This window comes from Rhinolophus sinicus, chromosome 9, assembly GCF_057876585.1.
Source record: "Rhinolophus sinicus isolate RSI-liver-muscle chromosome 9, RSI-T2T, whole genome shotgun sequence".
Taxonomy (NCBI): Eukaryota; Metazoa; Chordata; class Mammalia; order Chiroptera; family Rhinolophidae; genus Rhinolophus; species Rhinolophus sinicus.
Window position 1 is genome coordinate 2,135,613 of NC_142509.1, and position 271,362 is coordinate 2,406,974.

At 42.0% G+C, this 271,362-nt stretch overlaps 1 protein-coding gene and 1 pseudogene across 3 annotated transcripts; one reads left to right on the forward strand and one right to left on the reverse strand.

Annotated features, from left to right (window-relative positions):
- Positions 1 to 39,591: 39,591 nt before the first annotated feature.
- LOC109438143 (small ribosomal subunit protein eS1 pseudogene) lies at positions 39,592 to 40,292 on the reverse strand (annotated as a pseudogene).
- A 41,004-nt stretch (positions 40,293 to 81,296) lies between these two features.
- Positions 81,297 to 243,354, forward strand: SORL1 (sortilin related receptor 1). 3 transcript variants are annotated; one of them, XM_019717776.3, is made up of 48 exons: positions 81,297 to 81,775; positions 101,326 to 101,442; positions 108,048 to 108,173; positions 115,165 to 115,326; positions 117,050 to 117,117; positions 123,153 to 123,333; positions 134,183 to 134,284; positions 135,324 to 135,493; positions 145,967 to 146,159; positions 148,481 to 148,598; positions 148,811 to 148,884; positions 157,461 to 157,549; positions 163,500 to 163,678; positions 165,147 to 165,333; positions 169,110 to 169,238; positions 169,731 to 169,816; positions 174,702 to 174,874; positions 176,388 to 176,519; positions 178,535 to 178,626; positions 180,219 to 180,465; positions 181,146 to 181,284; positions 186,886 to 187,059; positions 188,645 to 188,758; positions 192,408 to 192,530; positions 193,902 to 194,021; positions 199,516 to 199,641; positions 202,946 to 203,053; positions 204,603 to 204,734; positions 205,667 to 205,798; positions 206,477 to 206,611; positions 207,372 to 207,527; positions 213,480 to 213,629; positions 217,142 to 217,273; positions 218,269 to 218,395; positions 218,552 to 218,721; positions 220,827 to 220,939; positions 221,172 to 221,276; positions 222,068 to 222,140; positions 224,948 to 225,030; positions 226,224 to 226,320; positions 228,263 to 228,447; positions 228,924 to 229,043; positions 229,918 to 230,082; positions 231,181 to 231,355; positions 232,327 to 232,433; positions 235,181 to 235,373; positions 237,641 to 237,853; positions 239,175 to 243,354. In XM_019717776.3, exons 1-48 carry the CDS (start codon positions 81,500 to 81,502, stop codon positions 239,240 to 239,242), a joined length of 6,636 nt encoding a protein of 2,211 aa, XP_019573335.3. In that variant the 5' UTR covers positions 81,297 to 81,499; the 3' UTR covers positions 239,243 to 243,354. The 3 variants fall into 3 exon arrangements, with proteins under 3 accessions (XP_019573335.3, XP_088656919.1, XP_074177623.2); XM_074321522.2 differs by lacking the exon at positions 81,297 to 81,775 and adding an exon at positions 82,050 to 82,230; XM_088800793.1 differs by lacking the exons at positions 134,183 to 134,284; positions 135,324 to 135,493 and having other exon boundaries at positions 81,486 to 81,775.
- The last annotated feature ends 28,008 nt before the right edge of the window (positions 243,355 to 271,362 follow it).

Consider the following 271,362-nt stretch of genomic DNA (forward strand, 5'->3'; position numbering starts at 1 on the left):
CACAGCTCCCATTCTCTTTAAGGAGACTTGAAGGCACCACCCGGAGAGTCAGTCACAGGTTCTGTCTTCCTGGGCTCTTGAAATAAGGCTGTTAAAGTGGCTCCCTTCAGGCTCCCAGCCTGGAGCAGGCTGCTTGTTCATAACATAATGCCTGGGGCTCTAATTCTCCACACAGCCATCAAATGGCAGTAAACTGCAATGATGCATGGAAGTAGACGATATGTACTCACCTCCTTTGGTCCAGCCAGTGTATGTTTGAACTACTAGAAAGACCTCAAAGAGGGTGCTGAGTACCAACTGTCCTTGCATGATGCTTCTCTACCTGGGATGCACTTTCCAATCACCTAGAAAACTGAAAAAACAAAATGCCAGTGCCCAGGCCCTACCACCCAATTTTCTGATTCAGTTAGACTGGATGGTGCCCAAAGTCCCCAGTGATTCTAATGGGCAACCAGGTTTGAGAACCCCAACTTTAGGACGCTGCTGCTGATTTGGTGCTAAGAATGTCTTTTAAACTTTGGGAGGTGGTTTTCTTTCCCTCTTGAAAAACTTAAGTAGCTTTTCCCCAATGAAGAGGAAGCAATTGCTCATTTTAAAGGAAGGTTGATTATCTTCTGCTTCCCCACATGAAACAGAGGATCCCTGTGGACTCGATCCCATGGCAGCAGAAACACTCTAACTGAGAACAAAAGATATCTGCCTTAGCAGTCATGGTGGAAATGCTTATATCGAGGGCCAGAATTGGAACCCTTTATTAGCCAGAAGAATAAGTATAAAAAAATGGTAGACTCTAAGTTCCAGTAATTGATCTCCTAGAAAGACTGTCTTTGCCCACCCCAGATAAAAAGCTCTCTAAAATCTTTAGAAAAAAGACTCTCCTCCTCTCCCCTGTAACTCATTCCTTTTTCTCACAATTCTTGGAGTCCAACAATTTTTTCTCACATCTAATCTAACTTCTTCCCTCTGCAATTAAACTACAGTTTTCTTGTTTGTTCTTGTCTAAAACAAAGGACAGCTATTCTCACTTGCACAAAGCTCTTGAGGACTGGTGCAGAGGCTGGTAGTAGAGGGTAAATACAGAATATGTGTGATCTTGGTTTTGCATAAACCCTCCGGTAAAATTCTTTTCTTCCAGTACCCTGATGACCTAAACAGAAGGGTAATTGTTGAGGGTCCTAGATTTACTCCTGGAATGAATAATGGTGACTTGGGGTTCTTGGTGATTGTTGTTGATCCTGTTTTTTCACTTCTAAAGCAGGAAAGGCCACCTTTAACCAACAAATCATTCTTATTTGCATTCATGTCCATTGCCCTTTCCTTTACTCCATTCCCACCACCAACAATAGCTTCACCTGAAGTTTGTGAAACAAAAGGAAGGAAAAATAAAGCCAAAATATGAACTGGCTTTTTTCTGTAATCTACAGAATCTAGGACAACAAGAATCCCACAAGGCTGTTGCATTTAATGTCTGTAGATTTGTTCCAAGAGACAAGTTTATAGGTTGATATACTAAACAGAGTCAGTCATTGGAGTATCTTAGGGGACTTATCTCAAGTGTCACATTCTTGTTTTTTTGTGGCTGTGTAGTCTGTGTTCACTGATTCATAGTTACTCCCAGCACTTGGAGCTAAAAAAAAAAAAAAAAAATCCTACCTGCTTGGTGACTAATTGGTTGAAAAGAAGTCTGCAATCTGTTGGGCAGAATGTCTCACTCCTCTTCCCGCCTGCCCTACTGCCATGCTGTTTAGTTATGAGTGTCTCTTTCCAGTTTTCCCCCACTGGGTAGCTATATTCTCAATGTTGTTTTTGGCAAATTACCGAAATAGAATTTATGATTCATTGACCCAAATTATGTTCCCACTGACAATATCTGCAGAAATTCTATTCAACAATGGTTTGAGTTCATAGAAAATATACATCACTCCCTGGAATTCACCTGCCCCAACAGGCCAATAGAAGAGCAAATTGCATTTTATCTTTTGGGAAGTCCTTGATAAAAAAAAACATTCTGGTCTTGGCAATTCATTGCATATTTTCAAAAGTTTTGAGAAAGCAAGATTGTTAGGGTTTTTCTTTGAATTGCAGTTAAATCCTGAGGCATATATGAAAGACCTTTCTGTATGAACAGAAACCTATTTTCCCAAACCAACTCTAAAATTAAAATCTCCTGTTTACTTTGTGTTCTAAGCACCTTAAGGCATCACAGACATTTTTCTCAAGGGGTATGAACAATGCATAGTAACAAAGCTCTATCTTTAATTTCTCTTGCCATTGATCTTAAAGAGAAGCAAAGTAATCTAAAAAGTTAAGAAATCAAACATATGTTACTCTCTTTGATAAACTTATCCCTTGGTGATTTTTGCTACTGTGCACTTGTCACAGAATGAAATAAAGTGAAAGTTAAAAACCTAGTTCATCAGTTTACAACCTGTTAAACAAAGCTAGATAGAAACATTGCAAAACAAAATAGAAGCATAAAAGATGTAATGAGCATACTCTACCCCATCTCTCCCACTGATTGCAGATATAAAAACTGGAAAGAATTATTGGAACAGCTATCTGAAGACTCTGGAAAATAAATGATAGCAGGTGGATTGGGGAAGAAGATTGGAATTTGAAGTACCACAGAACCAGCAATCAGTCCCCTACTCCCCACATTTTTCCCCTGGCCTCGACTCAAGGAAACCTGAAAACTGGAAGTGAGAACTAGACATGGATAGAGAATTCTAGGAGAAGCCATCTAATTCTGGCTCAACAAGCAGAAAGGAGATGCCTAATGCTTAAGGTGAGTGGAAAAAATGGTCTGTTTTTCTTTTTCTTTTTCTCTTCTCTGTTGTGCTCCAGTCCCTAGACAATTCTGAGGTGGTTGTCCTCAGGTTGCCACTCCTGAGGCATGGCAACAGCGGGACCCATGGGCACCTGAAACTCTGAGAAAAGGGAACCTCTCACTCTGATTGGAGTTGCTGTGGTCTCAAGTGTGTGGGTGCTCCCAGTTGCTTTTTTTAAAATCTCTCTGTCTTCCTGCCCCTTAGCCCTAGGCATCATGGAAGTACACAGCAGAGCAACAGGATTAAAGCCCCAGTTTTCTGATTTCAGGAATGAAAAGTGGAGCCCTAGAGAGCCAGAAAGTACTGGGGAGATTATGGCAAAGGAGGAACTGGGACATTGTTTACAAATTTCTGAGCTTACTCACAGGCTTCACATGCATGGATTTGACCCTAAACAATATATCATAGACTTTGAAAACTGAACTATGGGAAAGTCCACTGCCCCCAACCCAGACTGGCCACTGGGTCATGTACATGTGGGGGCAGATCTGAATAGCACTGCAAAGGCTTTGAAAACTAAACTGATATTGGGACCACACACATAGCAGTATAGTCAGAACATATATCCTGAGCCCAACTAGGCTGATTGCCTACTAAGACAGAAATATCAACACTCTCCATATACTTTAAGCAAGACCCAGAGTCTCATAGCATAATATTTAAAATGTCCAGAATATAATCTGAAATTACTTGGCATACAAGGAACCAGAAAAATTTCAACTTTCACAGGAAAAGATAATCAACAGATGCCAATGATAAGATGACAGAGATGTTGGAATTATCAATGACTTCTAAGCAGCTATTATAAAAATCCCCCAAGAAGTAAGTTTGAACATTCGTGAACCAAATAGAAAAACACAAAGTCTCAGTAAAAAAAATAGAAGATATAAAAAAAGAACCAAAGGGAAAGTACAGAATTAGATAATACAATAACTAAAATTTAAAAATGCACTGGATGGAGTCAATAACAGAATGGAGAGGTCAGAGAAAAGAATCAATAGACTTGAAAATAGGTCAATACAAGGTATTCAATCTGAACAACAGAAAAGAAAAAAAATTGAGCAAAGCCTCAGGGATGTATGAGATATTACAAAGGTTCTAATATTCATGTCATTGGCATCCTAGAAAAACAGGAAAAAAAAAATGAAGTACAGAAAAATTATTAAGGGAAGTAATGCTTGAAACTTCCCAAATTTGGTGGAAAGTATTAATGCATAGATAGATTCAAGCAGTCTGGCAAATCCCAAAATGATAAATCCAAAGAAATCCATACCAGACACATTGTAATCAAATTGTGAAAAACTGAAGAACAAATCCTGAGAGCAGCTAGAGAGAGATGGAGGAAACAATAGGAAATAATAAAGATAAGAGCAGAAATCACTTAAATAGAAAACAGAAAATCAATAGAGAAAACCAAAGTTGGTTCTTTGAAAAGATCAGTTAAATTGATATCTCTCTCCCCTTCTTTCTCACCCATCTCCTTCTATCTCTATCTCTATCATCTCTGTCTCTATATCTCTATTTCTATCATCTTTATCTCCTTCCCACCCACGTCCCCCAACCCTTCAAAGCTCCATTTCCTATAGCAGTTATTACATTTCTCTCACCTTTTCTCTTCCCTCGGGTTCCCTTTGTCTTTTCTCTCTTTTCCCCCTCTTTCATTTCAAAATCGCTTTCATACCCAACTCAGTAAGACAAAAAAACGTGTCTTTAGTCAAAATCTTTACCACCAGTATTACTACTCAGGCCTCTCTGCCTTACTTCATCTAGCCCTAAGTAGAAATTATGAGGAGCTGCAGAGTAAAGGTGCTTCCAGTTGCCTTGGGGTTAACCATGGATTGATACTTAGAGAAAGAGGATTTAAAATAGTGTTCTATTGTTCTCTCTGAAGTTCATATCTAAAATACATGAAGAGATTTGCATGTGAATCCTTTTTATCCATTTATTCCTTTACAGAAGTGGTATGCCTTCAAAGCACAAAGGATTATTACAAGTCATTGTGGGCAAATATGGTAATGTAGATCCAGGACATTGGAAAATATAGGAACAGTACCATGTCCTCATATCACATCTTTTAATGTCTAGATACCACTTTCTTTCAGGGTGATAGTGAATCTATTGTCATTAATTTTTGCCACACACTTATTGAAAACAAGCTATGTGCTAAGCACTATTAAGACTGAGAAACTGCTTTTGACTTCTTTTAAAAGAGGATTTATTTGCACAACTATATCTTGAAATAGCAAAGTGTGTTGCATGTTTTTTTAGCATCCTGGTTGGAACTTGGAAATTAAACCCTTAGTGCATTTACATAGAAGTAGGAAAATATGTCTCCCATACATAAAGAGACAAGTTCAGTCTAGGAGAGAGTGACCACCCTTGACAATTTACCCATAGAGTCAGCAGCTCCCTTTCTAGTCCCCATCTGAGTCCCCTAACATAGCCACATATATGGGTGAGGAGGCCTACTTTCCCCTAGGGAAAACAGAGCTCCTAAAATAAACTCTTGACTGTAAGACCTGAGTCTCCCTCTCTCCCCTTCCTGCGGCACCACCAAATGGCCTGATTCTATACATATTCATCAAGAAAGCAGCTGCTCTTCTGTGGGCAGGGCCACCTCATGACAGCAATCCCCACTTGCCTGGGTACTGTGGCCCAGCCTTATATCTAGTACCCCTCTTCAGACTAGTTTTCTTGCTAGCCTGACCAATCCCAGCACCTAATCAAACCTCCTGCTTCCCACCAAGGGAGTCATTGCTGATTCTGAAGGGCTCGTGACTATTAATACAAAACAGAAGGGGAAGAATTGCGCTGGTTCTCTGGTCAACATCAACCTACCACATACTTCTCTATAGATCACCATTTCAGAGCTCCATTCAGGGTTCCTGTCAGAAACCTGACCAGCAAGGAGCCAAGAGGGGACGGAGTTTCACGTTTGAACCCTTGGAAGTCAGAGTCTTTTCCAAGCCTGAGCATCAGGCTGGTATAGTGCAGAGTATTTAATGTGTCCCACACATTGAGTCTGTAAGGCCTGAGCTTCTTAACATGTTTCCCTGAAAATAAGATCGGGTCTTATATTAAATTTTGCTCCAAAAGATGCATTAGGGCTTATGTTCAGGGGATGACATCCTGAAAAATCATGCTAGGGCTTCTTTTCTGGTTAGGTCTTATTTTAGAGGAAACATGGTAGTTTCTACATGCAGCAATGTTTATCTGCATTGTTAGTGTTTATCTGCCTTGGTAGAGTTCCCTGTCCTGACAATGCTTCCAAGTTCCGTAGGGTGCTTGTTATACTAGATTCTAGAGGCTGGTTCTATGGGTCTGATGTGGTGAGGCCCAGGAAACTAATTTTTAACAACACACCTGGGGTGATGCTGAGGCAATAAGTGCATGAGATGCCGTATGGAAACAACTGTTGTACATCATAGTTCTGAATAAACTAAGAGACAAGCTGGTTGTCTTCCTTGTATCTTAAACAGTGATTTTGGCATTTAGAATATTCTGAGTTGTTCTGGGACCCCCTAAGAGTTCAGTTAGCATGGCCGTATCATAGTTTTTTCAGGACACCAGTTCTGCACACCTCCCATTCACCCTCCAGAACAGAAAGCACCAACAGGAGCAAAGTAGAGCTACCGTGTTTCCCCGAAAATAAGACCTAGCTGGACCATCAGCTCTAATGTGTCTTTTGGAACAAAAATTAATATAAGACTCAATCTTATTTTAATATAATATGAGATTGGGTCTTTTATAATGTAATGTAAGATCAGGTGTAATATAATATAATATAAATACTGGGTCTTACATTAATTTTGGCTCTAAAAGATGGATTAGAGCTGATGGCCCGGCTAGGTCTTATTTTTGGGGAAACACGTAGCAAATACGAAAAAGTTCTTAAGCATGAAGAAATGGTTGAACAAACTGGCATTTCCCCTTAACAGGTCTCATCAGCCCTTTAAAAATGCAACACAGCCGATTGTATTGGTAATCATATCATTCTGCTCACTCCCATCTTCCCACTATCCCATATGGCTTCCTCTAGAGGTCACTAAGAACGTAAAGTTCCAAAAATGCTGGGCACATGCCCAAACCAGCATCTTCATGGAATTCTCTGTTTGTTTTGAACATTGCAAGGTTATAAACTAAATCAAAGACTTCAATCAGAAGATAATAGGGCAGTCATTGTCATCAATCCATTCATAAGACGGGCCAGCCCAGTGGCTCAGGCGGTTGGAGCTCCGTCCTCCTAACACCAAAGGCTGCCAGTTCGATTCCTACATGGGCCAGTGGACTCTCAACCACAAGGTTGCTGGTTCGATTCCTCCACCCCCGCAAGGGATGGTGGGCTCTGCCCCCTGCAACTAACTACGGCAACTGGACCTGGAGCTGAGCTGCACCCTCCACAACTAAGATTGAAAGGACAACAAATTGACTTGGAAAAAATCCTGGAAGTACACACTGTTCCCCCAATAAAGTCCTGTTCCCCTTCCCCAATAAAATCTAAGAAAAAATCGTTACAAAAAGAAAAATCCATTCATAAGGCTAAATTTTAGAATTCATCACTGTGCTACCACAAGCCTATCAAGCTTTAATTATACAATAGCAAAAGAATGGAAACAAATTAAATGGCTATCAATGACAGACTGATTAAATGAGTTATGACATATCCACACAGTGGAAAATTATGCGGATGTAACAAAAAATAAAAAAGCTTTTATGCCCTGATTTGGAAAAATCTTTATAGATATAATGTTAATTGAAAAAATAAAAACAAAATGCAGAATCAAGGAGATGACATAGATATGTATTTATATCTGATTATATGTGCATTTCTGAAAGGATATATTTTTTAAAACAACATTGTCTGCCTTTGAGGAAAACTAAGTAATGGTGTGTATGTGCAGGGAAGGATGTGTGAAGGAGGAGTCTCATATACTTTTTTATACTTTAGTTAATGTATTACCTATTAATGTATTCAAAACTAACAGCTCTTAAGTATCTACATTGATTGTAGGAACACAGGTAATCTGAATGGAGATTAACGTAAAAGTATTTATATTTAGCTTTAGTTTTGTTTTATTTATTTATTTATTTATTTTTATTTTTCATTTTTGTAAGAGATTCGCCTCTACAATCATGGTTTGCTCACTCTAATTTTAGACCACGTTTGAATTATATGAACACACACCAGCTGGACAGTAGGAGGAGGCAGCTAAGAAGCAAGTCCAGGAAACAACATTCACCCTGGGTAACTGATGTGCAAGGGTTATGATTTGCAGCCCAGTTGTCTCCTGAAAGTGACAGCATTAAAGTCAAGACCCCCTACTCATCTGCCCTGGAACTTGTATACTCTTACTAATAGTCAAAGAGCCTGAGTCAGTCTAAAATTATGGCAGTTGATTGCAAAAATGGCTCCAATTATTCCCCTGTGCATAGCCATGCCTTTACTCTTTTGACTTTTCACTCTTCTTATCAAGTAGAGCTTATCTGTTTCCCTAGTTCTTGACTCTGGACTGATCTTTTGGCCTTTTTTGGCCAACAAAAATGAACCAAAAGTACTGGTGTGCTATATCCAAGCCTTGGTATTAAGAGGCCTTGCACATCTTACTCCCTCTTTTGGAACCCTGCCTTGAACATGAGCCCAAACCGGGACCAGTTTCTAAGAAGAGACCTGAGTTGAGGTCTCAGATATGTGAGACAGCCCAGCCAAGATCAGCAAAATCAATCTGCCAAGACACTTGAGAGAGTCTACCTAAGATCAGAATTGTTCAGCGGGCCCATACACTCCATGACTTAAATAAATGCTTATTGTTTAAGCCAGTGGGTTTGTGGTTGTTTCTTAGACAGCCTTATTGTGGTAACAGATGACTGGTACAGAACTCCTTTCCTGTCCTACCTTTGTTTACTTTCCGTCTCTAGTACTCTACTGTTGCCTTCTCACTACCCACTCCTCAGTCTCCACTGTAAACTCAGCGATTTAAGATCATTTGTCAGATCTTTGATGCACAGTCCCTGACCTCAAAGAATGGACATTTAAGTGGGAAGCAGATAGACAGCACTGAAGCGTTCACTGACCATCATGAATGTATGGAAGAGGAGCACTAGAGGTTCAGCAAAGTTTTCTGGCACTGACTTCTGAGCTGTCTTAAAGGATGAATAAAAATTTGTTGGTGAGAGAATGTGCAAGGGATTTCCAAGTCAAGGGTACAACATAGGAAAAGGTATGGGGCCTGTGAGATACTAGCAAACAATGAAATGCTTCCGTACTTTTCTTCTATTTAGAAATGTTTTCCTTCTGGCTTTTAATCTCCACAGCCTACCTGCTCCTCAACTCTTGCTTCTTTTCATTCCAGGTTCCCTGTACTATTATAGTTTATAGTACAGTCTCTTAGAGCCTTGCCTGTCAAAGTGTGGCCAGCAGACCAGCAGCTGTAATATCACCTGGGAGCTTGTTAAAAAATGTAGATACTTGAGTCCCACCCCAGACATGCATCAGAATTTTCATTTCAACAAGATCCCATTATGGTTTACATGCACGTTAAAGTTTGAGAAATGCTTCATTATATCACTAGCATTAGAGGGCTAACAACTTGCCCCATAAGTTAATCGCCATATGAACCTTGTCATAGTAAATTTTGCAGAATGTAAGTTCACCAGCAGCAGGTCTATTTCTTATACCAACTACACTTTTAGATTGCCTTCTATTATAGCTATTTTTATTGAAGGCATGTTATATCTCCCTAATTGGGTTGTAATTAAGGACTGTGTTTCCTTGAGAGCTTTAGGTGGAAAGGAAATGCTGAGATGACAGAGACAGAATCTTCTCTTTAGGAGTCTGCAATCTAACGAGAGGATCAAGTTCACTATGGACTGCGGTTTAGAGGCTCAAGCCTTGCTCTGCTCCTTGCCAAGGGATATCTGGGGCATGTTTCTCGACGTCACAAGTTTTTCTTACAAAGTGGGGATAACACCTAAGTTGCAAGCTCACTGTAAGGATGTATATAAAGTGCTTCGCATCGGACCTGGCACAGAGTTGGCATTCCACATATAGGTGGCATAAGAGAGAGATGAACAAATAAGCTGACATTGCAGAAAAGGGGAAGGTTACATTTATTTGAGGGACTCAGAACAGGTCTTGCAAAAGGACTAGTACTAGAAATGTCAGATAAGCATTAGATAGGCAGAACTAGTAGAGAGAGTTTCGTAGGTGAAAGAAATTAAATGCGTCAACATATTCTCAGAGAGGAGATTGCATAGGCCTAAGTGGGAGACCAAGTACTCATCTGATTTTCTTCTTCTGATTTGTGAATTTATTTATAGAAATAGTCTTTTAAAAGGTAAAACAAATAGATCACTTTTAAAAAAAATACGTATGCATTTAACAAGTTGCCATTACTGTAAAGATAAAAATAATGGGAAATAAATAAGATTTCCCAGAAAGTCTGGGTCATATGGTTACTTCACATTGTAGTTGTGCACGCAGATTCAGCCATTGTGTTGGATGCCTGCTGACCAGACATAGTGGGGTGAAGTCAGGAGAGAGCCCCTGCTTCAGCAGGAATGCCTCTGTCTTCTCGTGCTAACACATTCCCTCCATGGGTTAAGAATGCGAAGAGCATTTGCCAGGATTGGAAGGTCTGTCTATGACACCACCGTTTGCAAAGTAAAGAATCTATTTATAAAATTTATGGCAATACCCAGGCCAAGTCCACCATGGGAGACCCTTGGCTCCTAATTAGCAAGAGCGGTACATTTTAATGAGGACTGTTTTCTCCTGCCTTGACTGCCAATGAATCTGGGGCAGAGGGAGTGTTGGCAGAGAGAACACAGAGCAGGTGAGAAGGACAAAACAGACAAATGTGCTCATCTCTTGGAAATTTTAAGCCTTAGAGTTATTTGACCTCCCCATTATTTTGACTGTTATCCCGTAGGCTACTTCTCTAAGAGAAATGCCTCTTAGAAGAAATGACGGATCTTGGGTGAACTAAGGTAAGCAGATGCATCAGTTTTAGCCCCCCTAGAACTATTGTTGGTATACGGAGCAGAGGCCTACAGGGGGCATGGAGGCCCAGAAATGCAGGCATTTGATCTCTCTTGGAAGGTAATCAAGCAATTGCTTAAAGGCCTACAGAGAAATCTGAATCTTTACATTTTTCTGACTGAGCAAGAGCAGCAATGGCTTGGATCTCCATAAACCCAATGGAGATGACCTAATATCATCCAAGGTAATTAAGGCAGAACTTCAGAGTCTGTTACTGAATGCTGATGGCATGCCACTGATGGATGACATGAAAGCAAAATTCTTAGCATCCATGTTGTTTCTGAATTCTGACTCAGGGAGAATTATCTCCCTACTGAAAGTTAAATGATCATTCATAGGTGGAAATACATGCTCCAAGGTGTATGAAGGAATTGTGGAAACACCCTAATGCTTTAAACAATTTCAAATCTTGAGCCCCTGCTACTTTCACCAAGAGAGTGAGTAATTTAGATTGTTGAACTCCATTTGGTTATCTCTTATGCATCAGGGACAATAAGAGAAGGACTGGAAAACTGAATTATTTTCGGAAATAGAAAAGATTCCTAGAACTACAGGCCTGTGAGTTTCACAATGAGTCCAAGCAAGATAATCACAGGGCTGCATTTCATCTGGAGGTTCTCGGAGACAATCTGTTTCCAAGCCTTTTCTGGCTTCTAGAGGCTGCCTACAATTCTTTCCTTCATCTTCAAAGCCACCAACATGGTACTTTCAAATTTCTCTCTCTCTCCCTCTCTCAATGACCTGTGCTTCTATCCTCTGCTTTCTGACTTTCCTGCCTTACTCTTATAAGGACCCTTGTTATTACATTGGACTCACCTAGAGATTATCAAGGATAATCTCCTCATCTCAAGATTCTTAATCATTTCTGCAAGGTCCTTTCACTACATAAGGTAACACAGTCACAGGTTCCAGAGATTAGGACATGGTCATCCTGCTAGGGAAGGGGCATCATTCAGCCTATCTGACCACCGAAAATATAAACTAAATAACCCAGCCTAACTTGCAGCTAGGTTTAAGACACATGACCAAATTCTGACAATGAATATGAGCAAAAGTGAAGTATGCACTTTTTGAGTCATGCCCTTAAATGAAGATGTATGTTATTTGCTAAGATGTGAATGAATGAGTCCTTTTGGACTATGAAGGGTAATGTGTGGGTGTGGTTCAGCAACAAGAGCCTGTGTCCCTGATAATTTCTGGGAGCAAAGCCAGCATGCCAGCCTGGACTTTTTCATGAGAGAAAAAATAAACTTCTGGACTTCCAGAAAAACGGCAGCGTGAGGTGAGCCTCTGTAAAGCTCCCCTGGAATTTACAACGAATCGAACAACAAAAACTCCACAAAGGACGCCCTGCACAGCAGACAGGCAAGACGAAGAGGCCCACTACCAACTGAAATCACCTACAGGTAGGAGGTTCGCGCAAGTGGAGGGAGGAGGAAAGTGAGAAGTGCGCGGAGACGGAGCCGCGTGGGCGCAGGACGCAGACCTAGCTCAGTGCGCCGAGCTCGCTGCTTCCCGGAACTACCGCAGCTACGGGAGAGGGAAGAACTCGGACTGCTAGGGCTCCCCTTATGGCCCTTAGGGCTGAGGGGACAGCATATACCACGGCTGAACCCAACGCTCACGGCAGAGACCTCGGAGAAAAGACTGAGGGAAAAAGGCTGAAAACGGTGGTTTAAGCCCTCACTGCCGAGCAGAGAACGGAGCCTTAGGCACTGAGACTACCCGCCCCCTCCCTGCCCTCCCAGAGCTCGCCCCGCCCCCACCTGCCCAGTGCTAGAAGCAAAACAGCAGCAGTGTCGGATTAAAACAACAGAAAATTTGCTGTTTTGAGAACTGTGGGCCGCAGACACAAATTCACAGCCCAACTGGTTCCGGCAAAGGGGAGGGAGCCGTGGAAGCAGGACCGGCTGTGGTGGTGGTTGCCGCCATTGCTCTGGGCCACCTCTCACAACTTACCCCGCCCCTGACCCCACCTATCTGGGCGGATCCCTGCAGGAGTAAACAGAACTGCTGAAACATACGGGCTCTGAATCAGGAGCTGGAAGAGCTTTGGAACATCAAAAGCTCTCCGCATACCCACCGGGACACTGTGCCCTGTGACCTAGACGAACTATTAACAGAGGAGAAGCCCGTCTCCCAGGGAATCCCCCCAGTGTGTAAGAAGCAGGAATAGTGCAGAGAAAACAGCACTACTGTGTGGGAGAAGAAAAATAAATTGCAGTTGGAGACATAATAAGACAGTCTATCAACAAGTACTGGAAAACAAAAGAAAGACCTCTTCCTATCAACCTGTTGCAGAAGTCACTCCTGTAGATGTCTAGGAAGAGAAATAGTAAACCAGTAATCGCCATGAATAACCAAGGTAACAAGATAGCTCAGAAAGAAAGTGAAAAATCTCCAGAGAAGGCACTTAAAGATACAGAAATATGTGACTTAAGTGACAGAGAATTCAAGATTGCAGTTCTGAAAAAACTCAACGAGATGCAAGAAAACACAGATAGGCAGTTAAATGAACTCAGAAACTCAATCAAAGAAAAGCATGAGCATTTTACGAAAGAGATTGAAATTTTAAAAAAGAACCAAAGAGAATTTCTGGAGATTAAGAACTCAATAGAAGAAATTAAGAATGAAATAACCAGCTTAGGTAGTAGAGTTGACCAGATGGAGGAAAGAATCAATGACATCGAAGATAGAAACCTGGAAATGACACAGATAGAAGAAGAAAGAGACTTGAGACTTAAAAGAAATGAAAGAACTCTACAAGAACTTTCTGACTCCATCAGAAAGAGCAATATAAGAATAATGGGCATAACAGAAGGAGAAGAAAGAGAAAAGGGAACAGAGAATATATTCAAACAAATCGTCGATGAGAACTTCCAAATTTGTGGACAGAACTGGACCCTCGAATCCAAGAAGCAAATAGAACACCTAGTTACCTCAATCCCAACAGGCCTTCTCCAAGGCACATTGTATTGAAGCTGTCTAAAATCAACGACAAAGAAAGAATCCTCAAGGAAGCCAGGGAAAAGAAGATGGTAACATACAAAGGAAAGCCCATTAGATTATCATCAGATTTTTCAGCAGAAACTCTACAAGCCAGGAGGGAGTGGAACCAAATATTCAAACTATTGAAAGAGAGAAATCATGAGCCAAGAATAATATATCCAGCAAAGATATCCTTTAGATATGAAGGAGGAATAAAGACCTTTCCAGACATACAGAAGCTGAGGGAATTTTCTAATACACGACCTGCACTACAAGAAATACTAAAGGAGGCTATTCGACCACCATCAACAGGGACAATTTGTGGCAACCAAAACTCAAAAAGGGGGAGAGTAAAGGCCTGAACCGGAATATGGGAATGGAGAAAGTAAGCGTGCTGAAGAAAATGGAATACAATAAATATCAAACTTTCTCTTACATAAACTTAAGGGTAACCACTCAAAATAAATCCAGAATTGAAATATATACTGAAATAAAAGAAGAAACAGAGGGAAACATCATAGAATACCACCACACAGAAATAATAGACAACAACAAAAAGGCAAAGAAACAATGGAGACACAGCCTTACCAGAAAACTAAAGATAGAATGACAGGAAATCCTCACATATCAATAATCACCCTAAATGTAAATGGACTGAACTCACCAATAAAAAGGCACAGAGTAGCAGATTGGATCAAAAAACTAAACCCAACCATATGCTGTCTCCAAGAGACACATCTCAGCTACAAGGACAAGCATAGACTCAAAGTGAAAGGGTGGAAATTGACACTCCAAGCAAATGGAACCCAGAGAAAATCAGGTGTAGCCATAATGATATCAGATGAAACAGACTTCAAGGTGAAAAAGATAACAAGAGACAAAGATGGACATTTCATAATGGTAAAGGGGACTGTACAACAAGAAGACATAACAGTCATCAATATTTATGCCCCCAATCAGGGAGCACCGACATACACCAAGCAACTACTAACAGAACTAAAGGGAGAAATTGACCAAAACACAATTATACTAGGGGACTTAAATACATCATTGACAGCTATGGATAGATCATCCAAACAGAAAATAAGTAACGAAATAGTAGCCCTAAATGACACATTAGATGAAATGGACATAATTGACATTCATAGAGCACTTCGTCCTAAAACATCAGACTATACATTCTTTTCTAGTGTACACGGAACATTCTCAAGGATAGACCATATATTGGGACATAAAATCAGTCTCAACAAATTTAAGAAGATTGAAATCATACCATGCATATTCTCTGATCATAATGCTTTGAAATTGGATGTCAACTGTAAAAAGAAAGCGGGAAAAAACACAAATACATGGAGATTAAACAACATACTTTTAAAGAAGGACTGGGTCAAAGAAGAAATTAGAGGAGAGATCAAAAGATACATAGAAACAAATGACAAGGAAAATACATCCTACCAAAATTTTTGGGATGCTGCGAAAGCAGTTTTAAGAGGGAAATTTATCTCATTACAGGCCTACCTCAAGAAACAAGAAAACTCCCAAATAAATAACCTCATGTTACACCTTAAAGAACTAGAAAAAGAAGAACAAGTAAAACCCAAGGTCTGCAGAAGAAAGGAAATAATAAAAATTAGAGCAGAACTAAATGAAATAGAGAACAAAAAGACAATAGAAAAAATTAATGTGACAAAGAGCTGGTTCTTTGAAAAGATTAACAAAATTGACAAACCCTTGGCTAGACTTACTAAGATAAAAAGAGAGAAGACACTGATTAACAGAATCAGAAACGTAAAAGGGGAAGTTATCACGGACACCACAGAAATACAAAGGATCATCCAAGAATACTATGAAGGACTATATGCCACCAAATTCAACAACCTAGAAGAAATGGACAAGTTCTTAGAAACATATAGCCTTCCAAGGCTGAACCATGAAGAACTGGAAAATCTAAACAGACCCATCACCAGTAACGAAATTGAATCAGTCATCCAAAACCTTCCCAAAAGCAAAAGTCCGGGTCCAGATGGCTTCACTAGTGAATTCTACCAAACCTTCAAAGAGGATCTAATACCAATCCTGCACAAACTCTTCCAAAAAATTGAAGAAGAAACAGTACTCCCCAACTCATTTTATGAGGCCAACATTACCCTGATACCAAAACCTGGTAAGGACAGCACAAAAAAAGAAAACTACAGACCAATATCTCTAATGAATACCGATGCAAAAATCCTAAATAAAATTCTAGCAAATCGAATACAACAATGCATTAAAAAGATTATTCATCACGACCAAGTGGGGTTCATCCCCGGGGCAGAAGGATGGTTCAACATACGAAAATCCATCAATGTGATACATCACATAAACAAAATAAAGGACAAAAATCATATGATTATATCAATTGATGCAGAAAAAGCATTTGACAAGATACAACATCCATTTATGATTAAAACACTGAATAAAATGGGTATAGAAGGAAAATACCTTAAGATAATAAAGGCCATATATGACAAGCCCTCTGCTAATCTCATAATTAATGGAGAAAAACTGAAGCCCTTTGCTCTACGTTCAGGAACACGACAGGGATGTCCCCTATCACCTCTGCTTTTCAACATAGTGTTGGAAGTCCTTGCCAGAGCAATCAGGCAAGAGAAAGAAATAAAAGGCATCCAAATTGGGAATGAAGAAGTTAAATTATCACTCTTTGCAGATGACATGATGCTATATATAGAAAACCCTAAAGACTCCACCAAAAAGCTATTAGAAACAATCAACGAATACAGTAAAGTTGCCGGCTACAAAATCAACGCACAAAAGTCCATTGCCTTCCTATATACTAACAATGAAATCTCAGAAAAAGAAATACAAAAAACAATTCCTTTTGCAATTGCAGCAAAAAGAATAAAATACCTAGGAATAAACTTAACCAAGGATGTGAAAGACCTATATGCTGAAAACTATAAGACATTTTTGAAAGAAATTGAAGAAGACACAAAGAAATGGAAAGACATTCCGTGCTCATGGATTGGAAGAATCAACATAGTTAAAATGGCCATATTACCCAAAGCAATATACAGATTCAATGCAATCCCCATCAAAATCCCAATGGCATATTTTAAAGAAATAGAACAAAAAATCATCAGATTTGTTTGGAACCACAAAAGACCCCGAATAGCCAAAGCAATCCTAAGAAAAAAGAACAATAATGGAGGTATCACACTTCCTGACTTTGGCTTGTACTACAGGGCCACAATAATCAAAACAGCATGGTATTGGCAGAAAAACAGACACATAGACCAATGGAATAGAATTGAGAACCCAGAAATAAAACCACATAAATATGGACAGATAATTTTTGACAAAGAAGCTAAAAACATACAATGGAGCAAAGACAGCCTCTTCAATAAATGGTGCTGGCAGAATTGGATAGCCACATGCAAAAGAATGAAACTGGACTGCTATTTGTCACCATGTACCAAAGTTAATTCAAAATGGATCAAAGACTTAAGCATAAGACCTGACACAAGAAACTGCATAGAAGAAAACATAGGTACTAAACTTATGGACCTTTGGTTCAAAGAGCATTTTATGAACTTGACTCCAAAGGCAATGGAAGTAAAAGCTAAAATAAACGAATGGGACTATATGAAACTTAAAAGCTTCTGCACAGCAAAAGAAACCATTGACAAAATAAAGATGACACCAACTGAATGGGAGAAGATTTTTGCAAACAGTGCCTCCGATAAGGGGCTAGTATCCAGAATATACAAGGAACTCATGCAACTCAACAACAAAAAAACAAACAACCCAATTGAAAAATGGGCAGAGGACTTGAAGAGACATTTCTCCAAAGAGGACATACAAATGGCAAATAGACATATGAAAAAATGCTCAACATCACTAATCATCAGAGAAATGCAAATCAAAACCACAATGAGATATCACCTCACCCCAGTCAGAATGGCTATCATCAACAAGACAAATAATAACAAATGTTGGAGAGGCTGTGGAGAAAAAGGAACCCTCATACACTGTTGGTGGGAATGCAGACTGGTGCAGCCGTTATGGAAGGTGGTGTGGAGGTTCCTCAAAAAATTACGAATAGAATTGCCATATGACCCAGCAATCCCTCTTCTGGGTATCTACCCAAAAAATCTGAAAACATTTAGAGATAAAGACACGTGTGCTCCAATGTTCATTGCAGCTTTGTTTACGGTGGCCAAGACATGGAAACAACCAAAATGTCCTTCGATAGATGAATGGATAAAGAAGTTGTGGTATATATACACAATGGAATACTATTCGGCGGTAAGAAAAGATGATATAGGAACATTTGTGACAACATGGATGGATCTTGAGAGAGTAATCCTGAGCGAAATAAGTCAGACAGAAAAAGCAGAGAACCATGTGATTTCACTGATATGTGGTATATAAACCAAAAACAACAAAAGAACAAGACAAACAAATGAGAAACAGAAACTCATAGACACAGATAATAGTTTAGTGGTTGCCAGAGGGTAAGGGGGGTGGGGGGTGGGGGGTGGGAGATGAGGGTAAGGGAGATCGAATATATGGTGATGGAAGGAGAACTTACTCTGGGTGGTGAACATACAATGGGATTTATAGATGATGTAATACAGAATGGTACACCTGAAATCTACGTAATTTTACTAACAATTGTCACCCCAATAAATTTAATTAAAAAAAAATAAGAAAAATAAACTTCTGTCTTGTTTAAGCTAAGCAGACAGAACTATATCCTAGTAGACCAGGGAACTATGATTGATAGAGTGTTTTGAGACTTCAGCAGCATTTATCAAAGTCTCCTCTGATTTCCAGTTGTTCAAGATAGAGAAATATGGCTTAAAGCCAATAGTTTTGTAGGTTTATAACTGCTTGAGTGACCAATAAAGGTACAGATTAATGGGTTGGTATTAATCTCTACAGAGAAGTTTTAATGTTATGGCCTTGTTACTGTTCATGCTCTGGACAGGTCAGACCATAGCTAAAATGTTTAATTTTCTTCCAAGGGCCTCACTTGAAGAGACTGTAGATATAGGAGAATATGTCAGGGATGACAATGAAATGGCAAAGGGACTTGAAACCACATCATATGAGGAAGAGTGAAAGAGGCAGCAATAAAGACACGAGCGGGGCCTTCAGATATTTATTGAGTATTTATTAGGTATAAGTACAATGCTAAGTGATACAGGGTAGGAAAGCTGAGAAGGACACATTTCTTTGTCCTCTTCTAATAAGGGAGAGGAGGCATTTAGTAAATGTATACAAGGTTACCCACCAAAGACTTTGTTTGCAGGGTGACCCATTAAGAACCAATTTAAGGGGGTTCTTTTGTTTGTTTCTATTTTGTTGCTCTAGTAAAAAGTCCTTTTATCCATCCCTGGTAGATGATGACTCATTAGAAAGTGTTGGAAACATGTCTTACTCTGGTGGGAAATCAGCTTGTGTTTCTAGGAATCGGATTCTCCCCCGACCCCTACATGAGGGCAAACAAGTTTGAGCGTGTTGATAAGGGTTGTACAAACTTTCTAGTCTATTATCAGCCATCAAGCTCTTTAGAGGGAAGGACCATTAAGTCTTTTTATGGTTAAAAAGACTTATGGTTAAAAAAAAAGTGATGGGGCAGTCCCGGTGGCTCAGGTGGTTAGAGCTCCATGCTCCTAACTCCGAAGGCTGCTGGTTCAATTCCCACATGGGCCAGTGGGCTCTCAACCACAAGGTTGCTAGCTCAATTCCTCGAGTCCCACAAGGGATGTTGGGCAGCGCCCCCTGCAGCTAAGATTGAACGTGGCACCTTGAGCTGAGCTTCCGCTGAGCTCCTGGATAGCTCAGTTGGTTGGAGCGCACCACAAGGTTGCCGGTTTGATTCCTTGACCTTCCGCAAGGGATGGTGGGCTGTGCCCCCTGCAACTAGCAACGGCAACTGGACCTGAAGCTGAGTTGTGCCCTCCACAACTAAGACTGAAAGGACAACTTGACTTGGAAAAAAGGCCTGGAAGTACACACTGTTCCCCAATAAAGTCCTGTTCCCCTTCCCCAATAAAATCTTAAAAAATAAATAAATAAAATAAAATAAATAAATAAAAGAAGAGATGTGAAGTAGCAAAAAAAAAAAAAAAGTGAATGAGAAGAATAAGTTCTTTGAAGAGTGAGGCAAAAAAAAAAAGGAATAGGTAGGAAACTGAAGAGGAGATAGGAAAAAGGAGCCCCGAGTCTGGGATGTCTATCCTAGAGAGTCAGACCAGTGGGCCATGGCCCAAATTGTGCCAGGGGCAGTAGACTCCAAGAAGAAGCAAGGTGAAAAGTACTGCATGAGTGTCTTGTGTATGTCCAATAGCTATGAACTGTAGCACCTCAGCTCATAAGCCCTTCATCTGCCCTCAGTGGGATGCTGGCCCTGTCTGTACTTCAAATATTCCCCTCAAACCTTCTGTCTACAATTCCCCAGGCAACTAATGAATACTAGAGAGCCACCATAATTGTTCTAGGGTATGTTAGTGCGCTCTGAACTCGGGATGCAAGCAGCGAGGGTCCCTGTTGGACAAGTGATTATAGCATAGGAATAATATGGGTTCCCAGAAGCAGTGGCATTTGCACCAGCTTTGAAAGACAGTCACAACCTAAATAAGTTGAAAATGTCATTCAAGTTTCCCTTTATGGACAGGCTCTGAAGAAATGCATTGTTTCTTTCTCTTTCCATATCCAATTCTTAGGAAAGTTCAGAACACTGTCAGTTTTATAAACCAGCAACTTTCTTTGTCCTCTAGCCTTTTTGTACCCTTTCCTGCCCTTAGAACAAGTCCGCATTCCTCTCTCTGCCCATGAAGTCCTCAGCCTTCTTCCTGCTTCCTGGATTTCATCCTCCTGTGGTTGAATGCAGCCTATATGAAAGATGGGCACTAAACAATGCTGTACACCAATTTGGCTTAGGATAAAGACCAATTAGAGGCAATCAAAAAGTACTTCACATTCAGAAAGTATTGACCTCTCTTAGTCCCCAGCTCATGGGAGGTGTTCATTTGTTTAATTGATAGAACTCTGGGGATGGATTACAAAATGGGACATGATCTCTTATTGGCAATGACTACTCACAGGCTCCTGCCAGAAATCTGGAATGAATCTGCCTGTTGTCCAGGAGCTAGAGGTCACCAACAGAGTTAGAAAAAATATCATTGCTTCAGAAAAAAAATTTCAAGTGATCTTGATGACATTTTCCCAGCCTACAAGTTTTATATTGAATCCTGCTAGGTTCCACAAACATAACTTTAACAGCGCCCATTAATTGGATGCCTATTGTGGTTCAGGAGCTTTCCATAAAACATGTTAGGTGGATAGTATCTCTGTGTCACAGAAGGGGAAACTGCAGCTCAGAACCCTTAAGTAATCTGTGTGGTGTCATTGGGTTAAGGTGTGAAGTGGAATTTGAACCTAAGTCCTGGTTCCACAGCATATGTTCTTTCCATGATGTGTCCCTAGTAACACAGTAATAACAGCAAAGACAAAGAGATCTGAGCAAGAGTTACTTTAAATTTTCCGCATTATCCAATGTATTACTGTCCCTATAACCCCCCTCAGCCACTCCGTATTTTAATGACTGGGAGAGGTTTTACATAATGCAGTTGGCTCTGACCCATTTGTGTGCACACAAACAGAGCTACAAAAATCTGCAGGGCATACATTTACCTTTGTGTGACTGGAACTTGGTGCCAAGCCCACCCCTCACACACAACCTGCAGTAACCCTGCTTTGAACAAACAGTTCATCTAGGGAACAATTGTCCACTGTTCTTCTGAAGAATTGCTATCCTCCTCCCCAGGGGCTGGAGGGCAGGTATACATTGCTATGAACACCTCAATCTTTGCCTGGGCATATGAAGTATTTCTACACCTGCAAAGGGCAGCAAAGGAGTGAAGAATCCCAGGTCTTATATAAACCCTTATCTTCTCTTCTTCAAAAGGGAGAATCAGGCTCCCCACTCAATCCACTATCTTGTACACACTAGAAAAGCCACGTAAGAGACTATCAACGGGGATGACCCAAGGAGTGTGTTTCGGGACATCCTTCCTGGCCCCTCACTTTCTCTGTCTCACTATGTGCATGGCTACCAGGGTCTAAGAAGCCTCAAAGATTCCTGGAGAGAGTTGAAGAAGACAGTGCAGGACAGAGCAGAGACTTCTGGTCAAGATGGTGGAGTAGGCAAATGCTGTGATCACCTCCTCCCACCACGAAATCTGAATCAGCATTAATCTGGTGAACACTGCTCACCCTACCCTGGTGCTCCCTGAGACCCTGACACACCCTACTCACTCACCTCTGGAGCCTCTTTTAGCAGCTGGTCCTCAAAGGCAGCCAAACTTGGCCATTGCTAGACTTTCCTAAACACTCTCAAAGGTCTGCAAGCCTGAGGCAGACAGCAGCTGGCCTTGATGTGCCCTCTGCATCTTGTTGAATGGCCCCAGGCCCCAGGCCCGGCACTAGTGATAGCCAGCCTTGGTTCACAGTGCGGCCTCCCCTGCCCCACCACCCATGCATCTGGCCCCAGCACAGGAAGCTACCAATTGAGGATCGCTTTGGAGCTCCTACCAGGTGGGTCCTGGCAAGGCACAGGTAACGACTGACCTTGGCCTTCACCGGAGCCCCTCCCTACATGGTGGTCAGCTTCAGGCCACACCAGGACACCACACAATTAGCTCCACAAACAGCACACCCAAAGGGTGGTCTTAGCAGGTACTGGGACAAATCTGTTGTGGGCATGGCCAGTGCCCACAGCCAGTCAGCCTGAGGGTCAACCCCACCTACTGATGTGCCAACACCAATCAATGCCCAACTACAACATAAGGGTGCACACACACCCATCTAAGGAACACAGACACCTGGGACACCTGACTCTGGTGACCAGAGAGATTGCACCACTGGGTCTCAAAGGACATCCACTACATAAGGCCACCCTGCCAAGACTGACAGACATAGCAGGTCTACCTAATACATAGCAACAAACACAGGGAGCCAACCAAAGTGAGGAAACAAAGAAACATGCCTCAAATGAAGCAACAGGACAAAACTCCAGAAAAAGAACTAAACAAAATGGAGGCAAGCAATCTACTAGATACAGAGTTTAAAACACTAGTTATAAGAAAACTCAATGAAATTAGGGGAAGAGTAGATGAACTCAGTGAGAAGTTACACAAAGAGATAGTAAGTATATTTGCTTATTTCTCTTGTTCCATCTCTCACCGATTGCCTGCTTCCACACTCTGCTCCAGCCCAGTTCAATGATTTGCAACTCCAAGCAATCAGGGGACTTAGTTCACACTTTGCACCTATTTTAATTTGTCTCACCCCTTTGTCTCCTTTCCTTTGTCTTACTACTTTTTTTAAAAAAGATTTTTTAATTAAAATACAGCTAACAAACAATATTATATTAGTTTTGGTTGTACATCATAGTTATGTAACAGTACCCACCTAGCACTATAGAGTGTTATTACTACATTATTGATTTTATTCCTATGGTAAAGAAGTTATCATCATGATAAGTCCAGCAACCATCTGACTCTGTGCCACTCTGTCACAATATTATTGATCTTTTCTCTCCCTTTTTAAAATTTTCACTTAGAGTTGATATTCAATGTTGTTTTATATTAGTTTCAAGTGTATAGCATAGTGCTTAGACATTTATGTAATTTAGGAAGTGATCCCCCTACCTAGTACCACCTGGCACTACACATAGTTATTACCATATTATTGACTATCTTCCCTATGCTTTACATTCCCATGACGATTTTGTAACTACCAATTTGTACCTTTTAATACCTTCACATTTTTCACCCTGCCCCCAAACCCATTCCCATCTATGACCCTAATAGATCTAATACCTATCTGGCACCATACATAGTTATTATAATATTATTGACTATGTTACTTATGCTATACCCTATATTCCCATGACTACTTTGTAACAACCAATTTGTGCTCCTTTTTTTTTAATTAAAATTTATTGGGGTGACAATTGTTAGTAAAGTTACATAGATTTCAGATGTACAATTCTGTAATACATCATCTATATATCACATTGTGTTCACCACCCAGAGTCAGTTCTCTTTCCATCACCATACATTGGAACCCCTTTACCCTCATCTACCACCCATCTCCATCCTTACGTTTGGTAACCACTAAACTATTGTCTGTGTCTATGAGTTTTCATTTCTTCATTTGTTTATCTTGTTCTTTTGTTGGTTTCAGTTTTATATACCACATATCAGTGAAATGATACGGTTCTCTGCTTTTTCTGTCTGACATATTTCGCTCAGCAATATAACCTCAAGACCCATCCATGTTGTCACAAATGTTCCTATATCATCTTTTCTTACCGCCGAATAGTATTCCATTCTGTATATATACCACCACTGCTTTTTATCCATTCATCTATCAAAGGACACTTTGGTAGTTTCCATGTATTGGCCACTGCAATGAATATTAGAGCACATATATCTTTTCTTTTCTTTTTAAAAATACTTTCAGGTGTACAAAACAATGTAAGAGTTAGACATTTATTGTTTATATCCCTCGCACCCCCTTCCCCCATCAACTACCCCTCTAACATCACATACAGCCATTACATTCCCACTGCCTCTATTCCCAATGCTGTACTCCACTTCTTGTAACTACACACACACACACACACACACACACACACACACACGTATAAAATTGTAGTTGACATTCATTATTCTTCAGCTTTAGCTTCAGGGGTACAGTGCACTGATCAGGCATCTACATCATCCCTGAGGTGGTCTCCCTAATGGGACAAGTCTTTATAACATTATTGATTATATTCCCCAAATTGACTTTCGTATCCCCGTGGCAATTTTGTGGTTACTGATTGTGCTTTCTAATCCCCTCATCTCCTCCTTATCCCCACCAGCCCCAGCTAGCAACCCTCGGTTTTTCCTCTATGTCTCTGAGACTTTCTGATTAGTTTATTCATTTATTCCTTTCTTTAGATTCCACATATAAGAGAAATCATACGGTATTTGTCTTTCTTTGTCTGACTTATTTCACTTAACATAATGTTCTCTAAGTCCATCCATGTTGTTGCAAACGGTAAGATTTCTTTCTTCTTTATGGCTGCGTAATACTCCATTGTGTAAATGTACCACAGTTTCTTAATCCAGTCATCTACTGATGGGCATTTCGGTTGTTTCCATGTCTTGGCTATTGTGTATAGTGCTGCAATAAACATAGGAGTGCATAAATTTTTTCTAATTAGAGTTTTGGATTTCTCCAGATAGATACCTAAGAGTGGAATTCCTGGGTCATAAGGTAGTTCCGTTTTCAGTTTTTTGAGATACCTCCACACTGTTTTCCATAGTGGCTGCACCAATCTGCAATCCCACCAATAGTGCACAGGGGTTCCATTTTCTCCACATCCTCAACAGCACTTGTTTGTTGATTTACTGATAATAGCCATTTAGACTGGGGTGAGGTGCTATCTCATTGTGGTTTTTATTTGCATTTCTCTGATGGTTAGTGAGGTTGAGCATTTCTTCATATGTCTGTTTGCCATCTGCATGTCCTTTTTAGAAAAATGTCTCTTCATGTCCTTGGCCCATTTTTTTCATTGGGTTGTTTGTTTCTTTGGAGTTGAGTTGAGTGAGTGTTTTATAAATTTGGGATATTAACCCCTTATAAGATATATCATTGGCAAATATGTTCTCGCTTTCAGTAGGATCCATTTTTGTTTTATTGATGGTTTCCTTTGCTATGAAAAATCTTTTTAGTTTGATGTAATCCCATATGTTTATTTTTTCTCTTACTTCCCTTGTCCGAGAGAATATATCAGTAAAAATCTTACTCCGGGTAATGTCTGTAAAGTTTCTTCCTATATTTTCTTCTAGGAGTTTTATGGTTTCAGATCTTACATTTAAGTCTTTAATCCATTTTTAATTTATTCTTGTATATGGTGTGAGGAGGTGGTCCAACTTCATTTTTTTGTATGTGTCTCTCCAGGTTTCCCAGCACCATTCATTAAATAGACCGTTTTTACCTCACTGTAAATTCTTACTTCCATTGTCGTATATTAAATGACCATATAGGCATGGAATTATTTCTAGGCTCTCAATTCTGTTCCATTGATCTATGTGTCTGTTTTTATGCCAGTACCATCTGTTTTGATTACTGTAGCCTTGTAGTATAATTTGATGTGAGGCATCGTGGTACCTTCCACTTTGTTCATATTTCTCTAGATTGCTGAGTCTATCCGGGGTCTTTTATGGTTCCATATAAATTTTAGGATTCTTTGTGCTATTTCTGTGAAAATTGTCCTTCATAGTTTGATAAGAACTGCGTTGAATCTGTATATTGCCTTATGCAGAATGGACATTTTAATGATATTATTTCTTCCTATCCATGAGCATGGTATGTGTTTCCATCTATTTGTATCTTCTTTAATTTCTCTCTTCAGTGTCTTATAATTTTCTGAGTACAGATCTTTCACTTTTTCAGTTAAACTTATTCCCAGGTATTTTATAGTTTTTGAAGCAATTGTAAATGGGATTGTTTTCTTAATTTCTCCTTCTGGTATTTTATTATTGGTATATACAAATGCAACTGATTTCTGAATATTAATTATGTATCCTGCTACTTTACTAAGTTCATTTGTCAGCTCTAATAATTTTTTGGTGGAGTCTTCAGGGTTCACTAAATATAGTATCATGTCATCTGCATATAATGACAATTTTACTTCCTCCTTATCAATTTGGATGCCTTTTTTTTCTTTTTCTTGTCTGATTGCTGGGAGCACATATATCTTTATAGATAAAAGTTTTCAGATTTTTTGGGGGTATACAGCCAGGAGAGGGATTGTATGGTAATTCTATTCTTAATTTTTTTTTAGAAAACTTCACACTGCTTTCCATAGTGGCTGCACCAGTCTGCATTCCCACCAATAGTGCATGATGGTTCCTTTTTCTCCACAGCCTCTCCAACACTTGTTACTATTTGTCTTGTTGATGATAGCTATTCTGACTGGGGTGAGGTTATAGCTCATGATCATTTTTATTTGCATTTCTCTGATGATTAATGATGTTGAAGATTTTTTCATATATTGATTGGCCGTTTGAATGTCCTCTTTGGAGAAATGTCTCTTCAGGGCCACTGCCAAGCTTTTAATTGGATTGTTTTTGTTGTTGTTGAGTTGTATGAGTTCCTTATATATTTTGGATATTAGCTCCTTATTGGAGGCATTGTTGGCAAAAATCTTCTCTCATTTGATTGGTTGCCTCTTTATTTTGTCGATTTTTTTTTTTTTTTTTTTTGCTGTACAGATGCTCTTTAGTTTGATATAGTCCCATTCATTTATTTTAGGTTTTACTTCCCATGCCTTTGGAGTCAAATTCATAAAATGCTCCTTGAACCCATAAGTTTAGCACCTATTATTTTTCTAGGCACTTTATGTTTCAGGTCTTATGTTTAGATCTTTCATCCATTTTGGGTTAATTTTGGTACATGGTGACAGATAGCAGTCTCGTTTCATTCTTTTGCATGTGGCTTCCAATTCTGCCAGCACCATTTATTGACGAGGCTGTCTCTTCTCTATTGTATGTTTCTGGCTTCTTTGTCAAAAATTATCTGTCCGTATTCATGTGGGTTTATTACTGGGATCTCAATTCTATTCCATTGGGCTTTATGTGTTTTTCTGACAATACCACACTGTTTTCATTATTGTTGGCCTGTAGTACAAGCTGAATTCAGGCAGTGTGATACGTCAAGCATTGTTCTTTTTTCTTAGGATTCCTTTCGTTATTTGGGGTCTTTTGTGGTTCCATACAAATCTGATGGTTTTTTTGTTCTATTTGTTTAAAAATGCCTTTGGGATTTTAATGGGGATTGCATTCAATCTGTATATTGCTTTGGGTAATATGGCCATTTTAATTATGTTGATTATTCCAATCCATGAGCACGGAATGTCTTTCCATTTCTTTGTGTCTTCTTCAATTTCTTTTAAAAATGTCTTATAGTTTTTAGTATATAGGTCTTTCACATACTTGAGTAACTTTATTCCTAGGTATTTTATTCTTTCTTTTGCAATTGCAGATGGAATTTTTTTTAAATTTCATTTTCTCAGATTACATTTTTAGTATATAGGAATGCAATGGACTTTTGTACATTGATTTTGTAGCCGGCAACTTTACCATATTCATTTATTGTTTCTAATAGCTTTTTGGTGGAGTCTTTAGGGTTTTCTATATATACCATCATGTCATCTGCAAAGAATGACAATTTAACTTTTACATTCCCAATTTGGATGCCTTTTGTTTCTTTCTGTTGCCTGATTGCTAGGGCAAGGACTTCCAACACTATGTTGAAAAGCAGAGGTGATAGGGGACAGCCTTCTCATGCTCCTGAACGTAGAGCAAAGGGCTTCAGTTTTTCATCCTTAATTATATTATCTGAGGGTTTGTCACATATGGCCTTTATTACGTTAAGGTGTTTTCCTTCTAGACCTATTTTATTGAGTGTTTTAATCATAAATGGATGTTGTATCTTGTCAAATGCTTTTTCTGCATCAATTGCTATAATCATATGATTTTTGCCCTTTATTTTGTTTATGTGATGTATCACATTGATGGATTTGGTATGTTAAACCTTTCTTGTGCCCCTGGGATGAACCCCACTTGCTCGTGATACAATCTTTTTAATGCAATGTTGCATTTGATTTCCTAGCATTTTGTTTAGGATTTTTGCATCTGTATTCATCAGAGGTTTTGGTGTGTAATTTTCCTTTTTGTGTGTTATCCTTACCAGGTTTTGACATCAGGGTAATGTTGGCCTCATAAAACCAGTTAGGGAGTATTGTCTTTTCCTCAATTTTTTGAAAGAGTATGAGTAAGACAGGTATTAGATGCTCTTTGAATGTTATGTAGCATTCACTAGTGAAGCCATCTGGTCCCGGACTTTTGCTTTTGGGAAGGTTTCAGTTGACTAATTCAATATCCTTTCTGTTGATCGGTCTATTTACATTTTCCAATTCTTCATGATTCAGCCTAGGAATGCTATATGTTTCTAAGAACTTGTCCATTTCTTCTATGTTATTGAATTTGGTGGCATATAGTCTTTCATAGTATTCTTTGTATTTCTGTGGCATCAGTGATAACTTTCCCTTTTTCATTACTGATTTTGTTTATTAGTATCTTCTTTCTTTTTCTCTTAGTGAGCCAAGCCAAGGGTTTGTCAATTTTGTTAATCTTTTCAAAGAACCAGCTCTTTGTCACATTAATTTTTTCTGTTGTCCATCACTAATCATCAGAGAAATGCAAATAAAAATCACAATGAGATATCACCTCACCCCAGTTAGAACGGCTATCATCAACAAGACAAATAGTAACAAATGGAGAGGCTGTGGAGAAAAAGGAACCCTTATACACTGTTGGTGGGAATGCAGACTGGTACAGCCGTTATGGAAGGCGGTGTGGAGGTTCCTCAAAAAATTACGAATAGAATTGCCATATGACCCAGCAATCCCTCTCCTGGGTATCTACCCAAAAAATCTGAAAACATTTAGAGATAAAGACACGTGTGCTCCAATATTCATTGCAGCTTTGTTTACGGTGGCCAAGACATGGAAACAACCAAAATGTCCTTCGATAGATGAATGGATGAAGAAGTTGTGGTATATATACACAATGGAATACTATTCGGTGGTAAGAAAAGATGATATAGGAACATTTGTGACAACATGGATGGATCTTGAGAGTGTAATGCTGAGCGAAATCAGTCAGACAGAAAAAGCAGAGAACTATGTGATTTCACTGATATGTGGTATATAAACCAAAAGCAACAAAAGAACAAGACAAACAAATGAGAAACAGAAACTCATAGACACAGACAATGGTTTGGTGGTTGCCAGAGGGTAAGGGGGGTGGGGGGTGGGGGGTGGGAGATGAGGGTAAGGGGGTTCGAATATATGGTGATGGAAGGAGAACTGACTCTGGGTGATGAACACACAATGGGATTTATAGATGATGTAATACAGAATTGTACACCTGAAATCTATGTAATTTTACTAACAATTGTCACCTCAATAAATTTAATTTAAAAAAAAAAATTTTTTTTTTCTGTTGTCTTTTTGTTCTCTATTTCATTTAGTTCTGCTCTGATTTTTATTATTTCCTTTCTTTTGCTGACCTGGGTTCCATTTGTTATTCTTTTTTGAGTTCTTTAAGGTGTAACATGAGGTTATTTATTTGGGATTTTTCTTGTTTCTTGAGCTAGGCCTGTAATGATATAAATTTCCCTCTTAGCTGCTTTCGCTGCATCCCAAAAATTTTGGTAGGATGTATTTTCATTCTCATTTATTTCTGTGTATCTTTTGATCTCTCCTCTAATTTCTTCTTTGACCGGGTCATTCTTTCAAAGTATGTTGTTTAATCTCCATGTATTTGGAATTTTTCCTGCTTTCTTTTTGTAGTTGATATCCAATTTCAAAGCCTCCTGATCAGAGAATATGCTTGGTATGATTTCAATATTCTTAAATTTGCTGAGGTTAGTTTTATGTCCCAATATATGGTGTATCCTTGAGAATGCTCCATGTACACTAGAAAAAAAATGTATAGTCTGATGTTTAGAATGGAGTGCTCGATAAATGTCAATTATGTCCATTTCATCTAATGTGTCATTTAGGGCTGCTATTTCGTTATTTATTTTCTGTTTGGATGATTTATACATAGCTGTCAATGATGTATTTAATTCCCCTAGTATAAATGTGTTTTGGTGAATTTCTCCCTTTAGTTCTGTTAGTAGTTGCTTGGTATATTTCGGTGCTCCCTGATTGGGGGCATAAATATTGATGACTGTTATGTCTTCTTGTTGTATATTTCCCTTTAGCATTATAAAATGTCCATCTTTGTCTCTTGTTACCTTTTTCACCGTGAAGTCTATTTCATCCGATATCAGTATAGCCACACCTGATTTTCTCTGGATACCAGTTGCTTGGCGTGTCAATTTCCTCCCTTTCACTTTGAGTCTATGTTTGTCCTTGTAGCCAAGATGCATCTCTTGGAGACAGCATATGGTTGGGTTTAGTTTATTGATCCAATCTGCTACTCTGTCCCTTTTTATTGGTGAGTTCAGTCCATTTACATTTAAGGTGATTATCGATATGTGAGGATTTCCTATCATTCTATCTTTAGTTTTCTGGTAAGGCTCTGTTTCCATTGTTTCTTTGCCTTTTTTTGTTGTCTATTACTTCTGCGTGGTGGTATTCTATGATGTTTTCCTTTTTTTCTGCTTTTATTAGAATATATATTTCAGTTTTGAATTTTTTTGGGGAGTTGTTATCATTAAGTCTATGTAAAAGAAAGTTTGGTATTTAGAGTATTCCATTTTCTTCAGCATGCATACTTTCTCCATTCCCATATTCCAGTTCAGGCCTTCCCCCTTTTTGTGTTTTGAGTGCCACAAATTGTCCCTGTTGATGGTGATCGAAAAGCCTCCTTTAGTATTTCTTATAGTGCAGGTCGTGTATTAGAAAATTCCCTCAGCTTCTGTCTGTCTGGAAAGGTCTTTATTCCGCCTTCATATCTAAAGGATATCTTTGCTGGATATATTATTGTTGGCTCATAATTTCTCTTTCAATAGTTTGAATATTTGGTTCCACTCCCTCCTGGCTTGTAGAGTTTCTGCTGAAAAGTCTGATGATAATCTAATGGGCTTTCCTTTGTAGGTTACCATCTTCTTTCCCTGGCTGCCTTGAGGATTCTTTCTTTGTTGTTGATTTTTGACAGCTTCAATACAATGTGCCTTGGAGAAGGCCTGTTGGAGTTGAGGTAATTAGGTGTTCTATTTGCTTCTTGGATTCGAGGATCCAGTTCTTTCCACAAGTTTGGGAAGTACTCATCAACTATTTCTTTGAATACACTCTCTGTTCCCTTCTGTCTTTCTTCTCCTTCTGGTATGCCCATTATTCTTATATTACTCTTTCTGATAAGAGTCAGAAAGTTCTTGTAGACTTCTCTCATTTCTTTTAAGTCTCAAGTCTCTTTCTTCTTCCATCCATGTCATGTCCAGGTTTCTGTCTTCGATGTCACTGATTCTTTCCTCCAGCTGGTCAACTCTACTACCTAAGCTGGCTATTTCCTTCTTAATTTCTTCTATTGAGTTCTTAATCTCCAGAAATTCTATTTGGTTCTTTTTTAAAATTTCAAACTCTTTCGTAAAATGTTCATGTTGTTCTTTGATTGTGTTTCTGAGTTCATTAAACTCCCTTTATGTGTTTTCTTGCATCTCATTGAGTTTTTTCAGACCTGCAATCTTGAATTCTCTGTCATTTAAATCACATATTTCCATATCTTTAAGTGCCTTCTCTGGAGACTTTTCACTTTCTTTCTGAGCTGTCTTGTTGCCTTGGTTATTCATGGCAATACTGATTTATTATTTCTCTTCCTAGACATCTACAGGAGTGGCTTCTGCAACAGGTTGATAGGAAGAGGTCTTTCTTTTGTTTTCCAGTACTAGTTGGTAGAATGTTTTATTTTCTCCCCGACTGCAGCCTTTTTTTTCTCTCTCACACGGTAGTGCTATGTTTTCTCTGCACTATTACAGCTTCTCACACAATGGGGGGTTTCCCTGGAAGGCGGGCTTCTCCTCTGTTAACAGTTCACCTAGGGCATAGGGCACCACGTCCCTGTGGTGATGCAGAGAGCTTTTGAAGTTCCAAAGCTCTTCCTCTACCAGATTCAGAGCCCTTGTGTTTCAGCAGTTCTGTTTACTCCTGCAGGGATTCACCAGATAGGTGGGGACAGGGGTGAGGTGAGTTGTGAGAATTGGCCCAGAGCAATGGCGGTGACCACCACCACAGCCGGTCCTGCTTCCACAGCTCCCTCCCCTTTGCCAGAACTAGTTGGGCTGCAAATCTTTGCCTGCGGACCATAGGTCTTCGAACTGCAAATATTCTGTTCTTCTTATCTGACACTGCTACTGTTCCGCTTCTAGCACCGGGCAGGTGGGTGCGTGGCGAGCTCTGGGAGGGTAGTGAAGGGGCGGCCAGTCTCAGTCCTAAGGCTTCTGTTCTCTGCTCGGCAGTGAGGGCTTAAACCACTGTTTTCAGCCTTCTTCCCTCAGTCTTTGCTCTGAGGTTTCTGCCGTGAGCATTGGATTCAGTCGTGTTATGTGCTGCCCCCTCAGCCCTGTGGGCTATAAGTGGAGCCCTAGCAGTTTGAGTTCTTCCCTCTCCCACAGCTGCAGTAGTTCTGGGATGCAGCGAGCTCAGGGCACTGAGCTAGGTTTGCGTCCTGCGCCCCCGCAGCCCCGTCTCTGCACTTCTCCCTTCCCCCCTCCCCGGCTCGTGCTATTTGCCCACCTTTAGGTGAATTCAGCAGTGAGACTCTTCATCTTGCCTGTCTGCTGTTCAGGGAGTCCTTTATGGAGTTCTAGTTTTTCAATTTGTTGTAAATTCCAGGGGAAAGTTCCAGAGGCTCACTTGACGCTGCCATTTTGATCAAAAATGTTTTGTTTTTTTTTTAATTTGCTAATTCATTAAAATGCCAATCATAAAGTTATAGGACCAGAAAGACTTGTGGCCAAGATTATGGGATAAGAATAGGCAGGTAAGTCAAGGCTTTGGTTGCTAGGGAGAATACCCATCTTGGACTTGATTATGCAAACAGAGAATGTTTTGACCAGAGAACAAAGATCCCTTTTCCCCTTTAGTTCCAGTGGAAAAATTCCAGAAAAGGACTGTACTTGGTCATTGTCAATCCCTGCATCTGAGTGTCAGAGATGGGTGAGAAGAAGAAAGCTCTACTTGGATCATGTGGCTGGAGGGAAGCAGAGCATTACTAGGAAGGAGGTGAGCACTCCTCCCAGAAGAAAAGGGTGCTGGACAAACAAAAAGAAATGTGCCCTACAGTGAGTGAGCCGAAAGTAGAAACAAGTACAATAATATAAGAATAGAGTTGATAAAACAGCAGCAATGCTGAAAAAATTTTAATTGGCTATTGAACAATACATAATTTTCTTACTTTTTAAGGTGGATAAGCAAATAATGAGGAAACAATAAAATGTAGAGTGTATTGATTTTTAATTGATATCTACTAAAATGATACGTAAAATTTTGTAGTAAAAAAGAATAATTATATAAATACATTTTGTGTTAAATTCTAAAACCTATGCTTATGATATGAGTTAATAAATGCATGAAGATGCTTTGAAAATTAAAATAGAAACAACTTATGATCATATGAATGTAGAAAAGAGCTGACTGCTGGGGTAGTAGTAGAAACTGGCTAGAAGACCGTGTCATTCCCCTGTCCTTGGTAGTGTTCCTTGGGAAGAGGCACACAGGTCATGTGCTCTGGGTGGACACTCAGACTGCATTTATCATGCACTATTTTCTTGAGCACAGGGAAAACCCAGAGGAAGATACTTTGTTTGTCCAATTAAAGGTGGGTTTTTATTGCATGCCACCCCAGAGCCCACAGACCACAGGCATATATGCATTAGCTGCTGCCTAGAGCCAATAAGTTGGCTAAAATGTCAGCAAGCAGGACCACGAAGTAGTTTCAGTTTCTTTGTGGTTGGAGTCTGTTGAGTTAACATCTGAAATCTGACCACACATGCCTGGGAGCAAGTTGGCCAATGTTGGATCCAGGCCAGTCAACCTTCTAAGAAAATGTGCCAGCAAGGGGCAGGGGAGACTGCTGCCAAGAGAAAGCTTGCCTCCTGTGACTTTCTCATGGAGACATAATGCATTGGCTGACCAAATGCTCCCACTAGCCCAACATAAATCCTTCCTGCCTCTCCAATCCCACAGAGCAATTATTTTAACTGTGGACTCTTGAGGTGAAGGAAGATCAATATGGCTGCCCACGGTAGATAACTGTGACTTGGGGATCTTTGGATAGCTTGTTATATTTTCTCAGAGGGCTTTGGTTGTTTATACAAAAGAGAAAACACTGTTAAACATCGAAACTTTTGATATTTTACTATCCATGGGGAAACACTGTAGGCATTTCAAAATCAATCAGCAAGTACTTATCAAGCAGCTATTTATTATCTGCCAAGTACTTTGCTAAACTGTGATAGATTCACAGAAGTGGTATAAAATCAAGTGTACACCACATAAGTTTAACTATTTTATTATTAAAATACCTGAGTTTATATATCAAGTGAATATTGTCTTCTCTAGAACAATAATGCTCACTCCAATGGTGTCATCTGTACAGGAAGAATTTTCAAGAAATTCTTTTCTTTGGGCATCACCATCAGAGACTATGGTACATCCTTTTGAATATTCTCAATGCTGCAAAGCTATTGAGAGTAAAGGCAAGATATAATTGAGAAATAGATTTTCTGATAAAAAAAAAAGAAGTGAAGTCCAAAGACTTACATGTAGGGCTGGCCCAGTGGCTCAGGCGGTTGGAGCTCCATGTTCCTAACGCCAAAGGCTGCGGTTCGGTTCCCACATGGGCCAGTGGGCTCTCAACCACCAGGTTTGATTCTTCAACTCCTGGAAGGGATGGTGGGCTGCACCCCTTGCAACTAACAGTGGCGACTGGACCTGGAGCTGAGCCGTGCCCTCCACAACTAAGATTGAAAGGACAACAAATTGACTTGGAAAAAAATCCTGGAAGTACACACTAAAGTCCTTCCCCAATAAAATCTTAAAAAAAAAGAAAGAAAAAAAAAAGACTTATATGTGAATGTTCAAGGTAGCTTTAGTTACAACAGTCAAAAACTGGAAATAACCCAAATATCCATCAACTGATGAATGGGTAAACATATGTGGTATATCCATACAATAGAATATTATCCAGCCTAAAAAGGAACGAAGTACCATTGCATTTTATGACATAGATGAACTTTAAAAACATTATCCTAAAGGAAATAAGCCAAGCACAAAATATCATATACAGTATCATTCTATTTATATGAAATACCCAGAAAAGGCAAATCTAGAGAGACAAAAAGTAGTGGTTGCTGGGGCTAAGGGTGGGAACAGGTGATGGAGGTGTTCTAGAATTGGATTGTGGTGACTGTTGCACAACTCTGTAAATTTACCAGAAATCATTGAATTTTGTATTGAAATGGGTGAATTTTATTACATACAAATTATATGAATAATTCTTTTAAAAATTAGTAAATGAAGTATGATAATTACAAAATATCCAAACTGGTTTTTGTGTGACTTCGGAACTAATTCTAAAGCAAATGTATTAAATGGAGAAAGCTAGAAAATTTCCTCCTTCCTATATTCCAAAATTAGTTGAGCAATAGCAGTACCTTGAGTACACCTTCCAGGGTGACTGACAGCCAATTCTCATTTGCATACAGCCTGATGGGCAGTACTCTCATATTGCTGTAATGACAGAGCTACTGCCTTTCTTCAAGTTTACAATCCACCAGGAGATAAGATATATATAAAAGTACTATCAAGAATATTATGCTAAGTGAAGTAAATCATATGGTATTTAGACAAATACCATATGATCTCACTTATATGTGGAATCTAAAGAACAGAATAAACGAACAAACAAAACAGAAATAGACTCAGAGATATAGGGAAAAAAACTGATGGTTGCTAGATGGGAGGGGGGTGGGGATTGAGGGTAAAGGCATTAGAAAGTACAAATTAGTAGTCACAATATAGTCACAGGGATGTGAAATACAGTATGGGGAATATAATAAATAGTGTTGTAAAGATTATGTAGGATGTTAAATGGGCAGTGGAGTTATTAGGGAGACCACTTCATAGACTGTGTAGATGCCTGACCACTACTCTATACACCTGAACTGAAGTTGAATAATATTGAATGTCAAGTATAAACACACACACACACACACACACACACACACACACACACACAGAGTCATGGGATGTGGAGTACAGCATAGGGAATATAGTCAGCTACCATATTTCCCTGAAAATAAGATCTAACCAGAAAATAAGCCCTAGCATGATTTTTCAGGATGCTTGTAACATAAACCCTACCCCAAAAATAAACCCCAGTTAAGATCATCAGCCAGACGGATGCATTTAGTACATCCGTTGCAACACAAGACGGACGTATTGAATTATAAAATAATAATTTTAATATATAATTAAATGTAAATAAATAATATTATTGACATTAATACTTAAAATAAATGATAATATAAATGATAATTAAGTATTTGTAAATACCCAAGTGGACGGCTTTGGATGAGAGGTAAACGCCTATGTAAACAGATGAACTTGAGACTTATTGCTGAATGAGCAATCGGAGCACAGACACAAGGCACGAATAACATGTGCACTTGATAACGAACAGACATGGTTGTGTCTAATACGAATCTTCGTATTCAATATGTCATGTATTATAATGGATGTACTTAATGAACTCGTGTGAAATAAAGAAACTTTTTCTGAATTTTGGTACCTGTAATTTTTCATCACTTTTGTGTGGCCCATTATTCTTTTTTAAAAATTTATTGGGGTGACAATTGTCAGTAAAATTACATAGATTTCAGGTGTACAATTCTGTATTACATCATCTATAAATCCCATTGTATGTTCATCACCCAGAGTCAGTTCTCCTTCCATCACTATGTATTTGATCCCCCTCACCCTCATCTCCCACCCTCCACCCCCCTTACCCTCTGGTAACTACTAAACTATTGTCTGTGTCTATGAGTTTTTGTTTCTCATTTGTTTGTCTTATTCTTTTGTTGTTTTTGGTTTATATACCACATATCAGTGAAATCACATGGTTCTCTGCTTTTTCTGTCTGACATTTCGCTCAGCATTACATTCTCAAGATCCATCCATGTTGTCACAAATGTTCCTATATCATCTTTTCTTACCGCCGAATAGTATTCCATTGTGTATATATACCATAACTTCTTTATCCATTCATCTATCGAAGGACATTTTGGTTGTTTCCATGTCTTGGCCACCGTAAACAAAGCTGCAATGAACATTGGAGGACACGTGTCTTTATGTATAAATGTTTTCAGATTTTTTGGGTGGATACCCAGGAGAGGGATTGCTGGGTCATATGGCAATTCTATTCGTAATTCTTTGAGGAACCTCCACACTGCCTTCCATAACGGCTGCACCAGTCTGCATTCCCAACAACAGTGTATGAGGGTTCCTTTTTCCCCACAGCCTCTCCAACACTTGTTACTATTTGTCTTGTTGATGATAGCCATTCTGACTGGGGTGAGGTGATATCTCATTGTGGTTTTGATTTGCATTTCTCTGATGATTAGTGATGTTGAGCATTTTTTCATATGTCTATTTGCGTGGACCATTATTCTTAACTGTCATCATTTTTGTTGCTACTCCTGTCTTGTAAGTCTTCAATTGACACCTGATTTAATGGTAGATTTAAAGGGAGTAATATTTTGACCCCCAGACAAGATGAGTGCAAAAAGGAAGAGCTAGTCCATCGAGTACAAGAAAGGAATCCTGGAGGACTCCCAACAACAGGTGGACGAGGGAAATGCTAAGAAGCGCAAGTGTGGATCCGGTCAGCAACCATTATTTCCTGAGCTGGAAGACATCATCGGGGAATGGATTGCTGACAGGAAGCAAAGGCTTTGGTTGTGTGCAGGGCTGATATTCAAGCATTTGCCCTTGCAATGGCACCACAGTTAGAAATATCCCCAGAAGAATTCAAAGCCTCACAATACTGGCTGGATGGCTTCCTTCAGCGATATGAATTTTCTCTAAGATCGACAACATGGTTCAAGCTGGAAGATATTGAAGTTATTAAATGTGCACTTGCATTCAAGTCCTTTGTTGATGACATCGACTTTTCTAAATACCTACTCTCTAGCATGATTGCTATAGATGAAACTGCAGTGGTCACGGGCCAAGGATCTCAAATGACAATTGATCAGAGGGGTGCCTCATCAATCTACATCCCTTCCACTGGTTACATAGGTGCATGTGTTACCTGTATTTTGGCAATTCATCTGGATGGAAAGAAAGCCCCACTTCTAATCATCACTAAGTGCAAGAAAGATAAGGTTGAACGTGTTTCAGGCATTTATGTTCTTGAAACCGAAAAAACCTGGTGCACACAAGCAGTTAAGGGAAGTGGGTTGATTTAATGCTGCCACTTGTTTTGTAAGGTGGCCAAAGAGGTCTGCTAGTCTGGGATTCAGCCAGCACTCACCACGCTAAAGAGGTGAAGAACTTCTTTGCAGGGAGAAGAATAGATCAAATAATGATTCCCACAGGAATGACTGCCTATCTCCAGACTCTTGATGTTGCAATAAACAAGCCATTCAAGGACCATTTGTGCATGAAAATCAATGACTGCATTGAAAATAGAATGGAGAGAAATCAGTGTGGAAACTTTGTGAAACTTAGCCTGAATTCATGGGATAAACACTGACAGCTCTGTTGCCAATGCACTATGAGCAGGCTACATGGACAAGAAGTGCTCATTTAAGGAGAGCTCTATTGCTGGACATGAGAGATTGGGGCCAATGGTTCTACAGGAAATGGAGTCACAAGAAATTTAAGCTGGAATTTGGGGTTTGGAAAGTTATGTTGATGTTCCAGAAGAAGACATGACTGTATTTGAATAAATGTAGATTTTTGTACATGAATAAATGAATAAACGTAGATTGTTGTTTATGAGTAAATATAGATTGTTGTACATGAAAAAATAAGACATCCCCTGAAAATAAGCCCTAATGAGTCTTTTTTTTTTTTTTTTAGCAACGAGTTTTGTCACCATGAAAATTCTGATTTTTAAATAGATTCTTGGACTGGGGGCTCATATGCATCAGCTCGTTCAACTTCAGCACCTCTCTTGCCCCCAGTAGCTTTTCCAGAGCTGCTGCCTTCACCATGAAGCTCCATGAGTTTTCCCAATTCAAACTTGGGCTTCTTCAGCATTTTGACTTTTCTAACAAAGACATCATGGGGCAGATAAATAGATTGGCAAGCCTTTTGTATGTCTTTTCCAATGCTGTCAGGAATCAATTATTGACCACTTCTTTCAAGTCATTTGTCTGCACCTCTTGGGTCATGATTTCCATCATCTTCTTCCGGATTTGGCGGACCTATTGATGCTGAGTATAAGAAGTCTTCTGAATCTGATTGTTGCGTTTTTTAGTAAAATCAACACAGAACAGATGAAGCAAATAACCATCGGTAGTCTTGACATCAACATGAGCTTCAATCATGGTGGGCCATTTTTTGACTATGGAGCACATTTTGTCACAGGTAAGATCCAGGCCACGGAAATCAGTCAGGCAGTTTTGGCCCTGAACATCCTCAGTAATTAATGTGAATTTTCTAAATGCACCTTCATCATTCTGCAGATCAGCTGGGCTCACTTCAAACACACGCCCCTTGAGACCATCAGATGCAATTTTGGTTCCTTGAGTTCTGTGACTGGTGTTTTCTCAATATTTCTTATATTGAACATAGCTGGTGCTTTCACATCATACCAATCTTTCTTAGAAAATAGGTCAACCACTTTTTTCTTGACTCCTTTCTTGCCGCCTTTTGTAAGGTGCTTATTCTTGCCGACCACTGTGGTGCTGCTCAGAGAGCCAAAAGAAAAAAGAAAAGCCCCAGTGCATCTTTTGGAGCAAAAATTAATATAAGACACGGTCTTATTTTGGGGAAATATGGTATATACGATGTCAGAGGGGTAGTAGATTGGGGGAAATTATCACTTTGTGAGGGGTGTAAATGTCTAACTATTACATTGTTTTGTATACCTGTAACTAATTTTAAAAAGTGAAATAAGAAAGTACTATTAGATTAATGGATAAAGAAGTTGTGGTATATATATACAATGGAATACTATTTGGCGGTAAGAAAAGATGAAATAGGACCATTTGTGACAACATGGATGGATCTTGAGATTATAATGCTAAGCGAAATAAGTCAGACAGAAAAAGCAGAGAACCATATGATTTCACTGATATGTGGTATATGAACCAAAACAACAAAAGAACAAGACAAACAAATGAGAAACAAAAACTCACAGACACCAACAGTAGTTTAATGGTTACCAGAGGGTAAGGGGGGAGGAGGGTGGTAGATGAGGGTAAAGGGTATCAAATATATGGTGATGGAAGGAGAACTGACTCTGGATGGTGAACATACAATGGGATTTATAGATGATGTAATACAGAATTGTACACCTGAAATTTATGTAATTTTACTAACAATTGTCACCCCAATAAACTTTAATTAAAAAAAAGAAAGTACTATTGTTTATCAATAAATAAAGTAAAATTAGTTAATGTCAAATAATAAAGACATTTTTTCTCTTTTTAAAGTGTGAGTTAATGGCAAAGTAAGAAATACTGAGGCCTTTCTTTTTTTGTAGCTAATTTGCAAAATCCCTGCATACAGGAATAAGAAAGAGCAGTTATGAGAAAGAGAAAAATCTCTAAATGGGAGACTTACTGTCCTCCCTTCCAACCTCCCTCCCTCAAATGTTGCTATAGTAATAGGCAACCTTCCATTCAAGTCCTTTTGCCCCAAGTCCAAGAGAAATAACACCATGATTAATATTGTATTTCCCAAGTTACAGATACATAGAAATAACTCCAAGCTATAGTCTAAATGAATGACTGTATTTTAGATTTCAGCTGGCATAGGGTGAAATCCGTCTCTATTTGGCTTTAGTCCCCAATCCCTGCAGAGCTGAAGTTGGCAGCCTTAGGTTTTTCTTTAGTGGATGCACCAGTGACATTTCTCTACCCCTACTTCTGTCTCTTGTCTTAAATTTCTTCCCTGGAATCCAGAATGATGCTTCTATTGTGCTCTGAAGGATAAACCCGCGCAAAGTGACTGTGACATCAAGCCCCGTTGCAGAGCATAGAAGTGGGGTTAGGAATCTACAGGTCTAGTTTTGTATGATTTTAGCACAGCAGGGAACTGGGCTTGTTAATTACTCAGTTAAATGCTAGTTGACCTATAAAATGCAGGCGTAAGTTGCTGTTAAGATCAGCTTCAAATGGCATTATGGAAAGATGGGGGCACTCAGGCGGTGGCTACAGTTCTCCTGAGGGATGGAGAGATGCATGCAGATAGGTGCTGCAGATAGGCCTTTCCATGTCACTGAGGGGACTCTTAGGGGATATCTGAAGAATAAGAGGAAGCTCAATGAATGTACATTGTGGAGAATGAAGTTACTTAACACATTCTAGCCAGTTGAAAGATAATATTGAAACAAAACACCAAGATACCAGTCACTAAGAAGGGAAATGCAAAGCAGAAGCAGTGGAAGGCCACGCCTAAGACTTGGAAACTGTCACTGAATGCTCTTACCATTACTGGGATCAGTGTCTGAGTACTGGGTGATTCTAGTGTATTTCAGTAGGTCTGGTAGGAGGGGAGGCTCAGCACTTAGTTTCTAAAACTTTAACTAGGAAGCAATTGTGAATTACTCATAACAACACATGAATATATTCCATGGTATTGTGTCAAACTGTTTTATGTCTGTGTAAGCTTTGGAATATAAATATTCAGAGGACACCGAATGCTAGTGTTAGATTGTACAAAGATGCTTTAACAATATTATTGGATTTTGCTGACTTTATACAGGTCAGCAAGCTCAGTTGAAGAGTTAGAAAAATACAACCTCTCACTTCAATAACATAAATTATGCTAACCAAGAGTGCCTCCCAGAATTGTCATGTAAGTTAACAGTAATATATATATATATATATATATATATATATATATATATATATATATATATATATATATATATATCAGACAAACTAAGCCATCAAATCAAATCCCCATGTCACTCACGTCTTTTCTAATTATCACTAAAGTGTTACTTAGCTGGATGAACCATAGCTCAAGAGGGAACATTTAAGTGCAGACAATATCCATAATAACTTCTCAGAGGCATGAAACAGAGTGGAAATGTATCTCTAGACTCAGTGGTGGCCTGAAGATATTCTAGATTTTCATTGAGGACTATCAGGAGCAAGGAGAATTGAAGCAGTGCCCCAAGGCAAATAAGAGGGAGCCTGCAGTCTGCAAGGGATGGTGCCAAAGCACAGTGAACTCGAGAACAGCAAGTGGTTCTACCAACAATCAAACCAATATCCGTTTTCTAGGCCTCAGATGGCCGAAGGAGCACGGACCAGACTGCTTGAGCAAAAAAACCAAAAAAAACATATCTTAGGCATGGAGAAGGGAAAATTAAGTAAGGAACATAGGGAAAGAAGCGATTTTTGACTCAGAGAAAGAAGGAGAGGAAAAGGGACAAAAAGAAAAAAGGAAATTGTTGGGGGATGAATGATTTGTGCCTGGGTCTTAATTGATGAAGGTGACTGAGTTGTAACAAGGAGAGGTTAATGCCAGTGAAAGACGTTTTATTATTTACAGTTCCCAAGAGAAGGGGGCACTGTATACCATGTAAGGCCACATGGAGAATCACCAGGTTTGGTCAGGAGGCAGAAGTAGGAGCGACGGGAAAGCATAGGCCACGGCCTATAATGGGGTTTCTGCAGCAGAGAAAAGACAGGACAGGTAAACAGCTGTTAAGACTGGCTAGTTTGAATAGTTCTGGTGAGCTTTGCGGTACAGAAGCTGTTCTCGTCTACAGACGCATTCCCCTACCATCATTCTGCTCCAGCCACACAAGCCTCCTCGAAGCTCCTGGAACACAACAAACTGCGCCTTGGTACTTACTGTTCCTTTGCCTGGAATGCCCTCAGATATCCATGTAGATGATTTCTCACCTCCCTCAGCTTTCTAATCAAATGTCACCTTATCAGAGAGGCTTTGCTAACCATCATATCTAAAAGAGCAAACCATGCCTCTTTCACACACACACACACACACACACACACACACACACACACATTTTATTAATAACATATCGCTACTTGGTATATTATGTACTTATTTTTATGTACTCCCCAACCCCACCTAGTAGAATACAAATTTCATGAGAGCAAGATCTTTGACAATCTCAAAACCTACACAGAATAGGGCATGGCACATGATTGGTGCCCAATATATATCTGTTGAATGAATAAATAACCACAATGAGAACATATATTCCCTTTTATTCTCTTTCATCTTTTTTCCTGTTTCATGCCCAGAATTCCCAATTAATAAGAGAAAATGGCAACTGAAAGACACACAAACTTGTTCAGCAACAAAATCGCCCTTGCCCAATGTCTCTCCCTCCATTGGTCATTCTCTGGGTAAATGGCAGCCCCATTGGAAAACCCTCAGTTACCTATGATTCCCCTCTTCTCCTGTTGCCCCACTGTCAGGGCACAGCAAGCCCTATAATGTCAACCTCCAGAACACATATTGCTGTCCACTTCTCCAGACTAAACCACTACACTCTATCAATTACTCTCCTAACCTGTCCTTTTCTATTCTTGACCCATTTCCACTTCCTACCCAGTTTGCATAGAATAATCAGAGAAGGCTTTTATTTAGTTACCGTATTTTGCCGTGTATAATGCACTCCTGTGTATAATGCACACCCACGTTTTTGACCCAAACTTTAAGGGGACAAAATCTTTTATTTTTTTAATTCAAATTTTTGTTTACATTTAGGTACTTGTTTTTTGTATTATAAAGGAATTCTAGCATTTATTTTTAAATATATTATGGTACAAGAAATTTTATGTAACAAATAATTACAAAACACAAGAACAGATACAAGGTACAAGAAATTTTATGTACCTTTTAACAAATTTACAATATTTACACATCATAGGAGGCCAAGAACTCTTCATCATTGCAAGTTCGTTGTAAGTTCAACAAAACCAATTATTGTATTCAGGGTATTATTTTGCATATGGATATCATCATTGATTTCTAGAGTTACACTTTTAACTCATAAGCACAAATAAAAGAATTAAAAACATTTATATAGATATGGAATTAGTACTACCCATGTATAATGCACATCCTTATTTTTCCCTCACAAATTCGGGCAAAAAGGTGCTCATTATACATGGCAAAATATGTAGTTAGTTTTAATTTTTTAATTACCATTGACATTGAATATTATTTTACATTAATTTCAGGTGTACAGCATAGTGGTTAGACATTTGTGTTATTTAAAAAGTGATCCCCTGACTAGTCTACCCGAGTACCCACTTCACGCAATACATAGTTATTATCATAAAATTGACTGTATTCCCTGTGCTTTACTTTACATCCCCATGACTGTTCTGTAAGTACCAACTTGTACTTCTTAATCCCTTCACCTTTTTTGCCCTGCCCCCTGACACCCTTCCCACCTATCACCCTGATAAATCTAGTACCAATCTGACACCATATATAGTTATTACTATACTATTAACTATATTCCTTATGCTATACTGTTACATCCCCATGACCTTTTTGTAACAACCAGTGTGTATTTCTAAATCTCTTCCCCTTTTTCACCTGCCCCCACCCCTCCCATCTGTCAACCATCAAAATGTTCTTTGTAGCTATGAGTTTGTTTCTGCTGTTTGTTTGTTTTGTTCCTTATATTCCACAAATAACAGAAATCACATTGCATCTATCTTTCTCTGTCTGACATGCTCCACTCAGCACAATACTCTCTAGGTCCATCCATGCCGCTGCAGATGGCAAGAACCCATTTCCTTCAATGGCTGATCCGTATTCTATTGTATATATGTACCACCTCCTCTTTATCCACTCATCCATCATGGACATTCAGGCTGCCTCCACATCTTGGCCATTGTAAACAATGCTGCAATGGACATATAGAAGCACACGTCTGCTCGAAGTAGTGTGGGTTTCTTTGACCAAATATCCAGAAGGTGGATTACTGGGTCTTTCTTTGTCTCTTGTTGTAGCCTTTGTTTTAAAGCCTATTTTGTCTGGTATAAGTATTGCTACCCATCTTTTTGTTTGTTTCCATTTTCATAAAATATCTTTTTCAATCCCTTTGCTTTCAGTCTGTATCTCTTTTGATCTGAAGTGAGTCTCTTGTAGGTAGCATATGTAAGGGTTTTCTTTTCTTTAATTGAATGTATTGGGGTCACAATGGTTAGTAAAATTACATAGGTTTCACGTATACAATTCTATAATACATTATCTATACATCACATTGTGTGCTCACCACCCAAAGTCAGTTCTCCTTCCATTACCATATATTTGACCCCCTCTACCCTCTTCTACCATCCCCTCTTCCCCCTTACCCTCTGGTAAGTACTAAACTGTTGTTTGTGTCTATGAGATTTTGCTTCTTTATTTGTTTGTTTGGTTCCTTTGTTGCTTTTAGTTTTGTCTCCCACATATAAGTAAAGCCGTAAGGTTCTCGACTTTTTCTGACTTATTTCATTTAGTATAATAATATCAAGATCCATCCATGTTGTTGCAAATGGAAGTATTTCATCTTTTCTTATGGCAGAGTAGTATTCCGTTGTGTCAAAACCACATTGAGATATTTACCTCACCCTTGTTAGAATGGCTATCATCAACAATACAAATAATAACAAGTGTTGGAGAGGCTGTGGAGAAAAAGGAACCCTTATTACACTGTTGGTGGAAATGTAGATTGGTACAGCCACTATGGAAGGTAGGGTGGACGTTCCTCAAAAAATTAAGAATAGAATTACCATATGACCCAGCAATCCGTCTCCTGGCTATATACCCCTAAAAATCTGAAAACATTTATCCGTAAAGATATATGTGCTCCAACATTCATTGCAGCATTATTTACAGTGGCCAAGACATGGAAACAACCAAAATCTCCTTCAATAGATTATTGGATAAAGAAGATGTGGTATATATACACAAGGGTTTTATTTTTTTATCCATTCAGCCACCATCATAGATATGTAGTTATTGCCATTTTATTATTCATACTTTGGATTTTTTTTTTCTTAAAGAAGTCCCTCTAAGATTCCTTATAATACTGGTTTGGTGGTGATGAATTACTGGGTAGAGTAATCTTGGTTGTAAGTCTTTGTTTTTCATCACTTTGAATACTTCATGCAAATCCCTTTTGGCCTGCAAAGTTTCTGCTGAGAAATCAGCTGACAGTCTTATGGGAGCTCCCTTACAGGTAGCTAATTGCTTTTCTCTTGCTCCTGTTAGGATTCTTTCTTTGTCTTTAACCTTTGGCATTTTAATTATAATGTGCCTTGTGTGGGCCTCTTTGGGTTCATCTTGTTTGGGACTCTCTGTGCTTCCTGAGCTTGTATGTCTATTTTCTTTGCCAGATTAGGGAAGTTTTCCATTATTATTTCTTCAACTAGGTTCTCAATCCCTTACTCCCTCTCTTCTCATTCTGGTACTCCTATGATATGAATGTTGGTATGCTTGTTGTTGTCCCAGAGGTTTTTAAAACTATCCTCAGCTTTTTTATTTTTTAACTCTTTTTTCTTTTTGCTGTTCTGATTGGGTGTTTTCTGATGCCTTGTTGTCTAAATTGTTGATTTGATCCTCTGCTTTGTCTATGTTTCCTTTCTCTTTGTTGAAGTCCTCCCTGAGATCATTGAACATCCTTATAACCAGTGTTTCAAATTCTGTGTCTGGTAGATGGCTTGTCTCTATTTTGTCCAGTTCTTTTTCTGGAGATTTGTTCTCTTTTTTCATTTGGGACATGTTTCTTTATCTCCCCATATTGGCTGGCTCCCTGTGTTTGTTTCTATGTATTAGGTAGGGCTGCTACGTCTTCCTACCTTAGTGAAGTGGCCTTATGCAGTAGGTGTCCTGTGGGACTCAGTGTATCAGTCTCCCGGGGCACCTGAGCTGTGTACTCCAGTTGTGTCCCTTGTGTGGATTGTGTATGCCCTCCTATTATAGTTCTTGGTTGCTGTTTGCATGTCATTGGGAGAGATTGACCCTGAATTGATTAGGTGTGAGGACTGGCCATGACTACAGTGGAGGAGCTGTTGTGCATAGGGTCACCTATGAAGCAGGATTTACTTTACCAAGTTTCTAGTGCCTGCCCATTGCCCTGTGTATGTAATCCTTGGAGGTGACTGGGTGATGCTCTGTCATGGTCTGAAGCTGGCCACCGGGTATATCAGCCCTAGGGTCTTCTGGGACAGGCCCCACCACAGGTCAAGTTCAGCCACAGCCTGTGCCCTGCCTGGGGCCACCTGGCATGAATCAGAAAGCAATCTACAGATGGCCAACACCCACACTGGACTTAGAGTTGCCTCAAGAGGCCAAGCCAAAAACCAAAAAATAAGGCTGGCTACCACTAGTGCCAGTTTGGGGACTGCTCAGTAAGAGGTGTAGGAAATGCAGAAGCCAGATTCTGCTTGTTTGGGTTTTGTTAACCTTTGAGAGATTTTAGGAAAGTCTGAAGCATGAGCCAAGATAAGCCATCTTTATGGAAAAGCCACTGGAAGGGGCTTGGGTGGGCCTAAAAGTTGGGTGGGGCAGCATCTCAGGAAATTACCAGGGTGGGGCAGGGAAATGGTATTAGCCAGTTTTATGGAGACTCAGATATGACAGCTACCTGCGTATGCACTGGGAGTGGGGAGGACTCAACAAAGAAACAAATTCTGCCAATACTTCTTTCTGGGAGAAAGCTGCTGTTCCAGCCCTCACCTTGAAGACAGGTAATTCAGTTGTTCCCCATATTTCTCTGGCACCTTTCGAGCTTCTGTTCCAGTGCTGAAGCTCAGAGCAAGTGAGCCTGTCAGTGAGTAAGTGCAAGTGTGGGCCTTTTAAGAGAACACCTGGAACTGCAGCCACCCTCTGTCTCACTCAGCCACAATCTCTGCTGGTTTCCACAGCCAGAACTTATGGGGACTTCTCTTCCTGGCATTAGAGCTCTGGGCTGAGGAGCCTGGTGTGGGGCTGGGACCGCTTGCTCATCTGGGGCAGGGGGACCTCCATAGCTGAGATATTCCTTCCAATTTTTAAAGGTCTCACGCAGGTGTGGGATGAGCCTGATCCACCAGTCTTGAGGTGGTGTCTTCTGTATGTCCTTAGTTGTAGACTTCAGTTCAGCTGGACTTCAGGGGATTCTCAATGAGGTTGTTCTGTAGTCTAGTTATAATTTTGATGTGGTTATGAGAGATGGCAAGCACAGTGTTTACCTACTGTTTTATCTTGAGTGCAAATCCAATGAAGGCTTTTGAAACAATCTAAAACGGGGTGTCCAAACTGTGGCCCACAGGCCAACTGCAGCCCGCAATCCACTTTTAATTGGCCCACAGCAAATTCCAAAAATATATTTAGTTTACTTAAATAAACCAGGTGAGGCAATACGTACTTCACCTCGAGTGAGTGGTCCGGCTGTTTGTGTATTTTACCAAATATGGCCCTTGGTAAAAAACATTGAAAAAAGTTTGGAAACCCCTGATCTAAAATCACATAACTAAAAGTCCTTCAATTTCTATCCAAATTTCCTGTCATGAGCCCCAGAATTCTGTGTGATCCAGCCCTCCTCACCTTTTAAACTTAGTCTTTGTCACTCTAACTTTCTCTCTTTGCTCCAACCATACTAGCTCTTGTACAACTTTTTGAGGAACCCAAATTCATTCTGATCTGAAACTTTTCTACTTGTTTCTTCTTGCTCCTCTTTGTGTGGCTGGTTCCTAAAGACCATCTCAGTCCAAATGTCCCTTCTTAGAGATGTTTTCCACAGACCAGTTTGTCTACAGTAGCTCTCATATTGCCTACTCCCTCTACACTGTTTCTTCAAGTACTTCACAATTAGTAATTATTTTATTTAGTAGTCCATAGGGCAATTCTTTCAATTGCACCCTGAGGATACATCTCTGGGTACTGGTGACATCTTATGAAGTATATTAAGCCAGAGAACTTGCACACTTTTCTCTCCTAGAGCCTTTTCTCAGTGCTACATCATACCTGGCAAAGTGAAAGTATTCAATTTCATTGTTATTTGCCCCAATATTATTTACAATTTCAGTCTTATCTTTAGTTTGGCATAAAAGGTTTTGTCTTCTGGGAAAGAATTTCAAATGTCAACAACAAACGAGAAAGATATTTCATAGACTCAGTAGCTTCTACAATCATATCACTAAAAACACAAATACTTTTTACACAATCTGCGAGGATCCTTAAGTGGTTTTGAACATATATCTTACTTAATTTTTACACAACCCTCAAGAATTTATTATAAACTTTTTATGTAAGAAAATAAATCTTTCTGAAGTTGATCCTTTTCCCCACACTGTCAGTAAATAGTAGAGCTGGAATTTCACCTCAGCTCTTGCAATTTGCAGAGCTCAGAATCTTTCACTGCATCAGTAAATAAGTTGCTCTTCTGCTTAAAGCAGTCCTGAGGATGACAAGGGAGGGACTGGATGGCTAGACAGACACAAAAGAGAGGATTCCTGCCCAATTGTCACCTATTTGGGAAAGTAGGAGGTACACTTGCATTGCAAGACTCATGAAACTTTAAATCCACATATGAACAAAAGAAGGTGAGTCTAATTGGAGCTATAACCACAATTATTATTTATGTGATGAAAAATTTGTAATTAGATCTGGAAGTGATTACTCAAGAAAGACTTTCTGGAGCAAATAATTTCATATTAGGTTTTGAAAGTTTACTGATACAAGGAAGAGAGGGATTCTGAGAATAAGAAAATAAGAATTTCGTCTAGCTCGACTGTATATGCAAATGTATTTGAATGTGAGAAACTGTATAAAGAAATCACCATTTATTTCTTCAAAAATTCTATTATGTTCTGTTATGGCTGAAACTTCAGGGATCTTGCAAAAGTTATTTTTCAAAATTTATCATCAAATTGAAACTATCTAGTAGATGATTTATAAAAGGCAGCTTTCAGAAAATCCCTTCACTGAAAAATAAGGGGCACCATGGAGTTATCACAGGCAAATTATGAATAATACACTACTGGGCTCTTTTTAATTCTGTCGTTTTGGCTTTACCCTAATGGAAAGAAAAAGTAGATTGGGGAACTGAGAGTATGAAAGAATAAATGTGGCTGTTGTTCATGACCAATCTGTGCCAAGACACTTTCTTTTTCTGTCTCACAGGTGTGTCTCTAGTTACCACCTGGGACAGTAGCTGGGGAGGCGGTGCAGCAGTGTCACCTTCATTTTAAAATCTAGATTGTAATCACTAGGTCGATTATCATCATCAATCAATAGTCCACCATGAAGACAAAGAGTTCTGAGAGTGACTGGGCAGAGAAAATGATGTGGACCTGTCCTCAGTGCCATCAAACCCACAGTGCTTCTTTTCCCAAACTAAATACACACCGAACTCCATAGTTGTTAAACTAGGTTTTAATTGGAAACTTTTGAAAACTCTTCAAGCCAAATGGAGTTAGGGGCTACAATGGATAGCTGTTCTCCAAGTCTTTCTTCTGAGAAATGCCCTTTCCTCATACTATGTGATTATTGTGGGCACATGTGTCCAGCTAAACAATCAAAATATCCCGTCCTATTGGGTATAGAAAGATGGGCATATGATCTCACCAAGGTATTCTTCAGGAACTGATATAGACTGAATGATATGCTAAGATGAGGTCCTCTCTTTTCTCTTTACCTTTCAGGATGATATAAGCCAGAGACAACTGGTGATCATCTTCACTGTCACATGGAGAAAATCTGCCTGGAGCCAACACAACTAGCTGCCTGTAGAACTAAGAGGTGGTGAAAAACATAGCACTTATGTTGTAATTGGAACCCTTGGAACCAGCTGGGCCTGAAGTCAGGTCACCTCTTGGATTCTTGATTATAGAAATGTAGTATTGTGATTTATAATAAGACATACAGTCATGCATATATGACATTAAGTCAATGACAGACTGCACGTATGACAATGGTCCTGCAAGATTATAATGGAGCTGAAAATTTTCTATCAAGTAGTGATGTCATAGCCATGGTAAAATCCTAATGCAGGGGCAGACTGGTGGCTCAGTTGGTTAGAGCACGAACTCTGGGCAATGGGGCTGCCAGTTTCATTCCCACATGGGCCAGCAAGCTGCGCCCTCTGCAACTAGAATGAAGTCAATGAGCTGTCACTCAGCTCCCGGGTGGCCAGATGGCTCAACTGATTGTTGCGTGGGCTCTCAACCACAAGGTTGTGGGTTCGACTCCTTAACTCCCACAAGGGATGGCAGCTGCACTGCCTGCAACTAAGATTGAACACGGCACCTTGAGCTGAGCTGCCACTGAGCTCCCAGATGGCTCAGTTGGAGCACGGGCTCTCAACCACAAGGCTGCTGGTTCGACTCATCCCAGGGATGGTGGGCTGTGCCCCCTGCAACTAACAACGGCAAATGGACCTGGAACTGAGCTGTGCCCTCCACAACTAAGATTGAAAGGACAACAACTTGACTTGGAAAAGTCCAAGAAGTATACAGTTCCCCAATACAGTCCTGTTGCCCTTCCCCAATAAAATATTTTTTTAAAAAAATCCTAATGCAATGCATTACTCATGTGTGCATGGTGATACCGGTGTAAACAGCCCCACTACACTGCCAATTGCATAAAAGTACGGTACATGCAATTATGTACAGTATATACTACTTGATAATGACAATCAATGACTATGTTACTGATTTAGGTACTTACTGTACTATACTTTTTATCATTATTTTATAGTGTACTCTTTCTACTTATTAAAAAGTTTGCTGTAAAACAGTATGATGTGTTATGACAAAGCAGCCTCACACATCTCGTATTTACCACATCTCTTGATCGCATCATTTTCTCTTGTGCTTGATTTTATCTCGTGTTGTTTTGTACAGTAACATTCTGTATAGCCTTGTGGTCAAGGAGCAATAAGCTATTATACCATATAGCCTAGGTATATAGTAGGCTAGGTTTTTGTAAGTGCATTCTGATGTTTACATGACAAAGTCACGTAAAGATGCAGTCCTCAGGATATAGCCCCATCATTAGGTGGCATATGACTGTACTTGTTCTTCATTCCCATTTATGGCACAGCACTCCTAAAATTCTTGGAATGTCCTAAATAATAAGAGATAAAAGTATATTTTTAAATTGATAACAAGCTCCGTTCAACCATGACTAAGTTTATATTGAGGTGAGTTTTGAAAGCCCCTAACAATGGGGGTTGGTTACCAGGGGACCCAATCACATAATTAGATGGCTGGAACTTTTAGTCCCAACCCCCTCACTTCCAAGGAGGAGTTGGAGATTAAATTAATCACCAATAGCTAATGATTTAATCAATCATGCTTATGTAAAGAGGCCTCCTTAAAAAACAAAAAAAAAATGGGGTTTAGAGAATTTCTTCGCTGGGGAACAAGAATTCATCAATGTGCGAGGGGGTAGTGTGTTCTAAACATCGTGGGGACAGAAGCTCCTGGGCTCAGGACCCTTCCAAACCTCACCTGATGTATCTCTTCACCTGGCTCTTCATTTGTTTCTTTTAATGTCCTTTGTAATAAACTGGTAATCTAGCAAGTAAACTGTTTTTTCTGAGTTCTGAGAGGTGCTCTAACAAATTCAATGAACCCGAGGAGGTGGTCTGATTTACAGCCAGTTGGTCAGAAGCACAGGTAAACCACCTGAAGTTGTGATTAGCATCTGAAGGGATGGGGTGAGCAGTCCTGTGAGACTGAGCCTTTTACCTGTGGGGTCTGATGCTATCTCAGGTAGAGAGTTGAATTGAATTGTAGGACACTCAGCTAGTGTTGCAGAATTACTTGGTGTGGGAAAAGTGCTCTGCCCCCTACATTTGGTCACCAGAAATGTGGTAGGAGGAAATGTGGTGAGTAGAGGAGGAAAAGAGAAAGCTTTCCCTTTACAAGAAGCCAGTGAATTCCCTTTGACATGTAAGCGAGTTTCCTATCACAGAACACCAGAGAGTGGGTAGCTTATAAACAACACTCACTATTTCTCACACTTCTGGAGACTGGGAAGTCCAAGATCAAGGCACCTGCAGATTCAGTGTCTGGTGAGAGCCTGCTTGCTGGTTCCTAGATGGCCAGCTTTTTGCTGTGTGGCAAAAGGGGCAAGAGAGCTCTCTGGGACCTCTTTTATAAGGACACTAACCTCATCATGAGGGCTTCTCCCTCATGACATAATCATCTCCCAAAGGCCCCAACTCCAAATGCCGTCACAGTGGGGATTAGAGTTCAACATATAAATTGAAGGGAGGGGAGAGGAGAGGGACACACACATTCAGTCTGTAGCATCTACAAAGAGTTGGACATTATTTCTTAGGTTTTCAGAGGGTGTCCCTCATGGACATTCCCTTGATCTTGTTTCTCTCATCTCTCTCATTTTTATTAGCCTTATCTCTTTAACCCCTTTCTTCTGCTTCCCCATCCCATCCCGTTTTCTGTTGGAATCCACCACCTTCCCTAAAGAAGTAGTCAAATTTCAGCCCACCTAAGCGTTTTCCTTTATACAGTAAATTCCACATCCTCAGTCTTCACGGGCAATCAGTGGCTTTACTCCTACACTCAGCACTGCTGCTCTGCAACAAGGAGGGGAAGGTTCTGGAATTAGGGTTTGCTGGGTCCCCCAGGAAAGGAGGTACTTCAGCATCAGACCTGAGCATAAGTGGAGGGAGCAGAGGAGCAATATACCACGCTGAACTACAGGTGCCTTCCTTTGGGAGTATCTGTAACCAGGCACAGGTTGTGAATTTAAGAATTACTTCAGTATGAATACCATATCTGTTCTAAGTAAGACATTTATATTCCCCTGTTATCATAAATTTGGCACTTGGAGAGCAATAATCTTGGTCTCATTTTATTAAGAAAGCATTTATCCCTTTACTATACTGAATTATGACTCAATTTAATGGACAAAAATCCCAAAATAAACAGAGAATAAATAGCTCTGGGCCTAGACCACTTCTTCCTAACCACATATTCTGTTGCTGGGTAAAGGTGAGGGGCTAGGATGGGAAGAAAAGTTTCGTTTGCTCTACCACTGTGGTAAAAGATGTCTAAAATCTCATTCAGGAAGGTAAGGAATAAAATATTCGAGAAAACTTACTTAAAATTGCTTTTGACCCTAAGCTGACCCTATGCTTAAAAATCAACTTAAAACAACCACACATGTGCTCAGGAAGGTTTTTCACTGCAAGAAAAATTTCAGGATGAAATTAGAAGAATTTTTTCTATGTAAGCCTAGAGGGAAATCCAAAAGTAGTTTGAGATTGAGAATAAATAAAAGGCAGAGAGAAAGGAATCAAATTATATCTAGGTCTTTGGTCTTTGTCTCCATTTCTGGCACAGACTTCCTAACATCCTTGTCCCTTTCAGCCTAGAAAAGGTAAGACTATCATTATCATTACTAATGGTGAGAATAATAATAACTGTAGTCATGTTTTATGTACATTATCTCATTTAACCTTCATAACAACCATAAAAAGTTGGTACAATTATTACAACTATTTTAGGGATGAAGGAAACAAGACCTAGAGAGGTTAAGGAACTTTCCAAAGGCCACACAGCTGATAGATGGTAGATTTGAATCTCTAACTTAAAGCTTATGCTCTGAATTATTGTACTCTAAGCCTATTAATATTCAGTTGCTCTTAATATTTTACTGTTTTAATAAAGTTTTAGTTTTATATTATCACATAATTGAATCTAAAAAAAGCAAGCTAATACCAATACATATTTAACAAGATTATTACCCGGTACTACCATCCATCTGAAGGCGTCTTATTCAAATTGGAGGCATAGTATACAAGATAAAATCAAGAGCTTTTGAAAGTTCTCTTTGCAACAATCTAAACTAATAAAGTTAGAGGGTAAAATCATAGGCAGTATATAAACTTGCTGTCAGTTTGACAGATGTTAATTGAATATCAGCTTGATTAAAAATCAGAAGTGTTCTGAGGTGGCATATGCAATTGGATATTTTAAGGCGAGTTTAATAAAGCTACATTTACAAAATGTGAAAAATTTGCAAGAAATAGTGCAGTATTCCAGGCTAATTACAGGGGGAAATTCTTACCTCCCCCAGGCCTGAAGGGACAAGAAGAGGTTGCTGGAACCCAGGGAGGGGAGCTGTATGGAAGAGAGTGGGGCCTTTAGTACCAGGATATGGCTAATCCACAGCTACCTGGAAGGTAGAAAACTGGGGGAATAACTCCTGGACTTCCTTTGTTTGCCACACCATGATCTCCTGCCAGTGCCTTCAACTGGTCAAAGAAAACTAAAATCCAGAGGGTTGAGGATTCTGTCAATGTGGTCTATGCTGCCAGCCTCCGGGAGCAGAGAGCAAAATGAGAAGAGATGGCGACTGTCTTATAAGCAAATGGAAGATAGCCAGGAAATTGATAATGGCCCAAATCACTGCATGTGCTTTGACAAAACTGAATTTCTGGGCCTGCCAAATTAAGAACCAGCTCCTGGATTTGGGGAATCCCCGACTGTGGATCCCAGTAGCAGCCTAAGTAATTGGTTAGTCTCAGTACCGCAATCCTCTCAATCTCTTTCCTCACCATTTAAACTCAAAAAGGCCTCTGACCCAAATTGGACCAGCCCACAGCTTTGGTCACCGTCCATAACCAGCGGACACAATGAAGTATAGAGTGCTGAAAGTCCCTCTGAGCTCAAATGCCAGCACAGCAATCTCACCTTGATCCCACTTCTGGGGTGGCCCTGTTTGTTGTTATAGCCAAAAGCTTCCTCAGGAAATTTCACAACCCTGTCTGCTCAACTGATATCTGCCAAGAGGTTAGCTTGGAAAGCGTACAAACTTAAGCAACAGCCAGAAAACCTGGCTCCTGTTTCTGGACTTGTGCAAAGCATGTGGTTTTTGCATCGGCAATAAGATGAGATGCTGGAGCTGGTGTATTTATTCACGCTGACAGATGAAAGTGTCAACACGTTGGCCTAGTTAAGTTTCCTCTCTTTATTCTTCATTAGAGACCACTTGAGGCAGATATTGCACACAATTGGCTTGTCCTTCTTCCCTTTACTTGTATCTCATATTCCATGTTTGACCCTGACCAGGATGTCTCTCCATAAAGCTTTGCTCAGCTTGTCCTCCTGGATAATACTCTATGCATTGGTTCTTTCTCTCTGCTCTGGTGTCTATAAAACTGTAGTTGTCCTGTGTCTCATTTATCACACTGGTTGAAGAAAATGGGAACAGAGTAAAAGAAAAAACTGACCAACTGACTGTTGCTTATTTAGTGATGTAGTTCTCAAAGTGTGCTCTGTCCCTTACTAGCTTTTGGATCATTGCTTTAAAACTTCCCACCCACCAGTTCAATGGTCTGAGTCATCTTGGGTTACAACTCTTACAACTCTGAGGACTGAGGTCAGGCTTTTGAGCAAGGGGGACCCATATTCTCGGTTCTCACAGCACTGTTTCTGAAAGCAAGGATTTCCCCACAACAGTGTCACATGCATTAAAGAGAAGGAAGAGGAGAGGGTGGTGAAATGAGTTTCTAGTAGGTGCTGAATATACTTGACATGGTTTTAGTTTATTTAGACAAAGTAACCAAGGAGAGAAGACTGTGGCAAAACTTCAGCTTAAAACTGTTACGGTTTCCTGCTCCTAGTTCCTTTATCTACTAGATTAGTTCCTTGTGTTTTCCTTGGCTCGACCATAGCTTCATGTTATAACATACTCTATGATCTACTGTGCTTGCACCTTAGTGAGGATGAACCCATTTCCCACTCTCTTTAATGAACATTTGCTTCTTGACTCATCATGTCCCCTTATCAGTATCCCTTTATATGGCTCTAGAGTACACTGCTATAGCAAACTGAGAAAACCCAGACACATAGCGGATGCTCCAGTATATTTAAAAATTCTCATGCAGCAGTTTCTGCATCCTTCTGTTTCCACTGAAATTATTAGCATAAATGAGCCTCAAGCTCATCTATTAATGATATAACAAGAGCAGCGGGGGACTCAGATTAAATACAAAGAACAGCGTCATGGCTGGAAACATTAGAGAGTCTGGAACACGTTACTGAGGAAAGCTGTAGACTCCTCTTCCCAAATAACCTAAAATAAATGGAAAGAAGATGGTCACTTTGGACTGGTTGGGGTATCTGGACAGGGCAAAATGATTTGGGCGATTTCTTTACAGGACAGGGTAGAGCACAGTGATTTAGAGCACAGAGTTTGGAGTCAAGCAGACCTGGAAATGAGACCCAGTTCTATCACTTACTAGCTGTGAAATCTTGGACACACTATTTAACTTCTCTACACAGTTATAATGAAGATTAAACAAGATTAATGGATACAGTGTTTGCATAGAATCTGACACCAGAGAAAGTACTCTATAAATATCAGTTTCTGCATTTAGCCTTGAGTTTTATTCACCCTTTTCTATCAACCCACCCCCCACACACTCCTGTGCAGACCCATTCTCATGCAGCTGCTAAGCTAAATCCCTTCACAATGAGCCTCAAAGCTGTAAATCTCCAACTCCACACTAGTTTGACACTCTCAGCTGGCGGTTACTAGTCAGCTGATAGTGTAGTAATGTAGTTCCCACAGGAAAGTGTCGCCCAGGTCGTATTTTTTCGTTGAGTTCACCTCATGTAGAACCTGATAAAGATGCTACTGCTGACAGCTTGACTGTTTCTCTTCATTCTTCAAGTCTGGAATCATACGTTTAAAGAGCTAGAATCTTTGAAGTGGAGGGAACCTTGGCATCATTTAGCCCAGGGCATATACTATGCTACAAGTAAACCTGAGGTGGACATAGAACTCAAAAGTGGAAAGTAGTGTTTACAGGAAATTTTACTGGTGCTGAAAGTGTACTTCTGCATAGAATCTTCAAGGAGGGGCAGAAGTTCATGAGAAGTGTGAGGATGTTTCACAAAGGAAGTGTACAAACAACTCATGTTGTGAGATACAGGAACGTAAAATGGCTAAGGGTTTGGGTGTCAGAAGGGAAGTAGAGATAAGGTTAGACAGGGAAAGAATTTCAGAAAAGAAAAAGAAAGAACAACTTTTTAAATGCTTTCAAGTTTTTGGTATCATAAATTTCCTTATCTATTTCTACTTCTTATCTAATTTTCTTACCTATTACCTAACATAAATTTTCTTATCTATCTTCATTTTCTCAGATGAAGGCAGCTTATTGCCTTTTCTGAAATATATGGTTAGTTCAGTATCAGGTATATCAAGATCTTATAATCCAAGTTTTTGTTTTTTTTTTCAAGTGGCAATGTGTATCTTTATTTCAGAATAACCAATAGAATTTTTATCCAAAATTCTTATCAGCACTCCTCGTGTGTTACGACAGTCAAAGCAGCAATAAGTTTCATTACAAAAACTGAAGTCACCAGAAAATGGGGTACCAAATGGGTGAGGAAACCCTATTTAATCACTCCCTATTTGCAAGATAACTCCTTTTTAGTCCTAAAACTTCTACTTTGATTCCTAACACACCAATAAAAAACAAAAACAAAAATCATTCCTTTTAACACTATGTAAAAACCATACTTGAACTCAATTGATCCTTTTGTTGCAATTCGGTCCAGCAAAGCCTTACCACTTCAAGCAAACCTACTCTACTTATTTGTGCTCAAAAAGGAGTTTGGTTATTGAAGAAGTGCTGCTGGTCTCTTATCTTTCCTCAGGATCCACACATCAGACACTCATCTCTATTCTCCAAAGAGCACACCATGGCTGCTGTGTTCCTCTCCTTCTCTTCTTCCTCTTTTGATGCCTTTTCCTGATCTTTCAGCTTCTCTTTATTTAGAGTGAACTGGATTGGATTAGCCGCTGGTCCTGTCCTTAAGTAATACATACCAGTCTTTAAACCCTGCTTTCAGCCGTAGAAGTGCATACTAGTGAGTTTGCCATAGTTAGGCTCAGCAATGTGGATGTTCAGAGACTGGCTTTGATCAATGAAAGCACCTCTCTCAGCTGCCATCTTGAGAATGGTTTTCTGAGAGATTTCCCATACAGTCTTATAAAGTTGCTTCAAGTCATCAGGAATTTCTGATATGCTCTGGATAGAGCCATTGCATGCAATAATCTGATTTTTCATCTCTTCATTCCACAAGCCCTGCTCAGTCAGATCTTTCAGCAAGTGAGGATTTACAATCTGAAATTCTCCTGACAAGACTCTGCGAGTGTAGATGTTGCTGGTACATGGTTCAATGGACTCATTATTTCCCAGGATCTGAGCAGTTGAAGCAGTAGGCATCGGGGCAATAAGTAAACTATTTCTTATACCATACCACTGTATTCTCGCTGGCGGCTGGGTTGGAGACACAGGAAGCAGGAGCCACAGAATCCACAATCCACACTCCGCCACACTCCATCCAAGTTTTTTTTTTTTGTTGTTTTTGTTTTTTTTGTTTTTTGTTTTTTTTTAATGACCTAAACTGAACCCTCCACAATGTATCTGACAAGCATTTAGTCTAGCTTGAATATTTCCAATGCCAAGGAGCATAATATTGGGAGAGGCAACTCATTTCATCCTGTTATGTATTTAAATTCATTTTTCATTGAGGTATAATTGCATACAGTAAAATGCACAGCTCTTAAGTGGACAGTTTGATGAGTTTTGAAAAATATATCTGTGTATCCAATGGCTTAATCAAAATGTAGAAAATTGCCATCACACAGAAAATTTCCCCATGCTACTTTTCAATTAAATACCCTCTCTCCACCCTCCCACAGGCAACCACACTTCTGATTTCTATTCCCATGAATTAATTTTGCCTGTTCCTACACTTCACATAACTGGAGTCATTCAGTATGTGCACTTTTTCGGGTCTTGCTTTTTTCACATAACATAACATTTTTGAGATTAGTCTATGTTGCTGTATGTATTAATAGTTTGTTCCTTTTTAATATCCCATTCTATGAATATTCCTTAATTTTTGTATCCATTCTCCTTTTGATAAACATCTGCATTGTTTCCAAAGTCTGAATATTAGAAATAAAGTCACAATGAACATTTTTATACAACATTTTTGTAGGCATATGGTTTAATTTTTTTTTTAGAATTCTGGGATCACAAGATAGGTAAATATTTATAAGAAAATGATAGCTTTCCAAATTGATTATACCATTTTATACTTTCACTGGCAATATTTAGGAGATAGAGTTGCTCCACAGCCTTTCCAACATTGGACATTGTTGACATAAGATAACAAGGCCATGAAGTTAATCATAAAATTCATTTTGGCCTGACAAACAGCTGATCTGATAGATAAGAGTGTGTTACTTTGCTAATTCCTTTAGGATGGGCAAGCAGAACAAACCTGGTAGACGAATTTCATTAGAAGGCGCCAGTTCCCTTCTTCAAACAGCTCCCCTTCCCCAAACAGGCAAGGGAAGGTATAAAAGTAAGAGCTTTTGCCTCAGTCACGGGGCCACCCACATTCGGGACCCCCTCCATCTCGGGAGCTCTAACCTTTGCTTTCAATAAACTATCCTGTTTTTAAAACTCTTAGCCTCTCCTGGGTCCGTGTTTCCATTCTTCATTCTCAGGAGACACGATCCCAGCCCACACCCAGAAACTGCCGGCAGATCCAACATCATCTACATCATTTGGGGACTCACAAGAAAAAATATTCCTACATCATTTGGGGGCTCGTCCGGGATTGAAGGAGAGGTACATATTATCTGTGCTTTTCTACTTGCCCACCTTGTGGGCCTTCATAATTTTTGTCTCTTTGCCCTGTCACACAAATAGTGGGCCTCTGTCGGCCACTTAAATGTGAATAGCGCTGGCTGCCACTCTTAAGCCTCGGAGGTAAGGCTTTGTGCAAGGGCTGAGATCAATCCCCTCCAGCACTGAGCCGGGGGAATGTTGTCCCCAGTCTGACCCTCTTCTCTTGTGAGGAGGAGGCTCCCTCCTCCTCCCTATTACTTTCTCCTATTCCTCCTTTCCACGAGGAGACTGAATACCGGTGCGTGGCCAGGACTGTGGGCCTTTGCGGACAACTGAGGGAATTCTGGCCCTGGCCACTCAGCAGTGAATCACGAAAGGTCCCTTTGGTCCCTTCCCAGCCCGACTGCCCGTAAGGGTGCCAGCAAGATGACTCTCTTGTCTTTCCTGTTCTTTCATCCTGTCACTGTCTCTCCTGAACTTTTGAGACGCTGGTCTGAGGTCTCTTCCCTGTAAGACCTCCATAATACTCCCTGCAGACACCAAGACATCTTAAGGTAAGAAGATGAACCTCTGCCTCTATAGGACATCTCTTGTCACTTGGGATAAGATTTACTGACATTTAAAGTTCCCTCTCAAATCATCGCCTGTTCTTCCGTGATCTCACTGTACTCAGGGAACTGCAAGCAGCATCTCTGCTGCCTGGCTCTGTGCACCAGCTCAGCAGGGCTGCAGCAACAGCCCAGAGGGGGAAGGACTGCTAGAGAGCAGCTCCTCTGAAGCACCACCCACCAGGCCGCCTCAGCTACTGCCAGGCAAAGTTTTTAAGGAGGACCAACATATTCTGGATTCGCTTTTCCTTAAGGAAACAGCCTTCTCCGAAGACTTTTGGCACTTCAGATGTCTCTTTTTGTTCCCCCTCACATATTGGGCTTCAGGGCCTCCTTCCACTCCCTCTTGCCTAGGCCATATGCCTTCTCTACAAGCTTTAAGTATATACTCCCTTTTTAAACATCTTTATTTAGAAGGCACCATTATATTAGTCATACCATCAATTTTTGTGATGCCCAGAGTAGGGGTACACCCCTCTATCTTAAGGCACCTCATTGTCAGCCACAGCCTTTATCAGCCTGTGGGCCAGCACCAAACATGCAGGCAGGACAGGGTAGGTGCCCACCCGGAGGCACAGGCCGGGCTGCCCAGGTAAGCACGACTAATCCTGGCACGCAGTGTCTCCCCACCCGCCTCGGAACCGGTCGCGTGGTATCTGGCGCACGCGTCTGGGGGACGCCTCAGAGAAGATTGTGGGAGATGAGTTGCCAAGGGACGCCTTTCTCTTTTTCCTCCCTTTCAGATGGGCAATCAGCCCTCAGGCACCTACACCCCCCTGAACTGCATCTTGAAATATTGGGACAAATTTGGCCCTCAGACTTTAAAGAAGCGGCGCCTGGTTCTCTTTTGTTCAGAGATTTGGCCTAAATACTCATTGGAAGACGGGGAGACTTGGCCTTCTGAGGGAAGTATTAATTATAATACTATCATGCAACTAGACCCGTTTTACAGACAGGAGGGCAAATGGTCACAAGTTCCAATGTTCAGGCTTTTTTTGCCCTGAGGGACAACCCAGATCTCTGTAAGAAACGTAAAGTTGACCCGGCTCTTTTGGCTGTCATCTCTTGCCTCCCCCCAATGAGTCCCTTTTTAAGGGGACTCCTCCTACGGGGACTCCTTCTAGGGGGACTCCTTCTAAGGAGACTCTCCCTAGGGAGACCCCTCCTAAAGAGAGTCTTCCAAGAGAACTCCAGCAGAATCCTCCTCTCCTGAGGAGGCCCCTTCAACAAACACCCATCTCCTAATCCACCTATAAACAGGAATGTGTGAGGCTGAGGTCACTGAAGGAAAAAGTGGCACTTTAAAAAAACCAAGCAGCTAATTCTCAAGCCAGACCTGGCCCCCACCCCCCTTACTCTGCTGCTCTAAGTCCTACAGCGACCACCCACGGTGAGATTCATTATAAGGGAAATAGCTTTTAGATTGGAGTCCCACAATACTAAAGTCATGTTATCTCTGTTAAAGAATTTGTGGAGAAAATAGCTTAGATTAAATATCTAGGTATTTCAAAGTAACAAAATGCCCAGGTATTAATTATTAGGTACATTATAAGTTCATCTATTTCTAGCTTCTTGTCACAGGAATGTTAAGAGAGAAATTAAGATCTGTTAATAAATATATCTTATATTTCATTACAAAAGCCTATCCTTTTTTAAAAAAAATATTCCATACAAAGCCTTTTATTTTATTTTATTTTATTTTATTTTATTTTATTTTATTTTATTTTATTGGGGAAGGGGAACAGGGCTTTATTGGGGAACAGTGTGTACTTCCAGGCCTTTTTTCCAAGTCAAGTTGTTGTCCTTTCAATCTTAGTTGTGGAGGGTGCCGTTCAGCTTCAAGTTGTTGTTTCAGTCTTAGTTGTGGAGGGTGCAGCTCATCTCCAGGTCCAGTTGCCGTTGCTAGTTGCAGGGGGCACAGCCCACCATCCCTTGCGGGAGTCAAGGAATTGAACCGGCAATCTTGTGGTTGAGGAATTGAACCGGTAACCTTGTGGCAACCTTGTGGTTGAGAGGACACACTCCAACCAACTGAGCCATCCGGGAGCTCAGCGGCAGCTCAGCTCAAGGTGCCGTGTTCAATCTTAGTTGCAGGGGGCGGAGCCCACCACCATCCCTTGCGGGACTTGAGGAATTGAACTGGCAACCTTGTGGTTGAGAGCCCACTGTCCCATGTGGGAATCGAACCGGCAGCCTTCGGAGTTAAGAGCATGGAGCCCTAACGGCCTGAGCCACCGGGCCGGCCCGGCCCCCAAAAGCCTATGCTTTTAAAGGTTGCCAAATATATTCCTGGATTTGCCAGTGGAAGTGCTAATTGCTTGCTTTTGGTTGTCAGTATATATATGTCACCAGAATAATTTTTTATGTTTCATATTTTCTCAATCAGGTCCTTGGTTACTCAAAAATTAAATCCAAAAACTAAGTTTTCATAATAGTTAAGTAAACTTTTATGTTGTAAAACTGCTAAAGTTCATGTGCTTTCCTCGGTATCAGCTATAGGCCAACATAAGGAATCTTAGCCTAATATTTTCCCCTAACTGGCAGGGAATTCTAATGGTTCTGACCCACTGTTACATCCCTGATTAAGAGGCTCAGATCCCAGAAAAGACCGGGAATTTGTTTAAATATCTTTAACAACCAAGACAGAAAAACGAGGAATAAAGGAACAGTGAGACCAGAGCATAAGACCAGAGACAGGCCAGACTTTTGGCCACAGTTATAGACAACCCAGGGCTGAAGCCAGCTCAGGACACCCCAAATGCCCCAGAGAGAAAGCGCCAGATAAAAGAGCCCACTCTGGATATACAAGCCCAGGTCACTGGATTCCTAATCCTCCAAAACAGCTGTGCTCCCTGTACAGACTAAAGGACACTACAGGAGAGAGTACCCCTTATTCTGAAGGGAGCAAGGACCAGCTCCCTCCCCCCAAAATGGCTGTCATCACTGTTGGGCCTGAAGTTCCCAGTGGCTCCCAAGCTGTTCCCACCACAGGGGGTAAAACTGTGAGTGATCCTGATGTGGTAAGCCTATTAATTTCCTAATTGATATAGAAGCCATTTATTCTGTCTCAACTGCTCACTCTGGACCTTTTTCCTCTAAAAACTGCTTGGTTGTAAAGATAAAGACAGCCCCTAGATTTGGGCTCATTTTACTCAGCCTGTTTCTTATCATTGGTCTATACCTTAAAGAAAATATAAAATAAACAAATTAAACTTAAAAAAGGACTCTAGAACTATTTAAGTAAGGAACTAGACATTGTAGCATGTGGCTGTCCAGCTTGCTTCCAGGCCATAGCTACAGCTGCCATCCTAGTTCCCAAAGCCACCAAGCTCACAATGGGGCTAGACTTAACCATTTTCATTTTTGCCCCACACCACGTTCAAGGGTTTTTAAATGCTAATCAGAATCACAGGCTCACTGATAGCTGCCTCCTGTGGCATCAGGCCCTCTTGTTAAAAGGTCCTGTCATCCAAATATGGACCTGCTCCACCCTTAATCCTGCCACCTTCCTCCCAGAGACAGAGGAAGAATTAACTACCAATAAATGTTAATACAAACCTATGCTGCCAGAACATAGATACAAAAAACGCCCCTGGACAATCTGGATTGGATGCTCCTCACTGATGAGAGCTCTCTTATAGAACATAGCGTATGGAAGGCTGGACATACTGTACTTACTCTACAGAATATCTTAAAAAATACAAGCCTTCCCTCTGCAGACAGCACACAACTAGCTGAGCTAATAGTTCTCACCTAAATACTGAAAGGTTTCACTGGCTGCTCCAACCAGCACTTTAATCTACCTCACAGGCTATCCATGCCATGCGACAAGAGTTCAGACAGGTCAGAGAAACAGTTCTCAAACAGCTGCCATAGATTATCTACTTCTCAAACACAATCAAGGATGTAAAAAGTTTAAAGGATTATGCTGTTTCAGTGTCTCCGATAATTCGCAGTTAATTAAAGATTTCCATTATTAAACTAAAAACAAGATTCTTCAGCCTGGATTTTTCCTTCCTTACTTCCTAGCTTCCCAGTTTAACAGTACTTAAGGAAACTTTTCTCATTTCTCTTTTATTCATTGTTATAGATATTACCTCATGATGTTGCGTACAATGCATCTCAGCCTACAGATTATCCACTGGCCTACAAGACAACAACATCCTCACCTGGACTTGTTCATCTGCCAGGGACCCTTAGATAGACCTCTGGACAAGCCCTAGCTGCTGGTCTCTCTCTCTGCCCCTCCTCAGCCTGAAGTAGCCAGAGCGGTCGTCTCCCCTATCCCCTAACAGCAGTTCGGGTTTCGTCTTCCGAGGGGAGATTGAGACAGGTTAGTTAGCATTTCCTTAGGTAGACAGGGAGGTCCCTGGTGGAATAAACAAAGACAGCCATATCCTAAAACTCCAGGTTTTGAAATCACTCCTTTGCTCCAGGACAAAATGTAACAAGGTCTTGAGGTTAATCATAAAATTCCTTTTGGCCTGACAAATGGAGCAGATCTGATAGATAAGAGTGGGTTACTTTGCTAATTCCTTCAGGATGGGCAAGCAGCACAAACCTGGTAGGCGAATTTCATTAGAAGGCGCCAGTTCCCTTCTTCAAACAAGTTCCCTTCTTCAAACAGCTCCCCTTCCCCAAATAGGCAAGGGAAGGTATAAAAGTAAGAGCTTTTGCCTCAGTCACGGGGCACCCCCCTAATTTGGGACCCCCTTCATCTCAGGAGCTCTAACCCTTTGCTTTCAATAAACTATCCTGTTTTTAAAACTCTTAGCCTCTCCTGGGTCCGTGTTTCCATTCTTCGTTCTCACGAGACATGATCCCGACCTACATCCAGAAACTGCCGGCAGATCCAACATCATCTCCATCATTTGGGGACTCACAGGAAAAACATTCCTCCATCAAGTTGACTTCTGAGTGTCTAAATGCCTCTGGTCTCTCCACACTGTTCCCTGATGCAAGTTATTCCCATATAAACCTCTTGTTCTGTTTACGTGATTAAATGTTCCTGGCAAGATTAAATCAGAGGTGGAAGAGATGTGAAGAGTCAGATCTGACTTTAGTGGACAGGAAAAACAAGGACACGGTGGGTGCTCCCCTGCTGAGAGGTGAGTAAGGCAGATGGGGGAGCAGGAACCACACACCATGCTTGGCAGACTGTGCGGTATTCTATGGTATCATTATCACAGAATAGCAGCCCGTTAGAATTAAGAATAGCCTTGACGTGTACTTCTTTGGGTTTTTCATAATGTTATAATGCAAAGAAAATTCATACACAAAATCCACTGCCAATTTAGCATTGAAGTTTTTGTTTAAATAACTACTGAAAGGGCAAGGGTTTTTCTCTTAGCCCTTAGTTTAGGTGGTTGGACAGTTTTCTAACTCTGACACTGTGTCAAACCCCAAATGAGAATGTATTTGCCTCTGAGTAGATCTATTGATATGTTCCAAACCCTCAGTGCCATTAATTTATTTGGTGTGGAGGATTTAATACAATTTATTGAAGCTCCCTGAGAAAATTTAGTCCTTTATGCATGGCTTCATAAAAAGCACTTGCAGTTTTGAGTCTGGTGGGAATGATCATTTGAACAGGTGTTAATTCAGCTGATGACACCATGTAAAATTCAGAACGTGGTGGATTTAGAAATTGCACACAGTAACAGAGATGACCTGCAGTGCCCTGTGAGAGATACCATGCCTGATAAACAGGTGCCTCTGTGGTGATCCTGGGGAAAAGCCTGGTAGAAGAAGCACATTAAAGGCTGCCCTAGCTGGCCAGCATTTGCAAATCAGCCTGTAACGCAGTACTGACAGGAATTAGATGAGGCAGTCCATTCAGGGTTCTGCTCTTCCCAGACCATGCCTTTCGCCCTCCCATTTCTTGCACTGGGCACCACCCTACCTGTTTGCACTCACACTGTATCTTGTCCCCACCCTTCTACCTTGTAGCTCTTCCTCATTCTCCTCAGACACATAAAATAACTTCTTGTTCCTTCTGGACACAGCAATTTCAACTTTCTCCTTCATCCATGCCTCCCCCAACCCTGGCCACCCACACTTGAAACCACTGCTCAGAAGATCTTGTTCTGCACAAAGTTTTCCCCATTAACCTTCCCCAAATCCATCAATCATCTTAAAACATATATATATATATATATATATATATATATATATATATATATATATATATATATAGAGAGAGAGAGAGAGAGAGAGAGAGAGAGAGAGAGCCCTTTCTGTTAAAAGATAAACTGGGGCATACTATAAATTTTAAGAGTCTATTTGAGCAAAAATTGATTGATTTGGTCAGCACTAAACCGGAAATGGTAAGGAGTGCTCCCCAGACAGGAACCAGGGGAGAAGACTTCTATAGAGAACATGTGGAAGCAAAGAAAGAAAATTATTTGGTTGGCTATAACTTAAAGCCTGGTTGGCCATTTGTGATTGGTTTGGCCATTTGTGATTGGTTTCCATTTCTTAACCGTGGAGCATTTACAGGCTTAGGTTCTGATTTGTTTAGGTAGGACACCTTTGCACTAGAGCCACTTTAGTCTAATGATCTCCTTGTTTAATTAGCTTAACACTGTATTCACATATTCCTGCTATTTTTGTTTATTTGTCTTTGTTTCCTTCAAGTTCTTTGCAGGTAGTGGCTGGATCCTTTATAGACACTATTATCTCTATCACAGGGCAGTTGGTAATGAGATAATGACTAGGTCATATATAAAAGTATGTTGCAAGGGAAGGAGACTCACTTATTGGAGAGGCTGACCCACCTGGTGTGGACAGGACCCTCAGCTGTCTTTCTAGCATCCTTTGACATGGCCACTAGGATGGGAAATTTTCTCCCAGGAGCAGCAATTCAGAAGTGTTCCTCCTTACAGAATCAACTGCCACAGGTGTGAGTAGCGGTGGTGAGGGTAATTCCACCCACTCCCCCCAAGCTTTTTATTTCAATTCAATAGGCTATAATCTATTAATGGAAAGACAGGGAAATGGATCCAAAGACCTAATTATAATTTAGAAAAGGAGGCAGTTACCAAGATAGTTGATATAATGGAAGGCAGAACATGATCATCTCAAGAGAGACATAAATTTAGGTTGCAGGGCTTTGGGATGGTGTAAGGGAATCAGAGCAGAATCAAAAAGTGGTCTTTTGCACCAGGGACATATGGGGAGGAACTGAAATGTATGGCTTCAGAGCAAGAGCTGGAGAGGCAGCTTTCTCCCAGATAAAGTGCTAGCAAAAGTCATTGTTCTAGTGGATTTTCCATACAAGTGGCCTCTCTTGGTTCATGCTTTGGACTTTCCTAAAAATCTCTTAAATATTCACAAATCCCAAACAAGCCCTCAGTGTGCCCCATACCTCTTGCTAAGGAGCCCCACACATGGCACTAGTGGCAGCCAGCCTTGGTTCACAGCTTAGCCTCTTGCAGACACCTTCAAGCCCAGCATGAATGGCAGCCATGTGTGGATGGCTTGTGGCTCATTCCAGATGGCCCAAAGCATAGTACAGACTGCAGTTGAGCTTGACCTGTGCTGGAGCCCCTCCCAGGAGGTCCCACAGATAGCACACCTGGTGGACCACCTGGAGAAACACCCTGCTGTCTTCATGGGTGACACACCCAAAGGGCAGACTGGAGAGGCACCAAAGTCCTGCAAAAATGAATCCTGCTTTGTAGAGTCAGCCCCTGCACAACAACTCCTCCACTGCAGTCACAGGCCATCCTCATACCCAATAAGCCCATGGGTGCATCCCTCGCATTGATGTGCAACCAGCAACCAAGGCTCAGCTACAACAGGAGGGCACATACAACCCATACAAGGCACACAGCTGGAACACCCAGCTCAGGTGACCAGGGAGATTGAGCCACTGGACCACACAGGACACCTACTACTAAGTCCAGGAGACATAGCAGCCCTGCTTAATACATAAAAACAAACACAAGGAGGCAGCTAAAATGGGGAGACAAAAAAACATGTTGCAAAATAAAGAACAGAACAAAGCTCCAGATAAAGAACCAAACAAAATGGAGACAAGTAATCTACCAGATGTAGTGTTCAAAACACTGGTTATAAAGATGCTCAATGATCTCATGGAGAACTTCAACAAAAAGAAAGAAAACATAAAAAAAGAACCCGTGAGAAATGAAGACTACAGTAACTGAAATGAATAATGTGCTAGAATGAATCACCAGCAGACTAGATGAAGAAGAGGATCTAATCAGCAATTTAGAAGATAAGGTAGCAGGAAACACCCAATTGGAACAGCAAAGAGAAAAAAGAATAAAACAAAGTGAGGATAGTTTAAGAGACCTCAGAGACAACATCAAGTGTACCAACATTCACATCATAGAGGTACCAAAAGGAGGAGAGAGAGCAAGGAATTAAAAACCTATTTGAAGAAATAATGATGGAAAACTTCCCTAACCTGGTGAAGGAAATAGGCATACAAGCCCAGGAAACTCAGAGATTCCCAAACAAGGTGAACCCAAAGAAGCCCACACCAAGACACATCATAATTAAAATGTCAAAGGTTAAATACAAACAGAATCCTAAAGGCAGCAAGAGAAAAGCAGTGAGTTAATTACAAGGGTGCTCCCATAAGACTGTCAGCTGATTTCTTAACAGAAAGTTTTCAGGCCAGAAGGGATTGGTACGAAATATTCAACAGTGGAAAGCAAGGACTTACAACAAAGATTGCTCTACTTAGCAAAACTATCATTTAGAGTCAAAGGACAGAGAGAGAGCTTCCCAGAAAACAAAAACTTAAAGGAGTTCCTCACCATCAAACCAGTATTACAAGGGATATTAGAGGGACATTTTTAAGACAGAAGAAAAAAAGATCCAAAATATGAATAATAAAATGGCAATATCAACATCTATCAACAATTACTTTAAATGTAAGTGGATTAAATGCTCCAGTCAAAAGATAGGGTGGCTAAATGAATAAGAAAACAAGACCTTTCCATGTGCTGCCTACAAGAGACTCAGTTCAGATCAAAAGACGCACATACAGACTGAAAGAAAGGGGACAGAAAAAGATATTTCTTGAAAATGGAAACAAACAAAAAAGCTGAAGTAGCAATACTTATACCAGACAAAATAGACTTTAAAACAAAGGCTACAACAAGAAACAAAGAAGGACCCGTAACCCCACTTCAGGGTATTTATCTGAAGAAACCCAAAATGCTATTTCAAGGGGACGTGTGCATCCATATATCCATTACAGCATTGTTTACAATAGCCAAGATGTGGAGGCAGCCTGGGTGTCCGTTGATGAATAAAAGGATAAAGAAGAGGTAGTACATATATGCAATGGAATACTAGAGAGACACACACAAAAAATGAAATCTTGCCATCTGTAAACATCTGTAACAACATGCATGGACTTAGAGTATATTGTGCTGCATGGAGAAAATCAGAGAAAGGCAAATGCCATATGATTTCATTTGTACATGGAATCTAAAGAACAAAATAAAGGAACAACCAAAACAGAAACAAGCTCATAGATACAAAGAACATTTTGATGGTTGCCAGATAGGAGGGGGGGTGAGGGGTAGGTGAAAAAGGCAAAGGGATTAAGAAGTACAAATTGATAGTTACAAAACAGTCATGGGGATGTAAAGTATAGCACAAGGAATATAGACCACAATATTGTAATAACTATGTATGTATGGTGTCAGATGGGTACTAGATTTATTGGATGATCACTTTGTAAGTTATATAAATGTCTAATCACTATGTTGTACACCTGAAACTAATATAATATTGTATGTGAACTGTAAGTGAAAAGTAAAAAATAATTGGGGGGAAAAAAAAAGGAAGTGGCCTTTTAGTTGATCAGGTGAACAATGGCCAGAGCGGGGGAGCATTTTTATTTGTTTTTCCTGGTGCAGAAAAATGGAAGGAGAAAAAAAATCCCTGGGCCCTATTAGAATGTATCAGAGAGCGAAAGAGAAAGAGAGAGGGTGTCGTGCGGGGCGGCCTGCAGGGTCTCTGCTCCCGTTCCCCACATAAGAATGCAGGATGTGGTGAAGCCAAAAAGGAACACCCACGGAGCCATAGATAGGGGAGTCATACCACTATCGTCTCAATGGAGGCACTATAGTCTCATGGGAGGCTGGAGCCACACAATCTGCAACCTGCCGTCCGCTTCTCTGCCTGCCACCCAACCAACTCACTCGACTCTTGAGTCGACTCACCAAGTTACATCAGTGGCTAATTGGCTAACTGGTTACAGTTGATGGTCAATTAGCCACAGCTGACGGCCATCTACTACCCGAGCCGACACCTTTCCATGTGAGGCTGAGAGCCTGGAAACTGCTCTCTGGAACTCTGTCCCCACAGGGCCTGTCTGTCCCCACAGTGGCCTGTGGGGTCTCAGCTCCCGCTCCCCACATAAGAACGCAGGATATGGCTAGGCCAAAAAGGAACACCCACGGAACCATAGGTAGGGGAGTCATACCACTATGGTCTCACTCCAGGCTGGGTTCACATGACATGCGACCTGCTGTCCGCTTTGCTGCCAACTGACCGACTCTCCTCCACTCCCCTCAACTCACTCACTATCTGTAATCTGTGCTTGCTAGCTCAGCCACCATCTTCTTGCTAGTCCCCATTTTTCTGCTAGCATAGCCACAGCAGTTATATTAGTGGCCAATGGCTCACTAGCCATAGCTGATGGCCGGATGTTAAAGATTTTATTGGGGAAGGGGAACAGGACTTTATTGGGGAACAGTGTGTACTTCCAGGACTTTTTTCAAGTCAAGTTGTTGTCCCTTCAATCTTAGTTGTGGAGGGTGCCGTTCAGCTTCAAGTTGTTGTCCTTTCAGTCCTAGCCGCGGAGGGCGCAGCTCACCTCCAGGTCCAGTTGCCATCGCTAGTTGCAGGGGGCGCAGCCCACCATCCCTTGCGGGAGTCGAACTGGCAACCTTGTTCGACTGAGCCATCTGGGAGCTCAGCAGCAGCTCAGCTCAAGGTGCCGTGTTCAATCTTAGTTGCAGGAATCTTAGTGGCAGGGGGCGCTGCCAACCATCCCTTGCGGGACTCAAGGAGTTGAACCGGCAACCTTGTGGTTGAGAGCCCACTGGCCCAACCAGCAGCCTTCGGAGTTAGGAGCCTGGAGCTCCAACCGCCTGAGCCACCAGTGTGGCCCTACTTTCCCAGTCTTGATAGCCCCAAGAATACTTCGAGGCTTGTGTTGATCTATAAAGCATCACTTAAATTGCTTGTGACCAAATTGCTTGGGAATATCTCCAGGCACAATTGTGCCTAAAGCTGTGCTCACCCAGTTATTTTACTGCAAGGGCTCACAGGGAAGGATATATAAGCCTTTGATGTGTAAATATTCAGGAATTTTCAAAGAATCTCAGCTTTAGTTCCTCCCATTCACTCTGAACCCAGGAAGGAGAATCCTAGTTGTGGGGACAGAGCCCCAGAAAGTAGTTTACAGGCTCTTGGCCTCACGTGGAAAGGTGCTGGCTTGGGTAGTAGATGGCCATCAGCTGTGGCTGATTGGCCGTCAGCTGTAGCCAGTTAGCCAATTAGCCGCTAATATAACTGCTGCGGCTACAGATGAGAGCCTAGGAGAGTAGAGGAGCAGAGTCGAGGAGAGTGGAGAGTCATCGGTCAGTTGGTTGGCGGAAAAACAGACAGCAGGTCGCACGTCCGGTGAACCCAGCCTCCAGTGAGACCATAGTGGTATGACTCCCCTACCTATGGCTCCGTGGGTGTTCCTTTTTGGCCTCACCATGTCTTGCGTTCTTATGTGGGGAGCGGGACCAGAGAACCCGCAGGCCGCCCCGCACGACACTAGTCTATATTCATAGGGAAGGGGATAATTTCACAGTGACCCTCAGCAAACCATTGTCTTAACTTCAGGATGTTTTGTCCTTGTGTTTACATAACAATACGAAACTTGTCTAGATTTTTTGCTTCACACACAAATACTTTCTTGTTACACAAGTTCAAGAAGTGTGTCTGAGAAGTCAAAGCAAGATGTCCAGGGTAAGCAGTGGAACCAACCTATGCTCCTTCACAGATTTTGCACCAAAATCCCTCATTTGAAAATTTCAAATGAAATCCCTCATTCAATGTGTCTTCTAGAAAAGTATAGAAAACAGGGTTTGGCTCCTGAGCTTTGTAACATTACTCCTCACTTGAGCCTCCTCTGGGGAAGGACAGTGTTGGTTTAGGGAGGGTTAAAGCAGGACCAAGCTGTGAAGGAGGTGAGGACTTGAACAAATCAGTCTTTCAGCCCTTGTTTTCACTGTCCTACTGGACCAAGGACCTAAAACACCAGCTCCTCTCCTCTTTTTAAGGGAGGGATCAGAGGTGGTAGAAAAAGAGAATCTGAGTTTGACTCTAAATGTTACAAACTGTGTGATTTTGGGCAAGTCGTGTAATCTTCCTTTCTGAGCCTTAATTCTCAAAATCTGTAAAATAGAGGTGTCAATAATGCTTGCTTTGGCCCTGTGGGGACAAAGCCAGGAGTGCAGTTTCCAGGCTCTCGGCCTCACGTGGAAAGGTGCTGGCTCAGGTAGTAAATGGCCACCAACTGTGAATGGATGGCCATCAGCTGTGGCTAGTTGGCCATCAGCTGTAACCAGTGAGCCATTGGCCACTAATATAACTGCTGTGGCTATGCTAGCAGAAAAATGGGGGCTAGCAAGAAGATGGTGGCTGAGCGAGTAAGCAGCGGAGTCGGTTGGCAGGCAGAAAAGCGGACAGCAGGCAGAAAAGCGGATTCACACGTTGTGTGAATCCAGTCTCCAGTGAGACTATAGTGGTATGACTCCCCTACCTATGGTTCCGTGGGTGTTCCTTTTTGGCCTAGCCATATCCTGCGTTCTTATGTGGGGAGCGGGAGCTGAGACCCCACAGGCCACTGTGGGGACAGACAGGCCCTGTGGGGACAGAGTTCCAGAGAGCAGTTTCCAGGCTCTCAGCCTCACATGGAAAGGTGTCGGCTCGGGTAGTAGATGGCCATCAGCTGTGGCTAATTGACCATCAGCTGTAACCAGTTAGCCAATTAGCCACTGATGTAACTTGGTGAGTCGACTCAAGAGTCGAGTGAGTTGGTTGGGTGGCAGGCAGAGAAGCGGACGGCAGGTTGCAGATTGTGTGGCTCCAGCCTCCCATGAGACTATAGTGCCTCCATTGAGACGATAGTGGTATGACTCCCCTATCTATGGCTCCGTGGGTGTTCCTTTTTGGCTTCACCACATCCTGCATTCTTATGTGGGGAACGGGAGCAGAGACCCTGCAGGCCGCCCCGCACAACAAATGGTGCAGCGAGCAGGGTATGGTGCCAGCCAAAACCTACTGAAGCATGGTGGAGCAGTTTGTGCGAGAGAAAATGCAGCCTCGGGAAGCCCGTGAGGAGCGATGCCAGGAGTGAGAGGTGTGGACTGTCTGAGAGACTCGAGCCTCCAGCTGCACACCACCCTCTTGGCCATGGAAGGCGTTGTCTTCCTTTTGTTGATCTGCTTCTGCTGTAGGCTCCAAGGATTATGGACATTATACACCAAGGCCACCACCCACTCAGACACCTGGACACGGCGAGCAAGATTCCGACCAGGTAGGAATGGCCTCTGACTCTGGACAGGAGGACAGGTGGCCCCCACACAGTGTGTGGTGCCCGGTGGCCACTGTTCTCAGGAGTTGGACCCCCAAGGAAGGGTGGGAGGACATGGATGGCTCTCTGGCCAGCGTGAAGAGGGCCCTGCAGGTTTTAGATGAGCGGCTGCCAGAGGAGGCGAAGGCTACAGCTGGCCGCGTGGGCTGGATGTTCCTTACGGTCTTGAGTCTCAACATGGAAGAGGCACTTAAAGTGGCTCAGGTACCAGACCAAAGTGTCCCGGTTGGAGGCGCTGGAAGCTCAGGTCCGCCTGTTAGAAGAGGGGCCCCACAGTGGAGACTCTGAGACAGAGGTGAAGGAACCTAGTGGAGACAATGTAGCTCTCAACCCCCAAGCCTGGCCAATCTCGAAGCAAAGTGTAAAACGTGAGCAATCTTTGGGCCTCGGGGGCGTTGCTGCCGGCAACCCAGTTGTGACTGTGTTCACGACCTACACCCCTTACACTCCCACTGAGTTGCAGGAGCTGGGGAGGCGGTACAGACAGCGCCCTGGAGAGCCAGTCTCAGCTTGGCTATTACGTTTATGGGATGAGGGAGCAGACAACATTCTCTGCTCCCCAGGAGAGATAGAAAAGCTAGAGTTCGTGACAGTGCATCCGTCCCTGGGACAAAGGTTACAGAACTGCCATAGGTTGGCCCAAAACCAGGGCAACCACACTCTAATGGAGTGGCTCACTGCTGTGGTACGCACAGTATGGGGACAGACTGGCGAGCTGCCAGACACTGTGAGTCAATGGCAGTCATATATGGAACTTACTCAAATCATCCTTGAAATGGGTATGAGACATGCTATTTTCAACCTTAATATGCAGGAGCTGGATGACGAGCTTTTTACAGCCAGCATGAGAGATCTGGTTTTGGATACTGCACCTGCGAGTGCTTTTGGATCCTTGGTTACCATTCTTACGCCCTATGTGGGGCAACGGATCCGTGAAGTTACAACTGTCATGGCCACCCTAGGGGATGTTGAAACCGGAGGCGAAGGAAGTTAAGACAGGAGGTCCGCACAGTTGAGACCTGGAAGCCCAAATCAAAAGTAAAAGAGTGAGGTCGCAGGCCTCAGAGAGTAACACGTGCACAGATGTGGCGTGATCTAGTGGCAGCAGGGGTTGATCGGGAAAACATAGACTGACAACCCAATGCACTCTTGTTGGAACTTTGGAAACAGTTGCGTCCGGAACAGCAATTCCGGAGAAGCCTAAAGAAGAAGTCTGGGAAAGGGCGACCCGTGTCCCTCCAGGACTTCATGTGGCAGCTTGAGGCCGACTCCTTTCAGCTTGATTAGGGGTGGGGGCCAAGGTACCCGGTCAGAGGGGACAAGCAGAGACCGGAGGCCCCACGTGGAACTGTCCATACATTGGTCCCTTTCTAACGTGCAGAGGGTTTTGGCCCTAGTTGACACTGGCGCAGACTGCAGTCTTGTCTATGGGAACCCAGAACTGTTCCCTGGACCAGCAATGTGCATTGATGGCTACGGGGGAAAGACTATGACTGTAATAGCTGTTTCCTTACCACTGGGTATAGGAAGGCTCCCTCCTCGTACCTACAGGGTTTATGTCTACCCCGTTCTGGAGTATATTCTAGGGGTGGACGTGCTACATTACCTCAGCTTACAGATGTCGGTAGGAGAGTTCCGTCTCCGGATCTGGGTAGTGAAAGCGGTGACACGCGGGCATGCTCACCACCCTCCTCAAGTGTTGCCACAGCCCTGGCGCGTGGTTCTAGTGCGATAGTACCACCTGCCAGGAGGGCAGGAGGAGACTGGCGGTACCCTAAGAAGCCCAGGAAGTCTTTCTGTGCCAAGAAGTACTGGTGGTGCCCTGAGAAACCCTGGCTGTGTCCAGGATACTGCATTCATCTCCAGGCTTCTTGCACAGGGACCCTCACGGAAGACACTTGTCACGTAGATTGTGAGGCGAGACCCTGTAGGGGTGGAATGTGGGGATGGAATCCCAGAAAGCAGTTTCCAGGCTCTCGTCCTCACATGGAAAGGTGCTGTCTCAGGTAGTAGATGGCTGTCAGCTGTAGCCGGTTAACCGATTGGCCACTGATATAACTGTCGTGGCTGCACTGGTTGGTGAGTCGAGGGGAGTCGGTTGGTTGGCAGGCGGAGAAGTGGATGGCAGGTTGCAGATCGTGTGAATCCAGCCCCCAGTGAGACTATAGTGGTATGACTCCCCTACCTATGGCTCCGTGGGTGTTCCTTTTTGGCCTAGCCATATCCTGTGTTCTTATGTGGGGAGCGAGAGCTGAGACCCCGCAGGCCGCCCCGCACGACAAATGGCACAGCGAGCAGGGTCCCCCGCAGGACATTGCCTTAACTAAAGGAATTTTTTACAACAGCAGGAGAGTTATTATTTCTTTGGGCCAGGAGGGTGTTTCTCTCTTACCCTGGCTAGTGGGGAAAAAGGTCACTAGTTGACTAAAGTGATGTGGAAGAGGGGAAAGAGTTCACTATTCCAAGTGTTGGAAGGGATCTTTTCTGCTTCAGTGACTTAGAGATCTGGTTGTGAGTGAGTCCAACTTTGAAAGGATAGTGGTAAGAAAAGTTCTGAAATTCAACTACATTGGCCCCTTAACTATTCCTTAATCCTCACCACAGGCAAATTGGGTGTCACCCCTCCTCCATTAATATCCACTCATCCAAAGATATCACAGAGCACCTACCATATGCCAGGATTATGCTGGGCACTGGGAACATAGATGTGGGCAAGACAAACCTGTTGACCTCCTGCTGCTTGTAGTTTAAGAGGACGATGGGGTTAAATAGGTCATGTGACCAGAGACTATCAAAAACTGCAGGGGTCTTAGAGCCTTAAAGCCAGGGGATGTAAGCTGGGCTAGATGCAGAGGGAGGCCTCTTGGAATCTGAAGGATGAATAGAAGTTGTCAAGCCAGGGGCTGGGGGGAGGGTAAGTAGAATGATCCCAACATCTGGGAAGGCCGTGAAAGGAGAAAGAACAGAAAGAAATCCAGTCAGGCTTTTGGGATTTATTTCCCCTTTTCTTCACTGCTGGCCTTGTTGCTATTTTAAAAGTGACTCAATCTGGATGAAAATGTGGGATACTCTGAGCTCTGAGTGGTTTTCCCCTAGCCCCATCTCCAGTCCTAGCTCAGGATGGCCTAGGATGGGCAGGACAGAGGAAGGCAATTCGAAGTCTGACAATAGGCTCAAGACCTTTTTATACACAGCTGTGAGTCTAGTATTAAATTCCTGTGCATGTTAATTTTCCTATAAAGTTGGGCAGCATCAAGAGCAAGACCGCACAGGTTGGGGAAGAGGGGGATGGGGTACTGCCTTCTGTCTGTCTATATTCCCACGCCAACCTGATGTTACTTTTGGAGGAAGTGGTGGCTTGTTTACAATTTAGATCTGGTTTTGAAGCTAGGAGGAACACTTGGCTCAATTGCACAATTCAACTCCAACCGTTGTCCTGAGTGGCCTCTCCTGTGGCTGCTGCAATTTCATGCCCAGGTTGGGTGTCCTGAAGGGGGTGGGGAACAATCAGGGCTACAAGGTGTCTTTTCATTTCATATGTGAAGAAACCAATGCCAAGAGAGGCGAGATAACCAGGACGAAAATCACACAGTAACTTGGTTGCAAAGCCAGGACTAGAATCCATGTCTCCAATGCCATCTGCATACAATACTCCTATCTGGGGCCTTCACAATGATTTTACTTTATACACATTATCTCATCTGATACTCCCAGCAATCCTGTGTAATAGGTTTATTTTGCAGATAAAAAAAATGAAAACTTGGAGAGGTTATTTGGCTAAGTCTCCAAAGTTACAAAGTGGACCTTCTGACTCAAAATTCTGTGCTTTCCACCAGTCCATGTGCTTATAAGGCACACACAGCCTCAGGGTTTGCGGATTATCCACCTGAGAGTGGCTTGGAATGCAGATAATGAATACAGAGGAGGGCTTTCAAGGAGTCAATTAACCATGTTTGAGAATTCTTGCCAGTTCTCCAGCATCAAAGCTGCAAATCAAAATTAAAATCAGCAAGTAGCTGGCCCTGCCCTATTAATCCTTCCCTGCAAATTGCTACCGGACCCTAAAGCCAGCAGTTTGTGTGGGCAAAGCTTCCTTATCTTCAAATCCACACTTCAGGAACACGTGCCTCTGTTTTCCGTGGGGACTGACACTTGCTTTTGTAGAAAAGTTTCCTTTAAATATGTATTGAAAAAAAACAATAATTGAATCATCTACAGGGTGTTCTGATCCTAGCCTTGTTCCTCCCATTTTCCCTTGGGGGTTACATGGGGGTACAAGTGTCTTTGCTGCTGGTCTTGGGAGGCCACAGGGTGGTCCACTCCTGGTAAGGTGATACTTGACAAGATGGCGCTGGTTTAGATTGGAAGAAGGAGCTGGCAGTGGTTCAGTGACTTTCCCAGAGGATAAGCAATTTGCCTGGAGGGGAGAACTGGGTGGTTCTATGATTATGCTAAGATGTACAGAAAAACTGGGGGAGAAAAGGGAAGGTGGGAGGAAGTGGGGACTGCAGAACCCGAGGCCAGGTCCCCAGCAAGTCTGTCATGGAGTCGGGGAGAGTGATAGAATGCTGGATTTAAGGTGAGGAAAGGCTGTCCCTCCTTTGGCAGTTTATCACCAGTGGTACTAGGTAGGGGAAGGCAGCTCTGCTCAACTAACTGGAGCATACTAGTGAGAGAAGAGGTAGGAATCAACCTACAGTGGTTTATTGAGGACAAGGAGCATTTTGGGGGAACTGAACTGACCATCCCCTCCTCTATCTAAACCAAGGGCTTGTATTCAACTATGGAAGTAGTCTGTCCTTCAGACCTGCTTTTTAATCTTATAAAAAACCAGGAGTCCAGAGCACAGTGAAGCATAAAATGAGATAGAGAAGACCACAGTGGATATGCTTTGGCTGCTCCCACAAACCTGCAAAAAATATTTCCCTTGGTTGTGCCTCAGCATTTCCAACCGCAGACGTTTTCTCTGGTGGTTCAAGGGGTCTGGATCTTCAACTGAATTCAGGGTTAAAGTGTGTCTTCCCCACTCCTTGGGTGTCTGCCTTCAGTGGCAAGCTTTACATCCTTGGGTAGAGGACTCCAAGTGGTGGTGTTGGTTGCAGGCTGAAGGGACTGGCATATATGCCCATTTTGCGGCTGAGGTCGAATAGCTTCGCACTTGGTCACCCTGGAGGGGTCACGAACAAACCACTGGGCTGGGGCCGTGTGTGTGTGTGTGTGTGTGTGTGTGTGTGTGTGTGTGTGTGTGTGTGTGGCTGCGGCCACTTTAGGTACATTTTGGGGCCCCGAGTATTTGACACTCTTGAGTTTCACAATGGGGCAGGTTCATCTGGACTCTCAAGTGCCCTCTGTGTTCTCTGAGCTAATTTTGTTTGGCTCTTAGCTCTCAGTTGGAGGTGGGGATGCAGCAGGGGGCGGTGGCAGTGGTCGTGTGGCTAGGCCAGGGGCTGTGCAGTCAGAAAGGAGAGACAGATCACAGCTTTGGACGACCTCGACACGACCCGGCACAGGAGACAACGAACCCCGGAGGACACAAGGGTGCTCCACACAACTCTTGACTGCTGCAGGGTGGACGACTAGGTGTGCCCGCGGTGGGGAAGGGGACGCACCCTCGCGAGCGCTGGCTGCCTTCATTTCCCCATCCCCGGGCGGAGGAGGGGCCGGAGTCGCCGCTGAGGCCGTGGAGCGGAGAAAGTACGCGAAGGGGACGCGGCTGCGGGCCTCACACGTGACAGCGCTGCGCTGAGCGGAGCAGACCCAGCCCGGGGCGGCTGCTGCGACCGGCGCAGCGGGGCGGCGTGGAGCAGCGCGGGCGGCCTGGAAGCTCCGGGAGCGGCGTGCGCGGCCCCGGTCCCGCCGCTCTCTCGGTCTCGCGCTGCACATTCTCTCCTGGCGGCGGCGCCACCTGCAGTAGCGTTCGCCTGAACATGGCGACACGGAGCAGCAGGAGGGAGTCGCGACTCCCATTCCTATTCACCCTGGTCGCGCTGCTGCCGCCCGGGGCTCTCTGCGAGGTCTGGACGCAGACGCTGCACAGCAACCGCCCGCCTTTGCCCCAGGACCAGGGCTTCCTCGTGGTGCAGGGCGACCCGCGAGAGCTGCGGCTGTGGGCGCGCGGGGACACCCGGGGGGCGGACGAGAAACCGCTCCGGAGGAGACGGAGCGCTGCTCTGCAGCCGGAGCCCATCAAGGTGTATGGACAGGTGAGCAATTTGCAACCCGTCTTTCAATCCTTTGCTCTTTCTGCACTTCCTCACCCCAGGATCCATCATTAGCAGTCACCTCCCAGGTGCAAGCACCACTGGGGACTTCCCGGCTTGCATTTGCGGCTGCCCCCCCCCCCCCCCCCCCGCCCCAGTACAACCGTCAGCACTTGAATTGCATTGATTTTTTCTTCTTCCTGTCGATTTTAGCAAACGTATTCCAGGTAGCTGGCAGGGTGCAGTGTATATTTCCCCAGGGTGAGTGTTGACCCGTGTAGTTTAGGGTAGGCATAGGAGGGGGTGCAGCTTCATTTTACGTGTGGATTAAAAAAATGGGCTTTCTTTAGTGTATCGTCAGTTCGCAGTAGAGAGGAGCACCCCGCAGTTACAGCACATTGACACAGAACATTAAGAGGAAGGGGTTTCCACACTTACCGTTTTTAACTACGATTAAGGTGAGCGAACTGGAAAGCATGACTATCTTGATATAGTCAAGAGGGGTGTATATATGTGTGTGCCTAAGGGCTGAATTGTGTGTGTGTGTATGTGTGTGTGTTTGTGTGTGAGGGGGGGAGAGAGAGAGAGAGAGAGAGAGAGAGAGAGAGAGAGAGAGAGAGAGAGAGAGAGAGAGAGAGATTGATTCTATTCATTCCACCTCCTCTTCAAGATACTGACTTTATTTTGGACAGGAATATCTCTCGTGACACTTGGGGATTTGAAAGATGGCAAGAATTTAGTGGGCATTATTATTCTGTAAGTGATTTATTTCTATCCAGGCAATGGGTTTATTAGATTATAAGTATGAATTTCACTTTTATGGCGGAGCTTACTGCGTGGAATTGCACACCGAGTTTGTGGTTAGGATCAGCATTGGCAAAATTAATTTGTCAGTGTTAATTGCTTTATAAGATCCCCCAGCCCTGCTGTTAAGATTGACATCAGCAAAACTGGAAGGTCAGTGGGGGAGAAAAAGTGGGACCATTGAGGGTGGTAAATTGAATGATTTCTAGTCAAAATATTCCCTTTTAAAGTAGAAACTAAAAGATCAGTCTGAGTTTTGCCTCTCTTCACTGATTTTCCTTTAGCCATTTCTTCAGGATATCATATAGAGTTAAATGTTCCACCCTTGGAGCCAGGAAGAACCTTATAAACCATCTTACTCTATCGTGTCATTTTGGTGATGAAGAAACCAAGGCTGTGGAAGGTGAAGTGACTAACCCAAGGTCACATGGGACAGTTTTGACTGCTCTGTGGCTTTTGTCTGCAGTGTCTCAGTGACCTTTGGGTGATCAAATAGTTGCCGTCTTTATACAACGCTTCTTAAATACCTCCTTTTAACTCTTATAAGTATATATATATGGCTATAAAGGGGGAGGGATGGTGATGAGTGGGTGGGAGCTTTTGACTTCCATCCATCATCAACTCTTGGGCATGAGCTTGTGCCAGTGGGCATGGAACTGCTGGTGGGCATGGGCTGCCGGTGGGCATGGGCTGCCGGTGGGCATGGAACTGCCGGTGGGCATGGGCTGCCGGTGGGCATGGGCTGCCGGTGGGCATGGGCTGCTGGTGGGCATGGGCTGCTGGAGCCTTCCTTATCAGTTCCCTTCTGAGTTCAGATCCGTGTTCCCCTCGCTATCCCCATCTGAAACTTCTTTTTCATATTGTTGAAAAGAAGTCAGCAAGGTCCTGGCTCTCAACGGGGATGCCAGCATCCTGATGGAGAGGGAAGGAGAAAAAGAGGCTCCCTTGTCTATTGAGTCTTCCCAGGGAGGCCACTCTGCAGTGGGCTTGAATCAGCTCTCTGGGCGCTGAGAGTAGGAGACAGTCCCTTCCAGAGCTCAGCGCCCCTGCATCTATAGTTTTGGCTGAGGGAAGAGCTTTCTGGTCTCAAAAGTTAGCACACAGATGCCATTTCTGCCTTGAGTTTGGTTTCTGAAAGTTCCTGGGGATTTGGAACAAGTTAAAGATGACCTGTGTTCTCATTGAGAGTGACCCCAAAACCTTCAGCATTTATATTCCTGAACCAGCCAAATTGAGTTTGGTATCATTGAAAGATGGAGAACTAACATTCCAACAAATAACAAGGAATTTCTACCAAAAGTGAGGACACAGGGCAGTGTTTTTTGTTTTCTGAGGCTGCTTTCCTATGCCATTGTCCTCTGTTGCCCCGAGGTTAATAAAAGTGGGATTAATTTGAATCTTTAAGGATTTGTGTTAGATAGAAGGAAGAACTTCCTGCCACTGGGCTTCCTGCTACGAGCACCATCTGGTGCAGACCCTTCAGACTGCAAACAATAGGAATCAGTGACTGAAGGGGCTTAGCCTGCCCTGCCCCTCTTGGAGCTCTGGAGTAATTCACATCTATTTGGAATGACCTTTGCTAGAGCAAAGGTGACCATTTGCCTGTTTTCCCTGGGACAGACCTGGTTTATAAGTTGTCCCTGCTGGTTATGAAAGTGCTTCCTTCACTCTCAAACGTGTCAGATGTGGACTATAAATTATATGGCCATCCTACTTCTAGCGCTAAGCCAAGTTCCACTTTGTATTCCCTCCCTTTAATTTTAAACTTATGGAATTGTGATGCTTTTCAGTAGTATTGCTTGAATCGAGGGTGGTGTTATGTAGAGATGGGAGTGGGGAATATTTCATCCCTGCTTTCAGAAAGCTTACAATTTAAGGACTCCTTAAATTTGCAGATGCAAGTACAGGCATGTGAATGTACCAAATAGGAACAAGTAAACATGGATACAATAAACCAGTCACAACTCTACAGTGGGTGGGTGTTAGTGTGTTGTATGACATGGGAGGGCATTGGAGATGGAGTGATAAGGGTTCAGTGGGCTCCAGCACTCTGCAGCTTCTTGCCCTCTGACCTCTGAATGAGGTTAAGAGGATGCCTGGCAGTACAGATTAAGGCTGGAAGCAGAAGCTGTCTGAACGAAGAAGCCCTGCGGGTTCTGTTAAGGTCACCAGCTTCAGGGAGACGAGCAAGGAGGGCTTTTGCCTGGATATTCTGCATCTGAGAAAGAGCCTTGTGTTGTAGTCAGTCCTTTTTCTCCAGCTCCACTAACCGATGGACTAATGGTTATTTGACTATATTCTTCCTCATGTTTTGTAGTGTGGGAGAGTGGGTTCTGCCATGACTCCTTAGAGGCATGTTTGTGATAATGAAATACGGTAATAGTGGTGAGAGCTATCCGCTATCAGATATTAGGACTTTCCTTCCCAAGTTCAAAGTTTGGAAGTTGAGCCCCTTCTAAAAAAGGCCAAGTCCAAGAAGGGGGGAATTCCATAATTCTTGCCACACAAAATTTCTTTCTGATGATTTTGTCAGCTCCATGCCTCTGTGCCATCATACTTGTCTTTTCCTCTGCCTGAGGTGGTTTTCCCCACTCTTGTCTTTGCCTGGAAAACCCTTACACTCTTCAGCATCTAAGGAGTACCTCCTAATAGTAACCAGGCTTTAGTGGGAAGAGTTCTTTTGAGCTCAGATACAACCTTGTGTTATACTTGTTTAACTGTCGCATCTCCTTATTTGCTCCTTGAGAGCATGGATCATGTCTTTCTCTTCTCTGTGTCCCTGACACTTGGGAGACCCTTAAGGAATATTTGTGGACCTACTGCACACCTGGAAGAAGAGAGGCCTGGAGGATAGGTAGCACATCCAGAAAAGGCATTTATAGGGAGGCATGTGGTGAGCTCACAAATTGAGGGTGAAAAAGAGTTGGCTCCCTTGGTGGTGAGGATGGTCAATAGTGAAGCCCTGATTTTCCTGTGCTATCCTGGGGGTGATTTTGAACGATGAGCTGGGATTTTGTTGCATAGAATCCTCCCTTTTAGGGCTCTCATGGTATTTATTGCTAATCGTATTGTTTTGGGGAAAAATCCTTTGGAATGAGGCGCAAAGCCTAACAGGATTTACAGGTTTATTTTCCTTCCAATGAGCTGTCTCTTAGTAATTCCTTCTTTTTAGAGGCCAGGGAGTATTCAGTGTCCTGATTTGAGACTGAAAATAAAGTGTCTGTTACAGCACAAGGTCCCGGGACAAAGAGCCTCCTTTAGGGGGTGAAATACTGTTTAGCTCTAATTCTCTTTGGGGTAGATTCTTGCACGATACACTTGCTTGGGAAATAATTGGTTGGTTGACTCTGAAGTTAGGATGTTTGACCTGTATGCTTCCAAACGATGAGGAGGCAAAGCATTTGTTGTTTCAAGTTGGCTTCTAAGTAGGTGAAGAGTTGCATGGCATGTTGGGTTGGCTTGATAAGGGATGTGACCTTGAAAAACTTCCTGGTTATATTTGGCATCTCCTTATTGCATGCAGTTCTTTGCTCAGTCTCTGGCCACTGTTTAGTTGATTAATGGCTTGCTTGTCTTGGGGCATGGTGGGTGGAGGCTTTAAGAGGTGGAGAGAATGAGAAGAAAAGGGGACAGATGGGAGTGAGGAGATGGAGAATTAAATGGATGAAATGAAAAGCCTTCCAATTTGTTTCTTTAGCCTTCAGTAAGTAATATCCGTTTACAATACAAAATTTGTACAAAAGAGTATGTAGTGAGAAGTAAATTTCCTTCCCTCTCGTGTCCACCATTCACCCAGTGCTCTTTCCCAGTTGGCAACCACTGTCATCAGATTTTTGTATATCCTTACAGAAATATTCTATGCATATATAACATACGAGGTGTGATCAAAAAATACGGTGAATGTTTAAATTTAAAAAAAATTCCAGTAAAAGATGCATTGCCATTAATCCCCCTCAAAATACTTCCCCTCGCTTCGAACACACTTACCCCATCGTTCTTGCCACTTTCTGAAGCAGTTCTGGACGTCCTCCTTCGTGTTTTTAGTTGCACTGTCGTGGCTGCCTCCACGTCCTGAATCATTTTGATTTTGGGGAAGAACCAAAGGTCTCACAGTGGCAGATCTGGTGAATGAGTTGGATGAGGACACACTGTAATGTTTTTGTTTGACAGAAATTGCTGTACTAGAAGCGATGTGTGACATGGAGCGTTGTCATAATGGAGGATGATTTACAGCACGCTTTAAAACACACCTTGTCTCAACCGTAGCTCATACCCAGCTGACTGCATCGAACAAGTTGAAACTTGTCAAACACTGTTACTAAGGTGCCACGTGCTGCTTTCCCTATTGAAGATCCCTGCCTTTCCATTGGATGGCACTCGGCAGCAGCATTCACCATATTTCTTTTTTTTTTTTTTTTTTTAAGATTTTTTTTATTTATTGGGGAAGGGGAACAGGACTTTTATTGGGGAACAATGGTGAAATTGTTGTCCTTTCAATCTTAGTTGTGGGGGGTTCTGTTCAGCTTCAAGTTGTTGTTCTTTCAGTCTTAGTTGTGGAGGGCGCAGCTCAGCTCCAGGTCCAGTTGCCGTTGCTAGTTGCAGGGGGCACAGCCCACCATCCCTTGCGGGAGTCGAACCGGCAACCATGTGGTTGAGAGGACAGGCTCCAACCAACTGAGCCATCCGGGAGCTCAGCGGCAGCTCAGCTCAAGGTGCCGTGTTCAATTTTAGTTGCAGGGGGCGCTGCCCACCATCCCTTGCGGGAGTCGAGGAATTGAACTGGCAACCTTGTGGTTGAGAGCCCACTGGCCCATGTGGGAATCGAACCGGCAGCCTTCGGAGTTAGGAGCACGGAGCTCTAACCGCCTGAGCCACCGGGCCGGCCCTCACCATATTTCTTGATCACACCTCATATATGTACATAAAATTTGAAACATGAAATTTTGGTGGCTTTCTGTTATCCTTAGCCCCTGATATCATGAATAATGAGATTAACTCTAGCTCCAAAACATATTTATGACATTATGTCAGTAGGAAGGGAGTTACCTGAAGTGTCATAGCATAAAATACGTTGCCACATTTTCTCCGGGCCGGGTGAAAGAAAACTCATTCTCGTTCCACTTGGAGAGTTCCTGTTGGCTAGGAGAGCAGCACTATGTAGCTTTCTCATAACTTGGAAACACGCTGGAGAGCAGTTCCCTAGAGACTATAGAGCCCAGATTTGGAGAACACCGGAATATAGAGAGCATGGATCTTGGTTTTAATTTGTGTTCTTTTCAAGAATGTTTTTTCGTAGTCTGTAAAATGAAGTTAATGGTATGCTTAATAAATTGCCTTGATACCTGGGATCCAGGAGGCGGATCCTAATAGAGACTGACATCCTGAAGCAAAAAATGGATGTTGTAGGAACATTTCATTGCCATATTTTGGTCTGCTCCTCCTTAGAGATGACAGCCATCTTTCTGTTGTCATTGTTTAGTCCCAAGGGCAGAGATAGATGAAGCCATGCTTGCAAGTACTGTCCACACAGAAACATTTTAATAATCGGGGGAGCAGGTAATCCCAAAAATAACCTATTTGTCTTTGCTGTGTATTTATTTGTCTTTATTGTAAAACATCAGCTTACTTTTCTTAATAAGTTTTGCTCAGGCAAATATTAAAATGAGTTTGTATTTTTGAGTAAATGGCTGGCATAAATGTGCTCAGGGAAACTGAGTTTGGAGTTCAGAATTTTTGACAATAATTCAGATACAGATCATTGATAGTTGATGTATTAAAGCTGAGGTATTCCATTGGCCTGTTCTCCATTTTTTATTTTTATTTTTAGAGTTAGTTGTGGTGGAAACTAAAGGAGAACTCACTTCCTTTTGGTTTGAATATTCTGGGATTAGTATTTCTCCAAAAGTGGTCTGGCCTGCAGGGGTAAGGCATTCTTTTTGTTGGTGAGCTCAGAACTTTCCTAGGGATTCTCTAGTTATGACAGAATCCATTGGCACGTGGCATATTCAGTACAGCCACATAGATGCAAAAAATCAATGTCCCTTGTTTTAAAATGAACCACAGTTAATTTTGACCTAATTTATTGGTTTATCGACCTGGGAACCTTGGGCCTTCGAAGAAGTGGCATGGGCAGTCTCCTAGTGTTGAAGTGGCTGATGATGCTATAAATCAGAGAAGACAGGGTGGGCTGCTGATCAAGATCAAGATTGGGGTTTCACCATATTTATTATGAGACCCTAATTTTTTTTTTAAATTGTAAAATGAGGAATGCTTTGTGCATTTGGGGGTGGGTTCCATAAAAATAGGACTTCATAACAATCATGCCACGATAGTGAGTTAAAAATAATTACAAAATTCTGTTATCCATTGGGTAATTGTTAATAATGGTTAACAGCCATGATCATATCACTGCTACTTGCCAAGAGCTGGAAGAAAGATACTATCTTCCTGGTCTCATGACAGATCTAATATAATGAGATCTTTGAGAGATCTTTTTGCAGTGTTCGGAATATTTTGTGTCTGCGCTGTGCAATGTGTCCACTAGCATTATATGGCAGTTGAGCACTTGAAATGTGGCTGGTAGGACTGAAGAATTGAATTTATTTTATTTAATTTTAATCAGTTGAAATTTAATTTTAAATAGCCATACGTGGCCCTGGTCTACTGTATTAGACTGTGTAGCTTTCACAGGTTGTGGGAGGTCTCCTCTTCCCCATGGTAAGCAACCTCTACTTTATCCAGGAGAGAAGCTGTAGTTACAGCAGAGGCCTGCATTTGTTTTCACCACAAACAGGAGGGAAACCAAGAGTAAAGGGCTGTAGTCTAAGCCAAGCTGAGTGGCAGGAGACAGTGGCCTTTTTTCCCTAGGTAGGAATGCATCGGGGGGATGTAAATGGTGCAGTGGGTGCAGTGTTCCTCATGGTGGGCTCCTCTGCACAGTTGCCACCTTCCATCAGTGACGTGGGCAATGAAGGCTGACCTCTGTGCTTTCACTTCTGGTGTGGCCTTGCACAGACAGCCCCTTTGTACGGTCTTTGCTGAGGTGCTGTGCAGACCCTGCAGGTCTCTTTAGCAGTGAAAGATGTAAACAATGCTTTAACAGCAGGGTCATCTCCCCAGCCCTGCCCTGTGCTTCCTGTGCTCTTGTTGACGTGCCTCCATATAGCTGGGTCTGTCTTTTATCCCTGCAACCCTGCAGGCTGGCATGAAGACAAACAGCACTGGCGTGTGGTCTTCATCACTGCATGTAACCTCGCTTCCCGCAGGCCCTTTAACTTAGGATGGCATTGCTGTTGCTGCCGCTGCAGGCTCTTGGCTGCGAAAACTGGGACCCTTCACGATGATTTATCTCCAGTCCCCTGAATTAGATTAAAAACACAACTAGGAATTCTCAGAAAGGCAGACTGATGTGATTATGTCCCAAATCTGAGTGGCAGACAAGAGCAATAAAAAGATATGTGTGTATAGCAAATGCTTTTCATGCCATGTAGGGGCCAAAGTGCTGTTTACATCCCTCTCCATTTTTTTTTTTTTTTAAAAGATTTTTTTTGTTTTATTGGGGAAGGGGAACAGGACTTTATTGGGGAACAGTGTGCACTTCCAGGACTTTTTCCAAGTCATGTTGTTCTTTCAATCCCAGTTGTGGAGGGCACAGCTCAGCTCCAGGTCCAGTTGCCGTTGTTAGTTGCAGGGGGCGCATGCAGCCCACCGTCCCTTGCGCGAGTTGAGGAATCGAACCGGCAACCTTGTGGCTGAGAGCCTGTGCTCCAACCGACGGAGCCATCCGGGAGCTCAGTGGCAGCTCAGCTCAAGGTGCCTTGCAGGGGGCACAGCCCACCATCCCTGCGTGAGTCGAATCGAAACAATAACCTTGTGGTTGAGAGCCCACTGGCCCATGTGGGAATCGAACCAACAGCCTTTGGCATTAGGAGCACGGAACTCCAACTGCCTGAGCCACCAGGCAGCCCTCCATTGTTTTTTAAATGAAGAAAGTCACTAACATTGCTTCTCTTAATTTAGAAAAGAGACCAGCCTGTTGAGTAGAAACCCACTTCCCCCAAATAACTGTGGATCAGAATAACATAGGATGATTCTTTTTTCTGTTGTTAAAGTATTTTCTGTATTTTTAAAAAAATTTAATTGGGGAATATTGGGGAACAGTGTGTTTCTCCAGGGCCCATCAGGTCCAAGTCGTTGTCCTTCAGTCTAGTTGTGGAGGGCACAGCTCACTGGCCCATGTGGAAATCGAACCGGCAACCCTGTTGTTCAGAGCTTGCGCTCTAACCACCTGAGACATCCAGGCCACCCCTAGGATGATTCATATGTGAAATAACTGTGGGTTTGAACCAATGAGTGGGTCCTGCATTGGGACTTACATGTTAGTTGGTAGTGAGTGAGATCCATTCTGCCTTGCTTGGCTGGGGAGCTGAATAGTGTCATGAGGAAATTTTTAACTGTTAGGAAACCTCTGTGCCCAAAAGCATTTATAAAAAACCTGGGATGATCTGATTTAGCATGGAGGGCTGGGGTTAAAAGCAACTTTGGGAGAAAGTCTGATGTAGGGACTGTCACTGCGGAGACTCAGGTGGGTTCCTATGAGATAAGCCATGTATGGGGCAGGGGCCCGGATAGTTAAGGACCCTGTTTCTCTCTTAACCCAGGGGATACATGCTAGAAAGTTCCATGTGGGTCTGCCCTGGGGACCTGGGAAGAAAGACTGGTGCTGGCTGCCTGAGGAGCTCAGAAGAGGAACCTGCTGATTGCAGGGGGTGGGGCCGGAGGCCTGTGAAGCTGGCAGTGTTTGGAAGAGACTTGAAATGTTTTAAATCTGTGCTCAGTTAATTGAGTAACATGAAACTCTGTACCTATAACTTACCTCATCTGTATACATTTAGTTCCCTGAAGTTCTCTCACTGAATAGTTAAAAAAAAATCCTGCTGTTAAGTGGGCACGTGGTTTGCTGAATTTGGCAATGTGTGCTGCTGCTGATGGTGATGGAAGGGTTATTGCAGAAACAAGGCCTTGAATCTTTGGAGGAGAAAGATGAAGGGGTGGGTATGGAGAGTTGGATAGAGGTGAAAGGGTTATCCACTCAGGTTTGCCGGAGCCAAGCTAGGAGTTAAGCTAGCAGAGGGGTGCCTGCGGGGCTTCTGCAGGGTGCCTTGCCACCTCGGAGCTCAGGGGTAATCCAGTTTATTGAGAAACAGGCCATGCTATTGGGTTTGATGTACTTTCTCCTCTCCGTTATCTTCCCTCATGGTGTGGTAAAGAAGCCACTGGTAAGGTATGGCTTTGAGGTCTTCAGTTCTGCGTTGTAATATTTAAATACTTTCCCTTTGCGGGGGTGAGGAAAGTGCTAGAAATGAGTGCCACCATTGTGCTGGTGGCATTGGGAACTGCAGGTTGGGTTTCTTCTGGTTTCTGAGCTCGGCTGTGGAGTGAGAGGAAGGCCGCCTTGAGTGCCATGCTTGGCAGTGAGTTTTGAGCTTGACTCGTGTGCAGTGTTTCATCATTTCATGTATGTTATTGCTCTTAGTCCTCAGTGTTCTAACCCTGGTGCTGCTCATGTTCATTTTGCAAATGGAGCCATTTTGTGAAGAATGGCTTTTTTTTTTTTTAATTAAAGTTTATTGGGGGTGACAATTGTTAGTAAAGTTATGTAGATTTCAGGTGTACAATTCTGTATTACATCATCTATAAATCCCATTGTGTGTTCACCACCCAGAGTCAGTTCTCCTTCCATCACCATATATTTGATCCCCTTTACCCTCATCTCCCACACCCCACCCCCACCCCCTTACCCTCTGGTAACCACTAAACTATTGTCTGTGTCTGTGAGTTTTTATTTTTCATTTGTTTGTCTTGTTTTGTTGTTTTTGGTTTATATACCACATATCAGTGAAATCATATGGTTCTCTGCTTTTTCTATCTGATTTATTTCGCTTAGAATTATAATCTCAAGATCTATCCATGTTGTCATAAATGGTCCTATTTCATCTTTTCTTACCACCGAATAGTATTCCATTGTGTATATATACCACAGCTTCTTTATCCATTCATCTATCGAAGGACATTTTGGTTGTTTCCATGTCTTGGCCACCGTAAACAAAGCTGCAATGAACATTGGAGCACACGTGTCTTTATATATAAATGTTTTCAGATTTTTTGGGTAGATACCCAGAGAGGGATTGCTGGGTCATATGGTAATTCTATTCGTAATTTTTTGAGGAACCTCCACACTGCCTTCCATAACGGCTGCACCAGTCTGCATTCCCACCAACAGTGGATGAGGGTTCCTTTTTCTCCACAGCCTCTCCAACACTTGTTACTATTTGTCTTGTTGATGATAGCCATTCTGACTGGGGTGAGGTGATATCTCATTGTGGTTTTGATTTGCATTTCTCTGATGATTAGTGATGTTGAGCATTTTTTCATATGTCTATTTGCCATTTGTATGTCCTCTTTGGAGAAATGTCTCTTCAGGTCCTCTGTTCATTTTTCAATTGGGTTGTTTGTTTTTTTGTTGTTGAGTTGCAGGAGTTCCTTGTATATTCTGGATATTAGCCCCTTATCAGAGGCACTGTTTGCAAAAATCTTTTCCCATTTAGTTGGTGGCCTCTTTATTTTGCAGATGGTTTCTTTTGCTGTGCAGAAGCTTTTAAGTTTGATATAGTCAGAATGGCTTATTTTGGTAAAAAGAATATAATAGCAGAAGGAAATAATACCTTAGAATTTTGAAGTTTATGAAACCTATTTATGGATAACATGGCATTTGATTCTTATAATGGTCCTGTAAAAGTGGGAAGGTTAAGAATGATCATTACTCTCATTTCACAGATGAGTATCTTCTTCTTCTTCTTCTTCTTCTTCTTCTTCTTCTTCTTCTTCTTCTTCTTCTTCTTCTTCTTCTTTTTTTTTTAAAGATTTTATTGGGGAAGGGGAACAGGACTTTATTGGGGAACAGTGTGTACTTCCTGGTCTTTTTCCAGGTCAAGTTGTTGTCCTTTCAACCTTAGTTGTGGAGGGTGCAGCTCAGCTCCAGGTCCAGTTGCCTATGTTAGTTGCAGGGGGCACAGCCCACCATCCCTTGTGGGAGTGGAGGAGTTGAACCGGCAACCTTGTGGTTGAGACCCCACTGGCCCATGTGGGAATCGAATCGGCAGCCTTTGGCATTAGGAGCACGGAGCTCCAACTGCCTGAGCCACTGTGCAGGCCCCCACAGAAGAGTATCTTGAGGCTCAGAAAGATGAAGTGATGTAGCCAAATTTAGGCAGCTAGTAAATCTTAAAAGCTAAGCCTCTGATATACTGTGGCACATTTGCCTCTCGTAAATATTCCAGTGCAAGCTTTGCTTTCAGCCAGAGTTTCGCTGTGAACTCTCTTTTCTCCTTCAAAACTTAGAGATCTCATATAAACCTACCTCCTGGTTTAATGTGACTTGGCTCTCCTGGCTGCACTAGTTTTCTTTTAAGTTCTCAAATGTGACTTAACGAGTCCCTCCCTGTTCTTGGCTTTTACTCTGCTCTTGCTGCAGGTCTTGTTCTCATGGCAGCCACACTCTCTCCCCCACCCACCCCTGGAAGTCTGCTGTTTTCTGATACCTACTTGTAGTCTGGTATATAGTAAGTGCTCAATAAATATTTGCTGAATGAAGGAGCTGGGGGCTATTCATGGTGAAGTTGCAGAGCCAAAGAGGAGAGTCCAGGAAGGTGGATGTTCTGGAACCATCCTAAAGAGCTCATAGAAGTGGCTTCGGGTTCGTAGGCGAATGGTCACTAATGCGAGTCCTGGCTCAGGGTGCTTAGCAGCTAGTTAACCCTGGTGAAGGGTCTTGCTATTCTCTATCTGCCTGTGTGCCCTGCCTGGGCCCTGGGTTGTGAGGTGCTGTGGGTGACCAGCTGTAACTCTTCCTGTGGGCTTCACTTCATCTGCAAAATGTGGACGATGCTTTAGATGTTCCCTGACCTTCCTTCCAACCCTAATATTTTCTTATGTTTCTTATTTACCAACTGGAAAATTAAAGGGTGATTATTTTCATGATAGAGCTTTTTCACAGGTTCTTTTAAATAGGGATCCCTCCTGGAACAGTAAAATATGCTATTTGCTAAATGACAAAGTGGGGTTCAGCAGGAGGAAATGGCACATAGAAGTCAATGGTGAATAGATTATACCTGACAAAAATCAGTAAGAAAGATGTCTCCATGAACTGATATTGTAAGTCCAGGAAAGTCGGATGATCACACTTTTGGTAAAGAGAGAGGAAAAGGCAATCATGTTTGTGTATGTGTGGGTCTATATCTATCTATCTATCTATCTATCTATCTATCTATCTATCTATCTATCATCTATCTATCGCCTATGTATGTATGTATGTATGTATGTTCTATCTCTCGAGAGCTCTTGACTCCAGGTAAGGCGATTGTAATGAAATGCAAAGTTTTTTTAGCCTAAGGTCATTCTCCCTGATCTGTAAGATGGGCAGCCTGATTTTAACGGCGGAGTATTAGGTTGGTGCAAAAGTAATTGCGGTTTAAAAGGTTAAAAATAATAGTTCATGAGTTCTGTGGGTGAAGTGTCGAGCAAACACAAAAGTCAAATGAGTAAATGGAGATTCCATTGATGTGGGTGATGTTGGATCTGCCAGCAGTTTCTGGGTGTGGGCCAGGATCGTGTCTCGTGAAGCTGAAGAATGGAAACAGACCAGGGAGAGGCAACAAGTTTTAAAAAGAGGATCGTTTATTAGAGGCAGGAGAAGAGGTTGCATCTCCCGAGCGGGAGGGGGTCTCGAATGGGGGTGCCCTGTGACTGAGGCAAAAGCTTTTACTTTTATACCTTCCCTTGCCTGCTTGGGGAAGGGCAACTGTTTGAAGAAGGGAACTTGTTTGAAGAAGGGAACTGGCACCTTCTAATGAAATTCGCCTGCCAGGTTTGTTCTGCTTGTCAATCCTGAAGGAATTAGCAAAGTAACCTACTCTTATCTGTCAGATCTGCTCCATTTGTCAGGCCAAAATGAATTTTATGATTAACCTCAAGACCTTGTTACATTATGTCCTGGAGCGAAGGAGTGATTTCAAAACCTGGAGTTTTAGGATATGGTTGTCTTTGTTTATTCCACCAGGGACCTCCCTGTCTACCTAGGGACATGCTAGCTCTCCTGTATCACCATGAACAGGGGTTCTGTGCAGGGAGGGAGCTCTTAAACTAGATTTCAGCTCTCCTTCTGAGGTGGAGAGTCCAGGGAGGATAATGAAATTACTAAATATAGTGAGAACACAGTCTTGAAAGGGGACTCAGAGGGGTGATTTGCATACTTAGCATTTAGGTTGTGCAAACGAATGATTGGAGAAAACCTTGTTATTCTTGGACCTCAGGAGTCTGTCTTTGGTTTCCTCAGGCCTGTCTTGTAGTTCAGGGGATTTAGCAGCTGCCTCTTTCCTCACCTCACAGTTGAAGGACAGGATATTTGTTTTAGACTTCACTGTAGAATTTTAAAAATGCTTCTTTGTATTTCACTGCTAGTGAGGTAGAGAAATGAACCAGATTGCCTTATTTGTCCTCCTTGTGCTGTGTTCTGGAAAAAAGCTGTGTATAGGAGCGGTGAGGACTGTATGCTGTGGGTGTCGAAGACATCCCTGAACTTTGGGTTTGACAAATTTGAAAGAGGTAAAGGCAGAAGAAAGATTAGAGATGATATGTGACCCATTCCGTTAAGGGCCTCCATCATTCCTGAATGAGCCTCGATGACTGTACCACGGTTTTAGTGTAAATTTCTTACACCAGTCAGACTGGCAACACTGTTTTATTCTGAAGGGCTCTGTGCTGTGTACTCTTGACAGGTAAGAAATGATTAAATAGCCCCAGTGGGTGCCTGGCACGTAGTAGGCCTCAGTGCATACATAATCATAATTGGTAAGTGAATGCACCAGTAATCAGAACCTTCCTACAGCAAACATTTGTCCTCCCTTCTGGTTATAACAACCCAGAACTTGGGGCTGGGTGGCAGCAGGTTCTTCCCCTCACTCTGAATCATAAGGCAAGTCATTTAACCTCTTTGGAATGCCAGGGCACGTTGGGGGGCTGACAGACAATGAAGACCAAGGTGTGTCAGCCTGGGGGTGGTGATGACTGTTGTGAGCTGGAAGTGGACGCTGGAGCTATCTCCAAGCCTGAGGCCATTTCTCCAGCCAGGGACCAGGAATCAAGGGGCCTGTGGGGATTTTGTGGCTCTGTAGATGCTGCTGATTGCACTTTGAAGGATTGCTTTGCCCAGAGACCCACTCCTCAGTCTCCTCGATGACTCATTCTAGCTGCATATTTGGTTGCATGAAGGATCCAGAAGAGATGAAAGAAGCACTTTCTAAGAGTGGAAGGTCCTAGATATTGGATCAGCACTTGAGAAATATAATGTTCTTTACAGGTCTTAGATAGAGCCTTTTCACAAACAATTGAGATGAAATGCACATAACATAACCATTTTAAAGTGAACGATTCAGTAGCATTTAGCACATTCACAATGTTGTGCCTCCACCGCCCTCTGGCTAGTTCCAACCCATTTCATCTAAAATGAAACCTCTTTCCCATTGAAATTACTCCCCCTCCCCCCACCCCAGGCAAACACTGATCTGCTTTCTGTCTCTATGGATTTGCCTGTTCTGAACATTTCATAGAAATTGTATCATGTGATATGTGACCTTTTTGTGTCTGGCTTCTTTCAATAACAGTGTTTTTGAGGTTTGTCCACATTGTGGCATATATCAACAGATCTTAGAGTTTTAACAATTATCCAAAATACCCAAACATCCCTACCCCCCCCCAAAAAAAAAAAAAAAAGAAAGAAAGAAAGAATGAGTCTTCTAGCTACCATTATTTAAGTCCAAGGTCCTGCCAGGAGGAAGGGGAAGGACTAGATTCATTGCTCCCCAAATAAGCTGCGTTAGAGACATGTGGGACGTGTCTTAGAAATACTGATTCCTGGGCTCCAGTCAGAGGGATTCTGAATCAGTAGGTCTGGGGTGATTCTGTCAGCGGGGTTTGGGAACCCCCTGGGCCAGGTGACCTCTGAGGTGTGATCTTGACTGTTAACCACCAGCCTGTGAGCCTAGCTCACAGAGGCTGAAGCTCCCCCAGACGCTGGTGGTTGTTTATGATGCCATTTCTGTGTACAGAGATTTCTGTGGCATGTGATTTTTCTGTTTGTCTTCTGAGGGGAGGCATTGGGCCCCGTCCCTGCTGCTTTTACAGCTCCAATTAATTGTGTCTCATTTATCAAGCTCCAGCTATACCCTGTGAGCTAGAGATTGGAGAGGGAAAGTTGTTCTCACCCCCAGGGTTGTGGTTATAACTGATTGCACATCAAAGTTATGTTCCTGGAAAAGCCTCCTGCCTCCTCCCAGACGAGCATTTTCTGGGTGCCCTCCCCTGTTTTGGGGACCTGAGTGTGCAAGACTGATGAGAGTGATCTGGGAGCCTGCAGCTGCTCCAGAGGGCTGGTGATGGGGAAAGGCACAGTGGGAAAGGCTAAGGGGAAGTCCCTAGGGATGGACAAGGAATCAAACAAAGCAGAAACCATCCGTAAAATGCAGGGATCCAGCCAAGGTCTGCAGGTATTCTTGGTTGTTGGGGGCTGCCCTGGGTCTCTGTTTCCTGGTCACTTTCTGTGGAGAGCCAGCTTTCACTGTTTCCTCTTTCCTCTTGGGAGAGGGGTGAGAATGGACACAGAGGGGGGATGGAGAGGAGAAAGGTGAGGCTAAAGAGCAGAATGCATGCGTTTGCCTTTAATGAAGTTGTCGGCCTGCTGGCTCCACCATGCTCATTTTCCTGTGGGTGCATGGGTTCCTGTGACTGACTCTGGGCTTCGGCTCTGGGGGGATGGGCACCTGGGCTGCCTTGAGGATCAGCCATGACTCAGCCAGAGGTGGCGGCTCACCAGGGACTTACTCTCATGACCAGGATGTGCCCATCCTGACATCTTGCCAAGTGGAGGAGCTGAACTGTTTGTGTGAGTTGCCTGGTGGCTCCCAGACAATCCATTTCTTGGCAGGGATTTTTTTCTCCCCACTGGGCCACCCTTTTACAGTCTGTTAGGAATAAAAAGGACATTTTATTAATAAAATAAAAGAGTAATATTTTTAAAAGGTGTTCACCAAGCTTACTTTCTAGGCTTCCTTTATGAGAAAGTCCTTGGATGTTCTGCTGCTTGTCTTTTGTGCTGCTCCCACCCCTTCTTCTCTTTTAGGGTTGTTCGCAAGAGCCTTATAAATCTCATGTCCTCTGAGTAGAAAGACTTCATTCAGCAAGCTGTGTTGAGACCTCTTTCCCACTCTGATCACTGATGTCTTTGTTACCTGTTTCAGAGTGTTATTTGATTGTTATCTGACAGAGGGACTGTTTTGAGGTTGTCCAGGTTGAATATTGGTGGGCTTTTTCATCCCAGACCTTTGATGAGCTTGGGTGGTTGTTTTAGGTTTAAAATCCTTTATTGTATCGACATTCACATAAGTTCTCTGTTTATTCCCCTCTGGTGTTAAGGATGAACATGTTTTTGGAGGGGAGAAGACTTTCAGCTTGAATTCCTAGGGCACCTGTTCTAGTTCACTTCTGATCCACAGATGTTTCCAGATTTTTCCCAGAGGCCAGTGCTGGAAGGAGAGAAGGGGAAAGGTGAAAGCCATAGTAAGGTGTTAGTGGCTGGTGGAGGTTCCCTCGGCTGTTTTCTCCCTGTGGCATTCTGGGCTATATCATTCACTTATTTCTGTTTTTCACTTACACTTCTCTATTGATGCCTCGACTTATCTCTCTGGCAATGAGAGGGGACATTTTGGAATTGACATCGTTTCCTAAAAAAATATCAAGGGTCTTTTTCTTTAAATAGTTCTCGTTTCAGATATTTTCCAAAAGAGTTTGGATCCTGCATCCAGTTAGATGCAGGTGCTTGAGACCCAAAGCAGAGAAGTGAAGGATTAGCTCCTTTGTCATTCTGTCTGCCAAGTTTGCGGCACAGGTGTTTACCTTCCCCCTTGTGACATCTGAGAGCATCTGAAGAAGTGGGTGGGGAAAGGAAGAGGTGGAGGGGCATGAAGAGAAATGAAGGAGAAAGGCCCTGAGGGGAGGGGAAGGTTTTTTGCTGCAGAGCCTTGATAGGAAGGCAGCTCAGAGGGCAGATCAGCTAGGACTTATAGTTTGCATTAGATCAAGAGGGAGGGTCGATTGGTAGGTTGGTAGGTGGCGAAATGTGCAGGCTGGGCTGTGCAGAGGCTGCTTACGGTCCAGAAGCTTGATTTCCTTCTATGCATGCCCAAGACAGCAAGGTTGAAGAGGCCAGTAGAATAGACATCTCCCAGACATTGCTCAGCAGGAGGGAGAGCACATGCTTCTGGTTTTCAGGGCCTTTGTCCTGATTCCAAATGTTAACCCCGGCCCTGAGAATGTTTGTTAGTATGGTCCTTGGTTTGGTCTTACACAGAGGGGTGAAACGGATGGCTCAGGTATTCTGAAATGCCAGCCCTTGAACTGTCATCAGTGACCAGTGACATAGGAAAAACAAAAGTAAGGTAGTTTTCCATAAGGTAGAAACTAAAATAAATTTTTATTCTGAGATTGTATCTTTCTTCAGGTTTTGGTGTTAAAATGTCCTTTAGAAAATAATGATGATTGTAGCTGGTGGTCAGATTGCTTAGGAGGGTTAGGTACATAACAGATGAATCCCAGAAGCTCAATGATGTAAATACATCTCCCAATTATCAGAATTTCAAAAAGAGTGGTACTGATTAGCAGAGGGCACTCTCCTCAGGGATGTGGGCTCCTTCTGTCTTATGGTTCTGCTCTCTGGGACTCCAGGGTCTTGCATGCAGCCTGCAGATAGGAAAGAAAACAGAGGACTGTGGGGTTGCTGGGGCTGGCGGCACTGACCCCCTTCTCTCACATTCCACTGTCGGGGCTGAAACTCAGGCCCAGGGCCACACTCCCCCGCCCAGCAGCCTGGGCAGGAGTCTGCTGTGTTCTCAGGAAGCAGAGGAAACAGATTTAGAGAACAGAGGAATCAAGTTCTGACACAGTGGCTGTTTTTGTTAATGTCCTTACCTTGCAAAGTAGAAGTAGCCAACCAACCTTCTGTTGGCCTTCCTAATTTGTTTTCATTTTATTGGTTTATAAAATTCGAAAGCCTGGAAACCACTGCTAGCCATAATCCAAAGGTCATTTCTGTGGAGTCCTAGAAAATACTTCCTTACTTGGGACAACTCAAAACTAAATAAAAGTGCATCATGATGTTTTTCTCTTGTTCTTCCTTGTTATAAGCTAAGGACAAGCAATGTCACCTGGAGGCCAGAAAAAGCACTAGTTTGAACATAGGTTTGAAAGTGTGTGGTCTTTCTGGCTCATGCACTTTTTTGAATGAGGCAGATGTTTCAGTGTTTTGGTTTCAGACCTCAGGAGTGCATGTCCCTTTTACGGAATAAGGATGAGAGTAACCAGAGATTGATTTCACAAAGGACAAAAATAAGCATAGTAATCAGTTATGCCAATAAGAGCCTGAGAAGAAGATTGTTTTGCAATCCTGATATATTTCAAATAGCAGAGGACTAGTGTTTCTTCTTGGGGAAGTTGAGTCTGGTGGAATCTGTAAGGGCCCGGTGCTCCAGATCTAAGCATCTTAGTCTTTTCTGACTGTCAAAGGAGGAGTGAGAGGCTTGCTTTAGAATGTGTATGGCCATCATGTGTTCTAATTCCTGGGTTGGTTTTATCTCTTTCAGGTTAGTCTAAATGATTCACACAACCAGATGGTGGTGCACTGGGCCGGAGAGAAAAGCAATGTGATCGTGGCCTTAGCCCGAGACAGCCTGGCGTTGGCGAGGCCCAAGAGCAGTGATGTAAGTATTGGTGTTTCTCTGGGCACTCTTCTCTGCTGCCAGTATGCCCTTTGGTGATCTACCAGGGTTATCATTCCAGAAAAAACAGTGGGTAATTGGAAAAAGGATGGGATGAATTATATGACACAGAAAATGGTCTGTACAATAATATTAAGTTGGTGCAAAAGTAATTGCAGTGTTTGCAATTGTTTTTAACCTTTTAAACCGCAATTACTTTTGCACCAACCTAATAAATATCCCTTGTTTGCTGACCACAGGGTCGTGCAGTGACTTGCAAACAGACCCATATGATATGTGATTACTTTTGTGAAGTGATAGGGTATGATCCGGACCATTGTATCTGCTCAGCAAAATGCCAGAAGTACGTCCCTGGGCCAAGCTGCGTGTTGGTAGCAGAGCCCGTTGGGATCTCATTGGTCTTTCTGTGTGCTGGTTTCTTCTGACCCCTTACAGTGGGGTGAGTTGTTGAATCGGATTTGCTTATATTCTTTTTTAAAAATATTTTTTAACATTAGTTTCAGGTGTAGAAAACAGCGTTAACTGTTAGACATTTACACCCCTCACAAAGTGATAACCCCTGCCCCCCAATCTCGCTCATAGTCTTAATTTCTACAGTTGGCTTATACAATGTTTAATTGTTTAGGTGCTTTGCAGTCTTGAGACCAAGTGTCACAAATTCAAAAGCCTACAAGAGGCCAAGTGGTAATGGTCAGCAATGAAACTGTCTCCAAGTTTACAACATTCTTTACCTCCACAAAGAATAATAGTCTCTCCCATTTTTCTTAAAGTATATGGCCCTCTGGAACAATATATCGTTTTCCCACTTTTGATAGAGATACAGGTTCAAGAAACCTTCACCTGTATCTTAATTTGAACGTGCTGATTGAGATTTGGTCTCACTGTCTGAGAGACTCTCTGAAGTAGAAAGGACTTTGGTGAACTGAAGAATAAATACTTCTGAGGGGGGCCATTGTTATTGGGTCTCAGCTCTGGAAGCAATGCAGGATGCAGGGCCCAGTGTTGTCAGATTTTCTGATGTTTCAGAAGCTCAGAGATCTGGATTTTTATGTGAAAACTGCTGAGTCTTAGAAGTTGGAAGCTAATGTGCAGTTTTTACAAACAACATGTAAGCCAAGTAAAATATATATGAGGGAACCAGAACTGGCCCTTGTGTCCCAGGTCTTCGGCCTCTGCTCTTGACTTCCCCTTGTGAGGAAGAGGAACAACCACTGCCTTGAGTCAACTTCTGACATGGTGACAGGGTGAGGCTGTGGGCAGAAAAAGATGTGTGGACCTTTGGTGATCTTGCGCTCTGGCCAGAGGAAACCTCTGAATTTGCGAGTACTGTCACATCAGCCTAAGGACACAATTGTAATTCTTGAGTGTAGTTTGGTTTCTGTGAGGTCCCTCTCTGTATCCACTGTCTGAGTTGAATGTGCTCTGGGTTAGGTGACTAGAGGGAGCCCCTAGGCCTGTTTTCTAGTGGGTTGAATTAGGGAAGCCACAGATAGGATGGGCAGAAAAAGAGCTGGCTGTAATTATGCATCGCTTTGCCCAGGGTGGGTGCTGAGCAGTGGCAAGTGGGAAACCACCGTACCTGACAGCTAGTTTGGGTGTCGTGATCTGGAGCAGAGCTAGGCTTGTTTGAGGTGATGACTTTGGCCCATTTATAAATGTGATGAGGGTTTGCAAGCCCAGACGGCAGTGTGTGGATGCCTGTGTATATTCAGCACAGTCACTGCCCATCCCTTTTTGAGCACAGGGGATGGTCTGTGCCCTACGATGTTAAGAAAATCCTCCTTAGAGTTTTTATGCATTTTTAAAAATTAGTTCTCCATATAATATTTCTTTTGTGTGAGATTGATAAAGATATTAACCATTGTTTTATGGTTTGGCTGGACAAACAGGAGGCTAAAGATATTAAGTAACTTGCAGGAGGTCACTAAGCATGTCTGTGGGAGAGTTGGGGCCAATGAGAATTAAGATCCAATCACAGACCCAGCATGTGAGGATGTAGGGTTAATAGGGTGACTAACTCACCTGGGTTTCAGCACTGGTAGTCCCACATACTGGGACCACCCTCAGTTCTGGACGAACCAGGATGATTGGTCACCGCGGTATTGCCAGTCTACCCAGACTCAGTTCTCCCTCTGTCCAAATACTTGGGTGTATCTACTAAGAATCCATTGAACATTTGATGTGACACACTATTCTGGGATGAAGTATATGATAAGATTAAATGGAAACTTAATGCTTGGAGATAATAAGGTTGGCAGAGATTTCCCCCATGTATACAAACTACATTAAAGAATTAGCAGATGAAACTTAGATGTTCTGATGTGAAAAGTTAGTGCAAAAATAAATTATGACTCCGAGGCAGGAGTTGGTGGTGCCAGAGTAGTAACGATCCAATTTTTCTTTAAAGAAGACTGGATCGTACCTCCCCGTCAGCAGGCCAGAAGGGAAACAACCTATACAAATAAGGAGCTATGAGTGTTGGAAAATGGCCAAGTGATTGCATATTCAGTATCTGAAAAAGGGATGGACCTGGAAGCTTTAATAGTAACCTGGTTTGCTATTAAACCAGAAAAAAATGAATAGTGTCCTGATGAACTTGTAGCCAGTGTGATTCCATGAAGAACAGCTCCTGCTGTACCCCTTTTTCTGGTAGATGTAAGGAAACAATATTTATTTATCTTTACCTTTCCTGCCTCTTTGTTTCTGCCCTGTCCTATTTTGCCAAGTACTCAGGTGCAACATAATTGGCCGAAGAGCTCTCCAGAGACAGTGTTCACCCAGGATCAGAGTCAACAGGGGATGTATCTGGAATCGTAGGAATCACTACTCTTGTACCCAGAGTGGCGTGGCATTATGCTTGGTGCCCCTAGACTTGCCTGGGAAGCAGAGCCAGTACAGGAAGTCCTTACTTAACCTTGTGATAGGTTTTGTGACTTTCAGTGAAATGTGTAATGAAACCAATTTTAGAACAGGCTGATTGATATAAACAAGAGTTAAGTTCCCAGGGTATCTCATCAACATTATAATGAAACAGTGTTGAAGGAAATGACATTATCTGAAGACTTGCTCTACTTGCTAACACGGCAGAACTAGGTAGGTAGCTCCCGTGGGGACCTGGTGTCTAGCTGAGTCATGAAGGTTAATGATTCTGAAATCTGGAATGCCTGGGTTTGAGTCCTGGCTCTACCATTCATTAAGTTTGGCCTTGGGCCAAGTCATTAACCTCTTGGTTTTCTCATCTGTCAATGACACAGTACTTGTAAAAAACCTTGCTTCCTGAAGTATGGCCTGTGGGTGAGCAACTATGGGTATTTTCCGGGAGCTAGTCAGAAATGCTGAATCCTGGGTCTCACCCCAGACTTCCTGAATCAGAATCTGGTTTTGACCGGTGACCTGCTGGGTGATTTGTAGGCATTTTACAGTTCGAGAAGCCCTGGCGTAAAATACTTAGAGCAGTGCCAGATAGGGAATGTTTTTTGTACATTTTAACTCTCCTTCCCCCACCCCTTTCTCTTTTCCTCCCCTTCCTCCCCTCTTCTCCTCTGCGTCTTCCTCCCTCCTCATTATTATTATGTGAAGTACGGGGAGATAATTTAAAACCATTCACTCCAAAGGACTATCTTTATAGGAGAGACAGTGATCTAGCTAGCAACCTTGGGCAGTTTAGAAACTCTTCCCCCTTTTATTCGGTTCTTTCCTATCCTAGGGAGGGCACAGAGAACTAAAGAATGCAGAAGCCTGCGTCTGGATGAAAAACAAACTGGAAGCACAAGATAATAAAGTACATGGTGCCTGCCTAGACCCACCTGCAGATCCTGGTGGGCAGTGAGTGAGTGAGCAGCCCAGTGCTGCCACAAAGAAAGGACAGACAAGCCTGGACGTACCAGTGGGGGTGCAGTGTGGAGCCCATGAGGCCGTCAGCCCCCTTGGCGTTACCTGAACACTGGCAGAGACCTTTTCTGGGCTTTTCACTGTGGAGGAAAGTGGAGAGCTGCACGCAGCCCTCAGCTTGATCTTCACCCTTTGGAACTCAGGGTCTGTGTCAATCAAATACGTAGAAATAGAATTGAGGATAGGATAAAAATATCATGTTGGAATTGTTCAACCTGGAGAATGGAGGGAAGGTTAATGTGCAGTTGGAGAGCGCCTTTAGTATAGGATGGGCCCTTACATACTTACTGTTAATTTCTATTAGGCATAAGACCCAAAGAGATGGGTTTTGTTTACAGGTGAAAATTAAGGAAGAGCTTTTTGTAGTGAGGGTTGTTGGACCTCTAGTTGTGAAATGGCAGAGGAATGGTTGAGAATCTCGGACAGGCTCTCTGTACTTTGTTAAAGTCGGTCTTTTCTGCTTGCTGTCCTGCATTCCTTCCACTGCCTGGCCTGTAGGTTTGGTGTACGACTTTCCTCTGCAACAGAGAATCATAAGTATGTGGAAGAGGACGTTATTCTAGAGAGTTAACTTGAAAGAGTAGAAAGACAACTGGACTTGGAATTAGAGGAACCAGATCATAGTCTGGTCACTTACTAGCAGTATGACCTTGGGCTAGTCATTACCTTGTCTGAGTCTTAGTTTTGTTATCCTTTAAATTATTCACTCAGTCACTTACTGATTCATTCATTTTATTCTCTTTTATTCATTTATGAGACATTCACTTGCTCACTCTATGTTTTGTAATGATATTTATTGATTCCAGAAATTCTTACTGAGTACCTGCTGTGTTCCAGGTACACTGAAGGTAAATGGTGAGAATAGCTCATAAACTTCTTAAAGATGAAGAGAGGTAATGTATGTAAAACAGTATTGCATGCTGAAAAACATCGCCCTATGTGAACTTATGATCACATTTGTGCCTCTGAGGAGGTAACTCCTAATGGATTATCGATTTGTAGGGCGCTGGAGCTGGAGGGTCCTGAGTTCCTTTCTGGAGAAGCCATTTGTTTGCTGTATGAGGGGACCCCTAATGTCCATTCTGGGTCAGGAGAATGGAAGCGAGAAAGTGCCACTCTGTCTTTTTACCCACTCAGATTATCTGTGCACTCTCAGCCTGCTGAATTTCTGAAGCTGCTCTTGTGACAGCCCCTTACTGTGTGTTTGGGAGCTGGGAACACACGCTGTCTTTACGCCTGTTGTGTTTGTGATAGGGTTTCTTCCACTGTGACTTAGGTATTGGTGCTCTCTGTTCTCTTGTGACCTTGACATCTAATGAATATTAATGACCTATGTGTGCGCTCAGTTCCCTTGGTACATACCTTGTGCAGTTCATTGTTTACATGGGCATTATTTACAAACATTTATATGTTTCACTATGTCTAAAGGCCACATCGCATGTCTGGTGCCTGGCGCAGTACTTGGCTCAGGTAAAACCCTCAAAACATGTTTGCTGTTAAATCAGTGGGCAGTGGAGGCAATACACTTTCTGGAATTAGTCTGGTAGTTCCCATTCTTCTTGGAATCCATCTGTCATTTTTTCTTTAATACTTACCCCAATTCTGTTATTATTAATATTATATTCATCTATCAGACTTGTTCTTAACCCACTGATTATACTAATTATATTTCATGTCACACATGAAATAAACTCTAGGTACAAAATATCGGACAACTTCCATTCTGTCCATTACCTGAGGTGCAATAGCGTTTGGATTTTTGTCTTTGGAGGCAGGCAGCCTGGGTCGAAATCCCAGGCTGCCACTTACTTTCAGTGTTACTCTGTCAGGTAACTAATCTCATAAGCCCTGTTGTCATCTCTGAAAATGATTTTCGTAATTGCATTTGCCACGTAGGGCTTTGGTAAGAGCTACCTGAGTTCCTGTATTTGAAGCCATTGGTACAGTATCTGGCACCTGGTAAGCACTCAGTGAATGACAGTCCTTCTGAGGTTTTATTACTGTGGTTGCTGGACAGCTGGAAACCCAGAAGCAGGAAAGAGGTAAAGGACTGTTGGCACGTGCATGGGTCCCGCTGCCGTTCTGAATGCGTAGTCTCCCCAGGACAGAATCGGAACACAGGAGTGCTGGGGAAGAGGTTTTGGTGCTCATGTGTTTGACCTCAGTGCTTATGAACCTCTTAGCACCCGCCCCCCCGCCCCCCCCCCCCCCCCCCAATCTCTTGGGCTACTCTGTGGAGACTCATGAGGGTTTTCATTTTTATCTTCTGGAATGCTATGTGAATAGAACTTCCCAGCAGAGGAATGGGAAATTAGATTTACTTCTGAGGACATTTCAACAGATGGCAAAACAAATTCTCAGTCCCTTCCCCTCAGACATCACCATTCTCTCTGCCTCTGGATGTAATTTGTTAAACACTTCACTGAGCCATGGGGAGGAGGTTATCATTGTTTTCATCTGTGTGTCCCCCCTCCAGGGAGTTTTCTTGGCCTCAGGAAAGAGGCCATGTATAACAGGCAGCAGTGGCTTCAGAGCTCCCACATGCCTGGGGCCAGACACAGAGGGGCCCGGCTTCTCCTTGTGGGTTACCTTTTCATATCCAGGGACCTATTGGGAACCATGTTTGAAAGTGAGAGATCTTTCTGCCACATTTCTCACCGACTCTTTTCTTTTTTCCCCCCTCCTCCATATTCTAGGTGTACGTGTCTTACGACTATGGAAAATCATTCCAGAAGATTTCAGGAAAGTTAAACTTTGGTGTGGGAAATGACAGTGACGCTGTGATCGCCCAGTTCTACCACAGTCCTGCGGACAACAAGCGTGTAAGGAAGCAGCTGTCCCCTATTGTGACTTCATGGGGCTGTAATTTGGGAAGATGGTTGTGCTCAGGGGGGCTGGGAGATGGAGCTCTTGGTTATCTTTGCAGCATGATTGGCAGCCAGGGACTGTTTTTCTGCTATCCTGGGAGCTTGTGACAGAATACAGGGTGGAACCATACAGAATCAAGCAGGCTAGGTACTGTCCAGGCAGAATTTGTAGACAAACAATAGCAGGTATAAGCACAGAAAATCTGCCAACTAATAAATTGCTTGACTCATAGATGGCAAAAATGTCACCCCGTCCCCTGGGACTTACCTTACTGTTCAATCTAGGTCTTCCAGAGCGGCCGCTGAACTCTTGGTTTCACTGGCATCACCGGTGCTTGTGCGTGTGTGCACATGTGTGTGCGTGCGTGTGTATTTGTGCACCACCCTCCCTCCTACCTATACAGTAAAGAAAAGGAAACCAAGGCAGCAGATCCTGCTGTGCCTCCTGATTTGTTTTCCCAAGTGCTGGCCTGAGGCTTATTTCTGCAGGAGAACCCCACAGGAGGAAGCATTGATTTGAGGTTGCCCTGGGCTGAAAGGGAGGCAGGGTTAGATGGGGGGGGGGGGGCAATGCAATCAGCCCCCTGCAAGGCTTTCCTGCCTGTGAGAGAGCTCTAGCTCTAGTGGGAGAGTTGTATTTGATCGCTTTCTTCCCCACTCTCCTGATCCCTAACTCATTTCCAGGGTGGAATGGCTGCTTCTAAGGATGCTGGAAACTCCTTAGTAGCAAAAACTTTCTGCAGTAAGGGTAGCTGCTGCCTCCTGCTCATCCAGAAAGGGACAAGAGAGGGAGAGCCACAGGTATCCCCCCAGTGCTGGCTTCTCTGGTTGCCTGTGGTCTGTTAGCAGAGGTTATATTCAAAATATTTAGCCACTGGAATGGCACTGACAAATCAGAACAGTCTCTGTCTGGAGGAGCTGGGTTCTGAAGGCCACCCTGCTTGGCAAGGTATTAACCTTTTAGTTGCTGGATTTGGGGGAGGTCCTGGGGGAAGGGGCCAGGCCACTAGGGCTTTCTGAGGGGTCACTCATGGATTTCAGGGAAGTGGGGTACAGAAACAATTTTTTTTTTTTTAAACACCTGGAAGAATCATTCCTGGTACATGCTGGTTAAATGTCAGCCCTGCCTCGCGCTCTCAAAGTGGAACAGCAATTAGGAACAAACTCCCCTCTTTCCTAACTCCAGGTAACAGAACAATTTTTTCCCCCCTGTGATGAAAACCCAGGACAAGGTATTGAGGGGAATTGGTTCTGTAGACAAGACTGTTGGCCCTCTGTTTCCCTCTCCCTCCCCACTGGGCCAGGCAGGCCTGGCACTTGGAACTCACAAGTACCTCTTGTGAGGTGAGGAACCCTGCCCCAGGGTCCAGCTGTCTGGCTGTACCTCATCTCCTGGTGGATAGATTTGTGTGCCCCTGCCTTTCAGGAGTCAGATAGCACTCGGATTATTCACTTTGTCCACTTGTACCTATCTATTATTATTATCATCATTATTTTTAAACATTGTTCCAGAGCTAACACTTGCTTAAGTCGTGGCCTTGAACCAACCACCCTGTTGTCTGTCTGGAATCTTCATTTTCAGCTCCACCTGTCCCTCCTGCACCTCCGGTCATAGGACACAGATGTCTGTCAGTGGGGTTCATCTTCCTTCCTGTTTGATATAGGTTGTGGTGAGCAGCTGCTAAGCGCATGTATCTGAATAGTCAGAAGACAGGAAATATGCTGTTACGGGCTTTTAGGGGGAGGTTTTGTACAGGGAGAGGGTAAGGGGCTTTTTGAGCATTAGATCTGGAGAAGGAGCAGGGCAGGGGTCATGATGCTGGGGCAAGAAATAGAGAGAAACCGGGGGATGATTGTAGTGAAGGAGTCTTAGGTTCTGTGAGGTGAGATGGGAGCAGTATGCCTGCAGCCCAGGTGCCATCTACCTTGAAGAGCGGTGCATGTCAGATTTCTTACGGTTGAGTTGGATGTGCTCTGGAGTTGGTGGAGAGAGTAAAGAGGGGTTGCGTTCTTGGAGAACTTAGTGACAGTAGGACCTCAGCCTGGAGCAGGCTGAGTGAACTTAGGAACGGAGCTTTCTCTGCTGAGTTTCTAATTCCCCAGAGAAGGCTGAAATGGTAACTCTTATTGTGCCGATTACTTTTGTTACATTTGCCTTTGTCCCTTGGAACAGTTTGCTCCACCAGATCTGTCACTTTGTGAGAAAAATCACGTGAGGCTGGGTGCCTTGCTACCAACACCAAGGTACTTGGCATGGGGAGAGCACTTGTATAAAATGTTAGGTGGGCTGTCAAAGAACCTGATTGGAAATGGTTGAAATGACTGTTAGCATCTGCTCTGAAAGGTTATGATGCCATGGACGGGCCATGTGGAAGTCTGAGAGTTGTGAGCCTGTGGAAGGGAAGGAAGGTGCTGGGTTGGCAACTTGCTCTGGTCTGGTAGCTTTGCCTCATGATGATGATGGAACGGTTGTGGGTCATGTGAGTGTGGGGGTCTATTTTTTTCAGTAGCCTGCAGGCCCACTTCCTTTTTCTCCATCCCGTGTGCTGTCTGCTGAACCGGTGTGAGTGTGCAGCTCTAGCCACATGGCAGTCCACTAGCCTCATAGCACACCCGAGATCAGTCAGGCAGTATATAAATATATTTGGGCTTGTTTAGAAAAGGTCACTGAATGTGCAGTTAGGCTTCATGACCTCAGCAGAAGTGAGAGCTGGTCCTGCCTTTATCCAGGCAGAGGTTGGTCCTATGTAAAATGGTAAAACAGCTCTCTCTCTCTCCCTGGGTTCCCACCTTCCAGAGATATGTTCCTTCATTGTCTCTCTGCCCTTCCTCCTTGCATTGTGCTTGTGGTTTCTGGACTCAAAACTGGAGAGCGTCTCTTACGCTCACATGGAGGGAAATTCTGTTGCCTATTTTGTTTTCTTTCCAGAGGTATTTGTATTTTAAGAGAAACATAGCTTTAAGCTAATGGATGAAGTTCCTCTGGAATATTATGTGTTTGCAAATGGGGGTGGAGATCTCGGGTATGTGAGGACACTCCTGACATTGCACAGTTTAGAAAGCATCTAATACATCAGCTCTGCTGGCAAATCTGTGGGGTTCACCTTGAGTAGACCTGGCAGCCAGGCAAGTATAGGGACTTAAAAGCAGAGTAGGATATTCTCTGCCTTCCTAATATGTGCCTGTGTGACATGATTACATAACAGCACGAAGCAGCACATGCCTGAGTGATGAATGGAACCTGCGGCCAATTAGAGCGGGGTGAATTGCATGATAAGGAAAGGCTCCATGGGGTGTTTAGGATTCGAAACGGGCTTCAAGCATGGGCATGATTTCAGCAGCTAGAGCGAGTTGGTGGGGGCCCCCCCAAGGAGCAGAAAGGCGTGGGCAGAGACTTCAGGTGATTTCTGTGCAGGTAATGAGATCCGCTTCTCAGGGGTAGAGGGTTTGCACTGAGGTCCTTCCTGATATCAGTCAGGCCCCTGTCTGAAGATGGAAGAGTTTGCTTTTTGCCTTGTGGGTAGTAGGGAGCCGGAAGAATCTTTGAGTAGGGGAGTTACTGTGAATAATGTCTCTTAGGGAAACATGTCTACTGGAAATATGCAGGATGGACTGAAGGGAAGATTAGAGAAGAGTCAGAAAGGGAACTGTTGTGGTATCACAGGCACAGAGTTGCCTAGTCACTCAACCAAACCTAATATCACCCTCTTAAGTATTTCACATCCTACTGGGTCCTAGAAGACATGAGGATGAATAAAACCCAGTGCCTAGTCCCAGTTTTGCTTATAGTCTCTAGTAGGGTCATGAGCCACGCTATAGTAGCACTAGGAATAAAAAAGAAGGCACAGATTGTGAAAAATGTTGTAAAGAAAAACATAACAGGGTAGGTGGCTGATGAAAGTGAGGGCCAAAGGAAGGCAGTGGAGTAAACACCCAACTCTGATTTTGTGTAGTGGGCTGGGAGAAGATGTAGTGTGGGGAGAACTTGTGACATGGGGAGGGACAGTTGGTTTTGGTGGGGAGGTGTTGAATAATTGTTTTGGACAGAGTGAAATATCTTGGCACATCAGAGTGGAAATGCTGAGAAGATAAAGAAGGTAATGACACGAGAATCTCAATGAGAAGTCAGGATTAGACTGTAGATTTGAAAGTCAGGGAGTGCTTGTTCTCGGAAGCAGTAGTTAAAGCTGTGTGGAAGGATAAACCAAGTTAGTCGCCAAGGATGAAAGAGGGATGAGGTCATGTAAGGGTAGGGAGTGGACCAAGACAAAGGAGCCAGCAAGAGAGTCAAGGACAGGGGCGGCCGGATGGCTCAGGTGGTTAGAGTGTGAGCTCTGAACAACAGGGCTGCTGGTTCGATTCCCACCTGGGTCAGTGAGCTGGGCCCTCCACAACTAGATTGAAGACAACGAGCTGCTGCTGAACTTCTGGAGGGGCAGCCGGATAGCTCAAATGGTTCGAGCATGGGCTCTCAACTGCAAGGTTGCTGGTTCAATTCCCGCATGGGATGGTGGGCAGCACTGCCTGCAACTAAAGATTGAAAATGGCAACTGGATTTAGTGCTGAGCTGCGCCCTCCACAACTAGATTGAAGGACAGCGACTTGGAGTTGTTGGGTCCTGGAGAGGCACACTGTTCCCCAATATTCCCCAGTAAGAAAATTTAAAAAAAACAAAACAAAAAAACAAAGAGTCAAGGACAGATGGTTAGGGGTGAGGGATGGAGAGTGGAGATGAAACAGTGCTGCAGAAGGCAGGGAAGAGAATTTCCAGTAAAAGCTTAAGGAGTAAATTAAGAGAGGAGGCATATAAATGAGTCCGATAATACAATGTGAACCCTATGAATTAAATTCAGGAAGTGTTGCCTTTTTGTTGGAAGAAAAGACGTAAGGATTGATGAACTGTTAAGAGATGGGTGCTGAACCAGCCAGACACTGATGCAAATGCTGCCTACTTCTGGGTCACCTTGGGCAGTTAACTTTTCCAAGCTTCAGTGTCCTCATTAGTAAAGGAGATAATATTTGAAACATTGAATTACTGTGAGTGCTAAATGGACTACATGAGATAAGGCATGCAAAACTTTCAGCTCAGTGCCTGGCGCACAGTAAGGGCTCTTGAAGAATGTTAGCTATTATCATGAACAAAAATAAGTTCTATGATTGGGTACATGAGTTTTTGATTCTAAAATGTGAAACTTCAGGAAGCCATGGAATAGATTTCTCTTCAAACTTAGAACCCTCCTTTCCCCAGTAACCATGGTGGTTTCAGAGCAGGAGGATGGGCTAAGTTATTGGAACACTTTTAGGCCCCAAATTATGATTATACTTTTAGGATCATATATAATTATTTTTATAACATTGCATTTTCTTAGAGTAGTTTTTGCTTTCAAAATGTTTACTGTCCTTTAGAGTTAGTTTTTAATTAGGCTTCTACAGAGATTGGAGTTTTACATTAGAGGCTGTGGAGGAAACACAAGAGAAAGGACACATCAAAAAACATCTTCCTGGGAAGTTTACAGTCTAGATTTGGGGAAAGAGCATGCAAAGGAAAAGGAGCAAGAACATACATGAAAGCAACATGTGAACAAGGGCAAAATATTCGTATACACCGAAGCTGTTCTTGCTGAGAGGACCAGAGCTGAAGATTGATCTGGATAAGGTGAATCAATTAGGGATAGTGTTTTGGTCTGATTGATTCCTTTGGATTGTTGATTTCCAGGATTTCAGGGACTGGACCTGGTTCTTCCTTGCTCTAGTTTCTGGTTCACATCGTCCACTGAGCCACTGTCATTCTTCTGGGAGCAGGGGCTGTTTTCCTTGTGTGAATTCAAGGCCTGCCATCATCTGCGCTTTCCAGCCTTATTTTCTAATCGTTTCTCTCAGGCCCTTAAGAGCTGTCATCAAACCCATGCAGTATTTTTTTTCCCTGCTTTGTTCCCAAACTTCCCTAGACTTGGAATGTTCTTTCCCTATGTAAGTCTTGCCTGCCCTTCAAGGCCTAAATCTGACATGGAGTCATTTCTGATCTAAAAAAACCGTAACTGATCTGTAGTCTGTGCTTTCATAGGACTGTCCATGGTTTCCCATTTAATCTCATTTTTCCATGAATTACAGTTAGCTGTGGACATTGTCTTTCTCTCCCACATTAGACTGCAAGCTGCTTAAGAGGAAGGATCCCGTGTTTTCACTCTGGCAGCCTCAGTGTCTGGTGCACAGTGAATATTCACCTGTACATTTGTTAACTTGAATTGCCTCGATCCTTTCCCCTTGGAAACTCTTAAGGCTGGCAGTCAGTCTCCAGCCAAACTTGTTCAAAGACACTTAACCCTGTGGTAGCAAAGTAAGGCGAGGCCTCTGTTCTCCAGAGCTACTTCCTGCTATGCCCCAGAGTGAGTCTGCACATAACACGGACCAATGGCGGCTTGGTTCCCAGTGCTGCCCTATCACTTGGCATTGTGGCAAGAAGGTGAAGCTAATCTTCCTACGCAAATAGGTACAATCGTACAGATTTTCCTGGAAGGGCATGTCGGAGGATAGAGAGCAGCCCTGTGTATGTGCAGCCAGTCTGAAGAGAAGGACTTCTCTTTCCCAGCTTCCAACAGCCACCCTCGGGTTGTGACCAAGTATTCACCAGAGCGTGAGAATAGTTAAGTCACTTGAAAGAAAAACTAGAAAGGCTTGACTAGCTTCATTGCCTGGTGAAATGAAAGTACTGTTTGACTCCCCCAGCCAGCCCATCCCATACCTCTTCCTTCACTGAGCTCTGTGTGGTGTGTACCAGCATCTCTTCATTGCTGGGAGACAGCCGTGTGGAAGCCCTGCAAGCCCTTGGCCCTGCGTTGGTGCTTGTTGATTGACGTCTGCATGCGCGTGTGCTCATCTACTGTCTGGGGAGTGTTGGGCGGCCTTGGCCAGATTCTGCTCTGAGCTGATCTCTTTTCTCTTGCAGTACATCTTTGCAGATGCTTACGCCCAGTACCTGTGGGTCACGTTTGACTTTTGCAGTACTCTCCAAGGCTTTTCCATCCCATTCCGGGCGGCTGACCTCCTGCTGCACAGTAAGGCCCCCAACCTTCTCCTGGGCTTGGACCGGTCTCACCCCAACAAGCAGGTAAGAGAGCTGCTGGAACGCTGTCAGGCGGGGCTCCTGGAATATTCTGTTCTGCCCTCTGCCTGTGTGGACTTCTTGTCCTCTGAGTGACCTCCCTCTGACCCCTCCCTCCTCCTCTCTCAGGCTTAGCCTTTGTAGCTACTGTTTCACTTCCCCCTGGTACTCTCAGTCTGCATCCCAACCATGGAGCAACATGTAACACTTGACAGGCCCTATTAGTTAAATATCTTGCCCTTCTTGGTGCAGATGCACCTTTGTTAGTCCTGGGGGTAAATTGAAGCTCTGGAAATTAATCAGAGAGAGCCAGGTAGAGAAGTCTGAGCTCTGCTGGGATCTCTGGTTAAATTTCTGTTGCACTTTTCCCATCCTCCACCTTAAACATACTGCTTTTGCCTACCATTTATTTGAATTTACTATTAACGTTAATATTCTGTGTGTGTGTGTGTGTGTGTGTGTGTATACGTATAATATGAATGTGTGTATTTTCCTCCTTTGATCCGAATTTGAAGGAAAGGTGAGTGATGAGGAGAGAGCCTGAGTATGATTTATGTTTCAAGGTTGAAACTTGCCAAGTCAGGAATATTGGTCTGGCATAATCCTGTGAAACCTGTGGATCCTATAGGATTGGATTTATCATGAGTTTTGAATGGCTTTGCTTGGAATGTTTTTCTCTTTGTAGGTCCTTTAGCTAAAACATCATTTGTTTCCCTTCACATGCCTTATGGAGTAACCTAAGTGTGGGTGGGGTCAGTGTAGGTGGATTATTGGTATATTTTGCCTCCTGCTTCTTTACACGAGGTTGCTAGGGCCAGAGGAACCCTCAGGTTATGTCTTTGGAAGTTGGGTTGTTTTGGCAAGGTCAGGAAATCAATTACTCATGGCCGTACACTGTGTATTCAGTTGATTGGCTTTGGAACTTTTTGACTCTGTACTTAGCCAGTGTCCTCTCCATACAATTTTAATGATTGGTTTTTAAGGACACTGTTTCCTAGGCAAGAAGTACCAAGTATAATCCTTTTGTTTTTACCCTCATCTGAGGGCTAATCTTGAGTAAGACATACTGTATTTTGCCGTGTATAATGCGCTCCCTGCACACCCAAAACACAAGAACAGATACAAGGTATAAGAAATTTTATGTACCAGTAACAAATTTACGATATTTATGCATCATAGAAGGCCAAGAACCCTTTGTTGTTGCAAGTTCGTCGCAAGTTCAACAAAACCATGATCCTATTCCAGGGTATTATTTTGCATATGGATATCGATATTGATTGTCTAGAGCTACACTTTTAACTTTTAACTCATAAGCATAAATAAAAGAATTAAAAGCATTTATATAGATACAAAAATAGTACCAACCATGTATAATGCACGTCCTTATTTTTCCCTCGCAAATTTGGGCAAAAACGTGCGCATTATACATGGCAAAATAACCATAGTTTCTGATAACCTACCAAGGGAAGACAAATCACAATCACCTTTCCTTCTAGTTTCTGTTGAGGCCTTAGTAACTATGGAGAAGACCGCAAAAGTGCAGACCTGTCCTTTTCTTTCTGCCCTGTTTGCACTTGGAGTAACTGAGCTGGCTTTGGTGACCTTCCCTGCTGGTCTTCACGGGCAGCACATTATTTAAGGTGGGGATTTCAGGAGTGTTTGGTGATGCCATTCAGGCTGTGCATGCCTGTTGCGTCATGACCACTTCTTGTTGCTTTGGTCTTTCCAGCTGTGGAAGTCAGATGATTTTGGACAGACCTGGATCATGATTCAGGAACATGTGAAGTCCTTTTCTTGGTAAGTTGTGCCATTTAAGAGATTTGAATTACATAATCTCCTTTCTTCAGTTCTGGCTCTTTCATGGAGGACAGACCTGCCCTTACCTGAAATGTGAAGCATTTGATTCAGGGAATACATTTTCCAGACCTGGGAATTAGAACTGCAAGTGTAACAGACTCACTGGGGGTGGGGTGGGATGAAAAAGGAAGGTTCTTTGTGAGAGGAGGGCACAGCTTTCCCATTTTTCAATCCACCAGGGAACCCAGCAAAATCTTGAAGTTCTTGCATGTATAAGAGTTTCTAAAGACCTTCATTTTTCAGAGCATCCTATCAGAAATTGGGATTTTTCTCTCTATAAAATCAATTCATTGGTTCATTCATAACATTTTTCTTTTTAATGTCTGCTGAATATAAAACATGCTAAATGCTTTAGGGTATAAGAAGTCGACTAATTTATGGATGTAGTTCTTAAAGTGTTTGCAGGTTAGGAGGTAAGGAAAGACATTTTGTGCACATAACACACATTATGGAAGAAGCTCAGAAGTCACGGACATAGCATGAGAAGGCTTTCCAGATGGGAGCATCATTGACAGCCCCAGGACATGCTCACGAGGTAGGGTGCAGCTGTGGAGGTGTGCAGGCCAGGCATTTTAGACAGGAATAAATGGCCAAAACCCAGACAGGACACAGTGTGGTGCTTAGGTGCTGAACGCTGAGTCTTATTTTTGGACAGTGCGTTGGGTAAAGTTTGGAAAGGGATGTTTGCATCAGAATCTGTAGTGCCTGATAAAGGAATTTAGACTGAATTCTGAAAGCGATGGGAAGCCATTGTAGGTTTTGGAGAAGAAAAGTGAAATCAGAAAGAAAGTGTACTTTAAGAAGTACAGTTGTGGGGCTGGCCCGGTGGCTTAGGCGGTGAGAGCTCCATGCTCCTAACTCCGAAGGCTGCCGGTTCGATTCCCACATGGGCCAGTGGGCTCTCAACCACAAGGTTGCCAGTTTGATTACTCGAGTCCCGCAGGGGATGGTGGGCTCTGCCCCCTGCAACTAAGATTGAACATGGCACCTTGAGCTGAGCTGCCACTGAGCTCCCAGATGGCTCAGTTGGTTGGAGCGCGTCCTCTCAACCACAAAGTTGCCGGTTCAACTCCCGCAAGGGATGGTGGGCTGCACCCCCTGCAACTAGAAACGGCAACTGGACCTGGAGCTGAGCTGCGCCCTCCACAATTAAGATTGAAAGGACAACAACTTGACTTGGAAAAAAGTCCTGGAAGTACACACTGTTCCTCAATAAAGTCCTGTTTAGAAAAAAAAAAGTACAGTTGTTTTTAATCCTAGTTGCTTCTGATCTTTCACTGTTGCATGGATGTAGTGTATAATCTTGAAGACATGACTTTGTACACATGCAGGTGAGTGTGGAGAACAGATTCCCAGGAACAGGCTTGCTGGGTCAGTGGGTCACTCAACCCATTCGTACATGGCAAACTTGATACCTCTCAAATTCACTCTTGACCTTCACCCCCCCACATCAGATCCAAACGTGATGTTCCCCATTTCAGTTTCTGGTTGCTCAGTCCAAGAACTTGGAGTCATCGATTCCTTGTTTGTTTCATCCTTCACATTCAATCTATCAGGAAATCCTGTTGACTCCGCCTTCAATATATGTCCAGGGTCTACTACTCAGCCACTACTTTACTTCAAGCCACCATTGTTGTTCATCAGTCCTCCAAATGGTCTTTTTGCTTCCACTTGTCCTTCTACAGTTAATTCTTAGCACACGACCAGATTGATTCTCTTAAAAACAGGTCAGATCATGTTGGTCCTCTGCTTTGAACCCTTTAATATGCAGCATCGTTTCTCTCAGATTAAATGCCAGGGTACATTCCTACCACAGGGACCCTGGGATAGGCTTCTTTTAGGAGATGTTATTTGAGCAGCCTTGAATGAGGTAAGAGAGAAAGCAGTAACTATATCTTTAGTAAGAGCATTCTAGGCGGAGAAAAACAGCAAGTGCAAAGTCCCTGTGGGGGGTGGAAATAAGGGGGAAGGTGAGGGGGTTAGAAAGCACAGTCAGTAACCACAAGATGGCCACGGGGTTACAAAAGTCAATTTGGGGAATGTAATCAATAATATAAAGATGTCGTAGGGTATCCGATGGACACTTGTCTCATTAGGGAGACCACCTCAGGGATGATGTAGATGCCTGATCACTGCACTGTACACCTGAAGCTGAAGCTGAACAATAATGAATGTCAACTGCAATTTTATACATATATATATATGGTTACAAGAAGTGGAGTACAGCATTAGGAATAGAGGCAGTGGAAATGTAATGGCTGTGTGCGATGTCAGAGGGGTAGTAGATGGGGGGAGGGGGGATATAAATGATTAATGTCTAACTATTACATTGTTTTGTACACCTGAAACTAATAAAAAATGTTAACAACAACAACAAAAAAGAATTATTGCATGCCACCTCAATAAACCTGGTCATGAAATTAAAAAACATAATAGAATAAAAATAAAAGAAGCCTATCTTAAGGATCCTATTAAAATTGCAGCTACTCAGCTACTCTTGTGTCATTCCCAGTCTGCTGTACCCTGATCTGGTCTTTTCTTGCATAGCACTTATCACATCCTAATATACTATTATTATGCTTATTATTTGTTTTTTTTTCTCTTCAAAAGAATAAAAGCCCCGCAAGGGCAGGGACTTTTGTCAATTTTGTGCACTGGTGTGTCCCCAGTGAATGAAGCTTTGAGTTTGTAACTTTGGTAGAGATTGCCAAATTTTCTATAGAAAGTGTCAAATTTGTTCTCATCTCAGCAGCCTAGAATCGTGCCTCTCTCCATGGCCAACGTGTTAGGCGAGAAATAGTATCGCAGTAGAGTTTTAATTTGCATTTTTCTTATTATGAAGGATTTTAATCATCTTTTAACCCACTTAAGGGTCATTTTTATTTCTTTTTTTGTGACATGTCTGTTTATGCTCTTTGCCCTTTTTCTTTGGTGGATTGTGAGTCTTTTTGTTATTTATTTTCAGGAGTTCTTTATGTGAGGTCAGTCTTGTGTGATAGGAGACAGATTGTGTGTTTATATTTTCCAGTTTGTCATTTGTCTTTTGACTTTCACATGTGGTTTTAGTCTTCATTAAACGTAATGGCCCAACAGGATGGCAGATGTCACCTGCGTTTCTTTTAGCCCCGTTTGAAGAGGAGTGTCTTGCAGTTCATATTGCTTCCTTGGTAATTGAGGATGGTACAGATGGAGAGCACAAAGAGGAACCTTCCAGCCAAGTATCTTCAGGCTCTAGTGGTCTTCCTTTTCACAGAGAGCAGTTGTTTCTGACCCTTCTGTTATTTTCCTTGGGCAGAGGTTGTAGAGTTTAATGAAATTATAACCGTAATCTCACCCACATACAACCTCTACCTGAGGAATATACCCTTAGAACTTTCTTTTTCTTTATTTGAATTTTAAAGGCACAAGTTGCTCTTTTATCTCTTCATGGAACCATACATATATTAAGAGGGCAACCAGTTGGATTTCTAAAAAAAGGTACTTCCTGTTTGGTAATTGCTATGTTGTGTCTTCTGCCTCCGTGCAGACATGCACATTTTTAGGGGAAAGGACTGGTTTATTTTAGATAACTATATGTCTGGTGTCAGGGAATTTCAGGCTATTTGGGGGATTTCCCCCTAGGATTCTCCAAATAAGTGAGAGTATAATCTAACTCCTCAAAGAGTAATGGCATACATTTGTTCAACAGTCTTGGCAGGCAGCCTTGGAACAGTGGAAGTGAGGAAAACCAATGATTTATGTTATCCAGAGCTGGAGATCGGCAAGACAGGACAGTGGAAATGCTGTGGGGGAGGGGCTCCAGGATGCTCTGGAGCATCACTTAAGTGTTATGTCAGGCAGGTGAGGGCAGATGACTGGGCTCAGAGATAGAGCAAGGCTTGGAATTTCCAAATGAGGGCAAAGAGTACAGGAAATAGATAAGTAAACATAGGAGGTGGAAAGCTAGCGAATACAAGGTTCAGAAACTTGTAGGGGACCAGCTCTCAGAAATGGGGAGTCCATGTGTGGGTTACAGAAGAGAATTGGGTGAGAGTCACAGCACTGTCTCTAGAGTTGGCTGCTGCTTTTGGCTAGGAAGGAATAATAGAAGTTGAGCTGTTCTCAAAATATCTGAATAAAAGTCCCTTCCTCTCTGCCTTTTTAAAAATAACCAGCAACCTTATTTTAATTTGCATATCCTTTAGGGTAGAGGAAGTACTTGAATCTGTACTTCTGATTGTGGAAGAGAACGTGCGCCCCCTGCCCCCTCCATCCCCCCCACAGAGCGTCTGATGATGGCAGTTGTCTCCCACATAAGGACTTCAGCTGTTGGTTTCTCCAGTGCCTTAGTAAGACTCCATAATAGAGGGCCAAAGTCAAGTCTTCCCCTGTTGTAAAAAGGATGCTCTTTTATTTTCCTATTCTTATCTCCTTTCTCCCTCTTTCCTTTCCTTGCTTTGCCTTGCCTTTCTTTTCCTCCCTCCCTCCTTCCTTCCCTTTTCCCCTTTCTCTCTTCCTTCTTTCTTTTTTAGAACATGCTCTTGACAGTACATCTTTGAAGGAATTTTGTATCATAACCTTCATTATCCTGAAAGCTATTGTGCACATGATGGAACTGTATAAAAGCAATTACATAAGTGAGCCCTTCTGCCTTTTCTTGGGTCATAATAACTGCATCCTCACTCTGAAGCTCTCTTCCTGAGTTTTCCAGTTATTTTTCCTGCTTGGTGAAAATAGTCTGCTTGGCCTTGGTGTTCTTGTGAGTGTTAGGAACCTGGGGCAGATTAGTCATCCTCCCTGCTGTTTGGAGCCATATTTGTGGGGGACCGTAGTTCAGAGATTCTTCTCCAAAGTAGTTTGAGCTCATCACTCTACAGTTTTCAGTGTGGAATAGTCTCCCTAATTATGGTCCATGGATCTAATGCAGCAAGGATCAATTCAGCTAGGAACCCTGTAGGATAAAAAGAAATAGAAGACATGGACTTTAAAGGCATCTGTGCTCTTGGAAGCTCAGACAAACACATTATGGTGAATGAATATAATACAGTGTAATATATATTACAGTGTAGGACAATATAATAAGAAGCACCACAGTATAAAGTATGTAGGCTGATTCAAAATGCATCCAACCAAAGCAGTTTTCTGTTTGAAACTCATATAGAACTCATAAAAAAGGCTTGAAATTGAGTGCTCTAGAGATACATTACCAGTGTTGGGAGAAGGGAAGAGAGCATTAGGGAAGGCTTCCTGGAAGAGGGGAGCTCGAACTGGGCCTCAGAAGATGCATAGGATTTAGAGGTGAAGACCAAAATGTATGTGAGGGCATCCCTGCAGAGGGCTGTGGTGTTGACAGAAGCACAGGGAAAGAAGCGAGCCCTGCGTGTCTGAAGCAGATCAGTATGTGCAAGAGAGAGTTTGTGAAGGAGCCTCATGGGACATGTGTTTGCACTGAATGAATCATGGTTGCACAGATAGGTGACAATAGCCACAGCACAGAACAGACAGAAAGAGAAAGGGCACAAGATGAGGCTCACTGGTTCCTTATGTGGTTTCCTCTCGAGCTGTTCTTCTGAGAACACAGCATCCTGGGGAAATACTCTCCATTCTTCTGAGGTTCATAACTTGAGGCCAGATACTTGCTGACAGCCTAAAATGGTCCATTGCTTACTGATTCCAAGACACTCTGCCTTTTGCTCTTCTTTCCATTTGTCTCAAGCCTGGTCAGAGCTTGCCTTGAGTGGAAACCCAGGATATCTTGAAAACAACAGTAACAACACAAAACACATTACAGATGGCAGTTCCTCTCCCTTAGTACTGAGCCGAGGAGCAAGCAAAGGGATATGTTGGTAGCACAGAGAGAATCATTTGTAGATCCCAGTATGTGGCCCTAAATCCTAGTTGATTGTGTGCTTGGCAGAACCTCCATGCCTCCAATGATTAAACATGGAAATGATGATAACAACTGTTTGTTTTTTTTCCCTTCCTTCCCCTCCCAGGGGAATTGATCCCTATGACAAGCCAAACACCATCTACATTGAACGGCATGAACCCTCTGGTTACTCCACAGTTTTCCGAAGTACAGACTTCTTTCAGTCCTGGGAAAACCAGGAGGTGATCCTCGAGGAAGTGAGAGACTTTGAGCTTCGAGACAAGTACATGTTTGCTACAAAGGTGGTGGTAAGTTGAAGGTACTGAGGAATAACCTTTCTGAGGTGTGGCATTCTGTGATCATGCAGGTGCGTTCGCACAAGCAGGGCCTGGAGGAGCTTGACTGAAAGGTGCGGGACATAGATGAACATTCCCAAAGAGCTTGGAAGGTCCCTGGAGGTCGAGGACTGGAGAAGCTGAGACACCCACTCAGAGGGTCTCTAGGCTCAGGGAATTTGGTCATTTCCCAATAGTCAAGCACCCTTGACAAACACATATTTCTTTGAAATCCCAATGAACTCAGAAAGGTGGGGTGGGGCTCAGTGGCATTTTTCTTCAATCCCACTGCCTGATTTCCTTTCATTTAGGCTGATTTCTTTGCGAATTTTGGACCAATGTTAATTTACATGGCTAATAGAATGTGTAGTCATTGGCTAGTGGGAGTTAATGCTCTAAGAAAAATAGTAATTAAGCTTCCAGCTGTCTGTAAATAGCTTAACTCTCAGCTGCTGGGAAAATCTTTCCCGTTGATTTGATGCATTGGAGCCAGATGCTGAAATAGCTTGCTCATTTAAAATCACAGTTGATTATTTAACAGGACTTGCTTTGCAACTGTATCAAGTTACAAGTTGCAACTATGTTGTCCAGTGTAAAGGAAAACAAGGAGGCCTGGCCAAGAGCAGGCTAGGCTGCTCTCCTGGGGACTAGAAGCTTGCTCTCTTCATGGCGGCTGTTTGCTTGTTGACCTCAGGCTCTGTTGAAGGCCTCTGGTTACTGGGAGGTTGCTCAGCTTTCTATCACTGGTAACCTTATGGACAAAAATCAGATGTAATGTTTTCCTCCAGATTCTCACTTATTTATATGATTGGCAGTTGGCCAGGCAGAAATAAGTCGTTTGGGATGGTGGGGGGGGGCGTAGGGGGGGTGGAGGGGAGAAAAAAGACCCTCCTTAACAGGGAAAAAGGGGTTCCCCATTACATACCGTGTGAAATGTTTTTTTAACCACCAAACTGTGTCAGCTTTTCTTCTGTCAGGATATTTCCCTGAGTCACACTCCCTGGATCATTCCCTTCCTGCCTTGCCTGTCTGTTTTTATCTTTGTCTTACACTCGTACACACACACACACAGCAGCAGCAGCAGCAGCCTAAGAACACAAACATTCTTGTGTTTCCTCAGGCAGGCATGTGGTGGTGGGAATGCACAGGTGAGAAACCAGTCCTGAGGACGTACCGTATGACATCAAGTTGGGCAGTCCTGAGTTCCACTGTTGTCCCCAGTCCTCCAGTGTTCATAAGTCTTTTTGCTTTAGTTTCTTGGGGCTGGATTTTTTGGTATGATTTTAATTTAATTTAAAAGAATAGTGACTGATTCCCAGATTTGTCCTGAGCCAGGGCTGAGGTGGAGAGGTGCTGTGCGTTACCCTTAATCCTGTTACCGTGTTTCCCCAAAAATAAAACCGAGCTGGACCATCAGCTCTAATGCGTCTTTCGGAGCAAAAATTAATAAGACCCGGTCTTATATAAGACCTGCTATTATATTATATTGTATTGTTATATAATATAATATTATATTATATTATAGTAAAATAAGACTGGGTCTTACATTAATTTTTGCTTCAAAAGACGCATTAGAGCTGATGGTCTGGTTAGGTCTTATTTTTGGGGAAACATGGTATTTCTAGATCTCTCACTCAAAAGTCTAAGTTACATTCCATTTGGAGCTTTCTGTGCCATCCATTCTGATCTAGCAGCTATGTCTGTTCTCTAGACATAGGTGATTTACAGAATGCCAGTGGTAAGTTTTTTATTATTCCTGGCCAGTGGTAAGATCAGGGGCTGTATCTGTTTTGATCATCACTCATATAATACCCAGTATCTTGCACAATGCTTGAAACATAGAAGATGTATAGTAGAGTTAAATGAATGTCATCTTTCGCTGCCTAGAGAACATAGGCTAGTAAATTTGCAGGGGGGGGGAGGGGGCATTAAATTATTGGTACTTTGATAGTCAATTCTCAACTCTCTATACGGCTTATTTATTTTTATGGCTGTCATGCGGGGCGGCCTGCGGGTCTCTGCTCCCGCTCCCCACTTAACGCAGGATATGGTGAGGCCAAAAAGGAACACCCACGGAGCCATAGGTAGGGGAGTCATACCACTGTATTCTCTCTGGTGGCACTATACTCTCACTGGAGGCTGGATCCACACTGTCCGCAAACCGCCATCCACACTTGCCAGCCCAGCCGCCATCTTCTTGCTAGCCCCCATTCTTTCTCCTCTCTCCCTCTAGCGTAGCCACAGCAGTTATATTAGTGGCCAATGGCTCACTGGTTACAGCTGACGGCCAACTAGCCACAGCTGATGGCCATGCAATCACAGTTGGCCATTTACTACCTGAGCCAGCACCTGTCTATGTGAGGCCGAGAGCCTGGAAACTACTTTCTGGGGCTCTGCCCCCACAATGGCATTAGTGGCAAAATTGTAGTTAATGTGTTGGCTTCTTCCTTTAGCACATGGATGGGCTACTGGATCCCAATGTCAGTGGTGTTAGCTAGAGAATCTAGGTAAGCTGAGCTGGGCCATCACCTGGAAGTGTTTCTCAGATTGTGGTCTTCGGAGCACTTGCAGCAGCATCACTAGAGCTCACTTGTTGCAAATGCAGATTGCAGGGCCCAAATGCATTATCTTTCCCTGAGCAGCCCCAGAATGCCTAAGAATATCCTAAATTTGAGAATGAGGCCTTCTATATGTAGATGCTTCTGATAATAATTATATTATCAAAGGAACATTTCTCAGTGTGTAGTTTGATGAGAGAAGAAACACAACTGGCAGAGGATGATAAAATGGCTGTTTTCCTCCTTTTATTACACTAGCGTACTAAGCTATAAGGATAAACAACATTGGCCTTGGTTGGATAACCCTGTCAGTAGGAGTGTTGAGCCCTACAAGTGTGACAACTTGTCTAGGGTGTGCCTAGCACTCTGACTGCATGGGTTTAGGGAATTCCGAGTGACTTTAATGTTAAATGGACTCAAATCAAATTGGGAAAACAAGCAACTGATTGCCAAAATCACAGAAAATTGGTATCAGACCATTAACTCTTTTGCTTTCTTCCAGCACCATGAATAATTATAATTCTTTGCAAGTTAGTTTTTTAGAACTTATGGGGACAGCCGTCTGGGTTCTGGACTGGAGCATGGATCCAAGTCTTCAGAACTTTTTGTTGCCCTGTTGGTCCAGCTCTTACTTCATGCGTACCTTTTGTCTGATGCCCTTTGATTTTTTTTTTAACCCAAGTTTAATTTTTATTCCTTGTTTTTTGACGTGAAGTTCACTTGTCTTAGTCGTCCACATCAAAATGATAGGGCCATTAAAGCAACGAGGCACTTTTGCAAACTGACATCAATTTGTTAACGTAGTAATATACAGCTGTTAGATTCTTTCTGGAAGATAACAATAGTTGCCAGAAAGTTGGAGGTAGATGAGGGTTAGCTACCTCTCTATAGCTTCACTACCAACTTGTCATGAAAGCCAGGCTTAGACATTTCTTGCACAAATGTGTGTCACTAAGGAAAGGACCCCGTGTGTGGGCTGCATGGAGTCTCCTTCCTGTTGATGTAGACACGGTTCTAGAGCGGGGATTGGCAAACTATAGTGCGTCACTTGTTTTTGTCAGTTTAGTCTCATTGAGACACAGTCATGCTCGTTTGCTTATGTCTATCACTGCTTTCATGTTACAGTGGCAGAATTGAATAGTTGCATAGAGGCAGGATGGCCCACAAAGTCTGAAATATTTCTATAAGAACCGATACAGAAAGTTTGCCAATCTCGTTACAGAGGCAGGATTCTGTTACCCTTTCAGTTGGCATCAGGCATCAGAATCCTCTAGTGCAAGAGCTTGGCAACTCTTAGGCATTATCCCTAAAAGTTCAGGTTACAGGGTTCCTTAAATTTTTATGCCCTGTTCATTCCAGTGTGTTCTCTTTAGGATATTGTGTCCAATTCACGTGTCTTGCATGCTACTGATCTCCCTAGAGAGCTCATTTATACTTTTCACTATTTTGACCAACCAACCACTAATTTCACAATTGAAAACTAATTTCTAACTTTAATTATGCTAATTTAAAATCTCTAATGTTGATAGCGATAACAGAAAAACTTAGTAATTACTTCAGGATTGTGGGCTTCTATATGAAAGTTGGCTCACCACAATTGAATTGTGAAGTTTAGGATAACTGACCAAAACCGACTGTTAACAAATTATTTTAATTATGATTTACTTAAACATATGCATATATAAAGCTAGGTGTAGGCACCTTCTGTTTATAACTCATATACAACAATAAAACCCAAACATATTTACAGATGAAAAAAATTATAATACCAATACATTTAAAATTATATACTTGTATTGAGATGATTCATCTGCCATAAAATTCGCCCTTTTAAAGTGGACAATTTAGTGGTTTTTAGTATATCACAAAGTTGTACAATGCTCATCACTACCTGATTCCAGAACATTTTCACCACCCTCAAAAGAAACTCCATACCCATTAGCAATACTTCCCATTCCCCTCTCCTCCTAGTCCCTGGCAAACACGAATCTGGTTTCTGCCTATGAATTTGTCTATTCAGGACATTTTAAGTAAAAGGAATCCTATGACATATGACCTTTTGTGACTGTTTGCTTTCTTTCTTTTTTTTTTTTAATTAAATTTATTGGGGTGACAATTGTTAGTAAAATTACATAGATTTCAGGTGTACAATTCTGTATTACATCATCTATAAATCCCATTGTGTGTTCATCACCCAGAGTCAGTTCTCCTTCCATCACCATATATTCGATCCCCCTTACCCTCATCTCCCACCCCCCACCCCCCACCCCCCTTACCCTCTGGTAACCACTAAACTATTGTCTGTGTCTATGAGTTTCTGTTTCTCATTTGTTTGTCTTGTTCTTTTGCTATTTTTGGTTTATATACCACATATCAGTGAAATCACGTGGTTCTCTGCTTTTTCTGTCTGACTTGTTTCGCTCAGCATTACTCTCTCAAGATCTATCCATGTTGTCACAAATGTTCCTATATCATCTTTTCTTACTGCCGAATAGTATTCCATTGTGTATATATACCACAACTTCTTTATCCATTCATCTATCGAAGGACATTTTGGTTGTTTCCATGTCTTGGCCACAGTAAACAAAGCTGCAATGAACATTGGAGCACACGTGTCTTTATCTCTAAATGATTTCAGATTTATCTACTGTTTGCTTTCAAAGTATAATGTTTTCAGGTTTCATCCATGTTGTAGCATGGATCATCAGAATTAATATGTTTTTAAGTTCAGTGCTTCTTCCGTATTTCCCTGAAAATAAGACCTAGCCGGACAATCAGCTCTAATGCATCTTTTGGAGCAAAAATTAATATAAGACCCTGTCTTATTTTACTATAAGACCCTGTCTTATTTTACTATAATATAAGACAAGGTCTTTATTTAACCTGGTTTTATATAAGACCAGGTCTTATTTTACTATAAGACAGGGTTTTATATAATATAATATAAGACCAGGTCTTATTTTACTGTAAGACAGGGTTTAATATAATATAAGACCGGGTCTTATATTAATTTTTGCTCCGAAAGACGCATCAGAGATGATTGTCTGGCTAGGTCTTATTTTCGGGGAAACAAAGTTCCTTCTGTCAGTTCAGATCTCTCGTTGAACCGCTTGTCATGCAGGGTTTTCTCTATTTAGTGAGACAGTCACGCAGGATATGCTGAGGCCAAAAGGAACACCCACGGAGCCATAGATAGGGGAGTCATACACTGTATTCTTACTAGCGGCCAGGTGAGACACATGCAGTAGGATCCACGTTCACCTTTTCCCCTTCCTGCCAACCAACCAACCAACCAATCAGCACAGTCCTGGCAGTTACATCAGTAGCCAATTGGCTAACTGGTTACAGCTGATGGCCAACCAATCACAGTTGATGGTCATTCACTACCTGAGCCAGCACCACCCCACGCGAGGCAGGGAGCCTGGAAACTGCTCTCTGGGACTTTGTCCCCACACCGTTCTAGTTAATCTTTTCTTTTAAGTTATTGTACTTTTCAACTAAAGAATTTCTACTTGTTTCTTTTTTTCCTAATTTCTATTTCTTTATTGGTTTTCTCTATTTAGTGAGACAGTGTTCTCATACTTTAATTTTTGATACATGGTTTTCTTTAGTTCTTTGAACATATTTATCATAGGGGATTTAAATTTTTTGTCTAAGCTCAGTATCTGGCCCTTCTCAAAAACTGTTTCTATTGACTGTGTGTGTGTGTGTGTGTGTGTGTGTGTGTGTGTGTATGGGATATACTTTCCTGTTTGCTTTTCTTGTCATTTTGTTGTTGAAAACCAAACATTTTAAATGATAGGGTGTGGGAACTCCTCCTATCAGAGTACCCCTTCCCAGGATTTTTTATTGTTGCTTTTTGTTATTATTTTGTTGTTGCCTGTTTTGTTTCTTTTGTGAGTTTCCTGAATTAATTTTGTAAAGTTTATATTCTTTATTGTGTATAGCGACTGCAGTGTTTGATAATTTAGCTTAGTGGTCAGGTAATGAATGACAGAAATTTCCTTAAATGCTTTGAACCAGTAAGTCTGGCAGCCCTTGCTGGGGGCCTCTGTGCCAGTGTTGGGGACATGCCTTCAATGCAGTTTACAACTCTGCCTAGGCCTTTGTTTCCTGCTTGTGTAGAGCCTCAAAATTATTAGCCAGACATGAAAGAATAGGCCCTTTTTGGTTCTTTCCTGAATACACTCACAGCTCTGTGTGTGTGACCTTGTACGTTCCCTGGAATATTTCAGAGCTTATCAAAGCCTCTCACGGATGTCTTCTTCCCCAGTTTTTCCTTTTATGCTTTTCAGTTATCCTCTCACTAGCTCCAAATGGCATTGCTTCTCCAGCAGTTGTGATGTTAAACATTTGTCAGTTTTCCATAAATGCCCTGTTTATAGGTCTATTTTTACAGTGAGCTAAATCAGGTTATATGAATAGAAGACCTGAGAATATAGCTTTCAAAGAAGCTGCCAGGCAGATCAGATAGTGACAACCCTCTGGCTGTGGGACAGTTTGGAAGCTCCAAACTTGTTCTGTCCTCCGGTGGCCGCTACGCTGCTGTTTTTCACAGCTATTGTAGCTGTGAAGCTGTGGATTTCCAAGGCTACTGCAGGGCTAGAGAGAAGGGGATAGGATCAAGGCAAGTTGAAATATCACAAAGTTGGCTATTGTTGCTGAGCCTTGGTCATTGTTCTTGAATAAATGCTCCTTGGGTTTTGCATGCCTTTATTTAATTTTCAGAATTCTGAAGGAGGTGGTTTTGAGAATTTTTGTCAAATGTTCTTGTTGCTGTTACAAATGAATGGATTTTGAGTTCCTGCCATTCTGGAAGTGCTTCCAATTAATGTTAACTTTGAAACTTTTTATTATGAACATTTTCAAGTCTACATAAAAGAACAGTTTATGCTGATATGACCTCCCCATGTGCTCTCATTCAGCCTCAATATTATTTTACATTTGCTAATCTTTTTTCACCTGTCTACCCACTACTTATTTTTTCCTGGAACATTTTTAAAGCAAATTCCAGCTGTATCGTTTTATCTGTAAATATTTAGCTATGCACAACATAAGTATGGATGATGGTGTTTTGCTGAAACTTTGTTTTACTGCTTCGAAGGAGAAGGTGGTAGTGAATGCTACAGCCAGGTGATTCTGCACTGGTGTCCTCGTCCACTACATGCCTTGGGGTCCCTCATTCACCCACCAATTTTCTCTGAGAAACTTTCAGTCGAATAGCTAACTGTGACGTCCTTTGGCCTTTGCTTGGCAGTGTGTGTCATTTATTTAGTTTCTTTGTGAAGCATAAATTATAAATGTACTCTCTGGAATTCAGATTATTCAGGTACTTATATTAATTTATTTTTACTCATCAAACATGAAGATACCAAATAAAATACATCTTATCATAAATTCTAGACCCTGTAGTATTGGCATATAAATTAAAACATTTAAATAATTCCTAGTTGTGGGTGAAGTTATGTGTGCTGGTAGATGTATTAACTGGTATGCTTTTCAGGAAGGCCGTTTATACTATCTATCAAAAATGAAAATATTGACTTAGGAATTCTAAGAATGCATCCTGCATATATTCTTGTGTGGTTCTCAAAAAGAGGTAATATATACAAGTATGTTCATTGAAGAGTGCTTCTGGAAATAACCTAAAGGCCCATCAATAACTGTTAAATGAAAGATGTCCTTAAGATTCACTGTTAATGAAAACAGTTAAATTGTAGAACAGTAAGATGGTCTGTTAATGAAAAACGTGGAGTTGCACAACAGTATTTCTATCATGTTCTAATTTGCATGTCAAAATAAAATTGCGTGTATCAATTTGGCATTGTATTAAGCTAGAAATAACAAACTGAAAATAAAAGTGGCTTAGCCACTCAGTGCTGCCTGGGAGTAGACGATCTAGGGCTATGTTGGTCTTGGTGATACTGCAGACTCAGGCCTCTATCTCTCTGTTCTATCATCCTGACTAATGGTTTCCATTCTCAAGGTTCCTTCATGGTCCAAGACATCTGTACTAACCTTCAAGTCTTGATTGGAGTTAGGAAGGATGAAGATAGAAAGGCCAAAACAGGACCCCTTCCAGCTGATTTAGTGCCCATAAGCAGCCTTCCTAGAAATCCAACAAAACACCTGTATTTACATCTCATCGGTTAGTATTCAGTCACAGGACCACATGTAGTTGCACAAAAGGAAAAAACTAGTCTCGTAGAGTGGAGAGTAGGGGGCAGAACTTCTGCATTTTACCTTATACCTGCCTGTACTATTGGATTTTTTTCATAGGCATGTTTACTTTTATAATAATGATAAGGAACAACTCAACAACCACAAAACCCATGGTTTGTTAAGAAAAGTATTAGGGCCTCACAATACATCTCATAATCAATAGTGTGCCATAGTGTAGTTGTTAATATTTTTCTTGGTGGCAGTGAAATAGTATAATAACTCTTTAAGAATACATTATGAGTGAACATGAATTGTCTCGGTTTAGGAATAATTCTCCCAGAAGGAAGTGGGATGGATGTGTTTTGAGGGTTTTTTTTTCTGACCTTTATATTCTGTGATTTTTGCATTTGCGAAGTAAGACCTGCTTTGGTATACATACTCAATTGTCAGGCCTTCCTGCAGCACTCATTAAGAACATTTAACTAATGATGGGTGTCACGGTCGCTGAAAAAAATGGCTCCTTTCTAAGATGTAACCACAGTAGGAAGTAGTGAAAAAATATAAAGCATAAAAGTACGTGTTTCACTGATATCTTGTATTCATATATATTCATAAGCATTCATATGGGGTGACTTAAACTAATTATCTGATTTTTATACACAGAAATTTTATTGACTTAAGGAGGGCTTTTGGAATTTATGCATATTTTGCTGGGAACTGTTTTCTCATTCAGGTAATAATATATTTTACATTTTTAATAGGTCCATCATTTACTATGGTCCCATACTGAGTACAAGCTATTAACATGGTTTTTAGGGTGCCATATTGCAAAAGCAGTCTTTTATACTTCTCTATCTGGCTTTAAAATAAACTACTTTTATCCATTTGTTCAGTGGTGGTTTGAATACATATGTGCTGCTCAAATGAATCAAAACTAACCTCATGTTCATCAGCTTGCTCTTCACGTAGTATTCACTGGGCGCACATGCGCACAAGGGACTCAGTCATTGTTATATTACAGTTAAGAGAAATTGGTATGTTCCTTATTCTATAGGAATTTAAAATCTGTAATGAACAGGAACGACAGACTCACAGATACATGAAGCCCTTCAGGCTAGGGATCCCAACATTCCAGTGAGTGTAATAGTAATCACGTGTGTGATTTTGTGTACCTAGGGTGTGCCTTCCTCTGAGAAGTGCAAAACCACATAGAGCCTTTATAGCGCTTCTTATCCTTTTTTGAGTCATTGACCCTTTCGAAAATTTGGTGAATGGTATAAACCCTCCCTAGCAGAATGAATGAGTGCATGTACACAAAAAATTAGCGTGTATATTTACAGGGTTCCTGGGCCGTTTAAACCCATCCACAGAGAAGCCCTGATCTAAATCAGCTTCTTATTTTGTAGCTCAATAAACTGGGAGCTAGAGAGATTCAGTGATTTGCTCTTAATCTAGTGCTTTCATACACATTTTCAAGATTTATTCTGGTTTAATACCTCTGAAATGCAGTGTGTTGTGGTCAACATTATGTGGAATACATTACCAAAGCAAACATATTCTAGCAAAGGACTTTAATCAATGAGATGTATTAAAAAATTAAAAAATGAATCAATGAGAATTCCGTCAACTCTTGGTGCAAGTTAAAGCCCCAAGTATCCTTATAGTATGAAAATAGGAGTGAAAAGGAGAAGAGAATATGCTTTGTACGCATGGAGTGCGGCTGATCTTCCCCGGCGGTGGTTTGAGGCTGTAGGCTCTGCCCCCGCCCCTCAGCCTCATCATACAGGCCTCACCTTTTCACTGTCTGCTTAAGCTTTTGCAGCCTCCCCAAGCCTAAGTTCTCAACTTCTATTATTGTCCTTCCTCCTCATCCAATATCCGTGGAGGACCTAGAATCGATTGCAGACCAGGTATCTAGGATAAAGCAGTGCAGTGCAAGCTGTCCAGTGACATCAGATGTCACAAAAATATGCATTTGCAGTCACACTCTCTATTTTGTGTTTTCAGTAGAATCAGGGGTGTGACTTTTCTGTTTCCTTTTTTGCTTATTTTGAGTGGCTATAATGTGGCACAATTGATTTCTTTCTCCTCTTCCTTGGCAGCATCTCTCGGGCAGTCAACAGCCACCTTCTGTGCAGCTCTGGGTCTCTTTTGGCCGGAAGCCCATGCGAGTAGCCCAGTTTGTCACAAGACATCCTATTAATGTGAGTGGGGTTCGCTTGGGGGTGGGAAGAAGTGTCATTGTTCCCATGAAGAGGTCTTGGGAGGGGTGCTGTGGGGATGTCCTGCCAGGTGGATATTTCACCAAGCTCTCTGAAGTCACTTTATATAGGTCTCTATCTAGACAGAGCCATTATGCTCTGGGCATCTTGGTCTATTTTTTCCCTCCTTACTGTTTGAAGTGGAGCTGAGCTGGAGCTTTTAATTTGCTTTAAGTGGAGAAGCATTGGCAGAGAAGTTTAGAGGCTCAGTGGGCTCAGTGTGCCAGTACTAACGGACTAGGAAGTTAGTGACAGCAATAGTTATTTAAGTACTTGCTGTGTTGCTCACAGGTGGCTAGGTTCGAAAAAGGTGTAGGACTTGGGTCCTATCTTTTTGATGCAGACAGAATGGAGAGACTGGGAAATAAGCAGAGGAGGCAACCATATTTAGTCAAATGCAGTCTATTATAATGTAGAGATCCATAGGAAAGATCATTGTGGACTGGGGCCATCTGAGAAGCGGCCACAGGGAGGAGGTGGTATTTGAAGTCCTTGATACTAGCAGCTGGTGTGGTGGAAGGTCAGTTAGTAGCTTAGAGGAGTATATGATAGAAAACACACTGTCTGTTCTTTATATAGGTTCCTCCTTTCTTTAGTTACCGTGGAGAAAACAAAAGGAAAGGAAATGCATGTTAATCTATATTCTACTTTGTACTAATGATAGTTCTTATGGGGAAAGGAAAAAAAGGGAGACATTATTAAGTAAAACGAGGTTTTTAGGTCATTTATGGAGTTCAGTGGCCCATTCTTATTTCGTGCCCCATTTTCTGATAAGGGCCCCGTGCCAGCTGTAGAGCAACCTCGGGTTCTCCAAAGGGAGAGCCAGCCAGGCTTCCTTGCCAAGGTTGGGGAGCTTTCCATGGGCTCATGCCACATCTGTCACTGGGACATTTGCAAGTCATTGCTTTAGTGTGTATAGAGAAAGCCCATGGGACATATGCTTTTTGTTGACTTATGTAATTTTTGGTTTTTGATTCCAAAGGAATATTACATTGCGGATGCCTCCGAGGACCAGGTGTTTGTGTGTGTCAGTCATAGTAACAACCATACCAACTTATACATCTCAGAGGCAGAGGGGCTGAAGTTCTCCCTGTCCTTGGAGAACGTGCTCTATTACAGCCCAGGAGGGGCTGGCAGTGACACCCTGGTGAGGTAAGGAGTACAGAAGTCCCTCCCCGGCTTTCTTAGATCAACACAACCACCGACCTCTAGTGGGTGGTTTTCAACAATAGCTGCACATTTGGACTCACCAATGGTGCTTTTAGAAACCCCATTCCTGGCTCATGTTCCCAAAGATGACTATTGAACAGTTTGGGGTGTGGCTGGAGTAAGAGGATTTTACCTGGGTGATTTTTATGTGATGCCAAGGCTGAGCACTGCTACTCTAGATGACATTTAGAGTCTCAAACACCGTGTCAACCTCTCCCTTGGGTTCCTTTCATTCAGTTATCTGGTTTTTGTGCAAGGTATTGTTTTGTGGGTGTCTGTGGAAAGAAACCAACGTCATTGATCCTTTTTCAGTAAAGCACATGCTTGGGATTTTTCTGTAATAATGGACATTCTCTGGGCTGTGGGAGAGCCTGGGGTTTGGGAGGGGTTGATGCTATGAATTTGTGGGTTGCATTTGTGGGTGGCACTGTGATTCCTGAGTACCACAAGTTCACTTACTCTCATTTGTTGTGTGACAGACCAGACTTCTGAGAGGTGTCCAACTGTGGTTAGGATCACTCTTTGCTCTTAGAAAGAGCTGTCTGGTGAAGCTGACTGACTGGTCTGCGGTGAGGTCCGGCTCTAAGCCCATGGCCACCAGGTCAGAGGGCATGTCATTGCTGTCCACTCTCTCACCTTGTGCTGGCAGTTCATTTAGTCATCAGTTCATTTGGCATGTATGCCTCTGCTCTGTGCCAGCCCCTGTTCCAGATACAGCAATGAAAAATCAGCATAAGATCCCTGTTTCATAGAACGTTCATTCTAATTAGGGGAAGACAGAATATAAACAAATATGTAATCTACCTGGTAATGGTGAGTGCTGAAGAAGATAAGAGGACATGGGTTTATGACAGTATTATTTTATATTGGCTGATCAAGCAAGTCAGCTCCAGGAAGGTCACATTTGAACAGGTGCCTAGATTCCATGAGGAAGGGAGCCCAGCAAATACCTGGGGAAGAGCACTGCAAGCAGAGAGAAGAGCAGGCACAGTGACTCTGATGTGGGACTTCATTGGGTTATTTTAGGAACAGTGAGGAGGCCAGGGTGGATCAAACACCTGAAGGAGGGAAGAGAGAATCCAAAAGACAGGATCCAAGAGAACGGGGGTCAGATTGTATAGGGCCTTTTAGGGCGTGGGAAGAACTTTATTTTTTTCATCTAAGTCGGATGAAAAGTTTTGACCAGAAGATGGGCATCATTTGATTTAACCTGTTAAATTCTTTTTCAACCACTTAAAAAATTGTGAATTGCATTATGTAAAGAAAAGTGCATGCAACATAAATGGACAGTGTTTTACATAATTTTAAGGGGACACCCATGGGGACAAGAGTGGATGCCTGAAGACTAGTTGTGAAAGTATTCCAGAAATCCAGGCCAGTAGAAATTGAGGTTGGCTGGACCCATGGTGGTAGCAGTGGTGATGATAGAATTAGTTATATTCTGACAGTTTGCTGACGGATTGGATGTGGGAAATGAGAAGAGTTGGAGTCAAGAGACCACCGTTGCTTGGTCTGAGCAGCAGTTAGAATGATGGCTCCATATTGAGTCGGGGCTGGTGCAGGTGTAGGGGGAAAGATCAAGAGTTTGGGTTTGGACTTACTAGGTTGGAGATACCTATTAGATATCCAAGTGGAGAAATTTCCATATGGTCTCTATAGTGCTTTTCCACTTCCTGCTTCTTCTCCTTCAGAGGTGCTATCATCTTTTTTTTAAATTAAAAAACTTTTTTCAATTTCAATTGACATTTAATGTTATATTAGTTGCAGGTATAGTGCAACTAATATATACTGTTTAGTCATTTATATAACTTGGGAGTGATTCCTGCAATAAGTCTGGTGTCCACCATACATAGTTATTACAATATTATTGACTACATTCCCTATGCTGTACTTTACATCCCCGTGAATATTTTGTGAATGCCAATTTGTACTTCCTAATCCTTTCACCTTTTCACCCAGCCCCTCAACACGCCTCCCATCTAGCAGCCATTAGTTGTTACTCTATATGTATGAGTCTGTTTTGTTTGTTTCTTCTGTTGTTGTTGTTTTTAGATTCTACATAAAAGTGAAATCATATGGTATTTGTCTTCCTTTGTCTGACTTGTTTCATTTAGTGTAATACCGTCTAGGTCCATCCATGTTGTCACAAATTGTAAGATTTCATTCTTTTTTATGGTGGAATAATATGCTGTTGTATGTATGTACTATTTCTTCTTTATCCAGTTGTCTATTGATGGACACTTAGGTTGCTTCTTGACTATTGTAAATAATGCTACAGTAAACATAAGGTTGCATATATCTTTTTGAATTAGTATTTTGAATTTCTTCGGATAAATACCTAGAAGTGGGGTTGCCGGGTCATAAGGTAGTTCTGGTTGTAATTTTTGAGGAACCTCCATATTGTTTTCCATAGTAGCTGCACCAATTTGCAATCCCACCAAGAGTACACGAGGGATTCCTTTTCTCCACATCCTTGCCAACACTTGTTTTTTGTTGATTTATTGATGATAGCCATCCTGTGAGGTGGTATCTCATTGTGGTTTTTATTTGCATTTCTCCAATGATTAGTGATGTTGAGCATCTTTTCATATGTCTATTGGCCATCTGTTTGTTCTCTGAAGAAATGTCTGTTCAGGTCATCTCTCCATTTTTTAATTGGATTGTTTCTTTTTTGCTGTTAAGTTGTATGAGTTATTTACATATTTTGGATATTAACCCCTTATCTTTGTATGATTGGGAAATATCTTCTCCCATTTAGTAGGATATCTTTTTCTTTCTTTGCAAACCTTTTTACTTTGATGTAATCCCATTTGTTTATTTTTTCTTTTGTTTCCCTTGCCTGAGGAGACATATCCAAAAACATATTACGAAGAGTAATGTCAGAGATAACACTGCCTATGTTTTCTTCTAGTTTTATGGTTTTAGGTCTTAACATGTAAGTCTTCAATTCATTTTGAGTTAATTCTTGTAGATGGTGAAAGAAAGTGGTCTAATTCTATTTATTTTTTAATATATCTGTCCAGTTTTCCCATCACCATTATTGAAGAGACTGTTGTATATTCTTGTCTTCTTTGTCATAAATTAAATAACCGTATAGGTGTGGGTTTATTTCTAGGCCCTGTATTCTGTTCTATTGATCTATGTGTCTGTTTTTATGCCAGTACCATGCCGTTTTGATTGCTATAGCCTTGTAGTATAGTTTGAGATCAGGTAGCATATCTCTGACTTTGTCATTCTTTCTCAAGATTGCTTTGGCTCTTTGGAATATTTTAGGATTATTTGTTTTAATTCTGTGAAAAATGCTCTTGGTATTTTGATAGGGATTAATTACATTGAATCTGTAGATGTCTTTGGGTAGTATGGACATTTAAAAAATATTTTTATTAAAATATAGCTAACATACAATATTATATTAATTTCAGGTATACATCATAGTTATTCAATATTTATATACCTAAAGAAATGATCACCATGATAAGTCCAGCAACCGTCTGACACCATACTCTGCTATCGCAATATTATTGACTATATTCTCAATGCTGTACATTTCATCCCCATGACTCATTTGTTTTATACCTGGAAATTTGAACATCTTACTCCCCTTCACTGTCCCCCCCCATTTTAAAAAAATTTTCAATAATAGTTGACATTGAATATTATTTTATATTAAGTTCAGGTATATAGCATAGTGGTTAGACATTTATATAATTTATTCAGTGATTCTCCCCAATTAGTCTAGTACCTGGCACTATACATAGTTATTACCACATTATTGACTATATTCCCTATTCTTCACTTTACATTCCCATGACTATTTTGTAACAACCAATTTTTATGTCTTAATCCTTTCCCCCTTTTCACCCACTGTCTCCCAACCACCCCTCCCATCTGGCAACCATCAAAATGTTTTCTATATCTATGAGTTTGTTTATGTTTTGGTTATTTATTTTGTTCTTTAGATTCCACATATAAATGAAATTACATTGCATCTGTTTTTGTCTGACATGCTCCACTCAGCACAACATCCTCCAGGTCCATCCATGCCACCATAGATGGCAAGATCCCATCCCTTCCATGTCTGAGCAATATTTCATTGTCTCTATGTACCACCTCCTCTTTATCCACTCATCCATTGATGGACACCCAGGCTGCCTCCACATCTTGGCCATTGTAAACAATGCTGCAATGAAAATATGGATGTACATGTCCCCTTGAAGTGAAGTTTTGGGTTTCTTCGGATAAATACCTAGAAGTGGGATTACTGGGTCCTTCTTTGTCTCTTGTTATAACCTCTGTTTTAAAGTCCACTTTGTCTGGTGTAAGTATTGGTACCCCAGCTTTGTTTGTTTGTTTGTTTGTGTCCATTTTCATGAAGTATCTTTTTCCATCCCTTTATTTTCAATCTGAAGCGAGTATTTTGTGGCAGCATATGTGTAAGGGTCTTGTTTTCTTATGCACTCAGCCACCCTATCTTTTGACTGGAGTGTTTAATCCATTTACATTGAAAGTAACTGTTTTTTCTGTCTGACTTTTTCCGCTTAGCATTATACTCTCAAGATCCATCCATGTTGTCACAAATGTTCCTGTATCATCTTACCGCCAAATAGTATTCCATTGTGTATATATACGATATGTGGTATATAAACCAAAAACAACAAAAGAACAAGACAAAAAAATGAGAAAAAAACTCGTAGACACAGACAATAGTTTAGTGGTTACCAGAGGGTAAGGGGGGTGGGGGGTGGGAGATGAGGGTAAGGGGGATCAAATATATGGTGATGGAAGGAGAACTGACTCTGGGTGGTGAACACACAATGGGATTTATAGATGATGTAATACAGAATTGTACACCTGAAATCTATGTAATTTTACTAATAATTGTCACCCCAATAAATTTAAAAGAAAAAGAAAAAAAAGAAAGTAATTGTTGATAGATATGTAATTATTACCGTTTTTATTATTCATACTTTTGATATATTTTGTTTTTGTCTTAAAGAAATCCCTCTAACATTTCTTGTAATACTGGTTTGGTGTTGATGAATTCCTTTAGGTTTTTCTGGTCTGGAAAGCTCTTTATCTGTCCTTTGATTCTAAATAATGGCTTTGCTGGGTAGAGTAATCTTGGTTGTAGGTCCTTGCTTTGAATGCATCATGCCAATCTCTTTTGACCTGCAAAGTTTCTATTAAGAAATCAGCTGATAGCTGCCTTATAGGTAACTAACTGCTTTTCTCTTGCTGCTTTTAAGATTCTCTCTTTGTCTTTAATATTTGACATTTTAATTATGATGTATCTTGGTGTGGGCCTTTAGGGGTTCATCTTGTTTGGGACTCTCTGTGCTTTCTAGCCTTGTATGTCTATTTCCTTTGCCAGGTAGGGATGTTTTCAGTCATTATTTCTTCAGATGGGTTCTAAATCCATTTCTCTCTCTCTTTTCCTTCTGGCACCCCTGTGATGCGAATGTTGGTATGTTTGATGTTGTCCCAGAGGTCTCTTAAAGTACCCTCTTTTTTAAATTCTTTTTTCTTTTTCAATTGGGTGTTTTCTGCTACTTTGTTTTCCAAATCGCTGATTTGATTCTTTGCTTCATCTAACCTGCTGGTGATTCCTTCTAGTGCATTCTTCATTTCAGTTATTGCATTTTTCACTTCTGACTGGTTCTTTTCTATAGGTTCTACATCCTTTTTCATGCTTACTATCTCTTTGTTCAAGTTCTTACTAAGTTCCTCGATCATCCTTATAACCCTTGTTTTAAACTCTGTATCTGGTAGGTTGCTTGCCTCCATTTCATTTAGTTCTTTTTCTGAAACTTTGTTTTAGTCTTTCATTTGGGACACGTTTCTTTGTCTTCCCATTTTGGCTGCCTCCCTATTGTTGTTTCTATGCATTAGGAAGGTCTGTGATAGCTCCTGGTCTTAGTAGAGTGGCCTATGTAGTAGGTAGGTGTCCTGTGGGACCCAGTGGCGCAGTCTCTCTGGTCACCTGCACTGGGTGCTCCAGGTGTGTCCCTTTTGTGGGTGGTGTTGTACTTGAGCTTGGGTTGCTGTTGGCACATTAGTGAGAGGGATTTACCCTCAGGGTGACTGGTTGTGAGGATTGGCCGTGACTACAGTGGACAAGCTGTTGTTTAGGGGCTTACCCTATGGAGCAGAATTCAATTTAGCTGGGCTCTGTTGCCTGCCGAATCCACTCTTTTTGGTGTGTCATTTGTGGAGCTAATTGTGTGGTGCTCTGTTGTGGTCTGAAGCTGGCCACTGCGTATGTTGGTTCTGATGCTTTGTTAGGGGCTCCAGTGCAGGCCCAGGTCAGCCACTGCCTGTGCTCTGCCAAGGGCCACCTGGTAGAAGCTACAAAGTGATCTGTGGTTGGTAGCTGCCTGTACTGGGCTTGGGGATGTCTGGGAGAGCCTGTGGTGTGTTCTGAGGCCGGTGTCACTAGTGATGGCCTTTGGGCCCCTTAATAAGAGGTACAGGGCACGCTGAGGCCAGCTACTGCTTGTTTGGTATTTATGGACCTTTGTGAGATTTTAGAAAAGTCCACAGCATGATCTTGTGAGGAAAAGCTGCTGAAAGAGGTTTGGGCTGGTGTACAAGTTGTGTGAGGTAGGGTTTCAGGGACTTACCTGGGTTTCTTAGCCAGGTTGATGGAGACTCAGATTTGGCGCCCACCTGTGCCTGCCGGCTGTGTTTGGGGAGGGCTCAACAAAGGAACTATAGTGCATGCCGTCACTTCAGTCCTAGAGAGGCCTTCTCTAGCCCTCACCATGAAGCCATATAATTCAGTTCGTCCCTGTACGTCCCTGGCACTTTTTGAGCTGCTGTCTCTTCACTGGAGCCCAAGGTGAGTGCCTGTGAGCGAGTGAGTTTGTATGGAGGCCCTTTTAAGAAGAGGTCTGGATTTCCACCAGCCCTGTGTCTCACTCAGACAAGCCCTGCTGATTTTTAAAGTCTGATGTTGTGGGTACTCCTCTTCCTGGCACTGGAACCTTGCTCATCTTTGGGTGACCACTGCAGTTGAGATATCCCTTCTATTTCTTAATCACCACTTGTGGGTATGAGACCTGCCCATTCTGTGTCTCTGCCCCTCCTGCCAGTCTCACACATCAGGGCACCTACTAATGAAATGATTGCTTAACAAAGAGCAATGAAATAGCCTCTTTTGACATGGTATATGACATACCCAGTTACTTTCGTATTCATATTTTTCATGTTTTTCTCGTGGGTATCATTGCGACGTGGCTTCTTCTTATGTATGTCCTTAGTTATAGGAATTCTGTTCACCTAATTGCCAGGTCGTTCTCGATGGTTGTTTTATAATTTAGTTGTAATTTGGATGGTTGTGGGTGGAGGCAAGCACAGTGTTTACACACTCTGCCGTCTTGAGTGGAAGTTCATCTTTACTTTTTCCCTGTAGTATAGACTGACAGGTTATTATTCCCAATGTTATAAACCATTCTGCCATGACTCGAATTCTGGTTGTCCTGGTTTGGTCAGTGGCAGTTCCTTTGGGCTGGTTCCTGTGGCTTCAAAAAAAAATTAGTTCATTGATATGAAATTTGCATAACTTAAACGTAACCATTTTAAAATGAACAATGCAGTGTAATTTACTCCATTCACAATGTTGTGTAACCACCAGCTTTACCTAATTCTAAAACATTTTGATTTCCACAAAAGAAAACCCCTTATCCATTAAGCAGTTTCTCCCCACTACCCCCTCTCTCAAGCCCCTGGTGGCCACCAATCTACTTTCTGTCTCTGTGGTTTTCCCTTTGCTAGATATTTCATATAAATGGAATCATACCACAATATATGACCTTTGTATGAGGCTTCTTTCACTTTGCATTGTATTTTCAAGGTTTATCCACATGTAGCATGTGTCAGTACTGCTTTTCTTTTTATGGGTGAGTGTTCTCCTTACTGTTTTTTATAATTAAAACTGTGAACCATTATCCCTCAGGCCTCTCTCTCACTGACTCTTTATTTTTTCACCTTGAGAGCGTCTGGCCATGGGATGGGTTAAGTCACAGTTTGACAGAGTTTCCTCGTCTTCCACATTTGTCAGCTATTTAGGAGGAATATCTCTTGACAGGGCAGAGCAGAGCCAGAAGCTGCAGAGTCCAACTCCTCAGTTATACGATCATTCAGCCCCTCATACATATAGATGACCCTTCATGCAGGGCCAAAGGTCCCTGCTGCCCTGTCTGAGTGTACAACCCAGTTAGGAAATTGAAAATAGATTTATGTCAAGATTCATAAAACAACATCCTGCTCAGCCGTCTTATTTTTTCAGAGTTTGTCTCAGGACTGGAGGTGTCCAGATGTGCTCATTTGAGTAACCTTCTGTCAGGTGCATCTCCAGTGCAGCAAGATGGAACGGGATAAGGGTGAATTAACAGGTTACATGGGCAGGCCGGTTTTAAAAAAACAAAACCTTTGTGGCATTTGAAATGAGCTATTTTTTGAACTCAATAGAAAAGTATGGTACCCAGGAACTGGTTCTAATTTACTTAGAGAACTGGAGAAAGAATTCTTAACAGAGGGTGACCCTGGCCAAGTAGAAATCTTGTGGAAAGTAATGTCTAGATGGAGGAAGAGATGTAATGATGAGAGAGCTGTCAGGCCTGTTGGGGTATCCTGAGGAGGTTCTGTTCGATTGGCCGGGAATGGTCAGGAGGGCTCTGATTGTGCACTTAGGGTGGCCGGAGGACATGGTGAGCTGCCTGGCAAGGCTTGACCTGAGGGCACACTGGGAAGCAGAGGGAGAAGTGCTGTAGTGAAGGTCCGTGAGAGAAAATGGAAGAAAACAGACTCTCAGGAGAGTGCTTAGGGTGAGGCAAATTGTAGGGCCAAAGGCAGAGATGAGAGGGTGGGCTGGGAAGTGAAGGCAGAGGAGTGTGTGAGGTATAGAGGACAAGTTTCTGCTTGGAAGTAAAAGATAAAAAACTCTAGGAGAATGACCAGGGGAAAGAAACAGGGCTCACTGAAATGAAAGAAACTTAGGTCTCCCAAATGTATGAAACAAGCCAATAAATCTGAGGATGACAGACTTCACGATGATAGAATCACAAGCTGTACAGTTGACGTAAACATAACAGGGGGAATAGATCTTGGGCTGATGACAAAGGAAGTGAGTGAGAAATAACCAAAATAGTCTGAAGGAAACCACATGTCAGAATATTTGGTCTCAACTCTGGTATTTTATTTAGGATTGTGCTTGTCTCTCAGTCTGAAGTAGCTTTGTCAGTGCTTTGTGAGGACTGCTGCTTTTCTTTTTTTGTATCAGAGCTTGTGGTGTCCATCTGTCTGTCTGAGGGGGCAGAGCAGTTATCCAGCTCAAGATTTGTTATGGCGGGTAATGGAAAAAAACAGTTCTGTTTTTGTTTGTTTGTTTTTAACAAAGCCCAGTGGCTCACAATGCTCTAAATAAAGGGCACACTTCCAGTTTTAAAAGACGTGTGAACTATGGTTACCATTTATCAGAGATCTGTTGTATGTGTATGCCATGTGAGTGCAAAACTGCTTTGCAGTAAAATTTCATTATCCTAGCCTCGTAGTTAAGGACTGAAGGGATTTATTCTCTGCTTCACTGTTAATAAGCACAATCTCAAGCTTGCAGAGCTATTCTTGCTGTATGTACTGCTTCTCTGCAAAGGGTGTCTACTCTGCTTCTTGACAGAAACCCTACGGGCTTCTCTCTGATCAGGGTGTTAGATAATTTTTTGTAAGTACCTGGATAGTGGCTATTTAACCCTTAGCTATATTCCTATAGATGGGGTTAAATTGTATGCCCTGGCACTATTATTTGTGTCTGGCAAGTATGGCTTATTGTTTGCTGTTTGTCAAGACTCACTGGAGGATTTGGGGTCAATTTCGATAGTGAAGGAATAGAGGTGACTCTTCCATCAACTTTTGTCTGTTGTATTCAGCATTCTGAACCCCCTGAGTTATTGAAAAGATAAACATCTTGGCCCTCAAAGTTAAAAAAAAAAATCACTTTTTAAGAAAAGAGCAGATTATTCAGCTATAAAATTGAATGAAGTACTGTACATGCTACAACATGGATGAACCTTGAAAACATTATGCTAAGTGAAAGGAACCGTAAAAATGGCCACATATTGTATGATTCCATTTATATGAAGTATCCAGAATAGGCAAATCTACAGAGACAGAAAACTTATTAGCCAGGGCTGGGATGGGAAGGAGAAATGGGGAATGACTTCCGGTGGGTGCGGGGTTTCGTTTTGGGAGATGATAATGTTCTGGAACTAGATAGTGATGATGGTTGCACGACATTGTGAATGTACTTAATGCCACTGAATTGTGTGCTTTAGAATGGTTAAATTTTATGTTATTTACAATAAAAACATACCAAACAAATACCAATTCAGTTTCATAGCTGTTTATTTGCTCTTATTGTAGGTATTTTGCAAATGAACCATTTGCTGACTTCCACCGCGTGGAAGGGTTACAAGGAGTCTACATTGCTACTCTGATTAATGGTTCCATGAATGAGGAGAACATGAGATCAGTCATCACCTTTGACAAAGGGGGAACCTGGGAATTTCTTCAGGCTCCAGCCTTCACAGGATATGGAGAAAAAATCAGTTGTGAGGTATAGATGCTTTAATCTTCTTTGGGGTTTATCATAAACTTTTATCTGTAGTTCTACCCTTTCAGTTCCCAAACTCTGTACCAAGGCACATAAGGGTGCCAATAGTGAACTCACAGGGGCACCATGGACATTTTACATTTTTGAGGGAAACACTCTGATACTTAGCATAGTTGGTCACCATGTGAATTATTATCTTGAATTAGTTTGCAGTTCCAACATTAGCTCATGCCGTATTTCTTTTGATGACATATCTTTGTGAGGCTGAATTTTCAGCAGTTGATGTGCTAGAAAGCAAGTGAGAACATGAGAGTGGAACAGGAAATGACAATGCTGGTGTCTAACATGATTCCAAAGTTTTGTAGTGCCCAACAGGTGCACACATCCAATTATTAAGTCACTGGTTATTTAAGAATGACATAAAATTTTTGTTTGATATATATATATATATATATATATATATATATATATATATATATATATATATATATATATATAAATGAAACTTATTTCAAGTTACTACAAAGTTATTAGGACATGTATATTTATTGGTACTTCTTTTGGCTTGAAGCTGCCATAAAATTACTGAGACACCATTTGTGCTGTGAACCGAGAAAATTTGAGAACCTCTCCCATAAGTTATTTCTGTAGAATTTCTTTTAAAATTCCTCTCTGAATATAATTTAGGATTTTAACAACTCTCCCTATATGTGGCTTCATCTGAAAAACTAAGAACACTGAAATGTGTTATTTGGTCCCAGTAAGTGCCCACCTTAAGTGTACCTAAGCAGCTCCTTTCTTTTCCCTCAGAACAGTCTAGGCATTGTGGTCCCTGGTTTTATATTGTACACTGCAACTCCATTTTCATTTCGCCTAAGGGATCTAGGCTGTATAAAGTAAGTGAGTGGAAGGAACTCCGAGAAAAAAAGCAAGTAGTACTGATTGTTGGAGAAATTGTAATATTTTAGTGAGACAATTACCCTGTCTTCCAGATTATTGAATTTTGTTTGTCCATGGTTAAATATGTTGACCTATGTGCTGTGTCTGTGGCCCTTGGGAAAAGTGTTTTGCATACTCTTGCTCTAGAGTGTACTTGTTGATTTCTCTTCCGATTTGGCACCAGGTCTCAACTTAACACATCAAATCTAACTTTGGAAAGGCAGGATATAAGTAAATATGGACCAATACCTAGGTGTTTCTCATTTACTCAGTAGTGTCTATTAGATCGTGCAAGCTCTGCATGAGCCTGGTGTGGATGGGGGTGGGGTGTTTTTCAGCATACAGTAGGGGTCCAAGACCTGGTTAAATAGAATGAATGGTATTGTTAAAATTCAGCTTATTATTTCACTGATTGATCAGTTTATTTATGAACTGTAGAACAGTTAATCAGCTTTTAGCTTCTACTTCTGATTTTAGGTGGTGCAAGAAAAGGAGAAAAGTTGAAAAGGTTGGCAGATATTTCTTTGAGACACAACCCAATTTGCCCTAGTTTTCATTTGCCAAACTGTGATGCTAGCAAGATGGATTTTGTTACTGATACTTTGTTATAAAAAATAGGTCTGTCTAGCAAACCATACCATAGTTTTTACCTGTACCATAAGCACACACAGAGTTATCCTGTCCAGAACACATTTGATAATCACTTTCTGGCAAAGAGAATCAGGCATGACCATTTAGCAAAAGGCCTTGTTTGCAAAGCTATGAAAATCTGAACATATGTGATGGAGGCCAGTTTGAATAACTTGAAGTCTTGCTGGGAACACCTGTACACTTTGTACAAATGCAGCCTACTTAAAAAAATTTAATGTGGGTCTTTTGGTGTTTATATCTCATATGTTGTACATCTGGTAGCTTATCAGTGAGACTTTATGACTTATGATTCTTGGTTTTTCATCTGACAGAATTGCTTACATCATATTTGAAATATATCTTCACTGACTTAGAAAGTAACTACCGTGAAATCATTTCATTTCTCTTTAGTTTCAAGTCACATGAGAGACTCTCTAGGTAATATGGAGAGAGTGATAGCTTTTCTATGCACTCGAATTGGCACTGATTTCTCGTTGCTATTTCTCTGAGATTCTGAGGAGGAATTTTTTATTAGCATTCTCTTTTCTTCAGTGAGAGGCATTCACATGGTTTAGATGATCGTGTCCATCTGGGGAGGTGTGGGGACAGGCGGGCTGTGACTCCGGTTGCCTTTGGGCCAGATGTCCTTCCTCTGTGTCTAGCTGCAATGTCTGCACACAGGCCTCAGTGTTTAGAAGGAGATCGAGGCATCACATCAGTTTCTGACAGTGCCTGGAACTTGTTGTGTTTCCTAGCTGTCCCAGGGCTGTTCCCTTCACCTGGCCCAGCGGCTCAGTCAGCTGCTCAACCTCCAGCTCCGGAGGATGCCCATCCTATCCAAGGAGTCAGCTCCTGGTCTCATCATCGCCACCGGTAAGTTTGCTTTGCCTGTGCTCACTTACTGGTGAAGCCGTTTGGTTATGTGCAGCCAAATGCACAGTGACCACTGACATCTGCTGCAGTAACTGCTGTCCGTGGTTTTGAGACATTCCTTGTTGCTAGATGCTACTCAGAATTTCTGGGTGGGCAAGGTGGTTATCTGATATATTCCTGAATCAAAAATAATTATTCCTCTTGCATTTTAGGTTCAGTGGGAAAGAATTTAGCGAGCAAGATGAACGTGTACATCTCTAGCAGTGCCGGAGCCCGATGGCGAGAGGTCAGGGCCCCACCTTGGTTCTTGTTTGTATGAGAGCGCGGACTGAACTTAGACATTTCAGGGACACATGTGGCCCATGATGGAGGCTACTGGTGCCAACTGTGACTATAAAATAAAGACAGGTATCCGGAACCACACACGAGAGTCAGCTGATGCAGGCTTGTGATTTTGCCAAAATACTACTTTGAATAGAAAACAGACCTTTCAAAAAACTTTTGACTAAATGTTCCAAGATTATAAGTTCGATGAGGACAAGGCAATGTCTGTTCTGTTCACTTCTTTGCCCCTGGGACCTAGCAGTGTCTGGCATGGAGTGGGTGCTACGTAAATATTTGCTGAATCTATTAGCTAATGACAGTGTGGTTGTAGTGGTTTCAGGCCTGACCTTGGTTATTTATTTATGTTGGTGTATTTACTGAAGTTGAAGTCAAGCCTCTCATAACTGGTTGTTACGTACTTTCATCTCATTCTGTGCCATGGAAGAAGACTGCTTTTGCCTTAAGGTGTATAACTAATTCGGATCCTTAGGCACTGATTATAGCAATTCTGAAGGCGGAGGTCGTTCTCTTGTCCTGAAATGCTAATATAGCCTTGGAAATTAGGAAATTTCCAAACTTGTAAAACAAACAAACAAAAAAGTTTTTCACCAGTCTCCCAAGACTTATTAAGGCCAAGGGAAGTGCCTCTGGTCTCATTCTGTAGGGGTTGCTTTCAGAGGTGCTCTGCTGCATGGCAGGGAGCCACCAGGAGAACTCCATAGAAGGTTCCACAAGAGTACCTCTGCAGGCTGAACGTGAAGTCAGGAAGGTTGCGGAGTTCACAGAAGAGCTGGCAGAGAGTTCTCCTCCTCACGGTGATTCTTGTTGGGAAAGCATTGTGTGCACTTTCATATTGAAACACATCATTTGTAAAGCTGTAATAAAACCCAGTCTTTGTGTGGCTTTTTGCAGTTACAGAGACCTGTCACATACTTTATCTCATTTGAGATAGGGCTTACCATACCTCTAGCTGAGAGATCTGGGACTCTGAGCTGCCTCGTGTGTGTGCGCGCGCGCGCACGCGTGCGCCAATTAAGGGCTCTCCGATATGGTAGAGAATATAAGTGCTTATTCAGATGAAGGAGGTTAAGGCCAGAATGTCAAAAAGTGTGAACAGTTTGGAATTTTCAGGGCATCCTTGTCCTGCTCCCATGGGAAAGATGGAGCAGCTGTTTTCCTCTTCCTTGGAGCCAGACATTCCTATTGAAATTGGGTGTTGTGTCCTCTGCTGATAGGCTTGTGGTTTGTTTGTACCATCTGATGTTGATGTGATCGGTGCTTTGAACATCTGCAAGTGATTTCCTTCTGGATAGAAAGCAGTGTCTTGTTCCTCCTCCAGCGAAGTGGCATCATCTGGCTGATAACTGGGGCAGCTGTCAGTGCCTCCTGCCAGGAGAGCTTAACGCCTGCCAAGGAGCAGCCATTGCAGAAGGGACGTTATTTTTGGAAGGAGCAGAAAACTAACTAGGGGATGAAAAATTTGAGACTGTCTATATGAGTGGGCATCTGAGTCCCCATTGGCAGCCTTTACTTTAGAGGGGCAGTCTCGGATGTGTGAGCGGATTAGGTGGTGGCTGGGGAAGAGGAAATAGGATGTAGTGGACAGAATGCTGCCTAGTAAACTGGTCCTATAAATTCTTGTTCCTTTTCTGCTACTAATTGTGCAAATTCTTCGATCCTCAGAGTTCCCTTTTTATGCTTTTTTCTTTAGCAACTTTATTAAGGCATGTGGAATTATGGTAAACTGCACATATTTGAAGTGTAGTTTGGTCATTGATCACCATCACTACACCATCACCAACATCACAATTAGGACAACAAACATCTCTGTCACCTTTCAAAGTATCTTTGTCCCCCTTTGTAAACCATCCTTCTCTTTACCTTTGGCTCTGCCAGATTATTAGTTAGCATTTTCTAGAATTCTGTATAAGTGGACTCATACCGTATGCAAACCTTTTGTCTGGCTTCTGTCACTAACGCTGATTTTGAGGTCCATTCATGTTGTTCAATGGTTCTTTCCTTTTTTATTATTGATTAGTATCCCATTATAGGCTTATTCCACAATTTGTTTATTTATCTGTTCATTGGCTATTCTAGGTTCTTTATATTGCCATATACATTTTAGAATCAGCTTGTCAATTTCTACAAAACCTGTTGACAATTTGATTGGGATTGCTTTGAATTTATAGATTAATTTGGGGAAAATCGACATCTTAACACTACTGAGTCTTGTGATCCGTGAATGTAGTGTATTTCTCCATTTCTTTAAAAAATTTCTCTTAACCAATATTTATACTTTTCAATGTGGAGGTCTTATGTATCTTTTGTTAGCTTTATTCCTAGGTATATTTTATTTTTAGATATTACTGTAAATGAGATTTTCTTTTAAGGGAATTTGTCAGTTTTTGCTATAGTATATAAGAGTACAGTTGAGTTTTATATATTAATCTTGTATTCTGCACCCTTGCTAAAATAATTCATTAGCATTAGTAATTATTTTGTAGAGTCTATATAAGCAACCATTATCATCTGCAAGTAGGGACAATTTTATTTCTTCCTTTATGATCGTTATACCTTTTATTTCTCTCTGTCTTCTCTTTTCTTCCTTTTTTAATATGTAATAATATGGTAACATGTAATATGGTGTATTATATTAAAGAAAAAGTCTGTTTCTTTACTTTCAGAACACTTCTGACACCAAATCTGTAGATATTTTTCCCTCATATTAAGCAATTCTCCAATTCTTCTGACACCAACTGGATGTCCTACATTTCAGTCATGACACTAACTAGCTGGAGTTAGTTAGCACAGACTCCACAGATTAAGGGCTCAGTTTCAAAGAGTGCCCCTTCTCCCTCACCTTCAGACTCAAATTGCAAGTCCCACGTTGTTACCTGCACTTCTTACTGACTGACTATAAATTGAGCGTTCACATAATCCCCTCCTCGGGTTCAGTAATTTGCTAGAACAGTTTGTAGAACTCAGGAAAACTATAAAGGGTATTAAAAGGATACAGATGAGCAGCTAGATGAAGAGGTATATAGGGCAAGGTCCAGAAGCGTAGGAGCTTGTCTCCATGGAGTTGGGGTGTGTTACCCTTTCAACATGAGGGTGTACTCACCAACCCAGAAACTCCCCAAATCCTCGGGTTGAAGTTTTTTTCTTCTTATTTTTATTTTTTGCTGGAGGCTTCATCATATAGGCATGATTGACTATTAAGTCCATTTCCAGCCCCTCTGTGGAGGATAGGGGCAGGGCTGAAAGTTTCAAGCTTCTAATCATGGTTAGGCTTTCTGATGACCAGCCCAATAAGAGTTACCTCATTAGAACAAAAGGCTTTCCTATGACCCAGGAAATTCCAAGGGTTATGGGCACTCAGTGTAAGACACTCCTCCCATCACTCAGGAAATTACAGGGGTTTTAGGAGCTCTGTGTCAGGAGCTGGGGTCAGAGACCAGATATGACAACAAAGGATGCTTCTGTCGCTCTTATCACTTGGGAAATTGTAGTGGTTTTAGGAGCTCTGGTCAGGAGCCAGGGATAAACACCAAAATATATATTTCTTTTTATATCACAATATCATATATGTGTAATATGTTATATTATTTAATTCATGAATATTAAGCTAACCTTGAATTACTGTGATAAACTGTACTTAGTTATGATGTATTATTCCTTTTATGTAGGTTAGGTTTGATTTGCTAATAATTCTGTTAAAGATTTTGGCATTATTCATGAGACACTGGTATTGTTTTTTGTTTTTGTTTTTTTGTAATGTCTTTTTCAAGTTTTGATGTTAAGGTTAGGCTGTCATAAAAGTTGAGCACTTCTGTTTTCTGACAAAGTTTGTGTAAGAGTGGTGTTATTTTTTTGTACCTGGGTAGTAATTCATCAGTGAAACTATCTAGACCTGGAGCTTTCTTCTTGGGAATGCTTTGATTAGAAATTTAATTTCTCTAGTAGAGAGAGAAATATTTGGATTTTTTACTACTTGTGTCAGTTTTGGTGAGTTGCATATTTTAAAAAGCCTTGTCCTTTTATCTAAGTAACTGAATTTGTTGCCTTAAAGTTACTCAAGGTATTTCTTCTTCCTCTTTTTTTTTAATGTCTGTAGGATCTGTGGTGAGAATTTGTTTTTATTCCTGATATTGGTGATTGGTGTTTTTCCTTTATTTTTCCTGATTTAGTTAGTGGTTTATTAATATCATTGATCTTTGCAAAGAACTTACTTTTTACTTTAATTTTCTCTATTGTCTGTTTTCTACTTTGTTGATTTCTGCTCTTCAGTATTATCCTTTCCCTATTTACTTGGATTTACTTTTCTTTTTGTAACTTGTTATGGCATAATTTTAGGTAGTTGATTTTAGATCTTGTTTTCTATACGTTCATTTTAAAGCTGTAAGTTTTCCTTTAAATACTGCTCTAGTGATACGCCACAAATTTAGATATATTATTACTGCCATTCAAGTTGGAATATTTTCTCATGTCCCCTTTTAAAAATCAGGATGTGATTCACATACTAAAATTCGCCATTTTAAAGTGTACAGTTCAGTGGTTTTTAGTATATTTACAAGTGATGTGATATGCAACCATTACCACTCTCTAATTCCAGGATATTTTTATCACTTCATACTGTTCCTTTGCTTTTTGTCTTTGACTGATAAGTTATTTAGGAAAGGGTGGTTTAGTTTTCAGATATTTGAAATTTTCATAGATATCTTATTGATTTCTAATTTAATTTCCTTGTAGGCAGAGAATACACTATGTGTGATCTCAGTCCCTTTACATTTATTGGGACTTGCTTTGCAATCCAGTATGTGGTCTGTCTTGGTGAATATATCATATGCATTAGAAAGAATGTGTAGTCTGCAGTTGTTGGAGGTAGTGTTCCATAGATGCAACTTATATGGAGTTGGTTGATACTTTGTTGCTCAGATCTTCCATGTTCTTATTGCCAATTTTTTTTTTTTTTTGTCTACTTCTGTAAATTGCTGAGAGAAGGGTGGGAAAATCTCAAACTATGATTGTGGAATTGTCTGCTTTTTCTTTTTAGTCCTGTCAATTTTTGCTTTATATATTTAGAGGCTCTGTTATTAAGTGCATGCACATTTATCATGATTTTCTTTTCTGATTAACTATTCCTTTTATCATTATGAAATATTCTTCTTTATCTATGGTGATACCCGTTTTCTTGAGGTCTGTTTTATCTGATTTTGAAATAGTCCCTCCAGCCTTCTTATGTTTACTGCTTGGATAGTATATGTTTTACCATCCATTTACTTTGTACCATTCTTTGTCTTTATATTTGAAGTGTCTCTCATAGGCAGCGTATAGTAGGGTCTTGCTTTTTTATTCATATTGCCAAGCTCTACTTTTTAACTGAAACACTTAGACCATTAACATTTAATATAATTATTGTTATGGTTGGATTTAGGTCTAATATTTATTTATACATAATCTTTCATGGTCTTTTTTGAATTAATATTGCACTTAACATAATATTACACTTAACATACATTTTTGAAACCTTGCAGCCATATAAGTCCCTTTTCTCTCCCCCTGACCTTTTTGTTATTGTTGTTCTATGTGTCATGTCAGCATACATCGAAAAACCTACAAGACAATGTTTTTCCTTTTGCTTTAAATCATATCAATTTTAAACAACTTAGGAGAAGAAAAGCAGTATATTTTGTTTACCTAGGTATTTACCATCTCTCTTGTTCTTTCATTCTTGCAGATCTGTGTTTCCCCCTGGTAAGTTTCTCTACATCCTGAAGAAATTCCTTTAGCATTTCTTATGGAGCAGATCTACTAACTATGCATTCTCTTGGTTTTCCTTTGTTTGAGAATCCCTTTATTTCACCTTCATTCCTGAAGGATATTTTTGTTTGAGATAGAATTCTGGGTAGATAGTAATGTTCATTCAGTACTTTAAAGATGTGCTGCTATATTCTTTCTTCCCTGGTTTCCAATGAGGAATCTGTAGTCATTTCACTTTCACTTTCCTGTATTTAATTTGTCAGTTTTCTTTAGATGCTTCAAGATTTTCCCCCTTTATTTTTGGTTTTCCCTTATCAGCAGTTTTGTTATGATGTCTCTAGGTGTGGTTTTCTTTGTGTTTATCCTTTTTGGGGATACTGATCTTTTTTGGGGGTGGGAACACTGATCTTGAATCTATAAATTTATGTTTTTCACCCAATTTAGGAATTTTTCAGCTGTTCTTTTTTTTGCTCCATTCCCTTTCCCTGGTTTATCTTGGACTCCAGTTACATGTTAGACCTTTTATTATTGTCCGTCAGATTTTTGGTGCTCTTTTTTTTAAAATCTTTTTTTCTGTATTTTCTTTAGAAGGGATAATTTCTACTGTTCTATATTTATCTATATAATTCCTTTGTCATTTCTATTCTGTTGTTGAGCCCATTAGTGAATTTATTTCAGATATTATATTTTTCTGTTTAAAATTCTTTTCTTTTGGTCCTTTTCTTTTTTAAATAGTTTCCACTTCTCTGGGAAGAGATCTTATGCTTTGTTTATTTCAAATGTATTTTCTTTTACCTCATGGAACACAGTTATGATTACTATTTTAAAGTCTTTGGTAATTCCAACATTTGAATCATCTTGGGAATGGTACCTGTCTTTTCCCTTGAGAATTGGACACAGTCTACTGATACGTTCGCATATTTTGGATTGTATCCTAGACAATGAATGAAATGCATACAATGAAATCTTCTGGATGATGTGGATATTTTTGTTTTAGCAAGTAATGAACCTGTTTAGACTCAGACCATAAGTCCTGCCTTGAATTCTGTGGGTGGTAGTTGAAATCTCAATTCAGTTCACTAAGTCTTTGCTATGATGATTTGAGTCTATTCCACACATGCATAGTTTAAGGGTCAGGCTGAGACTTATGTGACTTCATATATAGAATTAGAGGATTTACTTCTTTGATACTCTCTCCTCTAGGATTCCACCCACGTTCTCCTTGGCCTGTAGGGGTTTCTTTTCTTGGTTCCTTAGGGAGAAACAGTTTGTTTTGAAGTTTTAGCTGTCTGGCTGGAACTGAGGTGTTCCACAACTGGGGCTTTCCCTGGGGCAAAGCCATACCAGGAAACCCCAACTGCGTGGGTAGCTTCTCTAGGTTTTAAATTACCTCCACAGGTTACTTTATTTTGTATACTTTCCTGCATCCTCAGGTATTTTGTATTTTGTCCAAAGTTTTTAGTTGTAATCAGCAGGAAGGATGGGCTTATACCACCGTAGTAGAACTGGAACTCTAGTTTTTAGTCGCTTTTTGGTGAGAGATCTGGGTTTGACTCCTACATCTGCAGTCTGCCACTTTAATAGCAGCTCTAGTTTCTTCATTTGGGGAAGGAAAAACTTGGGATGTGAGAACTAGCTCTGCCCATCTCCAGGGTTGTGTGGAGCCTATGAGATACTGGGTGTGAATGTGCTCTGGAAACTGAAAAGTTGTATTCAAGGGGTTGGCATCAAGGGGTGTGTGTGTGTGTGTGTGTGTGTATGTATATGTATGTATGTGTGTATGAGTGTGTATGTGTGTTGTGTGTATGTGTGTATATTGTGTGTATGTGTGTGTGTGTATGTGTGTGTATGTGTGTGTGTATTGTGTGTGTATGTGTGTGTATTGTGTGTATTGTATGTGTATGTGTGTATGTGTGTATGTGTGTGTATCGTGTGTGTATGTGTGTATTGTGTGTATGTGTGTGTTGTGTGTGTATTGTATGTGTATGTGTGTACGTGTGTGTATTGTGTATGTGTGTGTATGTGTGTATGTGTGTATTGTGTGTATATGTGTGTGTATGTGTGTGTATTGTGTGTATTGTATGTGTATGTGTGTATGTGTGTGTGTGTGTATCGTGTGTGTATGTGTGTATTGTGTGTATGTGTGTGTTGTGTGTGTATTGTATGTGTATGTGTGTACGTGTGTGTATTGTGTATGTGTGTGTATGTGTGTATGTGTGTATTGTGTGTATATGTGTGTGTAGGTGTGTGTATTGTGTGTGTATGTGTGTGTATGTGTGTGTATTGTATGTGTATGTGTGTATGTGCGTGTATGTGTGTGTATTGGGTGTGCGTGTGTGTATGTGTGTATTGTGTATGTGTGTGTATGTGTGTATGTGTGTATTGTGTATGTGTGTGTAGGTGTGTGTATTGTGTGTGTATGTGTGTGTATGTGTGTGCGTGTGTGTATGTGTGTATTGTGTATGTGTGTGTACGTGTGTGTATTGTATGTGTATGTGTGTTTGTGCGTGTTGTGTGTGTATGTGTGTGCATTGTGTGTATGTGTGTGTATGTATATGTGTGTATGTGTATTGTGTGTGTATGTGTGTATGTGTGTGTATGTGTACGTGTGTGTACGTGTATGTATGTGTGTGTATGTGTATGTGTGTACGTGTGTACGTGTATGTATGTGTGTGTGCATGTGTGTGCATGTGTGTATGTGTGAGTGTATGTGGTGTTCATGGTTTCTACCTAGTCACCTCCACAACAGTGGCATCAGCATTGGCTTTTCCTTTTCAGGCACTTCCTGGACCTCACTACTATACTTGGGGAGATCATGGCGGCATCATCATGGCTATTGCCCAGGGCGTGGAAACCAATGAGTTGAAGTAAGTGTCTCTGATGAAGCCTTTTCTTTTAACATAGCACTGTTCTCCCAGAAATTTAAGTCTGATTATAAACTGGGTTATCTCTCTACAGCACTAGGTTGTTAACAGTACAATTTGTGACATCAAGAAATCACTTAAATTTTGCTTATCTATAAAATGGGAATGATTAGCTTCCCTTCCTATCTCCAAGGGGTTCCATGAGGAATAAATTAAATAATTTTATCAATATGAAACAGTACAACTCTATATAAATATAATCATGACTAAAACATTAACTAGACATTGTTTAAATTGTCTTTCATTGCTTTGTTTGAGACACATACAGATATTTACTCATAGAATGAGTAACAGTAAGTAATGATAATACATGAGTAATAATTTCAGAATGCATACACCTTGAGAACCAATTGACTTTTGCTGTGATACATTTGGTTTTGGAGGTTCTTAACAAATAGACCTGGAAGGGACGTTTGGGGTTAGCCACTTCATTTTACAGATGAGCAAACTGAGGCTCAGCAAGGTAAAGTAGCTTGCACAAAGTCTCGCCATTTGTTAGTGACAGGTGAAGGCTAGCACTCAGGTTTTTAAATTATATTCTGTACTCTTTGCAGTATATTGTTCTGAAAAGCAAAAATGTAAAGAGTTTGTAACCTCTGCCTCCTGAAGTCTGATTTTATCAGAATCAGTCCTTTGATTACTTTTGTCCCAGACAAAAGTTAATTTTGTTAACATTAAGGCAGGGCAACCTGGCCCTCACATCTCTCTGTTTTTGAGCTGAACCCATGAGATGAATTACTGAAGGAGATGGAGAGGGCTTCTGTAATCATCTTTAGTGCAGGGAAGAAAGGCTTTTTCTTTGCTCCTTTTAGAAACAGCCAGTATCAAGAGAGAGGTGGGTGGTTTGAAAAAGAGATTTTAGCACATGGTTTCCCCTGTGATTAATTTGACATGTGCTGAGCAGCCTGGCCTGAAAGAAGCAGAGAGAAGCAAAGTACTGGTGTTGGGCATTCCATCTGGTTGTTTTCTGGTCGGTATGGCCCTGGTCAGCTGCTGTTTCTAGAGCCAAGAGTCAGAAGAGGCTTTATTTGTAAGCAACACTTTGTATCCACATTCGGATTGGTGTTTGGTCAGATGAGGACAGTCACAAAGCACAGTTCTTCCTACATTTCTGCTGTCATTTATTTATCCATTAATTAATTCCCATCTCACACATTTAGCAAGCACTAATTCTGGGAGGCACTATGTGTCTAACGATAGAGCGGGTGTTTTTTCCTCCTCTGAAGGAGTCCATCCTGTAATGGTGGTGAGATACACAAGTCAACAATGTGATGCTTGGGACACTACTATGAGAGAAATATGGTGAAGGACATAGTTTGATTTCCTAGAAATACATTTTATTCTTTGTATGGCAGTTAGATTGTAAAGTCGGTTCCTGATTTTCCTTGTTTCACTTTTCTGCAGGTTACATTTGCATTCCAGGCTGGCTTTTCTGAAGTAGTTAGCACAATTCTAGTCCTCTCACACCATCTGTCGGTGCATATGTGCTCAGGGAACACAGCGTCATTGCTGCAGTAGCTGGAACAAAACATGATTAGGAAGATAAACCTACTGCCAGAAAAAAACAATACCCTCCCTAGACATTTAAAAATGACTTGGGGTTGTAGACTTAGGGGATTATGGACACTATAGCATTCCTCTATTTGTGTAGGTCATTTGGAAGTGTCTGTATGTGTGGTTCACATAAAGCATTTGCAATATGAAAATATGTACAGGCCTCCTATTGATGTCCCCTATGCATGTGTCCCAAATGTCAGTCTGAGCTTGGCCTAAATCTGTGTAGCCACCTGGCATTTACTTTGTAGGTTGTTCACAGAGTTTGTTTTTTACTTCTCTTCCTGCTTCTCTGCTTTTGACCTATCACTGCCAACTTCATCAGAAGAGAAGCAGGAAATAATACTGTGGTTAGTTCATGTCTTCAAACCACAGTGGCAATTAACTGAGGTACTTGTGCATGAGTGAAGGCTCTTCCGGACCAAATGGGATTTCTGTTGCTAGTCTAGGGCTTCAGGCCCCTTCTCTGTCTACCCTCCCCCACCACAGTCCTCACTCTCTCAGTCTCAGTATTTATTGGCTGTCTCATTAATTTGGCATTGATCACATACTGACACCTTTTGTTAGTTACCTTTTCATTGTATGCCTGAATTCCTCAATTCATCAGCAAGATCTTTGTAGACAAGAGTTTTTGTTCTATACAGGCTAGCAGGCACTTTATAAATATTTGATTGTTCAATAAATAGATCATACACATGTAGTCTTCCAAGATTGCTTATTTTTGTTTTACTAATTTATGAAACTGGAAGGGGCTGATAATGTAGCAGTTGCACAGTCCTGGGGGATAGGGCACTTCCATTGTGCTCTATGTAAATGAAAGTGCCTAGAGCTCAAATTGGAGTGGGGAGCCCTGCATGGGTGCAACTTGGTGGTGCCCAGAGGCACCAGAGATGACCCAATCCACTTTCCTCAGTTTTCACAAGGAAATACTGTGATTGTCACTAGTTAGGGCTCAAGCTGCAACTGGAGCGTAATTCTGTTAAGCGTAATTTCAGGTCAGTTACACCAACAGTTGTTGAACATCTGTAATGAACCAGATGTTGTTCTAGGCAGCAATGATACAAAGGTGAGCGAGGGCCTGTTTGGGAGCTGCCCGTGCCCACTGTGACTCTATTCTGTTTCTGAGTCAGCTGGAGAGAGAGGCTGGGGGAAGGGCTTGTTTTGAAAGGGAGCTTTCTGACCCAAAGCTTGCCCAACCTTAGGGAGGAAGCAGAGTAACAGCAGTATCTCTACTCAGTGGTTGAGTGGGGACAGAGGTGGAACAGTGCTTAAAATAAGGTTTTTGTTTCTTCCATTGTTCTTTTAAGTTATTCATGTCTCTCTCTCCCTCTCTCTGATTAGCACAGATAACTAAGAGTTTACTGTTGCTTGTTTCACCTTCTGCCTTGATTCTCCGCTAAGGTTGTTACATTTATTAATGTTAATTGAGAGCAAGAAGTAGAATGCTTTATTTTGCTCGTGTGTCTACATGTCTGAAATGAGTAAATAAGAACCTGTTCCGGGGATTCACTTATTCATTAATTCCGCATGCTGTCACCATGAACCTGCGCAGGGGATGCAGGTTTTGCTTGTTTATAATCAGTGTTCTTCACAGAAGAGTCTGTTGTGTTTTTGCACACCGATCAAAAAAAGACCGAAACACAAGTCTGTTGTCTTGATCATGAAAGATGAGATCAATTTCCATTCCTTCTCGGTAGTTTGCCTGTCAGCATAATGATGTTATTGGTAGTTACTAACAATACTTTGTACTTGCCCAGAAGCATCTTTCCTCATAGGAGATTTCCAATTTCATAGGGCTTCCCTCTGGGAGTCCCGAAAAGCCACTGGAAAGACTACAGCCAGCAGAGCAGCTGTCTTTTGTGGACCTGAGTTCTGGAAGCAGCCATACAGCTCCAGCATGTGGGAGGCAGCAGCTAACCTATTCACTTGATTGCAGCAACTACTAATGCTGATTGTAACACTTCCTGGGAGAGCTGCAGAGACAGCTACCCCAGCCACTTCATGCTTCTGCCCCATGAGCTATAGAGGAGCAGATCTTCTTAACAGCTTTTCACTGTATTTGGCATATGTTGTATCACCTCTACGGTTAGCCTTGTACCCTTTGGAAATTTCAGATTTGCCTTCCTTATTGTTGTTATGCAGCTCATTGACGAGTGTGTCCAGCTCTGTGAGAACTAGATGTCTTATTCTGGGTTGAGATCAAACCATTTATCAGCACTTGGCATTGGTTTGTCTCATTGGCAGTGACTTTCATCTAACTGTATGGACCACAAAGATTCAAGCATGTTCTATACCATCACCTGGCTTTCAAAGGGGTCCTGAGACTAATTTAGCTGATCACACTGGTACAAGAAGGAGACTGAATGAGTTAACTTAGCCCCTTATCTGCTTCAGAATCAGCTTAAACCAAAGCGTGTCAGCCAGATGAGAATGTCGCCTCTTTTGAAGATCTGGAGAGATCACCTGGTCCCCGTTGACATTATTTGTGTTGTGTCTTAATACCACCATGTGATTTGTTTAACTCATAACCTTCTTGCAGAAGTATCACTTTTAGCAGTCTCAATATAAGAAGTGTTTGGATTGAATGATGCCACGAAAAGATTTATGTCAAGTATTAAGATCCTGAGTGAGTAAAACTGAAATCTCAAAAACATGGGAAAAGTGAAAGAAAAAGAAGTTTCAGATATAATTAGGATTTCAGAGAGCCTCAGTAGCTGTGTGATCCTCACGAGAGCTCTAAGTGGTTTCTCATGGTGAGCATCTCACCAGCTTACTGGATGATGAAGCAAATATTGGGCACCTTTTCTCTTCCTCCTCCTCAAAAAAAAGATAATTTAAAGATAATTAAAGAAAGATAATTTAAAAGATAATTTTAAGAAAGATAATTTAAAATCAATACAATTACTTCAGTACTGCTTAGTTTTTCAGTGGCTTGCTTTTTGTTCTGATGTAATCTGCCTTGGAGACTTTTCTCAGGATGTACTTTTAGTCCAACTTAAAAAACTTTAAGACCACTGGAAAAGTTGGAACAATTATATAAAGAACACTCATGTAACCTTCACTTAGAATCACCAATTGTTAACATTTTGCCAATTTGCTTAACTTCTATCCATCACGCATCTATCCTGTCTTCCTATCTGTCTCTCTGTCTATCATCTATCTCCAATAAATAATGGTATTTTCCTATACAATCAGAATGCCATTATCACATCTAAGAAAATTAACATGAACTCAATATTACTTATAGGCTATTTTTTCTCAGTTCCATATTATTATAGCTATATAATATAGCTATAATTTTCCTAATCCAGGGCTCAGTCAAGGTTTACACATTGCATTTGGTTGTTACACCTCTTTAGTTTCATAATCTATAATAAGGCTTCTGCTGTTTTTCTTTGTTGTTTTTCATGGCCTTGATTTTTTTTTGAAGAATCCAGACCAGTTTTGTAGGATGTTTCACATTCTGGATTTGTCCAATTGTACAGAATAGTGTATAGATGATATGTTATCCTCAGTGGTTTTTTGGAATCACATAGTGTCAGGTTGTCCCACTATTAGTGATGCCAAATTTGGTGAAGGTTGTGATTCTTACATGGTCCACTGAAAATTACATTTCCTCCTTTGTAATGAATAGTTCATCTGTGAGGTTGAGGCAGTCGTTCCCTGGTCGTCGGATCAGCAGCTCACGGCAGCTCTTGGCATCACTCACTGACTGCTGGCCACTCATGTTGGCTGCTGGCCACTCATGGCAGCACACGGTAGCACACAGCAGCCCACGGCCATTTACACTGGCTGCTGGCCACTCACACTGGCCATCGGCCGCTCCTTGCAGCACAGCAGACCGCGGCAGCACACGGCAGCTCACGCCGACCTCCGGCTGCTCACGGCAGCCCAGCTCCAGGGAGAGCTGTTGTTCACAATCTTAGCTGTAGAGGGTGCAGCTCACTGGCCCATGTGGGAATCGAACCGGCGACCTCTGCATTAGGAGCACGGCGCTCCAACCACCCTAGCCCCTGGGCTGGCCCTTATTTTCTCTTTTCATTTGTATAATCTGTGTATTTTCAGTGTATAATCTATTACCATCGTTTTTCTTTTTTATATTCAAATTTTCCTAAATTTGGCCAGTTGGAGCCCTATCAAGCTAGATCCTTTTGTGTTGACTACATTAAGATCTGAGAACTTGCTTTCTGGCATAACATTAATCTTTCCCTGCTTTAGCCCAGAATCAGCTATTTCTCCAAGGAGCCCCAGTTCCTTTTATTGGTGAATGTTATCGGGAAACCAAGCTTTTTTCCTAGAGACTTTCACTGTAAGGATCCTCTTGCTTGCATTTGGGCAGATACAGTACCAATGAAGGGGAGACCTGGAAAACATTCATCTTCTCTGAGAAACCAGTGTTTGTGTATGGGCTCCTCACGGAACCTGGCGAGAAGAGCACTGTCTTCACCATCTTTGGCTCCAACAAAGAGAATGTCCACAGTTGGCTGATCCTCCAGGTCAACGCCACAGATGCCTTGGGTAAGCTGCTGCTTCCTCAGCCCTTTTCACGGAAGTACTTGGCCAGAGCATCAGTTTAGATACTCTGTCCTCAGAAGAGTTTGTGATCCATTAAAAGGAGATGGGCACATAAACAGTAAGTGAGTGAGAAATATATAGGCTATTACTTGTGCAGTTCTTAATAGGACCGCGTGTCATTTTTGTATCCTCATTTCCTTGTGCCGTCGTTGGCACATGTTGAACATGTGAATGAATGAATGAATGAAAAACATTCTTCCAAATTAGCAGTTGTAGTTTGACAAATTCAGCCAGAAACTACTATGTGAGAGGCAGTGTGCCAAGTGTTGCAGGGTCCTCTCAGAGCTCACTAGGACCTCAGCATGACCTGCTAGTCTAGGGACAGGACTTGTTCATAAGCAAGAAGTGAAACTGCTGCTTTCCCTGCCCCGTTGCCTGTCTTTCTTCTCTGTCTTGGTGAACAGTGTTCCAGCTGCCTGGAATTCCCCCCATGCCACTCATTCAGTTTCCACCAGTTGAAACCCTTTTCATGTTTCAGCGTCAGTGTGTTTGGTGCTTATATCCTAATCAGAAGACTTCTTCCCTCTTCTCTGTGTCCAAAGTATAATAAGCGTACTCACCTGCCTTGAATTATGAATTTGTATCTGTCCTCTGTGTGCGTCTCTGATCAACTAGGTTATAAGTTCCTTGGAAAGAAGAACCCATCCTCTGCATATTTGTTTTCCACAAAGTGCACAGTTGGATAGCCTTCCCGGTTGTAAGGGTTTAATGCGTACTTGCTGATTTGGATGGCATTGAGTTGACAGTTGTTCATCGTTTTCAGGCAGCATTTAGTCTGACCGAAGACATGCGTATATATGAAAGACAAAGTACCAATATTGACCTAGGTTTACTTCGGAATTTCTGTCGCTGTCACTTTATTTAAATTTGGAGTGAATATGGGTAGATGGAGTAATTGTCCAGGTTGCTGTACCGTTTCTCAGGCTCCATCCGTGAAAACCCTGTACCTTCCAGGCAGTGACAGCGAATTGTCTTTTGCTGTTGGGCCATACTGCCAGATGTTCCCACACTGCCCCAGGAAGCCGGCAGGGAACTATGCTCCTGGGTGATACTGTCTATCAAGGATTCAGCCTTTCCCTAACCCCCTAGGAGATGAACAACCCTGGACACCTGTTTCTAAAGGGAACTACAGAATGTGCTAGAATATATCAGAGTTTTGATAGTGCCAAAGGTGGCTTGGTTCTTCCCAGCTTTCTCAGATGAACGTCTTTGTTTCAGGGGGTACCATTTTCATTTGGATGGGTGTCACCCAGCCTCAGTGCGAGCTGTTTAGAGGCTTGTAACAGCTCCAGAGGCCTATATGCTTGCCAGAAAGCAGCAGGATGGTAGAAAGTGGGCGACTGGGCTGATGGATGGGTAGGATAGGAAACCCCACACGGCCCGCCTCTAATGCTGCATTTCCTTTCCTCAGGGGTTCCCTGCACAGAGAATGACTATAAGCTGTGGTCACCGTCTGATGAGCGGGGCAACGAGTGTTTGCTAGGACACAAGACTGTTTTCAAGCGGAGGACCCCCCATGCAACGTGCTTTAATGGAGAAGACTTTGACAGGCCAGTGGTCGTGTCCAACTGCTCCTGCACCCGAGAGGACTATGAGTGGTTGGTTCTTCATCGATGCCTGGGGGATTGAGTTGTGTTTTATTCTCAGCAGTGTGGGAAACGGAGCAGGGTATGGTCCCTTCCCCCGAGGAAAGGAAGGGCACCATAGGAAACAGCTATTTATTAAGGACCTTTTAGGTGCCAGGAACTGTGCTAGGCATTTTTTATATAGGTTATTCCGTTTAGTTCCTACCGCCATATGATGTGGTAGAGGTGTTACAACCTGGGGAAGCTGTAGTAATTTATTCAGGAATAGATAGCTCGGGGGTTTATTTCTATGAGGGCATCCGAAACAGGGAACATACTGAAGGTTCCATTGTAGTTAACTCCTTTCCTTATAAGCCCTGTTCTAGAGGGAATTTACTTCTTTATTTGAAATGAGGGAATGTTAGTGTGTATATATACATAAGTAAATTCATTAGTCTTTGAGCAAAATATCCAAGGCACTGCTGAGAATGCTAAAATCAGAAGAAATGACATGAGCACACATGATTGTAACAGGAGATGGAAAGCTGCAAGGACCTTGGAGGAGGTACTTTCATTGTGAATATTGACAGGAAGGAGGAGGCTGTGATTTGCTGCTGGGGAAGTGGGAAATTTCTGGAGGAGGCACTGTTTGAGATGGGCCTTAAGAAAGCATTTGGATATGTGGGTAGGAGCATGCTGAGAAGATGTAGTAGCAGTGTGAAGGCGTGGAGGCAGGGAAGTAGTTGGTGGTTTAGTTCAGATGGCTTGTTGGGTTTATGAGGTGAGGTTAGTGAGTAGAGATGAGTCTGAAAAGAGAGAATCGGCAGAGGTGGAGACCTAAGGGTATGGCCTTATTCTGTAAGCAGGAGGGTGTTTTTGAGCAGATTTGAGGATCAGAACAGAGCTTAGCTTTAGGAAGATGATTAGAGCGCATAGGCAGTCCCTCAAGTCTGTAACCCAGCACAAAATCATTCCAGATTAAGCAGGGCTCTCAGTAGAGCATGTGTATTGAACATAAACACATAATTCATTTTTCAGTAGCTGCTGAGGCACCAAGAAACTCAAGTTTGCTTTGGGAAGCACACTTTTCTTGACTAAAGCCAGAAACCTCTGATGTCTTCTAGTCCAGAGGTTGGAACAGGGCCATATAGTAAATGTTTTAGGCTTTACAGGCCATATGGTGTCTGATGCAGCTACTCAACTCTGCCTGTGGTAGTGTGAAAATAGCCGTGATGAACAGATGTGACTGTGACCCCATGAAGTTTTATTTACTAAAACAGCTAACAAGAGTTGGCTACCTCCTGTCCTAGACCAATGCTTCTCAATCTTCTCAATGTACATATGAATGACTTGTTAAAATGCCACTTCTGACTCAGTAGTCCTGGGAGTCTGAACCTCTGCCAGACTTTGGGTGACCCTGATGCTGCTCACCCACCCTTTGAGTGGTGGGGCTTTGGACAGTACAAGATGCACACTCCCTTTGAGAGCTGTGTGGTCCTAAGATAACAGAATAGGTACTTTCATGGCCAAACCATAGAGCTGCGTAATGTTCCTCGTGATGTCGGGTCAGTGCCCCTTTGCCACCTTCTGCTCTCTCAGATACCCTGAAATTGTAAATCTAATCTGAGAGCTTTTGCTAGCCTCAGGTAGTGAGAGGCCCTAATGATGCAAAAGATTATGGTGCCTTCTGTCTTTCCTCTTTTATCCCCAGTAAGTACTTAAAAATAAAACAATATAAAAATATGTAAGAAGATCTAACAAATCTTTTATTTTTTTTCCTTGATGAAGGAAAAATTATGCCTTTTCTCTAAAATCTATCTAACAACAACAACAGCACACACACACACACACACACACACACACACACACAAGACAAGAAACCAGGGGCTGGTGTGCCTAACTGGTAAACTGGCCTGGCTCCCACTGGTCTACCATGCCCTCCCCAGCTGACTTGTGGAAACTGGGTAGGTGCTGAGTCTTGATTGTAGACCAGGAAAACCACTTTCCTGCCCCTCACGGAGTTGGGCTTCAGGCCAGATGAGATCATGGGGGTGTGATAACCCATGAAAAAGATAAAGGGTATATTGATGTCAGGCCATCCTGTTGTTATTCGTCTGTTTGCTGTAGCTGTTGGAATAAGGGGCCAGCCTGACTCTGTGGCTTTTGGAAATGTTTGGCATTAGACTGTGGCAGTAAGAGGGAAGTAATCTGAAGATAGATGACAGGAGAGGAAATGAGAATGAGGGAGCTTTTAGGATCTATCCATTAGTTCAACTCCTGAGTAACAACTGCATTTGAAAGTCAGATCACTTCTGATGATCCCTCCAGACTCCACTGGGAAGGTCAGCCATTGGCCCATATGTTCTCTGATTTTAGGGGTAGGTTCTTTTACATATTTTTTTAAATGTAAAAAAAATTATCACAGTCTAGTTGACTGTTTGACATCTTTGTATTCCCCGCATTGCCAAGAAGTTTGGCTTTCATACTCTTGACTGCAACCCCTAGTACACAGTGCATTTTCTAGTATGACCCTGTACCTACACATCACATACTTGTATATGTAGACACATACACACATGTAATTAAAACAATAGTTTTATGAGATGACATTTACTTTTAAGTGTGATGAGTTTTGCAGTCTTCTGCTTTTTTGGGGAAAGGTGGGGGAGGATGCTGACGCTGGTCTTAACCCTCCAACGTGCTTTCACTGCCCACAAGGTCATGATCTACAGTTTGAAGAAACCTGCCTATGAAGGATGCTCTGCCATTGGAGACAAATAAGTAATTAGCTAATGCTCCACTTAGTCCCCAAAAAGATTCAACCCAGCTATTCAGTAAAAATTACCTGATTTAATGAATAAGACCTGTTTGATACAGTAATAAAATGCTTCCTTCCAAACAATGCTCTATAAAGTGCTAAATATGGCTTATGACATAATGTATACACAAACCACTTTGCCTTGTTAACCCTTTTCATATAGTAGGTGTTTAATAAATATTTGTTGAATCTAATAGAATAAATGAAGCCTTTTGTGTAGAGCACATCAACCTGGAAAATCCTTTTGAAAATTATGAATTCATAGTTTGGGTAGGGCCTTGGGAAGTTAATAGTGTAGCTGCTTAATCTTAGAGTTGTTCAGCGCAGCTGAAAGAAGTCATGTAGTTAAGTGCATAGCCAAGACTAGGCCGAGGACCCCTGCTTCCTACCCTGCCCCTTGTGCTGGGTATTTTGGCAGAGATGTGGCCCCAAAATTACAGAAGTTCTTTTGGGCTAAAGCATTGTGTCCTGAAGTATAGGATGAGGCACCTAAGGTGATTTTAGGTGGTATGTGGACACGGTCTTAAATAACATTGGTAAAAAAACCCCAAAAATCCTTGGTTAAAGAAAAAAGAATTATTCTTTTCAATTTGTCTTTTAATTCTTCCAGTCATGTCAAGGGCAAAGTCTCACTAGGTGCTAGCAATTCTTTAACATTTGCTAATCCCTATTAACAAAGAGAGGGCAGGCCCAGAGTCTTTGGATAGGGAATTGGATCTAGCTAAAAAATTTAATATTATTTTGTTTTTGGCATAATGATTTGTGTTGTTTTTGTTTATTTATGGCATATGATAGTGGTTTGAAACTATGATTCTGATGTAAAGTTTCTTTTGGAAATTTATTAGTGTAAAAAGTGAACAGTCTTTAAAGGGACATGTTAACTTACGATATAGGTGGTAGTAGGCAGTATGGTGGAAGTTATAAGGTTTGGTACTGAAATGCCTGAAGTGTATAAACCAGCGGCCTTAATCAACCCTGATTGCCTTTTCAGTGACTTCGGCTTCAAGATGAGTGAAGATTTGTCTTTAGAAGTTTGTGTTCCAGACCCTGAGTTTTCTGGGAAGTCATACTCCCCTCCTGTGCCTTGTCCTGTGGGTTCGACTTACAGGAGAACAAGAGGGTACGTCTTATAAAGGCTGCCATATCAGGGTCACAGCGGGGTCTGCATTTGGTATAAGCACAGAGGACCACCTGGGTATCTTTCATACTCCAAATGCTAGAATTCTAAGTTAGGTTCCGTGGGCAATATTTAAAGTTATGATGTTTGCAAATTCTTCCACCCTTGGAGAAAAAAATGCAAGTATATAAGTTTCTTTACAATTCTAGTCGTATCTTAAGTCATACATTTCAACAAGGACACTTCTTGAGAGGAGTTTGTTGAAGAGATATATGTAAAGCTCTTGCCCAGGACAGCACTCCAATTGTCTGGGCTGCCTATTCTAATTATAAACAGAACCAATTCAGAATGATTCAACATCCTTCTTCCTATTCTATAGGGAAATGAATAGATGAACTCTGTTGTCCATGGGCAGGAAATATGCTCCCAGTTACAAAGCCTTCATGACTATTCTTTGAAGTTTCTGACCTCTTGTTCTTGGGGTGGGCATGACAGCTATCGGAAGATTTCTGGGGACACTTGCAGTGGAGGAGATGTTGAAGCGCGACTGGAAAGAGAACTGGTCCCGTGTCCGTTGGCAGGTAAGAGATGGTTTCTTCCCTTTGACTTCTTGAGTCTTCGTTGAAGCATCATTATTATCTCTCCCAGGTCCAATCTTGTAGCTCTTCTAACTTAGTGGAGAAAAAGAATAGAAATTACAAGCATCACAGAGCTTCCTAAGCTTGGGATCCAAACTAAATTTATTTACAGCCTTGGGACTTTATAGGGATGGAAAATATTTTTGAAGGAAATCCCCTTTGTTAATTGAAAAACATTTATTTAGCATCTGTTGTATTCTAGGCATGGGTGGGGTGAGGGGTGCCCAGAGAACTTCTGAGTGTTCCTTATCTGTTTGTCATAGTTGAATATAAAGAGAGACTTGTAGATTTGGGGGAAGTAGTTAAGTGGTCTGTTTTAATTTTTATAATAATAATTATGAACAATATTTTAATATAATTTTACACATTTGAATACATGTTGTCATTTTCCATATGTTGTCATTTTAATTCTTATGACTACCCAGTGGAACATATTATTAGCTCCATCTTTTTTAGATATGAGGAAGTATGTTCAGAGGAGAAGGTTAAATGACTTAGTTAAGGTCACACCTGGTAAGTGACAAAGCTGAAATTCAGACTCTAAGCCCATGCTCTTACCTAGACATCACCCAAGTTGTAAATAAATGTCATTCCCATTATCTTAGACGGTCATTAGGCATGCTAAGTAAGAAAAACGTCTTTGGAGTGAGTGCACATATTATAAGGTATAGCTTATTCCAGACATGTTTTAAGTTGATTTAGTGGTGATGGCACATTTTGGGGTATTTGTTATATACAAGGTGTGATTAAAAAAAAAATACGGTGAATGTTTAAATGAAAAAATTTATTATAGTAAAAGACATTGCTATTAATCCCCATCAAAATACTCCATCTCACTTCAAGCACACTTGTCCCATTGTTCTTGCCACTTTCTGAAGCAGTTCTGGAAGTCCTCTTGCATGAGTGTCTTTAGTTGCACTGTCATGGCTGCCTCCATGTCCTGAATTGATTCAAAACATTGACCTTTCATGGTCATTTTGACTTTGGGGAAGAGCCAAGGGTCGCACGGTGGCAGATCTGGTGCATGAGTTGGATGAGGACACACCGTAATGTTGTTACTTGACAGAAATTGCCATGTACGGGAAGGGATGTGTGACACAGAGCGTTGTCATGATGGAGGATGATTTACAGCACATTTTAAAGCGCCTTCTGTCAATTGTAGCTCACACCCAACTGACTGCACCGAACAAGTTGAAACTTGTCACACACTGTTACCAAGGTGCCACATGCTGCTTCCTGTATTGAAGATCCCTGCCTTTCTGTTGGATGGCACTCGGCAGCAGCATTCACTGTAGTTTTTTATCACACCTTGTACACATGAAATTATGATTCCTTAACCAAGAGTTAGTGTCTTAGCATCTTTTGTTTCTTCGCTCTGTTTGTAGTTCTGATTCATGTAGAGCTTCCGTATTCCCTCTGAGCTATTTGTCCTGCTAATACAAGTCATCGAAGGTGAACAATTCGGGCTGACTTCCATCAGCAGTGGTGTGGCCTGATGGAACAGCCGTAAATGCCAATGAGTCATGAGAGAAGCATGTTGTCCTCTGCAAGCAGGGCAGAGTGGCCCTCTTGTTTGCTCACTGTTTGCCAGCTTGCTCTGTGTTTTTCATGCTAAACTCATTACTCCCTTAATTTAATCTTCCATCATTACCAGAGTAATTAGCCTCCCTCACTGTGGAGACTTAAAAAGAACATAGCTTCAACAGATTCTCACAGATGAGCAGACAGTAGTCAAATATTCCCTTCACAAGAACTGTTATTGATGAGGCTTTGGGTTAGTAGGGTTTGAGTGATTGCCCTTAAAGGGCTGGAGTACATACATACTTTTGTAATAAATGTTTCTGAAGATAATTCAGCGAGGGACAAAACTGTTTAAAGCCATTTAAACGAATAGGAAAGCTATTTTCTCTTCAGGTAGAGGAGAGGATAGAACAGGGAATGAAGTGGAAAAATCTTATTTGTGGTGTAGGCTACCTCCTAAATGTTTAACAACAACAAAAAGCGTGGAATGGAAGGCAGGGATATACCGATAAAGGAAAAGATGGCTTTAGGGGACGGGTGGGAACCATAACATCTTTGCAAACATGAGGTAATCTGTGCATCTGGAAGTTTCTTTTTTTTTTTAATGATGTAGTTTTTTCTCCCTTTATAATGACTACACTAACACAAATTTCTACACTGTGCTCATGTATTGTTGGAATTGGCTGAGAATTCTTTTCCTTTTGTAAGGTAAGCATTGTGCATGGAAAGGCAGAGTGTTTCTCTGTATCTAATCCTAAGGCAACTATTTCTGGATTCAGGCTCTACTGTAAAGGTATTAGTTGGTTAGAAGGAAAAAAACAAAAATCAAAAAACCCAAAGCAACAGAATGAGGTTTGTAGATGTTAGAAATGTGGGGTGAAAGGCTCGCAGCTGTGAATGTATTCTCCGTGGCTCTGTGTGACAGCTTTGGCGGGAGTCCTTGATTTCGATGTCATTTACAAGCTCGGCAGTTTTCATCTTGACTGCCCTCTTTACTGGGAATTACAGGGGGAAGGTTTTCTTGAAAACCAAAAGGAGAGATTAGTTATCATGTGGTGGTAACTTAGATACTTTTGAAGAGACCAGAGGAAAAGAAGGCAAGCTTACCTTTATGAAAAGTTGTAGGTAGATTTATACTACTCTGCCATAAGAAAAGATGAAATAGTGTCATTTGCAACAACATGGATGGATCTTGAGATTATTATGCTAAGCGAAATAAGTCAGAAAAAATTGAGAACCATATGAGTTCACTCATATGTGGGATATAAAACTGAAAGCAAACAAAGGAACAAGACAAACACAGAAACAAAAATTCATAGACACAGACAATAGTTTAGTGGTCACCAGAGGAGGAGGGAGGAGGAATGGTAAAAGAGCGTCAAGGGGGGGTCAAGTATATGGTGATGGAAGGAGAACTGACCGGGTGGTGAGCACACAGTGTGATATATAGATGATGTAATACAGAATTGTACACTTGAAACCTACCATGTTTCCCTGAAAATAAGACCTAGCTGGACCATCAGCTCTAATGTGTCTTTTGGAGCAAAAATTAATATAAGACCCAGTCTTATTTTAGTATAATATAACACCGGATATAATGTAATGTAATACTGGGTCTTATATGATTTTTTGCTCCAAAAGACGCATTAGAGCTGATTGTCTGGCTAGGTTTTATTTTCGGGGAAACACGGTATGTAATTTTAGTAACCATTGTCACCCCAATAAATTTAATAAAAAAAGTAGAAAAATTCTGCGAAAGGGAATAATAAAACAAAACGAAAAACAAAACCAAGATTTATCACCTTTTAAGGCTTACGATATCCATATTTTGTAATACTAATAAGTGTGGTTCAGGCACAGAAATAAAAAGTAGTAGGTAAATTTATTTTTTGGCGCATTATCTATATTGAAGCCTTTATAAAGCAGGTAGCAAGTACATGTTAATTCAATGAATGAATGGAATGAGAGATAGAGGGGGAAAAAAACAACAGTAACTATGCAGATATTCAGCAAAGGGATTCAGATTGGCATTTGGTCCCATATGCCACATATTGTCAAAATGGTACTTTAGACATAGGTGTGAGTGTGTTGCTCATCTCCACTCCCGTGGAAGAATCTGGGTGTTTTCCATCCTGTTCCCTAAGTTCAGAGAGAGAGCATTTGCTCTTCTGCTTACTTATTATTTGACATGAAGTAAGTTTCTTTAGACACTCTGGGCCTTTATTTCTACAATTTAAAACACGTTAATACCGTGTTTCCCTGAAAATAAGGCCTAGCTGGACAATCAGCTCTAATGCGTCTTCTGGAGCAAAAATTAATATAAGACCCAGTATTATGTTATGTTACATAAGACCCGGTATTTTATTTTATTTTATTTTATTTCATTTTTTTGTAGACTAAGACCAGGTCTTATGTTAATTTTTGCTCCAAAAGACGCATTAGAGCTGATTGTCCGACTAGGTTTTATTTTCGGGGAAACACGGTATCTGTATTGTAAGAGGCAGCATTGTGTAGTGGTTAACACACAGATTATGGATCCATGCTGCTTGAGTTCAAGTCTGGGCTCTGCCACATAGTAGTTGTGACTCTGAGTGAGTTACTTAACCTCTCTGCTGTCAGTTTTCTCATTTGTAAAATTGTGTTAATAAAAGTTCTTCCATTATACCGTTGTTACATGGATTAAACAATGCCTGGTACACAATACCCACATTGTGTTATTTGAAATAGAAATAGAATTTTTGTGAAAATTATGTTGTAAAACATTTTGTAATTTGTCAAAAACAAATGGATTATTATTGTTTTGAAAATATAATAGGTTGGTATAATTGCCATGTGCCATTGTGAAAAATACAGAACAGGTGAGCAAATAGATTAGAAAACTTAATTACAAGTCTTCAGTGACTAGTGGTCTCTAGTCCACAAGATTTTGGTGCCATGTGATACAGTCATATGATGAGGACACACTCTGACTGGTGTCATTATTTTGTCAAGTAGGACTAACAACTTTTAGGCAGAGCTCAGAAGGTTGGATATTGGAGCATGTCTACTGTGGGATCTAGATTTTTTTAAAAAGTAACAAATAATACACTTGGTTAAGTATCACAGGAGTTTCAGTAACTCACCCAAGGCAGAAATGTGATTCTGTTACACACCTTCTAAGTCTGGATCCCTATGCTCTTTCACTTGATTCCACACCATGTGTTAGTGGCTCTGAGGCTTGTGTGTGAGGAATAAAATAGGCCAGATGTGTTGGGACCTCTCCGGCATCCCCTGGATCTGCCCTCCTTGTTGTTTTGTGTGTCTGTAGAGGAGAACGAATTCATCCTGTACGCAACGCGGAAATCCATCCACCGCTATGACTTAGCCTCAGGGGCCGTCGAGCTGTTGCCTCTTACCGGGTTGCGGGCAGCGGTGGCCCTGGACTTTGACTATGAGCACAACTGCTTGTATTGGTCTGACCTGGCCTTAGATATCATCCAGGTGAGTCAACCCTTGGTCTGGTCCTGGGGGTGCTATGCCTTGCAACTGCCCAATCTTGAGAAACTTCTTTCAGAATGGCCTAAGGAAGAGGGTATTAGAAGTTTGAAGCCATAGCGCATCTCAGGGCTGACTGATGAAATGTTTCAGTTTTCTGTTTTAGTATTTTGTTTCCCTGCCTACTTCTGTCCTTGTAGGAAGGACAAAGAGAGCCCCAAATCTGCAGTCTTTCTTATAACCAAAGTCTCAGTTTTCCTGCTTGGAAGATTTTAGGTCTAGGAATGTAGGGTTATTAGTCACTCCTATCGTACCACCTGCCCCTTAGTATCCTTCCCAAGGCATGACAGCGTCACACTTCACGTCTCCGTAGTTTAGGTAATTATCCACTTCAGTTATTCTGAACACAGTCCAGAACCAGGAAGTGAGCTATAAAGATCCCCACACAGGCCAGCGAGATAGCCATAGCCATACACTTAGACCCATGCATTTTATTTTATTTTTATTTTTTTAAAGGTTTTATTGGGGAAGGGGAACAGTGTGTATTTCCAGGACCCCCCCCCCCTTTTTTTTTTAATTGGGGAATGAACAGTAGTGTGTTTTTCCCAGGACTCATCAGCTACATCCAAATCAAGTTGTTGACCTTTCTATCTTAGTTGTGGAGGGCACAGCTCAGCTCCAGGTCCAGTTGCCTTGTTAGTTGCAGGGGGCGCAGCCCACCATCCCTTGCGGGAGTCGAGCCGGCAACCTTGTGGTTGAGAGGACGCGCTCCAACCACCTGAGCCATCTGGCCACCCGAGAAGCTCTGCGGCAGCTCATTGAGCTCATTCTAGCTGTGGAGGGCGCAGCTCACTGGCCCATGTGGGAATCGAACCGGCAGCCCCATTGCCCCGTTGCCCAGAGCTCGTGCTCTAACCAACTGAACCACCTGTCCTCCCCAGACTCATGCATTTTAAAGAGAGCCATTTGATCTTTAATCCTTTCAGAAAAGTAATTCCAACACGTTTTATCTGAACTTTCAAGCCAACAGAAATTTTACAGTGCTTAGGTATTTAGGGGGTGGGTGGGTAATGGTGACTGCCAGTGTAGCGGTCCCAACAATAGCACTTGATGGCTGAGAGCCTCTCAAGGGAGGAAGAATATGAAAAACAGACACGAGTGCTTAAAATTACTGGTCTGGCTTCATTTATTTTTTAAAGCAAACAGACTCATGCATCTCAGTTATCTCTGACCTCCTTGTGTTACAGCATAGATCAGTAGCCAGTATTTATCATAATAATGCAGAGTAATATACATGATTGAGTTCTGTGTAGTTATTCTGCTTCAAACAGGAAGCCATAATATATTTTAGAAATACTTTTATTAAAAACCGTCTTCATTCATCCGGAAAGTTTACTAATATAAAACATCTCACCCCTTGCCAGTCAAGCCATTTGAATAAAGGGTTCCCATCCATGGGACTGATGTGGCAGGAGGTCACTTGTTCATTTCACAGCGTTTCCTCTTTTTCTTTCTTCAGCGCCTCTGTTTGAATGGGAATACAGGACAAGAGGTGATCATCAATTCCGGCCTGGAGACAGTAGAAGCCTTGGCTTTTGAACCCCTCAGCCAGTTACTGTACTGGGTGGATGCTGGCTTTAAAAGGATTGAGGTATGTGTTCCCTTGCTGTCTTAAGTACGTGAGCAGGGGGCAGCTTCTGAGCCAGCTTTGACAGAGGTAGGAGCTAGTGTGACATATTACTCTGGGATTTCTCAGAATTCTGGAGGGACCAACTGAGCCTCTGGAGAAGGATGAAAAGGGAATAGTCTCAGAATTATTTCTCACTGCTGTGCAGGTCCTTGAAGAGAGCTGGATTCCTGAATCCATCAAACAGACTTCATTAAAATACCTAAAAATTTGTATTTTGGGTAGAAGAAACATAGAGTAGTAATAATAATAATAATATAGCACTTTTACAATGCTATAACATCAATACTCTGGTCTTATTGTAGTCGATTAGAGTAATCATGACAATATAATGATCATTGTCACCATTATTATTAACGATGATAATGAGTACTTAGTATGTGCCAAGCCCTGTTGGAACCACTTTGCAGAAATTATGTGATTCTCTTCTCACAATAGCCCTGTCAGGTAGGTGTTCTTACTATCCTATCCCTACTTCACCTATTTGCAGCTTAGCTGCCCAGGGCAACATGAGAGTAATAGATGGCCTCTAAACCACCCAAATTACTGTCTTTAGGAATATAGGTAGTGGCTCCTGAAAGCCCCAGCTGAGGCCCTGGGGCACTGCCTCAGCACCTCTTTGTGCTGATTCTCTGTGGAGGTACATATGTGGGTCAAGTGGGAAGCAGAGCAGAAGAGGGAGACACAGAGAGCCAAGCGAAGTTGCAAGACAAAAGCCACAAACTTGAGAGATAGGCCTCGGTTCCATCTTTATTCCGGTAGCTAAGTTATGTGGGCTTCAGTTTTTTCACCTGTAAGATGAGATTCATTCATTTACTGTCATCTGACCAGTGCTATTTGAGTGCATGATATTTGCCAGGTATGGCTTTAGCTTCTGATGATACAGCAGTAGGCAAGACACACAGGTTCTGAGAGAGAATCGATTTTAGTAGAGAAGCAAAATAATGAAGGAATGTCAGTCAGTTCTGTCGGTGGTAAGTGCTGCCAAGGAAAACAAACAGGGCAGTGTGGTCATGTGATTGGGCAGTGGACAGCATTGGAAAAGGTGGGTAGAGGAGGCGTCTTGAGCATGTGACAGCTGAACTGAGCCCTGACTGAGGAGAGCAGGTTAGAGTGCAGGGCAGTTGAGAGAAGGGAGGGGAAGATGCCTAGTGCCTGGCGCCTACTTAGCACTGCGTTGTGGTCTTCTTGTCACTGTTTCTCTTCTTTCTTTAATTGTGTGTGGCCTGTGCTCTGCTAGGTGCTAGAAAGAAGCAGGCAGAGCTTAAGTGTTCACACCGTAACAGGTTTGATGGGAAACTAGCGCACTGCTCATCCTGCTTGCGCACAGTGATGTAAGGTGAGTCAGGGATGAAAACTAGAGATGCTCAATGGTCAAGGTGGGGCAGAAGAGTGAGCGGGAGAAGGACTGGAGATGTGTTTTGAAGGGAAGATAGGGTTTGATGAGAGAGCAGAGCACAGGCCCAGGAGTGGATATGGCAAGAGCAGACAGGAGTGAGTGTCAGGCTTAGAGAACCGCGAGGAGACCAGCCTTGCTGAAGGCATAGGAGCCGAAACGCAAGATAGAGAATGTGGGACCAGTCCGTGGAGGCTCTTTAATTGCGAGGCTGTGATGTTGAGAATTTGCTTTGTGGACAGCGGATGTGACTGGAGTCCATCAGTGACTGGAGCACGGAGTAACAGGTGGGTTAAATAAGATTCAGTACTTCGTACAAATCATCATGCCCTGGGAACTGGGGCACAGGTGCCGCTGGCTTCTCTGTTAGACCATGTGAGAATTGTCACATGAGCCAGAGGAAGGAGCAATTCGTTCTGACTGGAAATAGGGGCAATCAGTCTGTAGGGGAGTCAGGTAGCCATAGAGGGCATGTGTGTAGGCAAGAGCTGAGTAGGAGACTTTGCAGTGTGGGCCTTTTCAGGTGCTCAAATCCATTATGGCCTTTTTCTCTCTCTCTCTCTTTTTTTTTTTTTTTTGTCAGGTAGCTCATCCAGATGGTGACTTCAGACTCACGATTGTCAATTCCTCTGTACTTGATCGGCCCAGGGCTCTGGTCCTCATGCCGCAGGAGGGGTAAGTGTGGCCTCAGTGGAAGTTAGTGTGTGCCACATGCTGCAGCAGACAGATTCTCATGGAAATGCCAACTGGTTTCTTGTGATTGTGGTTGAAATAATCTATTAACGGAGAGTTTGAAATCAGAGTCTTGATCTGGTAACTTTTCAATAGCAAACATCAGAATCTCTTTGCGCGTTCATGAGTCTTACATCTGTGGGGTATTTCTCCAACAAAAGGTGATATTACAGGTCTCTCTGTGGACATAGTCAGGCCTGGTTGGATATTGTGAGGATTCTTTATCTTGACATTCATGTGGTACAAACATTTAATCCTTTCCATCTTTTCCCTGCCCTCCAGCATTTGTAAGTTTCCTTACTAGTGATTTGTATGCACTTGGAGAGGGCAGAGGTACTTTTTAAAGTACTTGATTAACTTAAGGAAACATAAGTAAAAGGAAATGTCTGGAATAGCCTTTCTACCATTTCTTGTAGCGTTTATGGTTGAGGATTTTTAAAATAAAACTCTGAAGTAATATATGTACTTGATTAAAAATATTAAAAGAACGGTTATATATATGAAATGAACAGTATTTATTTCCTCCTTTCTCACACTTCCTAGGGGTTAATAGTTTCTTGTGTTTCATTCAGAATTTTTTTTACCCATGTACAAGCATATATCCTTAAAACAATCAGACACCCACACATATGTACATGTATGTGCCAAATAGAATAAGATATTTACTATTCTGTACATATTAAAAAATTTAATGTTCATTGAAGATAGTTTCATATGAACACATGTAGATTTTAGGCTTCATAATAGTCTTTTAAAGATTTTATTGGGGAAGGGCAACAGGACTTTATTGGGGAACAGTGTGTACTTCCAGGACTTTTTCCAAGTCAAGTAGTCCTTTGGATCTTAGTTGTGGAGGGCGCAGCTCAGCTCCAGGTCTGGTTGCCGTTTCTAGTTGCAGGGGGCACAGCCCACCATCCCTTGCGAGAATCGAACCAGCAATCTTACGGTTGAGAGGACACGCTCCAACCAACTGAGCCATCCGGGAGCTCAGCAGCAGCTAAGCTCAAGGTGCTGTGTTCAGTCTTAGTTGCAGGGGGCACAGCCCACCATCCCTTGCGGGAGTCGAGGAATCGAACCGGCAACTTTGTGGTTGAGAGCCCACTGGCCCATGTGGGAATTGAACCGGCAGCCTTCGGAGTTAGGAGCACGGAGCTCCAACCGCCTGAGCCCCTGGGCTGGCCCCATAATAGTCTTTTGTATGTACTATAATGTATCACTTTTTCTATAGATTAACATGTATACAAATACATATTATTAAAAAATATATATTTTTGCTAGTATAAACAAATTTTGCTGTGATGACAACCTTATACATTATCTTTGCATAACTTGATTATATCAGTCGATAAATTCCAGCAAAGGAATTTTTGGGTCAAGGAATTAAGGGGCTTTAAGTATTACAATTGCATATTATAATATGAATGCTGAAATAACCAGCCTGGTTATCCTGGAGGGGTCTTGCCTCCTTGGAGTGGATGTTTGAGCCCCGTTTCCCTAGTATCTATGTGATGTGTGTTCTTTCTGGTTTTGATCAGGGTGATGTTCTGGACCGACTGGGGAGACCTGAAGCCTGGTATTTATCGTAGCAATATGGACGGCTCTGCTGTCCATCGTCTTGTATCAGAGGATGTGAAGTGGCCCAATGGCATCTCCGTGGATGACCAGTGGATCTACTGGACAGATGCTTACTTGGACTGCATTGAGCGGATCACTTTTAGCGGTCAGCAGCGCTCAGTGATCCTGGACAACCTCCCACACCCCTATGCCATTGCTGTCTTTAAGGTGAGGTCTCATCTGTTACCAGCATAGGGAAATCTGTCAGAGTAAGGGAAGAGCACCCTGAGTTGAAGAACCTACTGTCTGTGGGTTTTTGCCGAGATGCTTGTCTGACTTCTAGAATATCAACTCATTTCTGAATTTGAGACAGAAATTTATTTCAGCCCTTATGGAGAGATGCCAGACAGAGGTGCCAGGGGCCCAGGGTGCTCACTGTTCACATTTCAAAAGGTTAAAGGTTGAGGTTACTTCACATGAAATTCCCAGTTTGCCCTTCAGTGTTGGTGGCCTTGTTTTGGCTTCATCTCTTGTGAGTTTTGCTCGCTTTTTTCTGTAATGGCTTAAGATAAGCCCTGCACAACCTGTGTTGACAATGACTTCTGCTTTGACTCTAGAGAATAAAAAGGTTCCCATCACTGAGAAGCAGATTTCAAACTGAAGGATTGGGCGCATGGTCAAATTTGAATGCTTATCTTATAGTTTCGTTTGGGCAGTTCCTTCAGTGTAGATATTTGGTGAGGTCTGGATAAAATCACTGACTCTCATATTTAAGTGGAATCTTGATCAGGCCAATTGTTCAGCCAGTGTGTGCTAGGTCTCCACACGTGCTGGAGCTCTGGTTCTTAGTGAGGGTTTAGAATAAAAGACTGCAGAGCTGGACTAAAGCACAAAAGTTTTCTTGTTAGAATGACATCTACTGGGATGACTGGTCACAGCTCAGCATATTCCGAGCTTCCAAACACAGTGGGTCTCAGATGGCGATTCTGGCAAGCCAACTCACGGGCCTGATGGACATGAAGATTTTCTACAAAGGGAAAACAACTGGTAAGGCAGTGTCTCCTCCTTAATCTCTACTGAGTTGATCTCTAGAACGGGGTTGGGTGTGGTGGGCAATCTGCTGAAGCAGGATTTGGCAGCCTACATCCTTGTTGTTACGACAACATGCACATGATTTAATTTCTTCCTAATGACATCTTAATTTCTTTTCTAATGATACACAAACAGCTGGAAGACAGCATGTTTCTGGCTGCCTAGTGTGTTGGTGATTGGTAGGTAATTACACCCTTCTCCTGCCTTTGCCCTGTTACTGATTGGATGCCTTTGCAGCTGGAGAATCCCAGTGTGGGCTTAATCCCCATTTGGCATGCTTACTGGGAGCAATGCTGTGCTGGGTACGCAGGCACTTGCTGCTTTCTGACAGGAGTCTTGTCTTGGTTCTGGTTGCTCAGATGACCTATTGCTCACTGAGCACTGACCTCCCTTATAATGCTAGGTATAGTTATATGATGACTTAATGACTTTGTCCCCACCATGAGACTCTAAACCTCATGAAGAAGATTGTGGAGTTTTTTTGTTTGTTTGTTTGTTTGTTTTTCTCATCATTTTATCAGTGCCTAGCATTACTAGTAGGTGCTCAATTCATATTTGTTGAAAGAAGAAGGGATGAAAAGGGAGGCAAGGAGTTGCCAGGGGGTGTAGACAGTAGTTGTCTTAAAGATTATTGGCTGAGGCTTCAGGAACTGCTTCAAGGCATTGACCTGCTGGTCCTGGAGTCTGAGGCTGTTCAGTAGAAAGCCTTCTTTCTTACTTGACTGCCCTTTCCCTTTGTTTATCTCCTAACCATACTATTGATCCTACAGGAGAGAGATCAGGGTACTCCAAGAAGAATAGTCCTTTTAAGAAGTGCCCTCTTTATCTCAGCAGGATTAAATAGCATCCTGCGTCTGCTGACTCTCCTTTATTGACAAACTGCTAGGTTTCCTGTTTTGAACTAGAATGTTGACATTGTTTTGTGGGTTTTGGCTAGCCCTGTGTTTAAGAGAAAATTGACCAAGGGAAATAAAACAGTTTTAGAAATCATTGTTATCCTTTTGGGACCCGTGAAGATAGCATGAGAACACCCGTAGAAGACTATAAAGTATCCTTGAACTGTAAGTTAGTATTATTTTTATGTTTTCACAACTAATCCGCAAGGTGGGCAGGGCTGGTATTATAAATTAGGGAATGAAATCTCAGCTACGAATTAGCTTTCCCAAATGTCCCTCACTAGTTTAGGAGCTGGGTTTTTGTTCCAGTTCTGCCACTAAATGGAGAAGTCACATTCTTTCTTAGAGGAGGTGCCTATTTTAAAATCAGGAGACCTAAAGGAATCATGCTTCTCAGTTCCAGTGACTGAAATCTCAGGGCCTTTGATGGACGACACCCATCTCTACTGATCTACCTTGCTAGCAAGCTGAGTGAATTGTCACCATTTCTCTAAGTGACCACCCAGTCCAGAAAAGTGGGTCTTCATTTTGACACGTGTTTGTAAGCATGCCTTTGATAAGCACACAGCAGCTCCCGAAACACTGTGCTCAGATGAACCAGTGACCCCCGGGCTCCCCACTCCCCAGTCTTGGCTGGTCACTTCATTCCAGCTGACGTATAGTTACACCGTCACACCAGGAGTTTCAGTGCCTACTCAAAATGGAAGCAACTCTTTGAGGCATGAGGGGGAAATCACAGCCTGTCTTTTGCTCCATGGAGACCTCCGGCCACAGACATAAGGCCAGGGAAGTAAGTTTGTAACCTCTTAGACAGGCCAGTTCGGGTTAAATCAAAGCTTTTGCAATAGCATCTGGCTGCCAGCATTGCTTCAATATAGAGTGGGTGTCTCTTGGCCTTGAACTTGTCTGCTCTGTCCTGCCTGCTTTTGTGGACATCGAGAGAGTATTGCAAGTTCATGATGTGTGTGGGCAACCCTTCGTGCCAGTTAATCTATTATTTTTGTTGTCTGGTCCTAACACATGTAGGACTTTCTATTAGTATAAAATAATAATAGTGATAATAACTACATTTAGTAAGGGATTGATGTGTCATTAAGTACCACACTAATGTGCTTTGTGGGCTTGTATAACCTCAGTTAATCTTCCCCAAATCAGTGTGTACTGTTAATATTTCCATTGTACAGATGAGGACATGAAAGTCAGACTCAGTAACTTTTCTACATCACACATTTAGTAAGTGGTAAGAATTTGAACACTGGCCCTGTTGACTTCAAAGCTTGACTTCAGTAAAGCCATCAACTCTGCTCCCTCTGTCACCTGCTGTTGAATAGCAGGGCCCTGGTATACCACAGTGATTTAGAAGTACTTGATTTTGATTAGTTCTCGTTTATGATAAAGCTTTTCTTCTCTTGGAACACTTGTCAATTTGGGATATTTGGTTATAAACGGATGCATTTCTTGTCTTTCTACCTGGCTGATTTTTGCGTAGTATTACTGGAATATATTCTTCATAGAGAGTGTTTTTTTCTTTAAACAACTTATTTTGCAAGGCTATTGATGTATTCAATTGATGCTGCAATGGGTTAAAATATTTTGGAGCTCTTGTAGCTCTCCTTTGGAGCCTGCAGTAAGCACATGCTTTTAAGTATCTATAATGAGGGTGAATATGTATTATGTAGGGGTAGATTTGATTTTGATAATTGTCAAGTGCATAGATAACTAAACAAGATAATAGCATTTTTGGCTCCTAAACTGGTTCTGGAGGAATTTTCCAAAGGCTATCTGAAAATGTTCTGAAATGCCTAGTGAAGACATCATGGGGCTAAGTGTTTGGTCTTTGTAGATAAAGGCAGTCGCTTGTCCACTCTTTGCATTGGGATGATGTTCTTCCTGTTGCCCTCCTTGCCCACACAAGACGCTGGTGTCCTGTATGAGGGTCTCTTGGCCATGTCCTCGGGGAGGTCTGCCAAGTTCTCTGTCCTTGCTCTCCCAGGACCTCTCAGATTGCAGTGCTCCCGTTTTCTGTTCCGGGGCTTTGTACCAGCCTGCATACTTCTGCCCTGCCTATCTCTTGGGGTCAGTGAGTTGATCGACTTGGTTTGGGGTTTGCCCTGGATACTGCCCCTCAGATTGTAGTTTCATACATCTCTGTCTAGATCAGCCTCCTGAAATACTGTACCCCATTGGGGGTTCTGTACTTTCGGCTCTTGCTTCTTTGGGTAGAAACATTTGCTCTGCATGTAAACATGTTAGTTGCATTATTTTATAGACAATCCAGGTGAAAATGTCCTGTCATTGAGTATTTTTCAAATGTTGTAGTATTGTTCTGTTTCTTGGAGCGTTGAATAATAAGTTGTCCTTTGAATACAAAGAACATGTTCCAGATCTTGGTGGAGTTGTTTTTCATTAGTGACAACTCTGTACTCCCTCCTGTAGCCTATGGCATATGTACTGGAGATAAAGGAACAGTTAGTCTCTGCCCACGTTACAGATCAGGCTCGACTGACTTCCGGTATTTCTGCTGTAGTTGGCTGGTTATTCTATTGTGGTAATTTCAACCTTTTGGGTTATTGAGTTATTTGGGGGAACAGTTTTGAGTGTTTCATCATATGAGTTTCCATCAGTGTGTGTATATGTTTTATGTATTGGGTAACATCTTGTACTTGTTGGTCCTTAGCATCAAAACAACGTGTTGCTATGTGATTGTGATTTTTGTGAGTAATACTAGTCAAACATTGATGACGTGCCCACACATCCAGAGTTACTGAGTGTATCATCACCCACATCTGTACTGATTGTCATTAAGGAACCCTGTCTTCCAACTGCAAGCCAGAATAGGCAGGTGCATCTGCAATCTTGGCTGGGTGGAAACAAATCACTTGGATATGATTCTGATGGGATTTTCTGTCTGTGAGATGGCACAGCTGAAGAATCATCATCAATTGAGTTTATCAAAGGGTTCGTGTTTATTTTTCCCAGTTTTGATGACTATTTAATGAATAGTCACATGCAAAAGGAAGAATATACATTTTATGATCTGAGTGGCTTTTATGTTGCTTGATAGTTGTATCATGTTTTCAGTTGTTACAAAATGGTTTATGCATTCTCTCCCCTCCTTCCCAGAAAGATGGGAAAACACCTTTTCCATCGTCGTCCATAAAGCTTCCCTCTCAAGAGTATAGTGAACAATTTTATGGGCTCTGTTTGTTACTCTCTTTGGAAAGCCGAACAGAGAAAAGATGGAACTAGGGGGATAGATCAACACTAACTAGTCTTTATGTGGATTTATAGCATGACCGACAGTGCCTAATGAGTACTGCGGTAGGTTCCTCACTTAGCTCAGCAGCTGCACTTTGGCACAAAGCAACTGAGAGGGGCAGGCCTGGATTTTTGTCTGGGCCCTGCTGTTACTCAGGTGTGTTCTAAATAAGGGCTTTTGGGCCATAAGGAACAGAAACCCACTCAAGCTAACTCAGGTAAAACGTACTATTGAAAGAATAGAGGGAGATAGATAGTAAGGAACCCAATGATAGGAAGGAAGGAACCCAATGATAGGAAGGAAGGAACCCAATGATAGGAAGGAAGGAACCCAATGATAGGAAGGAAGGAACCCAATGATAGGAAGGAAGGAACCCAATGATAGGAAGGAAGGAACCCAATGATAGGAAGGAAGGAACCCAATGATAGGAAGGAAGGAACCCAATGATAGGAAGGAAGGAACCCAATGATAGGAAGGAAGGAACCCAATGATAGGAAGGAAGGAACCCAATGATGATAGGAAGGAAGGAACCCAATGATGATAGGAAGGAAGGAACCCAATGATGATAGGAAGGAAGGAACCCAATGATGATAGGAAGGAAGGAACCCAATGATGATAGGAAGGAAGGAACCCAATGATAGGAAGGAAGGAACCCAATGATAGGAAGGAAGGAACCCAATGATAGGAAGGAAGGAACCCAATGATGATAGGAAGGAAGGAACCCAATGATAGGAAGGAAGGAACCCAATGATGATAGGAAGGAAGGAACCCAATGATAGGAAGGAAGGAACCCAATGATGATAGGAAGTAAGGAACCCAATGATAGGAAGTAAGGAACCCAATGATAGGAAGTATAGGTGAACCTTATGGGGACTGGAGCTGGGAATGGCAACGCCGTGCTCCCCCCGCCACCCCTATGCCCCCAGGTCCCGAGTGTTGCTTGTTTCCCTCCAAGTCTGCTTTAGTCTTCTGACTCTCTGCAGACTGATCTCTGCACACCCTTGAGTTTGTTCCTGCATAGCTTTCACTGGCACAGTTTTGGCTTGCCCCCCATCATCTTGAACACTCATGCAGTATGACTTTTCCCCCAGCCCCAGGGCCCTGGTTACTCTGTGGTCTTTCAGCATCCCTATTCCACATTCCCTGGAGGACCAGCTGACGCCTGGCTTCGTTCTGGGGAATTCTGATCTAGCTAAGGCCCTGTGTGGGTCAGGCCTTTTTGAGGGCTGTGAGCAGAGGTTGTCAGTACAGTAGGTGCCCCAACTTGCCACTTTACCTTTTGGTTTTCTGAGCTTCACATTGTCCTGTCTGTAAAGTGAGGTTGTGTTGGGTCCTAGTTCTCGGTGTGGTGCTCCTGGTGTTTATTAATGTTGATGCTGCCATTGTGTGTCTTCTCTCTAGGAAGCAATGCCTGTGTGCCCAGGCCATGCAGCCTGCTGTGCCTGCCCAAGGCCAACAGCAGTAAGAGCTGCAGGTGTCCAGAGGGCGTACCCAGCAGTGTCCTGCCATCCGGGGACCTGATGTGTGAGTGCCCTCAGGGGTATCAGCTGAGGAACAACACCTGTGTCAAAGAAGGTGTGTCCCTTTTTCTTTTCTGCCCACCATCTTCCTTCCATTCTTTTACCCTCTCTCCTAGTGCTCTCTATTCCTTAATGTGTTTGTTTTCCTTTTGGGGGGAGATGTTATTAAAAATGCCCAAGCAAAAATTAAAATCCACCAGATGTTTGTAGACATCTGGTTCAGGTTCTAAACCCTGTGGTACTTCAGTCCTCATCGGGAACAGCCCTTGGCTGTTTATTTTAAAATAATAGCTGTGCTTTTGGTTTACTGTCAAGTGACATAGGCTTTCCGTAGAGGCCACCTTTCTTTTCTTAGTCTGCCACTTCCTCTCCTTGCCCATCCCCCACACCTAAGCTCTCCAACTTCTGCTTCCCATAAATTGGAAAAAGAACAGATTTGACTCCTTCACAGTTTACATAATGTTACCCAGCAATTAGCCTCCCCTTCCCTGTCACCTCCAGTCAGAAATGGCCTGAACTTTCAGACCAGTGTTACAAAGGCCTTTGAGTCTTATTTCCAAGCTGTAACCAGGTGGCTATAGTAGTCTCCTCCCACTCTTCTTTGAATTTGAATACACAGATTCTAAATTTTTCCTCTGAGAACTTGTTTCATCTTTTTTTCCTGTCTAAATTTTACCCTTACCACTTCCCCAGTCCCCAGCCTCATATTTCTGTCAGTGAGGTGAACCCCTGCAAGGGGTCCTCTGCCATGAAGTGCCCGGTTAATGGCCCAAATTACGCTTTTCCTTATTCTCAAGGCTGTATTTGCTTTGTAATCATAACCTCCCTTCTCACAGCAGCCTCTTACTCTAGGGCAGTGAAACACAAAGTCGCCTTATAGTCTCTCTTCCTTAAGAAATACAAATAGAAGAAAGATGAGCCTTCTCTGTTAGACACAGGAACCTCTCTTTCAGGCTCTGGAGGTCATCTTAAAGCTATTTCAAAAGACACAGAGTTAACGCTAAATTCCAAGAGGAGAGGAAGAAGGCTTTTCTATATTCCGCATTAGAGGACCTTTGGTTCCCCAAACAAGAGGCCAATCATCACATGTCTTGACCTTTACTAAACAATGCATTTTTTCCGTGTGTGGAATTATAACTGCTGCATTAAAGAAGTCATGGGGTAGAAGAAATCCTCAAAATATGTAAGAAAGTCTTCATAACCCACTTGGTTAATAAATTATATGTAAATATATGTAATATATATAGCTATCGATACAATAGATATATACATTTGACTACTGTGTAGATGCAATCTATGAAGGAATTTCTTGTGTAATTAGTATTTTATAACGTTGATATATGGTATTTCTACCCACTAGACTATTCGCATCATCACTCTTATTTGCTTCATTGTAACCACCTCTAAACAGTCCTCTGGTTTGCCTCTTCTTTCATTTTAATTGGAAGAGGAAAGAAGGAGGCCTCTGTCGGAGGCTTCCATCCCCACGTTCATGTGTGCTTGGCATCCCTCTTCCTCTTCATCATCTAAGGCATATGATTTGGGGAGGAGAAAGGGAAACTCAAAAGAGAAAGTCTTGCGTTCCCTCAGTAAGAATAATATTGGTTTTGTTTCCTCCACTGCCTACCTCTGATGGCTAGAGAATACCTGTCTCCGCAACCAGTATCGCTGTAGCAACGGGAACTGTATCAACAGCATCTGGTGGTGTGATTTTGACAACGACTGTGGAGACATGAGCGATGAGAGAAACTGCCGTGAGTCCCTGGCTTGGCTGAGTTTGGGGATGTTCAGCATTTACTGTTACTTGGAAGGCTGGTCAACTCATGGTGGGGCCGACAGCCTAAGGTGCCGGCTGGCCCCTCGAGATCCGTAATACCCATTTAAGCTGATGGGGGTGTGGGCTTGGAGAACAGATAAAACACAGTCCCATACCCAACTAGATATATTATTATTTTAAAAAGAAACCCGCATCAGTTAACTATGTCATTATAAGCATCTATGACTGTGACAAATAAGCATCATGTGGATGAAACTGAGCTTATTTGAAAGTTGGGCAAGCTGGGCTCTAACTGTGGCCCGTGCCACTCTACTAAAGCTGGTGACTTGGGGCAGTGACCAGGTGAGAGTCCTTGATTTGTAAGTTCAATATTCAGCCTTGTCAGAGATGGGAACAGGTTTTACCTTGTGTGCCCCTGCAGTTAGTTGATGTTGGCTGCCTGCCAGGCTCCAGAGAGTTTGGTTTGCTCCATTGGTGATGCCTAGTTTGGTCTGCAGTGTGGGGACATTAGTATGTGTGAAAATGTCATCTTTGGACTGTGTAATTTCTAAGGTTCACCTACTGAAGTATATGATTCTGTTTAGCAGGGTTTAAAGACCGACAAATAACTACTTGTAATGGATAATTGATTTACCACAGTTAATTTTTAACTTAGAAGGAGGTGCTTTGCCCTCTGTTAGTCAGTAATATGCTCATACATTTACTCAACAAGTATCTATGGAAGGCCCTTTGTTCTCGGGTCTGTGCTGGGCCTGCGGCTGTGTTGGTGATCAGGGTGGACACAGAGTGTAAGGTCTGAAGGAGGAGTCAAAAAAGCAAATAGCCAATTACGTTAGAGCGATGAGTGCTGCGATGGGGAAGCACAGGGCACCAAATCAAACTTGGGTAGGTACTCATGAAGAGCGAGTAGAAGTGAACCAAGCAGAGGTGGAGGGAGGGAAACTCTAGGCAGGGAACAGCACGTACAAAGTCCCAGAGGTCAGAGTATATGTGGCCTGGTCAGGAAACTGGTATGGACCATTGAGAACTTGAGTGGGGAGCAGTGGGGCAAGGGGAGGTTGGATCAGAGTGGGGTCTGGAGCAGCAAGGGCCTTTGGACTTTATCAGAAGAACAGTTGGGAACCATTGAAGTGACATAAGATTTGCCCTTTGGAAAGATAAGTTGTGGGCAGAATGAATTGGATGGGAGAAACACCAGAGCTGGGAAGCCAGGAACCAGTCTGAAGGCTTCTCTTTCAAATATTTTACCTTTGTAAATCCAGAAGCTCATTTATCATTTTGTGTTCTAGAAACAGATTAATGGTTGTACTCCTCTTACCTCTGGCGGATATCTTTATCCAGCCATCCGTAGAGTCTATGCCAGGTTTCCATGCCACTCCACCCAGAAAGCCACTTCAGAAGCAATCAACTCATTAAACTCAGCTAGGCCTTGCAATTCTATGTACTGCCTTTTCTGTCTTGGAGGTTACATACCAAACCTTTCCTTAATCACTTTTCCTTGGCTTTAGTCGATGCCTTTCACACTGAGCGAGAAGAGCTTCAGCTTCCCAAGTAGCAGATTTGGAGAGCACTACCCTCAGTGTGCTTTTCTTTGCTGCAAAAAGGACAATGATAAAACCCTCACTACCTACCAGAGTCTCAGGAAGGTGTGATATTTGTGGACAAATAACTAACGCTCTTTAAAAACATTAATAAATGTTAACAGCACTGGTGTAGATTCTGGAAAGGAGTTTATTACATAACAGGGTGGGAGAGGAGACACTTAGAATTTACACATTTCAAGAAAATTGCCCAGACACAATTAGGGATTGTGGAGGCAGAGAGATGCAAACTTGATGACCTCATGTCCAATAGCTAAGGATTCCTCTTTGGGTCCCTAGGCTTTTGTTTTTACTAGATGGACAAACTGGGATCTCATATCGGTTCAGTGTTTGGAGAGAAAAACCTTCCTTCATCTTCAGGGAGTGCAGCCCACTCACCCAACCCTGAGCTCTGCTGCCAGCCTCACAGGTTTCCACAGAGTTTAAGCTCCTCTGGGTGAAGTGTGCAGCTGGCTCTGACCTCTTCCTGGTTTGGTGTAAATGTCAGCTGGGATTGACCTTCCCAAGATCCTGAGACTTGCTTTCTGCTCTGCTTTCTCCCAATTCCACTTGGCTCAGATCCTGACTAGTCAGATGTAGCAAAAGTGAGGAGATGATGGATACAGGGATTGAAATGTAGAGCCTGGGAACCAAAGTGGTGCTTATCTGTACCTTCCAGAGTGTTTCCCTTCTCATGGAGGAAGAAAACAGTTCTTATCAGGATGGTGGGAGGCACCCTCTCCTGCAAGGCTACAGGGAAGGGATGGGCTGTGATGGGACACTACTATCTGGGAAGTTAAATGAGGCAGCCTGTCAGCTGCCAGGTAAGAAAAGAGGAGTGGTGACAAAGGGAGACATGGGAGGGATGTTGTCAGCAGATCTCCCTCCCTTTTAAATAGACTCCTGTGCTGGGTAGTTGTCAGGCATTTGGGATTTTGACATGAATCCCCTACAGTCTTGTCATTTTTGCATTTATCCCCTGCCTCCCACCATGAGCACAATTACAGAGAAGAAATGGAGCCTCAGATAAGAGCTGCCAACTGCAGTGTTGCCACTGGCTTTTCATTTCATGGTACCCCGCCCCCAATCCCAGGATGCTCAGTCTTTCACGTCATACCTTGTGTATTGGCTGCTCCTGAGAGCAGCCTTTCTTTCCTGAACCTTTCCTGCAGGTTCTTGTGCCGGCTTCTAAGGACTGTGCTTAAGCCCAGATACTTTCTATTTTAAAGAGGGAGAAAATCTAATTCTGATGCAGAAGGGTGTAAGGAATAACAAGGGAGAGAAGTGATATTTGTTTCGGGCTTATATTTACATCCTATTTAATTGGTTGTGGTCTCAAACTTGTTTTCTTATTTACCTTCATAATAATCCCATGAGATAGACATTATCTCCACAGTGGAGGGAATGGGGGCACAGAATTGTTAGTAAGTTGTAGACGGCAGAATTAAGATTTATATCTAGTCTTTCTACTGTCACAACAAACACTTGGTGACATTACCTTTTCCTCCTTTTAATGTGGAGGAAACAGGCTCAGGGAGGTTAAAGTTAATTGTTTAAGGAAGAAGCAGAGCCAGGATTTGAAGCCCAGTCTTGACTGACTGCAGGGCCCATGTTCCTGCTGCTGAATCTTACCTTCTATCATCTGTATGATGATATGCCAGCTTTGTGTGTGAAATTGGGCTTCTAATGGTGGTTTTCTAGATAAAGGTATTTCTGACACTTATGTAGGAAGACTGCTCCTGTCTGAGGGGGTCTTAGGAGGTAACGTAAAGCGCATCACCCTCCCAACCGGATACCAGTTTTCTACTGTCCTCACACCTATTCTGATCTGGAAGCTGCCCATGAAAAGATAGGCCCTTATCCCCCTTGGCTGTGCATTCCAGGTACTTACACAGTTCATTTTTTTCTCATAAATCGAGGTTTTTGTTCCTGTTGCTATAACTAAAATCTGCTTCTTTCTCTTGCTAAATTGGTTTTCCAGTGGGATGCTTGTATTTGGCAGGGAATTCATTGTACCTAATGAGTATGTTGTCTCTTCCATCTTAGCTACTACCGTTTGTGATCTGAGCACCCAGTTTCGTTGCCAGGAGTCCGGGACCTGCATTCCCCTGTCCTACAAATGTGATCTTGAAGATGACTGTGGCGACAATAGCGATGAAAGTCACTGTGGTAGGGACATGATGTGCGGGAATCCTGTTCCAGAGGGGGCAGTGCCCTGGCTCACTGGGCTGTACTAGTGGGTGGGGAGGGCTGGAAATGGAGGATTTCCGAAAGCCATTTGGGGGCTTATGATGTCCAGCTGCGTGTCCACCTCCACCCACGTGATAGGATTGATTCATTCATAAAGCCATGGCTCCTGCTTTACCTTGCAGAGATGCCATAAGCATGAATATGATAGTAAGGAGGTAAGATTTCTAAATGAGCTCCGGCAGTTATTAGCAGCTCTACAGGCGTGGTCCACACCTCTGGGTGGCTGAAGAAACAGATCGATACCTTTGGGGATTTTTTTTTAAAGCAGTCTCAGAAAACTCTATTAGATGGTACAAACATTGTTTGAACATCTGTTTTCGGAATGGAAGTTTTTTATATTTAGAAAAACTGTTAGATTGTAAGGGGTAATAAAGGATTGCGTAGTCCAGGCCTTTTAACTTTCAGAGTAAATGACAGAGGTCTTTAGAAGTCAGGGGGTTTATTCAAGGTGCCATTATTGGTTCGTGTCAGAATGGGACACTGGAACCCGTGTTCCCCTTGCCTTTCAGTTGCATAGCACTGCCCTCTTTGTTTCTGAGGCCTGTCTTCATTAATGGGCTCTGGTACCAAACTCATAGTTGCTGACTGTCGAGGGAGGAAACATGCAAAACACGTAGTACACCAGATTGGAGGAATCACAGGCGTGAAAGGGAGGTGAGGCTGGAGGCTAGGTGCTGACCAGACATTGTGTTAAGTTGGTATGGCCCTGCCGGCCTCCCTGCCTATCTATGGGGCAGGTCCAGGAAAGCTGAGCATATACTTATGGACAGGTCCTGCTTTATCATGAACAGGTAGTTTGACTTACGGGGATTGAAATAAGGAGGGCAGGGGGAATCCCCCTAGCCGGCCCTAAGAGGAATTTTATGGGGGTTACATAATTTTCCTTCAACTTTATAAAAATAAGTTCCAGAAAGCAATCTTTGGGATTCACAACTGTTTTCCTTTCATTCCTCCCATTTCCTTCCCATCACTCTGAGGGTGTTAAAATGCATGGCTAGTGTTGACCTAGCAGAAAAACTCCATGTGATTACATGTTTCTGGTGTCATCTCAGTCACTCAGTGGGCAGACATTTGACCGTTCAACAGTTCCAGCGCCCTCAGATTTTCCGTTCATGGTCAATTCGCATTATTGACCTTACATCACTGGTTAAAGTCTCTTCATCCATACACTCTCTGGATCATCAGTGATAATGGGGATAATAGTGCATTTCTAACTCTTAGGAGCTTTGACAGCAGAGATAGACTTCTGAGCGAACTTTTCCCCTCACACCTCTGTGGTCTCACCTGCAGAAATGCACCAGTGCCGGAGTGACGAATACAATTGCAGCTCTGGTATATGCATCCGCTCCTCCTGGGTGTGTGATGGGGACAACGACTGCAGGGACTGGTCTGATGAAGCCAACTGTACTGGTCAGTATTTCCTGGACTCCCTCCACGGCGTTTGCCTGTTCATGTGCTGGCTAGCATTGCAGCCCTCTGTGATCATAGAATCCAGGCTCTAAGAAATGGACCTTAGAAATCAACTAGTTCAGTGCTTCTCAAACAGTTGGTCTATGATAAACTTGTGCCAAAGTGTAAATCAACGCTTTGCTTCCTTCAGTGAGAGAGTCTTGCTATGAAAAAATGTTAACTGAACTAAACAGTGTCCTGAGTGATACATGGTTGATTTACATTCTGGCTCAAGCTTCTTATTTTTTCAGGACTAATAACAAACAATTTACAGACTGGCCCCTGGTCTCAGGACCATATGTTGAGTGTCACTGAACTACTTCATGTTTTCGAATGGAGCATCAGGGGGTTCCCCAAACTGAAAACTTAACCTGTGCTTGTACCTGTTTGAGGTAAGATTTCATTAAAAATAAAGTTGGAAAAAACATGAGAATATTAGAAGAAGGCTAGACAGTGTAAGGTAGAAGTAGTGTTCTAATTCTTCCGTTGGGTAAAAATTTCACTCATGTTTGTTACACTGTTTTTTATGACTGATTGAATGAATGAATGCATGCATGCATGCATGCATGCCATATACGTTATAGTGGAGTGGGGGGTAGCAGGGAGTTGGGGAAGTTGTCGAGGAATAAATAAATAAAAAATCACTACCTGATGAGTAAATTTTGTCTGCAACCTCCACTAGAAATTGTCATTTGGTTCAACTCAAATCCTTTGTGATGGAGATAAAGATGTTTTGTTTAACCATTATGGTGAGGGCAGATCTGTTCTGACACCATGATAATTCCGGCTTTGTTCTATAATTCATCATTAATGAATCAATGTCTCATTCATCTGGTATGGATTGTTATTCCTGTGAAATAGTGGAGTGACTTTTAAATCCTTTGTGTTAATCTTCTTTGCCCACCCCAGTACCCCAACAGTTTTTATACTGCCCAGCATCTGGAGCTCAGAAGCATGCCTACTTATTTATAAAAGCAAATACAAAGAAGATCTGTTATCATATGCCAAAACTCGAACATAAATAACTGTGTTACGCTTTGGCTTAGATATGATTCCTGAAGGACACCTGTCTTTTATCTCTTTGTGTTCTCCCAGTGCCCAACACCTGGTAGAGTACATGTTGGGAGTACATGTGTGGTGGACTGGGTGATTTGATACAACTGCTTCTCTCCATTCTAGTTTAGACATGACCTTGGTGGCCTTGAGGAGTAAATGGATCTTCTCAAATGCCATATACATCAAACAGGATGATCTGTGATGTTACCAGATATCCTTCTTTGCAAACTTCCCCCGTATCCTTTCCGGTGCAGTCTCAGTGTCTGTACCTCTGCTTTTGGAAGGACTGCAGGAAAGAACTTCTCTCCATATATAAGCCTGAAGAAGGAGGAAAATCCAAGGTCCATGAAATGATTGGCGTCATCCCAGGAAGCATATGAATGCTGTTTGGAAGCTCGGGGTTTGGGTAGATAATTGGTTAATAAATTAGATGGGTGCACTTGGGCATTTCAGTTTGTAAATTGCAGAATGATTGAACATCTTGTTAGCACAACCACATTAGTCAAACTTGTGTTCCAGCTGCATGTGCCATCTTCCAGAATGAATTAACAACTTCATTTCTATGGGTGGGCTTGTCATAGACTCCTGGTTTATCTCTGGTTTTCTCTGGCTAATTTGAGAAAAAGTAGAGTGCTTGTAACTCAACCGCAGCCTTGTTCCTGTGGCTGTTCTTCCAAACTTTTTTTTTTTATAGTTTCAGGTGTACAAAACAGCAGTGATTCTTCTTCTCCATCATCTCAAAATAGTCGGAGGTCAGATGTAAGCTCATTAAGATGTGTGGTGTGTCACTTCCTTTCTTGACCTAATAAATGAAGTCACATTAAAAGCCAAAGAAAATAGGTTGGGCCCAGCTGACTTCCTGTTGGCCTCAGCTTGTATGCATGGTCTGTGCTGTGCATTTTGTTTGCTCTTCTCCTCCTCTTCTTTTGCTTTACATGGGATTGAGGGTTTGCTTTTTTTTTTTTTTTTTTTGTATTCCTTTCTCCCCATCACTCTGCATTGATTTTGAGCTTAAACATTTGATTTCTATTCTTTTAGTTGTTACCCTTAGACATGTTATATGTATTCCTAATATCTTTTCTCTCTCCTAAACCTGCAAGGACTTCAGAATGCTTTGATTGTAATCTCTGCACAAAGTTCCAATACTAACATACTTAGTAAATACTTAGTATTTTAAAACACTAAATACTTAATATTTCAACACTTTGAAAGTCCTGAAATTAGTCATTGTTACTATTTTTCAGTAACCAAACTTATCTATAGGTACCTCCCTATTCTCCAGTTACTTTTGCTTCTTGTATCTAATGCTTTCTTTCCATGTACATCCTTCAATATTTCTGCGGCAGGAGACTGCTAGTGGTAAACTCGTTCAAGATTTTGTTTATATAAACATGTCTTCAGTACAGCTGTATCTGGATTTCTAGGTTTGTAGTAATTTTCCATAAGTATTTTGATGGAGTTATTCTATTTCCTTCTGACATCTTTTTTGTTAGTTTGAATTCTTGTGTTTATCTTTTGAACAACAATCAGACATTGTTTTCTCTCCAATTTTTAGTTTTTGTGTGTATATGTGTGTGTGTGGGGGGGCGTGTTGTTATGCAGCTTCACCTACCTAGGTATAGAATTATTTTTATTTAACCTGCTTGTTTTCCTTCTAAAATCTTAGGATTTATGTTTTTCATCAATTCTGGGAAATTATAGCCACTGTTTTTTCAGCTGTGTCTATTTGTTTTCTCTGGTTTTGTCTTCAGAAGTCACCAGCAGCGATTTGTTGGACGATCTCATTCTCTTGTTCCTGCCTCCTTTTTTTATATTTGCTGTCTCTTTATGACTCTGTGCTAGAATTTGAGTTACTTCCTCAGATTTCTCTTCTAATTCAACAATTCTTTTTTAGCTGAATCTAATCTGCTATTTCACACATCCACTGAGCTATTTTTATTTTCATGACTTTATTTTTTATTTGTAGAATTTTATTTGATTCTTTTTTCAAATCTGCTTTTTATTTTTCAGTGTCCTTCTTTAGACTTTATGTAATTTTTTATGTCATTAATCATTCAAGTTGTGTTAATATTAGCATTTCTTTTCCCTCATTCACTTCTAACAGTATTATAGGGCTTTGTAAAAATGAGGCAGTACTTTCCTCATCATAGTAATTAATTCATCTCTTCTGCTCCACTTTATTTGGTTAATGTTTTTGATCAGGTGTCATAAAGGATCTGTCCAAATCAGAGAGTAAGTTGTGGGATAATGTCCTCTATTAGAAACCCTGATAATCTAATTTCATGATTATTTACCCCAATAGCCCTTCCATTCTTACAGTCCCAATGAATCTTGCCATGCAAAGGAATCTTCTTTTCTTCCCCAAATGCTTTAGTCTGTATTAAACTCAATCTCACCCATCCTTATAATTAAAAAAACAACAACAAACAAACCCTAATGGAACATGGATTATTTACCACTTGGTGTCAGAGCTAGCAAAGTTATTCGGAAGACAGAAAAACTCAGAACAAGAGAATGTGTTAAGCATTCCAGTCATACCTGGCCACTTGAATCAGTGCTAACTGGTTAGTCTTTCTGAGCTCAGCTTCTGTGGTAGAATCTGGAGATCTCAGACATGCCTCCCAGAATTATCATTTGGAAACTCCATTGTTTCAACTCCATGAGAAACTCAAGGTCAGTGCTGGCCATTTAGAAACTCTAAAATTGTTCTCAATTAAAAGGGAAATGCATAGGCTGAATATACAGTTCAGCCTGACAAGTAGATCAGTATGGCAGTGAGTTTAGGCAACTGTATATTTTATGAAAGTGAGCAAGGCTTTGGGAAGGAGTTTTGTATTTAAAGGGCTGTCAGACTTGTAAAACCAATAGATCAAAAATATTCCAGGTGATGACTGTTACTGGGGCAAAAGCTCATGTAACATGCATGATACACTTATTCCTCTTACTAGAGATAAGTATATTTAAAAAAGAGGTTTAATGGATTCTGAATGCTAAAGGTTGTGAAATATTGAGACTTTCTGTAGACTTGTTTACAAGCTACCAGATAGCCTTGTCTTGAGAAAGATATGAAGACAATAATTAATAGACCACAACTTGTGTAAGTGGCTTGAGAAGTCAGGTTCTTTTTATTTCAGACTCGTGCAAAAAATAGCCTCAGATTCAGTAGAAATTCTAGAGGGCATTGGAAGCCATTTTCCCCAACCCTTGAGTAATTTATTGCCAACAATCTCGACAGAATAAATAACTATAGTTTGTGTTCCACAACCCACTTTTGTTTGTTTTGCCTCCTTCTGTTGTGAAGACATCCTGTCCACACAGTTAAACTAACAGAGAACCCATCTATCTTGGTTATATTATTTTATGCTGGTTGTAAACAAGGCCAGTCCTGGCTTTCATACAGCAATGAACAGACACAAACAGCCTTCTGTTTCAGAGGAGGAAGGGGAAATCTGATGGAAAAGCTATTAGTACTATTGGTTAGGTTTGATGCAGATGTTATACATTTGAACTTAGTCTTTGACCAAGGTTTTGAGATGTTTCTAAATGACTTCCAGGTGGCCTCAGCCCATGTATGCAAATGAGGCTGTCCATTTATAACAGTGACTTTCTGTTTTACTTGCCTCTTGTTTCTTTTAATGATAGTAGTGGATGACATGTGTTGTTGCCTGGTAGATGTTGCTCTCAACTGTCCAGAAATTTAGACAATTCTAGGTTCTGGGGCCTGCTTTATTTGTGATTTTTGGATAACCCTTTTATGCTCTTTGGACCTGAGGTTTTCCACTTTTGAAATTGGGTAGTTTATTTAGAGTTATAAAATCATGGCCTTTCAGAGCTTAGAAGGGTCCTTAGATATCAATATAGCTGATGAAATTGAGGCCCCCAAACAGTGTCTGGACTAGGTCTAGAACCCCGTCTCCTGAGCACATCCCATCTCTCTTTATCCTGCAGAATCTAGAGGAGAGAGAAGATTTATGTGAGAAGACAAAGTAGCAGGGAAGAGTAGAAGCAGCACAGGTTTTGGACTTAGACAGCCTTGGTGCTATTACTTAATTATCTTTGTGAACGTGGGCAAGTTCATCTCTCTGAGCCTGTTTTTCATCTGCAGAAGGGGAATAATTCTTAGCTTTGTTGTGGAAAGTGAGTGACTTTTCAACACGTACATCTGTGCTTGTGTAACATTTGTAAACCCATTGACTCAAGTCATTGCCCACTCAGGAGGCTGCACTCCACCTTCAGGGCAGCCCAGGTGCCTCTATCCTCGCCTAGGAGACACTCAGATGCTCCAGTTCATACTTTATTACCTAGCACAGTCCTTCTTTTCAGGCATCCCCTTGATAGTTTATGGGGGAGCAGAAATGAGGGGAGCATTGACAGTTTCTCTCTTATCTTTTGCTGGCAGCCATCTATCACACCTGTGAGGCCTCCAACTTCCAGTGTCACAATGGGCACTGCGTCCCCCAGAGGTGGGCATGTGACGGTGACATGGACTGCCAAGACGGTTCCGATGAGGATCCGGCCAACTGTGGTAAATACACGTACTTTGTCCATCACCCGGAGCTTTACCAGTGTCTGCTGCTCAGGAAGAGGCGACAGATGGGCCAGGAAATGAAATACTGTTCTGCTGTGCCCGTGTACCCACTCTGACAACTAAACATGCCCGCGCACTTCCTATGCATGAGGCAATGCTATAGGATATGCAGGAGTGTGTTATGCAGTCTTAATTCTCAGTCAAGCAGTTTGCCTCACTGCTTTTCCATAACAGCTTTGAAGAAAAGAAATGGAAACCATCTAACCCACCCAGAGTGCTAAATACAGTCACATTACCAGTGTTCTGCCAGACACTAGCCAACAGCAGCGCCTGTATAAATAGCATACTTTATGACTAAGAGTTCTCTGTTATGGTCCTTAGGGAAAGTGGCTAACCACCCAAAGGTAGAACTTTAATTGATTACAAAAGAATTCTGAGATAGTCACCTTCACTAAGAAATTAACCACGAAATAGCTGCCACAAAAATACAATATATAAAAATTCTTTTTTACATCAAATATTTTTAAGGTTCCCAATCCTTATCCCTTTCCCATACGTCTGTAGGGAAAACTCCCTGTGTTTCTCCTCCACTCTCAATACTCAGAATACTTCTGACACTTCTTGGCCACTAACTGTGTTTTCCATACCAAACAATTCCCCAGCTCTTGCTGAATGTCCCACAGTTTAACTCAATCCTGATACTATAGCATCAGATCCCACAGGTTAAGGGCTCAGTCCTGTAAGAGTTCCCCCATCCCCACTTCAGATGCTAATCCTAAGTCCCAAGTCCACCTGTACTTCTGATTGACCAGCTATAAATAGGAATTCCCACAACCTCCTCCTTGAGTTTGGTAATTTGTTAGAGTGGCTCAGTGAAACGCACAGATTTCGCTGAACTCATAGATTCGCAGAACTCAGTGAAACACATAGATTTCCTGGTTAATTATAAAAGGATATGACAAAGGATAGACATGAACATCCAGATGGAAGAGATGCGTAGGGCAAGGGATGGGAAAAGAGTGTAGGGCTTCCATGCCTCCTCCAGCACCACCCTCCCAGCACCTCCTCATGTTCAGTAACCTGGAAGCTCCTTATGCCCCATACTTCTGAGATTTGTACAGAGGCTTCGTCACATAGTCATGATGATCATTAACTCAGTCTCCATCCCTCTCTCCTTCCAGGCAGATGGGGGGTGGAAAGTTCTAAGCCTCTAATCATGGCATGGTTTTTCGGGTGACCAGCCCCCCTCCTAAAGCAATCCAGCAGTCCACCAAATGTCACCTCATTAGAACAAAAGACAATCCTATCACCCAGGAAATTACAAGGGTTTTAGGAGCTCTATGCCGGTAACCAGGGGCAGAGACTAATATATATATGTACACATATTTTCTATTTTATACCGTACGTTCCAAATTTTCATGGAATTGTAGTCATTATCTACATGTTGTTATATATTACACTCCTTTCATGTTACAATATTAAAGATGTTTCCATATTTTTGTATTTTTCTGTAGTTAGCATTTTTATGGCAGATGCATATTCACTTCATATTACTATAACTTAATTTACTTAGTTGCACCCTGGTTGGGCATTCGAGTGTTTTTAGTTTTACACCGTTATGCATAGTGAAACAATTCATGTCCTTGGAAACAAAGGCTTATTTTCCCTTTGAGATACAGTTGTCCCTTGGTGTCCACTGGGGTTTGGTTCCAGGGACCTCCTTGGGTACCAAAATCTGCCAATGCTCAAGTGCCTTGGTTTGGCCCTCCATGTCTGTGGTTCCGCATCCTCAGATTGAACCACCTGTGGTTTTTGATTTGAGGTTGGTTCAATCTGCAGATGAAGACCCTGTGGATACGGAGGTCTGACTGTACTTCCCGGGATATGTTCTTCCATATGTAATTGCAGGGTCAAAGTTTCTGGTTGATTTTAATGGTTCTCGTTAAGTGTTTCCAAGTGATTATACGAAAAAAGCATCTTCAGCAGTAATATATTGTATGTTTACCCAAGTCTCTCTTGGTATAACATTTTATCTGTTTTGTTTTCACTAATTTAATGAGTGGAAGTTGTCTCGTGTAATTTTAATTTTATACTTTTAAAAAACTTTTTATACTTAGTAACGTTAAATGTTTTCCCAACTTGTGGTACTCATTTATTGTTTCTGTTTAACGTCCTTTAAATAATTTCCTAGGAATGACTTTCCACAGGATTAAAACACATTTTCTTGCCTTACAACTGCTCCTCCTGGAAATATTTTACTAAGAGTTGGGTTATCAGTGGCCATAACTGACCTGCTAGAACAGATTGTTAAGCTTAATGTCTGGTAGTAGCTCTCTGTTTAGGAGAAAGGGTGACCTAAATATTCTATGCTAAAGTGAGAAACCTTAGGTTCTTAACATTTCTGGGACAAACTTTCTCCAAAAGGGCTTAGAATTCCTGAAGAATTAAGATGGTGAGTGATTTGGGAGAGCTTTCAAAACCAGAGTTTAGAGTCAGGATTCATGGTTTTCTTTTTTCCATTCACTGAAGCTTTACTTTTCCTTTTCTTAAAAAATATACACTTAATTTTTTGAATAGGTAACACATTCACATGGTTCAAAATGGAAAAAGTATAAATAGGTGGAAGTATAAAAAATAAACATTTTTCTACCTGTATGCCCAATGCCCACCTTGTCCGCATAGGAAACCATGATTGTCTGTCCACTCAGAATATTTTTGTGCACATATTCAAATTTAAATATACTGTGTATTTTCTGATTTTATACAAGTAGTATGCTGTGCATGTTGTTTTCTATATTGTTTTTCACCTAACCGTAGAACTATACCTGGGACATATTTTTACAGAGTGCTTCTTCAGTCTCTCTGTAACAATCCAGTGTTCCAGCATGTAATATTAGGCTGGTGCAAAAGTAATTGTGGTTTTTGCAATTATTTTTAACCTTTTAAACTGCAATTACTTTCACTCCAACCTAATAATTTATTACAAGGTCCCCTCCTGATGGACATGGAGGTGGTTTTCAGGCTATTACAAACAGTGTTGCAGTGAATAACCTGGCACTTAGGTTTCCCAACTTGTGGTACTTTTTCACTTGTGTAGGTAGATTACATTTCTCCAAGTGGCATTGATGGGTGTGTGTGTGTACACACACACACATATACATACATACACTTGCAATTGTGATAGCTGTTGTCAAATTGCCCTCCTTAGGGGTGGTACGAATTTATACCCCCCCACCTATGTCTGTAAGTGCCTGCCTGTTTCCTCTTAGCCATTCTTTTGTGTTACTGAATTGCATTTCAGAGAAGAAGTGTAATGGATTCCGCTGCCCGAATGGCACCTGCATCCCATCCAGCAAACACTGCGATGGTCTGCAGGATTGCTCGGATGGCTCGGATGAGCAGCACTGCGGTGAGTCCTCTCTCTACCCCAGGGAAGCAGGTGGGGGTTGTGAGTGAAGAGCATATACTGGACTCATGCTTTCATTTCCTCTGTACCTACTTGTAGTTAACCTTGTTGGCCCTGAGTGCTTGGCCGAGACTCATCATGGCAGGGAGCCTTGGTTTGGGTGAAGGAGGGGCAGGGAGATGGAAGGACGTCTTGGCTCAGGGGTGCTGCTCATCCATGAGTATGTGTCCATTGGAACTACCTGGGAGCTTTAAAGGCTGCTCGTGTCCAGGTCTCAGCCCACCCCTCATTCCCCCACTCGGAGATTCTGAGTTAATTAGTCTAGAGTGTGGCTTGGGCATAAGGAGTGCTCCAGGTGAGTCTAAGCTTTAGTCCAGTTTGAGAACTGATGAAGTAGTGGGGGGGTTGGCAAACCGGCCTGTGGGAGAAATCCAGCCCATAACCTGTGCTATTAATGGAATTTTATTTGAGCATAGTCACTACCATTTGCTTACGTACTGTCTCTAGCTGCTTTCATGCTCCAGTGGCAGAGTTCAATAGTTATAAGAAAGACTGTGTGACCTGCAAAGCCTTGAGAATTGCTCTCTAGTTGTATTAAAGTTGTATTAAATATATACTTAATTTTTTGAGTCGGTAACACATTCACATGGTTCAAAATGGAAAAAGTATAAAAAGGTGAAAGTGTAAAAAAGAAACATTTTTCTACCCGTATGCCCAATGCCCACCTTGTCCGCATAGGAAACCATGATTGTATGTCCACTCAGAATATTTTTGTGCACATATTCAAATTTCCAGAGAAACAGAACCAATGGGATGTGCATGTATATATAGAGACATTTGTTTTAAGGAATTGGCTCATGTGATTATGAAGGCTGGCAAGTCCAAAATCTGCAGGGTGGGCTGGTAGGCTGGAGACCCAGACAAGCTGATGTTGCAGTTCAAGGCCAAATCCATCTTCTCACTGTGTCCTCACCTGGCCTTTTCTCTGCTTGCATCTCTGGTGTCTCTTCTTGTAAGAGCATGCATCCTCTTGGGTCAGAGAGCTCCATCCTGCTCCAGTCAACCTTCATTTACCCCTTCTAAGTGTATTTATCTCATTTAACCTTAATTACCTCTTTAAAGGCCCTGTCTTCAAATACAGTCATGTTGGGGATTACAGCTTCAACCAGTGAATCGGTTGAATCACTCCACAACACTGTGGACAAAGTAGTCCACAACACTGTCCTTCATAGAAGAATGCGTTAGTATGAGCGTTAGTATTATATTAATAGTGATTAGGATCATGGGTCTTGATGTCAGACAGCTTTGGATTTCAGTTTTGGTTCCACCCTCATCAGCTGTATGCTCTTGGCAAAACACGTAATGCTCCCATCCCTGTTTTCTCATTTTGAAAACAGGACAATAAAATCTCTCATAACATTGTTTTGACAGTTTAATGATGTCCTTTTACGTCAAGTGCTTTAGGTCAGGGCTTGGCACAAAACAAGTGCTCAGTAAATGGGTGCATGCGCCCAGTGCTCACAGCCTGTTCTCCTCACTGGACCCCTTTCAGAGCCCCTCTGCACGCGCTTCATGGACTTTGTGTGTAAGAACCGCCAGCAGTGCCTGTTTCACTCCATGGTTTGTGACGGGATCATCCAGTGCCGCGATGGCTCTGATGAAGATGCAGCTTTTGCGGGATGCTGTGAGTGGGGCAGGTGGGGGCGGTAACTTGCAGTCACGGAAGACACCACAAGGAGATGGGCCACCCTGGGGATGCACTTCCATCCAGGTTACAGGCCTTGATTGTGTTTCCAGTCTTGACTCTTATGAGGAAGGATTACGTGTGTTGCTTCAGAAGTAGTGCTTGTTAGTTGGTGGTATACGTATAAAGGGAAGGTAAAGAATGACCTAGATCTTGGCTCAAGTGTCACCTTTTCCAATGGGCCTTTCTTGCCCCCATCACTCACTCTGCAGACCCTCTGCCATGCTCCAATGGTCTTCACAGCACTTATCACCACTTTGCACACCGTGTCTTAATTTTCCTGCCCATCTCCCCCTTCTGGAATATGCGTGTCACGAGAGCAGGGCCTTTGTCTTGTTCACTGCTGTAGCCCCACTCCTAAAACTGTCCTGCATGTAGTAGTTTGCTCAGGCCGCCATAACAAAGGGCCACAGACTGGGTGGCTTAAACAACACAAATGTATTTCCTCACAGTTCTGGAAGCTAGATGTCAAAGGTCAAGGTGTTGGCAAGGTTGGTTTCTCCTGAGACGTGCCTCCTTGCCTTGTAGATGACCATCTTTTTCCTGTGTCTTCACTTGGTCTTCCCCATGCCTGTCTGTGTCCTAATTTCCTTTTCTTGTAAGGACATCAGTCGTACTGGGTTAGCACTCCAACCTAATGATTTCATTTTAACTTATCACTTATTTAAAGACACTATATCCAAATGCAGTCACATTTTTAGGTACTGGGAGTTAAGCCTTCAACTAACTTTTGCTTTCAAAGAATCCTTCAGCTAGGCAGTCTCTTGGGGGAGGACTTTTACTCTTTCCTCTTCTTTCCAAGGAGCATTACTACCTTGAACTCCTTAGTATGGAATTAATCTGGATTTCATGGATGTTTGTTTCTTATCTAGCCCAAGACCCTGAGTTCCACAAGGTTTGTGATGAGTTCAGTTTCCAGTGTCAGAACGGAGTGTGCATTAGTTTGATTTGGAAGTGCGACGGCATGGATGACTGCGGCGACTACTCGGATGAAGCCAGCTGTGGTAAGGTCTCAGAACTGCATCTTGTCATCCCTACTCTGAGTTACAGAGCTGTGCTGTTAAGGAGGGGACACTCACCAGCACACTCTAATGCTGGCTTTGCCTTCTCCTTCAGCAGTATTCCTTGCCAATTCTTCATCTCCATGTAAGGAATTGAGTTTTGAAGTGGTAACCTGATCCCTACATAGTAGGTGTTAAGGCCTGTTTATTCCATTTCTTTTTCTTTCCCCAGTCAGGAAGTTCACATTCTGTACAGGGGATGTAGTAGGTAAGGAATTAATGGTAGATATTTTGGAGTGTGTTTCTCCCTCCTCCCCTAAAAGTTATAGATACCACAATGTAACAGCATCATTGTTACCATTGTGTTATCATCAATAGTTAGGTCGTTCCTTTGGTCAAGTGTCAAAATTAAAAAGTCAGGTATCATTCGCAAGATACATAAAAGTTTAGGTCAGAGAAACATGAGTTGGGGTTTGGGAAAAGGGACTTTTGTTGAGTTTGTGGATGTATTTTTGGTCACCCACTGGGTCCAAGAAGCTGCCTTATCTTTCTCTGGTAGGGATGTGCGGGTTACCCTGGGACTGGGTGTTGAGAAGGCTGTGTGTGTGTGTGTGTGTGTGTACAGCTTTATGTTTACACTGGTTAAGGGCAGATGACTGATGGTGTATTTGATCTCCCCAGAAAACCCTACAGAAGCCCCAAACTGCTCCCACTACTTCCAGTTCCAGTGTGAGAATGGCCACTGCATCCCCAATAGGTGGAAATGTGACAGGGAGAATGACTGTGGGGACTGGTCTGATGAGAAGGATTGTGGAGGTAAGAGGTTCTGGGGTCTGCCCCACAACCAAGACACTTCAGAGCCTGGCTTATTCAATGAGTTTTTTTGGGGTGAACTCTCTGAGTTCTTTTCTATCCTCCTCCCATTTGGAAAATTCAGTGTGATTGGTTTCTCCTGTTTCTAGGAATATGCATTCCATATTTTGCAGGGCACAGTTAGAACCCTAGACCCTGGCTATGCGAAGTGTGGTCTGTAGACCAGTAGCATCTGCCTTTCCTTGGAGCTTGTTAGAAGTGAAGAATCTCTGACACCACCCCAGGCCTCCCTCCTGAGTCAGAATCTGCATTTTAAGAAGATGTCTAGGTGACAAGTGCCATGATGCAGCTGAGAAGCACTAATGTGGAATGCATGCACGTATCTGTTATATTTGGTTTTCTCATCTCTGAACCAGGCCTTTGGGTAGTTGCAGTTGAATTAACCAGAACAGTGGTTCGCCTCAGAAGGCATCCCTCCCCCACACCCAGTGCATTCTGAGTCATTCTTTCCATCAGCCTGCAGGAGCCCCTATTAGCCCAAATCAAATATAATAGGTAAAGAGAATAGGCTCCAAAAAAGGGAAAAAGTAGTCTATTCTGACACCCCATTATAAATAATTTTTAGAGCTGCTCTTCAGAACTTTGCTTGACACTGGGCTGCTGCAGCTAAAACTGGAACATCCACACTTGTTTGGGGACCCATTTTGGTTGGAGCTCAAGCTTCTTATAACACTTTGGGTTCCTTGCTTGGTGTTTTCCTCAGATTCACATATTCTTCCCTCCCCGACTCCTGGGCCCTCTACGTGTCCACCTAATTACTACCGCTGCAGCAGTGGGGCTTGCGTGATGGACAGCTGGGTGTGTGACGGGTACGGAGATTGTGCAGATGGCTCGGATGAGGAAGCCTGCCCCTCACCCCGTAAGTGCTCAACCCGGGCCTCTCGGTGGCCAGGCTGCTTCTCACCTTCAGAGCAGGGAAACCCATGGGAACTTGGGACTAGGATATCTCATCTTCTACAAATGTCCTCTGATCTTCCTGCAAGAAAAGGGTAGCCACCCTGCTTTCCACCCTGGCTGCAGTTGGGTCACCTTTGCTTTCTTCTCCACAGGAAATTACACTAGGAATTAGGGGGAGGTGTTCCTGTGTGTATTAAACTTTCCCGAGACAGCCCAGTTTTTCTGCTTGCTAGCTGTCAGTCCACCTACTAAAAGAAGGGTAAGCACTGCCATCTATTGGCTGAACACAGAGAAGCAGCTGAAGGTTTGTGCAGTAATCATATTGCCAGAGGCTAGGGTGAACTATGAGACTCCATCTAGTGCGTGCCCTTAAATGGATCCAGAGGTGAAGGATGCTGTGTCCTCTCGTAAACAGGATTCTATTTCAAACTCAGGTTATAGTAAGAGAATTGACAATTGTTTGCCATGCATTTCATAATCCTTAGTAAACTAACTACTAGGTCAACCATCTGATTTTCCTCCTTTAATGCCATTTGCATCCCACCGCTTCCCTATTAAAATCATCAGTTGTTCCCGCTTGTCCTCTGTCTTACAGCTAGATGCTCACCCCGAATCCTATTTTCAAGGCCCTGTGTGAACTGACCCCCCTTGCCTACCATTACTTCTTACATCTGCCAGGCTGGGCTCCTCATCTGCTTTGAACAGGCCTACATCTTCTCTGCCTGTGTTCATTCAGCAGAGTTTTGCCTTTTCAGAAACCACTGTCTTCCTCGACCTTGTTCTACTTCACCCTCTGAAAAGCCCACCATCCATCAGAGTAGACGGAAACGTGGATTTTGTAGCTAACAGAGACCTCGATATGTCGTCAGTATTTCTCAGTATGGCACACAGACTACCTGTAACAGAATCACTTGGGCTGTTTATAAAAAACATGGAATCAGAATTTCCAGATGGAGACCAGGAGCTTCCTATATGATTCGTAGGTTCACTGAAGTTTGAGATTCCTGCTTCCAACACGGAGGGAATTATTCTCCCCCCTCAAGCCCCTCCTCCACAGAGCTTTCATTGAGTTCTAATTGATCTCTTTTTTGTCTCTTTTCCAATGTCATTGAACTTGCCTTTTGATTCTTAACTATGATTTGCCATATATTGCTTCCTAATAATATCACGTGTATAAATCTTTTCTTCCCATGGTGATTGTATGTACCTTGTATTTTGCGATTATGCTGCATACTACTTTGAATCCACCACTGTGCCTACCAGAACAATACGAGATGTGATCACAAAATATGGTGAACGTTTAAATAAAAAAAATTACAGTAAAAGACACATTGCCATTGATCCCCCTCAAAATACTCCCCTTTGCTTTGAACACACTTGCATCATTCTCACCACTTTTTGAAGCAGTTCTGGATGTCCTGTTTCGTGAGTGTCTTTAGTTGCGCTGTTGTGGCTGCCTCAGTGTCCTGAACCAATTCAAAATGTTTTCATTTCATGCCGCCATTTTAACTTGGGGGAGGAGCCAGAATAGCCTGGTGCCAGATCCAGTGAATAGGGTGGATGAGGACACGCCATAATGTTTTTATTTGACAGAAATTACTATACCAGAAGTGATGTGTGACACTGAGCGTTGTCATGAAGGAAGATGAAGCAAAGACACTCATGAAAGCGGACTTCCAGAACTGCTTCAGAAAGTGGCAGGAAAGATGGAATAGTGTGTTTGAAGCGAGGGGGACTATTTTGAGGGGATTAATGACAATATGTCCTCTACTGTAATAATTTTTTAAAATTTAAACATTCACCATGTTTTTGATCATCTCATAGGCAAATAGTCAGGTATCCCATAAGTGCTTCTCAAATTAAAACTAATTGTTAAACAAAGAGAAAAACCCAAAACACAACCTTTTATTTCTGCCTTTTCTCCCCAAGGCCCACCTCTCTATTTAGTAACTTGATTGTCCTCTCAAAATTGTTTTTGGTTATTGAAACTCTGACTAGGACATTAACAAACGGTAGCAAATTCTGACTTACCCAATGAATGAGCAGATTCCAATTTTGATATTCCATTCAGCTTTTGTGATTTCTTTTTTATGTACATTATTGGTGCAAATTTAGATTGGTGGTGTCTCTAGCTCTTGGATGTTATTTCTTCAGTGTAAAAGTCTCCTACCTGGTTTCTTTGCCTCTATTCCTTTTTCAATTTATCTTGAAAAAGCCACACAAGAAGCCATACACTGATGCACAATCATATCCTCCCCCAGTACTAGAACCTTCTGATGGCTCCCTCATTGTCTGAGTGTGAGTGCTGTGATTTGCCTTGACCTAGCTTTCTAGCCTCATTTTTTTTTTTTTTTAACCACTGTTCTCCATGTACCTGTTTTAGCAGAGTGGTTCTGGGTGTTGGAGAGGCCCCTTTGAAAATCCAATTAAAATTGTGGAATACACATAATATCCAAAAGTTTAATACTTGCTTTTTTTTTGTTTGTTAGCTCATGTTGTTTTGTACCATTTGTGAATGTCTTCCACCCGTCAGTAGCCTCCCAGAATAACTTTCCACAAGGTTACCATATCAGGTGATTCCTCAGGTCCAGTGTGTCTCCTTTCCCAAATCTGGGCCTCTCTTTTCTGTGCTGATTCTTCTCTAGGTCTGCCTCATGCCTCTGACCCTGGGACTTCACTGCCCTCCTTGGAATTCTCCTTGCCTTTTTCCTGACTTAGAGTCCCTGTTTCTTGGATGTTGTGTCTTGTTTTTTCTTGGTTTACTCCATTCTTGTGGTGGAGCACCCCGTTGAGTAGCTTTGTCAGGTGAATATGATGATACAGTGGCCAAAGACACAGTATGAAAGCCTCAATGTGTTTGTTTGTTGAGTTTTGCTGCTCTGGTTCATGATGGTTGCCCTTTACGCCTGGGGCACAGGTGTCTTGTGGGCTGTTGCTTCTCCATCATCCTAAGGACTCACTTTACCTCTTTTGTGTTGGAGCTCCAGTTTTCTGTATGCCAGATTTTTCTCTTTTTTAATCTTATGTTTTGGTAGAGAACATTTTCCAGAAAGTTCCTGAGAAAGGGTATGTGGGAGGTACATGTGAGGTCTTCTGGTCTGAAAGTGCCTTTCTTTTGTCTTTAGACCTCATTGATAGTTGGGCTGGGTTTGGAATTCTAGGTTGTAAACAATTTTCCTTCAGAACTTTGAAGGCATTGCTCCACTGTCTGAACAGCTCTCCGGCAATCCAAAGCCATTTTGATTTTGAGCTTTTTTGTATGTAACCTGTGTTTACTCTCTGGAAGCTTATAGAATCCTCCATTTGACTCTAGTGTTTTGATATTTCACAGTGATGTGCTTTGATGTGGGTCCTTTTCTGTCCAATGTAGTGAACACTGATAGGCTTTTTATTTTGGAAATTTATGTATTTTAGTTTTAGAGGAATTTTTCTTGAACTATTCCATTCATATTTTCTTCTTTATTTTCTTTTTCTTCCTGGAACTTGTGTCATTTATATGTTGGATCTTCTGACCTGGCCTGCTTACTTTTTTCTATTTTTAAAAATTTCTTTATATTTTTTCTACTCTGGAATATTTACTTAACTCTATCTTTTATTTGTCTACTAAGTTTTCCATTTGAGTTTTCATGGTTTTAATTTTAAGAGCTTTTAAATTTTTCATACTGTTTCTCTTTTTATGGATCTTATCCTTTTTTATGGATAAATATACCTCCTTTCTGAGCATATTAAAGATACTTTTTTGAAGTTTTCTTTTTACAAAGTCTCTGTTTCTTCCACATTTCCTTTTTGGGGGTGAAAGGGGGTGTGCATTGATTTCTGTCTTTCATGTCTTAGGTTTTCCTCAGATAATTCTCAATTGCTTGCTTGTGTTTAAGGCTGGGGGCTAAAACACTGCTAAGAAATTCTGCATATGTGAGTAGACTTGTCAACTTTGAGTTTCATGGTTGTGCTGTTTGGGGAACTCTTGATCTGGGTACCTTAGGGTTTGTCTCTGAGACTGGTCAGTTTTTCTAGAGAGAATTTTTACAGTCTCTTGCCTGGAGAATAAAGGTCTTACTGCCAAGGTTTCTGAGCAAGAGACGAAGGGTCTTTTCGTTCAGCAATCTGTAGGGTTAATCCCCCCTTTTCAGTACCACATTCTCTATCCCAACTATGCCTGTCTAAACGACCCTGTTCTTTTTTTTTTTTTTTTTTTAAATTAAATTTATTGGGGTGACAATTGTTAGTAAAATTACATAGATTTTAGGTGTACAATTCTGTATTACATCATCTATAAATCCCATTGTGTGTTCACCACCCAGAGTCAGTTCTCCTTCCATCACCATATATTCGATCTCCCTTACCCTCATCTCCCACCCCCCACCCCCCACCCCCCTTACCCTCTGGCAACCACTAAACTATTATCTGTGTCTATAAGTTTCTGTTTCTCATTTGTTTCTCTTGTTCTTTTGTTGTTTTTGGTTTATATACCACATATCAGTGAAATCACATGGTTCTCTGCTTTTTCTGTCTGACTTATTTCGCTCAGCATTACTCTCTCAAGATCCATCCATGTTGTCACAAATGTTCCTATATCATCTTTTCTTACCGCCGAATAGTATTCCATTGTGTATATATACCACAACTTCTTTATCCATTCATCTATCGGAGGACATTTTGGTTGTTTCCATGTCTTGGCCACCGTAAACAAAGCTGCAATGAACATTGGAGCACACGTGTCTTTATCTCTAAATGTTTTCAGATTTTTTGGGTAGATACCCAGGAGAGGGATTGCTGGGTCATATGGCAATTCTATTCGTAATTTTTTGAGGAACCTCCACACTGCCTTCCATAACGGCTGCACCAGTCTGCATTCCCACCAACAGTGTATGAGGGTTCCTTTTTCTCCACAGCCTCTCCAACATTTGTTATTATTTGTCTTGTTGATGATAGCCATTCTGACTGGGGTGAGGTGATATCTCATTGTGGTTTTGATTTGCATTTCTCTGATGATTAGTGATGTTGAGCATTTTTTCATATGTCTATTTGCCATTTGTATGTCCTCTTTGGAGAAATGTCTCTTCAAGTCCTCTGCCCATTTTTCAATTGGGTTGTTTGTTTTTTTGTTGTTGAGTTGCATGAGTTCCTTGTATATTCTGGATACTAGCCCCTTATCGGAGGCACTGTTTGCAAAAATCTTCTCCCATTCAGTTGGTGGCCTCTTTATTTTGTCAATGGTTTCTTTTGCTGTGCAGAAGCTTTTAAGTTTCATATAGTCCCATTCGTTTATTTTAGCTTTTACTTCCATTGCCTTTGGAGTCAAGTTCATAAAATGCTCTTTGAACCCAAGGTCCATAAGTTTAGTTCCTATGTTTTCTTCTATGCAGCTTATTGTGTCAGAACGACCCTGTTCTTAACCCTCTCCAAATAACATTCCTCTAGCTTTCCAAGGGGGTATATGCAGGCTGATTGTCTCCTGGGGCTAGTGGGGGATGGGGGTAGGGAGTCTAGCTGCTGCTTATACATTGTTCAATCATTTTCTTTATCGTAATTTTCTCCCGCTTTTCTCCCAGTTGAGATACCACTTTCAAGCTTTTTGAGAATACTATGATGTTGACCTTGCTGGTTTCTTAGCTTTCTCCCTTGACAGTTTAGGATAGGGTACACCCTGCTGTGGTCTCTTTAGTCACCTACCACTGTCTGCTTTCCAGCTTCCAAAATTTTGTTGCTCTTGTCTCTTAGTGGGGTCCTATGAGAGCAAAATTAGATGCCTGTGTCTAGTCAATCTGCTCTCTTTATCCAGAGCTCATATTTGTCTTTAGGTCCTTGTTGTAATTCCTAAAACACTGTAATCTCCTGACACATTGAATTGGTTGCTGTTGCTGGCCAACTGCCTCAGTACTAAAAAGTGAATTAAAAATTTTTTTTTTTCTAGCAAATGTCACCACTGCCTCCACTCCAACCCAGCTTGGGCGATGTGACCGATTTCAGTTCGAGTGTCGCCAGCCAAAGAAGTGTATCCCCAACTGGAAGCGCTGTGATGGCCGTCAAGATTGCCAGGATGGCCAGGATGAGGCCAATTGTCGTGAGTAGTTGGAGAGAAATTCACCCCTCAGGGAAGATTTTTTGAAAGCATGCTATCCCATTACTTCTGCTTCATTTGTCATAATAACCATGTAATTTTGGTATCATCTCCATTTTAGAGATAGGAAAATAAGCTTCAAAGGAGATCACATTGTCAATAACAAACTGGGCTATTTATTTAGTTTTTTTTTGTTGTTGTTTTTTGTACAGTTATGATCTTTTCATCATGTCATGTTGAAAGTTCTTAGATGGTAGAATACTCCAAAATAACACAGAGAAATTAAATAGGGATTAATGTAAAATTCTACACTTAACATTAAAAGAATGAACAAAGTGTACCCTTGGGACATTAAAATGACACGTCAGATTGGCCCCACACTTAAGCAAAATAATCGTAGGAATACCTGAGCCAAGTAACCACACAATAAGATGAACATTGGAAATAATTAACACAAAGGAACTGGAATAGGGCATTCCTCCTGGGTAACATTAATTCATTGATTGGTATTCTTTAAATAAGTATCTTTAGTCTGTTTTAAATCTGCCTTATTCATAAGGATGTTGCTTAGTTAAGGGTCTTAAAATCAAGATGTGCTCTATTGACAATTTTTTTAAATTCATTAATCTAATAACACTATCAAAAAAGGAAATGAGACTAGTGTGGCATGATTCTTTTTAGAGAAGCTGGCCTCTGAAGGCCAGTACTGTCTGTTATAAGTGCCCTTTAATTATCTGTTTAATAATCAGTTTAAGAATTTTCAGACATTAATGACAACTTTATCCCCAATTTCTAAAATCTATGTTTTCTCACTTTTAAAATATTGAGACATGTTTAATAAAGAAACCTCAAAAATCCTCCAGCTTTACTGCTTAGCTGTTTGATTGTATTTTACCGCATTCTTACCATGTGGAATAGTTCTATGACGGGGATCTTGGTCTTTTCCCAAAACCATCCCCTTCTGCGCAGAGTCCCTGCCTGCCTAGCCTATAAAAATGGTACCAGCCCTCCATCACTCTCTTACTGTTACTCTCTTTGTTTTTTTGTAGTTTTTGTCACTCTCCAAAATAGCATATTTGTTTGTTTACTTGTCTGCTCTTTCTCTCAATAAAAGGTCAGCTCTGTGAGGGTAGATGCTTTGTCTTATTGTACATCACCATATTCTTAGCATCTTAAACAGGACCTGATTCATGGTAGGCTCTCCGTGAATGTTCATTGGTTGGATGCGTGGATGGGTGGGTGGATGGGTGGGTGGATGGATAGAAGGATGGATGAATTCCGTCTTGGGCTTCTGAGACTGTTACACAAGTGGTTTTCAAACCTTCTCTAAATACTCGAATGCAGTTTTATCTGTAACTGAGCCCTCCTTCCCACCTCCCCAAAGCAAACCAATTTCAACTTAGCATATAACAGCTCTATAATACGGTAATTTTCCAGGAGTTGGGGGATTATAGTTTGTAAAAAGCCTCAAAAGTAGTTTTGATATTTCCCTTCTCCTATTGAGAATTACTATATTAGAGAGCTCTTTAAAAATGTATGTTTAACTGAAGTATGTACCTCCACCCTAGAGACATGCAAAGAAGTCTTAATTCTTTTCCATGAAAACTCAGCAATTGAGGATAATTATTATAGCATTCCATCCCCCTCCTCAACTCCTGTATCTTTTTATCTCTAGGAAAATATCCCTGGATCCTTTATCCATTGCTCTTGACCATCCTGGTTGTTCTCATGGAATCATTATCCACTTTCTCTCCCTGCATCTCAAGAGTGTGCTTTTCAGAAGTGGACGCCATGCTTCAGCTAGAAAACAGGATTGCCTGTTCTTAGTCTAGAACAGGGGTTTTCAAACCTGGCCAGTCCTGCTGTATCACTGTGGGACTTGCAAATACCGCACATGCTGAGCTAATGTCTCTGCTTCAGCATGTTTAGGGCTGGCCCTAAGGATTTGTTAAGAATCAGTGTTGTAGATTCTCTACTCTCAGGTTACTACAATAGTTCAGTGGTGTCTTTGGTAATTTCTTTTAGTATCGACATGGTCATTGTATGGAATATTGTGTGTATATTGGCATGGGTTGGGACGCAAGATGTAGGAGGGGTCTAGTCCTGAATTCCAATAGAGAAATTATAGTTTAACTTAGAAAACTGAGGTAGAATCCCAAAGGTAAGATCTGGGAAAATACAGAGGTTTCAGTGTGTTAGTTTTCTATGGCCACTGTAATAATCACCACAAACCTAATGTCTTAAAACAACACACATTTATTTTCTTAACAGTTTTGTAGGTCAGAAATCAGACACAAGTCTTACTAAAACCAAGATGTGGGCAGGGCTGGTACCTCTGGAGGCTCCCTGGAGACTCTGTTTCCTTGTTTATTCCAGCTCTGGAGGCCCCCTTCCTCCATTTTTAAAGCCAGCAACAATCCATCTCTCTGACACTTCTTCTTTCTTCACATCTCCTTCTCTGACCACAGCCAGGAAAAGCTCCATTTTTAAGGACTGAGTGATTAGATTGGGTCTACCTGGATAATTCAGGATCAGCTTTCTTTGTCAGCGTCTTTAACTTCATCACATCTGCAAAGTTCCTTTTGCCATGTAACAGGGGATTGGAACATAGACATCTTTGACTTGGAGGAGCAAGAGTAATTTTAGACCCTCCTCACTGGTGGGTTGAGTTCTATTGTAGCCCTTCCTGTCCAAGGCTGGGCAGGCATGTATGCGTCTGTATAATGAAGGCCTAAGTACCTGCACCTGGGCCTGGCCCAGACCCTCCTGGGGCAGTAGATTGGGTTTCTATACCCATTCTCTTCTTTTCCTCTTTTTATAATCAATTGCAATTGTATTGTCATTGCATGCAGTTTAACTCTGCTTCCAGAACTGGAGAGAACATCAAATTATGGTTGACAGCCATAGAGTTGTGTAACTCTTAATTTACCAATGCTCTGTATTTGTGATATTTCATTTTCTGGTAAAATACTTTGAAACCTATACAATTAAAATGCTACACAAAGTGGGCATGCCTCTTAATATTGTGATTCATCTTGTTGTTACCCAAACCAGAAACCAGAGTACCATTCTGGACTGCAAACTGATGTAGTAACAGAATAACTAGCAGCGCTGTAGAGCTGTAGCTGCAGGTTGTTGATGCCGCTGTCAGCCAGGTACTATTCCAAGTACTTGATATTACTGGATCCTTGTAGACACAATAGTGTTGGAATTGTCATCCCAGTTTTACAAACAGGAACTGAACTTGGGTGCTGCTAAGCAGTTTGCTCAAACTCACGCAGAACCAGATTTAAAACCTATTTTGTTTGACTCCAAAACGCTTGCTTGTCATGAAGGCAGATTCTAGTTGTTATTGTCAAATAAGGAGGTATCACAGTGCCTGCAAAGAGTCACCCACCTCTCATGATTCCAGAGGCATATTCTGAAGCAGAAGCTGATTAGTTCATGGAACACAAACCATTTTCCCTAAATGTGATAACACTTTTGTACAACATGTCCCCTTCCCTGTCTTTCAGCCACACACAGTACCTTGACCTGTATGAGCAGGGAGTTCAGGTGTGAGGACGGAGAGGCCTGCATCCTGCTCTCTGAGCGCTGTGATGGCTTCCTGGACTGCTCCGACGAGAGCGACGAGAGGGCCTGCAGCGGTGAGTGCCAGGTCCCTCGTTTACCCTGGATTCATCCTTGGCCCTCCTGTGTGGACCTCTAGCGAGAACTCTTTTGCATATTTCCTCAGTCTGACCATGAAACAGATTTTTTGCCCCATTTTGGAGTACCAAGTGAGGTGAGGCTTGTCCCACATCTGATACAGCGTCCAGCTAGTCTCATGCATGTTAGGGAAACGCTGGTCTGAGGTTTGTTTTCATGGACTTCCCACCTCATGTTGACACACATTGCTCTCCCAGAGCCTCAGGCTTTGTGGTACTGTTAATGCAGTCGTTTTGTCTGGAATGCGTTTAGTAATCATCTTAGTCCTTTTAGGCTGGTACAATAGAATATTATAGACTGGGTGGCTCATAAACAACAGAAACTTATTTCTCACAGTTCTGGAGGCCCGGAAGTCCAAGATCAGTCAACAGCAGATTCAATGTCTGGTGAATTCCTGTTTCTTGGTTCATAGACGGCTGTCTTCTCACCATGCCCTCATATGGTGGAAGGGGCAAGGGAGCTCTGTAGGATCTCTTTTAAGAGGACAGTAATCTCATTTACGAGGGCTCCAACTACATGACCTAATAATCACCTCCAAAAGGCCCCTAATACCATCATATTGGGGGTTAGGTTTCAGCATATGAGTTTGGGGGGAACACATACATTTATTTAGTCTGTAGCAATAGTAGATCCTGCTGTGCTATTGGCCTTGTACTTATAGTCTCCTCTATTGAGAAACAGCCTTAAATGAGTGAAGACAAGTAGGTGACATGCAAGGGAAAATACCATGACTGGAAATTTAGGAGACCCTGGAAAAAGTTGTATAGGAAGGTTTCCACTCTGCTTTCTGGACGGTCTTTTAAGACGATGATTGTAGCCTGATAATACAGATCCTGGTAGGTCTGTCAGAAATCAAGGAGCCTCTTGGGTCCTCGGAAATGCAAGGATTTGTCAGTTACCACTTTCTCTCCCTCTTTTCCCTTTATCTCTCTAGATGAGGTAGCTGTATACAAAGTGCAGAATCTTCAGTGGACAGCTGATTTCTCTGGGGCAGTAACTTTGACCTGGATGCGGCCCAAGAAAATGCCTTCTGCTTCTTGTGTATATAATGTCTACTACAGGTGGGTCCCATTATTGCTGTGGGAGAAAATGCTGTCATCGCCACTGGATGTCCCGTAACTCTGTGGTGTTCATGGAGTGGCTCTTTATTAACTGGTCTGACATCTCAGCTACCCCATGCTGCTTTGATGGGACCGTGTCTCTATTCTGTTGGCCAGGGTGGTTGGAGAAAGCATATGGAAGACTCTGGAGAGCCACAGCAATAAAACAAACATGATATTAAAAGTCCTGAAGCCAGATACCACCTATCAGGTGAAAGTCCAGGCCCAGTGTTTGAGCAAGGTGCACAGTACCAATGACTTCGTGACTCTGAGGACCCCAGAAGGATGTAAGTGGTACAGTTCATTTTGTGGCATGTATAAGACCTTATGGGGAATTTTCAGAGGGTTTCCCAAGGAGGCTCAGCACTATAGGAACATAATCACATGTGCCTTATATGTACAGAAATATTGTGGCTAAGTTTTACGGTCCTGCCTAAGTTGTTGAACATTTATTCCCCTTACTGTGTCCCATAATGTTCTTGTAGCGTAACAAGGTAATTTTAGATTCTGCCCACCATTGCCTTCTTTTGCATCCTTATCTAGTCTCTGTCTCTAGGTATTTCGTAGTACCTGGTACTTAGGAACTCATCATTGTTAAAATATGAGGCATGTCAGAAGTATTGGGGCTAGGTTTTAATGATATTTACCAAAGCTCATGTGTCCAAGAGAGTTCCTTATACCCACACTTTTGGGAGCTCTCATTTGCAACTGTCATCAGAACCTATGTGTTGTGACTTCATTAAATTAACATTTATTAAGTAGAGCCTGGGGTTGTTGAACAGTCTACAGCAGTCCACATGGGAAGTTGAAATGGAGAAAATTATTACTCTCAGGTCCTAGAGGAGGTACACACATGCCTGATGGGGTCACTCAGGGAGGTCAGGCAGGGTGTAGGCAGAGAGAGCAGCAGGACCTTTATTAGGGTCTGGTGGGTGAAGTGCTGTAAGGTTTCAAGGCTAAGTCTGGATGGACTCAATCCAAATAAAAAAGAGGGGATTTTGGTAAGCTTGTTGGGGGTCTTACCTGAGGAGTTCGTAACGGGAAGGCCCTGTGGAACAGGGGAGAATGCTGAGCACAAGAGCTGTTGGGGAAGTCGCATCAGGAACTTATATTTGCTTGTGACTCTTCAGGCTGCTCTTTAGCGTATGTGCTTGCATGAGGGGCTAGTGTTCAATTTAAGGCCCCCTGCATGCTTTTTGGCCAAAACGGATGCCAAGGAATTTTCTTTGAAATATCCCATCCATTGATTTTTTTTCCCCCACAGATTGTAGCTGAACACCTGTTATTGCTCAGGCATTAATGTTAGAGATACGGAGATGAATAAGACACAGTTCCTGCCCTTGAAGAGCTTGCAGGTCACTAATTGTTGATGAATTTTCATCATATTAGTCTGCTAGGGCTGCCGTAACAAAGGCTCATAGACTGGGCAGCTTAAACAACAGAAATGTATTGTGTCACTGTCCTGAAGGCTGGGAGTCTGAGATCAGGGTGTCTGCAGGGTTAGTTTCTTCTGAGGTCTTTCTCCTTGGCTTGTAGATGGCTGTCTACTCCCTGTGTCTTCACATGGTCCTCCGTCTATGTGTGTGTGCCTGTGTTATAAACTCTTCTTATAGGGACATCAGTTATATTGGGTCAGGGCCCACCCCAATGACCTCATTTTAACTTAATTACTTCTTTAGAGACACTATCTTCAAATATAGTCACGTTCTGAGGTGCTGGGAGTTGGGACTTTAACATGTGAATTTGGCTCAACCCATAACATTCATCCTCTGTGTATTATCAACATGGATAAATGCTCTTTACAGTCAAAATGAAGTTTGACTCCAAAGTATTCTAACTGGTTTTCATGTGTGGCTTCTAACCTGGCTCTGAAGGCAGTTGTCACATAAGACGAGATCCAGAAACCTCTTGCATATGCCAACGCTAAGTTATTAAGGAGTCTGCTTTGAAGGCGAGTCTATTCATTTGGATATAAAAGTGCTGTGATGTTAGAAAATAAGGCTTCTTCCTTTGTAGTCACACCCATGGTGCTCTGTTTTGTTTTATGAGAAGTCAAGGCAGCAGGTGCTGTCCTTGACCATTAAGATCTCAGCATTGGAGGCCCAGGGCCAGTGATGACTCAGCCTGCCCATTTGATTCCATCCTGCAGCCCTTGTGGGCCACAGATCTATGTAAGACTCAGCCAAGCTGTGATCTGGTATGTGGACAGCACACCTTGCTGGAAGAGGGGAAAGGTTTCTTGTCAATGTGAAGACCAGGCTAGCGGCCTTTTCTAGTTGATAGGTCACAATGCCGGCTCCAGATTCTTTCTTATCCTGTTTAAAGCTCAGGGAAATTCCTCCAGTTGACCAGTATTCCGATGGGTTTTTAACCCCAGTTGACTCTTTTCTAGTGCCAGACGCTCCTCAAAATCTCCAGCTGTCGCTCCACAAGGAAGTGGAAGGTGTGATTGTGGGCTACTGGACTCCTCCCAACCACACCCATGGCCTCATTCGAGAGTACATTGTAAGTTTATTTCAGGAGTTGGTCATGTGCATAGAAGATTTCTGGGTCTATTAGAGCAGAAGCATGTTCTGTGTGACTAGGACGTGATTTGGTGTCACCTTGTAAATAAGGAACCACCTCTTAGAACATTTTGCATCCTCCTCCTCCTCTCTCCTCTGGCCTACTTGTAGGGTGTTAGGATGCCTCAGACCTTTGGTTACCCTTGACTGAAATATTTTTCTCCTCTCTTTAGGTAGAATACAGCAGGAGTGGTTCCAGGATGTGGACCTCCCAGAGGGCAGCTAGTAATTTTACAGAAATAAAGAACTTACTGATCAGCGCTCAATACACCGTCAGAGTGAGTCTTAGCACCCATTTCAGCCATCAGCTCAGCCTTAGGAAATGGGGAGATGGGTGCTGTTCCCTCAGAGATGCTTATTAGCAGTCTGCTGAATACCCAACTGCTTGCCCTGGGTGGGGAGCGGGTGTCATTATTTTTTCAGTCTCTTAAACCAATGTCACAGAGAACTTGAAATCAGACTTCCCTCAGATTACCGAGACTTTATGGTAATGCTGCTTTGCATGTCTTTAAGCCAGAGACTGTGCATACTTTCCTGCTCCTACTCTTGTACCCACCTTTTCTATGCTTATCTGGAGCTGCAGGGTGATGCAGACCTGTGATAAGTGGCATTTATAAATTGATATTGTGAAGTTCTTATGAAATATGTTATCACTATCTTTAGCAGAAAAGAGAGAGATTTGTGCAAAACATGTGTTGAGACCATTAAGTACATACACAGACTTCCTCACACTGAGAATTTCCTTAGCACTCTTTCTCATATATGTGTGTATATATGGACACACACACATTCACGTCCCTGCCCTTTAGACGGACCTTGACACCCGTCAGTCAGCAGACATTTCATACTCTCAGCACTAGCCCCATTCCCTGTTCACCCTAGCTTTCTTCTAATCGTCTCTTTCCCCCTCTTATTTCAGTTGCTGGGGCCTCTGAATTAGCCTGGATTCTTCTGTGTATACTTGTTTCCAAACCTCATTGCCAAAGTCTTACCATTTAGTTTACTTAGAATTCTTGCTATATGGTATATTGCCTTTATTTCATACTAATTCACACTCTGATTTGCAAAGGTGGCTGCGGTGACTAGTCGTGGGATAGGAAACTGGAGCGATTCTAAATCCATTACCACCGTGAAAGGAAAAGGTAAATGATCCCAGCATCTGCAGATTTAGAGACGAGCGCGACCCTGAGGAAGTAGCTTTCAGTGTGACTGGAAAATGGAGAAGCATAGGTTAGAAAATGTCACACAGCTTCCTCCCCCCAACACGTAACACTTGTCTGGGTGTCTTCACAGTGCCATAGGTGCAGTATTTTGGGGTGACTGTTGAATGTATTCCTTCTCCTAGAACTGCACATTTCTTATAATGCAAGCATACGGAGAGGTTTCCAAAGGCCATCAGGCCTGGCCCTCTGTGCTCATGCATGACATGCAAAATAGTAGCGACCCTTCCTTCACTAAAGAGAAATCTGGTTTTGTGTTGTTCATTTATGTTTTCAGAAGAGTGCCATGCTGATGCTGTTACTTCTCCTGGTGGCACTAACACACGATGTGTAGGTAGTGGTTTCTAGCACTGGAGCTGATATTAGTAGTGGCTGATTACTGCTAAGGACCAGGCACTCTGGAGTGTTCCCTGCTTTGCATACGTCAACTCATCTCATTGAACCCTCAGAACAACTATATGTCATTTGCCACATAGTCAGTAAGTGACAGAGCTGGATAGGACCCTGGTCTACCTGACCCCAAAGCCTGTGCCCTTAATAGCTGTGCTGCCTGTCGACACTGGGTGGCCCTGCTTGCTGGGTAGCTGGCTCGTCATGTGGCATATGTGCCTCACAAAACCAGAGATCTTGTCTGGTTTCCTCTGCTTTATCACTGGCACCAAGTAGAAACCAATGAAATAGTTGATGAATGAGTGAATTGAAGCAATTAAATGAAGGCTCCCGCACACTTTTGGAGACAGACAACTCCCTTGCCTGTGTGTTTTTCTTGATCTTAGCCTTGGCACTTGCGTTTTTTGTTTTTGGACTTGTGGGTATTAAAGTCAGAAGTATCATGTGGAATGTGATTAGGTATTTTACTTTAACTTGAACTTGTGAGCAGTAGGCTCTGGCTTGTGAAGAGCCACTAACCGGTTGCCTTTAAAATTTGGGGTTATTGAGAACAGGGCAGGAGGTAGGCAAAGTTAGTGAAGTCCACCAGTCTTTGGAGCAGCGTGCTTGTAGGGGTTAGAAACAGTGTGCTGAATTCACACTACCCTAGAGTTTTTATTGTGGAATCATTTCCTGCTACAAAATCAGGGTCAAAATATACTGACCATACATATCGAAAAGAAGGGACTTTGGAAGGTCAACGAGAAGCAACTACCTTGAACTCCCTAGGCACAAGTCACACCTGCATTTGAAAATCTCAATGGATGGTTGCTTCTCTTAAAAATTGTTTATATGATTTTGATGAGTCTTAGCTCGTGGCATGAATTTTGGTTAGGGTATGTACAGGAGGCAACTGTGTCCTGAGTCAGAAAGTATTTGTTGTGAAATATCTGTGACCTAGTATCATAATAACGTAAGAACACAAAGGACAAAAACTGCAGTAGCATCAACCAGAAGTACCAAATTGATTAGTGGATATCATGGATTAATAATAACAATGAGAAAAGCCACTGTTTATCCAGCGCTTCTTGTGGACTAAGCGCCATGCTTGTTGTTTTACATGAATTGATCTCTTTTAATCCCTATCAACCCCACAAGCATTCTTACACTCGAGCATTCTGTAGCTGAGGAAACGGGTTTGGAGAGGATTGTGACCTGTCCTCAGTCACATGATTAGAATTTTAGGTCAACTTTACAGCAGCACCCACACTGTTTTGCTCTGAGATGTCTTTCTGAAAGTCCTAATATGCTTTCTTCTGGATACTGCGTTTTTCTCAAGCCCAGTTTTATTACATGGTTGGTCATCTTGAGAAACTTCTCCTGATTTTGACCTATCCTTTTTGCCACCAAACCATGTCCACTCCTTGAGTCTCTGTTGCCTTTCCTGTAGAAGAGGTATATGCACTGAGAGTCTAATATACCGGTTGTCATGTAAATGTTGTCTAGCTCCTGATAATGTTTATCCCATTGAGCCCTTGTAGCTATTTTCTTAGCTTTCTTGTGGGCAGACCTTCAAAGTGACAGCATGATGCTCATCGCTTGAACCGAGGGGTCCTTTCTCTCTCTGCTACTCTCTCCTTACCCTCCTCAGCACTCAGCCTGAGCTCTGGTCTTTTCAAGAATGACAGTGGCTTACTGGTCTTTTCATCTGTTATAGGTAGGATTTTATTGGAAAGAGAGAGAAAGAAACAGTAGTTGAGTGCTAGGCACTTTACATACATTATTTTAGTGAATTTTCCGAGCTCTGTGAAGTGTGGACTGTGTCTTTATGCTCAATGAGGATAAGTAACTGGCCCCAGGTTACACAGTTGTTAATGTCTGAACAGGAATTTGAACTCAAGTTGGCCAGACTCCCGAGGCTGTGCCGTTTTCATTTTGCCCCGTGTACATTTATGATTTATGACTATTTATCTTGCTGCCATCCTTCTAAAAGGACTTGAGGCCACTGGATCTTTGTTAGTGCCAGTAAAGGTGGCACTTGCTGTGTTTCTGCACCTTTCAGAACCAGGCTGAAACTGGGTCGTTTGGGGGCATTTACATAATGGAACTTTACTGCTCCACCTAATTGCCAGGATAGCTGACTGAGCCAAGATAACTATGTGTTCACCAGGCAACTGTGGACCCAACTTCAGCTTCAGGAAAACAATGGTCAAAGAGATGGACGAGTTAAAAACAGCCAAAGAAATGCCCTTTCTTCTCCAACTGAAAGATCGCTTTGTCTGTTGAGTTGAAAACTGTTAAGTCCTGCCTTCCTCACTTTTCATCACGTGGTTTCTCTTTGAATTCTTTTTCGTTTTCAGTGATCCCACCACCAGATATCCACATTGACAACTATAGTGAAAATTCTCTAAGCTTTACCCTGACCATGGATAGTGACATCAAGGTAATGTTGAAATTTCAAACTAGCAGTTGGGTGGGGCTTTACTTTGTATAGGTACTGATATAGCAGAGTCCAGTAAGATTAAGAGAAACAAATGGCATGATCCATTGAAGCTAAAATACCACAACTAGGTTGGTTCCTTCCCACAGGAAGAACAACTTGAGTCTTCACATGTAAGTATTCTGCCTCAGCTTGGTGCCTTTTTTTTTTTTTTTTAACCATATAATTAAATGGTTCACAGCTACAGTGCAAATAAGGAGTTGGTATTAACAGAATATGTATGCCCTGTAATTTTCAACTTTATTGGATTTCCTGGTGCTAAGCGCTAAGACAGAGGCTCTCGCAGTGGAAGAGTCTTATGAGAGAGTCAGGTACTTGGCAACGTACCCACTTACATTCATCCAGTATCTTCCTCTTCCAGCACCTCCAACCCCTTCCCTTGGCCCATCTGCGTAGCCAACTTCACCATAGTTATCTGTGTCCCCATGGTTTCTCATGTTGAGATCCACCTTCCACAGTGTTCTTTTCTGTCTGTTTCTCCTCACGTCCCTCCCTATCTCTGAAGTTGTGGTGGGACAAATAGCCTTCAGAGTCCTTGTACCATTTACTGAATTACAATTTGGTGTCATACTATGGCTTCAGAGACAGTCGATGCAAGAAATAGCCTTATATACACCTTGTCTTTCTAGTCTTTTATTTTGTTTGTTGTTCCATATTTAAAGATCTTTAGGTCAAATCCTTCTATGAACTCCAGACTTGGAAAAGGTAGTTTTTCCTGATACATGGATATACTTGCTTCTGTTAGACGATGAGATCTAACCAAGGCCCGTTTGTATTGACCTCTTGGCCTTGATTGCAAGGACCACTTTAGCTAAGATTTATCCTTAATTACCATAACCTAATTATCTTTTTAATTTTCCCTCTTTCTGCCTTTATTAGTTGTCCTTTTATTCTTTATTAGTTTTTGTTCCATTCACTCTTTATATTACAATAGTCTCATGTTTATTTTTAGAAGTAGGTGGAGTATAAATATTCAGGGATAGCACAAATGGAATTAGTTTAAAGATCAAAAGAAACAACCCATCCATTGTAAGAAATGAGATACCCAGAGAAACCATAAAAAAAAGGAGTGCCTTTGTATTTGGTATCCTCTATGACTTTACTGTTCACGTGACATGTTTCTTGGTTCTTGGCAGGTGAATGGATATGCGGTGAACCTCTTTTGGGCATTTGACACCCATAAACAAGAGAAGAGAACTTTGAACTTCCGAGGGAGCATATTGTCACACAAAGGTAATACCTTGGAGCTAGTCGGTGTGTTAGCAGGAAGGAGTAAGGCCAGACCGATGCTTTCCTGACAGTAGAGCTTGTGTGGGGGGTGCCAAGGAAAAGTCTGTGTGTGTGGGGGAAGGTGAGGGGATGGCAGGGAAGGTCTCCTCTGTCCACCATTCTGGGTGGGCAGAATAAGGATACCATAAACAACTCCTGACTCTAGGGGAGGGACCCACGTGATGTTTCCTCAAGCCCTTTCTAACATGATGGTGTAGACGCTTAAAAGGAGAAAAAAACTGGAAAGAAGCCAGATTAACTGTAAACAGATGATTTTTGAATTCCAAAAGAAAGAATGCCTAGATTTAGTTACCTGTCTCTCTTTTCTGGCCTGGTTTACTCCTCTGCTAATATGAGGTATCACAAGGCCTGGTGCATAATTGGTGGTCAGTAAATATTTGTTGAATGAATAGACAAACACACTGAGCTAAGGGAGAGAGGAAGGGGTTCTAATCCCTCATATCTGTGCGAATACTGAGTCTCAATTAAAATGATCATATCTGAAAATGGGCTCAAGAAAGGATTTTAATTTATTTCCAAGACAAAACCTTCAATGGCAAAGGCTGCCTATGAATGTTGAGAATGACATGAGAGCCTCTTCCTTTCCCCTTCTAGCCTCTATTCAAAGTACTTTCAATCATATTGTATTCCTAACAGGTGGTCTGTTATTATCTTTGTGTGTGTGTGTGTGTGTGTGTGTGTGTGTGTGGAAACTGAAGGTTGCCCAAGGAGGTTGTGCAAGAGTAAAAATAGCATTGAGCACTTGCTGTGTGCAAGCATTTATCTAGGCACTCTGAGTAATACACTCAGAGTTTTACACAACCCCAATAATACGTCTATGGGATATACTGATTTTACAGATGAGAAAACAAGGTTCAGAGATTGAGTAATTTGCTCAGAAAGTGACAGAGCCAGGATTGGAACCCACATCTTTCTAATTACAGAGCCTGTGATCTCGTCTCAATGTCACACCAATTGAAATTGGCAGGTTCAAGAATGAAAGGCTTATTAGCTATTGCCTGAAATACATTAAGGGCTAGCTCTGTGCTAGGCATCATGCTAAGCACTTAAATCATTTTCTTTTTTATTATGGCCAGCTGCAAAAAGTGCTGTTATTTTAATCTGTCTTACAAACAAGAAAATAGACTTAGAGTGTTTGAATGCTGAACCCTTGGTACTACAACAACAATGCGTAGTGAGCCCTTGAACCCAAGTCCTCTTAGATATCCGTTGTTCACTGCTCTTTTACTTTTTAATGACATTTCCTCTTAATTAGAAGGAGGCACATGTTTATTGTAGAAAATTCAGAAAGCAAAATGAAAAGTATAATGAAAATTTTAAATTCCCTATAATTTCACTTCCCAAGAAAACCACTTTTAAATTTCAGTATCTCCTAAATTAATATTTTTCTCTCCATTGATCTTTTATATCTTTTTAAAATAAAATCAGAAAAGTACTACATATAGTTTTGTATCCGGCCCTTTTCACTTAATGTAAAATTGTGAGAATTTTCTAGTCTCATTAAATATTCTTGGAAACAACTTTTAGTGGCTGCATAATAGTTCATGAAATGCACATGAAGTTCATGGAATGTACATTATTTAACTATTCTCCTGTCACTGGACAATCAGATTATGTACAATTTTTTTATTATAACAAACACTGTACAAATTTTGGGGTCCCTGTCTGATTTCATGGGATAACTGGATTGAAAGTTATGTTACTTATAGTAGTCATTAATAAATGACACTGAATGATTTTGTAAAATAATGACAATCCTACAATATGTGGGACTCACATAAATCGAGTGATTACATTAAAAAAAAAAGGATGTGTATATCAGGACACAGATTCTTGATTAATACCCCAGCTCCCTTCTGGCATCTCCTTATCCCTGTTTTCACAGTTGGCAATCTGACAGCTCATACGTCATATGAGATTTCTGCCTGGGCCAAGACTGACTTAGGGGATAGTCCTCTGGCATTTGAGCATGTCATGACCAAAGGAGTCCGCCCACCCGCTCCTAGCCTCAAAGCCAAGGCCATTAATCAGACTGCAGTGGAATGCACCTGGACTGGCCCCAGGAATGTGGTAAGTCAGCCAGGATGACCGCTTCCCTTCCACCACATGCTCCCACCACAAACTTGCACAGCTTTCAACCCCACTTGGCACATCCACTCAGCTCTCCACACCCATGCTTCACACTGGTAGAGTGCCACCCCCTTTCAGGAATGCCCCTTTTTTCGCTGGTTCATCATGCGGTCTTTTAGTATAGCATCTAACGTTCTATGTTTGCAACTTGTTATCTATAATTGTGTTTTTTCTCCTCCTCTTCCCATCTCTCCTCAAAAACAAGCTCTTTGTGGACAGAGGCCGTACCATATTTACCTTTGTAGGTGTGAATACAGTGCCTGGCCCAGTGTGCCTTCTCTATAAACGCTGATGAAATAAATATTGAATGAAGACTTCTCTCTGAGCTTCTTTGAAGTGGTTCCCAGGGTCTTAAATTAGGGATTTCAAAAGAATGAGGTCGCTGGCCACTGAGCTGATGTCCCTTTTTTTACCAGGTTTATGGTATCTTCTATGCTACGTCCTTTCTTGACCTCTATCGCAACCCGAAGAGCTTGACAACTTTACTCCACAACAAAACAGTCATTGTCAGTAGGGATGAGCAGTATTTGTTTCTGGTAAGTGTCCCATACCAGAGAGGCCAGAGGAGTTTGTTTTTTTAAGGGACACCTTAATTTCTGGGCTCCTAGCTGAGACCCAGGACCTGGGGTGCTGGAGACGTGGATTCCAGGATCCATGTAAGTGATGGAAAGATAGTTACTCTAGTACACCAGCATCATTACTCTAATACACAAATATTTGCTTGAAACACAGAATGAACAGCCATATCAACTATGGCGCCATTATGGAGGGCTAAAAACTTAGCAAATGGGTCACAGGAGTAGATAAAAGCTTTTGTCAGATTCTACTTCTAGCATATTTGCCTACATAACTTTTATGTGTGCCAAGATATATGCAAAAAGATGTTTAATATACTATTGCTTGTGATAGCAAAAGATTTGAAACAAATGTCTATCAGGAGAGGACTGGTTAAAAATAGTATAGCTTATCCTTGCAATGGAGTACAGGACAACCATCCAAAAGAAATGTAACAACTGTAAATGTAGTGATATGGAAAAATTTCTAAGCTGCATTATTAAGTGAAAGAAGTGAAGAACGTAATAATTTGTATAACATTTTCTCATTTGTGTAAAGGAAATTTTTTTCTCATTTGTGTAAGTCTGCTTATACACACATGCATATGTAAGTATGTATATATACACATGCATATGGATACTATGTATACATAGGACATTTCTGGAAGGAAGTACAAAAAACTGTTACCTGTGGTGCCTCTGGGAAAGTAAATTAGCCATTTGGAGTAGGTGGGGGATTATTTTACACTTTATATCTTTTTGTACTGATTGATTTTTAGTTGTGTAAATGTGTCACTATTTTGCTGAAAAAATGATTTAGTGAAGCCTGCATGAGCCCACGTGGTGTTCGTTTCAGGTCCGGGTGGTGGTGCCTTACCAAGGGCCGTCCTCTGACTATGTGGTGGTGAGGATGATCCCCGACAGCAGGCTCCCGCCCCGCCACCTGCACGCAGTTCACACAGGCAAAACCTCAGCTGTCATCAAGTGGGAATCCCCCTATGATTCTCCTGACCAGGACTTGGTGAGTGCGCCAGTTGTCCCAGTTTGGGGGTGGGGAGGGGACCCTGTATTGGGGCAAGCACCACACACAGGCCTGGGGATTGGAGATCAGCATGAGGTCCCCCATTTCTATCTGGCCAAAGATGGTGTCCTTATAGGTCCCTCTTCTTAGTTGTCACTTCTCCGTTATTCCCGGCTATGATTATTGGTTTGTCCCTCTTTCTTCTCTGCCTTCTCACATTCCCTTCTCTGACCTTCCAAAACAGAGTGGTAAACAAAGGCCTGCAGGCCAAATCCAGGCTATCCCATGCATTTGTAAATAAAATGTTCTTAGAACCAAGCTATACCCATTTGTTTATATGTTATTTATGGCTGCTTTCATGCTACAAATGGCAGAGTTGAATCCTTGTGGTAGAGACCATCTGGGCTTCAAAACCTAAAATATTTACTATCCGTACCCTTGCAAAAATGTTTGCTGGCCCATAATCTAAAAGAAGAGGCATTGATTCTAAAAAAAAAGCCTCCCATTTTCTCTTGTTTCAGGTTGCTTTTACCTCCATCCTCTCTGCTCTGCCCCTATTCCAGCCTGTGTGATATTTAATGCTTGGTTGCTAAGACTCTTCTTGACTCTCAACTTCTTCCTGATGAGGGAGTTCCCTGTGCTTACTACCCATCCCTTTAGTTTCCTCTTTCCCCTGTATTTGTAAGAAGCAACCTGGGAGACAATAAGTAAAGTTTTCTGTTCTTTGACTACTTTCATTCATTACCTCCTCTGATGACATCCTGAAACTATTATAGGTGGAGATACAGAAGTCGAACGATGAATTTGGGTTTTTCTTGCCTGTTCCTATTTACCTGTTGATGCCACAATAAATGTGGCTTTCCTTAGAGTTGTTTATTTGGATTTAACTGATAATTCTGTGCACAATTCTGAGGGTAAATACTTGTTAAAGGTTGGACCTAGTCACCCAGAGGCTTCCCAAAGAGCAGAGTCAGACTGGGGGCTCAAAATGCTTTGGGTGATGGCCACTGCTACACTTATGTCATCCATCGTTGACCTAGAAGGAATACAAAAATGCCACCTTTCCTATTGTCACTGAAATGTCTTTTTCTTGTCTAGTTATATGCAATTGCAGTCAAAGATCTAATAAGAAAGAGCGACAGGAGCTACAAAGTCAAATCCTGCAACAGTACCGTGGAATATACCCTTAACAAGTTGGAACCTGGAGGGAAATACCATGTCATTGTCCAACTGGGGAACATGAGCAAAGATTCCAGTATAAAAATTACCACGGGTAAGCAGGGGAGAGATTAGAGGCTTTCTTGCACAGCAAGGAGCCTTTGGGGCTGTTACGACATCTCTAGCAGGAATTGCACTGGACGTACAACCACTGTCCTTCAGTATCCATACTCTGGGCAGAGCAGTGAGGAGTCCATTATCTGGCTGCAGTGTGGTTGTCAGGGCACTGAGGGCTGGGGAGTGGCTGTCATTTTCTGTATCTCTTTTGGTCTCCTCTGTGCTAACTGGTGTTGATATTTCTAGGGAAGAGGAGGAGGAATGCCCCAGAGAGTTAGGAAATAACTCAAGTCAAGCATTTCATCTGGGACCTGGACTAAAGTCACAGTGGTTCTTTGTGGCAATATGATATGTAGACATGGAGGGAGACCAGTAACTGGGCAGTAGATTAAAGGAGGTCTTGCTGCCAGCCCGGGACTCACTCTAGTCAGGCTCAAGTTCAAGAAGAAGGTAATAAGCTCATTTATTTGGACAGCAGTCATGTCAGGAGTATCAATAGTGGAGGCTGGCATGGCAGTGTACTCCTTGGTCATTCCAGGCCTCTGGCTTGAGGCAGCGCTCCCTAGCCCGGCACTGAGCTCTGAGACCCCTCTGGCTCTGGGGACAGGACTAAGGAGAGCAGATAAAGCAGGCTGGACCCAGAGCAGAAGTTCAGGTCCAATCCAGTCCATTTCATCCCTTCCTTCCCCCACCCCATTTGTTTTTGGCTATCCTTGGGTTTAAGGGCTACTAAATTAGATACTGTCCAAATTTCTTGGTTAAAGGTATTATAACAACAGAAGAGATGCCAATTAAAAGAGTGTCTACCATATGCTAGTCTCTATAGTAAAGTAATACCTGTGTTTTATTTCTTCTTTAACCTAATAATGCTTCGAGGTTAGCATTATTTAATCTCCCTTTGACAGACAAGAACACGGAAATTCAAATGGATAGCCACTAACTGCATCTTATTTCATCTTTAATTTCCAGTTTCATTATCAGCACCCGATGCCTTAAAAATCATAACAGAAAATGACCACGTTCTTCTGTTTTGGAAAAGTCTAGCTTTGAAGGAGAAGTATTTTAATGAAAGCAGGGTGAGTTCCTTCCTCCTTCTCAATGACTTCTCAATCTAATTGAAATGCTGTTTTAGAGATTAGCTCCTTAACAGCATGCTGACATAGATAGAGTAAAAAGAAAGAATGAGGCAAGGGAGTGAACTTGAGAATTAAAGGACCATTTTCTGTGGATTGCTAATTAGTGAAATGTTTATACTGCCCATTAAAGATGAGAATCTTTGCACTAAGCACTTTTCAGGCCTGAACTTGTCTTCCCCTGAAAGACAGAGAAATGGGCTGGAGCCCTCACTGTGCTTCCTGAAGCTGGACGGGTTCAGCATTGTAACTAAGGGCCCCATCTTTCCCAAACAATCTAAGGGCAGGGCTGTGGCTTGTGTCCTGGGGAGGTGAGTTGCACTCTCAAACTGGTATCTCATCAGTTTCTTTCCAGTGAAATTCAAAGGAGCAGGAAGTACTTGAAGATAGTCTGTTGACATATGAAAAATACGTGTTTTGTTTAGCTATTGGCAGTCAGTTACTGTATTCACAACAGGTGATAGGAGCAGGAGAACAACACCTGGGAATAGATTTTTCACCCAAGGTTGGATAGATTCTTGAATGGAACTGGGTTGGCCCCATTGTCAGTGAAGGGTGAGCTAAATAGAGACACAATAAATCAACTGTGGGTACCTTTGTTGCAGAATCCAGGACCTGAAAGAACCCAAGCAGCACTCAGAGAGTTAGGAGAGCAGCTTTATTACGCCGGAGGGCTCAGCGGGATCCTTCCCAAAAGACTGAGCCCTTAGCAAGGTTTTGAGCAGGTTTTTATGGGTTGGGGTCTTCCTTGAGTTGGGGAAGGGGTAGGTGTCGTCTGGTGATTGGCTCGGGGTGTGGCTTGGAGGGGGTTATACAGAAGTGGGCTGGGGTTTAGGCTGGGGACCTCTCTCTCCACTTGGGCCACCATTTTAGGTCAGTTCCACGTGGCAGGGAACCATTTTAAGGTCAGTTTCTCCATCACCTTGAAGTATAATGTCAGCAGAGTCCTAGGGTTCTGTCTTTAGAGTGTAATGCCAGAAGCAAAGCTATATTAAAATTTGAAAATTCTCACAACTCTCACAACTGTGAAATACTAATGGTTAATATACTTAAATATAAAGAAAGCTTTCAAAGCAATTCAAAACAAATACTGTAATTTTGAAAAAGGTAGGGGTAACAAAGTAAAATATTCCAGCAGCAGTAAACAAAAGAAAAGAAGGTTCAACTTCACTGGTGATCTAAATCACAAAGATATGGCACCTTCACATTAAATTGTCAGAGATTTGGGAACAAGTACTGCCAGTATGAGTAATAGTTGGGGTGATTAGCACTCTGGGAATGGGAACTTGTTCAGCCTTCTGTAAGGCACTTTGGTGATATGTATCAAAAACGTTAAAAGGGTTCACACCTTTTGATCCAGCAATTCGTTTAGGATTTTACTCTAAGGAAACAATATGCATAAAGAAGTTATATATGAGGCTCTTTGGGGCAGTTTTAGTTATGCAAGAAAGTTAGTTAGCAAGAAAGAGGAAACAGCCTAAATGCCCAACAGAAGAAGACTGATGAAATAAATTATGGGTGGTTGACGTTTGTGTCATTTAATTTTTTTCTTTATGCCTTTATGTATTTTGCAAATGTTGTACGCCAAGTATATGTTAGATAGAAAATAACGAATGCTAGTGTATAAAGAAGAATGCAGAGATGGGATTTCAGGCAGGTGGTATTAGGAGACTCTGTTTGGCAGCCAGTTGTCATCAGAGGTCCATTCTGGGTGGCAGAGGCCCAGTAGTCCACTCCTAGTGTGGGGTTCTGGCGTAGGTATTACATCTCCTTAGTCCCTCCCCCTCACTTAGAGTTCCAAAAATAGACAGGTCAATGGAATGGGGACCAAGAGACCGTGAGTATGCAGTGGGGCCTAATATGTGGATAGGAATAAGAGATGAGGTCTTTTTTGTGCTGGTGGGTGGGTGTTGGTGGGGATTTGACACTGGAACACTTGGAGGTCAGTGGAGACGTCCAATAGTCCATCCTGATCTCAGCCATGCTGGGTCAGGGCTGGCCCATGAGTAACTTTCCCAGCACAGGAGTCCAGGACTCTTCCTCAGCCAGTCTAAATAGGAAGCTTATTTATTTCATAGTCTCCCTATGAGAGTAGGGAGGCCTGAGCCTGCTGAAGCACTTCCTATTTCAAGACCAGGCTAGTGTGGGGCTACCGTCAGCTTGGGAAAGCGAAAAAGCAAGGAAATAAGAAGTGAGCTGTGGGCTAACAGTGGCATTCCTATGCATTGTTCAAATGTCTTGTCTTTTCTGATGCAACTTCCTTTTTCTTACCCCATTGCTGGAGTCCAGTGCAACCTGGATTTATTAGTCAAATTCCATTACAGCAAACTATTGCTGAATTGTCCAGAGTCTTTGTGGCATTTAATATTGTTTGGGACAAGTAGACTGCTGACCAGAACTTTGAATGTGTACTGAAATATTTGTTAAAATGGCTTTTGTCATGGTTCTACTTTTCACTCCACTATGCAGCTCATAAGGGGCTTGGTAGTTATTTGAGACATTTGGGATGGCAAAATAACCATTTTCTGAATCCAATATCTCAATGGTAATGTAAAAAGAAAGAAACCCAAATTGCTTTAACATCTATAAAAGCCTGCACTAAGAAGTTCACATAAAGTTGGAACTAGCAATGGAAGCTGTCAGAGTCTTTATTTAACTTCCTGAGCAATGTCTTGTGTGTTTATTTTCAGGGCTATGAGATACACATGTTCGATAGTGCCATGAATATCACAGCTTACCTTGGGAATACTACTGACAATTTCTTTAAAATTTCCAACCTGAAATTGGGTCATAATTACACTTTCACTGTCCAAGCAAAATGCCTTTTTGGCAGCCAGATTTGTGGGGAGCCTGCTGTACTGCTGTATGATGATTTGGGGTCTGGTAAGTTGCTATTGCTGCCGGTTTCTGTCCTCATTTCTGGGGAAATACATCAAGGACGTAGCATGGTTTGATGAAAATGTATTTTTGAAAAATGCATTCAAAATATTCTTTCAGTTCAAGAGAAAAATCATTTATGTGTCAAGTTAATCAGGCACTGATTTATTTATAAATACTTCTCAAGCCAGGTGTGGTGTGAGGAGCTGGAGTTACGAGGTAACCACATTGTGAATGTAAAGCCCAAGAAAGGGAAGATTAACAGGTTTTGTTTAAGGAGAGTCTATTTGGGAAACACTATAAATAAGAGTTTTGTTGTTTGTTTTTTTAGGACTTTAAAGAGCCTCCAATATGCTAATATTTCCTGTGATTCTCCAAGTCAGTAAATAATCTCCTTGCCATGGAGTGACTGATTTTACAGCCTTCCCCTTCAGTTTAGCTGCCTGCCTTAGCTCAGAACCTGAATTTGGCCAGGGATCTCTGTCTTTTGGACACTCACGGATAATATACTTGGGACACGCTGATGGCCGAAGAGAGACACCTTTCATTTACACAGAAATTCTGCTTATACTGTAGTGGCTTGGCCAGGATTTCAACAACCTTTTTTCCACTGGTATTTTTAGTTTGATTTACTCCCAGCTGAGAACTAACCAGTGCTCAAGCCAAAAGCTTGTTAGAGTTGTATGTTCCAGCACGTCGTGCATCCCAGGTTGTGTTCTGGTGGAATACTGTTCCTTGGTATCACCCTAAAAGAGGGAAATCCTGCATATCTTATCCCTGTGGATTATCACAGCATATTAGAGATTCTGAGATGGTCCCACAGGAAACAATAAAACTCTTGTTACCCTAGTGTATCCTAAATTGAGCTTCCTTTTTAAGTAAAACCAGTCAGTGACTGTGAGCTAGACTTTGGGTAAAACTGTTGTTTTCCTCACAATACCTGCCAGCTGCCTTTAAAAAAAAGAAAACAAAGAAAACCCAAGATTGTCAAACAGAAAGAATCTCTTGGTTAGACCTCTTGGTCTATATCTTCCCCTTTGCTGCCTTCTGTCCCTGTGGATGTGGAGTGGAGGGCAGGAGCTCACTCATTCCTGTCACCTCCAGCATGCTGGCCTCCTCTTAGGTGCTCTAGCTGAGCGCATTCCCCTGATTTACCACTTCACAATTGGGCTTAGTTTGGGACACATGAAATAACATTTTGCTGGAGGTTTTTTTTATTTATTTTTTGTCTGTTAAGTCAGTAATAAAAGAAATTAATGGCATGCACATATTGAATTGTTAGATTAGGCTTGCAAGAAATGGCTTTCTGGTCCATCTTTATGAGTCCCCTGTTGGGAAGAATCCTGGGTAACTACTGGATTTCTCCATGAGGCAAAGGCCTGGCCCATGTCATCTTACCATCTTGCCCGACAGCAGGAAATAGCCTCAAATCGGGCAAGGCTCCTCACTGAGACCTGGAAAGTCCATTTTGCTTTCTTAGCTAAAACTGACTCCCAATTTCCATTTCCCTGCTTCAGGCTTAGACTTTCCCCAGGATCTCTGACAAAAAACATCTAACCCTGTCAGAGAAATTGGCCCTAACCCAACAGGCGGTGCCCTAGAGCCCTGTTGAAACATTTTCATAAAATTTTGTTTAAGACAATGGGAAAGGGACATCAGTGTTAGGTTATAGATACTTAAATGGCTTTGCAAAGAGCTTTGAGAAAATGTTAAATGTATATGGAAAGGTTCTCTTGCTTTCTCTTTTATTTAAGTAAAACAACCTCATCAAACTTCATGAGCTGTTAAGTCAGTATTGCAGTAAAGGAATCTCATTTATGTCACTTAATAGAGCTTCAGGTAATTGCAGTTCAGAGGGACTTTGGTGCCAAGTAGGGGGAAATAATTGCAACCTTGTTAATTAGTGGTCTGATTTCACATCCTCTTATGTAAGGCAAGCAAGTGGTCTTAAGTAATAGTGCTAATGAAATCAGTGTTGATACCCCAACAAAGGTCTCCCTTCCAAGAGATTATCTACATACCAACAAGGCAGTGATTAGGAGTCTAATGTAATTACTGTATTTGCATGCACAAGGCCGGGGATCCATCAGCTCATGACAAGGAGTCGGGAAACATTCAGGCGTCACATGCAGGGACATGCCATACCAGACAGGTGGTTTGGGTGGCTGTTGTAAACTCCTAGCTTTTTGGGTGGTTGGGGCATTGAGGAGTTGCCTGATCCTTTCTCCTGCCCTCACTCAGGAGGCTCACAGGTTGGCATCTTGCCTTGGCAGGTGGGACTGCGTCAACGCTTCAGGCTGCCAGATCGACTGATGTTGCTGCCGTGGTGGTGCCCATCTTGTTCCTGATACTGCTGAGCTTAGGGGCCGGGTTTGCCATCCTGTACACAAAGCATCGGAGGCTGCAGAGCAGCTTCACCGCCTTCGCTAATAGCCACTACAGCTCTAGGCTGGGCTCGGCCATTTTCTCCTCAGGGGATGACCTGGGTATGTGGTTCTTCCTCCCAGGGCAGACCCTACAAAGCCAGTAGTGACTTGATTAGGAAGTACTTACCTTAAGCTCATCTTTTGACTCTAGAGGAGTTTTGCATTAACCAGCGACCCCACTGCTTTGGGTAAACCAATTGGAGCCCTATGCTTTGAATTGGTTCCTAAATTAAAGTACCATTTAGTAGTCTCTTCAGTAGTGTTGTCTGGCCCGAGACAGGGAGCAGTTTTGTGGAAGCATTGCCTGGAGCTTGCTTGTATAGGAAGGACAGCCCCTAGGCTTTGTGTTGGCAGTTTCTTTAAAATTTCTAGCCCCTCTCATCCTTCACAGATGTGGAGGTCTGATATCTCGGGAAATCCCAGTCAAGACAAACATTCATGCCTTCCCAATCAGCTTCTGTCCAAAGAACTCCTTTTCACCTTGCTGTTTCGTTCTGATTGTTAGTGCAGCCTCACTGACCGTTCTTCTTTTATGTATTGGTAACATGTAGCATGGGGAAAGAAGGAAATGTCCCTTTATAAATGTCTGCACACTCAAATGACCAAACGCTAAGCTAGCTAGTGGGCCACTTCCTGTGATAAAGTGGGTGTGTTTGGGGGCCTTCCCAGACTCAGGCTTCTACAGACTCGGTGCCGAATGTGAGTTCACATTTCTTTTTCTGTAAAGTAGTTATAATTTTTGTTTGTAAAGACATTTATGTATTCCCATTCACTGATCATTTGATACTAGCTCTGTTTGATTTTCCTCTCAGTTTCCTGTCTCGCTTTATTGTAAGTTCTTCACTGCCTCGCATGAATTGAGTGGGTCTTTCGCTTCTATTATTGGGACAAAAGGAGTCGACCCATTATGTTGCCATGCAATGATTACTGAATTTGGACTGGCACTTAGTTGCACAGCATTGTACCAGGGGCCATGAGGGGACAACCCATTCGGCTGGGAAGCTGTCCTCAAAACACTTACACCCCTCTAAGATCTTTTTTCTTACTGCAGTGCAGGTTCAAAGGAGAAAACAGACAATGAAGTTTGCTGTGCTAACCTAGGGTGTGAATAACTCAGATTAGGGAATTTAAACCATCTATCGGACTTTTGGTTAGGTGGTAAGAGTCTCTTTCCTAAAAGGTTGACTTTACTTATTTGATTAAATTCAAGCTAGCATTAAAACAAGCTTGGCCACCCATTGATGGAGAGAAGGTGCCTAAGAGTGTCAGAGAGAAGCTGGAGTTTGTGAGGTGGTGGGGGGTGGCAGAGGCACAGCGGTGGGGGGTGGAGTCAGACTCAAGTGCACTGGAACTCACTAAGGACTGACTGTTTTGCCTTTAGGAGAGGACGACGAAGATGCCCCGATGATAACTGGATTTTCAGATGATGTCCCTATGGTGATAGCCTGAAAGAGCTTTCCTCACTAGAAACCAAATGGTGTAAATATTTTATTTGATAAAGATAGTTGATGGTTTATTTTAAAAGATGCACTTTGAGTTGCAATATGTTATTTTTATATGGGCCAAAAACAAAACAAAAGGAAAAAGAAAAGAAAGAAAGGAAGGAATGAATAAACTTTGTAGTAATCAACTGTGAACTTCAAACCAGGTTGATTTTAGTAACCAAATTGTTTTGATTTGACATTAATGTAGTCTTACAGGGCTGTGTTTGCTGGGCATGCTTTTAAGTCTGTGAGGTAATTTTGGTTCAATAAATTGGCCATTGTTTTTAGTTTTCTAAGACACAGAAATGTATTTACTAGAGACTTCAAGAGAAAGTGATGGGTGGAATCCCTCCTCCTTGAAAGTATACTGAAAGTTTAAATTTTTTTTGGGTTTAGTTTATGTGAAAGTGATTGGGTGTATTATGGGGGAAGGTTCTTTTATGTTATTTTGTTAATTTATTGGGACTGTGTAAAAGGCAAGGCTTTAGTGGTCATCTGACACCACAGATGTTATGAGCCCCTCATCCATAGGGTTAAGGGGTGAGGAACGGAAGCAGTTTGTTGCCATTCTGGAAATAATCCATTTTTATTAACTTGTGTGTCGCATAATGGTGTTTGGCAGGAGAGTGTGTTGAGTCATTGCTCCATTTCAGTTAAATAGAGCTGCAGCTTGGGAAGCTTTGCAAACAACAGCTTCCTCTCATATTAATTGATGGATTCTTACTATATATGGCTCTATATAAGATGTAGCTTTCAAAGCTACAAAATGATAACACTGCTTTTTTATACACTGGTGTCACTGTCATTGAAAAAAATTACTCTGGTTATGGAAGAGATCTGTGCCGTGATACATACACTGGCAATATAGAAGCATTTTTGATTTTTGTTTTCTTTTGTTTTTACTTATCACTGAAGAATCTCAAATGTGAAGTTCTCTATTTGTGTTAGGGTGGCCACTTAAAAATCCATACCGATATATGCAGTCATTTTGAATTGGGTCAGTGCCTTCTCTACTTTCCTTCTCTTCCACCTCCCTTGCCCGTACCCCTGCCCAATTCAAAGAGAAAGTGCTCTTCACTCTTACAGAGATACAGGAAGTCTACGAATTTGAAACTCTTCAATCCAATTCACAGTAGCAGCAACACTAGAGTTTATGTAAAAGAAGCTGAGATTTTTTTTTCTTCCTTTAAATGCCACCCTGTATTCAAGTCATGGCCACATGACAGGTACGTGGAATCCACTGCGGACTGATGCCCGCCCTTTAGACTTAATGTTTAGACACCAATGTCTAGCATTGTCCTGACTCCTACTGTATGAACCTTACTGCAGAACTTCTTCCCAGCTGAGAAGCACTGAGTTCTGGGGAGGTTCCAAAGTCACGCTTTTGAATATGTGTCCTTTATCTACCAGCTTTCTAAAAACCTCATTTCCTCTTAGATGGAGTGCACCGCCTTCTCACAGTATTTGCTTTCTTTTAACCAAAAGAATCATTCTCGGGTGATAATATAGTTTCCTTCTACCTAAGGATTGTTTGGAAAACAAAGAGCCACTTACATTTTTTTAGTGTAAAAAATATATATGTTTTGGATGAGGAGTATTTTAAATTGTAGACATTTAGTATGTCATATGGGTAAGGCTCCATTTTATTTTAACAAGTGGTAATGATGAATCTCCTTCCAGCATGTTTTCTCTTCTTTGGTATCTCTCTCCTTTGTTATTTTTTTTTTAAAGGCTGAAATTTATTTGGCTTCATCTCATCTTACCTTGGAGTTTTGTTCACAACTCTAAGCCATACCACCTCCCCTTTAATAAGCTCCTTAAGTAGCTGAAAGATAAATAGTCTAGTGGAAGGCAAGTCATTTCATTGAACCACTAGGAAGTATATTTTCTTCTTTTATTTTTCTGCCAACTTTTTGGTGGCATTGGTAAAAACTGATGTAAAAGGCTCTGAGACTTCATTTTTCAATTATTCCATAGGCAAGCCTTTTTACAGAGCATATGTCTCCAGTTGGCAATTTAAGCTATTTCTGGGCATCTATTTCTCATTACCAGTGCCTCCCAGGGATTAGTACACAGTACTGTATAGACTGGCCATCACCTTCTTCCTTTGAAAAATGCCACTGTGCTGTTTGAGAAAATGCAGCCTTTTCGGGCTAGAGTATTTTATATAAACAGAAGAGCTAAGTTCCTGAAGACTAAGCTAGATAGATGCAGCTATGTGTAAATCGTATATTTTTTATGAGCTTTTGAAGCACGCACTCTTATTTCCCTCTGCATAGCTTTGTGGAGTTTTGATGTATATATACTGTCTGCAAGAGTCCAGAGGTTGGAGTGACAATAGGAAATTAAAGTTATGGGCAGCCTTTGAGAGTACCAGATAATTGTCTTCACTGTGACCACTTGGGGCCCCTGGTTGAAGAAGGGGCTTTTGTACCTCGTTGGTGATGCCACCTCATCAGTTCACACTGTACAGGGACAAGGTTTTCTTCTCTCCCAGGGCACATTAGAATGTGCATTGGAAGTGCACATCCGTGACCATGACGGACCACTAATGCACCACCGAAATTTGGCAGGCAGCGGGTTGAATACAAATTTCCTTATGTGTTTAATGCTCTTGAGCCTTATGAGACGTGAGTTCACTCAGATAACATGACAGAGAGTAGAGTTCTGCAGAGGATTCCAGAGAGAAGCCATGTCTGTTTCCAGTCAGGTAAGAAGCTCTAGTAACTACTGGCTACCCTGGAAAGCTGAGGAGGTAGTTAGAATTCTGAGTAGCTGATTGCAACTTCTGACTTGGAAAGAAAGGTTCCTGGGGTTCCATCTCTGGTAGTATCACTAGAGGTATTTGGGTGGGACAGATGTGGGACACACAGCTTCATGGTCTCATCTGCGCATCATGTGTGGTCCACTAGATTAAATTATACTTCCAAAATTGAAGGAATGTCACCCTTCTCAAAGCAATGGTCATTTGGGGAGGAACTAGGGAGAGCGATGGTGTTGGGAGGCCCTTATAGATAATCACCCACTTCTCCGTGGAGAATCCTGCCTTCAAATAGCCACCCAGTGGCCACTCCATCTAGTAAGGTTATAGTCCCAGTACTTCCTTAAGGGCAGGAACCCCATCCCATCAGGTTTGGTTGATCACTTTCCCTCCGAGGGGGTCATGGTGAATCCCTGCAAAGATTTTTCTTTCTTTGGCAGAGAGTTGGTAGGTCCCTTAGAGAGGGGATACAGGGCTATAAGCAAACTGAATATCACCTCCATATTGATTTTAGGAATTCACTCCAAAACTATACAGAATCTTCATGTGGGTTTGGATTGTATCTTGACATTCCGATTATGTTATTTTTCTTAACAGGAGTGTGTGCTGCCTTTCAGGTACAATTGTTGTGTAATAAAAGCCGGTGCATTAAGTTTATGTAGACTACTTTCTATGCAAGACTGAGATGTGGGATAGATAGCAAGAGATATGTACTGTTGTGTACATGGACAATAAACACGTTTTCAGAAGGGGTGTCACCACTGAACGTGGACTGAGGGAGGATAGAATGTATATATGTTCCTGCCCACTGATTCCGAGCAGACACACTATGAGTTAAATCATCAGAGCCAAATAACCCAAGCATGGTATTAGTTTCATGTGTGATAGCTAAAATGGAATATGTATGAGTTCTGAACGGGGACGTTATTCTCAGATATTCCATGTTATTTTTTTCATTTAAAAATTCTTGTTATGAGTTATTAGAAACTTTTATGCAAAATGAAAAGTATTTGCAGCAAAATAACGGCCTACTCTGCTCTTATTTAAAGTAAAACACTGTATACATGTTTCTCTCCAAAGTGAAAATAGGTATTTATGATTTCAATTGCCTTGATAAATTTCCAAATCACTGAATTCTGCTGAAGATTTTACTATGTTGTTGCACAATTTTAAGATAATTTTTGTCTCAATGTCAACTTTTTTCACTGAATAAAATATAACTGGGTCAAGAAAACATCTATTTGAAAATCCACTCTCTACACATGTCTTGAGTTGTTATTTCGAGTGCAATAAAGATGATTAATATAGTCTCTGAATACCATTTGATTTGTCTGTTTTATACGGATGTTTATTTCCTAGATGAGAGAATGCTGAGACCTGGAACAGTTTTGTTATTAACAAGCTGGTCTCAGATGGTGGCTCCTTGAAGCACACGATGTCTTTGTGTTGACTGAACAGTGGGGAGATTTCATGGAGGTTTTGAAGTCAACAGTTATTCAGGAGGGGCAATGAGTAAAGTGGATCTCTTGAAGCTGTAACTGCATTTGAAGGCAATTTTCAAATCTAAGAAAAGAACAGCTGTATCATGAGCTTTGTGTCAAAGAGCACTTTTAAGACATTTCCGTGGGCAATGAAATTTTGTGAAGAAATGCTTCCCTCTGATCCATAAATGAATGGCAAGTGAACCTGTAAGTCAGGATTGGAAAGTGTGGAACTTGGGGCTTGGGGGTGGAGGCAAGTGTTTTTGATTTTACAGTTCTAGTATGCTGCTCTTCTTTAAATATTGGGCCCAAATGAAACTGAAGTATTATCATACTGTTTCATAGATGAGGAGAAAGAGGCTCAGAGAGGTTAACTGTCTCGTTTAAGGGAAGCCAGAGAGTAAAGAGCAAAAGCAGCCGTCAGTGCCAGGTATTTCTGTCTCCAGATCTTGTTCTCGACCATTGTGCCCCACTGCCTCCTGTTATCATTGTGTCAGAAAGAGCACCTTCAACGCGGCACCTTGCACCCAGAGAAATCCCAAGGGATACCTATCACCTGGGTGAATGTACCTGTTCATGGCCTAGCCCTTAGGTTTTTAGGTTTAGATAATTTGTTTTGTCAACATGTGATAGTGAATTCATCCCTGGTAGGCAAGTGCACCTTAAGCAAGCTCGTGAGACTGATTATGCAACAAAATAGTAATGCCCGTTTATTAATTCACTATAGTAAATAGTCTTGTCACTTAGGATGTTAGCATGGCCAGTACAGTCTGCCCCTATAGGGAGATCTTCCCAGGAAGCTAGTCACAACTAGAAGGTTGCTTGGTGAGCATGGACACAGAAAGGAAGTGAGAGAGGTCTAGGTGAGAATAGTGGTTGCCCCATAAATACTGAATGAACAAACCGATGATTGACACTCTACTACAGGAATAATTAACTCCATATGAACTTAGAATTTGACACCTTCAGGTTATAATTCCCTGTATCCATTTTTATTTAGGAAGGCTTACTAATGGGGTCTTAAGCCTTGAAGTTACCTTCTCGAAAGGTTCACCTGGATAGGGCTTGGGCACTGCCCATTATCTGCCACTGACTCATCTTTTTCTGTGTTTTGTGGTTGAGCACTCATCCCCCTCACTACAACATTCTGTAGTTCAAATGTTAATATTAACAGTAAACAATGTTAATGCATTCAGACTGGATTACAATAAAATCTTCCTTGCTTGAGAGCCATTGTATGTGTAAGATTATTCTCCCTATTATATGTTGATTTTAAAGTTTAACCCTGAGAGAACACAATTTTTGAATCTTAGGGGACACCTCAATGTATTCCCCCAAATTCTGACTACATCTGTCAGCTATGAGTATCGTTCCCCAGCCCACAGCAAATTAGCAATGGAAAGAGACTGCTAAAGGCAGACACCCTGACAATACGAGAAATGTAAGAGCCTTATATTTGACTATCAGAAAACTTTTCTTAGAGAAAAAGAACTCAACAAGCAACAATTGGGGCCATTTAGCATAGGCCCTATAGGCCCTTTAGGCCCAATAGGGACAGTCCTGCGCATTAAGTAGCCCATTTAATTGGAATAAATAGTTCCTTTCTATTGAGTCCCTATTCTTCACCAGTCAATGTGCTAAACTCTTTATGAACATTTTTTTAATTCTAAAAAATGTGATTTAGATAAATCTTGGGATTTAGATATTAATCTTTGCTTTAACAATGAGGAAGATCAATCTTAAGACAGGGTGAGTATCTTCTTTAAGATCTCACTTTTGGGTAAGTGGCAGAGTCAAGATTCAAACCTAGATTTATTCCATTCTTAAGTTTGTGTTCTTATTCACCATACTGCTTTGCCCCTTTGGGTCCCTACAGACTACAGAAGTCTGTAATAGTGACACTGTCTGCTTAGTGAATTCAAGAGCACAGGTAATATATTTTTAAAAATTAAAATGTGGTTGGTATAGAATAATATATTAGTTCCAGGTATACAGTATAGTGATTCAACATTTATGTACCTTATAATGTGATCACTACACTAAGTCTAGTAATCATCTGTCACCATGCAAACCTATCATAATATTACTGACTATATTCCCCTGACCTTTTTCACCTACCCTCCCCATCCTTCACCCCTCTGGCAACCATCAGATTGATTTCTTGTGTTTCTATGAGTCTGGTTTTTTGTTTTTTTTTTTAGATTCCACATATAATTGAAACCGTCCGGTATTTGTGTTTCTCTGTCTGACTCATGTCACTTAGCATAACACCCTCTAGATCCATCCATGTTGATGCAAATGGCAAGATTTCATTCTTTTTATGGCTGAGTAATATTCCATTATATATATGAACCACATCTTTATCCCTTAGTCTAATGATGGACACTTAGGTTGCTTCCATATCTTCGCTGCAATGAACATAGGGATGCATATATCTTCTCCAATTAGTTTCTTTGTTTTCTTTGGATAAATACCCAAAAGTGGAATTTCTGGGTCATATAGTAGATTTATTTTTAGGTTTTTGAGGAATCTCCATACTGTCTTCCAAAGTGACTGCACCAATTTGCAGTCTCATCAGCAAAGCACAAGGGTTCTCTTCTCATCTTTGCCAACACTTGTTATTTGTTGACTTTTTGATAACAGCCACTATGTGTGAGGTGCTATCTCATTGTAGTTTTGATTTGTATTTTTTAAAAGGATTTCCACCAGAAAGATTAAAATTGACATTTGGGGACATAAAGTATATTTAAATTTCTTTCCAAAATCATTTATGTGGAACACGGTATTCCCTACTGATGCTAGATCAGTGAAGCCTTTAAAAAAAACAAACAAAAAAAACTGGAAAATATTTGTAAAGATTCAGTAATTAGGAACACAGAGATTCTTTTGCTTTGTGACAACCCAGTTAGATTTTATCAAAACCCTTTGCATCTTGGGAAAAGAATGTTCAGCGCACATTTTATTCACTTTTATTTATGTACTCCGAGGGGCACCCCATTGCAACATGTTCTATTAGGGCGATAACAGGGCTAGCACCAGACCATTTAGCATCCCAGCAGAAGGAGGTGGCTGCCATTCTTTTCATCCAGTCCTAACTGACTAATGCCAGTGCTGCATTAGGGTTTTTTTTTTTTTTTTTTTTTTTTTAGAGTATGTGTAGGTTAATTCAAGCCAGCAACAATTTACAGAAGAGCAATGATGTTAAATGCTAATGTTACCATTATAATATTGCAACCCCATTTAGTGTCAAAATGACAACTGGTAATGTTTGGGAATATTTGTATGAAAGCAATGACATTTCATACTAAACACTTGGCATCAGCAAACTTTGAGAATGAAAAAAAGGGATCAAACTTAAATCAGCCTTTTATGAAATTTGCCCTTTGGCTGTACACTAGTCTGAAAAGCCTTCAAGATCAATTGAATGAAGAGGTCTCATAATTAAAATTTATTTTTTAATCTCTTTATAGCAGAGGCAGAATCTATTTGTTACCCAATGATCAATCAAGCCCTAGATGGTGCTGAACTGTCTGGGTGTGTATGTGCATGTGTGTTTTGTGGAATTCTTCATATGCAGTAGATGAACAGCACTACCACATCAAGCTTTTGACTTCATAAGTACACCATGTTGCAAACCCCAAACAGCTTGACTGCTCCCAGGCATTAGAACATCTTCAGGAAATGTTATCCACATTGACGTGATTCAAGGAAATAAGTTTAAGACCCTGAATACAATGCTCCCAAAAGGTGGTCCAAAAACATTTTGAGTAATGGTAGTACTGTGGCAATAAGGAATAATAGCAGAGATACAATTGCTATATGCTGGGCACTGTTCTCATGGTTTCTTATATATTAGCTCGTTTAATCCTCATAACAATTCATTAAGGAGGATATTGTTCTCATGTTATAAGGAAACTGAAGCACAGAAAGGTCAAGAAATTTACCCGGGATCACAACAGCTAGTAATACGCAGTACTGATATTTGAACCCAAGTAACCTGGCTCCAGAGTCTGTGCTTCTAATTATCTCACACAGCCACTCCAAGTGACCCTTTTGATAGTTTTATTTGAGTGTATGCATTTGGAATTAATTTACCTTTTTAAATAACATCTTATTTTTTGGATTATAAAAGGAATTTGTATCCATTATAGAAGTTCTGGGAAATTAAAAGCACCAAGAAGAAAACAATATTTCTCAGTAATCCCAGAGATAACCACTGTTAACATTTGGTGTGTATTATTTTATCACTTTGTTCTATATGAGCAATTGCATCTGGTTATAGTTCTGTTGTCGTGAATATAACCAAGATCATGTGGGGGAGTTTACCAAACCTCTGCTACTTCTGTTACATCCTGGTTCCAACCACAAAAGCAAATCTGAATTCCAGTCTCCGAAGCAGAGCGATATTTTCTTCTCCTTTGTCCCTATAAGAAGTTTTGATACAGACTTGTAGAACCAGACGAGTGTCACCCTGCCACCAGCTGCATTCATTTCTACCTATCATCACAGTCAAGTTCTTCAACTCATCTTCCACGCTAATGAAACTCATAGTGGATTTATTTGTTATCTCTGCCAGGAACAGCTGTCAATGCATCCCACCAAAATAAGTAGAAGGCATACATAGATGTAAGAGCATATGACAGATGTGTAAGCAGAAGATGGGTCACAAATATGGTTGTCAGATTAAGCATGTTGTTATAAAAGTAACCCAACTAGTCAAGAGGGATGTGTCTGAACTCGAAGGAAGAGAAGGGGGTGGTCTAAGGATTGCTAAGGAGAGGTGATAGGATCAGTTTGTGTGTGTGTGATGGGGTGGGAGGAAAAGAAGGAGTTGGTAGGAACTTTGGAGGTATTTAGTGTTGGATGATGAACACTTGGTCAATTTCAACGGGGCAGGGAATGTGTTAAATGGCACAATAATTTCCCTAAGTATTAAATTGCATCACAAAATGTGCCAGTGCTGGAGGGTAGGAAATGTGGATTATATGTGAATTGCTGCTGAGCCCTCTGTTGGAATCTTTCATCCATGTCTATAGGTCTCTAGGATAGAGAGGTATCAAGTAGGAAGAAAAGAGGATGGTGAGGATTGGGACAATGCCTAAAGAAATTACAGATTAACGTTAAGTCTCATGCTCTCGGCTGGCAAGATTCAAAACTCCTTGGTCAATAAGGCGCCTGATTCATGGATCCCAGAGCAACATTCATTCAAGAAGTACTTACTGAGCACTTCCTTTGTATCAGGTCCTGTATTAGCCATTGGGAGAATAATGTAGAATATGACAGATATGATTCTCACCCCCCGAAGCAACTTAGAATGAAACTTTAGGGTTGCAAGACCATTTTGAGCCTCACTTAGATGTTACCAATGATTTTATAAAAGAGGAATCAGGCTAAAGCTCACTGATTGCCTAAGGTCTCAGCTAATCAGTGAGCTAACCAATGTTAACTAAAAGCCTGAAGGCGAGCTTGTGCTAGTGGACTCCATGATTACACTGAGGAGAGGTAGGGGCTCCAATTGGATTTCGAGCCTAAGTCAGAGCAGTTCATCTTCGAAGAGAAACCCTATTTCGGAGAGAAGAATGTGTCATTGGCTGCTTACCCAGATTTTATTAATGATATGACACCTTGTTTCCTTTAGCTATTGTTTTTTTTATACATAGACTTCCTCAAATGATGGGAAGGATGAATAGCAGAATTTTAGTGCCCCAATACTGTTCTATAACCTAACTATTCTTTTATACTGGGTAAATGAAAGCTGATTGTAATAACTTCAGCAAAATGTATGAAAAGTAGGCAATCTTTTTCCGTTTACAAAACTCACATTGAGAATAGATTTTTGAATAATCAACCCACCTTCTAAATTTTTTCCAGGGCTTCCCAGCTTCCTTCCTTTAGCACAGATAATGGAGTGCATATGATACATCTATCTTATAAGAACTTCATCCTGAACTCTACAATTTATACTAATTCATCCTGAAAATGAGCCTCTAAAACATAACTTGACAAGTTACTTTTCCCCTCCTTGGTCTGAACCTGATGGGTGGGGTTCCTTCCTCTTGCCTCATCTATTAGTTAGCCCTGGAAACACTGGTGCAAACAGCTGCATCCTAACACCCACATGGCCTGTCGATGCGAATGTAGCGTCATTCCCCACAGGACCATGGAAGAGCCATGACGGAGTCCTTTCCTGAATGCTTGTATTTGTCAACTTCTGTAACGGGTCGGAGCAGGATGGAGAGTGAGAAATGCATCCTTGGATCTAGGCTAGCTTCTTGCCACATGCCATTCTTTAGTTCAAGGGCAAATCTCCTCTGTTAATCTCCCAGGTGAGGCTATGTAGAGGAATGACACATATACATGTGGCCTAAGACATAATATGATTTATTACCGAAATATACCACACTGGAGGGTTCATTAGAGAATTAATTTCTGATTGCAGAGATTCATGGCTATGGGAATGCTTTGACAGAAAATCCATTTTATCTTTTTACTTGGTAAACATTCTATTTTGGGTGGCAAAGCTAAGTTCTTTAAAATTGAAGTCCATATTGTCTCCTTTTCTATTACCTACACTTAACTATTCTACCCTGAATTTAAGATTGTTTTGGAAGAGCTTGTTGGGTGGATGAATGGATGAATGGATAGTAATAGCTCTCATTTATTGAGGACCGATTGTGTGCCAGGCACTACCATTTCATTTAATATTAAAAATCCTTTGAAATAAATATAATCATCCTATTTTATTTATTTATTTATTTATTTATTTATTTATTTATTTATTTATTTATTTTTTGACATTAGGATGGTGAAACTTTATTTTAGTTTGATTTTTTTTAAATTAAATTTATTGGGGTGACAATTGTTAGTAAAATTACATAGATTTCAGGTGTACAATTCTGTATTACATCATCTATAAATCCCATTGTGTGTTCACCACCCAGAGTCAGTTCTCCTTCCATCACCATATATTTGATCCCCCTTTACCCTCGTCTCCCACCCCCCACTCTCCTTACCCTCTGGTAACCACTAAACTATTGTCTGTGTCTATGAGTTTTTCTCATTTGTTTGTCTTGTTCTTTATAATCATCCTAGTTTACACAGAAGATAAAGCCAGTTGGCCTGACCCAATGCACTGCTTGGTGGATGGTCCCATGTATGGAATCAATGTGTGCTTTTTGAGTGTTTCCTGTGTTCAGAGCCTTAGAGTTTCTAGGGAGAGGTAGAGAGAAAAGAGAAGACAGACTAATTGTGCCTTAGAGGAGTTAAGTATTACCACATGACTTTTACTATTACTTACCACTACAAAATTTGATGCTACATTGAATAGATTAGAGTGAATGGACACATTCCAAGATTCAGCAAACTTTCTGAGTAAGGTTCACATTGAGTTAGTCCTTTGGGGGGCTCACTCTTCTTAAAAGGTATTCCAAACTCAAGTGAGTTTTTTCTTCACACAAACGTATATGGGCCAAAAGTGACTCTGATTGTCACCCAATGGGAGAGATTGCACAAAATACGAGCTCTCCATTTCAGGAGCATAAATTAACCCTCTCCATGGAGGCTGTGTGCCTGGAGGGGTGAGCACAAAAGTGAAGACTACTAATCTCACCAAAAGGTAGGTAGACTTTTGTGAAACAAAACTCAGTCATTAATCACCCTGGATCCTGGGTGAAATTTGGAGCCAGGTGGCTGAAGCCGCAGAAAACACAGAATCTTTTAAATTGGAACTACTCGTTTGCTATATTTCCAAAGATTCTTTAATAATCCTTGATGCTTAGCAAAAATTTGTCAGTGTAAGGGAATGAAATTTGCCACCCCCAACTATGCCACGTTGGCATATTGATTATTTTAAATTAAAGTTACTTAAGAAACAGCCAGTGCGAGAAGGACATTCTGACCCTCCTTTGCTTCCTTGAAAGGGAGAAATAAATCTCCCATATGAAAGGTGCCCTCCCTGCACCAGGAGGCAGAGATAGGGAATTCAGGACTGAGAAGACTGTGCAAACAAACTATGCTTTCCCCCCCCCCCCCCACTAATTTGTACCCAAGTATAAGTTTCTTTGTCTTGTCAGTTCTTCACAAATTTATTTTTTCTTTGTCTAAAAAGTATAAAAGCTGCCTGTTTCGGTCACTTCTTTGGGCCTCATGTTCTTATGGAGCCCCCATATGTATAAAATAAAATTTGATTTTCTCCAGTTAATCTGTCTCCTGTCATTTTAATTCTTAGACCAGCCAGAAGAACCAACAAGGCTAGAGGAGAAATCTTTCCTCCCCAACATGGGCTGGATGAAGGGAGGAGTTAACTCGTTCTTGAAGAATCAATCAGTTAATATGCAGTTCAGCTGCATATAACCTAAAATCTATATAGCAGTGGTTTTAAAAGAGAGGAGTTTGTTTTCATAAAAAAAAAAAAAAAAAAGAAGAAGTCCTGGGCTGTTATAAAAGCTTCAGCTATTAAAGATCCAGGTTTTTCCCCATCTTTCTGTTCTGCCATCGTTAGCATGGCTTTCTTCTTTTAGGTTCTCATGGTCTGCAGTCTGCATGGAGCTCCTGTTCCAGCCACCATGCTCAAGGTCCAGGCATCAAGACAGAGGAAGAGGCAGTGACAGCAGAGAACATCACAGCTGCACTGGCTTGTTTTAAAGGGTTTTCTAAGAATCTCTAACGCCTTACAAATATGTTTCATTGGCCACCCCTTTCTCAAAGAGTCTGGGAAATGTAGTTCATTTGACCTGACTCATTGCCATTTCCAGTGACAGAGAGCTTTTGTTGGAAGGAAGAAGGGGAGAATAGATACTAGCCAGGCAACTAGTGATCTTTGCCACACAGTGTCTTTGGTAGAAAAAAGTAAAACAAATTAAGATTTAGAAAACCAAACAAGTCAGCTTAGGGAGAAGCCCAGGTTTGATAGGTTCAACTCTGAGGGAGGCACAGGGGTGAGCATAACATGGGATGAGCTGAGGTTTCTGGTTCTGCAATTCTGGCTACGTGACCACTGAGACAATTTGCCTAATCTCTCCAGTGCCTTAGTTTTCCTGTCCATAAAATGAAGTAATACTAAAGCTGATACTGCAGGGTATTGGGAGGTCTGAAAGAATAGATATGCAAGTGCTTTCAAACTGGAACGTGTTGTACAAATAAAAGAGGTGTCATCAATACTGTGGAATGTTTAAATTAAAAAAAAAATTACAGTAAAAGACACAATGCCATTAATCCCCCTCAGAATACTCCCCCTTGCTTCAAATACATCCCATCACTCTTGCCACTTTCTGAAGCAGTTCTAGAAGTCCTCTTTCATGAGTGTCTTTAGTTGCACTGTCATGGCTGCCTCCATGTTCTGAATCATTCTGACTTTGGGGAAGAGCCAGAAGTTGCATTTTGACTTTGGGGAAGGTGCCAGATCCGGTGAATAAGGTGGATGAGGACACACAGTAACATTTTTATTTGACGTAAATTGCCATATACCAGAAGCAGGTGTGATATGGAGCATTGTCATGATGGAGGATGATTCAGAGCACACTTTAAAACACACCTCTCAACCGTAGCTCACACCCAACTGACTGCACTGAACAAGTTGAAACTTGTCACATACTGTTATTAAGATTCGACGCGCTGCATCCCATATTGAAGATCCCATTGGATGACACTTGGCAGCAGCATTCACCATATTTCGTGATCACCACGGAAAGGCTCCATGTCACACATCGCTTCTGGTATGGCAATTTCTGTCAGAAACATTACCATGTGTCCTCACCCACCTTATTCACCAGATCTGGCACTGTGCAACTTCTGTCTCTTCCCCAAAGTCAAAATGACCATGAAAGGTAAACGTTTTGAATCAATTCAGGATACAGAGGCAGTCACGATAGCACAACTAAAGACACTCATGAAAGAGGACTTCTAGAAGTGCTTCAGAAAGTGGCAAGAACAATGACATAAGTGTGTTCATTGCTAGGGGAGTATTTTGAGGGAGATTAATGGCAATGTGTCTTTTATTGTAATAATTTTTTAAAAAAAAATTTAAACATTCACCATATTTTCTGATCACACCTCATAGCTTCCATAGTTGATCAGAGAAAGGAGACAGTTTTCAGAGTGGTAATTTTTGTCCAGTCTAATTTCTCTTGTGATTGATTTCACTGCATTCACCACTATTTATACCACATATTTCATTACCCAGTTTTCCATCTTTCCTCAGTTGTTTCATCTAAGAAAAGTTCTTTTCCTCAATAAGGTTGTAAGGGATCTCTTTGAGTGTACAGATCAGTGAGGTACCCCATTTATAGAGAACTCAACACAGCTAGTGCTGCCTTTATAAGAGAGGAAGCCTGAGGGGGAGAGTTAACTTCAGGATGATTCTACCATTCCCAGCCTGTAAAATCACATGGTTGGCCGATACTACTAGCCAAGATAGGAAATACAGGAAGAAAATGGGATGGAAGGATTGGTGAATTCTCTTTTGGACATGTTGAGTTTGAAGGGCTAGTGGCTAATCCAAGCAGGAGTGACTAGTTGACAGCTGGCTTCTTTCATTCAGCAAACAATTACTGAGTGAGCGCTATGTACCATGCATGCTCCAGGTGCAAGAGATACTATTTGGGGAACTTAGATTCAACAGATGGAGACAAAATAAACGATAAATACAGGAGATTACAAAATGACATGGTATGCTTCAAGGTGAGAAGTACTATGGGAGAAAATCAGAGCTCAGAAAGGAGCACTGGACATGTGGGAGGACGGTTTAAGCAGTTTCTGAGCTCCAAAGCAGAGATGGGCTGGAGATGTTTGCTTGAGATTTATATCCATAATGGTGATAGTTAGAGATGGGTGGAGATGAAAGTCTGGAGACAGATATCAGGAATGAGAAAAGGTCTCAAAGTAACTCTCATATTTCAAAAATCTCCCAAAGTGGTAGAGCCTGGGACAAGCCAGAGGAGTAGGTGGAGACTGGAATACTTAGGTGCCAAGGAGCACAGAGATCCAAAGAGGGAATATTCAGTTCTGTCAAATGAGGGAGAAACTATGATGGACATCTGTGGAGAACTTCCTTCGTGCCAGACAAGTTTTCATGCAGAATTTTAGCGCATTTTTCATGCAGAATCACATGTAGTCAGGATCTGGGATACAGCCTAACTTCAAATCCTGGCTGGGGAGCTGGTGACTCTGGGTATCTTAACCTTTTTTTGCACGGCAGTTTCCTTGCCTGTAAATAAGGATCCTTTAGCACCTATGCCATAGGGTTGCTGTGAGGATTAAATTAGATAATTAAATATATTAGATAACCCATATGAAATGCCGTGACTATGAACATTACCTAGGAGAGTGTCCCCTTCTATCTTTCCTGTAGCCCTGTGAGGCAGGCCCTGTTTTTGCAGATGAGACCACTGGTGTTCTCAACAAGAGGATTTTGGGGATACACGCTGTGCATGAATGCTAGATGAGTATACGATGAGCAGGGAATGGGAGGTGAGGAGGGCGAGTGGCTTTCGGCTCCTCTTTCCACACATTTGAGAGAGAACTAGCTGGAGCCCTAGCACGGTGGCCAGATAGACACTTGCTACTCCATATTTGCTGCTGTTGCTGCTGCAAGTGCACAGAGAGAGCCTAGGTCATTGTGACACAATATGGGAGCTGGTTCATGGCAGGTGCCTGATTAGGAAGGAGACATTGAATAGGTTAGGATAGCCCCTCAATCACCAGCATACTATGCAGTGGCAGGGCAGGCCTGGGACAGGGACTGCTGTCCTCAACCACTGTTTGTCTTCCCAAAGGAATGGAAGGAGAGGGGCTCTGTTATCAGGGGCAGCCCTTCTTCTCATTCCACATCCACTCAGCAGTTCCCACGTTGTGCACTGAGGACTGAAGACAAAGAAAGCACAAGGCTGTCCACAGTCCTCGGACTAGAGAGCACCAGCATTGCCAAGCGCTGTGACAGAGGCAGATACACAATGCTATGAGAACTAAAGGGGATGAAACGGCCTTGTGTTTGTGACAGTTTGGTAAGGCATCGGGTGGAATTGTCATTTGACCTTGGCCATGAGGAATAAGCAGGAGTTTGCTGGGTAGGGAATGAGGTGAGGGCCGCTGTGTAAGTTTGGTCATGCACATGCTGGGGTGTATGTGTGTGTGTGCTGTGGTGAGGGTCAGAAGGACTGAAGGCACTCTGTGGGAGAAAGCCTCCCTTCCCTCTCCCTTTCACTCCTTCCCCAGTGCTTCTAGGGAGCGAAGATCATTACAATAAGGGAATCCAAGGTCCTAGAGAACTTTATATCTAGTTTGTGTAATCACCCCTTCATTTTACACCAGAAGAAACTGAGGCATGCCTGTCCGACATAACATGCTAAAATGTAGCAAAGCCTCTTCTGGAAAACCTTCTTGTGAAATCTTTTAGAACACCGACAGTATCCTTCAAGTCCAGAGGGAAACATACCAGAGAACCCGCCTGTTATTTTCACAGTGCTCCAGAAAGACGCGTCTAGGCTCAGAGGACCTTGAACTTGCACTGAGCCTTCAGATATTCCCACCAGGTGTTCTGACCTCCACTTTCTCCTGCATCTCATGGTCAGAGTGTTTATGAGGTTCTCAGAGATGGAAATGCGGGATAGGGTGAGTCAAATAGTGCAGAGCAGGCATAAATATAGTGTTTTATGCCACAGATATAGTCTGGAAATTTGTATGTCAGTCTGTTTTTTGCCAACTCAATAGAACTCTTAAAGAAATTAAAGGGATTTGTCATTTAATGAAGTTCAAACCTTCCTCTTTTTATCAAGTGAAGGGTCCTTTTATAATGCAAATAACATCTTCCTTCCCTGAGCAGAAATTCTGTCTTGGTTTTCTTCACGTGAGACACACACCTCTGTGGGGCAAAATGTGGGGATCACACGCAATATTTTACATGCAAGCTCGTGTCCACCCCTGCCTTTGTTGTTACCACTTGCTTTGGTGTTCTTTGTTTATATCAGGTATTGCTTTGGCCACTAGAGGGCCCTCCAGATGGGGAATGACTGTAGAATCCCAAATGTGTTTCCTGAGCCGACTGCAGCTCACACCCAGAGTTTTGAGCATGCAGCATTTCTTGCAAATCGGATTTAACTGAGAAGAGTAGCAGTAACATTGATGTTTCTTTTATTTAGGAATTTAAGCATAAAAGAAACCTCTATTTAAAAGAGCAGCTTTTGGATTAGTCTATTTGGAGCTGGAAAGGAGGTGCTTATCCTGCATGTGGAGAGTGATCTTGCAGAATTCAGCACAGCTTAAGAGTGGAGCTTTGAATGAAGGTTATTCCTCTGTGTGAAGAAAAACACACCAAGATGCGTGAAGTGAAGTGGGGCACTAGAATTTATTTTTATAATGGAGAAAAGAGAGTTTAGGTGGGATTAGAAGAACAGCTTAGAAGGCTGGCACCTTATACACAGTAAAGCACACACTCACTACTGTTTATTTTCATGACATTTTTTTCTCCTGCAGTTTTTCTACCCTATTGTTTGAGTCTAGTTCGAAGATTTTATTTTGCTGAATGTTGACAAAACACCTTAAATTTTGAGCTCAAAGATGTCAATGCAGCATAAAAAATTCCATATCCAGTCCCCAATGGATCAAAACACAAACCTGTTGCAAAACTAGGTAAAAATGTGAACAAGTGTCAAGGAAAGAGTCCAGAAAAGAAATATGGGTCAGTGACCAGATTTCCTCAGTTTATAAAACAAAGAAAATTCAACAAAACTCTCCATGGCAGATCAATATCAAACCAGACTAACAAAGTCTCATGTTCTAATCTTTTAAGGCCTGAAACAAAAACTGAAGTTGATTGTATTGATTTGCATGGTTCCCCTGAACTAGTAATTTTCCAACACCAGAACAGGGCAGCTGCAGGGACGGGTGGATTTATAGCAGCTTTGAGGATTAATTTGGGCCCTAACAATATAACTACTTGGGTCCTATGGAAACATGTGGCCACTGGGAATATGGCTTGTATGACTGAGTTGGTTTTTGTATTATTTGTCCAGCTGTAACATGGGAATGAATCTTTTTCTGACTCATCCTATCAGGTTCCCAAACCCATGCAGAGGGCAGTTCTTTCTATATTTATCTGGGTGTGAAACAGAATGGGAAGGATTCGACCCCAATAGCGAACCTCAGTTTCCCTTTGAACTTGGGAGTTTATAAGTTAGGTGGGCAAAATGCACAGACAGACTGACTTCAGACTGTATTAACAGATTTTCCTCTGCTGGGAACCTCAAAAGTGGTCAGCAGAGAGCTGAGGGGGTGTTTAGCAGATGAGTGTAAAGGGAAGTAAAGGGGCTTAATGACATCTGCAAGCCTGGACCTTTTCATTTGACCAAAGCACTTTTTCCTGTAGATAAATCCCTCACTGCCTGTGTATTGTTGGGAAGCACTGTTCATGTGCTTGTAGCTTGTAACTTTGCTTCTGGTCCAAGGACAATGCCTGGGAGTACAGAATAGGGCGCACCCAATTCTGATTGTGGGTAGTAGGATGCAGTTTGGATGGTCACCTAGCTAGCAGTAATACGTTCTGGCAATGAGCTCCCCCAGGAACTGTAGAGAAGGATTTAATTTTAAGGCTGGAGGAATGGAGGTCAAAGCTGAAGCAAGTTGACTGAAATCAGTTATTTAGGGGATTAGACAATATAAGGGATAAGTGGGAAAATCAGACTTCTCAGACTTGCCCCCCAAACACTGAGAAAAAGTCAAATCAGGATCTGGAATTCTCTCCCTGCCTCTGAACTCACAGCTATTAATGTCATGAACACTCACTTGACATCAAACGTACATTTTCGTCAGACATACTGGTATTGTTTTTGAACAAATAGTTGTGCTGAATGAGTGCTGGGCACCTAGCAGGCAGGCAGTAAATATTTGCTGAATATTGAAAGAATATGGTGGCTTGGCTCCTATTCTGAACCCATCCCCAGTGCCCCATTCATATGAGGCTGGGTGGATTTCACGTGAAAGGGTCGGTCAAGCCCTGCCTGACCAGAATAGAATGGTCTCTGTGAATACTGGAACAATACCAGACATGCTTGAGTAAAAGCCACCTTAGCAAGAAATAAGGACTGCTAAGGAAAGTGCAGCTGGGAGTTTTCCTAGAGAGGCGGTGCGGTTCCTTTGTTCTCGATTTCAGCCAGAAGGAACAGCAAATTTTACTGTCTGCAAACCACCAACGAGCTACCCCCTCCCCCTTTACCTCCTTCCTTCCCAACCTGGGTATTCATTTGCTGCTTCTCTCTCCTCTTCCTCTGCCCCAGAATAGTCCCCAAGGACAAAGCTCTTTGTTATGAACACTCCGAGACAATACAAAATTGCACAGACTCCAGGGCAAAATCAGGGCTGTCCTCCCAAGAGAGTGATCGCTGGTGCAGAGACCCCCCCACCTGTTGGTCTTCCCCTTCCCGGGGTGAGCGGCAACCTGCATTGTGCTTGGGACTTGCGCGGGTCCACACCAGGCTCAGCAGATGGCGATAGGGAGCAAAACCAGTCCCTTCCCTTCCCCCGACCCTCTCCACCGACAGAACCTTGCTGGTCTAAAGCGAAAACAGATGTTTTCATCATTTCTGGATCTGGCATGTGACTTGCAGTTCAGCAGTGTGTCGACATAACCCAGAGTTGTGCGTTCCCTTCATCCCCCGCAAAATAAAAATTCTTACTTAAATGAGCTTTCCTCCTAAGTGAGCCACTAACACATGATCTGTTTAATCCAAGGGACACATGTTTAATGGAGCTCCAACTGTAACTGTAGCCAGCCCTGGTTCTGGTTCTATAATTGGGAGGTTGTTGTCCTTTTTTTTTTTCCCAGAGAAAAGCCAGGGCAACCAGACTAGCTATCTTTACACCAAGTGCTGTGGAGAGGCGCTAGCTTTTTAAAATAGCCCTGGTCTGGCTGGCTGGGGAAGGTGTCTGCGTGGGAGCCAGTGAGTCCCGAACAAAACAGGAAGACCACAGAGGCGCGCCCTGTTCCCTGCGCCCACGGCAGGTGGCAGCATTGGCTGGGAATGGCCTCTGCCGCTGGCCAGACCCAAAGCAGGGCCCTTTTACTTTCGGTGGCCTCAAAATTATTAGTTCCAGATGAGTTCTTGCAATTGTAATATTTGGTTTAACCCAATCCGCCCGATTGCGTCAGCACACGTTCAAATACAACCGTCTGAAGTCTAACCAGACATCAGAGGCATGTTTCAGGGGGTGTCAACATTCTTTACCTTTTGAAAGAATTAAAAAGAAAAAAGAAAAAAAAGATTGATTTATCCCAAAAAACTAAAGAAGGGTGAGCCGGCATGGGGCTGAGGTGCCGCAGAGGGAGCCAACGGGAAATTCAGGGGAGGCTGTAACAATAGAACTTTGTGGACTGAAACCTACTAGAGTGGAACTGGATTTATTTGTTGAATTAGGAAGGGACCTCTAGGCTCTTTGAAGGTTAGAGCAAATAAGCAAAACTGGTGGGCATTTGGTTTTCTAAAAGAGGGCCCTTCAAGTCACGTAGCTGCTATTGTCAGACAGAACACATGCTATCTGTCTGTTGCTGGGCCTCTGCTTACACTTGGCCTGGCTACTAAGGAGGGCCCACCCCATTTTAACACACAGCTTTGCCAAGTACCCTGAGTCTCCACTCTAAGGATGCAGACTGGGTTTCCGAGGGACACCAGCTCAAGGCCTGGGTGGACCCAGTTAGAAGATGGAGGCCCATCTGAAGGCTTCTGGCGAGTGGACCTGCTGGAGTCCTCAAGGGTGTTGTAGACAGCCCTGCTGCAGTCAGTCACTGCCACGCCGTGGTGCGTGACACTGAGGAAACCAGGAACCGCTCTGGTGGTCTCAGGATTTTACATATGTGTCTGCTGAGGCTAAAAGACTCTCTCTAAGCCCTGGGGAAGAGTAGCAAAAGTGGCCCAGGAATCTTGCTCTAATCACCAGACAAGAAAGGGTGCCTTGCTTCTCTTAGCTGAGATGGGATAACCTGGCATTAAGAGACAGCCTCGGTCATGCAGTCTCCCCCACCTTCACCTTCACCCTGCTTTTAAATCTGTGCTCAAATTCTCAACCAACTCTCTCAAGGCTGCGGAAAGATTCCCGTCTGCCAACTACAGGGAGCCTGGCCATTTCTCTGCGGGTCTCTGGCTCGACATGGTACTGATCAAAAGCCAGCACTCGCCTGGCAGATGCTTCAAGACCTGCGTGTCAGGAGCCAGTGGCTGGTGCGGGTGTCAGGCAGGCAGACTGATCAGCCATCTTGTTAGATGTGGTTGAGACCTTTCTCCCCTCTTTCATGCTCCAGTGGCCACCCCACTGCCTGGATTAGACATAGGAAATGTGATGGGACCTCCACACAGCTGGCCAAACACCTCCAGAATGTTTCAGAATCCAAGTTTCCTGCTATTTTCCTTTCAGTTTGAAAAATACATGTGTTCCCACAGGTTGCTGGGAAAATGCTGATTATCAGTGATAGGAGCCACACCTTGATCCCAGGGGGTCCTCAGCTTGGGGGAAATAATCAAGTCAGGCAGACAAGCAAGCAAAATCCTTACCATGGCCTCTGTAGATCAAGAATAGTTGTGAAATCCCAGTGCTCCTTTCCACTGCTACTCTGACTTCATTCCCTGATGAGAATCAGCTTTTGGAGATCTTATAATCCAGAAGTTCTCAACCCTGACTATTTAAGAATCACATGGAACCCACCTCAGAGCTGTTGAAATCAGAATAAAAATGGGTGGGGTATTGTCATCATAATTTTAAAACACTGCTCTCCCCCATCAGATGATTGTCGTGTACATCTAGAAGAAGAAAAAATCACAGCAATTCTATCCCAACTTCTTTTGTTTTACAGGTGGTTTCCTAAAAGCTAAGGGGTTCAGCCAAGGTCACACAAGTTCAAGTCCAAGCCTGGAATTTCTGTATGAAAACCTCTGGCTCCTCAGTGATGATTGAGGCTTTTCCTCAGTCTTCAAATCATTAATGACTGAGCCAGTCACCTTTTCTATTCCAGTCACTTTTCTCTGTTTAATGAAACTCTCCAACTACAAAACTGTGTTGCTGTTGCCTATAAGAAATTTGGAAAGAATAATGGTTCTTGAGGAATTTTAAATTTTGCTGCTCTCAATAAATTCTTATCCTCAGATAGAAATTTGAGTATCACCCCTCACTCTGATTTCTCTTATTTTTCACTTGTATTTCCAAAAGGGATTCACACCTGCCAATGGCTATCCAGGTGATAACTGCTCTGAAATGATTTGTTTTCATGTATGAGGCAAGTGAACCTTAGAAAAGTTCAGTGACACGTTGAGGATAAACTACATGGCAGAAGCCAAGCGAACAGGGAGGTATCTACCTCTCATCTCAGCCTGGTGAGATGGAGGGCGTTACTTTCCTTGCCCTTTGCTGTGAGACTGCTCAAGGTGCCTTTCTCCTTTGGAGACAACCAGCACCCTCTGACATAACTCCACTGTATGGGCAAGGTACAGTCACTGGGTCATCTTTGTGAGACAGGGTTTCTGAGAATAGGTTTGTCTAGAATACTTTGAGATCTTTGATGCTTGAAGGTTGAGTGAGTCATTGGGGACGAGAAAGACAAAGAGCCCAGATACTGGTGTGGTGACTCGGTAAAATTGAAAGGAAGCTGGATCAGGAATCAGGGACAATTTCCCTGTGTGACCTTGAAGGAGCCCTTGCATGTCTTTGGGCCTGAGTTCTCCCCCCTAAACACTAAGGGAGGTGGATGTGACCCCTGATCTCTGAGGTCTGTTTCAAGTCTGACATTTTGCAAGACAATGAGTCCCTGATTCACAGGACCTTCCCATCTTCAGTCAAATGTGAGCGACCAGATTTTCTTCTCCCCCTAAGTCACTCTTGAGCCACTTCCCCAGTGGCCTAAGGACTGGCTTGTGACTACTGAAGTGGTGGTCTGGAGATGAGCAGCCACTGAAAGACTATGACTTGGTCCCCTGCCCAGCGCCTGGCGATTTCACAAAGGACACTTGTTAAGTAAGTCCCTCCAGTAGAATTTTGTCTTTTCTTGGAGGAACTGCCCAGGGATCTTGCATCCCTGGGGTTCATTTGTCCATCCATCTACCCGTTTCTCCCATCACTGAACATTGATTAAGTACCTACTATGTTTTTAAAAAATGAGTAGGAAATTCTCAGACCCAGAAGCAAATCTTCCAGATTAAAAGAGTCTAAAGAAGCATTATAACTACATGCAATGTGTGAACCTTGACAGGATTATAGATCAAAGCAGAAAAAGCTGTAAGATACATTTTTGAGACAATTAGGGAAATCTGAATATATACTGCATAATGGGTTTGTTGATAATTTTTTAGATGGGATAATGGTATTGTGGTTTTATAGGAGAAAGTCCTTATCATTAGAGGTATGCTGATGTATTTAGGGATGAGTGTCATGATGTTTGCAGCTTACCTTCAAATGATTCCGGGGGGCTGGGGGGTGGGGGGGGTGGGGGGGTGGGGGGTGGGGGGGGTGGGGGCCCCGCAAAGCAGGGCGGGGAAGCAAATTTGCCATAATGTTAACAAGTGGTGGATCAAGGATGGAGTGTTTTGGGTGTTCATTAACTAGTAATTCATTTTTTCTGTAGATAAAAAGTTTCAAAATAAAAAAGCAAGGCAGAAAAGAAGTGCCCCTGTCCTCAAGGAGCTTACTATTTACATACTGTTTCCTGTTCACCAATGGCAAAAAGACATGTGAATCACCATGTTTAATCCATAACAGAACAGAATGGATGGCCAGCGGAGGTACAAGTAGTAAATTTTGGAAGTCCAGAATCAAAAAATGGCACATTTTCCCTAGGGCGTTGGTGGTGGCGAGGGAAGTCTTTTATGTGGGGCAGTACTTGAGTTATGTATTGAAAAACATGCACAATTTCCTCAGTAAAAGGGCAATGCAGGGGGTTTCAGGCTGAGGGGAAAATAGAGCCTGAAGTTGTTCAGGCACAAAGAGTAGTCCGCTGTAACTGGAAGATACTAGGTGTGTGAAAGGGATGCATTGGGATTTAAATATTAATTGTCTAGGGCAGCTGGTTTGCTCAGTTGGTTAGAGAGCGGTGCTAGTAACACCAAGGTTGACGGTTACCACATGGGCCAGCGAGCTGCACCATCCACAACTAGATTGAAAACAACGACTTGACTTGGAGCTGATGGGTCCTGGAAAAACACACTGTTCCCCAATAAAATTATATATAAATATATATATATATAGTCTAATGATGGGTGGCCTTGAAAGCCATAGGAAAAACGTTCAAACTCTGACCTTGTCAAGAAGGGAGAAACCAAACATGTATTTTTTCATCATGCATCCACAACTAACTGCTGATAACCATCAGCACTCAGTTGTCTAACTAATGAATTTCCTGTGGCAAACTCTTACTGATTCTTCAAAACCAGCATACATAACTCCTATCTAAAGTTTTCCCTGACCTCTGCATATAGAATTAGTCACTTTGGCCTTTCCCATTTCTGTTCCAGAAACTCACTCACACTCATTGCCCATGTTGTGGGCAGCACGTAAGGCCAATCTTGAAAGTAGCCGGTTCCAATTACATTCTCTAGAATTAACTCACTGCTCCTTGTTCTCATCCTTTTGGGATTTCCTTTGGTCCCACAATGCAGATTTCCATACTTGCCTCAGGCTCTGCTTTCTAGGGCAACCAATTGATGCTCTCAGGGTTCTTTGGTTTCTTCATGTTTCTTCTTGGTTTGCAGGCTCTATGGATCAGGGAAGCAGGAAAGTGACCTGGCTGATGCCCAGCTTATGCAAGGGGCTTACTTCAGCTGGATTGGTTTCAGTGAGGCTTCACCAATGCAGAAGATAAAAGCATTCCTCCTCCATGTTCTCAGAGCAAATCTGTTTATCTTTTTATACATAATACTTATCATATTACTCTGTGTTTATTTATTTTTTTCCATATTCCCTACTAGACTGTGAGTTCCTAAAGGGCAATTACCATGTCTCAGTCAACTTTAAATCTCTAGGACACTACCTGGTACCTTAGTAGATGCTTAATAAATGCTTATTGAAAGAATGAGTGGAAAAATGAGTAGACAGAAAGAGGAGTATCTTTTTATTGGCATCCATTTAGATTCCTGCACCATTAGTCCCTTATTTGAGTGCATAATTGAGAATTGACTGTTTGTGTAGAAACCAACAGCCATAAATATGTCACAGAGTGTCTACCATATTGAAACTCCATCTCTGTGTTTATTTGAATTAGTGTGAGTTTTAAGTACTGCTCCCTAAGACAGTGAGAGTCTCTAGTGGTCTTCTTTTGGGAAACTATTTTCCCAATGCATCTAAAAGAGATCAACTCTACTTTTGAAATTGCAATGGGATTTCAAAATGTATCAACACAGAGCTTGAGAAAGGAGTAGACTCATAAATCACAGTAATCAGTCTTTGCTCCTACATGTGGCCCTTCTCACTAGCAGATCCACTAAATATGCAGCAAACCCTAATTAAATCAAAAGATTTGTAGAGTTGTATTCCTGTCCAGTCTGTATGGGAAATGCGCTGTCATCACAACTAAGGGGCATAGCCATTTCATCTCTGTTTCACACACCAGTGAATTGTATACAGAGAGTCACAGGAACAAACATCAGAACACGAAGCAGTTTCCATGAAGATCCCAGGCCAGGAACCATGGGGTCTGTTCTGATCACTAAATAACCATCCTAAGTCCATATAACAGATGGTAGTTAATTGTGTTGGCTTGTGTGTTTTGTCCTGGCAGTATTCCTCCCAACCCCTCACCAGGGCCCTACCTCTGAAGGATAGGAAATGAGTCTCCAGTTGCTTTAATAATTCAGGACCAAGCTGACTGTGTTTGTGGGATTCTTGTAGAAAATAAAATCATCATGCTGGATCAAATAGCAGTTTAAATCCCATTTAGGACAACTTGGAGTGGCTTTGGTGACTGCTTCTACTGACTAAGAATGGATACCTGGCAACCTTATTGAGCTTAGGAACTTTACTCTGTGATAAAGAGAGCTTCTTACCTCTTCATTCCGTCTCCTTAATCCAGAAGCACAAGAATCCTCCCCCTACAAATGACTAAGTCTATGACCAAAGAATAACATACTGTACTCTTTTCTGAACACTATTCATAGAACCATTTTGGTTCACTTCACTATAATAGAATTCAGTGATTATTTATTGGGCAACTCTCATGAATAAGACACTGCACCAGGAGCTGTGGAGGCATGATATTATAAGACTTTGATCCTGCTCCTCAAGTCTCTCTAGATCTATATCGCATCTCTACCCTAACTCTTCGTAGGCCCACAGAATTGATTTCATCTTCAGATTCTATTAGATAAATTGGTGTAGAGGAGAGAGACCCCAGGAAATAGGAGCATGGGTGGAGGGAGAGATTATATTCAGTTGAGTGTCTTAAATGAAAATTGCTATGCAAAAAAATAAAAATAAAATCTGGTTGTAAATTCAATTTCCCAAGATCCATTCCCTTAGAAATATTATCTCTAGATTCTCTGGTTTCAGAAACAGCCATCTTTCTGCCTGCCATTCAAAGGACTGGTGATAAGAAAGCTATAAATTGTCTACTTTCATCATTTGGGACATTTCTCTTTCCTCAACTTTGGTGCCAAGAGTCCATAGTTGTCACACAATTGTCAGAACAGAGAGTTGGAACTGTGGGCACTGGGTGAAGACCTATTAAAAGAGAGACAGATGAGCAGGATTTTGAAAGTGGCTAAAGGAAAATGCTGGGTAAACTTTATCCATGGTAGCTCAGGCACCCCTAGATGAAAAGGAGTGATAAGTTTGAAACTAATTTTGCTTAAATTTCCCAGAGTTCTTTCCTGCACAGGCCTTTTCTTGAGTTACTGTGACTCTAGAAGGTTCTGTGTTCTGTGCCATAATGAAGGGCCACCCCACTGCCACTTCTTCACACTGTCTATCCCGCCATCCATTAATCCACTGATTCAGGTTGTTTTTATTAAACATCTGTGAGATATCTAGCATTGCATTCATTGCTAGTGGTAAGCAGGCCAGCCCCATCCTCAAAGGCTGGTTGCATCACTTAGGTATTGTTTATCAGCAAGTTATTTAACTCTTCTGAACCTCTGTTTCTATAACTGTAAATCAGGAATATTCATATTATTTTGTGGCATTTCAGTGAAGAATAAATGAAACATGTTTGACAAGACCTGGCACTTGGTAGATACTAATAACCTGAGTTCCCTCTCTCTTCCTTTCTTTACATCTGAATTTCCGCATTGCAAAATATAGATAGAATAGCAGCTCTTTCACTGGGATTAAGTAAGGATTAAGTAAGATAATGTATGTCAAAGTGTTTTGTAACCTCTTAACTACTGCAATAATGATAGCTAGTATTATTAGAGCTACCCTCAAAGAGCTTGCAGTCATGCTAGAAGGCCATTACACATACCTGCAAAATCCTTACATATAGTACCTGACCAAGCACCTCAATTCCCCAGTTCCTTCTGTCAAGATACCAATGCTCCAGTACCCTCTGTAAATATTCTGTTGCCCCAGTGCCTTCTGTAAGTACCTCTATGCTCTTCAAAAGCAGCCCAATGCTCTAATGTCCCTATCCAAGTTCCCCAATGCCTCAGCGCCCTTTGTAACTACCCAGTTCCCCAGTGCCCTCTGTATGTACCCCAATACTCCAGTGTACCCCATTAGTACCCCAATGCCCCAGTGTCTTCTGTCAGTACACCAATGCTACAGTACCCTCTAAGTGGTTTGACCTACCGCATACTCCTTCTTCCAACATGAAAATGGGGCAATAAAGGAGGCTGCCAGGCACCTTCCAATGATGTAATGGTTTTTGAATAGTGCCAAATTATCCTTCCTGCCAACTCAGCCATACAGAGGTCAGTACCTTTGTATGGTATTGACACTCAAGTACAATGCTTGGGTGTTGTTTCCCCTGCTCTTCACCTCCCAACCTTGATTCCACCAAAGCCCTTTATGGTCTGATTCCTCTGTTCTAGCCAGGTTGGGTTGCCTTACTTGCCAACAACCTCTGCCTCTTTGCTAATGCTGGACCCTGAAGCTAGAACTGTCTCCTCCTTTTCTGTTCATGCCATACATTGTGTTGTTGACTTACTTTCTCTGTATGTTTTGTCTAAATCTTTGTGTTCTCCACAACAACCAGCACAGGGCACTGCATATGGTATGTGTTCAATAAGTACTTATTGGATGAATGGTTAATTTTCTCTCCATATTATATTCAAAAAGACTTAATTGAAGGATTAGCTGTAGGAGGCACTGTGCCAGGTGCTCTATTGAGATAACTACTTGAAGCATTCCTGTCCCTAAGTAACTTAACATCTAAAACTGCTAAACAGATATAAACACTCATTTATAGCAGTCAATGACCTGGGTTCTTAATCTGGAATCTATTGATAAGCCTCTCCCCTTAAGAAACCTATGAATTATATGGAAAATATTGTATATGTGTATGTTCTGGGGATAGGGTCCACAACCACTGTGAGGGTTACAGCTGAAGAGATAGTGAGAAGCAGAAGATTCTGGATTTATTGATAGACTGGATGGAGAACATGAGAGTAGGGGCAGAAGCAAAGATAACTCTTGGGTTTTCTATTTAAACAACTGGGTGCCTGTCCTGCCACATACTGAGGAAGTGATGGAGAAGAGGAAAAATCACTAGGTAAGTAGTAAGTAAGCTTCAGATGGCTGTTAGGCATCCAAGTACAGAGGCCAGTGAGTGGTTGTATGTGTGAAACAGCCCTCAGAGAGAAACTGGGGCTGGAGATACAAATTTGGGAATTGTCAGTATGTAAATGAGACTGAAAGCCACTGGGTTAAATATCACCCAGGGTAGAGAGGGCTAGAGCAGGAGCCCTGGGACTTTCTGAAATGTAGAGGTATGGAGGAGGGGGATCCAGCAAAGGAGACTGAAGTGGAGAAGCCACTGCTTTAGGAGTTAAACCAGGTGAATGTGGTATCCCGGAAGCCCAAAGGAGACAGTGCATAGCGAAAATCAGTGAGCAGCCATGTGAAGTTTCTCTCCTGGAAACTTATTTACTTGTCTTCATCTCTGACTAGACTGAACTTCTTAAGTGCAGGAATCATGTCTTATTTATTTTAGAATCACCAGAGCATAGCACCAAGCTGGGCACATAATCAGTATTTGCTCCTTGTCTAATGAATGGAAAAAGAATCTGCAAAGCTAAGCAGAGAATAAAATGCCCCCAAAGTAGAGACCTGTATGGATGATACTGGGCTGCCTCTAACATGCTTTGGGGGAGGTATAGGGTAGGTGTGCTGTGACCTGTCTCCATGTGGCAGGAGGCTGAGTCAAAGAGCTGGAGCCTTGGTAAGACACATAACCAACAATGTCACTTGTGCATAAGGGCCCGTGGCTGTGGAGGAACGGCACTTCTGTCTCCATCTGCTTAGTTAATTCACAGCTCATAAGCTCCAGTGTCACTTACCTCTGAATTACCAGCCATGGCTCCCACCTGGCTCAAGAGACCAACTTTGCTTCCCTGTTGCCTTTTAAACAGTGACCCGACGAGCCCTTTTCTCCTGGCTGAGATTTCTCTTGGTCATCTTCAGCCAGCCGTTCTCCTCTGAGATGTCCTGAACTCGCTCATGTAGGGTTTTGGAGCAGCCTGACATTTCGGTGGCCCTGACATCTCTGAGGTAGTTCTGTCCACTCAGAAGCAATGCCTCACAGAACAAACTGGCATTTAGAGGCTCAGGGAGTAGCTGGTACAGGGTAAAACCAATTAAGAGGGCAGTTGAGAGATGCCTGGGACTGGTGGCATAATCGACCATTGGTGGACTTTCCAAGTCAGGATTATGGTAATTACCTGAATCCTGGATGCTCTGTATAAAGTTCTGACATCCTGGAAAGGAACTCAGTTTAGTCATTTCATCTCACCCCAGATAATGTCCATTCTTGAAGTATCCTCCCTCTAAAGAAGTTCAGCGTTTGTTTGTTTGCTTGTTTTTGTTTTGTGAAGAGGTGTCTTTGGGTTTATGGCATCTGGGTTTTATGGCATGACCCCAGAGAGGAGAGCTTTCCCCAGCTGAGTTAACCAAATTTGCCTCCTCTTAACTAATGCTTTTTCTTAAACTCTAGTCAATAGAGAAAACCTGAAGTTTATCGTTTTTCTGAATTGACTTGCTTCTATTCTAGAGGTATTTTAGCTTTTCCCCGCGTGGGAAAACTTTCCATGACCCTAACAAGGAAGGGGAGCATGATGCCTAGGTTTCTGAGAGTCATAGTCTCATCGGAAGCTAGAACACGTACTCCAGATATACATGAAAGCTCTGAAAGGTAGGCTTGTCTACCACATTTGTATGGATGTCCTAGGGAACAGGGGCTTTTATTAAGAAGCCAGCAAGAAAAGAGGGAAAAAGGGAAAGAGGACTCTCTTTGCCTCCCCTTTTCATAGATGGTAACTGAGACACAGGAGGATGAGTTACCCATTAGGTGGATCTGCGACTTGAACTTGGCTCTTCAGGTTCCCCCCACAGACAGAAGTTCTTTGAGGGCAGGAAGACTGACATGTGATTCCTGGTTCATCCTGGGATGAAGATGGCAGAAAACTGCACTGTTACAGGGCCTCAGCCAGATCTCTACCCATCTGGTACATATCAGAATCTTTAGAGTGAGCAAAGGAGGTAATAAAGGAGTCTTTTTCAGAAATATATTCATTTTACTTTCATGTTTATACTATAAACCACTTAGCAAAAGCCCTAACAAAACCTTGACTAATGAAGTATGGGTTAAAAAATGTTGACAAATAGTTTTATCTCTTTTGGCCTCTATCTTGACTGATGAATTATGCTCTCTGGAGCTGGAACAGCCATTGCACAGCTCAGCCATCATCTCACTGTACCCCAACAGAGTATAAAGTCAGAAGTAACTCTGGAGGAATCAGTCACTGTTGGAGCTCTTACTACCAAACCATGGTCTCAGATGGAGTGGATTCTGGTGAACTGAGGCTGACCCTACGTTAATCACCAGGTCTAATGAAGCATGTATCCAATGCTGTGCTAGGTCCTTTGGCCAAATGAGAAAACCCACAAAGGGTATGCATTCTAGATAAAGAGTCAAAATAGAATGTTAGAAGCTGGATTGAACAACATTAAACTATTATACATGTTTATAAAAAATAATAATTTTGTACCTTATTCATTCAACACTTGAACATTAAATACCTATGTGCTAAGTTTCCTGTATCAAGTGTTGAAAAGGTGGGGTGGTATAACAGCCAAGATAAGCTAGGCTACGCTGAAGGAAGGACAGTCCCCAAATTTCAGGGCTTTAACACAACACAGGTTTATTTCTTGCTCAGGTAACATATCCAACAGAGGTTGTCAGGAATTTGCTGCTCCGGGACCTATACTGATGGAAGAGCGCCATCTTGTAGTTGCACTTTCTGGAGACATGCGATCTCTGAGGTTTCCAAAGAGGGGAAGAGAAGGATGGATGAATTGCACTGGTTTTCAAACTTCAGCCCCTAAGTGATATCTGCCACTTCTGTTTTTTATAGTTTGTTGACCTAAACTATAATAGTCATATGACCCAAGGTCATATAAGGGAAGCTGGAAAATATAGGGCATATTGAATATGTGATGAGCACTAACAGTTTCTGCTACAAGTGGGGAGTGGCTATAAAGATCTATGTAGCACCCATCCTCAATTACTGTGCAAAAAAGTAAGATACAAAACAGATGGTGCTGTGTATTATCAGAGAGATATAAAGTTTAGGGGACTGGATACATTCACAGGGCTGAACCCAGGACAGGATTTTGGAGAAAATGGTGTTAGAATGGGGCCTGGGGACAAGGAGGTTTGACAGACTTTAC

Excerpts from the sequence above, each read along its gene's own strand:
- SORL1 (XM_019717776.3), top strand. The coding sequence starts at position 81,500 with ATGGCGACACGGAGCAGCAGGAGGGAGTCGCGACTCCCATTCCTATTC. Across the intron at positions 187,060-188,644 it reads CAACACCTGTGTCAAAGAAG|AGAATACCTGTCTCCGCAAC; the intron begins GTGTGTCCCTTT and ends TCTGATGGCTAG. Across the intron at positions 204,735-205,666 it reads TGCAGCTTTTGCGGGATGCT|CCCAAGACCCTGAGTTCCAC; the intron begins GTGAGTGGGGCA and ends TTTCTTATCTAG.